This window comes from Mus musculus, chromosome 17 (assembly GCF_000001635.26).
Source record: "Mus musculus strain C57BL/6J chromosome 17, GRCm38.p6 C57BL/6J".
In the NCBI taxonomy this organism is placed as follows: Eukaryota; Metazoa; Chordata; class Mammalia; order Rodentia; family Muridae; genus Mus; species Mus musculus.
This window is the reverse complement of record NC_000083.6, coordinates 46,093,247-46,373,024: the sequence shown is the minus strand read 5'-3', so window position 1 is coordinate 46,373,024 and position 279,778 is coordinate 46,093,247. Positions and strand designations below refer to the sequence as shown.

At 48.2% G+C, this 279,778-nt stretch overlaps 12 protein-coding genes, 2 long non-coding RNA genes, 2 other non-coding genes and 1 pseudogene across 61 annotated transcripts; 8 read left to right on the top strand and 9 right to left on the bottom strand.

Annotated features, from left to right (window-relative positions):
* Positions 1-15,875: 15,875 nt before the first annotated feature.
* BC040756 lies at positions 15,876-21,372 on the bottom strand. 2 transcript variants are annotated; one of them, XR_876845.1, is made up of 3 exons: positions 19,795-21,372; positions 18,893-19,038; positions 15,876-18,584 (listed from the first exon to the last, which is right to left on the bottom strand). It is a non-coding gene; the product is annotated as a cDNA sequence BC040756 (long non-coding RNA). The 2 variants fall into 2 exon arrangements; XR_876846.1 differs by having other exon boundaries at positions 18,893-19,026.
* Positions 21,373-44,993: 23,621 nt separating this feature from the next.
* Positions 44,994-69,805, top strand: Abcc10 (ATP-binding cassette, sub-family C (CFTR/MRP), member 10). 8 transcript variants are annotated; one of them, NM_170680.2, is made up of 21 exons: positions 45,002-45,253; positions 48,111-49,332; positions 49,446-49,673; positions 50,732-50,888; positions 51,363-51,472; positions 56,389-56,468; positions 57,470-57,641; positions 58,711-58,809; positions 59,205-59,394; positions 60,113-60,190; positions 60,538-60,735; positions 62,495-62,648; positions 62,792-62,987; positions 65,725-66,068; positions 66,307-66,476; positions 66,904-67,064; positions 67,359-67,624; positions 68,550-68,695; positions 68,771-68,868; positions 69,000-69,112; positions 69,373-69,795. In NM_170680.2, exons 1-21 carry the CDS (start codon positions 45,093-45,095, stop codon positions 69,533-69,535), a joined length of 4,506 nt encoding a protein of 1,501 aa, NP_733780.1. In that variant the 5' UTR covers positions 45,002-45,092; the 3' UTR covers positions 69,536-69,795. The 8 variants fall into 8 exon arrangements, 5 of the variants coding, with proteins under 5 accessions (XP_017172930.1, NP_733780.1, NP_001334325.1 ...); XR_001782068.2 differs by lacking the exon at positions 62,792-62,987 and having other exon boundaries at positions 44,994-45,253; NM_001347396.1 differs by having other exon boundaries at positions 68,550-68,868; positions 69,373-69,805.
* On the bottom strand, positions 69,754-75,769 carry Dlk2 (delta like non-canonical Notch ligand 2). 4 transcript variants are annotated; one of them, XM_006523389.2, is made up of 6 exons: positions 74,947-75,769; positions 74,327-74,512; positions 74,014-74,077; positions 71,944-72,074; positions 71,237-71,381; positions 69,754-70,659 (listed from the first exon to the last, which is right to left on the bottom strand). In XM_006523389.2, exons 2-6 carry the CDS (start codon positions 74,400-74,402, stop codon positions 69,927-69,929), a joined length of 1,149 nt encoding a protein of 382 aa, XP_006523452.1. In that variant the 5' UTR covers positions 74,403-74,512; positions 74,947-75,769; the 3' UTR covers positions 69,754-69,926. The 4 variants fall into 4 exon arrangements, with proteins under 4 accessions (XP_006523452.1, NP_001272957.1, XP_006523451.1 ...); NM_001286028.1 differs by having other exon boundaries at positions 74,327-74,457; positions 75,505-75,542; XM_006523388.2 differs by having other exon boundaries at positions 74,327-74,633; positions 74,947-75,518.
* Gm41588 lies at positions 72,935-74,007 on the bottom strand. Its single transcript, XR_876844.1, has 2 exons — positions 73,666-74,007; positions 72,935-73,582 (listed from the first exon to the last, which is right to left on the bottom strand). It is a non-coding gene; the product is annotated as a predicted gene, 41588 (long non-coding RNA).
* A 14,192-nt stretch (positions 75,770-89,961) lies between the features above and the next one.
* Positions 89,962-115,174, top strand: Tjap1 (tight junction associated protein 1). 24 transcript variants are annotated; one of them, XM_011246665.3, is made up of 13 exons: positions 89,962-90,065; positions 90,586-90,679; positions 101,096-101,225; positions 108,047-108,142; positions 108,835-108,931; positions 109,212-109,336; positions 110,595-110,623; positions 111,445-111,606; positions 111,823-111,889; positions 112,116-112,145; positions 112,823-112,930; positions 113,005-113,088; positions 113,542-115,152. In XM_011246665.3, the coding sequence occupies exons 6-13, from the start codon at positions 109,238-109,240 to the stop codon at positions 114,610-114,612; spliced, it is 1,650 nt and encodes a 549-aa protein (XP_011244967.1). In that variant the 5' UTR covers positions 89,962-90,065; positions 90,586-90,679; positions 101,096-101,225; positions 108,047-108,142; positions 108,835-108,931; positions 109,212-109,237; the 3' UTR covers positions 114,613-115,152. The 24 variants fall into 24 exon arrangements, with proteins under 24 accessions (XP_011244967.1, XP_011244972.1, XP_011244965.1 ...); XM_011246663.3 differs by having other exon boundaries at positions 89,963-90,065; positions 109,215-109,336; XM_011246664.3 differs by lacking the exon at positions 108,835-108,931 and adding an exon at positions 92,481-92,609 and having other exon boundaries at positions 89,963-90,065; positions 109,215-109,336.
* Positions 115,175-115,708: 534 nt separating this feature from the next.
* Lrrc73 (leucine rich repeat containing 73) lies at positions 115,709-118,860 on the bottom strand. Its single transcript, NM_001111142.1, has 6 exons — positions 118,409-118,860; positions 117,686-117,846; positions 117,244-117,366; positions 116,742-116,842; positions 116,155-116,377; positions 115,709-116,032 (listed from the first exon to the last, which is right to left on the bottom strand). The coding sequence occupies exons 1-6, from the start codon at positions 118,678-118,680 to the stop codon at positions 115,962-115,964; spliced, it is 951 nt and encodes a 316-aa protein (NP_001104612.1). The 5' UTR covers positions 118,681-118,860; the 3' UTR covers positions 115,709-115,961.
* Positions 118,861-120,487: 1,627 nt separating this feature from the next.
* Positions 120,488-124,945, bottom strand: Yipf3 (Yip1 domain family, member 3). The gene is made up of 9 exons (NM_145353.2): positions 124,697-124,945; positions 123,987-124,184; positions 123,740-123,846; positions 122,569-122,614; positions 122,363-122,455; positions 122,100-122,231; positions 121,798-121,911; positions 121,538-121,661; positions 120,488-121,459 (listed from the first exon to the last, which is right to left on the bottom strand). The coding sequence occupies exons 1-9, from the start codon at positions 124,775-124,777 to the stop codon at positions 121,311-121,313; spliced, it is 1,044 nt and encodes a 347-aa protein (NP_663328.2). The 5' UTR covers positions 124,778-124,945; the 3' UTR covers positions 120,488-121,310.
* Positions 124,946-124,979: 34 nt separating this feature from the next.
* On the top strand, positions 124,980-129,105 carry Polr1c (polymerase (RNA) I polypeptide C). The gene is made up of 9 exons (NM_009085.2): positions 124,980-125,130; positions 125,225-125,296; positions 126,811-126,918; positions 127,277-127,409; positions 127,875-127,994; positions 128,074-128,226; positions 128,350-128,499; positions 128,603-128,719; positions 128,805-129,105. Exons 1-9 carry the CDS (start codon positions 125,062-125,064, stop codon positions 128,921-128,923), a joined length of 1,041 nt encoding a protein of 346 aa, NP_033111.2. The 5' UTR covers positions 124,980-125,061; the 3' UTR covers positions 128,924-129,105.
* Positions 129,106-129,426: 321 nt separating this feature from the next.
* Xpo5 (exportin 5) lies at positions 129,427-170,214 on the bottom strand. The gene is made up of 32 exons (NM_028198.3): positions 170,000-170,214; positions 168,249-168,370; positions 166,466-166,538; positions 165,109-165,246; positions 164,768-164,950; positions 158,809-158,835; positions 158,263-158,448; positions 157,217-157,293; positions 155,344-155,443; positions 154,397-154,480; positions 153,509-153,634; positions 152,174-152,264; positions 151,544-151,672; positions 150,234-150,364; positions 147,854-148,009; positions 146,571-146,612; positions 146,017-146,106; positions 145,096-145,295; positions 143,614-143,713; positions 142,645-142,826; positions 139,207-139,307; positions 138,476-138,572; positions 137,024-137,160; positions 136,015-136,112; positions 134,606-134,652; positions 134,038-134,135; positions 133,449-133,511; positions 132,785-132,867; positions 132,103-132,210; positions 131,471-131,608; positions 131,135-131,299; positions 129,427-130,891 (listed from the first exon to the last, which is right to left on the bottom strand). The coding sequence occupies exons 1-32, from the start codon at positions 170,102-170,104 to the stop codon at positions 130,754-130,756; spliced, it is 3,615 nt and encodes a 1,204-aa protein (NP_082474.1). The 5' UTR covers positions 170,105-170,214; the 3' UTR covers positions 129,427-130,753.
* On the top strand, positions 140,194-140,300 carry Gm22474. The gene has a single exon (XR_003952463.1). It is a non-coding gene; the product is annotated as a U6 spliceosomal RNA (small nuclear RNA).
* Mir693 (microRNA 693) lies at positions 141,406-141,494 on the bottom strand. Its single transcript, NR_030466.1, has one exon. It is a non-coding gene; the product is annotated as a microRNA 693 (primary transcript).
* A 169-nt stretch (positions 170,215-170,383) lies between the features above and the next one.
* Polh (polymerase (DNA directed), eta (RAD 30 related)) lies at positions 170,384-201,670 on the top strand. 2 transcript variants are annotated; one of them, NM_030715.4, is made up of 11 exons: positions 170,384-170,628; positions 173,491-173,633; positions 174,257-174,391; positions 178,609-178,823; positions 182,249-182,418; positions 184,895-184,998; positions 188,216-188,335; positions 190,217-190,340; positions 191,494-191,559; positions 197,705-197,874; positions 199,929-201,670. In NM_030715.4, exons 2-11 carry the CDS (start codon positions 173,497-173,499, stop codon positions 200,770-200,772), a joined length of 2,085 nt encoding a protein of 694 aa, NP_109640.1. In that variant the 5' UTR covers positions 170,384-170,628; positions 173,491-173,496; the 3' UTR covers positions 200,773-201,670. The 2 variants fall into 2 exon arrangements, with proteins under 2 accessions (NP_109640.1, NP_001351876.1); NM_001364947.1 differs by lacking the exon at positions 178,609-178,823.
* Positions 201,671-203,654: 1,984 nt separating this feature from the next.
* On the bottom strand, positions 203,655-213,798 carry Gtpbp2 (GTP binding protein 2). 8 transcript variants are annotated; one of them, XM_006524651.4, is made up of 13 exons: positions 213,678-213,798; positions 213,131-213,254; positions 209,516-209,542; positions 208,647-208,831; positions 208,192-208,300; positions 207,842-208,039; positions 207,396-207,570; positions 207,028-207,247; positions 206,579-206,714; positions 206,375-206,433; positions 205,631-205,802; positions 205,135-205,299; positions 203,657-204,879 (listed from the first exon to the last, which is right to left on the bottom strand). In XM_006524651.4, exons 2-13 carry the CDS (start codon positions 213,233-213,235, stop codon positions 204,703-204,705), a joined length of 1,728 nt encoding a protein of 575 aa, XP_006524714.1. In that variant the 5' UTR covers positions 213,236-213,254; positions 213,678-213,798; the 3' UTR covers positions 203,657-204,702. The 8 variants fall into 8 exon arrangements, 7 of the variants coding, with proteins under 7 accessions (NP_062527.2, NP_001139451.1, NP_001344674.1 ...); XM_030249917.1 differs by lacking the exons at positions 213,131-213,254; positions 213,678-213,798 and adding exons at positions 209,812-211,308; positions 211,699-211,985; XM_017317582.2 differs by lacking the exons at positions 213,131-213,254; positions 213,678-213,798 and adding exons at positions 210,317-211,308; positions 211,699-211,985.
* A 5,675-nt stretch (positions 213,799-219,473) lies between these two features.
* Positions 219,474-225,640, top strand: Mad2l1bp (MAD2L1 binding protein). The gene is made up of 3 exons (NM_025649.3): positions 219,474-219,582; positions 219,984-220,246; positions 224,741-225,640. The coding sequence occupies exons 1-3, from the start codon at positions 219,528-219,530 to the stop codon at positions 225,251-225,253; spliced, it is 831 nt and encodes a 276-aa protein (NP_079925.2). The 5' UTR covers positions 219,474-219,527; the 3' UTR covers positions 225,254-225,640.
* Positions 225,641-228,782: 3,142 nt separating this feature from the next.
* On the top strand, positions 228,783-250,987 carry Rsph9 (radial spoke head 9 homolog (Chlamydomonas)). Of its 4 annotated transcripts, none has more exons than XM_006525075.3 (5): positions 228,783-229,103; positions 231,313-231,478; positions 236,154-236,283; positions 237,906-238,052; positions 250,824-250,987. In XM_006525075.3, exons 1-5 carry the CDS (start codon positions 228,877-228,879, stop codon positions 250,826-250,828), a joined length of 675 nt encoding a protein of 224 aa, XP_006525138.1. In that variant the 5' UTR covers positions 228,783-228,876; the 3' UTR covers positions 250,829-250,987. The 4 variants fall into 4 exon arrangements, with proteins under 4 accessions (XP_006525138.1, XP_006525137.1, XP_011245002.1 ...); XM_006525074.4 differs by lacking the exon at positions 250,824-250,987 and adding an exon at positions 242,032-243,520; NM_029338.4 differs by lacking the exon at positions 250,824-250,987 and adding an exon at positions 243,527-243,755 and having other exon boundaries at positions 228,825-229,103.
* Mrps18a (mitochondrial ribosomal protein S18A) lies at positions 244,117-262,021 on the bottom strand. Its single transcript, NM_026768.3, has 6 exons — positions 261,896-262,021; positions 255,054-255,085; positions 250,194-250,301; positions 247,612-247,735; positions 247,313-247,382; positions 244,117-244,520 (listed from the first exon to the last, which is right to left on the bottom strand). The coding sequence occupies exons 1-6, from the start codon at positions 262,005-262,007 to the stop codon at positions 244,376-244,378; spliced, it is 591 nt and encodes a 196-aa protein (NP_081044.1). The 5' UTR covers positions 262,008-262,021; the 3' UTR covers positions 244,117-244,375.
* On the top strand, positions 278,308-278,691 carry Gm19969 (predicted gene, 19969; annotated as a pseudogene).

The following is a 279,778-nucleotide window of genomic DNA, read 5'->3' as shown; positions in this document are numbered from 1 at the left end:
TGTTTGTTGGGACTCCATAGAGAGAAACACACCAAAAAACTGGTGCTGTGCAGCAATTTCTTACTGCCTTTGGGGACTCGTGCATGGAAATGGCAAAACCTAGGAAAACTTAGCAAAGACATAAAATTTTATGTGGCTCACACAGACAAGAGAGACAAAAAAACATCTGAAAATAGTGAAAGACGTGGACATATCGACATCCTAGAATATTAAGATATGCCAGGGAACAAATTCAGAGTAAATCAAGAAGCATGATGGATTACACATTTGAAAAACTTGTACGTTTACCCCTAACAGCAAAAAATAAGAGGAAATGGAGAACCCAGCCACCAGGACAGCCTTTGAGAAGAACGACTGTAAGGAATGTATAGTCAGGCAGTGGGTCACAGCTTTAACCCCAACTCTTGGGAGGCTGAGGCAGGCAAACAAGAGCACAGTGATTTCAATTTAAAAGCCACTTGCAAAAGGCAAGCTGAAACTCAAAGGGAATGTCTTCTGTGATCTAAAAAGAAATACACTTAGAACCTTGAATTTATATGTAAAGAAAAAGAGGAATATAGGTATATTTATCCACACATACTAAGGTATATTTTAGTTTCCAATTTTCAAAAGAATTTTTAAAAATTTCAATGGAGGGGCTGGTGAGATGGCTCAGTGGGTAAGAGCACCCGACTGCTCTTCCGAAAGTCCGAAGTTCAAATCCCAGCAACCACATGGTGGCTTACAACCATCCGTAATGAGATCTGACTCCCTCTTCTGGAGTATCTGAGGATAGCTACAGTGTACTTACATGTAATAAATAAATCTTTAAAAAAAAATTTCAATGGAAAGATAATACTTTACCATTGCCAAAAAACATTTTGCCCTAGGAAAGCTATAACCTGCTAAAAAAAAAAAAAAAAAAAAAAAAAAAGGAAGCCCTTCCCCAGGGTTAGGGTTGAGGCAGGTTTTTGTTTTTAATCTTTCCAGGAGAATAAAAGCATCCAACTAAGGCATCTGGAGAGCACCGGGCAAATAAAACATCTAGAGAAAGGACGGATTGGACAACAAGACAGTAGGTCCCAAGAAGCAGAGTCAATTGGCCAAGTGCTACCCCCAACCTCCAGCTCTTCTCTGCTGCCCTCTATAGGCAGAAGTGGCAAATGGTCTTTATGTGGTCCCAATGCAATCAAAAATTAAAGCTGGCTTTGGTTGGAGCGTGACTATTTCCTTTTCTAAACCTACACATACTTGTTAAAGGAAAATCCAAAACCTCTCTCTCATGTCAGAAGAGCCACCTGGCATGGGACAGAGGAAAACAAAACATAAGGGACTGTTCTACTGCCACTAATCTCGGTTTTGTTTTTTGTTTTTGTTTTGTTTTGTTTTCATTTGACTCTTTAAAATTTAATGTATATTGAAACCTCTAAGATTATTATCTATATATAAAATTTTGCTAGTGATATTAATAGTCCTACAGAATACTAACAAATTCTAGAAATAAGCTTCATCTTGCTTCCTATAAGTATTTTCCGGTTGGAGTCAGAAGCAGGTAACTAGAAACAAAGTTTGAGTATCTCAGATGCTCTTAATAGATGGTGGTCCTCATAGCTTTCTGAGATCTGCTGTATCTGCCATTTAACATGCTTAAGATTTCTACCATTCCTAACAGAAACCTTTGAGGTCTCTGAGAAGACAATGGGGCCCAGCAATGATGAATCCACCTGGATTGTGGGAACGCTAACCACTGGGTAAAACTGTCTCATGCCTCTTCTGCTGCCAGGTTCTGTGCAAAGTGGACACCTTTGAGTTAACTGCTCTGATCTACCTAGCCAGGATTGCCACTAGGCTGACAAACACTCTTAGTCAGTGTTTCTATTCCTGCACAAACATCATGACCAAGAAGGAAGTTGGGGAAGAAGAGAAACCTGACTAAGAAATTGGTACTAGGGTAGTGGGGTATTCCTGTGACAACCTGACCATGTTTTGGGGAGGACTGTGAAAGGACTTTGGAACTTTGGGCTAGAAGAGCCATTCGGTGTTAAGAGCTCTGTGGGATGTTGTCTAGAAGCTTGTGCTATGGCTGGACTTGATAATATGTAAGAATCACCAAGGTGGTACCGGTTTTGAAGGCATGAAGGGGTCACACAGACAGCTGAGGCTCGGCACTGTGAGAGGCCATGGAAGGCCATTGGTGAAGGTACAGCCTCAGTTGTAATTGATGGCTCAGGACTGAAGGGTGTAGATGCCCGACTCGCCAGCAAGTAAGACACCACAACAGGATTCTTCTGCATTGGGAGAGCTTGATTGTGAAGGCGAAAGACTCTGAGCCCAAAACTGGTGCTGCTTATATAGGCCTAGGGGAGGCATGTCTACACCTGATTGGTTATGCTTTCAGTACCTCATTTACATGCCTCGGGCCAGGCTGTGATGCAGCAAAAACTCTTATGCACATGCACACATTGGTTGTTTACCCATATTCATGGGCGTCGGCTTGTTGAAACCAGCGCCATCTTGTAATGGCGTTTATTGGCTTCCCACATCTCCCCCTTTTTTATTAAATAGAAAAAGCCTAATCCAACGATTTAGTCTCGTACCTCCTCAGCACAAAACGATCAAGAAGGATTTAGAAGGGCAAATCATGAACACCCTACCACGTGCAATGAGGAAACCTCAGCGGTGTGCAAGGGCTGATCAATGAACATTGAGTCTCTCTCATCCCAGTGCAATGGATCCATAAATCTGTGGGGTGCAAGAGCAGAGAACCCAGATGCCGACTAATTCTTGAGCATAGATAACCAAACCTCAGGAGAGGCGCCGTTTTCAATGGCCATAAGTGCCTGAGTTATAATCACCTTGTCACGTTTTTGTTGAGTTCTGAATTTGCAAACCAACCAAAGCATGAATACCAATCCACAGCATATGGCAGCACCAAACAAAATCACTCCCACCCATTCCTTAAAGTAAGAAAATGCAGAGGGAAGCCAAGAGGTAAAATCTCCATGGGTCACTGGTTCCACTCTGGTTCCATTAAGGTTTAGAATCTGTATCTGCAGCTTTGTCTGCAACCTTTCCAGCTCCTGCTCCAGTTCCCCTTCAGATAATTCAATAAATCTGTACTTTTAATAAAAGAATCATTAATATACCTAATGGGAGTAATGCATACATATGGGGTTGATGCCACACAACTCATTTGTATGACATCCATCATCTGTTCCATGTTATGTTGTAAAACATCCACTCTTTGATTCACTAACATTAACCCTGAGGCGATATGTGAATCCACCCTCTGCAGGCTAAGCAATGCCTCAGACGTTTTTTCTGCTACCTGATTTATGGTGTTAGCAGTATTAACTTGATTGGCCATAGCAATTCCTGCGGTAACTGCTGACCCGCGAACACCACAATGGCAGTAACAATGGCAGCTGTGATTCCAAAATCTCTCTTTTGCCGAATAAGACTCATGATTGGGAACTTCTCTGGATCTGCCTCAACAGGCACAGGTACAAAGGTTGGTAGATATACCACTAAGGCTAAGAAATTGGTTCCATTCCAGCATTGCGTCAAAAAACAAGTGACATTTGTACAATCTAACCATTCTGTATTATTTTGAAATTCAGCCAATATAAAGAAAAATGGAGGGTTGACACAAACTTCTACTGGAGAAGTAGTCATATTTCTGATAACTCTATTAGATGTCACATTATCTAAATGAGCAGAGGTATTGGAACGTGTGGCAGAAACATTCAATATCTCATGAAAGGTTCCAGTCAGCAATGCAAAGGCTGACAAACTGGTACTAGCACCTGCCTCATTACTTAAAATCCATTGGTAATATGGCCAAATATTTTCTTTCCCTGTAGCATCTCCTTTATCATTCATTATTGTGAAATCCAATGGAGGTGACAAAACAAAACTCTTTGCTATTTCTTTCCGAGGAAAAATTTTTGATTGGCAAGGTGAAAAAACTATAGGAAATGTAAGGTCCGGATGGCACCAAGGCACGCTGCATATAGCAGTAGCATTGCCAACAGGCCATCGTGATCTTTTGGGAATAGTCACATTTCCTTTTATCATAATGGTGGTGATGTTTATAGGTGAAGTTACATTATTTCCAACATCACTTGAGCCTGATTGTGCTCCTTGAATAACTTGCATTAAAGCATTAATTAACACTGCAGAGCTCACTTTACTTTGGCTAATGGGATCTGCCCAGTTAGAGATAATCTTTTTCTTTAAAAACATGCAGGGTGTAAAAGGTTTATTGACATTATGCACAAAGCACAGTGTATAATTTAAATGAAAACTCGTACTATTATACACCCGTGGCTCTTGAGGAGTTTGTCATGCACAAGGTGCATCCAAAAAACATTCAGTTGCAAAAAACAAAGGCAAGGTAGAAGAATTGGAATGTACAGGTAAGGGTACTGGCCATGATCTCACTATGGCCCACAAAGGTATACTTATCCCTGTCTCAATCATCAGGAGTAAGAATAACAGGATCATCTTGGGATTCATCTTGCTCTTTCATGGTTCTTGTCAGTCGTGTCGGTACCCAAAGTGGATTATCTTCATCCTGTGGAAAAACACAAATAGCTCCCCTGGATCTGATTAATATGGGATCTGGGCCATACCATTTATTATCAAGGACATTTTTCCATTTGACCATTTCATTGGACAGTTGAGGTCATTATCCTTGCCTTTCAGCTGGTGATCTTCCAGCATCATCCAATTTTTTAAAATTAAGGGTAAATATTGTAAGGGATAGAGCCATCTTTGGCGTCACAGCCTCTATTCCCCCTTTTTGTTTTCGCAAATATTGTTTCAAAGTACGATGGGCTCTTTCAATGATGCCTTGGCCTTGTAGATTATAGGGCAACCCAGTAATATGTTTCACTTACATTTGTTTGCAAAATTGACTAAATTTAGAAGAGGTATATGCAGGACCATTATCTGTCTTTAGCACTAAGGGCTTGCCCCATGCAGCCCAAGCTTCTAAGCAGTGGTTTATGACATGAACTGCCTTTTCCCCTGTCAAGGGAGAGGCATGTAGGACACCAGAGCTGGTATCGATGGACACATGTAGATATTGTAATTTACCAAAAGCTGGGATATGCGTGATGTCCATCTGCCAAACATCTAGGAGTCACAATCTGCGAGGATTAGCGCCCACAGTAGGTGCATTAATAAATTCTACACATTTACCACACTGTAGGACAATATCTCGAGCTTCTGTTCGTGTGAGCTTAAACTTCTGTCGTAATGTAGAAGCAGGGACATGATAAAGTTGATGAAAATTCTTAGCACCTTCTATAGAACTTTGTGATAGCAAAACCATATCTCTGGTGGCTGAATCAGCAATTGCATTTCCCTTAACCATAGGTCCAGGTAATGATGTATATGCTCTAATATGTTGAATATAAAAGGGGTGTTCACGCATCAAAATACAATCTTGTATTTTCATCAAAATTTCAGATACTGGACTAGACTGCTTAAAATTTCGGGCAGTCTCCAATGCTAATACAGCATTAACCACATAAGCAGAATCAGATATAATGTTTATGGGCATAAGGAATCTTTTAAAAACTTCTAAAACCACCAAACATTCCACCAATTGAGGTGCTCCTGATGTAAATTGCAATCGTACAGCTTTTTCATTAATCACATAACTTCCAATTCCTGTTTTGGATCCATCTGTATAAATATCAATGGCTCCCTTTATAGGGGTATTAGCCGTCACCTTTGGAAATATCACTGGATGCAATAACATAAAATGTAATAAAGGATGTTTGGGATAATGATTATCAATTAAACCAAAATAAGTGCATCTAAGAATGGCCCATTTATCTATAGTGGCACACAATATTTGCATTTGTGCGGCAGTATATGGAATAATTATGCTATCAGGCATTTTTCAAAAATGAGTAATTGAACTTTTTATACCTTTGAGGGCCATATTTGCCACCATGGCGGGATAATGCTTTATAGTTTTATTAGGGGATATATGTGGATGTATCCATACTAAAGGACCATCTTGCCATAACACAGCAGTTGGCAAATTTATGGTTTGTAATATGCATAGGCACAAAGGTTCTTGCTCATTTATACGATTTAACTGTGCTTTTTGGATAGCTCTTTCTACCTTCCTAAGGATTTCAGAAGCCTCAGGTGTTAATTGTCTCAATGTGATTCTCCTTCTAAAATTTGAAATAGAGGCTTTAATTCCGAAGTAGGGATCCTTAAATAAGGTCTAATCCAATTTATATCTCCTAATAATTTTGAAAATCATTTAATGTCTTTAAATGATCTTTTCGTTTACTAATTTTTTTGTGGAGTAACATATCGTGAAGTGATAGCAGCTCTCAAAAAATGACTAACACTGGACTGCTGCACCTTTTCTGGTGCAATAATCAAGCCATTATTTTTAAAAGTTTCATCAAGCAAGCCATAAGCTTGCTGAATACTTTCTTCTTCAGGTCCACATATCAAGATATCATCCATATAATGACATATTTTTAAGGAGGGGAAACCATCTCTAACTGGTTGCAAAGCTTTTCCTACATATAACTGACACATTGTAGGGCTATTTGCCATTCTTGGGGTAATACCCGCCATTGATACCTTTTATCAGGCTCCATATGATTAATAGAAGGCAGGGTAAATGCAAATCTAGGTTTATCTTTCTTATTTAGTAGAATGGAAAAGAAACAATCCTTCATATCCACTACGATAACTCTCCAATCTTTAGGTAGAGCTGAGAGTAGGGGGAGTCCTCTTTGTACAGGACCCATAACTTGCATTTGTGCATTAATGGCTCGTAGGTCATGTAACAATCTCCATTTACCTGATTTCTTCTTTGTAACAAAAATAGGGGTATTCCAGAGTGACTGCATGGGCTCCACATGCCCCAGGTCTAATTGTTCTTGTACTAATTCTTTAGCTGCTTTTAACTTCTCAGAGGGTAAAGGCCACTGAGGCACCCACACCGTGTCCTCCGTATGCCACAGAATGGGCAAAGGCTCCTCAGCAGCCCCTAGAAAAAACCCAGCCCTTTCTTATCTGCTTTTTCTGTGGCTTCAACTGGTGAAATTCTGCCTTGTAAATTCTTTCCAAGTCCTAGTCCATGTATATATCCCATTCCTTTCATCATTTCCTGGCTTTTCTGAGAATAATCATTAGTCAATATAAAATTCATGGCTGACAACACATCTCTTCCCCATAGATTTACAGGTAAATGGAGCACATAAGGTTGAAAAAGCCCTGTCCTTCCTTCTTTATCCTTCCATTGTAAGGATTTTGCACTTATAGTTGGGGTAGCCTCATATCCTAATCCTTGTAGGCTATGTGATGATTGATTAACAGGCCAAGAAGCAGGCTACTAGTTACTGGACACAATGCTTTTATCCGCTCCTGTATCCATTATAACTTGAGAGGTTTTTCCTTCTATTTGCAGTTGTAGAGTGGGATGATTATCCAAATCTAACGATATGTAGGCCACATTAGTTCCTGTAGAACCAAGTCCATTATCCCTTCGTGAATTCTGGCTACTAGAGAACATGTTATGCAAGCTAGGAAGAATCAGCAATTGAGCAATGCGATCTCCAGGAGAAATGGCCACGATACCTCGGGGTGCAGAACACATAATCTTAACTTGTCCCTCATAATCTGAGTCTATAACTCCAGGATGTATCATCAATCCTTTCAAGGCAAAAGAAGACCTGCCCAACAGTAGGCCCACTGTATCCTTTGGTAAGGGACCTCTAAAATCTGAAGGAATAGGTTGGCATCCCATTGAGGTGTAAGAATTACTCTGTAGGTGGCACAGATGTCCAATCCTGCTGAACCCGGAGTGGCTCTCCTCAGTCTTTGGATGGCCTCATGGACACTGTGGTCTGGAGTGCCCCATACATTTGGGGGCCCTGGGGACGGGGGCCCCTCACTCCGTTTTTTGGCTGTTGCACTTTAAACTGATGAGATATTGGCCTACCTTTTACATCTTTGATTGATCTACATTCATTTGCCCAATGTCTTCCTTTCCCACATTTTGGGCAAATACCTGGTAATTTCTTTTCAAGCCTACTCTTTTTACCCTTTGTACACTGCTTTTGCATGTGACCTATTTGTCCACAATTATAGCAGGTTATTCCTTTTGTTTGCGCCATCAAAACTGCAGCAGCCAGCCCTGCATTTGAAAGGGGTCCTCTTATTTCTCTACAGGCTTTCATCCATGCCTGTAGTCCTTTCCCTTTCCAAGGTGTGATAGCATTTCTGCATTCTTTGGTATATTTCTCATAAACTAATTGTTCAATTAACGGCATTGCAGCCTCAGAATCACCAAATATGCGTCCGGCTGCTTCCATCATGCAGGCCACAAAGTCAGAGAACGGCTCATTAGCTCCCTGAATAATTTTTGTCAGATTACCAGATACCTCCCCTCAATTAGGCAATCCTTTCCAAGCTTCCACTGCTGCCTGATTGATTTGATCATAGACCTGTACTGGGTATCCTAATTGATTGTTTGTCCATTGACCCTGACTTGTAAGCATTTCAAAGCTCCATGCTGGTTGCCCTGCAGCAGCATTAGCACGGGCCTGACTCAAACACAGATCATGCCATATAGACTTCCAGTCTAGATACTGTCCCATAGTAAGACATGCCTTTACCACACTCATCCAATCAAAAGGAGTCATGGCATGGTGAGCCAGCCTATCAATTTGTGACTGAGTAAAAGAAGCGTTGACTCCATAGGTCCTTACTGACTCTGCTAGATCTTTCACTTGTTTATGCGATATTGGCTCATAATATCGCTGTTGAGCTTGATCCTGAAAAACAGGAAAAGCCTGACATATTTTACGCAACCCTCTAGGAGTGCAAAAGGAGTGGCCATTGCCAATTGTTATCTTTTCTGTATAAGGCAGAGGTGGTGGGGGAGCACTGAGATTTCTCCCTATTGGACCATATCTTTCTGCCTCATACTCTGCAGCAGCCTCCTCCAAATCTTTCTCCTCCCCTGCTGATAATTCCGAGTCCACTGAGCTAGATAATTCTAATAACTCAAAGTCCTCGAGAGGAGGGTAAATTGACTTAATTTTTTGATCTTCATTCTTTATATCATTTTTTGAATTTTTATATTTTGGTTTCTTTTCCTTTTCTCTTTTTATATCTCTTCCGTTACTTATTTTCTGCACGCTCCTTCCTTTTCATTTCTCTCTGTTTCTGACATACTTTCCTGGTGCTCCTGCAAAAGTCGCTGCCCTTCCTTAACAGCTGGCTCACATTTCTTGTCCTGGATACAAGCCTTAATCAACTTCCATAATGGTCTCGTTCCTGCTTTCACTTTCCCTTCAGCTTCCTCTCTCGCTATATGTCTCCCTAACTTTTCCCAACTAGGTAGCATCAGTGACACAGTGGGGGCAAACCAAGGAGCGAGTCTGTTTATCTCTTTTAAGAATCCTCTCACTGTACTTTCAGAAATCTTTAAATCTTTGAGCAAGGCTTGCACCAGCCCTACTAACGGCATAGACTGGCCGGTACCCATACTCGTCCTGGACTAAAGCGTCCTTGAGATACTCACTTATCTACGTGAGGTTCTTAACCCCAAGGTCGATCCACAAGTTTTATCTACACTCGTTTTATGATCTTTTGTGTCTTCCAAGCTATTCCCAGCAGATACTCTCATGTCCAGGGCGATGACAATTAAGGCAATAGCATAATATCAAGGCAAGAAAGAAAGCAAGCAACACAACCCCAGCGACAATTACCAGATCTATTCCATAGGAAAGCATATCTCTCAGAGACTTACATTAATTTCTTTTTACTTACCGGTACCGCCGTTCCCCAGCTGAAGAGTTCTGAATCCACGAGGTCGGATTCTTCTCAACAACCTTTATTGCAGGAACATTTACTCCTTCCCCGTGATGCAGTTCAGAATCCTCCCTGTAACAGGGGGTCTTCGCTCGTGCCTGAAGATGTTTCGTTTCCTGGGTTTCGGCACCACTTGTAGACACTTGCCAGCAAGTAAGACGCCACAACAGGATTCTTCTGCACACGTTTATTGGGAGAGTTTGATTGTGAAGGTGAAAGACCCCGAGCCCAAAACTGGTGCTGCTTATATAGGCCTAGGAGAGGCGTGTCTACACCTGATTGGTTATGCTTTCAGTACCTCATTTACATGCCTCGGGCCAGGCCGTGACTCAGCACAAACTCTTATGCACATGCGCACATTGGTTGTTTACCCATATTCATGGGCGTCGGCTTGTTAAAACCAGCGCCATTTTGTAATGGCGTTTATCAGTCTTGCGCGCACCGGACTGGCCAGCAGTAACGACGCTGCAACAGGATCCTTCTGCACACGTTTATTGGGAGAGCTTGATTGTAGAGGCGAAAAGACCCCGATCCCAGAACTGGTGCTGCTTTTATAGGCCTAGGAGAGGCGTGTCTCACACCCGGATTGGTTATGCACTACGCCTCATTTGCATGTCCCTCATCTGATTGGTTACTCTCTCAGTACCGTACAGAACCTCATTATCATACCTCATTTGCATGTTTCACATCTGATTGGTTATACTCTCAGTACCTTACAGAACCTCATTATCATGCCCGGGCCAGGCAGTGTCTTTGCAAAAAGCTTTACTGCATATGTACACATTGGTTGTTTGTCCAAACTTATGCGTGGTGGCCAGCAGTAGTCAGTGCCACTCTGCAACGGCACATGTGGCTTCCCACAATCAGCTTCCCACAGAAGGGGTCATGCAAAGGAGTTGAGGCTTGGCACCATGAAGAGAGTCTATGAGAGGCTATTGGTGAAGCCTAGTTACAGCAGAAGACAACAATGTTTTGGAGATGCCAGTACCATGAGATGACCACCAAGAACAGCAGCAGCAGTGGAGTACAAGCAGCTGGAGCCTAGAAGACAGGTGTGTGCTACAAAGGGCAGAGCTGGAGAAGTGACCCAAGCCCTTGGAGGAGCCCAGAAGATTGTGAGTTGGATTCCAGACACTGGATGGTTGGAGTTCGAATTTGCTTTTGATTGTGACTGTGCCCTGATACTTTTCCCTCTTGAAGGAAGAAAGTATTTTAGTGGATCCCACAGTTAAGAGACCTTTAATTGTAAAAAGACTTTGGATTTTAAAAGAGATTGGACATTTTAAAAGGATTGAAATTTTAATATATAAGGATTTGCAAAGAGCTGGATGTGGTGGCACACACCTTTAATCCCAGCACTCTGGAGGCAGAGGCAGGCAGATTTCTGAGTTTGAGGCCAGCCTGGTCTACAAAGTGAGTTCCAGGACAGCCAGGGCTACACACAGAGAAACCCTGTCTCGAAAAAGCAAAAAAAAAAAAAAAAAAAAAAAAAAAAAGACTGTGGGACTTTTAAACTTGTCTAGATCTTGGGGATGAATAAGAAACTAAGGGTTGAGGCTTAATATCGATGTGTTAGTGCCTCAAGTTGACAAGGGGTCAATTGTACTGGCTAATTTTGTGTGTCAACTTGACACAAGGTGGAGTTATCACAGAGAAAGGAGCTTCAGTTGAGGAAATGCCTCCATGAGATCCAATGTAAGGCATTTTCTCAATTATTGATCAAGGCAGAAGGGCCCACTGTGGGTGGTGCTGGACTGCCCTAGGCTGGTATTCCTGGGTTCTGTAAGAAAGCAAGTTGAGCAAGCCAGGGGAAGCAAGCCAGTAAGTAACATCCCTCCATGGTCACTGTATCAGCTCCTGCTTCCTGACCTGCTTGAATTCCAGTCCTGTCTTCCTTTGGTGATGAACAGCAATGTGGAAAGTGTAAGCTGAATAAACCCTTTCCTTCCCAACTTACTTCTTGGTCCTGATGTTTTGTCCAGGAATAGAAACCCTGACTAAGACACACACTATCCTAAAAGACCAGCTTCTGACTACAAGCTGCTCAGGACATTCGAATTGCTGTGCATAGAGGAGACTGACATAAACATTTTACAGAACTTTGAACTAAAAAATACTTAACCCTAAAACTGGCAAATGCAACCAAGCCAGACATCATGGAAAGCTTGGAGAAATAGCTTTGTTACTATAAATAGTTTTACTGTGTGAGAGTTAAAAATCTTTCCTTTTCATTTAGACAAAAAGGGAGAAATGTTGCAGGACATTTGATCACTTATCTGTTTATTGTAAACAGGATTAAGTAAAGTCAAGTACAGGGGCCAAGCAAGCAAGAGGCCAGCTGAGAGGGAGTGAACATAGGTTAAATACCATAGAGAGTGAGAGAAAGTCAAGATAGAGAGGATAGTAAGAGGAAGCCAACGGGTTTTTGAGACAGCGTGGAGCCGAGCTTCCTTTTCATTTTGGGACAGCTGAGAGGAATATGCTTTCTCTGCATTCTTGAGCTAGCAGACATTCACTTTAGCATCTGGCTCCTGAGTCTTTCTTGGTAAAATTGGATGTCTGAGATTTTGTTAAAAACAACAAAGGACCAGGGACTAACACTTAAGCCTAAATAAATCTTCCTCTCTAGCGTGGTTTGTTCGGGCATCTTTACACAGTAACAAACGCTCAAACTAAGACGTAGCCTGAGCAGATGGATACATTCTGAAACAAGACCCTTCCCGGTCACTGTGAACTCACAGAAACTACAGCCTTCCTGGGCTCTGGAATAAATCTACAAGGAGAGGTTGCTTGATTAAGAAGTCAGTGTTGTGGCTCCCTACGGGGAAATGCAGAGGTAAGCCACCCTTAGGAACAGGACTTGAGCCAGCTTTCCAGTTTCCAGTCAAGGGCACCTTTGCACTTGCAAGATCAACCAGAGAGTTGCCAACCGTCTGCTTAGGGTATATCTTTTTTTGTTTGTTTTGTTTTTTTTCAAGACAGGGTTTCTCTGTATAGCCCTGGCCGTCCTGGAACTAACTTTGTAGCCCAGGCTGGCCTCGAACTCAGAAATACACCTGCCTCTGCCTCCCAAGTGCTGGGATTAAAGGCGTGCGCCACCACCGCCCAGCTAGGGCTATATCTTTATTGAGAGCCGTGTGCCAAGGGAGAGGTAAGTTGAATACATTAATAGTCTTTAGAGAACTGAGCCTAGGAGATTCTGGTATGATGGTTTAGCTAAGGAGTGAACTCCAAAAGGCTCATATTCTTAAAATGTGGTTGATGTGTTTATAAAAAGATAAATAGATATAGAATTTGTTCTACGGGGGGTGTGGTGAGGTGTTGGGGAAGGGAGTGCCTCTGCGGGCCTATGCCAAGGCATCTCTTCCCTCTGAGGGACCAGCCACATGGTATAGTATAGAATAGAGTTTATTCAGGGCATAGGGGAAGGAGTTAAGAGGGTAGTAGAGGCAGAGAAAGGCAGAGAGAGAGAGAGAGAGAGAGAGAGAGAGAGAGAGAGAGAGAGAGAGAAGAAGGAGGAGGAGGAAGAAGAAGAAGAAGAAGAGGAGGAGGAGGAGGAGGAGGAGGAGGAGGAGGGAAGAGGAGAGGAGAGGAGAGGAGAGGAGAGGAGAGGAGAGGAGAGGAGAGGAGAGGAGAGGAGAGGAGAGGAGAGGAGAGGAGAGGAGAGGAGAGGAGGCTGGCCATGACCACATGGAGAGAGGGGGGAAGGGAGTGGGAAGGGGGGGAGCAAGAGAGCAAGAGACAAGAGAGAGAGGAGGGGACAAGCAGTCCCTTTTATAGTGGGCCGGGCCTACATGGCTATTGCCAGGTAATTGTGAGGTGGAGTTCAGACAGAATGCTAACAGTTACTAACAGATGAGTGTTGGAGAAGTGATTGGATCATGTCTCTGACCTTGAGAGGCCAAATCTTTTAAGTTCAGGCTCCATTTTAAAGAACCTGACTGTCTTAGGGCTTTATTACTATGAACAGTCACCATGACCAAGACAAGTCTTATAAGGACAACTTTTTTTTTTTTTTGGAGACAGGGTTTCTCTGTATGGCCCTGGCTGTCCTGGAACTCACTTTGTAGACCAGGCTGGCCTCGAACTCAGAAATCCTGCCTCTGCCTCCCTAGTACTGGGATTAAAGGGGTGCTCCACCACGCCCAGCCTATAAGGACAACATTTAATTGGGGCTGGCTTACAGGTTCAGAGGTTTGGTCCATTGTCAAGGCAGGAGTATGGCAGCATCCAGGCAGGCATGGTGCAGGCAGAGCTGAGAGTTCTACATCTTCATCTGAAGGCTGCTAGTGAAAGACTGACTTCCAGGCAGCTAGGGTGAGGTTTTTAAAGCTCATTCCCACAGTGACACACCTCAAACAAGGCCACACACTCCAAATAGTGCTGGGCCAAGCATATACAAACCATGACACTAACAAAAGTTTGAACTCAGGTAAACTAACAGGCCAGTACCTAGCATTAGTTTCTAAGTTACCCCCCCCCCCCAACAAGACCCTGAGCCTAGATCCAGTCTCTAGGCAAACCCCCAACAAGACCATTGTCTCCAGGTTATTCCCCCAACAAACCTGCACCCCCAGGTCACAAGCCCACCCCCCTGCCTAACGACCACCAGTGCAGAGGGGAGCAGAAGTTAAGTTTATGACATGACTCCCAGAACCAGCCAATTTTGTTAAAGGCCATAGTAACTTCCCAATAAGATGCTTGCACACTAAACCCCTGCTTGCTGCTTACTATAATGTTTTGCCCCATAGACATTTGGAGATCTCCATCACTAAAACTGTCCTTCATGGCGACAGATTGCCAAGAGACCCGAGCTAGCTCAAATAAAATAAAAAGGCCCTACTGTGATTGCACTGGATCGGCTCCTTTCTGGTCTGGGTGGGGGGAGTCACTCACATTTCCTTGGCACAGCAACCTAAGCAGGGGGTTAATGCTTTGGTAGGTTCATAGTAGGAAGACTCTTTGGGGAGGCAGAGCCTAACTGGGGGAAGGAAGTTGCTGGGGAAATTGCTTGGAAGGACGAACCTTTTGCTTGGCCACTTGTTTGTGTTCTCTTTTCCTTTCCTTGTCCCCCTTCCTTCCTGTTCCTGGCTGTCACAGTAGAAGCCACTCTGCTTTGCCACCCACCCTTGCTGCACCATGTTCTACCTCATCACAGGCCACCAGAACAATGAAGCCAGTAAACTGTCTCACAGCAAAGAGAGAAATCTCACACACCCTGCCCAGGGACAGTAACACCCTGCTCTCAGCAGGGCTCCACTAACAAAACAAGCCAAGAGCATGACTTCCTGTTAATCACTGTGGATTCAATCCAGTAAGTCCCTAGCTCCCACTCAAAAAGAGCTTTGTTGCTTGCCTGTTTTTGTTTTTATGGAGGCTGTTTTCAAACTCCTATAAATCTAAATAATGTATTAATTATTATTGTGTTTGTGCATGTGTGTGTGTGTGTATGTGTGTGTGTGTGTGGTATGTGAGGGGTTGCATGCATGTCAAAGCATGCTTGTAGAGGTCAGAGGACAACTTTATGGAGTCAGGTCACTCTTCCTCTGTTCTGTGGACTCTGGGATCAACCTCAGCCTTTCCCAGCAGGTACTTCATGCACGGCACCATCTCACTGGCTCTTATTTGTCTGATTTTAAAAGTATAAATACGAGTCCTCTGCACTGAGCAGCTGCTACAGTCTACGCTTCTTACTCTGCTCCTCCTTAGTCCCACCGCCGTCGCCTCTCAGAGAAGCCATATTTGGGCTGCCACGCTGACCAGCTGCACAGCCCACCCTCTTGGCACACCCACCACCCTAAGTGGCTGCCCTGGCTCCTCCTACTTGGGGCCAGCTAGGACTTATGAGTCAGATGGCATCCATTGACCACAAACAAAGGCATGGACTCAGCCGTAGGGCATAGCATAGGTAGCGCCCTGACCAGTGCCTTCAGTAGGGGAAGCTCAGAGCCTGCACCCAAAAGACCCTAGTGGGGAGACCCCCCACTCAAGTCCAGAGACGGTGCGCACCCAAGGAATCATGAGAGACCGTCTTGATGCAAACACACAGGCAGTTTAATGATGGAGCTCCGGGCCTACACGTATCTCACACGGGAGACAGAGGAGTCAACCCTAAGGCTCAAAAGTTAGGGGTTTATATAGGAAAGGAGTGTGTGGGAGGGAATAGGGGAAATTGGCGAAGTTACACACAATTGGGCAGTTTAAACATCAGCAAGCAGTATGTGACAGTAACTCTAAAGGGAGGGTGTTTATCTTTGTTGGCAGAGCATCTGGTCAAACTCAAACTTTATCAGAAGGAGACCAGGCCAGGTGGTCCATTACTCATCTGAGCTTGTCTGGAGATTGTCCTTGCGTGCCTTTCTTTATCTTTCTTATCTTTATGGCTTTAAGTCTGAAAATCTTCTGGCTAGGCCTTGAATAAATCTTCTGACTAGGGCCTTGAATTTAGTTTTCTTTCTTTCATTCCCCTCTTCTTCTACTAAATAATTCTAATCTTAGAATTTTAAAGGTCTGTATCCTCATGTGGTGGGTAGGAATCATATTCTTCTCTATCTTCACTATAGGTTGATATTGATTTTGGAGCACCATAAGCTACACTGCATTCACTCTACTCTTAACAAAAGCAATTCCCTTATTTATTAAGCAGGGGCCGAAGATCAAAACCAAACATATAGTAAGAATTGGTCCGGCTAAAGCAGAAAGTAAAGTGGTCATCCAGGGAGATTTAGAGTACCATGACTCAAACCATCCCTGTTGAACTTCTCGATCTTGCTTTCTTCTTTCCAGTCTTTCCCTTAATTTCTGCATAGAATCTCTGACTACTCCCATATGGACTTCACATAGTCCACCTTCCCTTAAAAACAATAAATCTAAACCTCTTCTGTTTTGTAATACTACTTATGACAGGGAGATCAAGGATTTCTCTAATGCATCAATAGATTTTTCTAGCATGTTTAAATCTTCATTTATAGCTTCTCTTAAGGACTGAATTCCTTGTCTACCCTCAATCAAGGCTGCTACACCCATTCCTACTCCTGCTGTAAGACCGACCCCCATCAACATAGCTAGGGTAATGGAGCCTGGATCTCTTTTCAACCTCTTACTGATATATACATCTTCCAGGCGGGAAGCAGGATAATAATACATGCGAGGTAGAAGCTGAACCATAACACAGAAATCACGAGAGGGGTCAAAGACACTAGTTGATACACATGGGGTGAGCCCGGTGTTACAGGCCCACCAACCGACTGGATATGGCACAAGGTAATAGCTGGTATTTGTCCTGGATACAGAATGAGTCCAACCACATATGTGTTGGTGGGAAGGAAGAGGTGTCCCTATGCAGAGACCAGGGCTCCTCCCTGACACTTCAGTCAGGGTTAATTTCTTTCCTGTTCCCCATGAGCAGGAGGCATGACTACTGGTTTTATTAAAATCTCCATTAAAAGCAACCCCTTCATAGTAGGGAGGGCCTGAGGATAGGCATAACCAGCAGTTAGTAGTAGTGTCCAGATCTGAGCTGTTAAGGGCATAAAAGGCTCCCCTAATCAGATTGAACAGTCTCTGTCCCATCGAGGGATCTGGGGGGATTGTGGTCAGGGAATCTGGGGGGGATGACGACCTTGGGGGGGCTCCTCAATTATCGGAGCCAGGGGTTTGGGTTTGGCAGGGAGGCCCTGTTCTGGAAGGACCTTTTTAGGTCCTATGGGCACTGAGGATGGACTCTCCACGGTTAATTTGATTTTAAGGATTAATCTAGGGTCTTTTCCTGCTGCTGCGTGCACTTGTAAACCCCAATTGTTTCCCTTAAGCCAGCTCTGGCGCCCTCGTTTCCCCTGGTCAGTAAATTTTATAAGTATGGGGTTGCAATAGTCACCTTTGCAAGGTCCATTAGGAGAGAATATCCAGGCACACCCGTTCTCAAGGTATTTAGAACTCTCTCTCTCACCTTGGTTTGGCGGGTCATAGCTTCTGCCCCTTTTTACTGTGATCAAGTCCCAGGTGGAGGTAGGATTCCAATAAGCTTCACCTGTGGTCTTACAACCCCATGCAGCACAGTAAAAGTCTGGTGTCCCTCCACACTAATGCCGAAGCTTTCGCAGTTGACCTTGGCCAGGGCAAACATAAAATCCTACAGACCGGAGATTGGCTGAGTAGAATTGCCCTGACCATCCAAATGTGCTTCCTACCCTGATCGGGATGCACTGTTTTTCAGGTGGTGGTTGATGAAGGTCAGTATAGTCAGGGAGGTCCCAGGGAAGTGACCCTGCTGCCAACTTGCAAATATCAGGTGTGAGGTCGGGCCACCAAGTCCATGGGGGTTGTATTGCGGCGATCGACCATATAATGTCTCCCTCCTCATTGAGTACTTCCCAAGTTTGCTGAATTGGGGTATGAGGGTTGGGGTCTTGGTTCTGAGCTGCGACGTAGGCGCAATTTAAGAGGATTATTAGTCTTTTTCAGGGTCCACTCATTTTGATCAGTTTCAGGGGGAGCCTTCTTAATGTGTGAAGCATGAACCCAAGTGTGGATTCCTTCTACCTTAACGGCGGTGGGTGTAGTCAATAGCACCAGGTAGGATCCCTTCCACCATGGCTGGAGGTTCCCTGCTTGATGCCTTCTCAACAGGACAGTGTCTCCCACTTCAAACTGATGTGACACCTGCAAGTCGCTGGCAATGTAGGTCTCTTTCAACTGCTCCCAGATTTCTTTTCTCACGGTTTCGAGGGCCTTCAGCCAGGCTAGAAGATGAGGGAATGGAGGAAACATCAGGAAAAGTTCTATTTTCTACAGTCACATAGATGGGTGGGGGTGCCCCAAACATTAGTTCGAAAGGTGTTAGACCTGAGGCCCCGGGGGTGTTCCGGACCCGGAATAGGGCATAAGGGAGAAGGGCTGTCCAATCATTCCTGCCGGTCTCTAAGGTCAATTTAGTCAAGGTCTCTTTTAGAGTTCTATTCATTCTTTCTACCTGTCCTGAACTCTAGGGCCTGTAAGCACAATGTAACTTCCAATTCATCCCCAGCTGTCTGGCCAATCCCTGGCTTACCTGGGAGACAAAGGCAGGCCGGTTGTCTGACCCAAGTACCTTTGGTACCCCAAAACAGGAAAAGATTTCTTCGAGTATCTTCTTGGCCACCACATTAGCCATTTCCCTCTTGGTGGGGAATGCTTCAGTTCACCCTGAAAAGGTATCTACAAAAACTAGAAGGTACTTATTTCCATAACACGTTGGCTTGACCTCAGTAAAATCAACCTGGGTCCCAGTAAGTCCCAGGCCTATCTCCTTGTAAGCGTCTTCCACCATGGTACTTGTTGGACCCGGCATTGGTGAGGGCACATGCTCAACAGTTCTTCACTAGGTTCTCTACTGCCTTATGTAGTCTAGGGATATGGTAAGGGGATCTATTGACTAGTTCTGTCATCATTTTGGGTCCCAGGTGAGTGAGGCGGTATATATTAGTCAAGTATTTTAGCCCCTCTTCTTCTGTGAGGATCTATTTTTTCCCGTGATCTCCTCAACCAGCTGGGGTGTGGTTTTAATTACCAAAGCCATTGGCCTCTGTGCTGCCTCTTTAGCCACCTGGTCTGCCATCTGATTTCTTTTTTCTATTGGTCCGGTTCCCTTTTGATGTCCTGGGCAATGGATGATCGCCACCTTACGGGGCAAGTGAACAGCTTCTAACAAGCTAAGAATTTCCTCTTTATTTTTGATGTCTTTCCCAGCAGATGTCAACAGTCCATGCTGTCTGTAGATTGCCCCGTGAACATGGGCCGTTGCAAAGGCATATCGGCTGTCAGTATAAATGTTGATAGCCTTTCCCTCTGCTAGCCTTAAAGCCTGAGTTACGGCAACAAGCTACGCTCTTTGGGAGGATGTTCCTTCAGGCAGACTGCTGGCCCAGATAACCGACTTCCCATCCACTACCACTGCCCTGGCTTTGTGCTTACCTTCTACCATGAAGCTGCTTCCATCGGTGAACCAGGTCAGCGCCCCAGGCCATGGTTGGTAAGTTAAGTCTGGCTGAGTCCCAGTTTCTTCTGCCAGTATCTATTCACATTGGTGTACCAGGGTTTCGTTAGCTTCAGGCAGTAAGGTAGTGGGGTTGAGAATGGCGAGTGGAGCAAAGGTTACCCGTTCAGTCAACAACAGGCTCTGGTAGTGAGTCATACGGGCGTTGGTAATCCAGCGGTCTGGTAGCTGTCGAATAATACTCTTGAGGGCATGTGGGGCCACCACTGTCATGTTTTGGCCCATAATCAGTTTATCAGCATCTTTCACCAACACAGCTATGGCTGCTATTGCCCACAAATAGCCACAGAGTCCAGTTTCTTTGACAGATAGGCTACCGGACGCTTCCAGGGTCCTAGGGTTTGAGTGAGGACCCCTCTGGCTACTCCATTTTTCTCATCGATGAATAGGGTGAAAGGCTTGTTTAAATCTGGCAGCGCTAAAGCAGGGGCCTGTAGCAGTGCGTTTTTGAGTCTCAAAAGCCAATTGATGTTCCTTAGTCCAAATGAACTCTCCCTTCTCTTTTGTTAGGGGGTATAATGGGGCTGAAAATAGCAAACCCTAGGATCCAGAGTCTACAGAATCCCGCAGTCCCCAGGAATTCTCTTACCTGGCAAGGGGTGGTTGGGGTTGGGATCTGTGTCAATGTCTGCTTCCTAGCTTCAGTGAGCCATCATTGTCCATTCTTCAGGGTGTATCCCAGGTAAGTCACCTCAGTCCAGCATAACTGTTCCTTTTTAGCTGAAGCTCGGTACCCCAACTCCCCTAACTCAGCCAGGATTCTCTGAGTCCCAAGTTCACACTCTTTGCGTATTTCTGCAGCCACCAGAAGGTCATCTACATATTGCAAAAGAGTCACCTGGGGATTGTTGGCCTGGAAAGAGGCGAGATCTCTATGTAGAGCTTCATCAAACAAGGTGGGGGAATTCTTGAACCCCTGTGGCAGTCTCGTCCATGTGAGCTGCCTGGTCCTTCCATTCTCTGGGTCTCACCATTCAAAAGCAAACAAGGGCTGGCTGTTAGGGTGTAGTCTCAGGCAAAAGAAAGCGTCTTTGAGATCTAAGACCGTATACCAGGTTCGTTCGGGTGGCAGCGTGCTGAGCAGGTTGTAAGGATTGGGCTCTGTGGGGTGGATATCCTGAACTTTTTTGTTTACCTCTCTGAGGTTCTGTACAGGACGGTAGTCGTTCATCCCTGGTTTCTTTACTGGGAGTAGTGGGGTATTCCAAGGAGACTTGCAGGGGACTAGGATCCCTTGTTGGAGCAGTCTGGTGATATGGAGGCGTATACCCTCCTGAGCTTCCTTGCTCATGGGGTACTGTCGGACCCCAATGGGAGTGGCCCCAGACTTAAGCTCGATCACCACCAGGGGAGCTTGTCTTGCCATTCCCATTCCCCCATTTCAGCCCAGGCTTGAGGAATTTGAGTAAGCCAGTCCTGTATTCCCTCAGGAGGTTCCATTTTACTCTGGTAAATCTGATACTCTTCCCCTAGTTGTAAAGACAGCACTAGGGTCTGAGGTGTCTCAGCACCCCAGGATAATTCTGGTCTGGAGGGGGCAAAAGTTATTCATGCCTTTAATTTGGTTAATAAGTCTCTTCCCAGTAAGGGCATAGGGCACTCTGGAATAACCAAGAATGAGTGAGTTGCTTGGCTTTTTCCTAGGTCCACTGTCCGGGAAGTGGTCCAAGGGTATGGTTTCTGCCCTGTGGCCCCAATCACTAGCGTCTTCTTGTTTTTTATCTTACCCAGAGGTGTTTTTAGCACTGAATATTCTGCACCCATATCAACCAAGAAACTTATAGGGGTCCCCTCCACTTTTAACGTTACCCTAGGCTCGGGGAGGGGGGCCAAGCCCCATCTCCCCTAGTCTTCATCATCTCCAAGGGACAGTACTTTTGCTTCCTGTTTCTTTTTGAGGCATTCATGAGCCCAGTGACCTTTGTCTTTGCAGTATGCACATTGATCTTTTTCCAGGGACGGTCTATCTCTTCTGGATCTCCTTGGCCCCTGCCATTTCTCGTCTCCCAGGTCCCCTGACTGCCTATTCCTACCTCTTCTATCTCTACCTACCAAGGTGGCCAGTATTCGACTCAGAGTTTGTTCCTGTTTCCCGTCTCTCCTGTCCTCTTCTTCTCTTCTCTCTTTCTTGTTTCTCATCCTCTGTCTCTCTCTTATGATACACTTTCTCAGCCTCTTTAACCACATCTCTTATAATATAGTCCTGTAATCCTTCAATCCGATGCAATTTCTTTCTGATATCGGGGTCTGATTGCCCAATAAAAGCCATAATCACGGAGGCTCGCTGCCCTACAGACATAGGGTCAAAAGAGGTGTACCTTCTATAAGCCTCCATGAGTCTCTCCAGAAAGACTGAGGGGGGCTCCGTCATTCCCTGCATAACCTCTCTTACCTTAGCCAAATTGGTGGGCCTTCGTGCGGTCCCTCTGAGGCCCACTAGAGCCCGCCAGTAATTGGGCAGCCGTTCCCTACCTTGTGCCGTGTTATAATCCCATTGAGGGCAAATCAAGGGGAATCCTTCGTCTATTTCTGCTGAGTTCTGGGCAGGGTGTCTGGCAACATCCCGGACATTCTTCTGAGCTTCTTGGAGGATCCTCTCTCTCTCCTCGGTGGTGAACAATGTCTGTAAAATCTGTTGGCAGTCATCCCAAGTAGGCTGATGAGAGTACATTAAGGACTCTATCAAGCCTGTGAGCCCTGCAGGGTTTTCTGAAAAAGGAGGGTGATTAATTTTCCAGTTATAGAAATCAGAGGAAGAAAAAGCCCAATACTGTAAAAGCTGTAAATCATTCTGGTCAGCTGGGGGTGGCCCAACCGCCCTGAGGGGAAGCGCCACAATGGAGTCGACCGGTCCTTCAGGGGTGGCTCCCCGCCAGCTCCTCATTCTTGCTGAGCAGCCTCCTCCCCCCAGAAGAGAGGCGGGGGGTGCTGAGGGTGGAGAAGTGGGTTGGGGAGCTCGAGGGTAGGGTGGGGTCAGGGGAGTAGGCCACACAGGGGATCGCCCGAGCTAGTATCTCGCCGGCAAGAATTCACTCGGACAACTGGATCCTTCTATGGCAAAGCTTTTATTGCTTACTTCTCAGGAAGACCCCGAACCCAGAAAATGGCGCTGCTTATATAGCCTGCAGTGTGACGTTTCAGCACCTGATGTGTCTCGCCCATAACCCCATTACTACGCCCCGAGATGGGCAGTGACTGGGCATGAATTCACTCTTGCACTTGCGCATAAGGCTTGTTTACTAGTTAGGCGCAGTGGAAGCCAGCGCCATCTTATAATGGCGATTGCTCACGGCATGGCTCTCCACATCTCCCCCTTTTTATTTTATTAAAATTTGAGGCTGGTCTAGGCCTCTGCAGTCATGCCCATCTGCTGTGGCTCCTGTCTTAGGTCATTCCTCCAATGTCACAGCCTTTTCTATCATAGGGTAACCCTATGGCCACCGGGTCCCGTGTCTTAGGTTGGTCTGTACATGAGGAAAGTTGCCCGTCTCTGGATACCGCAGTACTGTGTGACAGTAACTGCCAAATGACCTAGGGCAAACTCTATAAAAGAGGCCAGCCACCAATGTTAACTAATTCTTGAGCATAGATAGCCAGATTTCGGGGGAGGCCCCTTGCTCAATGGCAGCAAGTGCTTGAGCTATCACAACCTTGTCATTTGTTTGTTGGGTTCTGAGCTTGCAAACCAACCAGAGCATGAATACAAGTCCACAGCAGGTGGCAACAGCAAATAAAACTACCCCCACCCATTCCTTAAAATAAGAAAATGCAGATGAAATCCAGGAGGAGAGACTCTCTGTCAATGACAGGTCCACTCGAGTTGAGTTGATCCTTAAAACTGCTGCCCTCAAGGCCTTGAGAGTCTCATCGAACCCCTTGGACCAATTTCCTGCAAGATACAAGGAGAGCTGTCTAGACAGATTAGCTGCATGAGTAAAATTTTCATATTGGACACTGGTAATGCACAGAGCACCCAATTTTCTTTCACAGCCCAAATGGGCCAACTGGTATAGAACACTTATCTGTTCCTCAACCAGATCGAGGTGCTGATTCAAAATCATCAGCCCTCCCTTCAACTGCGTGCTAGCAGAAGTTTGAACATTGATGGCATCAGCCAGATCGACTGAAAGCTGATTTAATTTTGTGCCTGCTTGAACCTTATTAGCCATAGCGTACCCTGCAGCTTTAGTAGCAGCAGCACTGCCTGAAATCACTATGATCACGGCCGCAGTAATGCCAAAATCTCTATTTTGTCTAAACAGGGATAAGGTGGAGGGTGTTTCCACCGGAACAGGGATCCAACGTGGGATCCAGGCCACCATGGTGCGGGTGTCCTTTGTTACATCCCAACATTGAGAAATCCAACACGAATCATTAGAACAGCCTTCAAATGAATCACTTGAAAGGATAAGCAAGAAAAGGGGGTAAACACAGACTGGGGCAGGTGGATAATTAATCTGGTTTACCAAAGTTTTATTGAACCCAGTGATCTCTACACTGGTATTCGTATATCCATAAGAGTCTAAGGAGGCAGCATGTATTCCCTAGTACTGAGCAATTTTTGAGATGCCAGTAAAAGAAGCCTTTCCAACTGCTCCTCCCTGGATAAAGATCAAAGGATTGAGTTCTGTACAACTGCCATTGACTCCACAAAGCATCCACTTGTGAAAGGGATGCATTCTAATGTCCTGTATGAAAAGTCCCTTTTTCATAGCAAATTCCTTCTCTAGGTCAACCATCATGTTGGGAGAAAAGGAAAAGGTTTTACTCTGATCTGCCCAACGGGTGATGGAGGATTGACAATCAGACCACGGCAGGATCAGCCCTTCATATTCCAAACTACAATGGGGGGCTATTCTTGGTTGGTGGGGATGTTCTTTGTTTGAAAAGTTAGGTGGTAGAAATGTACCATTAACCCAAATTGCCTCCTGCCAAAAGGTCCGATTTGTAATGGTTATATCTACATTGGAAGTATTTTGGGTTGTGCTCACTGAGCTTCCTCGGTGCCTATTAAACATTCCCAAGGCTCAGGCTGTGAGGTTGATACATTTTCCTGGTCCATTAATTTGAAAATATAAAGAACCGTATTCTAATAAAGAGCGATTTTCTCCTAATGGTGCTCGGGTGGGATCATAGGGTAGATATGGCAAATCCACTGTTTTATTAGTAGTAAAGAATTTTGGAAAAACTATAGCATCATGGTGAATTGGCATTGGTTTAGGGAAAGCCGAGAGAATGGCCCATCTCTGTTCGCCCATTATACTAGGAACCTGAGACAAGTTCAGCATTGTCAGGATCAGGAACAGTCCTTGGGAGGTCAGCATCTTCCACACCATCCTTGATGAATATCTTGCGGGTGAGTCATTCTGGCAGCCAAAATGGGTTGTCTTCACTCTGTGGAAAAACACAAACAGCTCCCTTTCCATGGTGGCATTAGCCCTTGCCTGCGTCTGGCAGAAATCCTGCCATAATGCTTTCCACTCAAGATACATCCCCATATTTGGAACCACAGCTTTTACCACCATTGTCCAATCTCCAGGAGTCATTGCTGAAGCCGCAAGCCTTTTGACTTGTGCTATAGTGAAATTGGCGTTGACTCCGTAGTTACGGACAGACTCGGCAAGCTCCTTAATCTGTATATACTCCACCAGAGCATTAACTCGCCCTCCCTCGGCTCCTTCAAAAACTGGAAATGCCTGTTGCATTTTCCTCTGTTCCTCTTTTGGAATGAATGAGTCTGAATGATACCTCTGCACATAAGGCGGAGGTGCACTAGGACCCTGAAGCCGACAGTCCGGAGGCCGAGCAGCAAGCTGACTTTCACCAGCCGCTTTTGGCCTTTTTCTGGACTGATTAGCTTGCATTTTATCTGGCTGATACCTTTCTCCCTCATAACGAGCTGCTTCCTCTTCCAAGTCCGTTTCTTCAGAGGAGCTAAGTCCTTCATCTGATTCTGAGCTACTAAGAGCTAGCTCCTTAAACGCATCTAGTGGCGGGTATAGGTTCCTTCTCCTAGGGACCTCTGCTGATTGATCTTTCTTATTCTCTTTTTTCTTCTCCTTCCTTTCAAACTCACCCCAGGTATTCTTCCCCTACATTATCTTTTCCTCGGGTTCAAGATCCATGGAAAGGCCTGTATGCTTAATTGGTGCACCATGTGTCCTCTTTGCTCCCAATCTCTCTCCCCGCTCTACCTCTGATAAACTGTCTTGAATTTCATCCAGAATTTTCTGCCCTGCCTTAACCACTTGTTGACATTCCTCGTCCTTTAAGCACGATCTTATCAGCTTCCACAACAGCATGGTTCCTGCTTTAAGTTTGCCGTTCTCCAGTTCCCCAACTAAATCTCCCTTGAATTTCTCCCAAGAGGGGTTAGTTAAGGACCCTGAGCACGCAAACCACGGTGCTATGCGATCTACCTCTTTTACAAAGCCTTCTAGTGTCTTGGTGGTTACTTTCAAGCCACGCTGCCTCAGGACCGACCATAAGGCAGTTACCACAGAGTGGGAGGCCCCCATGCTATCTTCTTGCCTTTTTCTAACTGTGCCTGACCTCAACTGAACACCAGTTAGCAATTCCACCGGTGGAAACAGTACACAATCAAAAGGAAAAGGAACGAGCCCTGTGAAAAGGAACAGAAAGCCTTCTAACGCTGGAGAAAGTTCAAGGCCAGACATACCTTGTAAAGCTGTAAAGTCCCGTAGTTCTGAACCCGCCCCATGAAACGGGGGTCTCCTATCAGCGCCTGGTGATGATATATTCCCGGGTTTCTTGGCACCACTTCTCGCCCGAGCTAGTATCTCGCCGGCAAGAATTCACTCGGACAACCGGATCCTTCTATGGCAAAGCTTTTATTGCTTACTTCACAGGAAGACCCCGAACCCAGAAAATGGCACTGCTTATATAACCTGCAGTGTGACGTTTCAGCACCTGATGTGGCGTGACAGCACCTGATTAGTTGCTCGCCCATCACCCCATTACTACGCCCCGAGTTGGGCAGTGACTGGGCGTGAATTCACTCTTGCACTTGCGCATAAGGTTTGTTTACTAGTTAGGCACAGTGGAAGCCAGCGCCATCTTATAATGGCGATTGCTCACGGCACGGCTCTCCACAGGGTTCTTCTAATTCAGGGTAGATCTTAGGGGTGGGCGCCGATGGAGTGCTGCACTCGCCGTCTTCTTTAGGCTGTGGCTTCTGTGTCTCGTTCACAGCACTCTCTTGGACAGCCAGGATCCTGGAGCCGGGACGATGGGGTGGGAGGAACGGCCGGACCCACTGGGGAGAGAATCTCACCAAATCCTCCCACACCATGATGTACAGCTGTTGGTCTGGGTGTGCTTCCAGTCCTTCCTGAAACACAATGGCCCTCCCGGCCCTGATGGTGGGTAAATCGAAAGTTCCTCGGGCACCAGCCTACCCCAAAAGCAGGCCATTCTGAGGTACAGAAAGTCTGCCAGAGTTTCTTTTTAACCATCACTGACAAATTCTGTCCTCTTGCCCTAACGTCCATCTAATGGTCCTCAGTCAAAGACAAAGGGGTCGTCACAGTCTATCCCATGACAAAGAACAGAAAAAACAAGAACAAAACAAAAACAACAGACACTAGCACATCTAAACACACACATCCACATCTGGACTTAAACAGCCAGCCAAAGCGACCTCTGAAGGGGTGGGATTCCACATCTATTCCCTTCCCGGTAGAAGGAGCACTCTGTCTCCTTCATTCTGAAAGACAACAGCCAGGCCCTCCTGACTTTCCTGATGGGGTGGGATTCCACATCCACCCCCTTCGTCTTCCAAGGTTGCAGCCTGCGGCCCTAGGACATCTCCTTCCGCAGCCACTGGGTCCTTACGGCCCACAGTGGCAGCTGCCAGAAAACCGAAACCAAACACAAACTCAGGGGCACCGCACTCAGACAACGGACAACATATAAGACTCACACAAACGTACCTCCAAGGGGTCTTCGGGGCTCCTGTCACGCAAATCTTGGTGGGACCTCCAAATGAAAGACCCTAGTGGGGAGACCTCCACTGAAGTCCGGAGACAGCGTGCACCCAAGGAATCACAAGAGACCATCTTGATGCAAACATACGAGGCAGTTTAATGACGGAGCTCCGGGCCAACATGTATCTCACGTGGAAAACAGAGGAGTCGACCCTAAGGCTCAAAAGTTAGGGGTTTATATAGGAAAGAAATGGGGGGGGGCGATAGGGGAAACTGGCGCAGTTACACACAATTGGGCAGTTTAAACATCAGCAAGCAGTATGTGACAGTAACTCTAAAGGGAGGGTGTTTATCTTTATTGGCAGAGCATCTGGTTAAACTCAAACTTTATCAGAAGGAGACCAGGCCAGGTGGTCCATTACTCATCTGAGCTTGTCCAGAGATTGTCCTTGCGTGCCTTTCTTATCTTAATGGCTAGTTGGTTCTTGGGATGAAGTCTGTAAACCTTCTGACTAGGCCTTGAATAAATCTTCTGACTAGGGCCTTGAATTTAATTTTCTTTCTTTCACACATCCTGTCTTCCAGCAGGCCCCTGAGGTCCTGCCCCTCACTCACTACAGATGGGGCCAGATCAAGCAGTTCCTGGAATGCTCAACCACTCAGAATGACCGAGCCCTATGTGAGGACTTCAGTGGGGCCCTGAGGAAGTGCAGATATAATCAGAGTTTAAGTTACCTGCCCCGAAGAAGCCATGGGCCTGCATTTACCCTAACCCCTCACCAACGGCCTAACTGAAATGAGATTGAACCTGGGACTGGGGGGTAAGGAAAGCAATTCTCACACTACATATTAACAAAAGACATCCATGTTCAATTACAGAGTAAACTTTAGACCACCCTCACACACACAAGTATAAAGGCATATATCCAACTGGACAGTGTGAGACTGATGGAACACTTTCTCAGGATGAACTTTTGATTGACATCAGAGCAGGAGTTAGTAAGGAACGCCTCCCATTTTCTCCCCTAGCTTGTGTCTCCAGGAATGTCTTAAGATACAGTTTGTTTAGTGACAGCATAGTCCTCAGACTGAGCAAGTTTAACTGCCGTGTGTCCATGTCATAGCACCATCATGTCCCTTACCCTTTCCCTGCCTCTCTCTTGATGTCCTTCTTCCCGCCTGTGCCTTGGATCCCCTATGTAAATCAGGCTCTGGTTGCTGGGGCATACTTCGCTTCATTCAAGTTAACCTCTGCTTGTCAGGAAAGGTAATGGGGAGCTGGGAGACAGCTTAGTTTGTAAAGTGCTTGCTAAGAAGGCACAAAGACCTGTGATTCCCAGCACCTGCCATACAACACACACACACACACACACACACACACACACACACACACACACACTGAGCAAGGCAGTGCATACCTGTAATCCCAGTGCTGGAGAGTTAGAAACAAGAAGATTACTGGGACTAGTTATCCAGCCAGTTGAGGCAAATTCATGAACTCTAGATGAAAGACAGTGTCAGGAAGGAAGGAAGGAAGGAAGGAAGGAAGGAAGGAAGGAAGGAAGGAGAAGAGGGATGGAGTAGGGCATGGGAGGCCATGCCTGTAATGTCCACAGTCAGGAGACTGAGGTGGAAGGAGCTCAAGTGAAATATATGCTTATTGCTAAGCTTGCTCTCCAGGAGGAGACAGAAGCAATGGCTACCCTCCTATCTGGGTTCCTGTAACAAAGATACAATTCTGCCTTAATTCACTCTGGGAAACCAGTGACTTTATTGGGGCTTCCTTATAGAAAATAGGTGAAGGGTCCCTTATAGTGGTGTGGGTGCTCCTCCTGAAACAGTCAGCACCCCAAAAGCTTTCACCTAGTAGAGATGAGTGTTTCCCCCATAGCAGCATAGATGAAGCCTCCTTCTCTAGTCTTCCCCCACCCGTTTACTACAGTGTGCCCTCCAGGTCACCAGCAATTCAGGTGGAGTTACATACAACAGATAGGGAGACCCTGGCTAATCAGCTGAGGATCTCACAACCCCACACTCACCCTCTCCCTAGTGTGGGCATGTACACAGTCAAGCCCAATTAAGATAATCATGTTACGATAGGCACAGCTAAACTTCTCAAGATGGCTGTGGTTTGGCTTGGAGGAGAGTCACTCACAACAATGTTACACAGACAAAACCCACATCAGTGCCAGGCATGTGGTGCCTGCCTTCAATCCCAGCAGGATTAAGAGGTAAAGGCAGGTGGATTTCTGTGAGTTTAAGACCAACCTGGGCCACATAGTGAGTTATATGTTAAGCAGGGATACATGAGACCCTGTCTAAAACAAAACTAAACAAGCAACCAGAAAATACTCATACAATTCTGTATAAACATTTATCAAATGACTATCTCGGAAAATGACTGACAATCTGGCCAAAGGAACTATCAGTCTGGGCTGCAGAATGGTCGGCTCTTCCTCTAGAGATGGAAAGCAATTTGGTTCTGGAGGGGCTAAGCCATGGTCTTCATAGCTTGGTTTCTTGGCTCTCCTCATGTCTCCTCACACCAGGCAACGTGAGCTTCCACATCTCAGTTACATAGTCTAGCAACCCTGCCAGGGTGACTTTGCAAGTCTCCAGTAGACATTGACTTAGTGAGGAGTCCTAATGGCTGTCTAGATGAGGAAACTCAAATCCCCAGACTAGAAGACTGTTGAAGTTGTGGTTCCTGTTGCTGTGATAAAACACCATGCAGTTCCACATCAATCCATCACTGAGGAAAATCAGGACAGGAACTCAGATGGGCCAGGGACCTGTAGGAAGGAACCGAGGCAATAGAGAAACCCGGTTTACTGGCTTGTTCTGCAAGGCTTGCTCCGTGGCTCCTCCTAGCTGTCCTGGAAAATCACACCTTAGATCTGGCTGACCTCAAACTCACAGAGTATAGATGTAATTCTGGGGGCAAGAGGGCTTCTACACCTTCCCCCTTTGTTCCCAAATAACAACAGGGTGTTTCTATGCCAGCTCTAGCCTGTTTTGGCTCCCGAATAAACGGCACGGAGACCTAATAAATTTAGTAACAAACTGCGGGCACTGTGCTGGGCAGGTGCTCGTCTATTCTCACCCTCTATGGCTGCTGACTTCCGGGCCACGTGGTCCTTTACCTGAATTCTGAGTCTTGCCTTGGTTCACTCTGTTCCATACATGACCTCATGACATCTCCCCTGCTGATCTCTCCCGGAGAATCATCAGGGTTCTTTCCTCCCTCCCTCCTTTCTCCTTTGGCTTGGGACCACCTGATTTGGATAGGAAGTCCCGCCCTATTGTCTTCTGCCCAGCTATAGGCTGACTCATCTCTTTATTAACCAATCAGAGGTGATGGAAAAGAATTTTTTACACATCATTGAGGCAGAAGATGCTCCAAATATCAAGACAGCGTCAACACCGGGACTGCGACCAGCTAGCTAGGCACAATAGTCAGCATCTTCATACACACTGCATGAAACCATCTCCCAACAGTTCCGAACCCTTTTAGCCTCGGACTCAAGAGATTTGCTTGCCTCTGCCTCCTGAGTGCTGGGATTAAAACGGCATGAGCCACCACTGCTTGGCTTCAATCTGCTTTCTTATAGCACCCAGGACCTCCAGCAGGATAGAGAAGTGGCACTGCCCACAGTGAACTGAGCCCTCCGACATCAATCATCAATTGAGAAAAACGCCCCTACAAGCTTTGCCAAAGGCCAGTCTGACGGCAGCGTTTTCTCACTGCGGTTCCTCTTCCCAAATGACTCTGGCTTGTGTCAAGTTGACATAAAGTCACCCAACACTGCACAGGGACTTCATAGTAGTTGTCACATGATTTCTCTAGAGGACTTCCTCTTCCCCACATCTGAACTCCCCATCAGCTTGCCCTAACAAACAGGAGCACTGTAGCTTCGGGTTTCCTTTCTCTGTTTAAGAGTGCTTGTCTGACAGAGCTCTGTTGGAATTATTAATAGTGTCGCCTTTATTTTTTACAAGTAATGTTGGAGCATCCTGGAAGACTGGTCTGATTATGCTTATAACCCTTTGAAAATGGAGAAAATAATGTATGACTGTAATCCAGTTTGGGTACTGTATGTATTGAGTTCTGGAGGGATGGGTGAGGGCAGCTATTAAGTGGATTTCTAAATACTATGGGCTAGAGATGGCTCATCAGTTAAGAGTACTTGCTGTTCTTGGAGGGGAACTAGATTCAGTTCCCAGCACTCAAATGGTGGCTCACAGTCTTCTATAATTCCAGTTTCAGGGATCTGGTGTCTTCTTCTTCTGACCTTCATGAACACAAAGCATAGTCATACATGCAAACAAAACAGATAAAGATAAAATAAATATTACACACATAAGATAAAATAAATATTTTAATTAAAAATAAAATTTGACACTATTTTACAACTAGAGTTTTACCAAGGATTGGAAAATAAGAAAAGCTATTGTCTATGGAACAAGCTTCATTTTCTGATCTTTTTCTTAACAGTAATTGGGCCTGGTGGCACATGCATTTAGAGATGTACCCATAGTATTTAGAGATCCTAGCACTTGGGAGGCAGAGGCAGGTGGATTTCTAAGTTGAAGACCAATTTGATCTAGAGAGCGAGTTTCAGGACCCAGAGAAACCCTGTCTTGAAAAACTAAAACCCAAACCAAACAAAATCTAAGCAGCCATGAAGTCAGCCTAAGTCCTACAGCAGAAAAGAACCGTATAGTGGAACAGTAGATCTTCTGTAGACAGAGGATCTTCATTTGTCACCTTCTGTTATCAACTTAATTTGGATTCTTGTCTTCAGACACACCAGAAGAGGGCATGAGATCCCATTACAGATGGTTGTGAGCCACCATGTGGTTGCTGGTAATTGAACTCAGGACCTCTGGAAGAGCAGTCAGTGCTCTTAACCACTGAGCCATCTCTCTAGCCCCTTAATTTGGATTCTTTTAGTAAGATGGTACCTGTGCTTGTTATCTTTCTCTATCACAAGATAGCCAGGAAGGAACTAGAGTACAAAGAGGAGAATAAGTAAGAGAAAGGACAGTTTGAAGAAGGTGTGTCTGGCACATAGTTGGTAAGGGTAGGATTTATAAGGAAGGATTCTTCTATGCTAAGACGAGTTTCTTTCCTTAGGCAAAATGATTAGATTTTTTCCAAAATAGAAAAGGGAAGAGGAGGACAAGAAACACATCACAGAAGGTCCAGGAAAGCCACAGAAGGTTGTGGAGGATAAAGCAATTCAAAGTCATTCAAATTCCTATGGCTGGACTGGGTAGTGGACCTCAGATGTAGAGTTATCTGTCTAGAATGCGCAAGGCTCTGGATCCAATCTCACAATTGAACAAAAGTTCCTAAAGCTAAAATTCAGACCACTGGGGGAATAGGGAGATGACTTGGCCACTAACAGCTCTTCGTGCTCTTCAGAGCTCAGTTTGGTTCCCTGATCCAGTGTCAGACAGCCCACAACCACCTACAGCTACAGCTACAGCTACAGCTACAGCTACAGCTACAGCTACAGCTACAGCTACAGCTACAGCTACAGCTACTGAGGGCCTACCACCCTCTTCTGGCTTCCACGGGCATCTGCACACATGTGGTATACACTTCTGGATGCATGTCTGGACGCATGCACGCACGCACACACACACACATACACACACACACACACACACACACACACACACACCCCTCAGTACTCTGGCCTAGAACTAGAGTCTAATCCTTTAAAAAGTGGTGTGCTTTTGGAAACAAACTGGTTTAAAACAGTGTGCTAGGAAAGTGGCTCAGTGTTCTTGAGTCCTGTCTCTGGAACTGAGGCACTTCTGTCTGGGTAGGTGGGAACTCACACAGAGATCCACAACTGGACAGTGTGCAGAGGGTGAGCATCCTAAGTCCTCAATGGTAAGTCCTCATCTCACCTTCCTCCGGGCTCAGGGCGCTGTGCAGAGGACGAGGAAGAAAGCCTGTAAGAGCCAGAGGGAAGCCTTTCACTCCAGCCTCTGGGAGGCAGAGGCAGGCAGATCTTTGAATTTGAGGCCAGCCTGGTCTATAGAGCAAGTTCCAAGCCAGTTAAAGCTACACAGAAAGACCCTGTCTCAAAACAACAAAGCAAAACAAAACAGCCAAAGCCAAAGGGGATAATTGACGCCAAGAAAACAATATCTTCCAGACAAGATAAGACAGATGAACATAGAAACTCACAGACTGTGATCACACACTCAGTGCCTGCACGGGTTCAAGCCAGACCCAGTGCTGAGAGACCAAGAGGCTATCTGCTATTGACATCCACCTTTCAAAGGAAACAGTAGTTTTCTCCAGTGGAGTCTCACTAGGTAGATTAACCACACATAAGGGTGGGTCCTGTGCTCAGCAGTAGATGACCAACACAAAGTAAACTCAGTGGTGTTTTTGAAGACTTTTTGTCTCGTGTTGCTTTGCTTTATACTGGTCTTTTGCTTGTGTATTATACTTCTCAATTTTGTGTTTTTATGGATTGTGTGCATGTAGGTGTGCACATGTGTGCATGCATGAGTGTCTGCAGGCGTATGTGTGTTCATGTGCATGTGTGTGTGTATGCGTGCATGCATGTGTGTGTGTGTGTTCCTTGTGTCTTTTTTGTTTTCCTTTTTTTAAATTTTGTTTATTCTGGTTTTGTTATTTAATTTTTTTTAATTTATTTTGGTTTGCCTGCTTATTTGCTTTTGAAAGAGCTAGAGCAAGCATCGGTGACTATGTTGCTGTCTGTGGTCTGAGCATCCACAGGGACTATGTTGCTGTGATCTGGGCTGCCACCTTGGACCATGGAGATATTCATGATCTGTGCTGGGGCCGTTTTGATGTCCGAGGTCTACAATGCACCCAGAGACCGTGTGGATGTCCATGGCCTGTGCAGCCATGAGGAAACAGTGTGGAAGTATATGATACATGCTGGTGCAGGCTGGTATGAGCAGGGAAGCGTTTGCTGCAGTAACATCAAGGATTCCAGACTCATAGTTGAGAATGAGAGACACTGAAGGATTCTGCACCAGCATCCCCTCCACTCCCACCCCACCTCCCACGACAGAAACAGTCTAGACAGGAAGACATTGAAGAGAGACCTTAAAAATTGTGTTAAAGTTGCTGAAGTGTAGCTCTTCACAGTCGATGGCTGCTGTTGGTGTAGGTGGGATATGTGGGGGAGAAAGCGGGGAAGGACTGAGTTATCCTATAAGGGGCTGACCACTGAGGGTCTGACCATGCTGCTGTGAGTATATGGACAACACAAATTGGACTTGGTGGAACTTGGTGTATTTTCTTCTTTCCTCCTCTTAATTTTTTTTGGGGGGGGTGTCACAAGATTGGGAGGGTGGGGCTGGGAGGAATGGGAAGCAAGCATTGTGTGAAACCCAAATAAGCAATAAAAAGACATTCTGTTGGAAAAATGCAATTGTCAGCGTCCTTGACTTTCCTGCAGATGCTCTGATGTAAGAGAGGTGTGGTCCAGCTCCGAGTCAGGCACAGGCTCTCTTTTTGCTGTTCTTTGTTACTTTATTATTATTATTATTATTATTATTAACTTGTACATATTTAAAAGGTGAAGGTAAGCTATTTTTGGTGAAAGCAATTTGTACATCCTAAAATACTGATCAAAGATGAAGCTTTATTGGCTTCTGACAATGATTTTCTTTCTTTTTTTTTTTTTTTTTTTTTTTGGTTTTTCGAGACAGGGTTTCTCTGTGTAGCCCTGGCTGTCCTGGAACTCACTTTGTAGACCAGGCTGGCCTCGAACTCAGAAATCCACCTGCCTCTGCCTCCCAAGTGCTGGAACTAAAGGCATGCGCCACCACGGCCTGCTCGACAATCATTTTCTATTAAGCAAATTAAAAGTTCAGAGCTGACCCGGGCCATGGTGTCTCATGCCTTTAATCCTAGCACTTGGGAGGTAGAGGCAGGTGATTGGGTGTACAAACTGCCTTTTCAAAGGACCCAAGTTGTGTTTCTAGAACCCACATTTGGCTGCTTATAGCTGCCTGTAACTCCAATTGCAGGGGCATTCCTGTGCACATACCTACACACACACAATTAATCTTTTTAGTCCAAAGATGTAGAAATTCAAAAGTCACTCCCAATAAAGCATAGACAGCCCCGGTAAAGCCCTAAAGGACTGCAATCATGGAATATGAGTTAATTAGAAATAAACCTATCCGGGGGCCAGAGAGAAGTCTCAGTGGTCAAGAGCCCTGTGCCCATGCAGAAGGCTTAGGCTTGGTTCTTAACACAGCTGCATGTAACTCCAGTTCCATCTGATACAATGTCTCTTCTGACCTCTAAAATAAAATAAATATTTTTAAAAATAAATCTATCCTTGGGATTTGAAGAGCCATTTCGTCAAGGAAAATGTATAAATGGGCAGCAAACGTTAAAAATGGTCAGTATTGGGCTGGAGAGATGGCTCAGCAGTTAAGAGCACTGATTGCTCTTTCAGGACTTCCTGAGTTCAGTTCCCAGCATGGTGGCTCAGAACTGGTAATGAGATCTGGTGCCCTCTTCTGGCCTGCAGGCGCACACGCAGGCAAAATTCTGTATACATAATACATACATACATACATACATACATACATACATACATACATACATACATACGTGTATTTTTAAATATTCAGTATTATTGGACACTAAGGAGATACAAATTAACATCAAAGGATACTTCTACTTCTCTGGTGGCCAAAGCTTTTAAAAGAAGGTAACAAACACTGGCCAGCAGGTGAAAGCTCGTTTGGCGTTGAGATTAAAATGTCAAACACAGAGTCCCATCCAGAGACTAAGCATGTGTTAGAGTGTTAGAACTTCTAGCCTTACACACCAACCAGTGCTCACACTCAGAAAACGGAGGCAGGAAGATTATGGGTTTGAGACCAGCCTGGGCTACACAGCAATATCCTCTTTTTAAAAAAGAAAGCCATATTGTTGATTGAGGTCTGTGGCTTACTCTCTTCCTTCCTTCCTTTCTAGATTTTTCATTGTTTAATCTGCGATCACTGTGCGTATACAACGTGTGTTCACTCAGAGGTCAGCAGCTGACTGTGGAGCAGGGTCTCTTCTTCTGCCTTTATGTGGGTTCTGAGAATCAAACAAGTTTATATACCTGCTTTATCTGGTGAGCTTTTTTTAAAGGAAGGGTCTTATCGCAGCCAGGGTGGGCACACACTGAATCCTTCTGCCTCAGATTCTGAAGTGCTATATTAGAGACCCTTACTACCCACATCTGCTTGGCTCTACAATAACTCCCTCTCTCCAACCCTCCTTTCCTTTCCCTCCCTCTGTTCCTCTGTCCCTCTGTCCCCACATCCCTCTCTCCCTCTGTCCCTTCCTTCCTTGTTTCCTCTGCCTGTGTCAAAGCTGCAGGTATCCAGGCAGAGCCTCCAATGTACTTTGTAGTTAAGCATGACCTTGAACTTTTGATAGTTCTGCCTCCCCACATGAGTGCAGGTCTATGCCACAACATCCAGTGATGCAGTGCTGCAGATAACGCCTAAGATACCATGCATTCTAGGCAAGTCCTCTTAGCAACTTAGTTATATGCCCAATGCTGTAATTCATGAACAAGGACATTTGATGAACTTCCAGATTGAAGACACCAAGGTTCAGGTAAGATGATGTCCCAAGAAAAAGTATGAAAACTATACCACACACACACACAGACACACACACACACACACAACAGACACAGACACACACACACAGACACACACAAACAGACACACAGACACACACACAGACACAGACACACACATACACAGACACACACAGACAGACACACACAGACACAGACACACACACAGACACACACAGACACACACAGACACACACACAGACACATACAGACACACACAAACAGACACACACACACAAACACACACAGACACACACACAGACACACACAAACAGACACACAGACACACAGAGAGAGAGACACACACAGACACATACACAGACACACACATACACAGACACACACAGACAGACAGACAGACACACACACAGACACACACAGAAATACATACACACACACATACACACACACCCCTTATATTTACTTTATGCAACTCCATTTGAGAATTTCTGAAATGCATCCTTTGTGACACAGTAACAGTAGTAAATAAAGAATCTCATTGATTCATTTGTATCTTCTAGTAAGTTTTAGAACCTAAGGAGGGACTGGCATGGGGAATCATGGGACCTCCCCAACACTGTAGCCAAGTCAAATGTAAGTATCTAATACTTGTATCAGCCATCTGAAGTAGGAGCAGTCATGAGAAGGTTCCCTCACCCATGGGTTTCCCATGACAGAGTGATATGTGAATTGACTTGCCGGGTACCCAGTTACTATGGAAGACCCAGAGATCTGGAGAAATGACATTGGGAAAGATCAGCATTTGGGGTCAGAGAGGAGAGAATACCTTATAAAATTAAAAATAACAGTAACTGTTCTAGGATTTAGCAGCTGCTAAATCAACTTAAACTTTATTAAGTTTAAATCTCTAGGCTTGAGAGGATTACAGCAGAATTGTTGAGGTTTGGTTGAGGAGAGGAAGGAAGAGAAACCAGCATCAGATAGGAGAAGAACGTGCAGGAGAAAGAAGAGCCACCATGGGTTAGAATACATGGCCATGTGGGCTGGCCAATTAGAACTAGAAGCAGCCCAGATGAAACATAGAAAGTAAAAATGGGGTGAGGGATAGGAGGTAGATTCTAACAGCATGGAGGGTAGGCAGCCGTCCAGCATTTAGTATGCTCTAGGCATATTAAAATATAAAGTCTGTGAGGGTGTCCTTCATCTGGGAAGATAAATGGTCGAAGGCAGGAAGAAATCCCATGCTAGGACTTTTAAAATATGTTTACTACACAGAATAGTAAATGAAAAACCAAAGATTAAGTAAATTGAACATTCTCTGGTTAAAAATAAATGTATTTCCTCATGCTGATAAGCCTGGAGGGAGGTCATTAAGGAGGTTACCAGGTATCTTAATTAGCATTTTGCTGCTGTGAATAGACACCATGACCAAGGCAACTCATATAAAGAACATTTAATTGGGACTGGTTTATAGGCTCAGAGGTTCAGTCCATTATCATTAGGGCATGGCAGCTTCCAGGCAGACATGGGGCTGGAAGAGTTGAGAGTTCTGCATCTTCATCCAAAGACAGACAGGAGAAGATTGATTTCCAGGCAGCTAGGAGGAGGGTCTTAAAGCCCACGCCCACAGTGACACACTTCCCCCAACAAGGCCACACCTACTCCAACAAGGCCACGCCTCCTAATAGTGCCACTCACTGGGCCAAGCATGTTCCAACCACCACACAGGGCTCAAAGGTGTTGCCAAAGCCCAGAATCTGCTGCTTCCAAATTAGCATCTTCCTCAGACAGCAAGAGGGCTGCCATGAGCCCAGTCCAAAGCCTCCAGTGCAAATTCAGCGAAGAGTTCCTGCTTCTCTCCCATTTAAAAATAATTATTTACTTTATGTGTCTGTGGGGAGTCATGAAGCTGGCCTGGCCTGGCTGTTGTGCTGTATTCTCCAGAGAAGACTGCTCACATGGGTTTAAGCCAGTAGGAAGTCTTTTTTTTTTTTAAAGCGGGCCAGCAACCGAACTGGGTGTTTGGGGTCCCAGTATACCCCTGAGCCTTTCTTGGGATGAGATTTTAAGTACAAACACCATGTTCTGGATTGACATACCTCAGTTAACAAGAACAGTTAGCCAGAAGCAGAACTACAGAAGCTAAAAGGCAAGGTTAGAACATTTAGAGACTTTCCCAGTACTAGATGGACATTGATGGACTAGGCCTTTGTCTTAGTCTTAGCAGGTGGTGCTGTCTCCATGCTGAGTGTTAAAGCCTGAATGGTGCTTCCATCATAGAGTCAGTTGTGCTGTCGTCTCGGGGCCCTGTTACATAGCTGCCTTGAGAGGTTTTCCAGGTTAGATTTTATGGCTGCTAGACACAGTGTCCCTTTCAGTTCCTGAGAAACTAAGGCGCTCTCTCAGGCAGTGAAGCATTCACACGGCTTTGTGCTACTCTGTATGTTCCCTTAAAAGTTAAGGAAACATGGAAGCGTTGACGGGACAACTGGTCTTAGACATTAATCTTCTGTACTCTGTATAGCTTGTAAATGTCATTTGTCATTACATCCTGGCAACTACAACTGGATTGATCCTGGCAATTGCCTCTATATTCTTTTACTGATAGGGGTATAAAAAGTCTGATTGCTCTCAATAAAAAATTGCCTCAGCCTCAGTCTTGCTCCAACCGAGCCTGGTAGATTTCCTTGGCCAGCCTCTATCAGCTAACCTTGGCCAGGTAAGTAAGTGTGGATGCTCGCATATCTGTAGTGTGCCTGGATGTAGGCATGTGCACCGTGTGCATGTGGGTCCAAGAGGTTGAGAGAGGGTGATGGGTCCCCTTAAAATTGGAGTTATAGAGGTAATGAACGGCCATGTGGTGCTGAGGACTGGATCCTGTGCAAAAGCAATAAGTGGACCTCTGAGCCATCTCTGCGGTCCCTCACTGCTTCTCCTGTGAGAATACATCTTCACTGAGCTAAGGAAAAGCAATGTTCTGGCTGAGCCTTTCCTACATCCAATTTGGAATTCTACCTAAGTGTTGGGAATTGGACGCTTTGTCTCAATTCAGCTCCCAGAGGCCGCACTTCCAGATCTGAAAGTCCCGGCCCCTGGCCCCCAACCGGCTTCCACTGATAAAGAATTGCAGAACAGCCAATGGCTGGGCAAAAAGATTGAGGTGGGACTTCAAGATTGCTCAGGCATGGGACTGGGAGTGAGGAAAGGAAGAGAAGGGGAATCACCATGATTTGGAGGGAGGGAGCGGGATGAGGTGTAAGAGCTGCAGGAGAGACATCACCCAGCAACGTAGGTGGAAAGGGAAAGCAGCCTATGGAGGGGGGTGGGCTGCCCAGAAGGTAACAGGGCAGCAAAGATATAATATAGATTTAGAAGGTGTTGAGCCAGAAATTCCAGAAGGAAATGTGTGCTAGCTGTGGGGCTGCTACATTCTGTCTGGGGGCTTAGGGTGATGCTCGGTTACCGAGGTGACCTGAGTTTGAATCCCCAGCACCCACACCGAAGCTGGGTGTGGCTGGGCCCTGGCACTGGGGGGAAGCCAGAGATAGGAAGATCCCAGGAGCTCTCTGACCAGCCCGTCTAGACAACTGATAAGCTATGTCTAGCAAGCCCATGAAAATATCTCTCTTGTAATTTTGGAGGATCGAGTTTAATAATTTTCAAGAAAACAACCCCATTGCCTCTTAAATCCAGCTGGGCAGCTTTCTTCTTATTCCTTCAATGGGTAGAACCACTCCTAAACTTGCCATGGGATGTGTGAAATGCATAGACAACACTGGCGAGAGATTTTGTGATGGGTAGCCAAAGAAAATATCTTCCTTTTTAAAATGTCAATCCACTCACAGGTCTCTTGTGTACCTTCACCCATGGTCAAAGTCAATGTGAACACGGGACACGCTCCTCTATGGCTTACTGCTTCCCTTGAATAAAGCTACCTTTCTACTGCTGTAAGTCTGTGTGGTCCCTTATCTCAGTCCTGTGAACAAGAATCCAAGAACTGGGAAACATTCAGCCTAGATTCCTGTGGTTGTGTGTTCTCCAGACCCTGGAAGGGGAGAGGGATGGGGAGCAGGATCCTGGTCCAGCTGGGTTTGAGTGCTGAATGCTGGAGAGGCAGGAGAAGGGAGAAGACTCCTCAGGAGTCTTAGTGTTATGGCTCATTTAGGTTCCTTTTCTTTTTCTTTTTTTAAAGGATTTATTTATCTTATTTATACGAGTACACTGTTGCTGTCTTCAGGCACACCAGAAGAGGGCATCAGATCCCACTAAAGATGGTTGTGAGCCACCATGTGGTTGCTTGGAATGGAACTCAGGACCTCTGGGAGAGCAGTCAGGGCTCTTAACTGCTGAGCCACCTCTCCAGCTCCCTTTTCTTTTTAAAGATTTATTTATGTTATATATATATGAAGACTCTATCAGCATGTACTCCTGCATCCCAGAAGAGGGCATCAGAACTCATTATAGATGCCTGTGAGCTACCATGTGGTTGCTAGGAATTGAACCTAGGACCTCTGGAAGAGCAGACTACTGATCTTAACCGCTGAGCCATCTGTCCAGCCCCACTCTATTTTCTTAACGTATTTATTTTGTGTGTTTGTGTGCACATGTGTGAGTGTGTGTCTGTGCAGGGGCACATGTGACTCGGCATGTGTAGAGGTTAGAGAGCAACCTGTCAGAGCTGCTTTTCTCTTTCACCCAAGGCAGGCCTGGGGATTAAGCTTGGGTCCGCAGGCTTGAAAGTAGGTGACTTCATCCACTAAACCATCTGGCTAAATTTTCAACATTTCTGTAGCATTATCAGATGAAGAAGAGGAGGAAGAGGAAGAGGAAGAAGAGGGGGGAGGAGGAGGAGGAGGGAGAGGAGGAGGAGGAGGAAGAGGAAGAGGAAGAAGAGGGGGGAGGAGGAGGAGGAGGGAGAGGAGGAGGAGGAGGAAGAGGAAGAGGAAGAAGAGGGGGAGGAGGAGGAGGAGGGAGAGGAAGAGGAAGAAGAGGGGGAGGAGGAGGAGGAGGGAGAGGAGGAGGAGGAGGAGGAGGAAGAGGAAGAGGAAGAAGAGGGGGAGGAGGAGGAGGAGGGAGAGGAAGAGGAAGAAGAGGGGGAGGAGGAGGAGGAGGGAGAGGAGGAGGAGGAGGGAGAGGAAGAGGAAGAAGAGGGAGAGGAGGAGGAGGAGGGAGAGGAAGAGACTCCTGGCTTGGGTTAGAGAGATGGCTTACTGGCTGAGAACAGTTTGCTCTTGGGGAGGACCTGAGTTTAGTTCCCAGCACCCACATGGCAGCTTACCACTATCTGTAAGTAAAGTCCCGGAAGATCCAATTCCCTCTTCTGGCCTCTGCAGGTAATGCATCAATGTGTTGAACAGACACACACATAAAATATATGCAAGCAACACACACACACACACACACACACACACACACACACACACACACACGCATAAAATAAAAACAAATGAGTTTTTGTTTGTTTGGTTGGTTGATTTTTCGAGACAGGGTTTCTCTGTGTAGCTCTGATTGTCCTAGAACTCACTCTATAGACCTGGCTGGCCTCAAATTTAGAGAGCCACCTGTCTCTGTGTTCCATGTGCTAGGATCAAAGGTGTGAGCCACCACGGCCTGGCTAAAAACAAATTAAGTTTTTAAAAAGGAAAATAAATGTAGGCCGGGTGTGGTGGCACACGCCTTTAATTCCAGCACTTGGGAGGCAGAGGCAGGCAGATTTCTGAGTTTGAGGCCAGCCTGGTCTACAGAGTGAGTTCCAGGACAGCCAGGGTTACACAGAGAAACCCTGTCTCAAAAAACCAAATAAATAAATAAATGTAGAGCTTTTTATTGAGACCCAAGGGGAATCTTCACAATTACCTATGGAAGTACTTCTCTTCAGGGAGATCTTCATGTGAGTGGATATTGTGTATCCATGCCTCATCAATAAAGAAAAATGTTCTTCCCCTTGGAGGGGTTTAAGCCATGAATAAGAATTTGAATTCTCAGCCGGGTGTGGTGGCGCACGCCTTTAATCCCAGCACTTGGGAAGCAGAGGCTGGCGAATTTCTGAGTTCAAGGCTAGCCTGGTCTACAGAGTGAGTTCCAGGACAGCCAGGGCTACACAGAGAAACCCTGTCTTGAAAAACAAAAAACAACAAAAAAAAAGATTTTGAATTCATTTCTCTCCCTGTACCTTCTGTCTCTGTTGTCTAATATGTCATTTATCTGTGTACTGTGTGTATGATTAATAAGGGATATATATATATCAGAAAACATGGCATGTGAAAGGAATAAGGACTTTCTTCTAGAAATATTTTTAAATAAATTTAAACAGATTGAATACACAGTAGGGAAACAAGACAGGTACATAATTTTAAATGTCTCAAATCTTTAATTTGGTTTCAAGGTCTTCAGTTTCTGAAGGCAAATATTTTGGGGGGAAAAAAACCCAAACTATTCCCACAACACTGAACACTCTCATGAAGTCAGTACCAATATACACCTTGCAAACATAAAGCTAAAATGAAACTAATCTCATCGCGCTGCTAAAATTGGTGGGTCAGGGTCCGAACCAACATCTATCTGGATAACCAAAAGTTTCCGTTCTTCCCATCACTCTGAAATATTTAGGAATGACTAAGCAAAGCACGTGACCTGAACACTTTTTTTTTAAAGTTTATATGTATGTGTGTGCAGGTGCTTACAGAGACCAAGAAGGCCTTGGATCCCTGGAGCTGGAGCCTTCTTACACGGGTGCTGGAAATCAAATCCAGGTCCTGTGCAAGAGCAGGAAGCACTCTTCTTAATCTTTGAGCCACAGCTTTAGACATAAACATTTTAAGGCCTTGACATAAACATTTTAAATTATACAAATTTCACAATACTTGGGTTGGTATTATCATCTCAATCGAAAAAAAAAAAAGCCAAAAAAAAAAAAAACAAAAAACAAAAAACCAAGGCTCAAGTAAGTTGGATACTTTCAAGATCTTGTAGCCTTAGGATACAGGAATAGCCTTTTGTCCTCAAGCATTCCTCAGCGTGGCAGGCATGTTTGGATTTCCAGCTCTTTAAACGCTGTGCATTTGTCAACTAGTATGCAATAGGTAAGCGAGAGCGAGCGCTCCACGTGCCAGGGTCTTAATGAATTTGCACAAGGACAGGACTGGGTGGGTCACTGCGCAAGCCAAAAGACAGAAACGTGCGCAAACACCATCGCGCTCCCGGGACAGCTCCCCGAGGCAGAGCTGTACGCACGCGCAGAGGCTGGCACGCGTTAGAGCATCCTTACCCCCATGGGCGAAAATAACCAAAAACTGCGAACAGCACCCGTTAACAGGTCTTCCTGCCTCTAGAGGGCCCTAGCATCGTGGCGCAGCACCCTGACCTGGCAGCGCGTCCTTTCTCACCCACAAACACTTGAGATATTAAAACAGCTCAAAGGCGCTTAGGTTTCCAAGTGCGGGAGACAGGAGGGTGAACGTAAGTACCAGGATCTAGAAACTGGCCTGCCCCGGGGACAGCGACTTCCTCTCCAGCCCCGGAAGTACCTCAAGAATGGGCGGGCTCTAGCTCGAAGCGGAAGCAAGGGGCGGTCCCGCCTAGGGGGCGGGGATTCAGCGGGGGACTCAGTCCCCGAGCCTTGTCACTCTTGGCTTCCGCCCGGGTGAGGTGTCTATGGAGGGGCTCCTGGCCCAGCTGTGTGGCACGGACGCGGCGCGGCCGCTCCCGCTGTGGGAAGGGGACACGACGGGCCACTGCTTCACCCAGCTGGTGCTCAGCGCCCTTCCCCACGCGCTCCTCGCCGTCCTCAGTGCCTGCCACTTGGGCACCCCAAGGTGAGACTGCAACGAGGCACCAACTCACATCGCTCCCAGATGTCCCTGGGATTGCGAGGTCTCTGTAGGGCAGAAGCAGAATAAAAGCTGACTGTTCGCACTCAGTTGAGCAAGCCACCTACCTTCTCGGAGTCTCCGCAGTTTTGAGCGGGTTCAATGACACAAGGCGTTTAAACACCGAGTGCGGCGCCTGTCATATCCTTAAAGTTGCCAATGCATCTCTCTTGCAGAGTTTTAAATGTCCTAGTGGAGCTGCCATGAATTGGAGGCAAACTTAGATAAACGTTTTAGCAAAAAAAAAAAAAAAAAAAAAAAAAAAGGATGCTTGTATAGGGCCAGTGGCACGCCACTTCCATCCAGCAAGCCCTGCTATCCCTAGGCTAAAAGCCCATGTAGACTCTGCTGGAGAGAAGCTGTAGGAAGAAGAGTAACGAAATCAAAATCTTAGAACTAACTTGGCTTTGTGTTGTGAGGTGTTGGTGCTACACTCGCCTTGATTTTATATTTAGTTCTTGGATGGCCAAGTTAAGTCCTTCTGTCCCTTTTGCAGAATGAAGCAAAAGCCTAGAAGAGGTTAGTACAGACACCCACAGCAAGCCTGCTCAGGTCAGGCATGTGAAGCCTTTAATCCCAACTCTTGGGAGACAGAGGCAGGTGGATGGATGCCTGTGAGTCCAAGGCCAGCCTGGTCTACAAAGTGAGTTCCAGGCCAGGCAGGGCTAATAAGAGAGCGCCTGTCAAAAAAAAAAAAAAAAAAAAAAAGGGGTGGTCTAGTCTAAGCTTTTCTAGAGGCAGAGGGATCTCAGCTTGGGCCACATGAGAGGGAACAAAAGGAACTAAAGTGTCTAGTTTATAGATAAACATTTTTTAGGACTGCAAAGAGCTTAACAGACTCAGTTGAGTTGTTTTGTGTTGTTGAAATAGGGTGTCATTCTGTATGCCCGGCCTAGAACTCAAGGAGATCTGCCTGCTCCTGCCTTCTAAGTACTGGGATTAAAGAAATATGGCTCCAGCCTCACCCTCTGCTTTTTTGATCAGTTGGTTGATTGATTTTGCCCAACTGTATGACTGTGCACCACTTGGGTGCAATGCCTGAGGAGGCCAGAGGGGAGGGCATCAGATCCCCTGGAATTGGAGTTTCAGACAGCCATGAGCTGCCATGTGAGTGCTGGGAACTGAACCCTTGGTCCTCTGTAAGAGCAGCCAGTGCTCTTAACTGCCCGGCTGTCTCTCTAGCCCCAATTTCATTCTTTTTAAAAATACTGGAAGAGTTTTATGCATAAGAGTGTTCGACAGCAATTATTCATATGTGCTACATGCATGTCGGGTAAAAGATGGCATTGGGTGCCCTGGAACTAGTGTTACAGAGGACAGTGAGCTATCATATGGGTGCTCGGAACTGACCTCAGATCCTCTGCAAGAACATCTCTACCAACCCAGTTTTCTTTTATGTGAACTTGGAAATGCATTCTGATAGTCACTGCTATAACTTTTTTCTCTTTGATTTTTTTTTTTTTTGTAAGACAAAGCTTTGCTATGTAGCCTTGGAAATCTTTTGCATCTCCACCCTACCTGGTCCTGGGATGACAAGTCTGTACCGTCACGACTGACCCTGTGTTTGATTCTCTTTGAGGGGAGAAGGGTGTTGAGATGAGGTATTAAATAGCCCAAATTTGGCTTGAGTTTATGGCCCTCCTGACCCAGCTCCCAACTGCTGATGTTACAGGTGTACTCCACCACACCCAGCCTATATTTGAGATATTTGAGGGTTCCCCCCTCCCCGCCCAGGATCTTACTATATAGCACTGGCTGGCCTAGACCTTGCTAAGTAGACCAGGCTGACCTTGAACTCACAGAGTTCAAACTGACCACTTGCTTCTGCCTCACTAGTGCTGTGATTAAAGGCTGTTTCCATTGTTCAAGTGTATTGTGTGTGTGTGTCCACAAATGCCTGTGGAGTTCAGAAGAGGATAGAGGAGCCTCTGGAGCTGGAGTTGTAGGCAGTTGTGAGCTTTCTGACATGGCTGCTAGGAACTGAACTCAGCTGTCCTTGAGCAGCGAGTGCTCTTAACTACTGAGCCATCTCTCCAGCCCCTGTGTTTGTTTTTTTTTCCCAGACAGGATTTCTCTGTGTAGCCAGACTATTCCTGGAACTCACTCTGTAGACCAGGCTGGAATCAAACTCAAAGATCCACCTGCCTCTGCCTCCCAAGTGCTGGGATTAAAGACGCGCGCCAACACAGCCCGGCTTGGTTTCTTGTTTTTGATTCTTAATGTAAACCTTTTGTTGTGGCAGTTGTTGTTTATGAAAAACAGTTGTGATGTTAAGAGGAAATAGGCAGAACTGAAAGAAGTTCCTCTTGAGCTGAGAGGTCACACAGTGATGTACACCACTTCTTACAATTAGGGAAAAGACAGGAGTAGAATATTCTGAGACTTTTTTAAATGTAGGTTCTCCTGTTACAGGACAAGAGCTGCAGGTAAGTAAATGTTTCCCTAGGAGGTTTCAGGTGACTTTCAGGCACTCTCTTGTGGACCCTTTTTATAAAAAGTGTGTATCTTTGTGTAAAATTCGTGGGTTTTTCTCATTGGAATCTTCACAGTACATACAACCTTAACTCAGGCTTGTTTGTACCTGTGGCAAAAGAATGAATCAGAAAACCTGTGGGCAAATTAGAAAATGGATTGGGCAATCTAGGAAGGCTTCCTGTAAGGAGAGGCTTTGTAAGGAGGGCAGGAGTGCCATGTGCAGACCAGAAAGGGAATTTACCTCCTCCCGCTGGTTGAAGGTGATGGGTGTGTCTGAGCCATGAGTCACCATGATCTGCGGTCTTCTTTTCTTCTCTTTCTTTCCCAGGACTACCAATCACTCCCCAGCTCTCAATCCTGGCTGGCGCCTCCGACTCGCAGCATCCTTCCTCCTTTCCATCTTCCCACTGCTAGACCTCCTTCCAGTTGTTTTGCCTCCAGGGTCACGCCCAGGGCCCTTATGGCTAGAGGTGCTAGCAGGGTGTGTGACAGCTGTGGCCTGGTTCACCCACAGCCTGGCCCTGTGGGCACTGGTTCATTCCCCTCATGGCCGTTCCCGTGGACCCTTGGCCTTGGCTCTGGCAGCCTTTCTACCAACCCCGGCCCTGGTACTAACTCTGCTGTGGCATTGCCAGCGAGGTACATTTCTGCCCCCACTTCTCCCAGGACCTCTGGGCCGTGTGTGTCTTCTCATTCTGCAACTGGCAGCAGTCTTGGCCTATGGGTTGGGCTGGGCAGCCCCTGGGGGACCACAAGAGCCCTGGACTCATGATCCCTTCCTGTCCTCTGAGAGTCAAGAAACAGAGGTAGCTGAAGATGGAGAGAGTTGGCTGTCACGCTTTTCCTATGCCTGGTTGGCACCCTTGCTTGCTCGTGGAGTCCGAGGAGAGCTCCAGCAGCCCCGGGACACTTGCCGCCTCCCCCGCAGGCTGCATCCTGCCTTCCTGGCCCGAGTTTTCCAAGCACATTGGAAGGAGGGGGCCCAACTGTGGAGGGCCCTGTACAGGGCCTTTGGATGTTGCTACCTGGCCCTTGGACTGTTGAAGATGGTGGGGACCATGCTGGGATTCTCCGGGCCTCTGCTGCTCTCCCTCCTGGTGGGCTTCCTGGAGGAAGGTCAAGAGCCTCTAAGCCACGGCCTGCTCTATGTCCTGGGGTTGGCTGGTGGGACTGTGATAAGTGCTGTGCTGCAGAATCAGTATGGGTATGAGGTCCGTAAAGTGACACTTCAGGCACGAGTGGCTGTGCTGAGCACCCTCTACCGCAAAGCCCTGAAGCTTGGGCCCAGCCGCCCTCCCACCGGGGAGGTCCTGAACCTACTAGGCACCGACTCCGAGAGGCTGCTCAACTTTGCTGGCAGCTTCCATGAGGCCTGGGGCCTGCCTCTGCAGCTGGCCATCACTCTCTACCTGCTGTACCAGCAGGTGGGCATGGCCTTCCTGGCTGGGCTGGTCTTGGCGCTGCTGCTGGTACCTGTCAACAAAGTGATTGCCACCCGAATCATGGCCAGCAACCAGGAGATGCTACGGCACAAGGATGCACGGGTTAAGGTGAGGGGCTTCTGGGGTCCTTCGGCCATTTGGGGGGCCCCACCCAGCAACAGGCAGAGAAGGAGCGCGAGCCACGTCTGAGCTCCACAGCACTCTTCTGTCCCTGTCTCCAGCTCATGACAGAGTTACTGAGTGGCATTCGAGTCATCAAATTCTTCAGGTGGGAGCAGGCTCTGGGGGACCGAGTGAAGGCTTGCCGGACTAAAGAGCTGGGACGACTCCGTGTTATCAAATACTTGGATGCAGCCTGTGTGTACCTCTGGGCTGCCCTGCCAGTGGTCATCTGCATCACCATCTTCATCACCTATGTCCTCATGGGGCACCAGCTCACTGCCACCAAGGTGAGCGCTAAGGAGGGGCGACTATTGCTGTGACGAAACACCAGAACCAAAGCGAACGGGGAAGGGAAGGGCTGATTTCACTCGCCGTTCCATGTGACCGTTCATCATCCAAAGCAATGAGGGCAGAAACTCAGTCAGGGCAGGAACCTGGAGGCAGGAGCTGATGCAGAGACCAGGGAGGGATGCTGCTTACTGGCTTGCCCCTCATGGCTTGCTCAGCCTGCTTTCTTATAGAACCCAGGTCCACCAGCTCAGGCATGACCCCACCCACAATAGGCTGGGCCCTCCTCCATCAATCACTAATTTAAGAAAATGTCTTATGGCTTGCCTACAGCCTGATTTTATAGAGACATTTTCTCAATTGAGGCTTTCTCCTCTCTGATGACTCTAGTTTGTGTGCATTGTCCTTTCCCAGCTAAGAGGGTGTTCGCTGAAGGATTTTTATTGTCTTGGATATATAGCTCTGTGTTTATAAAGGAATTTCTTTCTTCCTCTCCCTTTATCTTCAACTTGCAATCAGGCCCAGACCTGGGATTAAGTCCTTTTATGGAGAAGTGGTTTTTTTTCTCTCTCTCTCTTTCTCTTCCCCCCCCCCCATCCCGACAAAGTCTCCCTGAATAACCCAGGCTGCCATCTAACTGGGCTTGGGCTGCTGAAGAGGTCTTTGGGGCAGGGAATCCACAATCTACTGTTGAGTCTGGCCAGGGCTAGTGACCTTTGTTCTCACTCAGAGGCTATAAGGAAGTCTCAGAGTAACCGAGGCTGTGTGCTTATCAAAAGAAGCTTGGGAGTTTGTGTGTAGCTCCACGCCAGAGCCAGTGCTTACCAAGTACGAGGTGCTGGGTCTGTCTCCAGCATCAAAAACAGTAACCAGCATTCCTTCAGGAGCATTTAGAATTGCTAGGACTCTTAGAGTGGCCACCTCTGCCATTTCTAACCCAGGGCAGTCCAGTCAACCCCTCAGGTCTGCTGCCATCCTGGTTTTGCCTCTCTAGACCTGTCACGGGGGTAACCCTGGAGCAAGACTCGGGTTATGCCTCTCCTTCACCCCCACGTAGGTGTTTACAGCGCTGGCGCTTGTGCGCATGCTCATTCTTCCTCTCAACAACTTCCCCTGGGTGATCAATGGTCTCTTGGAATCCAAAGTATCCCTGGACCGGATCCAGCGTTTCCTCGATCTTCCAAGCTACAGCCCTGAGGCCTATTACAGTCCTGGTAAGGAAGGCTCGAGGGAAGAATCCATGGTAAACAGGGGGATAGAATCTTTTTTTTTGTTGTTTTAAGATTTGTTTTATTGTATATGTATGTGTGTGTGCCTAAGTGTGTGTATGTGCATCACGTGTGTGCAGACACTCATGGAGGCCAGAAGAAGGCCTTGGATCCCTTGGAACTAAAGTTAACAAGTGTGAGCCTTCCCATGTGGAGCCTGGGAACAAACCTGGGGACCTCTGGAAGAGTGCTCATAGCCAATGATCACCTCTCCAACCCTAGCCTGTTGGACGCTATGCATGGATGTTTCCAGAGAAGTCAGGGACAAAATCTAGACACATCAGCCCCAGGCTGAATCAGCTCTGCGCAGGTAGACAAGAGCCAGGCGACTCGATGCCATGCCACCAGCGAGCCCTTTGCATCCCAGCAGATGAGGGGTAGGTGAGGAGCAAAGGGTGAGTGGTTACCTTCCCTGCTCAGATCCCCCCGCAGAGCCCTCCACAGCACTGGAGCTGCACGAGGCCCTGTTCTCCTGGGACCCAATTGGAGCAAGCCAGAAGACCTTCATCAGTCACCTCCAAGTGAAAAAGGTTTGTGGGGCAGTGTCTTAGTTAGGGTTTTACTGCTGTGCACAGACACCGTGACCAAGGCAAGTCTTATAAAAAAGCAACATTTAATCGGGGCTGGCTTACAGGTTCAGAGGTTCAGTCCATTATCATCAAGGTGGGAGCATGGCAGTATCCAGGCAGGCATGGCGCAGGAGGAGCTGAGAGTTCTATGTCTTCATCCAAAGGCTGCTACTGGAAGACTGACTTCCAGGCAACTAGGGTGAGGATCTTATACCCATACCCACAGTGACACACCCATCCCAACCAGGTCACACCTATTCCAACAAGGCCACACCTTCAGATGGTGCCACTCCCTGGTCCAAGGATATACAAACCATCACAGGCAGGCACCCTGGGAGAGTTCCCAGATGAGCAGGATGCCCCGATCCAGACACAAGGACTAGTGCAACTCTACTGGGAGTGGGGATAGGGCTCGGTGTGTGGGTTCCAGGCTGAAAGGAGATGACCTCTTATGTGTGCACGTCACTCCTCACCACCTTGCACTGTTCACACCTCTCTCTAAGCATTCACACCCACCTAGCCCACAGGTGTGTCTGATTCCCCCTGCAGTGTCCCTTTCCAGCTCAAGGGTCAGAACAGACCCAGGGCTTGTCCACCAACCTTTCAGGCTGGGACCGTGGGAGACAGGCACAGCAGCCCCTTCTGAGGACTTACAGGCAGCGGAGGTGGTCCCCAATTTAGTCTTATGAAAACAGTCATACCTTGCTGCTTCTGACGTGGCTTGCATAGTCCACAGACTTGGAGTAGGAACATTCCCACCAGGTTGGTGACCTTTCTTCACCCTGGTTTTGCATCGCGACTCTCCTGACCTTTGTCCAACCTTTTGCCCCACATCTCAACCCAGAGCTCTCCAGCAATGGCTGAATCGCCTCTCCCCCATTTGGCTCATGTTTCTGGCTTTTGTTGAACGTTTTGTTTTTATTCTTAGTTTGGGCAAGACAAGGCTGGAATTCTTCAAAGGAATTTTACTAATGTGTTGGGGGTTTTATATAAATAGATAGATAGGAGTCATAGAAACCCACTGGAGCTAGCCTAAGCAAACAAGACTGTGCAATAAGAATACACAGATGAATCAGAGTCCAGAGCAAGAACACAGATCTTAGAAGCAGACCGAGCCAGGCCTTGACTTGCAGCACTCTTGGCCTTCCTCTCCGCATGTTTGCCCCATGCTGTCTGTGGGCTCTGCACTGAGCAGGAGTGGGGCTGCTAGGCTTTGGTTTACCACCAAGATGGGAGCTGCCCGAGACCTGATCCCTCCCTACTAGATAGACCATAGACTTGTCTGGTGCCCACCTGTAGACAGGTCAGCCCTTTGCATAGTGTCAGCATCCTGGACAAAGCTGGCAAGATCCCTGAACATGTGTATCTTGCGCGCACTCAACTGGCCAGGAAGAACGATGCTGCAACAGGATCCTTCTGCACACGTTTATTCAGTCCTGTTTCTTCTTTCTCTATATTTCCCTTGTTTTTATATCTCCCCTGTTTATATCTCCCCCGAACCCTGGGCCTCTCACTCTTTTATACTCTCAGTTCCCATCCACGCACAGCAGGCCACGCCACCTCACCAGTCACGCAGCCTCAGCTAATCAGGGCAGCAGGGGCAAATCTCCACCAAATTGGATTCACCTGTATCCTGGTACACCTGCGCAGCACTCAAGATGTTTGTGTCTTATATGAGGAAGTCAGGTGCAAGTCATATGACTTAGCTGCAGTCTCTGGCGCCTTTGGGACTGCCGCCACACCCGCTCCTAACATCTCCCCCTTTTTTCTTTTCTGGCAGAGAGAATGTCTATAGATAGCCCCTCGCAACCATGCCCCTTACCCGTCCTTGGGTGACAAACAGCATTGGTTTGATCCCTGTCTTAGGTTGGTGACATGCCCAGGGAGTCTTATCACTGACTACCTCTCTATCATGCCAAGCCACTCCTGGGGAGATTGTGTTTTGCTTGCGGCAGGTGCATCAAAAGGCCAGGATGTTAATTAACCTATGGCCAGATCTTAATTGCTGCAAGCAAGCCTCATGGGTGAAGGTAGAGGTCTGATCCCCAGTGTGCAAGCATAGGGGCCCTACACAAAACCATCCCTTAGGCTCATCACCCAGAGAGGTCTTGGCCAGCTCCCGTGTCGTTTTTCCTGGGGGAAGGGAACTAGGACACTGAACCTTCATGCAATCAGACATGCCTTCCACAGGATGCCAACAGCAAGCTATCCTCTGTGCAGTGCTTAGCCTCGCACCCCACGGCATAACGCAGCATAGTTTCTTTTAGAGCGGCAAACCGAATCTGAGGAGATTGTCCCGCCTCCACTGCAGCAAAAGCCTACGCTACCATGGCGAAAGTGCGGGCTGCACACTCTGCACCTAACACATGTGCCAAACACAAAAAACACACACACACTATAACAAGCATACATCCCAGGGCTCTCATCCCTGCTCATCTTCCCTGAAGCAAGGGATAGATAGCCAGAGGGGCTATTTCTTTAAGGGAAATTCAGGGATCAAAAAGCATGGAAAAATTTGAATGTCATGTCGAGCTGGTATCGGCTTCTGGAATACCGAAAGGATCTCTCATCTCGGCTCCATCCTTTGTGCTTGTGGGATCATCCACCACATCCACAGGGGCAACTGGATCAGGAGCCTCATTCTTGCAGCGTCTCACCAATCTCTCCGGCACCCAAAGAGGTTCCGTCTGGTCCTGTGGAAACACACAAACAGACCCTCTCGCCCACATCAACACCTGATCCGGTCGATCCCCAGTGGAGATGGACACAATACCTCGTGGTGATGAGACCATAACCTCAATCACCTGTGTGTCCATCTGGGGAGTCAATATGAGAGTCAAGTTTTCACTAGCTTCCCCTCTGTTGGGCAATAATTTCCGTGCCCTTATGGCAATCTGATTCACCTGCTTAAACACCTGCACTGGATATCCTGTCTGTTGTTGTGCAAATCGACCTTGATCAAGCAGCATATCTCTATCCCATGCAAATTCAGCTTGATCAGTGAAAATAGGACATCCCAGCAAGGAGAATCTATCCTCTTTCCAGACCTCCGGACAGAAGGTCTGCCCATAGATGGCTGACGAGGAGGCATAGGGAGGGGGAGCAAAAGCTAATTCGCCTTCCTCCTCCGCCTCAGCTCTTTTATTTTGTCCTTTCTGTCCACCTGATAACACTGTGTCTCCTTTCTTTTTCCTTTTTCTTTTTAAGCCCTTCTCCTCTTCCGACATACTTTCTTGTTGCTCTGTAAGGATTTTCTGACCTGTCTTGACTGCCTCTCGATTCAAACAGTAACAGAGTCCATATATCAGAACAAACAAGACCAAAACTATCAGACCTACCCACAAAGGGTCAATGGGAGAAAAAAGCATAACTACACAGCGAGGATCTATTGATCACTACACTGAGGTTATCATAGTTCCTTAACTTGTCCCCAAACCGGGAACTTTAACTTGTCCCAAAGCCGTGAACCTTATCTTTACTTTGTGCCTGCTTCCTGGCAACTTTATGCTTGCCTCTATTTTATCCGAGGTCCTTCCCAAACTCCTGGGTTACTTTGTGCCTACTTCCTGGCAACTTTATGCTCACCTCTATTTTATCCGAGGTCCTTCCCAAACTCCTGGGGTTGCAAGTTTCACTCACCGTGAACTTACCCTGCCGGCAACCACTGACTGCTGAAAGTTCTGAACTCGGTGGGGGAGTCGGTTCCCCGTACGGGCCACCAATTGTCGCGCCTGCTCTCGACCAGCAAGAACGATGCGACCACCAGTCCTTCTAACAGCAGTTTACTCCGTCCTCATCTTTCTTCTTTCTCTTTATCAGTACCGTTCCCCAGCTGAAGAGTTCTGAATCCACGCCGGATCCTTCTCAACAGTCTGTTTTACGGGAACCTTTATTAACCCCTTCTTCCCCGTTATGCAGTTCTGAATCCTCCCTGTAGCAGGGGGTCTTCGCTCTTGCCTGAAGATGTTTCTTTTCCCTTGTCCTGGGTCCCAGGTCTTCTCGTCCCGTCCCGAGTTTTTCTTCCCGGGTTTCAGCACCACTTCTTGCGCGCACTCAACTGGCCAGGAAGAACGATGCTGCAACAGGATCCTTCTGCACACGTTTATTCAGTCCTGTTTCTTCTTTCTCTATATTTCCCTTGTTTTTATATCTCCCCTGTTTATATCTCCCCCGAACCCTGGGCCTCTCACTCTTTTATACTCTCAGTTCCCATCCACGCACAGCAGGCCACGCCACCTCACCAGTCACGCAGCCTCAGCTAATCAGGGCAGCAGGGGCAAATCTCCACCAAATTGGATTCACCTGTATCCTGGTACACCTGCGCAGCACTCAAGATGTTTGTGTCTTATATGAGGAAGTCAGGTGCAAGTCATATGACTTAGCTGCAGTCTCTGGCGCCTTTGGGACTGCCGCCACACCCGCTCCTAACATGTGTAAGCTTTCTTCTCGAGGCAGGAAATGGCTGTGAATGTACATTGCAACTAAGAATGAAGGAAGAACAGAACGTTTCAAATTGCAGATCTCAGGGAAGGGCGTTTTGCAGAGCACTGCCTTTTGCCCACTGTGTTGGGAAATGTAACCCAGGCCAGTGCCCCCAGAGACAGGAATCCCTCCTCCCATGCCTGCCTCAACATACCTCAGGAGTTCCTAGATATTTTCCTCTTCTCTCTGGCACGTCTCCCTCCCTCACAGGCCTCACCACTGAGAATAAAGCTCACAGCTGTCCTGGGTAGATGCAGGCAGGCACTGGGGCCCACGATGTGAGGTGGGGAGACATCTTTGTCTGAAGACCCAGAGAAAGACTAAGGCCCAGGGAAGCGTCGGTTGGGAGCTGCTCTTCTACATCAGGCAGTGCTTACTGTGTGGCTTCTTTGCAGGGTATGCTGGTGGGCATCGTGGGAAAGGTGGGCTGTGGGAAGAGTTCGCTGCTGGCCGCCATCACTGGGGAGCTCCACAGGTAAGGAGCGTTCAGTGTGCCCCTGACTCTAGTTTCATCCCTTAGTAGCTATTTACTGGATTCCTGCTGTGCATGAGAATGTACTGGGTAAGGGGCAAGGGTCGGGTGGGGACAACGCAAGTACCAGAAATGGTAAAACCCAGCCCCTTTCTAGGGAGATTTCTGGAGATGGGGAGGTAGACAGTAAATCTCGGCTAAGGTGTAGCTTAGTTCGTAGAGCACTTGCCTAACATGAACACCAGCCCTGAGTTTGATCCTTAGTACAGCGTAAAACTGGCCGCAGTGCTCTCAGCACTCAGGAGACAGAGGCAAGAGGATACGCGTTTAAGTCATCCTTGCCTGCACAGCAGATTCAAGGCCAGCCTGGGATACATAGGCTCCTGTGTCAGAAAACAAGATAAAACTCGCTAAACAAACAGAGCAGGGGAGATCATTGCTATACTAGAGCAGCGAGTCTTGGCCTCCGTGATGCACCGACCCTTTAATACAGTTCCTCATGATGTGGTGACCCCAATGATAAAGTCATGCGCATACCACTTCATTCCTGTGGTTTTGCTGTTGCTACAGTTGTGCACCGTAAATATCTGTGGTTTCTGATGGTCTTAAGCGACCCCTGTGAAAGATGTTTGACTCCAAAAGGGCTGTGACCCACAGGTTAAGAACCGATGCATAGTGATAGGGTCATAGAGTTAGAACAGGAAGAAAACTTGAGTTTGCTGTCGGCTGTCCTTTCTGAAAGCGTGACTACATAGGTGAAAAATCGAGGGAAGCCATGTCCTCAGGTGAGGATGAGCCTTGCCTGAGTTCCACAGTGTGTCTATGGGACAGCTGCTGGCCTGGAACCAAAGAGCCATTCCCCTCTAGTCCATAGTGAACCCACAGCTACGAACCCTTAACCTTAGAGGCTGTCAGCCACATCTTAGGATGCTCCTGGGAGACCAGGCCTGGGCAGGGAAGGGCCCAACCAGAAGCTAGCCTCATGCTTCCTTGACTCTCTGCAGGCTGTGTGGATGGGTGGCAGTGTCAGAACTGTCCAAAGGCTTTGGACTAGCCACCCAGGAACCCTGGATCCAGTGTGCCACCATCCGAGACAACATCCTCTTTGGGAAGACATTTGATGCTCAACTATACAGGGAGGTTCTGGAGGCCTGCGCCCTCAATGATGATCTAAGTGTGAGTACCTAGCTTGACGCCCTCCTCTGCCTGCTTCTTTGTATGCCCCAACACTCCAGACTCCTTGACTCGCTTCTCTGGAAAGGGCTTCTGCACAGTTGTCACTAGACTAGGGCAAGCAGTCAGCCTTTAGGCCTCCTAGCATGTTCAGCTGCTTGGTCCCCACTTCCCTCTAAGGTTCACAGAAGGATGGGGAGGGCGTTGCTCACAGCAGCTAGAAGAGCCCTGAGGCCTCCAACCCTACCTAACTAGGAAGATTCAGAAGAGTCAAGGTCTTGTTTAGAATCCTTGAGAAAGCTGCCCAGCCCATTAAATTGCCCCATTCATGCAAGCCAGGTACTGAACGCATCAGAGACAAAGTAGCTTTTTCCTGTGGATTCTCAGCCAATCCCCATGTCTCCTCTAGGACCATGGTCACCATTGGCCTACCCAGATAAATATGAAACTTGCCTGGCAGAAGGGCCTTTGATTTTGATCCAGGGGCATCTTGTGTCCCTTTATCATTTACTTCACATCCTATAGGCAAGGTGGTTCACCTACCTATGCTTTGATCCCATCTGTCAAGAGCAAATACTGCAAACTTTGTAAGATCTTCCCGGCTTCAAATGAGATGGTTCCTATGCCTTAGTTATTTTCCCATTGCTGTGCTAAAACACCATGATAAAGGCAACTTATGGAAGAAGAGCTTATTGGGGGTTCTCTATGGCCATTGTGGTGGGAAGCACGGTAGCAAACAGACGGGCTTGTGGTGGAGCAGTAGCTGAGAGCTCACATCTTTAGACAATAGGAATAACAAGACTGTAGTGGCACACCTTCTCCAACAAGGCCACACTTCCTAATCCTTCCTGGACAGTTCTACCAACTAACTAAGGACCACTTATTCAGACTAACGAGACTGTGGGGCCACAGCCTAGAAGGCATTCATGGGCATTGAGATCCAGGCTTATCTCCTCCAAATTACCTGTCTCTGCTCAGGAGGCCTTTTGATCTTCACATTATCTTTTTCCTTCAAAGGGACAGGAGACAGGGCGTGGGGAGTTTGCTACCCACTGGGTGTCTGTTCCTTCAGATCCTGCCTGCTGGAGACCAGACAGAGGTTGGAGAGAAAGGTGTGACCCTCAGCGGGGGACAGAGGGCCCGGATTGCACTTGCCCGTGCTGTCTACCAGGTAAGCTAAAGGGATGAGGGGGTGGGTGTTGGTGGGCTAGTAGGTCAGGGAAGTGCTCCAATGCTGTGAGGACTTGCTGAGTAAGGGCTAGGCATATTTCCCCGGGTGTTTGGTTTCTCCCTCCGCCATGGTCCTAGTTATTGGCTAACCTACCCTGTTTTCAGGTTCAAGGCAAAAATAAAGGTCTGGGGCACTGGAGCCCAGCAAAGCAGCAGACCCACGTCTCTGGTTTCACACTCAGTGGAGAGGAAGTACCCTCGTGTCTCATCTTCCTCCTACTATTCTAGAGTTGTTCGCACCTGTCTTTTCCAGTTGCCTTGACACCTGGGTCTAGGAGAGCCTCTGAGCACAGCCAGAGGACTTGGGTCATGGTGCCTGCTGTCCATTCTGTCTAGGAGAAAGCACTCTATCTCCTCGACGACCCTCTGGCTGCTGTGGATGCAGATGTGGCCAACCACCTGTTACACAGGTGCATCCTGGGAGTGCTGAGCCACACCACCCGGCTGCTGTGCACCCACCGCACTGAGTACCTGGAAAGGGCTGATGTGGTGCTGTTGATGGAAGCCGGGCAATTGGTCCGAACAGGTGATGTGGTAGAACAAACACTTGGCCTGGTATGATAGAAGGACAGATAGAGTGTCACATACAGAACAGCTCCTGCCACCCCTCTACACGGGGCCTGAGTGCTGCTCTCAGCTCTTTGTGCCCCCACAGAATCAGCATAAGGAAACAGGAGATGGGGGAGAGGGGAGTGTGTGACAATGTGCGTGCACCCTTAGAACCTAGCAAGAATAATCTCCTTGTAAAGAAAAGAGCCACACAGCTCTGGTTGCTACTAATCCAGAGGGATGTGGCCACCTGCTTAGCTCTCAACAAAGCTACAGGAAAAGTGAGGTGTGGCTGGAGGGCTGGAGTTGAGAAAAGGCTCTGCAGTAGTGACAGATGATACCGTGCAGGTGGTGGCTCTCCTTGGTCACAGCCGTGGACCTAATGAGTCCATTCGGGTAGGCCAGGGAGGATAGCCAGAGAGGGGAAGGTAGGATCACACACACATTTACAAAGGCATAATGTGGACCTGTGGGCTGGAGAGATGGCTCAGCGGTTAAGAGCACCGACTGCTCTTCCGAAAGTCCTGAGTTCAAATCCCAGCAACCACTTGGTGGCTCACAACCATCCGTAATGAGATCTGATGCCCTCTCCTGGTGTGTCTGAAGTCAGATACAGTGTACTTAGATATAATAATAAATACATCTTTTAAAAAAAAATGTAGAGCTGTAACAGCCTCCTCCCTGCTACTGTCCAGGGCCTCCCTCTGAGATCCTGCCGCTGGTACAAGCTGTCCCCACAGCCTGGGCTGAGAAGGAACAAGTGGCTACCTCAGGTATGGCCCAAGGGTGGGAGACAGGGTCTGGATACAGCCCAGGCTGCCTTGATCTTACTGTGTAGCCCAGGCTGGCCTCAAACACGCAGTTCTGCTGAGCACTGAGGTGACGGGTGTGGGCCGCCACACATGGGAAAGGTTGTTGTTCTTTGAGTTTTGTTTCCCCCTCAAAGTCCTGGGAGTCACAGCCAGGGCCTTGCATGTGCACCTCGGAGGCTGTGCTTCGGGGCTCTCTCGGTCCTGCTTTTCGCTGGCACACAATGGGAATGATTTTTAAAGCCTGCCTGCTCCTGTAAAACACTCATATTTCACGCATAATCCCTCGGAGGCCTTCCTGTCTCTCCCAGGCCAGTCCCCATCTGTATGCGACCTGGAGAGAACCACCGAGGAGGAGTTGGAGGTGGAACAGAGCACATGCGGCTGCCTCGTGCAGGAGGAAAGCAAAAGCGAGGGCGCCGTAGCCCTGCACGTCTACCGAGCATACTGGAGGGCCATGGGCAGCGGCCTGGCCGCCGCCATCCTCGTCTCTCTGCTCCTCATGCAAGGTGAGGTGATCACCAGAAGTTCCTTACGCTACCGACCTGCACCGAATCCCCAGCCATGTTGTCCAGGTGCTGGACCACAGGCACCCTGTGGAATCCCCAGCCATGTTGTCCAGGTGCTGGACCACAGGCACCCTGTGGAATCCCCAGCCATGTTGTCCAGGTGCTGGACCACAGGCCCCCTGTGGAATCCCCAGCCATGTTGTCCAGGTGCTGGACCACAGGCCCCCTGTGGAATCCCCAGCCATGTTGTCCAGGTGCTGGACCACAGGCCCCCTGTGGAATCCCCAGCCATGTTGTCCAGGTGCTGGACCACAGGCCCCCTGTGGAATCCCCAGCCATGTTGTCCAGGTGCTGGACCACAGGCACCCTGTGGAATCCCCAGCCATGTTGTCTAGGTGCTGGACCACAGGCCCCCTGTGGAATCCCCAGCCATGTTGTCCAGGTGCTGGACCACAGGCACCCTGTGGAATCCCCAGCCATGTTGTCCAGGTGCTGGACCACAGGCACCCTGTGGAATCCCCAGCCATGTTGTCCAGGTGCTGGACCACAGGCCCCCTGTGGAATCCCCAGCCATGTTGTCCAGGTGCTGGACCACAGGCACCCTGTGGAATCCCCAGCCATGTTGTCCAGGTGCTGGACCACAGGCCCCCTGTGGAATCCCCAGCCATGTTGTCCAGGTGCTGGACCACAGGCACCCTGTGGAATCCCCAGCCATGTTGTCCAGGTGCTGGACCACAGGCACCCTGTGGAATCCCCAGCCATGTTGTCCAGGTGCTGGACCACAGGCACCCTGTGGAATCCCCAGCCATGTTGTCCAGGTGCTGGACCACAGGCACCCTGTGGAATCCCCAGCCATGTTGTCCAGGTGCTGGACCACAGGCCCCCTGTGGAATCCCCAGCCATGTTGTCCAGGTGCTGGACCACAGGCACCCTGTGGAATCCCCAGCCATGTTGTCCAGGTGCTGGACCACAGGCACCCTGTGGAATCCCCAGCCATGTTGTCCAGGTGCTGGACCACAGGCACCCTGTGGAATCCCCACAGGGCCCTGAACCTTCCCAAGCCTAGACCACAGCTGGGACAAAAGGATACCCCAAATTTGAGGATTCCAGGGGTCAGCTAGATGTAGTGTTCTACCGTAGTCCTGTTTTTTAGTTTAAAAAACTACTCATTTTATGTATGAACGTTTTGCCTGCATGTATGTCTGTGCACTATGAGCATGCACAGAGTTCAAAAGAAGACATGGGATCCTTTGGGACTGGAGTTACAGATGGTTGTGAACAGTCATGTGAGCACTGAGAATTGAACCTGGATCCTCTGTAAGAGCAGCGCATGCCCTTGACTACCAAGCCATCTCTCCAGCACCCATCATAGTCATCTTTTTAAAAACATATTGTTATGGGATATTATTTTTTTTGAGACTGTGCATCTCAGCCTGGTTTGGTTAGCCTGAATTTGCAATCCCCCAGCCTCAGTTTCTGAGTATGGATATTACAGGTGTGCACCACCACAGCTGGTTTCCATGGTTACCTGCCATCCAGGCAAGTTCCATTCTACAAAACTGGTCACGTGGTCCACAGAGCTGGAGGGTGATAGGTCTAGGGAAACGTACAGCAGGAAGGACCGAGGTTAGTGGTATGATGCCTAGACCCAGAGCGGCGTACAGAAGAGGGAAGGCTCAGTGGGGGCTGAGAACGTGCCTGTGTGGGTAGAACCAAGCCGATGAACCTGTGCATCCTCTCCCTTCTCATCTCCATCCAGCCACGCGCAACGGTGCTGATTGGTGGCTCGCTCACTGGCTGTCTCAGCTGAAGGCCGGCAGAAATGGATCCAGGGAGGATCCAGCTTCCTGCAGCCCAGGCTCCACAGCACTCTTCTCCCCACGGCTGCTTCTCTTCTCCCCTGGAAACCTCTAGTGAGTGACTGAGGCTGGCCCTCGAGGCAGGGTGGGCCGATGGACAGGCTTGGAGCTGTGTGTTTTGGAGGGCGGGAAAAGGTGGCCCTAGAGAATAGAGGGGCACCCTGAGGGCTACCTGCAGTCTCCTCCCCACCACACAGCACCCCACTGCTCAGCACCCCACTGCACAAGGCTGCTTCCAATGGCACCGCAGACGTCCACTTCTACCTCATCGTGTATGCAACCATTGCAGGGGTGAACTCCCTCTGCACCCTTCTCCGGGCTGTGCTCTTTGCAGCAGGCGCCCTTCAAGCAGCTGCCAGCCTACACCACCGCCTACTGCATCGACTCCTCATGGTGAGGGCATGGCGGGGGCAGGAGAGTCCCAGCTTATCTGTCTCTAGAGCATTGCCTACATTCCACATTCCCAGTCCACACTCTAGCGCCTCACAGATGGGGCAACATGTAGTAACCTCAGACCCCGAAGCTACGGAGCCAATTATCTGCCAGGGTTTGAATCTAACGGTTTAAACCTGTAGCTTGTCATCTATAAACAGGGCAAGTAAGAGAACATTCCTCAGAGTTCCATCTTGAACTTGAGGTACTAAGGCTCGACTTTGTAAGTCATACAAGGCCTGTTTTTTCCTTGTGGTCTTTATTTTCTTTCATGTTTGTGCTGTTCCCATTTCCCTTCCCTTCCTTGAGAATACTAAGGGGATTTAATCTGCTAATTAATACTAAGGGTACTGTCATCTTTTTGTTTGTTTGTTGCAGAATGCCTGTCTTATGTTCATGAATGTTTTAAAATTTTTATTTCTTGTGCATGCATTATTGTTTTTGAGATAGATCTCATTATGTGGCTCTGGCTGTCCTCGAACTCACTATGTAGACCAGGCTGGCCTTGAACTCACAGAGACTGGCCTGTCTCTGCCTCAGAGTGCTACTACACCTGGCTTAGTGCATATATATTTTTTTAAGATTTATTTATTATTATATGTAAGTACACTGTAGCTGTCTTCAGACACCTGAAGAGAGTGTCAGATCTCATTACAGATGGTTGTGAGCCACCATGTGGTTGCTAGGATTTGAACTCAGGATCTTAAGAAGAACAGTCGGTGCTCTTAAGCACTGAGCCATCTCTCCAGCCCCAGTGTGCATGTATTTTTAATCTTAATTGTTGACGATTTTAATTAGAGCTATTTCAAAGATCCACTCTTGCCAGGCACGGTGGTGCATACCTATAAGCCCGACCCTTGGAAGGCTGAGGCAGGAACTTCCTGAGTTTGAAGCCAGCCTGGGCTACATAGTGAACTCAAAGGCTGCCTGTGAGACCTTGCCTTAAAAAGAAAGTAAACTTGAGATGCACTGCTGTTGTGTATTCTGTCCTTTGCTTTCTCATATATGTAAGGTTGAGTTGATTGACACAGGGAAAGTGCTTAAGGTAATACCAGTACCCACTAAGTGCTCAGTTAATTATTAATTTATTTATTAGCAACAGGCTCACACTACCTCCAACACTCAGTCCTCCTGCCTCTGACTCCTGAGTAGTGGGATTATATGTGTGAACCACCACACCCAGGCTTGCTTAGCGATTATTATTCCCTTGTCCCTTATTAACCCGTGATAACCTCACTATAACCCTGCGAGGTACCCTCACGCCATGTTACAGGCGAGGGAACTGAAGCTCTGAGCATCAACATGGCCTCGCCAAGGCTAGATTTGTGAAAGAAGCGGTCCCCGAGCCCGCCACTGTCTGGCTCTCCCTACTGCTGCCTGGGTGCACCCACCCACCCACTATCCTTCTCTCTGCCATGAGCCGAGGAGGAGACACTGGGCTGTGCGGGAGCTGAGTTCTCCAGAGTGTGCCTTCCAAGCCATCTGACTTAGTCCGCTGCCTCACCTAGGACTGTTCCCACAGTAGATGCAGATGGAGGCACAGGCAGGGGAGATGGGGGAGCTGAGGCTCTAACTCCCAACAGTAGTCCACGCGGCAAGTCCTTGGCCACACAGCCTACTTCAGCCTGGTGAGACCTTGTCCCATTGTCTTCCTTTCTTTCTGCTCGTTTTTTTTTTTGTTTTCTTTTGTTTTTTTTTTTTTTGGTTTTTCGAGACAGGGTTTCTCTGTGTAGCCCTGGCTGTCCTGGCACTCGCTCTGTAGACCAGGCTGGCCTCGAACTCAGAAATCCGCCTGCCTCTGCCTCCCGAGTGCTGGGATTAAAGGCATGCGCCACCACGCCCAGCTTTCTGCTCGTTTTTTAAGACAAGGTCTCACCATGTAACTCTGTCTGTCTCTGTCCAGGAACTTGCTATATAGACCAGGCTGACCTTGAACTCCCAGAAATCTCCTTGCCTCTGCCTCCCAGCGGCTGGGATTAAAGGCAGATGCCACCAAGCCCAGCTGTCCCCACGCTTCTCTAAACAGAGTGAGCATAGATTTGTTACAGAAAAGTGAGAACTCCCTAGAGTAGAAAGTTCCTGTGGTCCCCAGGTTTATGGCAAGAATCAGGGATCTTGGAGAGAGAAACAAACTCCTTGCCTAGGGTCCCACATCTCCCAAGCGGCTGGCCTCCAGCCTGGGATTCAAGGCCTGACTCCACCTGAGTTTCATTTGCTTTTGGTTTGATTTTTGGTTTTGAGGTAGGGTTTCTTGTTGCCACAACGACGATGACCTTGAACTAACTCTCCTGGAAGCTGGGATTATACGCCTGCGCCTACATGGCCAGGCTCAAAACCAAGCCCTTTGATGGGCAGAGCTAATCTCCAGCTGCAGATGTCCAGTTTTCCTCTGGGCATCTAAGTCTCACTTGCTGGCCTAATGTGTCCATCTGTGGAGAAAGAGCAGTGAGCATGTCCAACGCAGAGGGTAGGAGGTGAATGTTTAGCAGGCCTTATAGAGTTGCCCCTGGCCTGCGGAACGGGTCTTTTCCACCTGGAGATAGCTCTCTCTGAGTTCTACCAATTCCTTGGCCGCCCAGCTCTGGGATGCATTATTCTTTTTCTACTGCAGGGCGTCTTTCCTACCTCACCCCACACCCACCTGTCCACCAGCTCTTTTTCTAAAGCTTGACCCTGCCCAACTACCTCCCGTTTCCAGGCACCGGTGACTTTCTATGACTCCACACCTTCCGGCCGGGTCTTGAACCGCTTCTCATCAGACGTAGCCTGTGTAGACGACAGCCTGCCCTTCCTCCTCAACATCCTGCTGGCCAATTCCGTGGGCCTGCTGGGCCTCCTGGCTGTCCTAGGTTCTGGTCTGCCCTGGCTGCTGCTCCTGCTACCACCTCTGAGCTTCGTCTACTACAGCGTGCAGGGCTACTACAGGGCTTCCTTCCGGGAGCTACGGCGCCTGGGCAGCCTCACCTGGTCTCCGCTCTACTCCCATCTGGCTGACACCCTGGCAGGCCTCCCTGTGCTCCGGGCTGCAGGGGCCACTTACAGGTACAGCTTCCAGCCAGAGTCCGGGGTGGGGATGGGGGGTGAGGCGGTGGGGAGCATACAGAACAGGTCACAAGGACAGGAGTGCAGTCTCCTTGGGAGGACAGGGAGAGGACACTCAGGAAATGTACAAGTTGGGAGAGAGTGAGGTGGGTCAGTTGGGTATGTAGGTCAGTCCCAGGGAAGGGGTGAGAGCCACTCAACAGTGCACTGGCTTGCCTTCCTTCCTGGCCTCCTCCAGGTTTGAAGAGGAGAACCAGCGACTCTTGGAGCTGAACCAGAGGTGCCAGTTTGCTTCCTATGCCACGATGCAGTGGTTGGACATTCGACTGCAGCTCATGGGGGCAGCAGTGGTCAGCGCCATTGCGGGCATTGCCCTGGTGCAGCACCAGCAGGGCCTTGCCAACCCAGGTGCCATCCCCGGACCCATCACCCTTACTTCAGGAGCATGACATTTTGTATCGTTGTTCCAGACCCCTTGCATGTCTCCTAACCCCCTCCCCACCCACCCCACCCCACCGTTACCTCCACCAGTGATCCCTGAGAGGATGTGTCATCAGCACCATCATCACCCTCATTTTAATGCTAAGGAAGCCACAGGCAGTGGAGGACCTGGGATGTGATCCTCCCCTCACTCCTGCCCACAGCCCCGTTACACAGCCACTGTCCCGCCTTAGTGTCTCCCTGCCACCCCTCACGGCCTCCCTCTCCGGGCATCCCGGGTCCCGTCGTAGGTCTGCTCCTCCGCCCTTGAACACCCACAGTCCAAAGCCGGGATCCTCCCCAACACACTTCTCAGTACCCAGGGTCTCCTAGCAGCCGGTGCTCCTCTCCACAGGGCTGGTGGGCCTCGTGCTTTCTTATGCCCTGTCTCTGACGGGCCTGCTCTCGGGTCTGGTGAGCAGTTTCACACAGACGGAAGCCATGATGGTGAGCGTCGAGCGACTGGAGGAGTATTCCTGTGACGTTCCCCAGGAGCCCCACAGCCAGCCACTGCAGGTGTGTCTGTTCTCCCCCCTGGGCCAGGGCTGCCAGCCATGGGGTGTGCTCCAGTCCTCCCAGGCCTTTCCCTTTGGCTCCTGACCTTCTTTTTCACATCCCTGAGCCTCTTCATTTGACTGCTGCTATTCTTAACTGTGCCTCTCGCCACCACCATGTCCTTTCCCATCATCCCACCGCCATGGCTCCCCCACTTCCTCTGCTGTTGCCCTCACGCTGGCCACTCCTCACTCGTCTCCTTCTGTCAGTCCAGCCCTGTTGTTCTCGCCATCGTTTCTCCTTCCTTTCCCACAGTCACCCCACCAGCAGCGCATCAGCTGGCTGACCCAGGGAAGTGTGGAATTCCAGGACGTGGTGCTGGTGTACCGGCCAGGGCTGCCAAATGCCCTAGATGGGGTGACCTTCCGTGTGGAGCCTGGAGAGAAGCTGGGCATCGTGGGCCGCACAGGCTCCGGCAAGTCTTCCCTGTTTCTGGTGCTCTTCCGGCTGCTGGAGCCCAACGCAGGGCGAGTGCTCCTGGACAATGTGGACACCAGCCAGCTGGAGCTGGCCGAGCTCAGGTCTGGGAGGCGGGAGATCAGGGAGGAGGGAGGAGGGCAGTCCTCTAGGAAGGTGTAAAACAGCCAGGGCCAATGGGCAGACAAGGAAGAGGACAGGTAAGCTGTGGCCACCGTCACAGCTGATGCTAATTGGATCTTCCTTGCCCCAGGTTGGGTGTACTTGTGTAGTTCCCAGAATACGTGTTCTGCTCCAGACACTAGTTGTGGCCTTCAAATCAGAGCCTCTAGGGAACTGAAATCCCAGACGCCATGAGCCCCTGGGCCCCTGGCTTGGCAGGCAGTACATGGGGCTGCTTGGGGTCTGGGTCAGTTGTACTTGGCCACAAGTGATCTCTCTGAGTGATATACCCCAGCATTCCCAGTTTACCTTTGTATCACTTTTTCTCAGTTCCACGATGTGGGAAGGTGGAAGGAAGCTCCACCCTAAGCCAAGAGCCATGCCCTGCCTTTTCCGCCCTCCCTCCAAAGCTTTGATGGTCTGACCTTACAGCTTGACCTTCTAGCTTCTTGGCCTCCTCCAACCTGGCCCAGGGTGGCAGAACAAACGCACCTGCAGTGGCTGGCCATGGGGCTCCGGGGGATGTCACAGGAATGTCCTCCAGTCAATCCTCCACCCAATTCCCACTCTCTGTTCCCTGACTCACCACTGCTGTCTCTGGGGTCAGTGCCCAGTTCAGCTTTGACTGCCTCAATGAAGTGTAATCCCTTCCGGCCAGGGTCTAGGCCTCTCATCTCTCTCCTGCTCTCACTGTACCATGCTGCCCTAGGGATGGGCTGACTCACTGAGGATTTAATGGATGTAGGGTAAGAAGCAGAGGGTTCTCGTCCCCCAGATCTCCGTAGGAGTGCCAGGCCGCGTAGGTAAACTTGGACCCCAGGAAGATGGATGCATCTCCAGCCTGGTCCCCATGTCCTTGCTCCCCAGATCCCAGCTGGCTGTCATCCCTCAGGAGCCTTTCCTGTTCAGCGGGACTATTCGGGAGAACCTGGACCCCCAGGGCCTACACGAGGACAGGGCCCTGTGGCAAGCCTTGGAACAGTGTCACCTGAGTGAGGTGGCTGTCGCCATGGGTGAGTCCCAGGCATGTCAGAGGAGCCAGCGAGAAGCAAAGAATGGCCACTGGCAATGCAGTGCTCTGCTTACAGGTGGCCTGGATGGAGAGCTGGGAGAAAGGGGCCAGAACCTGTCCCTAGGACAGAGACAGCTGCTGTGTCTGGCAAGGGCTCTTCTTACAGATGCTAAAGTAAGATGGGAGGAAGAGACCCCCCCCCCAAGAGGCCAGGATGTGTGGAAGGAGGAGGTGGGTTGGAGTGAGGTTTCAGGGCAGGTTACAGTCTCCCCTCTTGTTTCCCCTCCCTTCTGCACACCGTCCAGATCTTGTGCATTGACGAGGCCACAGCAAGTGTGGACCAGAAGACAGACCAGCTGCTCCAGCAAACCATCTGTAAACGCTTTGCCAACAAGACAGTGCTGACCATCGCCCACAGGTGTGAGAAGCCTCGGGGCTCGGGGAGAGGGACAGAGACCCCCAGGGGGAGTGCAGACCTCCTCCTCCCCCCAGAGACAGGCTCGGCTAGGCCGGGGACATCTGGAGAGACACCATGGTTCTTCCCATGGCACAGACCCGGGGAGTCACAGCTGTGCGGGACAGACCTGTGCAGTCTGGAGGGGTCTGGAAGAAGATGAGATCAGCTTTCTCTTTAGGACTTTGTCCCCCACCCCCCACTGACAGCCTTCTTCCACACAGGCTCAACACGATCCTAAACTCTGACCGTGTGCTGGTGCTCCAAGCCGGGAGGGTGGTGGAACTGGACTCCCCCTCAGCCCTGCGCAACCAGCCGCACTCCCTGTTCCAGCAGCTCCTGCAGAGCAGCCAGCAGGGAGCCCACTCCGGACCTTCAGGGTGCTGAGCCTCCCCTCCCCTGGGGTCCATGCTCCTTCCCGCCCACCCGCCAGGGCTGCTGGTCTATGTTTTCCTCTGTGCTTCTACCTCTTCTCACGTGCTCAGAGGGGACACAGCACCCTGGCTTCCTCATGAAAACCACTCCTGGGGGACTTCCCCAGAACCAACCCACATGGGCCTTTTTACTCAGAATTCGGGGCCGGTTTCCCTTCCACAGAAGCCCACTTGCATTTTCATAATTTTATTTGATAAAATTCCTATCTTACATTCTGTGTTTTAAAAAAATACTATTTCTGGTGTGAGGCAGAAATCCCCTGGATGGGTGTACCAGAGCTGAGGGCTGGTGACAGTCTGAGGTGTGAAGGAGGGCAGGAAGGTAGCTAGAAAGGCTCCTCCCATCACAGCGCTGTGGTCTTACCAGGCTCAGGGGGCAGGTCTGGGGACAGAGGGAACCCCGCTGGCAGCATGCTAACCTGGCACTCCTGATCCTGCCGAGCTGGGGCATAGTGTGGGGCTGGGTAGCAGCAGGGTCCAGTGGGGCATATACCTCGGCGCCATGCCCTCAGGGTCAGCAGCACCGTGGCCAGGACCAGCGCAGCAGTGAGAGACCCAAACACCACCAGGGCAACCAGGCTAGATTCACCAAGCCCAGACTCTTGCCTCCGTACCACCTCCTTCACTGAGATCCTTAGCAGGCCCGCCCCCGCACTGTGAGGGGCCGGCCCCGTGGCAGGTACAACTACAGCTGAGGTGGGCATTTGTGGGGTGCCCACTGAGGCAGGCTCTGGAGCAGGTAGGACAAGTTCACAAGTCTTACCACCATAGCCACTGGGGCACAGGCAGTCAAAGTCATGGACACGGTCCCTGCAGCGGGCCCCTCTCTGGCATGGGCGGCTGGCACAGTCATCCAGGTTGATGGTGCAGAAGCGTCCAGCGAAGCCCTCAGGACAGAGGCAGGAAAAGCGGTTTATGCCATCAATGCATGTGGCACCATTGGCGCAAGGCCGCATCAGACAGTCGTCCACATTGACCTCACAGTGGGCACCCATGAATCCTGCCAAGCAGCGGCATGTGAAGTTGAGGGCAAAACCCTGGTTGTCCTGGCACTGCCCTCCATTCCGGCACGGGAAGCTGAGGTGGGAGTGGGAGAGACCACTGGTGTCAACTTGCTGACCAGTGTCCTGACCACTGACTTCACCTCCTCCCCGCCCGCCCCGAGTTTCAAATAACCTTTAAGAATGAGAATAAAAATAGCCAAATTGTGTGGGTTAAACAAGAGACCCAATGTCAAGCAGTTAGCACGTGGCCTGGCCCAGACTCCAGGGCTCAGAGCAGAGCTGCCTGCTACCCCACACGCTCTCGGGCCTGTAGCGGAAGTGGGACAAGTCCAGCCCTGTGGACGTTTCATAATCTGCACAGGAAGAGCCAGCTAGCTCTGAAGGCTGCATGTCTGCTTTTGTACGAAAAGTAAAGGAGTCCTTGGTGCCTCCCCTCCCACGCCACCCTCCTGCACCAAAACACCATTTGCGGGAAAAGAAATAGCTCAGGTACAAAAAGGTTGAGCCTATGAAGCAGGCACGCTGTCACAGTGGGGTTTTTCTCCTGCATGGCTCTGACTCTCAGCACCCCCCCCCCACCTCAGTTCTCAGTCCTGCCTCTTTCCTCAGTACCAGATTCTGGTCTAGCTTCCCCAGAGTCCAGCACTCACCCTGCCTGCTCACAAGGTCCAGCCTTGCGCTCACAGCCACGTCCATGGAAGCCTGGCAGGCACACACAGTGGTACTCACCACCCCCGTCATACACACACTGGCCTCCATTCTGGCAGGGTGATTGTGAGGTACAGATGTGCTCATCTGGAGAGGAGGTGAGAAGATGCCCTCATATTTGGTCCTCAGGACCCATGTGGTCCAGGTCCAAAGCTATGTGAATATGACTTGCACTTCAGACCTACCCTGGCCAGTAGCTTGGGAACCCTCAAGTAAGGTTCTGGAAACAAACCCGGTCTCAGCTCTGGTAGTCTGGGCCAGACTGACTTTACAGCTCTTCTGTAGACCATAGTTTCACCATGTTTAAAATGGGGACAATTTGGGGTTGAAGAGATGGCTCAGCAGTTAAGAGCACTAGCTACTACTCTTCCAGAGGTCCTAAAAGTCCAATTCCCAGCACCCACATGGCAGCTCACAATTTGATACCCTCTTCTGGTCTGCAGGCATACATGCAGACAAAGCACCTATATACATAAAAAAAAATCTAAAAAAAAAATGCATGCAATTTTTAGCAGCTACCTTTCCAACATCATGGGTTGATGTTGAGAATCCTTTCAGACACCAAGGAAGGGTCAGATAAGCAAACACTAAATGTTAATGGACATTCTAAAACACATGGGCTCTCCAGCCAATAGCGCATCCATCCTACCTTTGTCACAGAACTTTCCTGCCCAGCCACTGTGGCAGATGCACTGCCAGGGCTGGTGGCAGGTACCGTGCTGGCAGCCAGGCATCCTCACACAGCGCTCACAGTGCAGCCCCTCCCAGCCTGGGTCACACCTGGTGGAGAAAGCACAGGATCAGGGCGCGAGCGTGTGTGTGTGTGTGTGTGTGTGCAGGAACATGTGTGTCTGTGTGGATGTAAGGTAGAACCAGAGCTTATGTGTGTGTGTGTATGTGTGTGTGCACGAACGTGTGTGTCTGTGCATGTGTAAGGTAGAACCAGAGCTTCTGTGTGTGTGTGTGTGTGTGTGTGTGTGTGTGTGTGTGTGTGTAGGAACATGTGTGTCTGTGCATGTGTAAGGTAGAACCAGAGCTTCTGTGTGTGTGTGTGTGTGTGTGTGTGTGCACGAACGTGTGTGTCTGTGCATGTGTAAGGTAGAACCAGAGCTTCTGTGTGTGTGTGTGTGTGTGTGCACGAACGTGTGTGTCTGTGCATGTGTAAGGTAGAACCAGAGCTTGTGTGTGTGTGTGTGTGTGTGTGTGTGTGTGCCTGTGTAAGGTAAAACCAGAGCCTCTAGAAACTGGTAGGATATACAACAGCCGCGAAGGAAAAGCAGATCAACCCCAGGTAGGTGCAGGGCTGGGCAGATGGACATGTAAGCAGTCAGACAGACTACAGCATTCAAGTTTAGTACCTGGTTGTCTAGCCTTTGATAATCTCTTTTCTCACCTGAACACTGAAAAAAAAATGCCTCCCTTCAAGAGTATTTTTTTAAAGATTTATTTATTTATTATATGTAAGTACAGTGTAGCTGTCTTCAGACATACCAGAAAAGGGTATCAGATCTCATTATGGATGGTTGTAAGCCACCATGTGGTTGCTGGGAATTGAACTCAGAACCTTCGGAAGAGCAGTCAGTGCTCTTAACCGCTGAGCCATCTCTCCAGCCCCCGCCCCCCCTTTTTTTTGAGTATTCTTAAATAAAACAATGTCTGTAATTCTGGTGCCATTCCTGGAATGTCTGGTTGTGCACATTGGAAAGAGTGACCTTCTTCCCTTCAGACTCCGGAATGAGTGGCTGGGTTGTTTTGTTGTGAGGCAGGTGTTCTGTTTGTCTCAAGTAGACAAGGCTAGCTTGGAATCCTGATCTTTCTAGCATCACTTCGCAGTCGCTAAAATCACAGGTATGGGCCACCATACCAGCTCTATGATTTTTTGTTGTATTGTTTTTCGAGGCAAGGTTCCTCTGTATAGACTTGGCAATCCTAGAACTCTCACTCTGTAGACCAGGCTGGCCTCAAACTCAGAGATTGCTTTGCCTCTGCCTCCCAAGCGCTGGGATTAAAGGCGTGCGCCACCACCGCCCGGCCAGCTTAATTTTTATAAGCCCACTGAGGATGTCTAGTCTCAAGTACCCCAGCTCCATGCCAAGTATCTGCCCTCGCCAGCTCCCTTCTCATGTCCAAACCCTTCTCTGCCCCAGAATTTGCCCAGTCTGCCGAGGTGAGTCAATGATGGAATTCTCCAAGAAGCAGACCCCTCCCCCTACAGTCCCCCTCCCCCTGCAGCTCCCCTTCCCCGGGTCACCTCTCCCTGGAGCCCTCTCCCCTTGCAGCTATTCTCTCTCTGCAGCCCCCCTCCCCCTGTAGCCCCCTCCCCTGCAGCCCCCTCTTCCTACAGCCCTCCCTCCCCCTGGAGCTACCCTACCCCTGCAGCCCTTCTCTTCCGTTTCCTCTTTACTGTGGCTCTCAGTCCCTAAACTCTCAAGCTTCAGATGACTCTATGGCATCTTGAGGGACAGAAGCCCTTGAGAGAATAAAGAGTTGGTTATTCAAGCTCTTAAAGTAAGAAGCAAAAAGAGATACGGGGAGAGGAGAGGAGGGGAGGGGAGGGGACTGGTCATCCTGTTATGTATAAACAAACAAACACACACACACACACACACAATAGGGTCTTAAGCGCCTAGATACTGTTGCGGGTTTTTGACATGCTCTCGGTGTAAAGGACCAAAAAGTGGGGAGGAAAGGATTTGAGGCACGTGTGCCGCTTAAGTACCTGCAGGAGCCGTCAGGAGCGCAGCAGCCGTGGGCCAGGTCACAGTGGGAGCTGCAGTCATCCGCTGAAAGAGATTGGTGTAGTGGGTGTGAGTCTGGGTCCGAGTCTGACTTCCCAGGCGCGGGACTTGGCAGAGGTTTCAGTAGTCAGATGGACTCATGGGCACGGACGAGCGTCCCATTCCAAAGAGAGCACTTATAGATCTCTCCCTATGGAACGGAGCGGTTGCAGTGCCGTCTCTAGCCAGCAGAGGTCAACGTGCCAGCGAGGACGGCTGAGGAGAGCCGGGACCCAATCCCTGGGGCAGGCTCACCTCTGGCAGGCTGGCTGGTTGCCCCCAGGATGCACAGCAGGCACACGAGATTTAGGCAGCGGCAGCCGCTGGGCATGGTCAGTTCCGGCCTCAGGAGGGACGGACGGATGAACGGCCAGACGTGTAGACACCTGTGGGATGGCACGGGCTGGGAAGCGGCTTGACGCGGAGATAGCGGCACTGATACTGGTTCCAAGTGACAGGAGCAGGAGAAGGAGAGGGACTCCCCGGGTGGGGAGTGGAAGGGCGGGCGAGAGAAAGGGTTGAGCAGGCGAAGGGACTGGAGGCAGGAACCCACTAGCCAGGTCTGCGGGAAAGAGGCCAAAGGATGGGCAGCAGCGAGCGTGGCCACCGCGCGGGAACAGCCAGAGCTGCGATCGCGATCCAGGTGGAGGGGTCAATAGAGATGGGGACAAGCGCGGAAAGGCGAGCGCGACGGGACGTGGGGGCTGGGGCGTGGGGAGGAGCGGCTCCCAGTTCCTAGATGCAAGAGATCTCCTCCCGGGTCCTCCGACATCCACCCACCTAGGCCTGGCTCTCACAGCCCCCCAACCCCGCTCGCTCCGCCTCGCTTCGGCCTGAGGTCCCCACCGAGGGACCGCGTCCTCCTAGCTTCTCACCTCCGGCTGGGAGGCGACGCGTCCCCGGGGCGCAGAGTCAAACCGGATCCGACGGACTGGGCCGGGGGGCGGGAGGGGGGCCGCCCCTAGCTGGCCGCGGGGCTCGGCACCGAAGTAGCTGCCATGCCAGCCGAGCACTCGGGAATCTGGGGCTGCAGGCGACCCCGAGCGGCGGCAGCGGCTCCTCGCGCGCGCTCGGCCCCCTGCCAGGGGCGGCGTGTGCCGGCGGAGCCCGCCTCTCCCCTCCCGCCGCCGCGGCCCGCCCCGCACCGACTGCGCCCCGCGCCCACCCCCGCTGCGCACGGCCACACCTCGCGCTGCCACTCGGCCCTGGCACCCCCCAGCGCTCTTCGCCCCTCCCTTCGCGGCCCCCAGCCCCCTTGCTTCGCTTTCTTCCTCCGAAATTAGAAAATCAAAGGAGCTGAACTGGGCATACACCGTAAAGCGCGGGCCGAAGGTGCGCGCCCTGCTGTCTTCCCATTTTCTTGCCCACCCCACCTCAACCGCTCGCCCCACTCTGCCCCTCACCCACGCCCGACTCTGCACGCCCCTGTCTACCGCGCATCGTGATTTTCATTAGCCTTTCCCGGCTCTCCTGTTTTAGCCCGAGCACACTGAAGCCATGCTTGCTGCCACCTTCCTCCTGTCACCAGCCCACGCCTCCCCGGCTTGCAGAGCCTTCGTCACTGGCTTCGTAGGTCAGCGCCTGCTCTCTGTGGGCTTCTTTCTTTCTTCGCTACCTCTTTCAGGATGGACCATATCTACATAAATACCATCCCAGCGTACCCGCTGTTCTTTCCTCCCATCTGCTCCCAGTTTTCACAGCCCGTTCCTTTCCAAGCCCACCTTTGGGTAGCCTGCCTAGATCATACACTGCCTATTGGTGTTGCCCCACAAGTTCCTGCCACTGAACATCCCCACATCCGTTCACAGCTCCACATCTCGGAATGAGAGTTTTGTATTGAGAGAGGGTGGGGAGAATTGCCCTTGTAGGTCTCTTTACCCCTCAGAGCCAATGAGTCAAAAAAACCCAAAGAAGATAAAGACCCCAATATGTGTATTTGTTGGTGTTTGGTGTTTGGTTGGGTAACTGTGCAGAGGGGAAGGCTGCCCACAGTCTCTAGGTCTTCCTATGGAACTTCCTATCTTTAAGTTGGAAGGTGACTTCCTTAACTGCACAGACTGGCTTCTTGCTGCAGAGACTCGAGGGACAGGGCAGTGCCCACCGCCTACACCTGACAACACCCACGCCCAATCTCAGCTCAATAGCTGACTTCCTCTTGCCCCCCCCAGGGGGGGCACTCTCTGGGTTTGAGTCACCGAGTGGGCTTCTAGCGTTCATTTCTTTTGTTCTAAGTTGGGTTGTTGTTTTCTTTTAGCAAAAATTGCAAACCCAGAGCATCAACAATTCGTGTAGAAAATGTAAGGCTGGTATGCTAGCACAACATGACTAGTAAGTCACCTTTTTGAAGTCTAAAGGATCCCAAAATATGAGGATTTCAAGATGAAAGCATCCTGGTCTACATAAGTTCTCTCTCTCTCTCTCTCTCTCTCTCTCTCTCTCTCTCTCTCTCTCTCTCTGTAAGAAACACAGAGTGAGGAGGTGAGGGAGAGAAACAGTGGACCCCAATGTTAGCAATAGCTCTGTCTGTGTGATGAGATGATAGACTCAGCACTCTCCGGATGATGAGATGATAGAGTCATGGCTCTCTGGGTGATGAGATGATAGAGTCGTGGCTCTCCAGGTGATGAGATGATAGAATCATGGCTCTCCGGGTGATGAGATGATAGAGTCATGGCTCTCCAGCTGATGAGATGATAGAACCTTTGCCTGTGATTGAGTTTTTCCTTCCCTTTCTTTCAACAAGGTCTCAAGTAGCCCAGGCAAGTCTGGAACTTACCATGTAGCTAAGGATAACTTTTGAATTCCTGACCCTCCTTAGTGTCAAAATTACAGCTATGCATTTACCACACCTGGCTAAGATTTTTTTCTCATTAATACTTTGTATCATCTCTGTTTTTCTCACAATGAACATGCATAACATTCTAAAAACTGAAGTATATAATATATACTATTTATATGGCTAATACTTATATTTATACATATATTCATACTTTTTGAAATAAAGGAAAGGAAGAAATAAATCAATCAAGGCAAGTAAAGATTCTATATTAGTTCATATATATTACTTTTTTGTGTCATAAATTCATTCAACAAATAGGTGTTGAGCACATACATGCTTGTGCCAGGTGACAGATGCCATTCCAGGCACTGGAAATAGAGATTCCTGAGAAATGGCACCTTCATTCCCACTCCCCCATCCTCCCAATGCTGGAGACAATTCCAGATCTGCATACACAGAAGGCAAACACTCTGCTGGTGGAGCCACATCGCTTTCACTGCTGAGTGACTGAGCTGAAGACGTGAGCAAGGAACAGCCCCAGTTCATTGATGGAATATATTAAAATTCACTGATACAACTCTGAAGCTTGTGCAGAGTCTGCAGTTGACACATCACCTGCCTCCCCCTCGTTCTCTGAAGATTTCAGCTGCTTGCTCGCTGTCACTCTCTTCCTTTGCCTCTAAGTCTTACTGACTCTTTGCCTCTCTGGGGGCCTGGGAACTGTTTCAGGCTCTTGATGACTGTGCATGCGACAGACACAGTTCCCTGACATGGCTGGTAGGTAGTTTGTAAGGATGGCCACTACATTACTTCCTGTCCCCTTCCAGTGACTTGGCTGCTCCTCAGTAGCAGGTGAGTCCCTTACATTTAGGCTGACCTCTGTGGCTCACTTTGACTAATAGAATGTAATGTCACTGACCCATGTGAACTTCTGTCATCTAGGTCTTGGGAGCTGCCCTTGGTCCTCCTAGAATCCTTCCAACATCAACTAAAGAAGCCTGTGCTAAGATCAGGCACAGTGGTGCACACCTTTAATCCCAGCACTTGGGAAGCAGAAGCGGGTGGATTTCTGTGAGCTCGAGGCCAGCCTGGTCTACCTCCCTTGGCAGGGGATTCAGACCAGCGAGGGCTACGCAGTGAGATTCTGACTTTTAATTTTATTAGGAGGAAAAAAAATAGATGACTTCTGTTTCTCTACAGATTGCAGATACATTTTTTTTTCTACTCCCCTGTAGTGGCTTGGTCTGAAGCTGCTATGTATTCGGATGCTAAATCCCGTATCCCAAAACCTGGTTGCTCCAAGACATCAGGTCCTCATGGGTACTAGTTTTTGTTGTATAAACCTTGTCCCCCAAGTTATCCCTGATTGGTTCATAGAGATGTCTACAGCCTGGGCTGGGTAGAAGAGAGGGGGCAAAGCAAAGGTGCTCAGGGGTCTCAGGCAGGGACACAAGAAGAAGAAAGGAAGGGAGGAGGAAGAGGAGGAGGAAGAAAGACACATTTTGGTAGGTGGATAAAGTGAGCTCATGGTCATGAAGGCTAGCCTGTCAGAGTAGGTGCAGCCTAGGCTGAACGTGGCAAGTGATAGATAGATAAATAGCTCAGGATTATTGATGACAGGGAAGTAGACAAAATAGCAGAGGGTTTACATCTGCCCAGCTCTAGTGCTTTAAGGCTTATTATAAATGTAAAGTCTTGATGTCTTTTATTTGGGAACTAAATGATCTAAGTTGGGTATAAACTCTGCCTAATATTATTTACCACAACAATCTCCCTTATTACAAATGCTTCAAAAATATTTGTTTGAGTTGGCTATGGTGGCTTCACCTCTGTAATCCAAGCACTCGAAGGCTGAGGTAAATTCTCTGTGTATCTCAGGCCTGCCCAGGCTGCAGAGTTAAGTTCCAGGCCAACCTTGGCTACACAGAAAGAAAGAAAGAAAGAAAGAAAGAAAGAAAGAAAGAAAGAAAGAAAGAAAAGAAAGAAGAGGGAGGGGAGAAAGAGAGAGAGGAAGGGAGGAAGAGAGAAATGGAGGGAGGGAAGGAGGGAAGGAGGGAAGGAGGGAGGGAAGGAGGGAAGGAGGGAAGGAGGGAAGGAGGGAGGGAAGGAGGGAAGGAGGGAAGGAGGGAGGGAGGGAGGGAGGGAAGGAGGGAGGGAAGGAGGGAAGGAGGGAGGGAAGGAGGGAAGGAGGGAAGGAGGGAGGGAAGGAGGGAGGGAGGGAGGGAAGGAGGGAGGGAAGGAGGGAAGGAGGGAAGGAGGGAAGGAGGGAGGGAAGGAGGGAGGGAAGGAGGGAAGGAGGGAGGGAAGGAGGGAAGGAGGGAAGGAGGGAGGGAAGGAGGGAAGGAGGGAGGGAAGGAGGGAAGGAGGGAGGGAAGGAGGGAGGGAAGGAGGGAAGGAGGAAAGGAAGGAGGGAGGGAAGGAGGGAAGGAGGGAAGGAAAGAAGGAAGGAAGGAAGGAAGATCCTTTGCATTCCTAGAATTCCATGCCCAGTCCTCTTTTCTGTCTTCTCTTCCTTCCTTCTTCCTGATACCTTCAGCCCAATGACTTTGAAGATCTAGCTTTTTTAAGATAGTTGCTCGCAAGTCACAGACTGTCTGCCTGCCTAGGCTCTCCACATGGATCAATGGACTTAACCTTCGCAAATGCAAAGTCCTGATTTCCACTCCAAACAGCTTTCCTTTGCCAGTTTTACCTGTCTCAGTGGATACTCCACCTGTCTACTGTCAGGCCACAGTCATCACTATCCTGTCCTGTTTGATCCCTTTCTCTCTCTGTCTCTCTCTCTTTGTCTCTCTGTCTCTCTCAATATCTTTCTGTCTCTATTATCTTTTTCTCTCTATATATATGTCTCTGTTTCTCTCTATCTCTCTATTTTTTCTCTCTGTCTCTATCACTCTGTCTCTGTCTCTCTCTGTTTCTCTCTTTCTCCCTCCCTCTTTTGTTTGGGCATGTGAGGAACAACCCCTTGGCTCCTCAGAGCTATGCATCCACCTTGGTTTTTTAGACAGAGTCACTCACTGGCCTAGAGTTTACTGAGTAGGCAAAGCTGTCTGCTGGCTACTGAGCCCAGGGATTACAAACACCTGGCACCACATTTAGCTTTTTTTATATGAGTTCTGGGATTAAACTCAGGACTTCATGCTTGCATATTAAGCACTTGGATGACTGAGCCATCTCTCCAGCCCTCTTCCTTTTTCTTTTATCTTTGTGTGTGTGTGCATGTGTATGTATAGTGTGTGTGTGTATATGTATGTGTATGTGTATGTGTATGTGTATGTGTATGTGTATGTGTATGTGTATGTGTATGTGTATGTATATGTATATGTATATGTATATGTGTATATATATATAATGTGTATTATGAACTGTGTATATGACATGTATGTGCATATGTATGTATGGTATATGTGCATGCATGTGTGTCTATGACATGTGTGTATGCATGCATATCTATGACATGTGCATGTATATGTGGATTCACATGCCTGCATATGGAGATCAGAGGAGACCTTGTTAGAGGAAGGATATCTTTGTTGTTTGTTAGTACACTTAGTATGGTCAGACGAGCTTCCAGAGAGAGGCATTGCCATAGCAACACTGGATGACATAGGTGCAGTATCCCTGGCTTTGTGTAGGTTCTGGGGATTCCCACTTAGGTGCAGGGTTGTTCAGCAAACCCGGTACCCCCTGAGCCATCTCCCCAGACCCTCTTCTTTCTCTTACAATCCACATCCTGCAGATTCTGCCTTCAGATCTGGCAAGAATTTAACCAGCTATGGTGGCATATGCCTTTAACGCCCGAAGTCCAGGGATAGAGGCAGGAGGATCTCTTGAGTCTGGCCAGCCTAGTCTATAAAGTGAATTCCAAGGCAGCAAAGGTTACATGTAGAAATCCTGTCTCCAAAACAAAGCAAAGCAAAACAAAACAACAGTAACAAAAATGTATCTGATGCTTTGCTGTTTCTCATAGCTTGACTATAACAATTGGGTCTAGGCTACTATTCCTTGTTTCTTTTTTCCCTAATTTTATTTCTTTATTATTTGTTTTGTATGTTTATGGTTGGACATGTGCCACAGCCTACATGTGGAGGCCAGAGGAGAATTTTCAAGGGTCAATTCTGTCTGGCTACTATGGAGGTCCTAGGTATCGAACTCAGATTGTTACGCTTGGCCTCAGACACCTGGGCCTGCTGAGCTATCTCACCATTACGTTGTCATTGGGATTTTACAAACTTCCTGGATGGTCCTCTGTGATCATCTATCAGGCAGGGTAATTCTGATAAAAGTTAGGCCAGCAAATGTGACTCAGTATCTAAAACTAAGTCCTGATTGTAGTGAGCCCGTGAGATGGCTCCACAGATCAAAGCATTTGTCAGGAAGCCTGACTACATGAGTTCGAGCCTGGAGTCCACACAGTGAAAGGAGAGAACCGACTCCGGCAAGTTACATTCTGACCTTCACATGAAGGCTGGGGCATTCGGACCTACACATACTTTTATGCATGAAATGAACATAAATATATAAATAAATGTAATGATAAATGAATACATTAAGTGATAAACAAATGAGTCCCATCAAAATAACCAATGGAGGGGCTAGAGAGATGGCTCAGCTGTTGAGAGCACCGGCTGTTCTTCCAGAGGACCTGGGTTCAATTCCCAGCAACCACATGGCAACTGACAACTGTCTGTAACTCCAGTTCCAGGGAATCTGACACACTCACCCAAATGCACATAAAATACAATTAAATAAATTGTTAAATATTAAAAATGTACAGATATTTGAGGGTCTTTAAATTTTCTTATCATATGATGTAATATCAATTAAGAGAATATCAATGGTTAACATATTTATGCTTGAAATACTAAAAAAAAGTTCCTCAAGAGACATTGCTATCTATTCTAAACTTCTAATGCACTTGTTTGGCAGATAGTCATATCATGCTAGGCATAATTATGACCTGCTTAAATATATGATGCATTTTGACCTATGTGAGATAGTCATATCACATTAGGCATAATTATGACCTTGTTATTGTTTCACTTGGAAACTAAGCACAACATAAGGAGATATAATTGTGTGTTAAGTTGGCAAGAGGGAGACTTATGATGGCTACTCTTGGTTGTCAACTTGACTCCATCTGGAACTGCCTAAAACCTAAATGGCTGGATATACCTGTGAGGGGTTTTTGCTTAATCATTTGAAGTGGAAAGATCCACTTCTAATCCAGGTCTTTGAGGTAGGAAGACATACCTCTAATCTGGACCACAGCTTGCTGGAAGCCTACATAAAGGACTTGGAAGAAGGATGCTTGCTCTCTTGCTTGCTTGCTCTCCTCCTGCTAACAAGCCCTTGTCTTCACTGGCATTGCAGGTTACTTCTTTGTGTTGCCAGCATATACCAGTTGAGACATCCAGCCTTGTGAACTGAACAACTACTGGATTCTTGGACCTTCCATTCATAGGCAGTCATTGTTGGATTAGCAGGACCACAGCTTTCAAGTTATTGTAATAAATCTCCCATATATATATGCATACACACACACACACACACACATGCATACACACATACACATACATGTTCATTCTGTGAGTTCTGCTACTCTAGAGAATCCTGACTAACACTGGCCATACATTCAATGTGACCAGCTGTCCCAAGCATCTACTGCCATGCTTTCTCTGCAATTATGGATTGTATCCCCCTCAAACTGTGAGTAAAAAAATCATCTCCTCCTTTCTTCCTTCCTTCCTTCCTTTCTTCCTTCCTTCCTTTCTTTCTTTCTTTCTTTCTTTTATTTTTTTTTTTGAGACAGGGTTTCTCTGTACTCAGAAATCCGCCTGCCTCTGCCTCCGGAGTGCTGGGATTAAAGGCGTGCCCCACCGAGCCTGGCTAGCTCCTCCTTTCTTAAGTTGCTTTTCTCACAAGTATTCCGTCCCAGCAGCAGGAAGGTAATATAGTGACCTTCCAGAGCCTTAGAGTCCTGGTTAGTGAGAGACCATCCTATGTATCAGGCACGAGCCTGAGCACTTTGTGTGTATGCGATGATTGGGATTAAGTGTTACTTGCTAGATTCTACAGTCACCTAGGGACGAGCCTCCACACATCCTGCAGGACATTAGCTTCTGGCCGTGTGGATAAAGGAATATGTTAATTAGGTTACTTGGGAAGGCCCACATTGAGAGTGGTTGGCATCATTCCTCAGCTGGGGACTGTACGAATGTAACCATTCTCTCTGCTTTGGAGTGTGGATACAATGTAACCAACTCACTCAAGCTCCCACTGTTGGGATTTTCCAGCTGTGATGAACTTTCACCTGTCATTGGGAACCAGAATGAGCCCTTTCTCCTTTAAGTTGCCTTTGTCAGAGTAATTTCACAGCAACAGGGGAAAAACTAGGACGGTGCATGAATTCATTTGACCCACAACTCTGAGCTAGATGCTATTTTTAGTCTGCTTTTATAGATGGGGAAATGGACATAGAGAGAGCTTCAGTCATTTGGCTATGGTCAGGCTAGGCAGGGGTGGGGGGTGGGAGGGATTTTCGGGGTACAGTTGCATCTGACCCCAGGCACTCTGCTTAGCATTGCTTTACCTCTGACCTATGCTCAAGAAAGTGACAGGTTCGGCTGGTGCTGGAGCACCCTGGCTGATGCCATCAGACTCTCGGCTTCAATTTCGAGAATTTGAAATTTCAATTTTGCTGTTCGGTCTATGACTTAATGTGTTCACTTCAGCAGTGCATGTAGTAAAAGTTGAACGATCCGGAGATGAGCTGGTCTCTGAGCAAGAATGAGACCCAAATTCATAATTCAGTGGCTGTTCTTTGGCGGACCTGGGAATGGATTTTGCTGGCAACCAGATGACTTTGGGATCGTAAGGTCTTTCCTCATAGTGGTGATCACCTGTCAAAGCTGGCTCATTTCTGCCTCCCATCGCAGGCCTGGACAATAGCTATAGTTCTCTAGAATGGTCAAGATGTCTCCCCAGCCCCTGACCAATATCTTTTCTGAGTATCTGTCTTTCCCGGCCTTCAGAAACATAGCTTCATCCTTGTAGGCCTGCCTAACTCCCAAATGAGAGGAAGGTTCTTTAGTTTCCTGCCTCTCTTCCTAGTCTCCCTTTCACAGAAAGTCTTGTGTATTAGTTACCAAATGAGCTACAGATACAAGACAGCAAGAACCTGTCACTCATTCATTCTTTTTTTTTTTTTTTTGGGTTTTTCGAGACAGGGTTTCTCTGTGTAGCCCTGGCTGTCCTGGAATTCTCTGTAGACCAGGTTGGCCTTGAACTCAGAAATCTGCCTGCCTCTGCCTCCCAAGTGCTAGGATTAAAGGCGTGCGTGCGCCACCACGCCCAGCTGTCACTCATCCATTCTTGTTTGCATTTTTCCTCTTTGGCTGCCAGAGTCTTAGGTGATGATAGATTCTGTAGGTAGGAACAGAGAGGAAACCCCCGCTCAGTGCCAGATGCACCAATGAGTATTACTTTCGTTTTATTTCGGAGGCTAAATCCTATGCAATCCTGGCTGACCTCCAAGGCAATGTAGTTGAGGATAACTGAGCTTCTGAGCTCCTGCCTCTGCTTTCCGAGTACTGAGATGAGATTACAGACATTTGTCACCGTGCCTAGTTTGCTTATGCAGGCTGGGCTTGAACACAGTGCCTCGTGCCTGCTAAGTAAGCACTCTACCAAATGAACCACGCCTCTAGCTTTTATTTACACCCGGCAACACGCACAGGCACAGGCACAGCCGCGCGCACACACACACACACACACGTATATGTATGTATATACATTTGAGACAAAGTCTCACATAGCCCAAACTGGTCTCAAACTGTGGATGCCTTTGAACTCCTGGTCGTCCTGCCTGCATCTCCCAGGTAATTACAGGCATGTGCTGTCATTCCTGGCGATAAATGCTAATTTACTGAGAGAATGAATTAATACAAATTAGGGAAAAGCAATGAGCCCTGACCTCACCAAGCTTCTCACAGTCTAAAAGAGGAGCCACACCCTCTCATTTGCCCACATACTCCTAATAAACAGAGGGATAGATGCTCCTGCAGGCTCTGGACCTGGAGGAGTCCTAAGGGCTTGTAGAGCGTGCCTTTGTTCTCACCAAGTTAGGGCAGTTTATCTGCTTGTACTGTCCTGTGTTTCTCTAAGCCAGTTCTAGCCAGTCCAGTAAGGACTTTAGACTTGGGGGGGGGGGGGGCTGAGCCGGTGCTGGGAGGGAGATTATCCAGGAAGTGCATCTCTCAGGGGGCAATCTGCCAGCAGAGGGGCCCTTGAGTCCTACAACAAATGTTGTAAGCAGCCTCCCTCTGGCTGTTTCCTGTTTTCCACCCACCCCCATCCTACCTCTGAAGCATCATCAGAGCCAGCTGTTCAAGAGCTGAAATCCAAGTCCAGCCATTGTTCCCCACTTTTGGCTAGCGCGGCGCGCGCGCGCGCGTGTGTGTGTGTGTGTGTGTGTGTGTGTGTGTGTGTGTGTGTGTGTGTGTTACTGGAACCCATTGTGTGCCTCAAGGACTGTTTTACCTGTTGTGCAAAGTCTTAGGCCCTGGATGTCCTGCTTGGGATACCTGGAATTTCCTGCCCAGGGCACGGGAGGAGGCTGTGTTAGGATGGGTGGATGCTGAGAGCAGGCATGAGTGTTGAGGAGTGATAGGGAAGAGGGGTCTTGCCTGATGACCAGTTGAATATGCTCTTTTTTAAAATGGCAAGAGAAGGACCACTTAGACCCTAAGCATGTTCAGACGCATGTTCACAGACTTGGCAGGACGGGGAGTCACTCATCCAGACAGTGAGGGAAAGGTACAGCAGCACCAAGTGTTCACATGCATGTCTCTGCCACCTGCACTGCCTAAGGTGAATGAGGGGGTGACCCAGGCCCCAGGTGGGAGTGACTCAGCCTCCCTAGCCGCTGTTCCAGGTATCATTCCCGGATGCTTCTGGAACCTGGAGCCCCTTTTTCTGCTTTTCCTGTAGAAACAACTGTTGAGTTTACAAGAGAGCAGAATTTCCAAGGCCAAGTCTCACACACTGACCTGGAGTGGATAGGGGGTGGGGGTTGGGGGTTGGGGGTGGGGGAAGGCCTGCTGATTTGGCAGAGATGGGACAGAATCATCCAGCCTTACTGCTGCCTGCATAGCCAAACAGAATCCATTTCTATCTCTATAAATGTGACTACTAGGTCACTAAAATAACAGCAGTTGTTTGTTTGTTTGTTTATAGTGCTGGGAGCCTCCATCCATTTCTATCTCTATAAATGTGACTACTAGGTCACTAAAATAACAGCAGTTGTGTATTTATTTGTTTATTTATTTATTTATTTATAGTGCTGGGAGCCTCCCATGTGACCAGCAAGTACCCTACTGTTGAGCTACATCCTCTATCCCCTTTTGTGTTTTCTGCTTTAAGTCACGCAAGCTGCCCTTGACCTTGTGATCTGATCTCTGTGCCTCAGGATCCCTAGTAGCTGTGATTTACCGGCCTGTGACACCAGGGTGGGCTCCTGTTGTCCTCGACTAGCTCGCTTACCATAATGTCCCCTAAGTCTGTGTATGCTGTACACACGTGAGGGCCTCACAGCGTAACACAGGCTGAAGCTGTCTATGGAAGCCAGACTGTCCTTGAAATCACCGCGATCTTTCTGCTTCCATCTCTTGGATGTTGACATTACTGAAGACATGTTTAGTCTTCGCTAAGAAAGTCACTTGAAGTGCGCCATACCCAGGTGTGGGCTTGGGCTCCTGGAGGAGCTGTGGCCTCTCTTCATTTCTCCTGCTTTGCTTTTGGCTTTCTTTTGCTGCTGCAATACCTTCATACACAGCTAAAATTATATTTCTTAACCTTCCGACAAACTCAATATCCTAAGGTTGGAAAAAGACAATGTATGTAGCAAAACTTTATGCACCATAGATTTCATTAGAAGGAAGTTAGGAAGGAGCTATGGACAACTGAAACTTTAGGAAATTAACTGATCATTATCTTTTGAAATGATCTTTTTTGTTGGGTTTCAGGTTTTGAGACAGGGGCTCATGGAACTTAGGCTTGTCTTTAACTCTGCGCAGCCTAGAATGCTCTTGATCATCTTGTGCTGTCTCTACTTCCATCCTTCCAGGCCCCTTCTCCCCACCCACGTGGTACAGCTCTAGGGATGCAAGAACACACCTGGCTCTGAAACAATCTTCAATGCCTCTCTGTAGCAGGGAACTGAGCTAATTCAGGTGTTCTCTGTGTCCAACCAACGTCACAAAGAGGGGGTACAGCAGCCTCCTGGATTCAAATTCTGAGCTTGTGATATTATTTATTTACTTATTTTCAAATAAGTTTTCTCTGTACAACAGCCCTTCCTGTCCTGGAACATCGTTTGTAGACCAGGTTGGTCTTGAATGTACACAGATCCACCTGCTTCTGCCTCTAGAGTACTGGGATAAAAGTCGTGCACCACTATCATCTGGCTAAAGGTTTTGTTTATAAACTTTTTTTTTAAGTCAATTTATCTTCATTTTGAGCCTGTGTTATCCTCTCTCAGCAAACGGCACATTTTAAAAGTGCTGAGTGAGCAGTTTAAAGGGAACCGAATGGAGCTGTGTAATGGTCAGGAGCCAGTTTGTCCTGTTTTAGGTGGGAAGGATTGAAACAGGTTCTTAATTATACCAAGTTATAATTGTTATGAAAGCTACCCCCGAGCTACACCTCCAGCCCCTTATTTCGAGTTTCATAAAAAAAAACAAAACAAAACAAAAAAAACTATGTGATCAATTTTATCAGTGTAATCTTGTTTTCGAAACTATATGTGATAGAAGAGCACAGGGGGTGATGGGAAATATAGTGTGGGATTCCAGCAAGGCACTGTGTTGCTTACCGCCAATTGGGGCACTGGGGAGTCAGAGGTCCGTGTACTTCTGAGTTTGAAGCCAGTCTGGTGTTCATAGTGAGTTCCTGGACAGTTGGAGCTATGTAGAGAGACCCTGTTTTGTTTTTGTTGATTTTTTTAAAATAATAAAACAATGCAAACAAAAAAAGAAAAGGATGTGGGACTCTGTCCTCTAGAGACCTGGGATCCTCTGGGAGGTTTTATTTGTGTGTGCTGACTGGGGAGGGTAGTAGAAACCAGCTCACCCAGGGACTGACCCAGCTCCCATCTTGGGCCAGGGAAATGGGACACCTCTGTGCTATGAAATGTTGATGAGCTATAGAGGGGACCTCGCAGGAGTAGCAGATGGAATTCCTGGACGATTGTTCCGGCTGTCACCAGAGAAGACTGGCAGGAAGGAGAGCTGGATAATTTATGGAGGGACAGATGCTGAGGCTTCTCCGGAACCATCTGGTCAAGCGGGGCCTGGGCTTGGGGTAGATTGATGTCTTTAGGTCAGAGCAAACTGGTTGGCCACGAGTCCTCCCTGTTTCCTTTACCTGGCTTCTTCTAGTCCTGGAGTCTTTTCAAAAGGGCCGTGCTCCCTGAGGACACAGAGGCAGACTTCCAGCTGACTCCCCTCTCAGGTTCTCCTTTGTTGCAGGGTTTGGCCTTGCCACCATCCCCGCCAGGGCCCAGAGGTGTCTTGGGGCGGGGGGTGGGGCATGACTCTTCTTTCCCACTGCTAGATTCCAGAATCTTCCAGCCACTCACTTCCAGATCATTTATTGAATAACAAATCTTTACTGAGTACCTACTTTGGTGCAAACAATTTAGACACTAAGGGCACTGTGCTGAATGAGGAAAAAAATTAGGAGTTTTCATGATAGTAGGACAGATGGTCAGTAAACAAAGAAAGATTTAATATGATGTCAGATAATAATGGTCTCCATGTGAGTAAACGTTAAATGAAGCAGTTGGGTGTGTGTGTGTGTGTGTGTGTGTGTGTGTGTGACTGGGATCCTGAATGACCACAGACGTGATCATTTGAACAAGGACACACCTGTTGGTGACTCCCTAGAAGGAGAACATTCCAGCCACAGGAAACAGAAAGCCGGAAGCCTCAACATGCTTAGCAGGCCCCAGGAAAACCTGCTGCCTAACCACTGTTGTGGGCTGTGCACCTGCTATGGGACATCCACACGTGCTCTTTGACTTGAAGAGACGTTAGGGCAAAGGGACGCAGCAAGTAAAACAACAACTCTGGAACCGGAGAGGTGCTCAGCCGTGAAGAGCATCTGCTGCCCTTGCAGAGGACCCAAGGTCAGCTCCCAGCACCTACATGGTGGTTCACAACTGCCTATAACTCCATTTCCCGGTGATGCCATACCCTTTTCTGACCTCTACAGGCTCCTGCATGCACATACAGAGACGTGGGCACATACACATAAAGTAAACTCATAAATAATTATGGTACAGGATATCTGTTATAAAGTTCGGTGTAACTAGTTAGAGCCGTCTAGTAAAAGGAGCTTCAAAGAGAAGGCTTTTTGGAAGCGTTGACAGTTTAAGAATGGCAACTGAAAACTGGGCCTACCGTCTAATACCCGTAATACCAGGTGCGTCTCGATGCTTGCCTGGGCTACATAATGAATTTGAAGTCAGCCTGGGCTGACTCTCCCCTCCCTCCAAAAACAGTATAAAATTGACCTCCTGAGTGGAGGAACTGGATTGCAGATCTCAAGGCTTGATTTTCTGATAACACAAGACAATTTAAGAACCTGAAGACTTTTGGGAGAGGTGGGAAGCACGGTTGAAAAGGGTGGTAGAGACTGGGTCGTGCGTTATCTTCCGTTGAGATGAAAAGCTGGCATTTTCCTTTGCCTTGTGTGGCACCCTGAAGTCAGAAGCCAGAGGCTCTCTGTGAGTTCAAGGTACAAAGTGAGTTCACATTCCAAGGCCAGCCAATGAGGCCTGATGGGTGGGAGTGGCAATGAGAGTCGGGGTACGTGGAGGGGTGTGTTGGTATTTTTCTTTGTATACGAAGCATCTTGTATTTTTTAAGCGTTGTTCTCTATTTTTTCCCACAGTACCAGCCTTTTCCCCTTTCTCACTGTTGAGTCCTACTTCCAACACCGACTTCCTTCTTCCCTTACCAGGTCTGCAAAGGAGGAGATTCCCACTTTCCCAGCATCACCAGGAGTCCTAACGCTTTACCCCGAGGCCCCGCCCCCAGGCCCGCCCCTCCGATGACGCACGGCGCCCGGTGCGTGGGGATTCCCGCGGTCCAGGCCCCTACCCGGCCTGCCCCGCGGCAAGATGGCTGCCTGAAGGAGAGGCCCCGGCAGAAAGTTTGTTGTGGGATTTTTGAGTAGTCGCGCTGGGTGGCGAGAGTTGAGGGGGTTTGCGGAACTCTAGCATGGAGTAGAGATGGAGGGAGGGAACAGCTCCGAGGTGGAGAACTAGGATGCCAGGATGGAGGAGGGTTGGAGGCGGAAAGAAAAAAAAATGCCGATGGGGGCGGAGGGGAGGGAGCCTGGAATTTGGTGGCAGCCCTAGGGGAGGAGATGGGGCGGGGGTGGGGGGTAGCCAGAAATAGGTGTGGTTCGGCTTCTGGAGGAGCAATCGCTCACGGATTGAAAAAGTTACTTCTCTCAGAGTAAGGAAGCCTGGAGCGCGAGGCAGAGGCCTGACTCCCCCAGGCCGGTGGGAGGGGAGATGGCTCTCGTAGTCGGGAAGGGGTAGGAGTGAGATGTGGAGCGTGCAGGGCGGGTCTCCCAAGGAGGGGACCGAAGCCAGTCGTGTGACCCTCTTCCAGGCTTAGATTAGCCTTACCCATAGCCCCTATAGCAACGTCTGCCCCCATTTCAGCTTGAAGACCCAAGGGCCCCAGGGACTGGAAGAAATCACATTGCCTGCTTGGAAAGAAGAGGTAGCAACTTGCCCCAGCCCAACCCCAGAGCGGGTAAGATGGTTTGCAGAGGCAGGGTTTTGAGCGATAATCTCCCTGGGAGAGGATCCATGGATTTGGTGAATCAGTTAATCCGAGAAGTTTGCTTGCTCTTCTACAGAGGTTTTTGTTTTTTGTTTTTTTGTTTTTTGTTTTGACTGTGATCTTTAGTTGGTGTTTGGTAAGACTGCTGGCTACCTTGTGGGAGCTGGTGTAGAGTTGAGTGTTGCTTGCCTTCAGCTGTATAAACAACTCTGGGCAAGTAGACGGTCCACTAAAAATAGTCTTCCTTTCTTAATTGTTTTGTTTATTGTTTTTTGAGATAGGGTCTCACAGGGTAGCTCTTCCTGGCCTGGAACTCTCTATGCAGAGTGAGCTGAAAGTATTCTGGCGGATTCTTGTCACAAAGCAGCTCCCTGTTTGTGTTACCATGTCTTCTTCCATTTTCCCCCTCAAGTTGTCAAATGTGCCATTCTGCCTGGAAGTAGTAGACCTGCGGTGGGTGGCAGACGATGGGGAGTCACAATCAACTTTCTGATGGGGTTCACCGACGTTTAGGTCATTTCTATGAGCAGCTCCCGAATTCACTCCTGGTGCATGTCTGCTTTGGCATTTTTTTTTCCTTTTTGGTAAGAAGATGTTATTGGTGTTCCTTGGTTGTGGCCTGGGGGAGCTGTGTCCCAGGTGAGGGAAAGTCGGGCTAGGACTCAGATGAGCTTCCATGGGCAGGGGTCAGTGTGACCTGGGGAAAGTTGTGAACACTCTTTATCCCTGACAATCCCCCATAAACATGTCACTTTGCAGCTGTATTGGTGAGCTAGAGGCAGGAAAAATTACAGAACGTGCCCTTTTCTGGTTAGCATTCTCTTCATCTTTTCTATGTGCTTTAGCAGATCTCATTTAAAAAAGAAAAGGCAATCTCTGTACTCAGAGGGAGCCTGGTCTTCCATGTAGTGAACTTACTGCTGGAGAGAAAGGGGCCTGAAGGCTGAGAGTATTAATACAGTCTTCACTATGTTGCTGCCCCGGGGCAGATAGAGTTGTGAGCCTGCCTCTGACATTTGAGGTTTTTGTTGTTGTTAGTGGGGTTTTTTTGTTTTGATTTGTTTTGTTTGTTTGTTACTGTTTTTGAGTCAGGGTCTTACTGTGTAGTTCTGGCTGGCCTAGAACTCTTCAGGCTGACCTTAAACTCATGAACACACAATGCCTAGCTTAGTTTATTTTAAATATTGTAATTAAAGTATTTTTATTTTATGTTTGTGAGTGTTTTGGCTGCAGATATATTTGTATACCAGATGTGTGCCTAGTGCCCATGAAGGCCAGAAGAGGTATCCTATCCCTTGGATCTGGAGTTCCAGATGGTGATAAGGTGCCATGTAGGCGCTGGGAATTGAACCCACTTCTAGAAGACCAGCTAGTGCCCTTAACTGCTAAGCCATTTCTCATGGGTTTGTGTGTGCCTGAGTATGTATGTGCACCATGTGTTTTCAGGAGCTCTCAGACTGCAGAAAGGGGCATCTGAGAGCTGCCTTATGGGAACTGAACCCAGGTCTTCTGCAGAACAGTAAACACGCTTAATTGCTGAGCATTCTCTCCAGCCCCCAATTAGCTTTTTTGTTTTTTAAGAAGACAGTTTCACTCTGACCCAGTCTAGCCTCGAACCCATTGTAAAACTCAGGCTGGTCTTGAACTTAATGGCCGTTCATTTCCTGATGTGTCTTCCTCCAGGTTGCTGGGATTATAGACATAAATGACTGTGGCCAGCTTGTGAGGTTTTTTTTTTTGGTCTGTTTTTCTCTTTTCTTCTTTGAGGCAGTTTTGCTGTATTGCCTGGGCTAACCTCAGACTCTGGGGCTCGAGTGATCCTTCTACATCAGCATCTCAAGTAGCTGGGTCTACGGGAGTGCAGCACTGTGCCCGGTGGAATCAGCTTTCTTATTAAAGTGTATGTGGGGGCCTGCTTGTGTGTGATGAGTGGATCGGGAGGTCTGGCTTTGTCGAGATGCTCTCACTAATCATGTCTTGTTCGCTGCATGCATATTCCTACCACCAAACGTTCACTCGAGGCGGAGGCCTTCAGTCAGAGCCGCTAGTCTAGCTGCAGTGTGCCCAGGGGCTCAAGGACTGAGGAGATTCAGCTTCAGATTCCTTTCTAGAAGTTTGGGAACCCTTTTTCTTTTCCCCCTGAAGAGAATTTGTGTGTATGGTTCCTTGGGAATTGTAATCAGTTAGAATTGTGTGATAGCCAGGCACGGTAGCACACACCTATAATTCTAGCATGCAGGAGGCTGAGGAAAGAGGATTGGTAGTTTGAGGCCAGCCTTGTCTACATAGACCCTGTTTCTGAGGAAAGAAGAGAAAGAGAGAGAAAAAAGGGGGAAAAGAGCAGTACGTTGAATGTTGAGCAGCTAAGAGAATTGAGCTGGTATACACTAGTGACTTTAGTATTCGACCATGGAGGCAGAAGGATCAGGAGTTCGAAACTGTCCTTAAGTTACATAACGTATTTGAGGCTAGCCTAGGCTACTTGGAACCTGTTTCAAAAACAAAAGAACAAAAACTGATACACAGAGCTAGCTTGCTAGTTGGATCCCAACTGTGGCTGTTTGACTTACCTATCTATCTTTCTTTCTTTTTTTTTGGTTTTTAGAGACAGGGTTTCTCTGTATAGCCTTGGCTGTCCTGGAACTCACGCTGTAGACCAGGCTGGCCTTGAACTCAGAAATCCGCCAGCCTCTGCCTCCCGAGTGCTGGGATTAAAGGCGTGCGCCACCACTGCCCGACTTGTTTGACCTTTCTTAATTGCATAGTTCTATGCACCTCAGTTTCTCATTGCTCAGTGGAGGTAGTAAGAGTACCTATCTCATATGTGTTGTAAAGGTTCATGAATGTGCTTCAACTCTCCCTGACGCCTGATAAAATACTGTTATGCTCGTCGGATCCCTGCGATTGGCCCTGTGATTGATGGAGGATTTGTACCGGTGGGCTGCTAGCCTGATGCTACAAAGATGCAGTGCCACCTTTTAAGCTGCGTAAGGCGATGTCAGGATGCTGAGGCTGGAAGTTTTTGTCTTTGCTGGGGAGCAGGAATACTGAGGACGTTCTCTTCTGGAAGCACTCTGCGTGCAATAGCTACTTTTTTGAGTAGCAGATATATGAAGAAGATCTGCTGTTTACCGTCCTATTTCACAGATAAAGAAATGAAGTACAGTGGTTGAGTCATTTATTCAAGGATCCCCAGTTAGTAAGTGGCAGGGCCCTGCAGGATGTGAACTCAGGATAACTTGTTTCAGCAATTGAATGAACTAGTTTATTTGGATATATATGTAATATGTGTGTGTGTGTGTGTAATAAGTTAAAAAAATTGTTTTGGGGCTAGGCCTTGTGTACATCTTTATTCCTGGTACTCAAGAGGCAGAGGCAGTTGGATCTCTGTGGTTTTGAGGCCAGCCTGGTCTACTTAGCAAGTTCCAGGCCAGCCAGGGCTGCATAGTCATCATCATTACTATTTTTAAAACTATTTGTTTTGTTTTTAATTAGAAGGTAGAGGTGACGATCATCCTGGACTAGAGTTACGCGTGGTTGTGAACCACTTGCTGTGCCTTCTGGGACTTGAACTCTGGAAGAACAGTACATACCCCTAACTGCTGAGAGAACCTCTCTAGCCCCTCCCCACTCAGGCATTTGTATTTATGTGACGTTACCTTTTTTGTGGCCCAGCTAGCCACAGCCTCCTGTGCTCATTGATAGGTGGTTCTGAACCCTTGGCCTTCACATAGGCTAGGCATGTACTCCACCCAACTGAATCCCCAGTGCCTCCTGGGTTTTAAAGTTGATCCCTTCGCCTCAGCTTCCAGGGTGGCCGCACCGCGGGCATGGCGTATGTGCAGTTAATTTAGATATGCCTAGAGGAGACCTGTCTCTTGTTTGCTTCACTGTCTCCCTCAGTTCGTGTTTGCCTGTCCTGTTGGCTCCGTATACACCCATGGGAGACGGAGTTTGGGTGTATAGACATCTTTTCTGGGACTCTGCCCTTACCTTCTGTTTACTCTTAGAAATAATACACCATGCAGAGCCAGTGCAGAGGAAGGCCGGTCCTCTCCTTCCAGAACTCAGTTTAGTGACTGCCCTTTACACAACCTTGGGCCTTTGTGAGCGAGCAGACTGACATTGGGATCCACTCTGACTCAGGCATGGTGGTGGAGCCCTGGCCAGAGACAGACAGGCTAGCCAGGGCCACATCTCAAAGCAGCCCTGCACTCTAGCATAGATTAAAGAGGGATGTATTCCTTTGTGTAATTTAGACATAAACCCTAAGGATGGTGTTTGGTTTTGATTACTGACATGCGGAGATAAAGTACCCACAGTATTAAATTCATAGACTGTATGTAATCATTCTTTTAAAAATAGCAACCTATGCAGAGAAAAAAATAGGTGACATTTTAAATAGCTTCTTCTCTCAGCGTTTGGTGAAAATGGAAAACAGATGTTCCTGTCCTGAAGCTGTGCTGCCTGGTGAAGGCCCCGGTGTAGGGTGTGAGTTTCTTCTCCTGTGTGCCAGGCAGGGGCAGCCTGCAGCCTGAGGGCAGAGTGCTTAAGACTTACTCTTACATCTGAGTCATGTCCTGTCTATTTAACACAGCCGCAGGGCCCATCTTTTCTTCAGTAAGTGAATGTGCCTGCTATATAAACGGATTTGAGGGGACTTGGAGGCCCAGGTCTGGACTTTTCCCTGAGAACTCTGGCCTGGCCCCATAATGAACTCTATTTGTTGTGACACTGACAGACTTATTCTCTCCTCCTTTGTCTTAGCAGCCACACATCCCAGAGTGACATACCTTGCTTTGATTTGATTTGTGCAGCCGTCAAAGCGTGCTGCGACCCGTTCTCCTAATAGAACACATAGTGCTATAGAAACCTGTGGACTCACCGAGTTCACGTTACAGCTTACTGAATAGCCGAATCCCAGGGTAAGCACTGGAGGATTTGAGCTAGTCCTGCCTTACCATCTGTAAATTAGTTTTCTCTTGAAATCCCCATACTCAAGTACTATGTTCATATCTTATCCGTTTATTGCCTTCATATTGGCTCTTATGTGAAGAGCCTCTTGATAAACTGAGTCTTTGTCTCATCTGGCTAGGCTTTCAGTTTCTAAAGATTTAAAAAAAAAAAGTTTATGTGTAGGTATGTGCACTTGAGTGCAGATGCCCACAGAGACCAGAAGACGGTGGCGTTGGCTTTTTCCTCCTTCCTCTTCTTCTCTCTCTCTGTCTCTTTCCTTTTTGAGGCAGAGCCTCCCTATGCAGCATTGCCTCACCTGGAGCTCTGCCCTCTGGGGGGTGCTGGGTTTAAGGGCCTGTGCCTCAGCGCCTGGCAGATGAGTTTTGTTTTGGTTTTTTTTTTTTTTTTTTTTTTTTTTTTTGGTTTTTCGAGACAGGGTTTCTCTGTGTAGCCCTGGCTGTCCTGGAACTCACTCTGTAGACCAGGCTGGCCTCGAACTCAGAAATCCGCCTGCCTCTGCCTCCCAAGTGCTGGGATTAAAGGCGTGCGCCACCACCGCCTGGCCAGATGAGCGTTTTACCAGACATCTGGACGTGATGCATCCTTTTTAGCTTCTGGGCCTTTGCACACACAGGTGCTTGCCTGCATTTCTGGATCCCTCTCCTTGCTCCCTTTAGTGATTTTTTTGTTTTGTTTTGGTTTTTTTTTTTTGTTTTTTTTGTCCTTCAGATTTTGTCTTCAATGTCTTTTTTTTTAAAGACTCCGCCTCTCCTTCATCTCATCCGCCTGTGCTTGACTCTGACACTGGCTGCATTTGCTTGTTTTGTTTTGTCTGGTTGTCCCAGGACCGTAACTGTTCTGAGAACAAGGACTTGTCTCATTGCCTTTTGTATCTCCAGCACTTGAGGTAGTGTGGTTACTTACCATGCTGTGGTACCTGTAGGATGAATGAAGTAGCCAGGTTTTCTCTTCTTGCTTCCATCTACCATGCTGCGGTTAAAATGTTTTCCTAGTAAACGCTCTGCCCTAGCTGAGCACAATGGTGAACCAAGAATCCAAGCTCTTGGGTCCCAAGGCAGTGTTTTGAGTTCCAGACCAGCCTGGTCTGTGTAGTGGGGCTCTGCCTTTAGAAATACTGTGGTTCTCCCCTGTTTTAAGCTCCTCCTCTTTACTTCGGTGTGCAAAAAGTACTTTGCATTCTGGCCCTGGCCTAAGCTTACTCCTTGTCCTGGTTTGTTGTCTCTCTTCCTTCCTTTCTTTCCTTTCTTTCTTTCCTTCCTTCCTTTCTTTCCTTTCTTTTCTTTCTTTTTGGTTTTTCGAGACAGGGTTTCTCTGTAGCCATGGCTGTTCTGGAACTCACTCTGTAGACCAGGCTGGCCTCGAACTCAGAAATCCGCCTGCCTCTGCCTCCCAAGTGCTGGGATTAAAGGCATGCGCCACCACGCCCGGCTCCTGGTTTGTTTTCTGTTGCTGTGATAAAACACTTAAGACAGAGTGGCTTGGGAAGGAGAGGGTTCATTTCACTTGAACTTGCGTGTTAGCGTCTGTCATTGAGGGAAGCCAGAGCAACAGGCAATGCAGAGATCGTGGAGGGACTCATTTGTACTGTGGTCAGTCTGTTATCTACAGGGGGCTGCGCCCTTCTGCGTCATGTGTTAATCAAGAGAGTGGGCCTCCAGACTTGGCTGCAGACCAGTCTGACGAAGGCTTTGTCTTCATTGAGATTCCCTCTTCCCAGATGACACAAGCTTTCGTAAAAAAAGAAAAAAAAAACCAAACCAGCTCAGCCACCATTAGCCAGCGTCACTGCCACCATGTTCCATGTGTCCCGCCCTTCATGGCTCCGTGATCCCACCTAGTGCTGTCATTCCTGGCCTTTACACTGTACCCAGTCCATGTGTCTCCATCTGCCAGGAATAACTTCTTTGACACTTCTATCAGAATTTTTCTCCCTACTACCTTAAAGAAAAAGACAAAGACCAGGGTCTTGTTGTGTAGCCCATAGTGAGCCAAGCTTGCCATCTTCAGCCTCTGTTCCCTAAATGTCCGGATTGTAGGCATCCACTACATGCCTGGCCCACGCCGTCTTCCCTGCTCTCCTCCTCCTCTGGAACTTTGTTAAGAGTCTCTTTTCCAGTGCTCACTCTGTGGGGAGTGCACTCTGTTGACCACATTTCGTTCGGGTGGAGTGCTGTGGGCTGTGCGGGAGGGTGCTTTTGGAGCTAGGTGGGTTTGTTTTAAATTATGACTTCACCAACTGTGCAGTTTAACAAGTTTCTTCACCTGGAGGATTCTTGTCTTTTTTTTTTTTAAGCTTTCTATTTTATTTTTTTAAGATTTCTTTTTTTATTATGTATATAGTGTTCTGACCGCTTGTGTGCCTGGCATATGAAGAACAGGCCTTACCTATTTCTTGAATCCCAGTTTTGAGACTCTATGGATAAGAAAAGGTTTTTTGAAAGATTCAGGCCCCTTGATTTCTGTCTGGAAGCCAGGGACGTTTTGAGTAGTGTGGTAAATGGAGAGTGACTCCTTTCTTGTGATGCAGCAACAGTGGGAATCCCAGTGTGAGGAGGAGAAGTGCTATCCCAGAGCAGCTTGTGAGGATCGGATTGCACTGCAACCCCACATCTCCTTGGGGAACTCTCCGGCCACACCGAGCCGCCCCAGTCCTGGGGTGTGATCAGTGGATGGTGGATTGTAGTTACTAGGGCTTTGGATGGACAAGAGGGTCACATACAGTAAGTGACTGCATGGAGCTTGTCGCATTCAGGTTTACTCTGCTGTGATGAAACACCATGAGTAAAGCAGCCTGGGGAGGGAGGGTTTATTTAAGACTTACTCTTCTACCTCACTGTTCATCATCAAAGAAGGTCAGAGCTCAAGCAGACTAGGGACCTGGAGGTTAAGAGCTGATGCAGGGTCACAGGGGAGGGGCATGTTCGGTTGCTCCTCTCGGCTTGCTCTGCCTGCTTTCTTCTTTTGTTTGTTTTGTTTTTTCGAGATAGGGTTTCTCTGTGTAGCCCTGGCTGTCCTGGAACTCACTCCGTAGACCAGACCTGGAACTCAGAAATCTGCCTGCCTTTGCCTCCCAAGTGCTGGGATTAAAGGAGTGTGCCACTACTGCCTGGCTCAACCTGCTTACTTATACAGACAACCAGCCCAGGGGTGGGACCACCCACAGGAGCCTAGGCCCTTCCCACCTCAGTCACAAATTAAGAAAATGTGCTCCAGGCTTGCTCCAGTCTTATGGAGGCAGTTTCTTAATTTAGCTTCCCTCTCCTACTCTAGCTTGTGTCATGTTAACAAGCTAGCCAGCACAGAGTGCTTTGGGACTCATGTTTCCTAGTGTCTTAGGGACTGAAAAATGTCCGGGGGAAACCAGAGGAATGTATGCAGCTATTGAGTAAGCCAGACTTCCAGGCCCCTGTGGTCTTAGGGCTTTGGTCTTGTGCCACAGGCTCACCCCTGATCCTCCTCTGAAATGGCTGGTGGCTGAGTCACCCTCTATTCTTCCAGTTCTTTTCTACTGTAGTTGCTGGGAATGGTCTGTAGGTACCACTTCTGAACAAATACCAAAGGAATTGGTTTTAGCAGTTAGAACCTCATGAACGGTATGCATGGTACTCCAGCCTGAGCCTGCAGTCAGATGAACAGGACTCCCTATTCTCTGTATGGCCACAGATTCCTGCCTGAGCCAGTTGTTTGTCCTCTGTGATCTCGAAGCATGCGCCTTACTGAGTCCCTGTTAACCTGTCTCCCCTCTGCGGAAGGGAAGGTCTGAGTCTACCAGGCTGGCCTAAAACTCAGAAATCCACCTGCCTCTGTCTCCCGAGTGCTGGGATTAAAGGCGTGTGCTACCACGCCCGGCTATATGATTTAGCTTCCTTAAACAGTGTCTCTCAACCTGTGGGTCAAGACCCCTTTGTCAAGTTGAACAACCCTTTCACAGGGCTGCCTTCCACTGTAGGAAGACATGGATATTTGTATTACAATCCATAATGGTATCAAAATTACATTTATGAAGTAGTAGCAGAAGTAATTTTACGGTTGGTGTTAGTGGAGTCACCACACCTATTGAAGGGTTGCAGCATCAGGAAGGTGCAGAACCACACTTTGAGACCATTGTCTTTTCTCCACAGTCAAGGGTTGGCTTTTGAAGCTCAGGGGCAGTAGTCAGAGTAATATGGGGAGTCTCAGTTAATGGGCAATTCAGGAATCTTTTGACGTTTGCATTTTTGTGGTGCACGCTGGGGGATAAACCTAGGGTCTTGCACATGCTGTCAAGTACTCTAACCTTGGGCCATCTCCCTTTTTTTTTAAGTTGGAAGCAGAGTCTAAGTTGTGCAGGCTGACCTTGAGCCTTCCTGCTTCAGTGTGCCAGACACTGGGTGATTCCAGACCCACACTGGGGGCGGACAGAGACTGTCCTTCCCATTTCGCTCCAGTCACTGCTCTGCCTGGCACTTCTGAAGCAGGGCCGGGGACCTCCCCACCCTTTCCTGATGTGTTGGAAGTGAGTTTCCTGTCCTGCTGCCCCAGGGGACACATCTCTAGACTCCACTGTTGTGGCTAGCACTGTCTTCCCCAGGATGTCCCTTCAGGCTTTGGGAAAGTATTTTTTTGTGCTTCTTAGAACTAGGGTTCTAGCCCGGCATGGTGGCGCACCACCTTTAATCCCAGCACTTGGGAGGCAGAGGCAGGGGGATTTCTGAGTTCGAGGCCAGTCTGGTTTACAGAGTGAGTTCCAGGACAGCCAGGGCTATACAGAGAAACCCTGTCTGGAAACCCACACACCCCCCCCCCCCCAAAAAAAAGAACTAGGGTTCTGACAGACTGGAAGAGCCCCTGTCAGAGCCTGGGGAGTTGTGCTGTGCCTGGTCATCCTCACTCTGTGGGGTCCTCAGAGGGCTCTGTAGGTCATCTGTCTGGCAGTGTGTCACCTTTTCCTTGAGTGGCCCCACTTTGGGGCTTCGTCACACACTGCTCCATTGTACTTGTGTATTCTGATGCAGCTCTCCTCCAGGCTCTGACTCCAGCTCATCTCTTATAGTTCTTCGCCCAGAGCCTGTGGGGTTGGGGGGTGGAGTGCACTCTGTTGGCATAGGCCTGGATGAGTGGCAACTGCATCTGGGGGCAGGGGGTTGTTCTTATAAGCCAGTGCTCAGAGTCCTGGTGCAGCCTGGCAGTGCAGTTGGGAATTAGGGAGACAGGGAGCTGCTTTCCACACAATAGCTGCCTTCTCTTGATCAACCAGAGAGCCTTGTGTGAATTAGTAAGCTGGACTCACTGTTGGCAAGGTGGGGTGTTGGTCTTCCTCCGGAGTGCTTTCTGGTGGCGGGAAGCCCCTGAGATGCTTTCGCCCACAAAAGAGTACTGTATGTGCCAGAGGCATCCTTCAGTTTGGTCTTCTGTGCTCTCTCTTTGCAGCTCCGGAGTTGAGCTGCTCACACACCAAGCTGTCTGTTTTTATGGAGTGCCTGGAGGGCGTCTGCCATGAGTCTGTTGCTAACACCACTAACCAGGAAAGCTGGCTGGCTGAGGAGAAGACACTAACCCTGTGAGTCTGACCTTGGCTAGCTAACCTGCCCTGGGGGGCTGCCCGCAGTGTCTCTACCAGACTGACTGCCTCCTTTGCTTAGGCTTGCCACCTCTGCTTTCTGGGTCTTTTCCTTTCATCTTTCCCTCATGTGGAGATATAGATACCTCCATGGTCTTTGTTCCTTTTCTGTTGCTGCGTAAATCACCATGACCAAGGCAACTCGGGGAAGAAAGCATTTGGTTGAGGCTCTAGTCTCAGGGTTGGAGTCTATGACTGTGGAGTGAAAGAACAGCTGAGAGCTCAGATCTTGATCCCCAACCTCGAGGGGAGGGAGACGGGGAGTGACAAAGAGGTAAACAGACAAACACACAGCAACAGCCTCTAGGAATGGTGAGATTCACTTGAAACCACAAAGCCCACCCGGTAGTTGTCAAGGCCACACCACCTCATACTTCCCAAATAGTCCCACCAACTGGGAACCAAGTATTCAAATGCATGCCAGTCTCATTCAAACAGCCACACTCTTGATGGGCAGAAGAAAGAGGCCTGCTACAGGACTCATGCCTCTCTCTCTCTTTCACACTGGACACCTCAGCTTCCCACAAACCCGAATTGGCTGCTGGCTCTGTTCTGTTCTGTGCTTTTAGCAGCATGAGCTGGAGACTCCCTCAGCTACCACACTATCCGTACGTCCCTGCCTTGGAGGCAGGTGGAGGTCTGAGAATACCCTAGAGGGCAAGTGTGGCTGGTCCCCCCCATTATCCACTCAGAATAAAAAGTGAGGTTCACTTCTTGGTTGGGAGATTAAGGCTTCCCTTGGTCTGGCTCTGGAGACTTCTTGGCCAGAGTGTGAAGTAAAATGAACGTTAGGGTCGGGGCTGTGTGTGATGATGCAGTTCCCAGTCACCCTTGCTCTGAGGTGGAGCTTGGTCCCTTACCTGTGTCCACATGGAGTCTCAGGTGGACTTTAGCCGAGAATCGGGAAGGGCGTCTCGGCTAGACCGGCCGGGATCTGGCTTTGGATTCTTGAGGCCCAGGAAAGGTCCTGGCCTCCGTGGGTGATTGGTGAGTGTGGTCCGGTAAGGAGCTGCTCCCTAGGCTCGATCCTTCATGCTTGGGACAGAGATGGGATGCCTGACAGTCTCTAGACCTGTTAGTTACCTTGCTCTCCTGGCAGTCCAGTGGGTAGCTCTACACAAACTGTCTCCAGGCTCGGGAGGTGAGCCCTCCCGGCAGATTCTGTTCCTGGTGGCTGAGAGGGAGAAGACTGGGCTGAGGCTGCAGTGTGGGAAGGGCGTGTGGGTATGAGGGGCATAGGTACTTCAGGGTGCTGAGGAAATGGAGTAGGGAGTGAGCAAGCTGGACGGGGTTGGCCTCGACTCTGACTAGAAAGCCAAGAGGAGCACTGGCCAGGGCCATGGCTTGACTTCCCCCCCTTAGAGAGGGCACAGCGTCCAATGGCAAGGGCAGGCGTGGGCTGGGGGACGCTTGGCTCTCCATCAGCAGTCTTTTACTCCTTTGTTCTTGTCACGTGTTTGCTGGATGAGGCCCGACAGATAGTCTGTTTGTTCAGGTGGGGAGCCAGGTGAGTTCTCGTGGTCACCAGCACTAGTTCTGAGCTGCATGGCTACTCTGGTTAGAACGAGTCTCTCCCTTTTGGCCTTCAGAGCCCTGTCAGTGTATTCAGCTTAGTGTAGGCAGGGGGCCAGCTCAGCTGCAGGCAGCTTATCCCAACAGGGTGAGGTTGTACTTGCCCACAGGCATGAATAGCTATTGGAGGGGCAGCAGGGCTGGTCTGGGCACAGACTGGCATCGTCTACCGCACTCATCAGCCCAGAGCAGCACCTTTGCCCAGGACCCACCCTGTGAGCTGCTGGCTGCCTGCCTGCCTGCCACGCGCCCAGGATTGCTGAGGGCTTTGCTCATGTACCTCGGGGACAGCTGCATGCCGGAAACTGGGGGCTGAGCAAACGAGACGGGGCAGGGGTGCAGTGGGGAAGGCTAAATCCAGCTTTGGTAGGATCATGAATTGTGTTAAGGACCGCTCTCTTCTGAGCAGACAGGGTGGGGCTGTATTGTAGTGTGGAGAGGTGAGGATCTTCATGGGCAATTCTTAGGGCTATACTGTTGGGTCTGTAGGCCGTAGGCTTGGCCCTTGCAGCATGGTGGTTTGTGTTTGGACGCTCTCACTGGAGGCAGAGCCTAGATTTCAGAAGCTGCAGAACCATCCAGGCTTGCACGGCAAGCGTGATGTCTACTTCTGTGATGTGCAACTTCCCAGGGTTGCAGATGTCAGAAATTGGATCTCCAAGGCTCAAGAAAGTCAAGGAGAGGTACCTTGTTTCCTGTGTGATCAGGATGCTGTGATTTGGGCTGGTGGGGGCTTTGAGAAGGACATGTGTTTATTACCTATTTATATCCTGCTAGGTCCAGGAATTAAGGCTGTATACATAGCTCAGCTGTCTTCTCAAGTCGGGATCAGTTTTCCTTTCACTTAGAAAGCAACAGCGATTACTAACTTCTCTTGGAACCGTTCTGAAGAAAAACTTTAAAGATTCTTGTAGTGTGGGCTCTACCCTGATCCAAAAGGCTCACTGCCCCTTCAAGGACGCTCACTAACTTAGTTCATCGGCAGCTGTGAGCAGACGATTTCAGTAGGGCTTAACGGTTGTCTGAGCCCACATTAATGATACCCTCTCCTAAAGGAGGTGTCTGTGACGTGGGTAGTAGGGAGATAGTCTCAGTGGGTAGGGTGCTGCTCTGGGTCAGTGAACTTGTTCACACTGATAGTGCAGAACCTGAGGAGCTGGAGGAGGCTTCTGGTGGGGCAAGGCTGGCAGGCAAAGAGGCAGAGAGCAGCATCTACGAAGGAGTCTGTCCTGCTTCCTCTGCTCTGTGTGTGTGTGTGTGTGTGTGTGTGTGTGTGTGTGTGTGTGTGTGTGTGTGTGAGTGTGTGAGAGAGAGAGAGTATGTGTGTGTGTGAGAGAGAATGTGTGTGTATGTGTGTGAGTATGTGTGTGTGTGTGTGAGTGAGTGTGTGTGTGAGAGAGAATGTGTGTGTGTGTGTGAGAGAGAATATGTGTGTATGTGTGTGAGAGTGTGTGTGAGTATGTGTGTGAGAGTGTGTGTGTGTGTGAGTATGTGTGTGTCAGTGTGTGTATGTGTGTGTGTGAGTATGTGTGTGTCAGTGTGTGTGAGAGAGTGTGTGTGTGAAGGATGGTGATCTCTGACTCCTTTCTCTTCTGCCCCTTGACCTTGCTGGGCCCTAGGCAGCCGGGAACAGAGCGTTGCAGGCCTGGGCTCTCTCTGCTGGCTAGTGTCCCTTGGGGATATTTGTTAGAACAAGGGTAGAAGTTTGAGTGAGTTGGGGATCTGAATCGGTTTCTTTTCCCACCGTCTCCAGCAACAGTGGCCTCTGGCATCAGTGGAAGCCCCTGGTGGTACCCACCCAGAAAGGGGGACAGACGTGAGTCCCATCCCTGGCTGACAGTTGGTGGGCTGCTTCCGGTCAGGTGCCCTGTGTCTTATCTGTCAGTACTCTGCTCAGCTGCTCAGTGGGTTCGCAGTGCAGGTCCTCTGCGTGCTGAGTCCCATTTCTAATGAAAGTAGACTTTGTTCTCTGAAGGCAGCTAATCGTGCCCCATGGGCTGTAATCAGGGAGAAGGTATTTAATACAGGGCAGGTGGCAACAGGCGGCCACATTGACTGGCAGATTGCAACATAGCAATTAGTAAGTGCTATCACCCTCCTCCTCAGCAGATATGAGGTAGTCTTTCCTCTGAACTGATTTTGAATAGTGAAGAATGAATGCTATGTGACAGAGGAAGGAGACAGGGTCAGCTAGGGAGGGGTAGGGGAGGTGAGGGTGAGGAGAGCCCCTTCTCCTCTTGCTTCAGGGTATTTGGGTGTCTCCCACTGTTGGGTCAGCCAGGGGTTCTGCTTGGGCACAGCTCCTTTAGTATAGACCTAGCAAGCAAGCTGTGGCCTCTATCCTGAGTCACCTGGTCCTGACTCCTAGGGACCAGGGAGGGACAGGGAGTAGAATTCTTCCCTGTTTGTTGCCAGATCTTCCTCAGAGAATCTCCTTGGCGAATAGAGGCCACGAGGCTGGCCTTGGCCGTGGCTTGCTAGTGATGACCCAAGGACCCTTCTCAGCTCAGGGCTGAACTCTGGAAAACGTTTAGGTAGAGTTATGCTCAGTCGACGCAGCAACTGGTAGCTGAGGCTCCTGGTGTAAGTGCTCTGATGGCTTCTAACTCACCGTGTTATCCTCTCCCAGCTGGGGACCACCAGGTCCAAATGGACCTTGTTCTTCCCAGGCCTGTCCTATAGTCCAGGGTAGTGATGCTAGGCCCATAGTCTGTCCAGTGCGGTCCCTCACGGGCAAGATCCAGGGAAGTCAGTAGATTGTGGAAATGGAAGCAGAGGTTCAGGTGTCCCAACATGCCCTGATATTTATGGACCTGGGACAGGGAGTGGCACAGATCTGCCTCGAGGTGTGGGGTTGGGGAACCCAGTAGGTTCTCAGTGTTCTCAGTGGATCACCCCTGCTTCTCTAGTCAGGAATGTTTCTCCCCTCGTGACACTGCTAGAAGTAACCTTTCACCCCACCTCCATCCTTAGAGTCTCATCTGCTCTTTGTGTCCTCGCCACACCCACACCATCCCCCAACCCAGACATCTGTTTGATTGCCTCTAGCCTCAGAGAAGAAAAAATGTGCTCATAGTTGCAGCCCTGACTTACCGTCACGGCAGGGCAAGCTATAGGATATGGCACCTCAGTGAGGCATGTCTGCCCACATATAGAATTACCCTGAAAGTGTCTCAGTCCGCCCTGCCTGTCCACTGTTGTCACAAGTGCCCTGGTCCCTAGAAGAGAATGCGAGCCTTGGCAGGAGTTGGGTAGGTAAGTAAAACAGGCTAAGGTGGCAAATCACACCAGGGAGCCTGCCAAGTGAAGGGTTCCTCTGCCTTCTGGAACAGACAAACAAAAAGTGCCATCGAGAGCTGGCCCTGTGGGGAGAAGGCCAGCTCCTGGAAGCTCCCATCAGTTTCTAGAAGCTTTGCCTGGCTCCTCTTTAGTCAACGGCCTTGGTCCTACCTGGTTTCCCAGGCATACACACCCACACATCCACACCTTCAAATGTTAGGCCCTGGTTAACCTACAGTGCTCTGGGACTTTTCTAGGTCCCCTCCCTCAGGCCACAGGAGTCTCTGTGGTTAGATCCCTACTCCAGGTTGAGCACCTACTGGGGCGAGGCCCTCTGGAGGACAGCCCCTGTGGTTGTATGTTGTTTGTTCTCTCACCCCAGGAATGTGGTGTCCTTTCTGGCCCTCCCAGATTCCTGTGCAGGGAGTCAGCCTGACAGCATGCTGCTTGTGCCCTGTGGGGACACGTTCTGCCTCCTGTCAACGGGGCGGAGGCTGGTGGCTCGTGCTTCACTATTACAAGCTCTCCCCCAAATCCAGGCCAGGAACCTTAGAGAGGAGAGTCCTACTCCTGCTTCCCCGCCCTCCTCTGCCCCCACCCTGCTGCCCCAGGCCTGCTGGAATGTGACAGGAGTCATGGCCAGGGCATGTCCCAACAGTAGGAACACATGCTTTAGCCCGCAAGACCGCCTTCAGCCCCCAGCTCTGTAGCTCTGTTTGGGTTGATGGGGGTAGGAAGAGGTTTGTATTTTTTTTTTTTAAATGCTCAGAAAGCCACCTAGGGTTACTGTTTGCACTGATCACTGGCGGCTGCTGCCCCCATGCGGCAGCCCAGCTTATTACAGGTACGCCTCAATCCCGGGAAGCTGAGGGGACTTGGCAGCTCACTTGGCCCAGCCATTGGCAGTGGTGTGTGTAGAGCAGGCTTTGGCAGTGGGGAGCACGTTATCCAAGCGCTTGGAGATGCTGGAGCAGCCTTGGGCCTCAGCTCCCCGGGCTCGGGGTTAAATGTTTTCTCTTTTGAGCGTGTGTCGGTACTTACTTAAGCACAGTGTGCTTGTGGAGGTCATCAGGCTTTGCAGCAAGCATCGTTACCTACTGAGCCTTCTTGCCAGCCCCCCACAGTTACGGTTTATAGACTAGCGGTTCTCGGCCTCAGGGCTGGTGACCTTTGCCTTGCCACCTCCGGTATGCTGGCTGCCCTGTGTGTGGTAGGTTTAGTCGATATTCTGACTTTGACTCACCGGTAGTACCTCCCCATCTGCAGATTGTGAAAATTAAAAATGTCTCTAGACATTTGCCTGTTAACCCTGGGAGAAGCAGGGGGTAAACTCACCCTGGTTGAGAATCACTGCTCTGAACTGCTGAGGTTTGGATTTTGTTTCTCGGGTCTGCCTTCGCTCATTGGCAAGTTTATTGTACACTGTGGTACACAGAAATGGTCTCTGGGCTCATTTAGTCATTGCTAGGGGGTCTGCCGTACCATCGTCATCTTGCTCCTTTGCCAGGCCCTTTGTAGTCTCATTTGTAGTCTGCATTCCCCAGGATTCCCAGCTCTCTGTAGACTCTGAGAAGCCTAGGAGTGAATGGGACACAGACCAGTACCGGCCTATTCCAGAGCAGGGTATGTGCTGAGCGGAGGCAGCGTACGAAGTACATACATAAACACGCAGGCGTTGTTAGGGGAAGCCAGGTACTCGTTAATGCTAGCTGGTTTCCTTTTTGAGTTGATTTCACTTCATAAAGCAGGCTACTCTCAGACTATTGATCTTCCTACCTCTGTCGCTTGCTCCTAAGACCCACTGTGCTGTGGTCTCTTTGCTTACTGTTTTCTGGGAGCCTTCAGGTCCCAGACTGGACAGGCAGGCAGCTGACACCGGGTTTCCACTTTCTCCCCTTCTCTGGTTTCAGGAGCTCTTGGCTAGAGGAAGTAGAGGGGCCGTGGGATGTGGAGAGCCGAAGGCTGATTCCAGGAGAGCAGAACAGAGAGCTGCCAGCGAACAGACGGTATGTCCCGATGAGGCCTGCATTCTATACTTTGTTCTCTTCTGGGAGGCTGGTAGGTGAGCAGCCATATAGGTGCTCTCTTCCAGTGGGAGCCAGCACAGAAAGGAGGTGTGGCCAAAGGGGCTTGGCCTTTGTTGGCAGTGTCCAGAGAGCACTCTCAAGCTTGGAGACCCTTATCCAGGAGCCTGGGCTGGGTCGCTATCCCCAGACTTAGAAGATTTGTTCACAATTTATGGAAGGAAAACCTGAACTTAACATTGCCTAGTGCTGAGCACTGTTTTTGTTTTAGACAGTCTCGCTATGTAGCCCAGGCTGGCATCTGCCTTCCCAGTGCTTTAGATTGCAACTGTGTGTCACTGGCAGTGTCTCTCTGTTTGTTTGTTGAGGCAGAGTTCCAGTGTGTAGGATTGGCCTGAGGTGCACTGTAGACCAGTCCTGGAGCTTCCAGAGGTCCACTCTGCCGGCCTAATGTGGCAGTGCCCTTGTGGACCAATGGAGTCTGCACAGCAGCCTAGGAACTGCTGCTGCTTATACCCTCACCTACTTGAGCAAGATGGATGCTGTGCAGCTCTCTGCCTACAAGGGACAGTGTGGGCTGCTGTTGAGTCTCTCCACCCCACTTAGCCAAGTGTGCTCCTCCTGGGGCCCAGCTGGGAGCCCTTCTCACCTGTCTGTTCTCCATTGGATTCTAGCCCTCATCTCCAGCACTCCCCTGATCCATCCGGCCTGACTCACCAGAGAGCAGCCCTCTAATGACCCAGCGGTAGCTCAGGTCTATCTGCCTGTGGGGTCAGTACACATCCCTGGTCATCTTTGAATGTTCAGGCCAGAGACACCTTAGAACGCCTCTCGTTAGTTTATTTTCTGTGTGAGGAAGTGGGTAGGCACGGGTTGCATGTGCCATAGTGCCACTGTAGAGAAAGGGATGGCGGGGGGGTTCAGTTGTCTCCTAATGTAGGATCTGCTCCTAAGGTGGTCAGGAGCAGGAGGTGCCTAACCCACCGAGCCATCTCAGTGGCCCTTCCAAGGCTCGAGACTACACCTCTGAGCCTGTCTCTGCTTCTCTCAGCAGGAGACGAGCCCATACCTTCCAGGATGAGCAGTGCTGCCCCTGCTAAGAAACCTTACCGTAAGGCGCCTCCAGAGCACCGAGAGCTACGCCTGGAGATTCCCGTGTCCCGGCTCGAGCAAGAGGTCAGCAAGGCTGGGGTCTGGCCCTGGCTGGCAGAAGCAGGCCCCTGAAGGTGTCTGTCAGCTGGCCTCTCAGGCCTGAGGTGCTGGGCATGGGTTAAGGCGAGAGACTCACATTGCTGATAGAGCTGTAGTTGTGCTTGGGGGTGGGGGTGGGGGGCTGTGTGTATGTGTTCACACGTCAGGGAGCATTAGTCTTTGCAGCTCAACAGAACTGTCACAGCCAGTCCCAGGTGCTGGTGGAGGAAAGGCGTCCAGCTTTGGCCTCTAAGGAGGCAGTGCTCTAACTGCTGCCCACCGCAGCTGCGCGTCTCTGTGCGCCCTTCCACCAGCTTGCTTTTGTTTAGCTACCTTGATAACTTCACACTCTGTCAAGAACCATGCTAGGCTTGCTCTCAGACGGCCTGTGGGCCACTGCCAGACACTCTAGCTTGGCTCTCAAGACTGGGCGGTTAATCAGCTTGTTCCTAGCGCCGTCCCCCTCCCTGTGCACAGAGTGGTCTCAGCTGTTGAGGATCAGGGCTATTAGTGAGGGAACAGAGGTTCCATGAGATGGAGCCTTCACTGTGTATTGTTGAGTAGGGTCAGATCCAGTGATCAGGCTCTAGAGTCTGATCTGAGCCATTTGCCTCTGTGCTTCTTCATGACCTGCGCTAGACATCCAAAGTCATTGGGGCAGGGGATCAATGCAAGACACAAAATGGTTTAGTGGTACAAAGTTATATTGGAAGATGGAGGCAGGAAGCTGTAGTTACTTGGTGGGTTTGAATTCAACCTAGACTGTCTGAGAACAAGCACTCACTCACCATCCACAAAGCCCTTTAGCATCTTGTTCCCTAGAGGCCCTCCAGCCATTCAGGTTGGCTCCTCAGTCTCCGAGGTCCTCTGGAGGGCCTGAGAGGCCTCCGTCAAAACTCGGAACTTTCAGTTTGGCTTGACTCCCTCACTTCCTTGGAAAATCTGTGCCATGCTTGTAAGGAGCTTGACCGACAGCTAGGTGCTTTATCCTGGGGGATAGGTGACATGGGTACCTGATCCCCTTTGAAGATGGCTTTAGGATTAAGGGTAGATGTTGGAAGGGTCTAGAATTTTCTGGTTGACAGGGGAAAGGGTACTGTAAGCTTACCAGATGTTTCTAGATTTCATCCATTTCTGGAGGGCCTGTCACTTTCCGTGACGTGGCCTTTTCCAGGGCTCTGAGCCAACCAGGAGGCCAGTGCTCTGGAGCTGAGTCCCAGGCTTCCCCTCTTTTTTTGTCCAGGAGTCCCTGACTGACGCAGAGCGGATGAAGTGAGTATTGGCTGCCCGTCCCTGGACTGTGTGCTGTGCCCTTTCAATCCCTGCTGGGCTCTGGGGACTCCCAGGCTCCTCCTCACATCTGGCCTTCCAGCTTCTAACATTGTGGCATAGTGCTGTGACCTGCAGTTAGAACCATACACTGGAATTACAAACAATTACAAGCAATTTGCAGGACAGTGTTCCTTTTAACTGAGTTTGTGGGGTTTGTGTTGGCCACGGGCATCCCGTGGACTCCTCATGGTCAGCAGAGGTAAAGCTTGGGGGTGGGGCTCTTTAGGGCTCATGTCAGGGAAAGGGGTTTTATTTGCTCCATGAACTGAGGGCCCACCCTTACAAAGAGTCCTTGCCCAGCTGCTGGCTCCAGAAAACAGTGACCAGCCTGTGCCAGCGTCTGCATGCCCTTTCTGTCAGGCATGTGAGGCCTCCTGGAGGACAGCAGTGCTGTCCTGGATTCCCAAGAGATTAATAATGGAGAAGGCTGATTGTGAGGGGAAACAGGAGCTGTAGGGCTTAGTGCCTGCTGGCCTGGGTGGTAACCGGAGACAGTCGGGAGCTATCGCCTTTGATTCTGACCCAGTGCGTTTCTATACTGGGGAGGGGCCATCTGGACTATTGTGCGTCATACACTCGGTCCCGTCTCCATCTTAGGCTGTTCTCGAGGCCAGAGGGCCTGTATATTGCGTCTCCTTACCTAGACTGAGCCTAAAGGGACCCACTTGCCTGTCTGCTCCTTTCTCACTCTTGTCTGCTGCCCTAGGGTTAGCTGTTTTTGATGGTTCCATCCCCCACCTCCCCACCCTCCAACCCCCCAGACTTTTGCAGCAGGAGAATGAAGAACTTCGCAAACGCCTGGCCTCAGCTACCAGACGCACTGAGGCCTTGGAGCGGGAGCTGGAAATAGGACAAGACTGCCTAGAACTGGAGTTAGGACAGAGCCGTGAGGAGCTGGACAAGTTTAAGGACAAATTCCGCAGGTGCGGAACAAGGGGCCAATCGTCTCCCATCCGTGGGAGCACCTTCCTGTCCATACGTTAGCTGAAGAGCCTCAGGTCCCCCTGACTTTATTTAGTAACCCAGATCTTGGAAGGAGAGGGAAGTTCCTAGACTCCCATGTGGAGGAGGGTTGGTGGGGCCTGAGGAACAGGCCTTAACCAGGGCTCTGCCTTTCTCTGCCTTGTTGGCATGTGTAGGCTACAGAACAGCTACACGGCATCCCAGCGGACCAACCAGGAACTGGAGGACAAGCTGCACGCACTGGTACTGTGCTGGGAGGGTGGTGTGGCCACAACATAGCGCGGGCTAGGACTTCCGGGGGGGATGCCACTCACCCTGGGGCCTGGGGAGGAGAGGGAAGGCAGGGCAGTGGTGGGGAGGGCGCGGTGTGCTGCGCCAGGCGGGACAGCCCTAATGCTCACACTGTCTCTCTTCTCTCTCCGTCTCCCTCCCTCATGCTGCCACCGCTGCTGCTGCACTCTCCTCTCAGGCCTCTCTTAGCCACAGCTGGATTTTTGCAGTTGCGTCTGAGTTTGTGTGTTTTCCCTGGTCCTGGCCTCCTTGGTCCATGTCAGGGATTGTGGGGACCCTGGCCATTTCCCTCTGCCCCTTGACCACACCCTCTCTTTTCCTGTCATGTGAGACCCAGAGTGCCTCCCTCCTGGGAAAGGGCTAGGGCTGAGGTTCTGCTCATGGCTCTGGCAGAGGCACTGAGTGATAGCCCTCAGCAGTCCCAGCCTTGGCTGCGGTGGCAGCAGCCCAGGCTATAGGTACATGTTACGAGACTGGAAGATCAGGTCTGCTTTCCATCTGCAGCTCTTCCCTGCCCAGCCAGCTAATGTCATGGGCACCCCCCTCTTAGCCTGACCCTGGAAACAGCTGCTCACACAAGCTCGGCCTGCCTGTAGGATGTCAGTGTCTTTCTTGCCTGGTGCCTAGAGTCCCTCGGGCTCCCTGAGGATGGGTGGTTCTTAGACTGCCTCTGTCCTAGGCTCCACGGCTTCAGGTTCCTCCCATGGGCAACTTGCAGAGCAGGGGAAATGCCGACCAAGTGTACTTCTGTCTGTCGTCGTTTGTCTGCTCTGTCTGCCTTGGCTGCCCTAGCACCTGTGGCCTTATGTCTCTGGCTAGGAGAGGGTGGAAGGAGAGAGGGCTGGCTGGGCTCTGGGCTGTGTTTACCATAAGTCTGTGCCTCAGATCAAGAAGGCTGAGATGGACAGGAAGACGCTGGACTGGGAGATTGTGGAGCTGACCAACAAGCTACTGGATGCCAGGAACACCATCAATAAACTGGAAGAGCTCAATGTATGTTGCCCTCCTCAGCCTGGCTTGTCCCGTACCCTGGGCTGGGCTGGGCTCTAAGCGCTGTGTGTCTGCAGGAGCGGTACCGGCTGGACTGCAACCTGGCGGTGCAGCTTCTCAAGTGCAACAAGTCCCACTTCCGGAACCACAAGCTTGCTGACGTGAGTCCCGCCTGCTGGCCCTGTCCCGCCGCTTCAGGATTGTGTCTGGCTTCCTCTGACACCCCTTTCCACTGGTCCTTCCCTCTGCCCCCCGCGGAGGTCCTGGTGCTGCTGAGGGCCCGTTGCTGGAGTCTGGCTGGCGCTCTCCAGTCTGAGGAGGCAGTATGGGAAGAAGGGGTGGCGGACAGAGCTCTCGTCGGCCTTGAGTTAAACCCACCTGCCCTCAAGTCCTCTCAGGGTAGAGCCTCTGTCTCCAGGGCTGGTGTGGAGCTGGTTAGCTCCATGCTGTTTTATCCCTACCTTTGCTTTTCTCTCTGAGGTGAGGTTGCGTAGGTGCTTATAAGCTGAGTGTACAGGGTTGACTAGGAAATGGTGCCCAGCCAGCGCTTTTGCTGTGGGTCAGGCTATCCTTAGTGAGGCCCCTTCATGTCTCTCTCCCTTCTCTTCTCTTAGCTACCCTGTGAGCTCCAGGACATGGTTCGAAAACATCTGCGCAGTGGGCAGGAGGTTGCCAGCCCCAGCCCCAGCCCTTCTTCCAGCCTGTCCCCAGGGGCTGTGGTGCCTACCTCAGTCATTGCCCGGGTGTTGGAGAAACCTGAGTCTCTCTTGCTCAATTCAGCTCAGTCTGGCAGTGCTGGGCGCCCCTTGGCTGAGGATGTATTCGTGCATGTGGACATGAGTGGGGGTGACCCAGCCAGCCCCCCTGCCCCGGGCAGCCCCAATGGGGAGTGTTGCTCAGTGAGTACTGCAGGGGGCTCCCCGGAGGAGGAGCTGCCCCTGCCAGCCTTCGACAAGTTGAGTCCCTACCCTACCCCGTCTCCACCACACCCATTATACCCTGGTAGGAAGGTGATAGAATTCTCTGAGGACAAGATCCGAATTCCTCGGAACAGCCCCCTCCCCAACTGTACCTATGCCACCCGGCAGGCCATCTCCTTGAGCCTGGTGGAGGACGGCAGTGAGCGGGCCCACCGCAGCTCAGTGCCTAGCAGTCCTGCCTCTGCCCAAGGGTCGCCCCATCACCAGCCTAGTCCAGCTCCCTCAGCACTGAGTGCCCCAGCTAGTTCGGCCAGCTCGGAGGAGGACCTGCTGGCCAGCTGGCAGCGTGCATTTGTGGACCGCACCCCGCCCCCTGCTGCCGTGGTCCAGCGCACGGCCTTTGGACGAGACTCACTGCCCGAGCTACAATTGCATTTCTCCCCGGGCCACTCCACAGCCCCACCGCCTTCCCCGCACCGTGAGCGGGGACTTGTGCTGCCAGCAGAACCTGACTCTGGCTTTCCTCAAGACGAGGAAGAGGAAATGCTGAACCTGCCTGTCAGCCCCGAGGAAGAGCGTCAGAGCCTGCTGCCTGATAAAGAGGGCACCGAGGAGGCCTCTGGCCCTTCTCATGTTGATGGCAGGGCCTGGCCTCTCCCCAGTCCCAGCCGCCCCCAGCGCAGCCCCAAGAGAATGGGAGTACACCATCTCCACCGCAAGGACAGCCTGACGCAGGCACAGGAGCAGGGCACTGTGCTCAGCTAGACCTGCCTGCCTTCTGCCACCACCTCAGGGCTGCAGATGGCCCAGACTCTCCCTACAGACCTGGGCAGCTCAGCCAGTGGGGCCCACATCAATCCTTGGAGCTGCGTTTGCACTAATGGGTGCCAGCTTGCCATCATCATTTTTGTTTCCTTTTCCTTTGAAATATTTATTCTCCAAGGTAACAAGTCATTTGGGCCCCAAGCTCTTCCACCATCCAGTCCGTCCGTAAGGGACGGGCGGTGGGCTTGTCAGTTTTCCTTTCCCAGCTCCTTTCTCATTGAGAGCTCTGGTTGGTAGGGGAGGGTGTCGTTGGTGCTGCTGACCTCTATTCCTCTGCCTCTGCGTGGGCTGCTCTTAGGCCTGCTCAGCTGGCCCCAGAGACAAGGGTGGACTCACTCAGGGCTCCCCCTTCCAGAGGGAGGGCGTGACTTCTGGGGCCTGGCCCCATTCTTAACCTTGGCTCTAGACTGTTACTCCCAGATTTGGGAAGTTTTCACAATGACTATTTTAAAATCAAATAAAACTTATTTTACAGGTAAGGCTTAATTTCTTTCTCCTTCCCACTTTAATCCCCTTTTTGCTTTTATTGTTGCGATGGCATCTCATGTAGCCCTAGCTGGCCCTGAACTCCCAGATCCACCTGTCTGCCTCCAGAGTGCTGGGATTAAAGGTGCGCACTATCATGCCTAGCTAAAACTTAGTGGCTGTGTGAGTGTGCTCACTTATGGCCAGGGGCCCCCCAGAGGTAGAGTCACATGTCAACTACTGAGCACCTCTCCAGCTCACAAGTGTTTCTATTCCAACATTTTCCTAGTTTCAGCCATTATTACCCCATCTGCCTGGCTTCCCTTAGCCCGAGGCACAGGGAGGAGGGGTGCACAGGTGACTGTAGGGGCTAATAAGTCTCCCAGCAGAAGGAAGGTCCAGTTCAGCCCAGCTCTTCCCTCTGTCTTCAGGTATCTGAATTCCCAGGACCTCAGGCCCTAGTCCTAGGCTGGTTTCAGAATCTGAGCTATAGGGTGATACCAGCCCTAAGGCTGACGAGTGGCGCTGCCAGTCCCTCCCATTGGCCATCCCCAGAGACTACAGCTGCAAGTCAGGTTGTGGAGTTTATAAAATCTGTTCCGAGCCAGCGGGTTGCAGCCAGAGCTGCCAACAAGTTCAAAGTCAGTACCCTGGGTTCAAGTCCCCCCGCCACCCCTCAAGGCTGTTGCCCAGTGACAGCTTCCAGAGCCTCGTGCCACTACCAGGAGCTGCCAGAGCCCCAGCCAGGGCCTTTCCCTGCTCTGTGGAGGAAGGTAGTGAGGACACAGACAAATGCAATGCTGTGCAGAAGTCCAAGCGGAGAGTCACATCTCAGTCTCAGCCAACAGACTGTCCCCTAGTCCTGATGTCATTAGCACCATCTGAGAACTGGGATCTGTGGAAGGGCAGAAGGATGCTCAGGCCATCACTCATTCCTTAGTGGATATCACAAATCCCACCACCACCCCCTTTATCCAAATCTTCCAGAAATAACTCATCTTCTCTCCATGTTCTTACCACTGGGGCACATCCAGGAGCTGCCACTCCGCTGGTGGGCAGCAGGCTCCCGCCCTCTCTCCCATTCCTGGGTGTCGGCAGCCCCTCCTGCCATCTCTTCCTCTTCCTCCCCCTCAGATAGGAGGTCACAAATCTGTTGTTGCAGCTCTGGACTAATGCTGTTCTCGGCCAACACCAGGCTCCGCAAAGCTGTTGGGTAATTTTCTACCATGTCCAGCAGGGTCTTGGGAAAGGAGAGATGCGCACAAAAAAGAGTAAACCCAGAAGAGATGTCTCAGTGGCTAAGAGCAGTGGCTGCTCTTCCTAAGGACCAGAGTTCAATTCCCAGCACCCATATCACTGTTTGTCACATAACTCCAGTTCCAGGGGGTCTGACACCACCTTCTGGCCACCACAGGCATGAGAGACATACAGGCAAAACATTCATTCACATAAAATAATAAATATTCAGTTATAAAACTTAATAATTAAAAAAAACCAACATGATTTACGCAGTCCTTGGACCTAAACAGGCCAGCCTTGGGTATGTCCCAGACAATAACTCACCCTGTCCCCTAGCTTGTCTTCAAAACATGATGGCTTCTCACCTGAGCTGACTGGTTGGTGAGCCCTGTGCCCTCCAAGTCTAGGACTTCTAGGGTACGGCTTGAGGCCACAGCTACAGCCAGCATCCCTGCCACATGGTCGCCTTGGGAAAACAGAGATCTGTTAATCCTTGTTCCAGGTCAGGACCCAGTGCCTGGCCAGAAAGGGCGCAGCATCTTAAGTGAGATGAAGCAAGTCAGACCCAGATTCTGACCAAAGTTTAAAGCTACATGTTGGTCAGATACCATGAAGGATGGTTCTCTTACAAGATCCTTGGGCACTTTCATTCATCCTCCCTCCCTTGTTACTATGGCAACTGATGGTCTGAGGCTATTGGGTAGGGCAGCAGTGAACACTGAGAAGAAGCCTGGTCTACAAAGTGAGTTCCAGGACAGCCAGGGCTACACAGAGAAACCCTGTCTCAAGAGAGAGAGAGAGAGAGAGAGAGAGAGAGAGAGAGAGAGAGAGAGAGAGAGAGAGAGAGAGAGATGATCTTAAGCTCACCCAGGGGGTTGTAGTCCAGGTTGAGGACGCGGACTTGGGAGCTGTGGGCCACAGCAATGGCGAGGCGGCTCCAACCCTTGGGGGTGATGCCAGGGTTGGCGCTCAGTGTTAGCTCCTTCAGACCTAAGCAGCAGCATAGTGAGAATCCAGGATGGGTAAGGTGAGGTCCTTCTCGACCCTGTTGTCTATAGGGTAACCCTAGTGGCAGGGAGCCACTCTGCCCCCAACCACAGCAGTCTAGAGCAGTTAGGGACCTACTCACGCCTCCCCTGCCTGGATCAGTTTCCACTCTGCTCAGTTTCTAAGCATCTCCCTTCCTGAGAAGGGTAAAAAGGCATTCTTACTGCACCCTCCCGGCTCTCGGCACTGGGCCACACCCCCTTCTCGGCATTTAGCCTACATCAGTCACACTAGCCCATGCACTCAGTAGGGCCCTGCTCACCAGACTTGGCCCCGTCTGGAGGGAGTAGGCCACAGATGAGGTTGATGGCTTCATCACCCAACATGCAGTCCCCCAGGTCAAGAGCCACAAGGGCAGGGTGGAGAGCCAGGGCTGGGTTCAGCAAGGCCAGTCCCGCATCTGTCAGTGGGCTCCCATGTAGGCTGAAGGTTGAGATGAGATTAATTATGTATAACCAGCCTTATCTATTTGGGAAAGTTGCCCCTCCCCGAGACAAGAATGGGAAGGAAGAATGGAAATCCTAGATTTGAAGGGATACGATGGGAAGGGAATTTGGCTTCTGGGGCAGGTACTGATGAGAACATTGCACAGGGAGGGGTGTGTGGCTAGTGGCTGCGGAGCCGGCACACATGCTCATTCTCCTCTGAGATCCTTCCTTCAGCGGGTAGTCTCCACGGGAGGTGACCCTTCCTCAGAAACGAGGGCCTTCACAATGAAGTAACTTGGGGTTGGGGTGGGGTGGGGAGGGCAGCATTCCCTACTAGGCAGGGCTCTTTGAAGGTTGGCATGTGGAGCAAAGTCTAGAACTGATGCTCGTTTCTGGGAGGGTGTGGTGGACCCAGAGACGAGATGTGCATTAGAGGTTGCGAAGGTAGGGCGGTGGGAAAACAGGTACTGGAAAGGTAATGTGGAGACACAGGAGGTGGTAGAGGGTGTGTAGAGGGGTGCAGTGGCCGGGACCCCCTTGCGAGGGGACACACTCACAAGAGGGACTGGATGGAGCGGTTGGTCCGTAGCGCTTCTGCCAGCTGCTTGATGCGGCTGGGGCTAGACACGACGCCCAGGTTAAGGTTGAGCTGCGCCAGGGACGTGGCTCCAGCTAGGGCCCGGCAGATGCGGCCGAAGTCGCGGTCGCACAGGCGACAGCCGCGCAGCGAGAGCAGGCGCACCGCGTTGTCGCGCAGGCCGCGGCAGATGTCCCGCACCTCGGCGCCTGACAGCGGCTCCCCCGAAATCTGGATGGAGCTAGGCAGCATGGTCCCCACGGCTGGGCCTCGGGGGGGCTGCCGCCGGTGTCCCGGCCTGGGCAGAAGTTGGCCCGGGGGCGGGGCGGGGATTCAGGTCGCGGTCCCGGTTGGGGTCGCGGCCGGAGCGGAGGCAGAGGCGGAGGCGGAGGCAGCAGAGGCTGAGTCGGAAGCGGAGGCAACGGCGGCCGCGGCGGGATCGAAAGCAGGCGCGGGCCTGGGTGCGGAGGCGCGGAAGAGAAGCGGCGGGAGGCGGGGGCGGGGGCGGCCGGGGACAGAGCTGCAGCCACCCCGCGCTGGTCCTCTCCCTCGCGGCTTAGGAGGCCGCGCCCGCTCTGCGGGCCCGGGGCCCGGCAGCACGGCTCTCGGGGACAGCCGGGGCGGGATGAAGCTCAGCTTCAGCTGCTGCGCCGGAGCAGGCGGCGAGTTCCTATGGCAACGGTTGCGTCACTGGCCCTCGCCCCGCCCCCCGTCCCTGCATGGACCACGCGGCTGGCTCGCGTTGCGTGTCTTAGGGCAAAGAACTAGGATCTGAGGGCCGAACAACGCGGGAAGTAAGTAGAAGGATGCAGTTTCACGTGGGGAGGGTGGAGGCAAGTCACGCTCAGACCGCTTTTGATGTCACTTCGTTCTCTTTTTACTTATTCTCTGGTGCTTCTCCATTCTTAAGGTCTAAATCCGGAGACTCGCCAAGACCCCGCAATCAGTCCTGCTTGAAGTCCATTGGCTCTGTAATCCGTTCGCGCCCCGCCCCCCAGTAACGCGAGGCGAAGCATGCGTGGGGATTCCAGTCCACAGGGACTTCCTGGTCAATATGGTGGCACGGGGCAGGATCCCTAGGTTAGGGCAGATGAACCACCTTTGGTTTTTTTTCGAGACAGGGTTTCTCTATACAGCTGTCCTGGAACTCACTTTGTAAACCAGGCTGGCCTCGAACTCAGAAATCTGCCTGCCTCTGCCTCCCAAGTGCGTGTGCCACCACCGCCCCTGGCTACCACCTTTGAACATACCAAACAGGAAAGTGGGGTTGCCCAAATCAAAGGGTGTCAGTTCATCCCAGAGCCGTGGGGAATCGGGGTGGGTGGGGGCGTGTAAAGCCGCCACAGTGAAGCTGAGTTTTATCTCTGATTGCAGTGGGGGCTTCATTAGTGCAACAGGACAGTAGAGTAGGCAGAGGAAGTGCCATTCTTTAAAAAAAAAAAAAAAAAAAGCGAGTCAGAGGGTGTGGTGGCACCTTCAATCCCAGCACTCAGGAGGCAGAGGCAGGTGGGTCACTGAGTTCCGAGCTAGCTTGGTCTACAGAGTGAGTTTCCAGGACAGCAAGGGCTGCACTGAGAAACCCTGTCTCAAAAAAACGAAAACAAAAGTGAGCCAGACCTAGACACGTGCCTTTAATCTCAGTTTTTGTGGAGAGGCTGATGGATGGATCTCTGGTCTACCTGGTGAGTTCCAGGAAAGGCAGAGCTACACAGGGGGACCTTATCCCACCCCTATACCTCACAGGCAGGGGGAAAATAAAAAAATAAAACACCCAGCCCTACTCCTATTAACTGTATTTAACCACTTCAGGTTTGCCGGTGCCTGCAGAATCCAGAAGAGGGCGCTAAAGTTAGGAAACCCTGACCCACCCACCACGGATGCTGAGAACTGAGCTACTGATTCCTTGTCTTTGCAAGGGGAAAGACTGTACACTCAGTGCCATCTCCCCACCCCTAGGTTTTATTTTTAATTATGTTAATGCTTGTGCCTGTGCAGTGAGTGCAGGCACCCTGAGGTCCTTGGAGGAGCTGGAGCTAAAAGCAACTGTGAACCATCCAGCAGGTTTTATTTTTAATTATGTTAATGCTTGTGCCTGTGCAGTGAGTGCAGGCACCCTGAGGTCCTTGGAGGAGCTGGAGCTAAAAGCAACTGTGAACCATCCAGCATGGGTGCTGGGAACTGGTCTAGTCCCCTCAAAGAACTGTATGGCCCTAAGTGGTTTGGAACTCTGTTGACTGGGTTGGCCTTGAAGATCCATGTTCCTGTGCACCTGCTGCGATGAAAAGCAATGTACACTTGGCCTGGATTTCCTTCCGTGGAGGTTAAAGGGTGCTGGTCACTAACACTTAGACCATGCTTAGCTTCAAATGTCAGCTGATGGGGACATTCTCTCATGATAGCACAGGGGTCTTTGTAATGATGTAAGTGGAAATTTGTCATTGTTGCCCTGGCCTCTCAAAAGGACAGCCAGCCTAGCATTATACATGAGGACTGTGGGCTGCCTACCCACTGCTCTGTGGGGCAGTAATGGGCATCAGAACGGGTGGCAGGAGGATGGCTGCCAACAGGAGCTACAGGTCTAGACTTCAATCAGTATTTTAATTACCAAGTCTATATTTAGGACAGAAGGGGAGTAGAGAGAAAGGGGGTGAGGGCCTCAGAAGAGCTGACCCATATTCTGCACTTGGCTGCAGAGACTTGCAGTCCTAGCTGTGAGTTCCTGGTCTTGTGCCCTTCAGAAGCCAAGCCTGGTGCCCAGCAGGTGTTTAGGCAGCCACAGCCTGGTGGCTGCAGACCTGGGCACACACATCCTCAGTACTGTCCTTTAATCTTCCTCTGCCCCGGAGCTGGGGGTCAGGGCAGGCCGAGGATTTCAGAGAGGGTCAATGTGACTGCAGAGTCACTGCTATTGCCTTGGCGGTAGCATTGATCACAGCGACGGGCAGCCTGGCAGCAGGGAGCACAGCGGGGATGTCTCTGGGGACCCTCTGCATGGGTGGGATGTTGGGGCCCTCCAGGGTGTCCAGGATCCCTAAAGGAGGGAGGGTGGAGAATGAGTGGCCCCCAGGTCAGCTCACCCAGCCCACTCCCTCTGCAGCCCGCCACTCACCCTCCACCACTTTGTGGTAGGCGAAGTGCAGATAGAGCAGGAAGAGCATGTGCAGGGCAGCCAGCGTGCCACAGAGCAGCAGCCGCTGAGTAGGGCCCACAGTCCGCGACACCAACACTGCCACCTAGGGCCACAGGTAGACAGTTCAGAAGGCCCTGTCAAGTGAGGGATGGAGCAGATACTCCAAGCCTGGGGCAGAGCTGTCAGTGCATCCTTCTAGAGCTCTTTGTGGGGCAGACAGCAAAATCTGCTCAGCTTACCATGCGCAGGGTAGAGAGCCCACCCACCAGCAGCCAGAAGAGGTAGAAGAGGGCATGAAGGTGGATGTTATAGGTGATGAACAGGACTATGCAGTGCCCGAAGAGGCCGTAGCCCTGGAGAGAGAGGACAGCACCATCACTTGGGCTGCACAGACCTTTGGTCCCGAAGTGGGGTATTTTAGCTCGCTGCTCCTATCCCGGTCTGCCCCCTGCTCCTCCCATCCCAGGTGTCCCCCCATCCCAGGTCCACAGATGGCAGAGTGCAGCAGACCCCCCAGCCACCCCCAGGCTCGGCTCCTTACCAGCAGTGCCAACATCTGTAGCATGGTGATCTGGGCGTTACACAGGTAGGCAAGGAAATAAATGAAGGACGAGACACCCAGCCAGTATCCAAAGCAGGTGCCTATGGCTGTGCCCATGAGGGTGCCCTCCCGCTGTGGGGTGAAAGCTCTGCTTAGGCTGAGAGACCTCTGGCCTCAGCCTTACCCAGGGCCTTTTGCGCAGGGCTGCCCCTGCCTCACCTCCACCAGCCACCCGTCTCCCCTAAGGCCGGTGTCCTGCTTACGATAATGGTGTCAGAAGTCTTCATTCCATGCAGGAGGATGGCCACCAGTGTGAAGACCAGCATGAGCGGTCCGTAGAGCTCGCCCGCGACTTTCTGTCAGTACAGTAACATGCTTACTAGAGACTGCCAGCCAGGCTTAGCTTGGTGGCCTCCCTCCCCTGCTCTGAGGACACCCAGGCTTAGCTTGGTGGCCTTTCCCTCCTTACCTGGGGGAAGTTGACCATCTTGATAGGGATCATGGACTCCAGGAGCCTGGGAGAGGAGAGGAGAGGAGAGGAGAGGAGAGGAGAAGAGGAGAGGAGATATGAAGCAGCACTATGTCGTGCTCTGCAGGACAGGGCCTGCATCCTAACTCATGTCTCTACTGCCAGGAATGGGGCTAGCCCAGAGGACACACTGGATGGGAGGAGGGAGGCTAAAAAGGGGATGACAAAACCACCTTGTGGAAGGACAGCCCTCTGAAACTGAGCTGAGTGGTAAACTTGGAGAACCGGATTAGACCTACATGGCCTACAGAAGACGGGCGCGAAGCCCCAGGAACTGTACAACTACTGAGGGATGAGGGAAGCATCCGCTTCCTGCCTCCTCTCCATTACTATTCCACGCAGTGAGCATTTTTCTGGAAAAATATACTTGAACTGGTATTAAAAAAATTCACACAATAAAAAAAGGGATCATTTCTTCCTGTACCTATGGCTACTGTAACTTGGGTTTTTCTTGTTTTTGGCAATGTTTCTTGGACAGTATTTCCTCTGGTAAGCCTTCCCCTTTGAGCCCCACCCCCACCTTCACCGACAGATCAGATATCATCAGGACAGTGCTCCACACAGACCAAGAACCCGTGTGTACTCGCTCGCTGGCCCTAGCTTTTCTATCAGTTCTGCTTAGAGGACGAATGAAGAATGAAGCCAGGATTGAATCCTCCTTTTGATAAGCAAGTTAATGACTATGCTCTGGTATTCAGGTGCATGATCTGTCTGTCTGATGCTGGGGGTGGGGTGGGGGTGGAGGATAAGGGTGGACCTGTTGGTGTTTGGGGAGACCGGCTCAGGAATAAGAATGCACTGCAGTTTCAAGAGCCACCCTGAAGAGGAGAGAACTGTCTAGGAGTCCAGGTGAGGGAGGGACGAGAACAAAGTGAGTGCCTGCCATTTAAAGGATGGTGGTGTGGAGGGAAGCGGGGTAGGAGGGAAGAGGGGTTAGCGCACTTGAGGGGTACCTAGCCAACTGTACCTTTCACCAAGTATTCACAACATGTTCAGTTCAGTAATGGGGTTGCAAGTAGGGGAGTCCACCAGAGCTCAGGGCTCTGAGTCTGAGTGAAGTCTGGATGAGGGTCTAGATGTGAGGACAGATGTCTCAGAGAAGGCGCCTCACCTGCTTCGGACCTGGGCAGGCTCCACATCAAAGTAGGGTCTGAGGATGTCAATGTTGGCATACAAGCTGAAGGCCCTGGAAGCCTGTCTCTTCCCTGCCTGCCACATCTGAAGGGAAATGGGTATGATGAGACTCTTGGCTCTAGATTGTTATTCAGTCTCGGCGAGATTTACGTGTGGGTCTAAGTGGAAAACCTCGATCAATTTAGGACATGCATAGGTCCTTTTTTTTTTCCCCATTGGCTTACCTGATCTGCTACCTGCCGGCTCAGTTGTCCTTTAAAGCCTTTCATGCCAAGAAACTCCCCATCCTCTTCTTCTGCAGCAGCTGCATCAGCATCTACTTCTTCCTCCCGCAGGCGCTGGTGCAGCTCACCCATGTCCTCGAAGCTGGAGCCTGAGGTATCGTCCATGTTCTCCATATCAATCACAGCCGAACCCCCACCCTGTGAAGACAACGGCTCGGAGAGTGAGGGGCCCTTCCATTGCATCCTCCCCGTTCTCCGCTCAGCTGACAACTTGAGGCTTTGATCTTCCACTGCCGAGGACATGGCTTGGAACTGCCACTCTTTCAGTGGTGGCAACTCTTGGTCGCGTCACTTTTGTGGTCCTGGAAACCCTACTATTTATTTTCAATCCACGTTGTTTTCCTACTTTCCACCTCAAAGCTCCAAAGAGTTGCAAAAGAGCCCATCTGCCATTCCCAATTCTCAAACAAGCCTATTTTTAGGGGGTGCCAGTGGATCCTAGCCTCCAGCCCCCACAGAGAGCCGAGGCCCGCGGGAGCCCTAGTTTGTCCCTTTCACGCCAGCACAAGAGCTACACCCTTCCCCGGGAAGACTCAAAGGGGACAGGCTGCGTTTCAGCGGAGCCGACCTCTAGGCCCCGCGAGAGAGAACAGCAGCCACCGTCCGGACGCCGCCAGCCCGGGGCTGCTGGCAGCAGGCGCGCTCCATACCTGGATGTTTTCTTCGAAGCCTCCCCATTCCGGGCCAGCACCATTTCGGACGCCGCTGGCCGGCGCCGCCGGAGTCGCCATGTCCCTCGAGGCTTCCCGTCGCTGGAGCACGCGCGCGTGGGAAGAGCGTGCGACCCGGGTCCGAGGGAGGGAGAGGTTCAGAGGGGCGACCGCCCGGGCAAGGTGGGGATCCGCCGGGACGCCGAAGGGAGAAACCCGGATGTTTGGCCCCACTTGACGTCCGGAAGTGAAGGACGTGGACAGAGGCGGGGCAAGATCTCGCGACATTCAAGATTGCGGGAGCCCGAGCGTTGCTGCGGAGACGCAGGCGCGGACTCGCCTCCTTTTACAGCGAGTGGCGGAAGATGGCGGCGGCTCAGGCGGTGGAGGAGATGCGGACTCGCGTGGTTCTCGGAGAGTTTGGGGTTCGCAATGTAAGAGATCGGGGCGCGGGAAGGATGAGGGCGGCACGGGGAAGTAGAGGCCTGGTGTGAAGGCTGGCCACACTGCCCTTTCTGTTGGCTCTAGGTCCACACCACGGACTTTCCCGGTAACTACGCCGGTTATGATGATGCCTGGGACCAGAACCGCTTCGAGAAGGTGGGTAGAGCTGAAGGTGCCCAGTCGGCCCGAGGGGCCAGACCTCGCAGGTTGGGGTGGGGGTCGCTGTTTCCATACAACACGCTTGAGCTCCATGGACGGGTCAGACACGGTGGTTGCTCTCGGTGGGATAATGGACCACACAGACAAGTTATTCCAGAATAGTAAGATAGCGGTGAAGATGGCTGGGATATGGTCAGGAATCATTGATGCACTGAATCCAGCTAACTGAAGGGACGTAGTTAAAGGTCAGTGAAGGGAATGGCATTTGAATTAAGCTTTGAACTATGAATAAAAGTTGAGTAGTGAAGGCCTGATTGGAGCTTCATTATATATGATTTTTTTAAAATTCACTTTGAAACTGTTTCTGTTTAGCCCTGGCACTCTCTCTATAGTCCAGGCTGGACTTGAACTCAGCCATCTACCTGCTTCTGTCTCTGCCTCCCATGCACTGGGATTAAAGGCATGAGCCACCACGCCCAATTTAGAATTTTTGAGTAGACTGATAACATTTTGCAATCTTGATAGCCAGGAGGGAATGAATTCTGGTGAATCTGCCAGCTAGTGTATGCAGGCTGAAATTGGGGGCATAGATGAACTCCAGACAGTACTAACGGAGTAAGGCAGGGAGAACTAGACGATTTGCACCAGTGCTCTGGGGAGGCAGTGTGTGAGAGAAAGGACTTTGTAACTTGAGGACCCTAAAACTTTCTTGATATGCGTGTTTGCCTGCATGTGTATTTGTGCACCACTGTGTGTTAGTGATCCCTGCAGTGTGAGGAGAATGTTAGGTCCCACCAGGTGCTGGGAACCAAACCCAGTTCTTCTGCAAGGGCAGTTAAGTGCTCTTAATAGCTGAGCCATTTCTCCAGTGGCACTGGGGAACTGTTGCTGGCTGTGTCGTTTGCCAAGCAGGAGAACAAGAATGAGGGTACACTCAGGTGCCTGCTTGTGAAGTCTATGTGCTTGCTTGAGCCAGGAGCATGGTGGAGGTCAGCCAGGGGATTAGAACCTAGGAGACAGGAACGTTTACTGTGTGGGTGGAAGGGGAAATTTAGAAAGAAGAGCAGATAAGGAAATTGGTGTTCAAAATCCAAGGGAATGTAGTTGAGAAAAGTAGGTATTAAAAAATAACGACAACAGACATGCAAGTATCAAACGGTCTAAGTAGTGTGGGAAGTTCTGCTTTTTGTATAGTAACTTCTCTGGGTGGTTTGTGGAAAATCTGGGAAGATTGGGCATAGTGGCGCACACCTTTAATCCCAGTACTTGGTAGGCAGAGGTAGGTGGATCTTTTGAGTTTGAGGCCAGCCTGGTCTACAGAGTTCCAGGACAGCCAGGACTACATGGAGAAACCTGGCCTTGGAAAAACCTAAAAAACAAGAAACACACAGCCTTGCCCCCAAGAACAGGACTGGAGACAAAATGTCTACTGAGCACCATGACTTTAGGGTGAGGGGATAGTGCAGGGTAGGAGCCAGGCAGGAGTCATGCAGGAGCTTCCCTCCTTCTAGAATTTCCGTGTGGACGTGGTGCAAATGGATGAAGACACGCTGGAGTTCGACATGGTGGGGATTGATGCTGCCATCGCCAATGCTTTCCGGAGAATCCTGTTAGCTGAGGTATTAGAGGACGTGGGCTGGAGGGTAGAAATTGTATCAATTTGTAGACGCTTTTCTCAAAGCCATCCCTCTGGGGCAGGTAGGGTGGTTCACACCTATGACAGTCTGGGCTACATAGTAAACATTGTATCAAGAATCTGAGCCACACGCCTTTAGTCCCAGCACCCCAGCACTCGGGAGGCAGAGGCAGGTGGATCTCTGAGTTCCAGGCCAGCCAGGGCTATACAGAGAAACCCTGTCTCAAAAAACCAAAAAAAAAAAAAAGAATCTGAAGGGCAAAATGAAAAAGTGCTGCCTCTTCCTTTTCCAGGCAGGGGGATGGGTGGAGGTCAGTTGTCTGCTTTGCCTCCTTGGGCAGGTGCCGACAATGGCCGTGGAGAAGGTCTTGGTGTATAACAACACGTCCATAGTCCAGGATGAGATCCTTGCTCACCGCCTGGGGCTCATCCCCATCCTCGCTGATCCTCGTCTCTTTGAATATCGGAACCAAGGTGAGGCTGAGAGCTTGGGATTATGAGTTAGGCAGAACTGACCTGGAATGCATGGGCTCAGGTCCCAGGCCTACTGCTGGGGCTTTAGTTGGCATCTTGTACATCTGCCTTCGCCTGGGAGAACAGCTGTCCCCACCCCACCTCTAGTCTCACTGTGTACACCCTCGGAACACAGCGCTAGCAGCACTCAGGCTCTCTCCACCTTTACATTCTTCCTGGGGATTGAACTTGGGTCTTCAGGTTGGAGCAAGCATGCACCCTCACTCTGTGAGCCTTCTTGTCAGCCTGGTATTAGAGTTGATATGGCCAGGCACGGTGGTGGACAGCTTTACTCCAAGCACTGGCAGAGGCAGGCAGATGTGTCCTGAGTTCAAGGCCAGCCTGGTCTGCAGAGCAAATTGCAGGACAGCCAGGGCTGGTAAAACCCCCGCTCAAACCCAGCCCACCCCTGCTGCTTCTGTGCAGGAGAGGAGGAAGGAACAGAGATAGACACGCTGCAGTTCCGGCTGCAGGTCAGGTGTACCAGGAACCCCAATGCTGCCAAGGATTCCTCAGACCCCAATGAACTCTATGTCAACCATAAAGGTGAGAAGCAGTGGGAAGGCCTAGGGCCGAGCGAGGGTCAGACTGGATCTGCGGCTTCTGACTTCATATTTCCCTCCAGTCTACACCAGGCATATGACATGGGTCCCCTTGGGAAATCAGGCTGATGTCTTCCCAGAGGGCACAATCCGTCCAGTGCACGACGACATCCTCATCGCTCAGCTTCGGCCTGGCCAGGAAATTGACTTGATGATGCATTGCGTCAAGGGCATTGGTGAGGACCTAGTGAGCCCGCCCTGGGGGGTGGGCCAGTCTGATTGCAGCAATGCAGTCGAACCAGGAGCTCAACTGGGATGTTAGCAGCAGGCAGAAAGCCAACATGCTTGTGTTGTCCCAGGCAAAGACCATGCCAAGTTCTCACCAGTGGCCACAGCCAGCTACAGACTGCTACCGGCCATCACTCTGCTTGAGCCTGTGGAAGGAGAAGCGGCTGAGGAGCTGAGCCAGTGTTTCTCCCCTGGCGTGATTGAGGTGGAGGAAGTACAAGGTGTGTTTGGTGCGCAGTGGGACTAAGACTAAGGTGTTTTCTTTGAAGGTAGAAGAAAAGGAAAGCTCTCCTAACAGGCAAGCTACCATACTGTCTTCCTTAGGTAAAAAGGTGGCCAGGGTGGCCAATGCTCGGCTGGATACCTTCAGCAGGGAAATCTTCCGGCATGAGAAACTCAAGAAGGCTGTGCGGCTTGCCCGGGTTCGGGACCATTATATCTGTGAGTACTCCTTGGATAGGATTTAGAACTAGCCTGTATTAGAGGTAAAATCCTGCTGGGACTGAATGTTTTCTTTGGCCTCTAGTTTCTGTGGAGTCTACTGGAGTTTTGCCACCAGATGTGTTGGTGAGTGAAGCCATCAAGATCCTGATGGGGAAGTGCCGGCGGTTCTTGGATGAACTGGATGCAGTTGAGATGGACTGAAGCTTACACACATACCTGGGAGGGCGTGGCTGCTCTTGGATCTTTTGCACTGCTGTGCTGTTACTAGAGGTCCCTTTCCAGTCTCATTTCCAGTCAATACATTTTATTAAATGTGCCACAGACACCTTTGCCTTTGTAAGGCCGTTGTTGTAAATAAATTGCTCTTGGCAAGTTCTTTTCAGGCTTTTTTTTTTTTTGTCTAGTAATGAGCCTTGCCTCAGCAGGTTGGCATTGGCAAGGACCAAGGTTCGCTGCAGCTGCTGAGAAAGGCCAGATACAGAGAGTGCACTGCCCTCCCTCCACCTAGCTCTCAGGCTTCCAACCAGGGCTGCCATTAGTCAGCCATGTTGCCACTGTCAGCTCCAGAGAAGACAGCTAGTGTCTTCTGGACAGATGCTAAGTGTGCAGGGCTTTGTTGGCTCATCATCAGGGCTTTCTGATTAGTACCCCTAACAGGGTGCTTGGAAGAGTCACTGGTTTGAAAAAGGAAAATAGGGCCCTTCTGTATGAAACAGATTTTTACTGACATGCAGATGTACTTTAGTTAGCATTTCTACAAAAGGTTCTATAAACAATAGAAAATTTCTAGCATGAAGTCATAGGATGTTAAAAATATTACAACATAATAAATACAACTACATCCTCCACAGCCCTAAGCAGACAGGAGCAGGCAGCTATCGAGTGTGGAGGGCAACACTGAGCTCACCTTTACAACCTGCAGACCCCAAGCACCAGGCAGGAGGAGGACGGCCTTGTGCAGCTGTAGGGTGGACAGTGACCTCGATTCTAGTTGCTATTTCCCAGCTCTGACTTTGCAACTTTACTATGCATGACTGTGTCCCACACTAGGTCAAAGTTGGGGCTGGGTGGACAGTGGGCGTGCCAACATCCAGAGAAATAGGCAGGACTAGGTCTCGCCCATCTTGCTCTGTTTGCTTTGTGCCCTTCCCAGGGACCTTAAGGACTTAAAAGTGTTGGCTCTGACTGGAACACTTTTAGAAATGACCCTTGAGAAGAGAGTCTTCAGAAGCTTAAGAGACCACTGAGATTTCCAAGGCACCTGGACTCAGCTGTCCCAGGAGGGACAGTGGCTGCTTGGCTAACTTGTCAGAAGCCTACCTGGTCTGGATTACTTCTGTATGGTTGGTGTCATCAGACACTGGGGAAACCCTCGAGGGTCAATCAGAGAAAGGCAAGATGTCCACTTTAAGGAACAGAGTGTTAGACTGAATTCTGTTTAGCTCTTGTTCCCTGGACAGTGCGCTCAGACTTTAGCAATAGCTCTGTACCATGGGTTCCCAAGTGGCCAGATTCTTGCTTTAGACTGAGAAAACTGGCCATATACGGGTCAGCATGTAGCACCTAGGCCAGACATGCCCCTGGGAGTGGAAAAGGATCCCTGTTAGCCCAGCAGCAAGGGGCTCAAGTGGGACCCTTGTAGTCCAAAAGAAAGCGGCTGAGACCTTGCACACACGGTCAGTGGGTTGGGCACAGCACCCCAGTCCTTCTGTCTGTCTGTCTGCACTGCTGCAGCTGCTCTGGAGAGAGGCCCTTGTGCTCTAGCTTTTCCTGGAAAAGCCCAGACTGCCGGCTGGCTACCAGCTCCCGCCACCTCTCTGGAATGGCGTAGGTCCCAACACCCTGCACTCTAGTAGGATGACCTGGGTCCTCGCGCAGGACCCACTCTACTCCAGCTTGACCCAGATCTGAGCTGCTCCAGGCTGACTCGGTGGAAAGTGAGGCGGCAGTGCGAGGAGGGCCTAGAGATTAGCTACACGGGGGAAGAAGAGATGACAACCGAGGCCGGAGAAGGATGCCCAAAAGCTTGATTCAGGGTTCAAAGATGGTGGCCAGTCCACCCTCCTCACTGTCCAGCACTTCTGTCTCCAACATTGGTTTGGGTTTTTTGAAAAGCCAGGGAAGGTTCTTAATGTGAACTTCTTTTCGGAACTGTTCTCCCAAGGGTTTCTGAAGAAAACAAAAAAGAAAACTGATGCTGAGTCCAGGCTGTGAGTTAGAGACATCCTGCCCCACACCCACCCTCCCCTCCAGGCTGTGAGTTAGAGACATCTCCGAGCCGCCCCCCCCACCCCCTCCGCCACAGACCAGAAGAGTGAGTGACTAGTAGTTGGTTTTGAGTTTACCCACAACAGTCATAGACAACAAGCAACTGTGTGGGACTGCCCACCCTAACAGAGATGCGTGACTTACCCCAATGCAGCCAGCGATTAGACGTTTGAAGTGGTCCTTCCGTCGTTTATCAGCTGCTTTTTGAAGGGAGGGGTTTAAAAGCTTGCAGTCAAATTGGTCCAGAGACTCCTTGTTTATTTCAGGGATCTGCTCCATTACTGCTCTTATCTCTAGGTACCTGGGGCGCTGGTTAAACGGGGATAAATTCACGGCTGTAGGCTTGGCTTGTCACCTTCCTCATTCCATGCCACACCCACCTCTGAGGGGCAGCACAAGCAGTGTGGCAGATGCCACGGCTCAGGATCCTGGGAGCAAGGTGAAGTGAAGCAGCCATGCTGCCAGCCTCCTTCTACTCACCAGCGCCTCGTATATCTGGAAGGCCAAGTGGACCAGGGAAGCCATGCACCCATCGTGCTGCCCGTGCATCTGCAGTCCTTTCAGCACACTGGTGAAAAGCCAAGTGACAGCGTCTGCGAGCAGGGTCCCAGACATCACCTGGGAAGACAGCTGTACTCAGGAGCCCAGCCGCCAGTCCTCTCACTTGCTCCCTCCACACTAGCCTAACTTCCCCCTTCTGAGAGGCCAGGAGAGGCCTGGTTACGATGGAGTCTGAGTCAGCGGGGCAAGCCTTTATTGTAATACCCGCTCTGGGTCTGACCTGTGCTCTCTGCCATGATTTACCGTCATGGACGGAAACCCTGATACCCCCAGTTCAGCTAGTCTCTGTTAGATGAACAGCGTCATAGTAGTACAAAAGTAACTGACAGGATCTCAGCTACTAAGAAGACTAAGGCAGGCTGGCAAGGTCAAGGCTCACCTGGGGATGGAGTAGAGAGCTCAGGGCTAGCTTGGGAAACTTGGTCAGACCTGTCTGTCCCTCAAAATAGAAAGGGCATGGGACTTAGGGCTGCAGCTCAGTTAGTGCTTGCCTAGCGTGCTTGTTGCCTGAGGTCCATCCGCCAACCCCCACAAAGAAATAAGGTGCAAACCTGTTTGAGGAGGGGCCAGCAGAGCTGTGTGGTAGCCCTCTGGCAAGACAGTGTGTCCTTCCAGGTCAGAGAATTAAATGCTGTGATTAGCAGTGCTGTGCAGACATCCTGTGCAGGAAAGAAGGAAGATAGTGATGGGAATGAATGCACCACCTCTGACTGCCTCATGTACCAACTCAGCTCTTTAGTTCCAGCAGCCAACTTGGGCTGTATAGTGAGTTCCAGGCCAGACAGGGCAAGACTTTTCTTAAAAAAAAAAACAAAAAAGTGAGTTCCAGGACAGCCAGGGCTATACAGAGAAACCCTGTCTCAAAAAACCAAGAAAAAAAAAAAAACAAAAAACAAAAAAATGAGCCGGGCATGGTGGCACACGCCTTTAATTCCAGCACTCGGGAGGCAGAGGCAGGAGGATTTCTGAGTTCGAGGCCAGTCTGGTCTACAAAGTGAGTCCAGGACAGGCAGGGCTATACAGAGAAGCCCTGTCTCGGAAAAAAACAAAACAAAAAAAACCCCCAAAAAACAACAAAACGGATGTGGGAGGGGAAGGTTGGGAGAAATAGCTGTATGCGGGACAGACAAAAACTCAGGCCTACAGAGGCCAAATACAAGGACTCTGCAGCTATGTTTGTGCATTTACTGAGAGCAAGGAGAGCAGGAACTGGATGAGGAGAGTGGTACCCACCTCGTGCTTCATGAGGCATTTGCCCAGGTCTGTGAGCTCCACCACAGACGAGGGGGCTACTTCAGTGGCCATCATCTCTTCATCTGTAAACAATGCAGAACATTAAGCACCACCCCCCCTTTTTCAGCAGAGGAATACCTGCACTGAAGGTCCTGGCTAGCTGGTAATGAGCAGAGCTACACAGCCCTCTACCCGCCAAGGCTGTCAACGCCTTGAGCGACACACCTAGATATAGATATGGATGATGCCCGGAGCACTACAGGAGCCTCTGGGTGATGAGTGGCTGAGGACACTAGGGCATGTCACTCTCGAGTGCTCATGCTGCCAGGCGTGGACCCTGTTACCAGAGGTCAGAAGGAGTAGCAGAGCTGCCTTATGACAGCCTACAGCAGGGGGACAGGCAAGGAAGAAACAGTGCAGGGGGCTGAACTAAAAGCATTGCCGAGGAAGAGATGACAGGTGCTTGGGGATGTGGTGTTTGCAGACTGGACATGCAGACCTCTCAGAGGAGATAACACTGGAGCAGAGAGCAGATGAGCGAGCAGAGGGTCATGTCACGGCAGAAGAAAACTACTTGGACAGAGGAAACGGCAAGTGGGGCAGCACGAGACTGTGTAGATGGATCCCGTCTCTCTGAGGGCTGAGCCACAGCTCACTCACTCACCATCTCCATCTGCAGTGGGAGCGGCTGTGTGGTCGGCAGTCTTCTTCGACACACAGCAAGCCACTAGGAGAAAGCAGTTACTAGGCTAGGAGAAGGTCCTAGCTACCCACCCAACAACAGCTGCCTCTCACCAACTGATCTCAGGCCACTGCGGTGGCAGTGGCCAGATGAAAGCTAGTGGGAAGATACTGTTCACAGAATAAAGTCAGCTTCACCAATAGGAGGTGGTATTCTGAGGACCCCAACCAGACTGTGGGTCCCTTCTTCAGTCAGTTAGCTAGGGGGACATTACAGACTCCTGAGAATAAATGACCCGGGAAGGTCATTGATACATTCCCAACCACTTTGGACTGACAATAAATGACTAGTATTAAATTTGTCAACATTTCTGAACATAGCAATTTATGTCCATGTCTAAGAATTCACCCTTTTCCTCTCTTTATCAACCTAGAAACTTGTTGCCAACATTAATTCCAATTCTCATTTTGGATCCCTCTCCTATTTGGTGCCTGCAGTTGTGTCTGGGTGGTGCCTTGACACCCTCAGGTGGCCGAGTGTGCGGCTCCCCAGGTCCACACAAGTCACTTACTGATTAGGTCCATGGCTTCTCGGGTGAGCATCCTCACCAGCTGTTCCTCGAGCATTTCCTGAGACTCGGGGTTGTCCTCTGCAATCTCATCTTCTCCACTGCAGAACCGAGAACCAGGGGACACATTCCATGGGAGAGCAAAAGCGCCAAGGATGAGGAGAGTGGTGACCCGAACCTGTCCGTCCGTCGTCGTCCCCCCCCCCCCCCCCCGCTTCCTCGAGGCCATTTCTCTCCCTAGGTCTGAGTTCTGAAGGTGTTATCAGGGATCAACAGCAGTCCACTGAAGGACATTGTCTCTTGCGACTCTGCTTGGTTGGAATAATGAGGGCTCAGGATCAACATCCAGCCTAGGGAAGGGGACAGGGCCCACAAAAGGCTGGATTCCTTATCAGGCCGCTCACTGGTAACAGCCTGTCCAGACAAAGTGCCTCCCATCTAAGCTGGAAATGGTTCTAAACCCCTGCTATGTAGCTCTTGGACAGTCAGAGCCCTGCCCGCCCCTCTCTCTTTCCCCACCTGAAGCTGGCTGCTGGCTCACCCACCACCCACCAGGGAGGACATTCCTTACCACAGGATGCTCCTCTGGTTGATGACATGCCACTTCTGAGAGAGCCTCTGGGGAGACAAGACAAGGGCTGGAGTGCTGAGAGGCTGCAGGACGTGGTGTTGAGGACTACTACCAATTTTCTTACTCTGTCGCAGCTTCCTTAGTGCTGGGATTATAGCTACTAATGTGCACTTTAGGCAGAATTAATTAACCAGAAAAAACTCCCTACATCAACCTAAAGACATTTTCTGAACTGTAAACTAAATTGTATCAAGGCCCAAATATGAAAAATGGAATCTAAGCTGGGCAGCAGTGGCACATGCCTTTAATCCCAGCATTTGGGAGGCAGAGGCAGGTGGGATTTCTGAGTTCGAGGTCAGCCTGGTCTACAAAGTGAGTTCCAGGACAGCCCGGGCTATACAGAAAACGCTGACTCAAAAAAACAAAACAAAACAAAACAAAACAACCAACCAAACAAACAAACAAAAGATTCTAAAATAGGAACTTTAATTAATGTTGGCACTAACTTTTGATTTGGTCAAAACAGGAAAAAGAGCAATGTTGGACACAGACATCAATTTTCTATGCTCAGAAGTGTTGATGACGTCAGTACTTGATTATTAATTGCCAATCCAAGGGATTCAGGGATGTGTCAGTGACCTTCTTCTAAAGTCTCCCTAGCCTTGACAGACCAAACACAGTGAAAAGAAGGCCGGGTTTCTGTAACCTTACTCTGCTGATTGACAAGGGCAGCATGCCAGCAATCTCTGATAAAACAGATTAACACTACTGAGAAGTTCTGGGTCTCTCTGGAAACATCTGATCTCCGTTGAGGTGACTACTGCCTCATCCCACAGCTGTGAACAGACCCAGGGAAGAGTCCCTTGATCGTCTCTCCTCACAGGAAGACAGAAGCATAATTTGCACTTGAAGGCACCCATGGCAGCGAGGATGCTTAGTCCTTTGGGGGCTGCTCAGTGCACAGCAGCACATCTGTTCGGGTAGTGTCTCACAGCCAGCACTCCAGTCAGGGCTGGGAGAGCACTTTCTGGAGCTTCGTAGAAGACTCCAGAGTGGTCATGCACCTTTGTGTGTGTGCATTCAGTGTGTGGGGATGTTCTGTGTGACGCGAGTGCACACGTGTGTTGAGGCTGAAGACAGATATCAACTATCTTCCTTTATCAGTCTTCACCAAGTTTTTTGAATCACCCTGGACCTGGAGCTTATCAATTAGCACAAGTCTGTTGGGCAAAAGAGCTCCTGTACTGAGGTTATAGATGTGTGACGTCACAGCTGGCTTCCATGTGTCTTTTGGAGACCTACATTCATGTCATTATCCTTGTGGGCTCTTTATAGACTGAGCCATCTTCCCAGCCTGGAGTATGTGTTTAAGAGTGAGTTCTCTTTGCCCCTTCCCCTCCCTCACTTACCATGTGGAGGTAGGTGAAGAGAGGTCCAAGGATGGGAGATATCAGGGTTTCATAGTGTTCTGAGGGGCAGAAGAGCACGAGGGGCTTCACGAAGACACGTGCTACCCTGAGTTAAGGAGGTTCAGCACCAGAGCAGTCTCTCTAGTCACCAGGCTGCGCTACTGGGCAGTCTACTACAGGGTGTTCAGGACACCAAGAATGTCCTATGTTAATAGGAAAACCCCCTCGTGCTTGTCCAAGAATCCCAAGCTGCACAAATGCTAAATTCTTTCTTGTTTCAGCTTAACGGTCTTTTCTGTTAGTTGTACAACCCAGGCAGGGGCTGCTGAAGAGGAGAAGACTTAAAGACATCCTACACAAAAGGCTCTGAGAGATGAAGAAATCTTGAGTGTTCTTGTTAAAAGGAAGCACATAGCTGGTTGTACCAGCCTTCATCTGTAGCTCCAGCTTCCCAGGAGGCTGAGGAAGGCCGTCACCTGAGCCCAGGATCTCCAGGGCAGCCCGGAGAACAGTGAGATTGTCACTCAAAACAAAATAAATCCAGGAGTGGTAGCACCCAACACACAGCAGGCAGAGGCCACAGAGAGATCCTGTCTCAAACCCCAAAATAAGTAAATAAAACCCCCAGCTGGTGCTGTATGCACAGAATCCAGCATTTAGGAAGTTAAGGTAGGAGGGCAGCATGTGTAGGGCTAGCCTAGATTATCTATAGAGAGTTCCTGGCAAACACAAACCAACCAAAAGGAAGCACTAAACAAACTGTAGATAAGGAAATCACCTTCTTTACATTTCTAAGAAGTAGGAAGACAATCATAACTCTCTCCAGAGAGGAGCTCTGAGGCTTTGTAAGAGAACCCCCTCCCTTCCTGTTCTCCCTATCTTACCCTTTCTGCTGGAGTGGGGTCCTGCTGCACTGACGCCCACCATCCCACAGGTTAGGTCTCCCCCCTCTCACTCCTGTCTCTAGTTTTCTGGCCTTCTGGGTTATTCGGGGCCATTTCAAGGATATGAAGCATAGATCTAAGCCGGAAGTCAGGAATATTGTTCAAGTTGACGAAAGCTGATCCAAGGAGCTGGGAAGCAAGGTCCTCCACAGTGTAGAAATCTTGCTGCATGGAAGGGCCTGCCTTCCCTAGGATATGGTAACTGTAAGGCAGAGTCACTGGGGTTAATGCTAATACTAACATGGAAGGCTGCAGCTCAGTGAGGTGTGCACGTGCTGAGCTCACTAAGCTGGACAACCAGGACAGGACCTGCCGAGTCGCCTCCCGCTGACCCCGGAGACAGGGGTGAGGAGCACTGAGGTCAGAGCAGAGGCAATCACTTCTCACACCAGCACTGACACAGCACTCACACCAGCACTGACACCAGCACTGACACCAGCACTGACACAGCACTCACACCAGCACTGACACCAGCACTGACACAGCACTCACACCAGCACTGACACCAGCACTGACACAGCACTGACACAGCACTGACACCAGCACTGACACCAGCACTGACACAGCACTCACACCAGCACTCACACCAGCACTGACACAGCACTCACACCAGCACTCACACCAGCACTGACACCAGCACTGACACAGCACTCACACCAGCACTGACACCAGCACTGACACCAGCACTGACACAGCACTGACACCAGCACTGACACCAGCACTGACACAGCACTCACACCAGCACTCACACCAGCACTCACACCAGCACTGACACAGCACTCACACCAGCACTGACACCAGCACTGACACCAGCACTGACACCAGCACTGACACAGCACTGACACAGTACTCACACAACACTCACACCAGCACTCACACCAGCACTGACACAGCACTGACACCAGCACTGACACCAGCACTGACACAGCACTCACACCAGCACTCACACCAGCACTGACACCAGCACTGACACCAGCACTGACACCAGCACTGACACAGCACTGACACCAGCACTGACACAGCACTCACACCAGCACTGACACCAGCACTGACACCAGCACTGACACCAGCACTGACACAGCACTCACACCAGCACTCACACCAGCACTGACACCAGCACTGACACCAGCACTGACACAGCACTCACACCAGCACTGACACAGCACTCACACCAGCACTCACACCAGCAATCACACCAGCACTGACACAGCACTGACACCAGCACTGACACCAGCACTGACACCAGCACTGACACAGCACTCACACCAGCACTCACACCAGCACTGACACAGCAGGCACAAACTTCAAGTTACAGCCAGGATGGAGGTGACTATGAAAATCAAGGTGCAATGCGGGACAACAGGTTGCTCCCTTAGAAGGAACACTACCACCAACTTCCCTTCTAACGCTTGTCGCACGGCCCCTCTACACTAGGATCCTCGGTTAAGTCTCTGTGAAGCACCCCTACAACATGACTGTTCTAGTGTGGGAGCATGGGCAGCGTGCTGCGCCTTTACCAGTTTTCATAGAGAATGCCAAAGAACCGCTGCATCCTCTCCAGAGTGGTTCTATAGACAGGGTGGTCGTTGAATTCCAAGAGAGGCTGAGGTAATCCTACAAACAAAACATGGGTTGAGAACACGCTTTTCTCAAAGAGCCAACACCCATGAGCAGGCAGATATGTCTGTGAACACGTGTACTATACCACAAAGCAGGTGGTCATATATTCTAGTCGGTAGAGTACTAAAACCATTGTGAAGTTGTCACACCTTTCTCCCCTCCCATCTCTCCGCAAATGGGTACAAGACCCATGGCACATGCTAGTTAAGCTACATCCAACTCAGTATCTCCCCTGCACCTGGCATAGTTAGCTTTCATTAGTCCTTCAAGAAGGAACTTCCCAGATAAACAGGTTAGGCCACCAAATTGACACTCTCTCAAGGACCTACCTCTTTCCTTCATAGCAGATACCACATTTAAGAAAAGTTTGCCATTTCTGTCTTTCTCAAAGGTAAAAATGAGTGATTCTATCAGGGTAAACATTGATAGACAGAGTTCTCCCACCCAGCACTATCTGCACACTAACTAAAGAAGAGGTCTCTAGGGGAAGCCCCTGCGAAGACTCGCTAGGTCCACTGAAGGAGCTGGACGGAGCTCTCCCGGACCGAGGAGGAGCTCCACAGAGCACTTCCTGACACCCGCTCATGGGAGAGCAGGAGGAACCTGAGAAGAGCTGAAGCCTTCTTACCTAATATTGCCGTTTTTTCAGATTCAACTATATCCAGAGCCTTGGTGAAAGGTTCTGCCATTTTCGTTAGCATTTCCGGTGTATATAAAGTATTGTGAGTTCTGAAAGAAATAAGGATGTTATGTAAACATCTGGCTAGTCTTTCATATATCTCTCTGAGACCGACCCCTGTGCTCCCAACTAACATTATAAACTCCCCGGCTCACCAAGCAGACTAGTACCAGGGTCTGTTACTAGTGCCCTGTCTAGAACACAGACAGCTGACCCTATTTCTCCGGGAAAAGTAATCTAGGCTCTCAGAAAAATAAAGACCAAACTGCACTCAGCACAATTTACAGTATTTTGCTTTCTGAAACAAAATTCTCTCTGAACTTTGGGATGGTGGTAATACTATAAAATAATGTCTGATATAATTACTTGAATGAATTTAAACTTGACTCTAAGCAAATGAGCCATAATTTCTCTCCCCCCTCTTTTTTTTTTAAAGAAGAGGAGGTTTTGGGGCTGTCTCGCTAGTTCAGTGGTTAAAAACACTGGCTGTTCTTCCAGAGGACCTGGGTCCACTTCCTAGCACCCACATGGCAGCTCACAACTGTCTGTGACTCCAGTTCCAGGGGATCTGACAATTTCACACAGGTATACATGCAGTAAAAACACCAATGCACAAAAAAAAGGACAAGGTCTTGAACTTGTAGACCAAACTGGCCGTGACCCCACAGATACCAGCCTGACTAGTATTAAAGGCATGTGAAACAAGCCCATTTGTTTTGGGTTTTTCTGAGACAATATTTTGTGCCCAAGAGTCTCCTGCTTTAGCCCCAAGTGATCTGATTATATGTGCTGGAAATGGCTTTGCAGTATACCTGCCTGCTGTTTTTACTTTTAATTAAATGTGATCATAAAAACAAACAAACAAACAAATACCCTAGGCTGGGTATGGTGACGGTTGGGAAGTAGACGGTCACAGTGAGTTAAAGACCAGCCTGGGTGCTCACTTCGGCAGCACATATACTAAAATTGGAACAATACAGAGAAGATTAGCATGGCCCCTGTGCAAGGATGACACACAAATTCGTGAAGCGTTCCATATTTTTAGGAAGACCAACGTGTGGATACTTCATTCCTCCCTAGAATACGGAATAAAATATCCATGGAAGGAGTTGCAGAGACAAAGTTTGGAGCTAAGACAAAAGGATGGACCATCCAGAGACTGCCCCACCCAGGAGTCTACCCCATAATCAGCCACCAAACGCAGACACTACTGCATATGCCAGCAAGATTTTGCTGAAAAGATTCTGATATAGCTGTCTCCTGTGAGGCTAGGCCAGTGCCTGGCAAATACAGAAGTGGATGTTCACAGTCATCTATAGGATGGAACACAGGGCTCCCAATATAGGAGCTAGAGAAAGTTCTCAAGAGCTGAAGGGGTCTGCAACCTTATAGGTGGGACAAAAATATGAACTAATCAGTACCCCCAGAGCTCATGTCTTTAGCTGCATATGTAGCAGAAGATGGCCTAGTCTGCTATCATTGAGAAGAGAGGCCCCTTGGTCTAGCAAACTTTACATGCCCCAGTACAGGGGAACGCCAAGGCCAAGAAGTGGGAGTAAGTGGGTAGGGGAGCAGGGAGGGGGGAGGGTATAGAGGACTTTTGGGATAGCATTTGAAGTGTAAATGAAGAAAATATCTAATAAAAAAAAGTGGGGGGAAAAAAACAGAATAAATTGACCTCTGTGACAATAACACAAAGTAATAAATGTCTGTAAACATGCAAAAAAAACCAAAAACAAAAAAACCCAAAAAACCAACCAAACAAACAAACAAAAAACCAGCCTGGATTACCAAGAATAAAATCTACTAGCCCAAAACATAATTAAAAACAGAAAAGGGGAGATGGCTTAGAGAGCAAAATGCTTGCTATGCCAGCAGTGCTGAGTGTACAGAAATAGACACAATCAAGGATTCTCTGGTCAGCCAGTCTCGCCAAACTTCCAGGTGTAGGTTCAAGTCGAAGACTGTGTCTCAAATAATAAGGCAGAGAATTAACAATGGAGATACCCTGACATCCGTCTCTGGCTTCTGCATGCACCCCTTGTCAGTGCACCCCCGCCCCCAATCTCGCCAAGGGCTGGCGGTACACTGCTTCAAAAGCAACAAAAAGAAAGAACCAAAAACTTTCCATCATTCCTGTATGCCGTTGCTGGGAGCATGCTCATTACAGCCACATCTGAAAGCTGCCCTAGCCAGGAAAACTTTCGGATGTGGCTGTAATGAGCATGCCTACAACTCAGGATTTCTACCCTCCCGTGTATAACCAACAAGAATATGCAAATATCTTACAAGTACACTTTCAAGATCCTGAGAGTAGCTTATTATTAAATTTACTGTATGCGTGTTATCAAAATTCTGTCCAAAAGCCCACCAGGATCAATAAGAAACAGCACAGCCACATAGCAGGACACCACATAGACGGGAAGAAGAAACAGACCCAGCTACACATAACTCATGGCTCCCACACCATGATGTTGAGCAATAGAAGTCAGAGACCAAGGACTGCACGTTTTTTAAATGTTTCACTTCTATAGTTTAAAAGTATCAACAAGCCTAGCCTGAGCACCTCTCATGTGAGCAGGTCAGTTCCTGTGACCTAGGGTGACGCTGCTGACTCTTCCATGTGTACATGAAACTCCCAGGTAGCTTGTTAACATTTACAGTCTGCAGTGCGTCCCTAATTCTGCTTTTTGAGCAAGGGCTCAGGTAGCTGCTGATGCCACAGGTCTCACAGTGAAGGCTGCACAAACTGAGGTGACAGACATCCTGCTCTCCTCTGGCTTGCTGAGCCATCGGATGCTTGGCCTACATGAGTTCAGTCATTGGTGAGAAATTCTACTAGTGCACATGGACACCATCTGGAGAAACACTACTACAGAAACCAACTGTCCCGCTCCCAACAAGCCGTTTCCTTCCTACTAAAAATTTAGACAAAATAACCTTAAAAGTAGGTATAAGCTGTAAGGAAATAAGAGAGGGCTGGGATGTACCTCAGTGGTACACTGTGGCCTCGGATGCACAAGGCCCATGTCAGTCTCCAGCAAACCAACAATAAAAAACTGCGCACACCTTTAATCCCAGCACTGGGGAGGCAGAGGCAGGCCGATCTTGAGTTTGAGGCCAGCCTGGTCTACAGAGTGAGTTCCACGATAGTCAAGGTTACAGAGAGGCCCTGTCTTGAAAACTAAAACAGGATACTACAACACTGTTATGCCTATGGAGAGAGCACACCTCACACAGGGAGGCCAACTGTCCTTAGAAAGATGAGCCTCCCTCTCAAAAGAGTCAGGACCTAATCCCACACCACCAGTGCAATGAGAAAGAGAAGATTAGAAACTTTTGAGATTCTTAAGGCTAAAATAAGGACAAAGACTATCTCTGACTCACCTTACAAGGGCAAGCAAATTGTCGAGAAGTCTGAGGATCTGCTCTGTGCAGGGGTTACGGAAGATGGGATTTCCACTGGGTGTGTAGCCCACCACAAAGCCCCCAGCTTTGGCTTCTTCTAGGTCGGAAGGCCAGCTAGTGCGTCTCATAACCCCCAGGATGCTGTACACACAAAAGCTCATCTAGAGAGAAGAAGGAAAAACACAGCCGGGATAAGGGGAGAGCACTGAGACACACATGCAGGGGGACAGCGCAGTGTCACCGACAGAGACGGGGAAGAAGCCTGTGTCTCCCACCCCAGCGAGACCTCAGTCCTTGTCCTTATGGTCCAGTCCAAGGGAGGTCTTCTCACTGCCGTTTCTCAGGACCCGTGGGAGGAAGCTCTGGAAGCTCCCTTCTCATTAGCATGTCTTTCCAGGGGTTTAATGACCCTGGGGTAGGGGTGGTTTGGATGAGCTCCACCACCAAGTATTTAAACTGCCATTTTTTTTTTTACCTGACCCTCCATCCAGGACTCCACAGCCTGCATCCTAACCCCCAACCCCTCATGCCAGGCTGGTCATGTGTCTTTCACCGTAGTGGCTTATCTGAGCACCGGTGCACTGGAAGGCCTCAGGGTCTCAAGATTTGGCCATCACCTAGGACTTCACATGCCAGCGAGCAATAGCAGGGGGGACTCACCCTGCCACCAAGTCTGACCTACTTCCTCATTACACCTCCAGTCTTCCGAGCTACTTAGGGATCCTTAAAGCCAAAATAATGACTTCATAGAAAAGACCATCTGCTCTGTTGTGAGAACTAACTCAAGAATTCAAGACTAAAGAAGAAAAGAAAGGAGAAGCTTAGGGCAGGAGAGACTCTTGGGTCTCTCAGCAGTACAGACAAAACAAATCTGAGAAACTTGATCAATGAAACACCCTAACTCCTGCCCGTGGCCAGTGAAACTTCCCATTCCCAGGAGAGTCTTACTCGTGCACGGTTCAAGCCACATGGATCCTCCACAGCTGGGTCACAGCTTTTCAGATCAGCACCCACATAGGCAATGAAGGAGTCAATATCTGACAGCGCTCTGAAGGGAGGGGAGGAAGAAAAGTTCTATCATGATCTTTGTTTAGACAGAGATTTACTTTCTTTTCAGCTAAGTGTATGTGCATGTCTGTGTGGGGTATGTATATGAGTACAGGTGACCTCAGAGGCCAAAAGAGACCATGGGTCCCCTGGAGCTTGTTACAAGCGGCTGTGAGCAAGTCAGCCTGGTGTTGGGCACTAACTCTGGTTGTCTGAAAAAGCAGTAAGCTTTATTAACCACTAAGCCATCCCTCCAAGCCCCTACCGTCATGATTAAAAAAAAAGAAAATGGGGGGAATGTGTGCTTGCATCTATGTATGTCTGTACACCACACAGCGCACAGTTCTTAGTTCCTCAGGGACCAAAAGAGGGCTCTGGATTCCTTGGGGCTGGAGTTACAAATGGTAGTGAGCTACAATGTAGGTGCTTGGAACTAGATGAACCTGGGCCTCTACAAGAGCAGTAAATGCTCTTTTATCAGCAGAGACATCTCTCCAGCCCTCCAAATTTTGTTTGCTCCTACGAGGCAGGGTTTGGTTGACTGGGAACTCAGAGACTGGTGTATGCCTCTGATGGCAAAGGATGGTGCCACTGTAGCTTCTTTGAATCATGCCCTTAAGGACTGACAGTCTCCACAAGAGCTAACAGCAGACCAAGGAAGCATTATTATCACAGAGGAAGAGGGCAAGGAGGAGTAGGAGTTCAAGGTCACCCTTGGCTACAGGGTTACCTAGAGGCCAATTGGGTTACAGTAGATCAAGTCTCAAGAAACTATATTAAAAAGAGTATTTGACCCCAAACAGTAGCATTTTTGCTTTTGTTGTTTTGTTTGGTTTTTGAAACAAGGTCTCACTATGTAGCTCTGGCTGTCCTAGAACTCATAGAGAGATCCATCTACCTCTGCCTCCTGAGTGCTAAGATTAAAGGTATTTGCCACTGAGCCCAGCCCAAACAGCAGTTGTTACAGTGAGAGTTTAATCACACAAATTATAAGCTGTCATTTGAAAGTTTATGTTAACATTCCCACTCCCAAATATCACTGTGTATTTTACAAATTAAAACAGTGACGAGACAAACAGGTTCTCTACCATGTGGACACCACCGAAACAAGATCCACAAATCCCACTGTGATCCTTCCTAGCTCCTCTCATCCCTCTAAAGGTGAGGCTGGACTGCAAAAGTGCCATGGCGTTGTGTTCCCTATGACCAGTCCTTGTACACCTCCGTCGAGTAGGGCAACATTTTCTGGGGTGAGATTACGTCACTGATCTACCAGCACAACCCCACATTCTCACACCCATCTGCATCTTGACACAGCTCTGGAAACACACCAGTTCTACTCAAGTGCTGTCACACAGTCAGTGGTCCCCAAATCGCCTATACCTGCACATTTCTTCAGAAAGCCAGATGTTGACCACCGGTGCCATCAGCTCCTCTAGGAATAACTTCTGCCGCTCATAATCCTTGAATTGGTTGCTAACGAGAACCAGAGCTTCCATGAGGGCGCACTTCTCCATCTGGGTCAGGAGGAGCTCATTGGAGAGGAGTTGCTTCACGTGGCTATAAAGCATGTCAAAATTGGGCTGCACAGCACAGAGAAAAAAGGCTGACTTTCAGAGAGCTGAACCAGTCAAGGACGCCAGAAAATCAAGACAGTCTAGGGGAGATTAGGCCTATGGGCCACAATGTAATAACTCTGTCCTAATGTCTGTCCTTGTCTGAATAGCATGGGACCAAGTAGGGTGCAGTTCTGTCTGGTGCTTTTCTACACTGTTGTTACAGTCCATTCACCAAGATCAATTTCAAAGGAGCCTTTTAATGCGAACTAATGTGAACTTTTAAAAGAACCCCCCCCCCCCCAAAATAGCTGGCATGTGCATCTGGCTTCTCTAAAAAAATCAGACAACCATTTGCAATAGGAGTTGAAAACATTTCATTCACACAGAAAAGAGCCATTTATCTTGAGGGGCAAATTAAGTCACATTTTAAGCTGTATCACTAGGTCAGTTCTCAACCCATGGGTCCCCCACGACCCCTTTGGGGGTGTATATCAGATATCCTGCGTGTCAGATATCTGCATTACAACTCTATCAGTAGAAAAATTACAGGCATGAAGTAGTAGCAATAATTTTATGGTTTGGAGTCACCAGAAAGTGGAAAACTGTATTAAAAGGTTGCAGCATTAGGAAGGTAGAGAAGCACTGCTCTACATAAGAAGAGGAAGAACAGACCCACTCAAGAAAGCTATCTACAGAAGAGTAGTCACACAAGGCTCTGGGGACTCAGCCGGGTCCAGCAACTTACCAGAACAAGGTCTGGGTAGTCCCGACACATCTTGTTGATGGAGGAACAAGCATGTCTCCTTACATTCCTGACTGCCCGAGTCCTGGGGGCCTGCAGAGAAACATTCCCCAAACTCAGAGACATTGTAAATACTGCTCACTAGTGCAGCTGAAGACCATGTGACAGTCAGCCTATTCAGAGCCCATGTCTGTAGTTCTAAGGGTAAAATGAATCGGGGTTCACAGTCTCCATAAACCTGTGTTCAGATCTGCCCTAGGATGCTCCAGAGGAAACCACCTATGCCCATCTGCTTTGCCAGCCCTTCCTTCCATACACACAAAAGTCCAGACTAAGTATGGGTGTAAGGTACTCATACGTAGCATATGAAAAGTTAGAACTAGGACAGGTTAAATGAATGGTCTCAGCTTTGCACGGCAGCTCTTGCCTGTGATGCTAGCCCTGGGAGTGGGGGTGGGGGTTGTGATAGGAAGGCAGAATTTAAGGCTAGCCTGAGGTACATAGTCAGACCCTGTTTCAAACAGGACCCCAAACACAATAGAGAAAAATGGTCTTACCTTACTTTCCCCAACAGATTCAAAAGTAACAAATGAAAAGAGCTGAAAGGAGAGGAAAAACAACAGTTACTCCCTGTCTCTAGGTGACCAGGAGCTCCAGCCAGCCCTGCAAGCATAGTCTAGGTATCCACACGCTGGCAGCACAAGTGGGGAGGAAGGCCACCGGTGTTACCAGTCATAATCCGCTTTCTCAGATGGCTATAGGAGCCTCGAGAGCCCTAACTTTACAGAGAAAGCGGTGGGGATTACTAGAGTGATCAGTCTATGCCATCGCCTGCAGCCCAGCTGAGGACAACTCTGCTCTGCACGAGTCTCTCTGTACCCGGCCCCTCTGCACTGGCCCAAGGGGCAATTCAAGAAACCCATTGGACCTTTTCTAAGGCCTAGTGAGCTTCTGTTGTGCGCAGCACAATCTTCACTTCTCTGGCAGCCCTTTCTTTTGGGATAGGCATGGTGGGGCTTCTTGCCTCTGTCATGCCCCTTCACTGATGTTGATGGATTCCTGGCTAGAGCCAGATACCTCCAAGTGTATATACAGATCCTATTTTCCATGGCTAAATGTATGGTCCTTTTATAAAAAAATGTATTTAATCATTTTATGTACATGAGTGTTCTGCCTGCATGTATACCAACATCACATGCGTTCCTGGCGACTGAGGAGACTAAAAGAAGGGTGTCAGATTCTTTGGAACTGTTGGCTGTGAGAAACCATATGGGTCCTGGGAACTGAACTCTGGCTCTTGGCAAGAAAAGCAAGTGTTCTAACCATCTCTCCAGCCCCACTACCCTTTTAGTATTGAGATGACGCCTAAATGTTATCTCAGCACTCTCTCAAGTCTAGACATTTAATGTCCTATCATCGATATTGAGAGCTATCTGAACTGTAATGTTCTACATGGACTTCAGATGCAATGGGGGCTCTTACCATGCACTGATTCACAAATCAGAAATCCAAAAAATTATCCATGCTCTCTGACTCCAATTCCTATCACCAACCGCGTGGCATACTTAGGAACCTTCTTTAGCTTTCATTTCTGTTTCCTAGCACACAAGTGTATTTATTCATGCAATTCCATATGGGTAGGTAAAATGTCTGTTTATGTGCCTTTTTGCCACAGTGGTACCGAACACTAAGCACAGTGTCTGATCTATAGTACGTACCAAGTAAATCACCTAATACAAGAAAATATGCCTGCCTCTTGACCAGTTTATAACAGATACTTTCAACAGTTATAAAAATTGACTCATATTTTAAGATAAAGTTTGTAAAGGTGGGCTTATACCTTAGAGAAGACCTGGGGCAAGAACGCAGGCTTGTATGTGACAAATGGGAAGAGCGCTGAGACATTAGTGAGGACGCAGGACAGGACGAGGGGATCCTTGATTTCAAAGTTCAACACCAGCTGCAGCAGCTCTATCCCATCACTAACCGGGAGCTCCTGCCAGACAGAAACAACAGCAAGTCAACAGGGCTGCAGCTCAACAACTACTACTGCATTTGGTTTGCATTGGAGGTTATAAAAAATAACAGTTAGCACACGTAACTGCACAAAGTGCATGTTTGTACAAGCAGAAGCTGTGTGTTTCTGGGATGTGAAGTCAGAGCTTCGTGCACACTAGGAAAGTGCTCACCACTGGCTACGTCTCAGCTTTGTCCTTATCCCCACAACTTTGTATCCTGAGACTGTTTTTAAGTTTGCCCAGGCTGGCCCTGAGCTCAGTCTAGAGCCCAATATAACTTTGAACATGGAGTCCTGCTTCAGGCTCCCAGGTCCTTAGGACTAGAAGCTTCATGCACTACAACGCCCAGCTTATACACTGCTTTTGAATCATTAAAATCTAAACCACTTCATTAAAAGTTTCAATATGCACCACAACACGAATATAGAATTTTTTTAAAAAAGTTTCCATTTTTCTACTACAGATACATAGAGCTAGATTCCTTAGCTGGAGAGCACCTCTATTTTAGGACCCAAAAGGCAGAGGCAGTAGGACTGCCACAAGTTCAAGGCTAGCCAAGCTATACAGCAAGGCTCTGTCTCAAGTAAATAAGTATATTTTCAATTAGTTAGTTCATCTGAATAAGAGATTTTGAGGAAATGGCTAAATTTGTGGTGTTAAAAGTTATATATTTCCTTTAAGATTTATTTTATGCCAGGCAGTGGTGGTGCACACCTTTAATCCCAGCACTTGGGAGGCAGAGGTAGGCAGATTTCTGAGTTTGAGGCCAGCCTGGTCAACAACAAAAAAGATTTATTTTATTATCTTTGTGTGTGTGTGTGTGTGTGTGTATACTTATGCACGTTCTAAAGCACGAGTGCACATATGTGTACAAATAAATGCCTGCCATAGTACCAGTGTCCTAAAAGGCCTGAGGTGTCAGATACCCTGGAGTTGAAGTTATAAGCAGTTGAGAGCCTGTAACCAACAGGACACAACTCAGGTCCTTGGAAAGAACACAAAGTACTGTACAGCACTGAACCATCTCTCCATCCCAAATCATGCACCTTCCAATGTCACACCATATTTCATCTCCTTTTTCTTTTGAGATAGGGCCCTGGTGTGTATGTAGCACATGTTGGCCTCAAAACAGTTGTTCTTCTACCTTTTGGGGAATTATTTAACAAGCTTTGTCTACAGCTAGATTACACTGCTTTATAATGCTGTGAGCTCTTTGATTTACTACCAAGGGAAGCATATTGATCTTCATCGTCCCAATATGGCACATTCCCCCAAACAATGTCATCATCAGGTCATCGCTGCAGCTACTGAAGCATGGTCTTCCTCGACATCCTCTGTTTCTCCTAGACTACAAACAAGTCGAGCTAATGCTACAATGGAGAGGATAAACAAGCTCCCAGCCTTTCTAGTCAAAGAATCTCTTGGTCAAATTCTTCCACTGAAAGCAAATTAAAAAACAGAAGCTGAGATGCTTCTATTTACAATGGAGGAAGAAAATGGGCAGTCTGCAAACCGTCAGACCAGGCAGCATGGCCAGAGGTGGGCTGTAGCCTGTTGCCTGCACAGCCCTGGACACAAATACACGAAGCTTCATGAAGAAAGTAAAGTACCCCTATCACATACACTCTCATCAAAGATCCATTTTTCAGGATTAGACATGTTGCCCAGGGCAGGGGCTATTGCTTAAGAAGAGGTGCTCGTCTGCCATGTGCAAGGTCCTGGATTCAATTGTCAGCAATAAAGTGAGAAGAAAAGGGCCCATTATAAAAACCTAGCCACAACCAGCAGGCACCTGCCCTTGATTTATCAGTTATTATTCAGGGGATGACAGTGGCCATACAACATGAATATTATGTGTCACCTGCCATAACTGAGAGAGATGCTTTACAAAGAGTACCTCTTAATGAGATCCAAGCCCAAGCTCTCGTCACTTGTCTCACTACAGATTTAACCTCCATGTGCCTCCTATGTACTACCGGGCCCAACTGACCATTCCCTCAAAATGGACACAAAACGACGAAGGGCTGAGAGTCACAGGTCTGAGTTCGAGTCTCAGCTCTCCCATTTATTACATGTTTGAACTGGAGCCTTACTATCTGAGTCTGATTTCTCATTTATAAGATGCACGCCCCTAAGTCTCTCTATCCAACCACAATTTACAAAAGGTCAACGTCACTCAGCGAGCATGGGAAAGTTACTTACTTCTTTGTCTAGTGTTCGAAACATCTGGTTGATCACACTTTCCAAAAAAAAAGTCATAGCTTCCCACTGCACATATGAAGGTGAGAAGATGGAGCAGAAGCCTCCCTCTCCAGTTCCAGCTGTAGAACATGCTTTTGAAACACACATGCAAATACTCATCAGTATGGTAGGATAGCAGAAGACACAAAGCCACAGCCGGAGTCTCGAAGACCACGTGGTAATTTGGAGGTACAGGAGCAGGTGATCTAACAGCCCCGACACAGAAGGCTGACCAGGTTGCTGCTCTGCTTCCACCTCTCTGTGAACCACCTGAGTTCACTTCCAGTCAGTGCTTGAGAATATACACGGAAGGAAACTGTATGGCTTACTAGGCATTTGAAAAATAAGAATTGCTCCCCTCCTTAAGTGAAATCTAGGAGATCTCAAAACATTAAGATATTTGAGATCATAAGGAACTGTTCCACGGTAGGGCTGTTGCTCAGCACTGGCCTCAGTGCTGAGCATTCATTTACAAGGTCCTGTGTGGATCCCCTGGGGGTGGGCATGGCAACACCACACTCAACAGCTGACGGATGAGGACACTTACATCTGAGACCAGGCCAGCCTGGGATAGACAGCCTGTTACACACACACACACACACACACACACACACACACACACACACACACACAAGGGAATTCTTAAGTTACAAGGTGCTGGTTTACATCCAATAGCCTCACAGCAATTCTCAGGGCTACATCTAGAGAAGTGATCTAGGGTCTAAATTAATAAACATCACCAGACTCTCCCCCTCCAAAGAAGCCACAGACAGATGCTAATAGGCTAATTTATAGCGATGTAAAGTGCTGCCATTCACTAGTTTTGCCCTGTAGAAGTTCAGGGGGGTTTCCTCAGTCAAGTGACCAGACCTTGAGAGTTGATTTATACTCCCAAGTGAATGTTACATCTCATCATTTAAATCCTCAGGGCCCTTGGGATGGCCATGACTGTGGCATGTCTTGTCCTAGTTAAATCATCCCTCCTGCCTGGTTAACCCTGCCCACTAAGCACAACACGCAAGACAGAGTAAGACAGAGATAAGGCAGACCGACAAATTTAACTGCCTGAAGCACTTGCATAGAGGTAGGAATTTTGGTTTTATGTAAAATGAGACTGTCCAAAGGCTCTGAGGTGTTTGATGTGGCAAGTCTTTGAACTGTTCCAGCCATGCCTAACCAGAGATTCCTTCTGAATCTATATACTGGCACTTGTTTAAAGCAAAAGTTAGTTCTAGACATGCAGTAATAAAAGACAAAAAGCAAAAACTAACAGTTCACAGGTCCAGTGTCAATAGAAGCTGACAGCTGATACTTGAGCCATTCTGCCGCCATCTGGAAGCTAGTCTTAGGATCCAGTCGACACACACACCTCACCACCTCTCCATGCTGGGCTCGGGAGGCTGACAAGAGAAGGGCATGAATCAACACCTAGACATGAACTCAAGCTACCATGCTGGGGCCCGGGTCGTACACTCCTGTTCTAGATCACAGTGGCTCATTATAGCTTTGTTGAATTAATGTATCCAAAAACCTTAAAAAATTACCTCTAAAAATGTCTTACCAGCTAGATCCTGCAAGCAGGAAACTAACATTGATTTGCCATGTCTATGAAAGTAGGAAGCCGATAGATAGGGCCATGAGGGGTGTGGCTGCTGTGAGAAGAGCACAGCTCCTCACAAGGTTCAACATGCCATAGTGGTGGAAAGGAGAAATAAAATTCATGGGCTTAGAATCCACCACGCGGAAATGTGCTACCAGAAGTACCCTTCTGCAATAAAAACCTGGAAATTAAGAGAATTGCTCTCCAGGTCTGAGGACTGCTAATAAGTCTCAGGCATCACACCCAGGATTACAGCATTGGATGCCACTCAGAGTGCTAGGAGGAAGTTTCAGCCACTTACAGTTGAAGAAAGCATTGAAGTCCTCATCACTATCGAAATCAAATCGGGAATATTCACAGCTGGGGCTATCTGTTTTAGAAGGAAAGCCCATCTGGGAAGAGAAAGACAATCAGTGGGGACAGGGATAAGGACAGGCCGCTGAAGAGAGGACGCAGCTGAAGCCCAGGAGGAGGTAAGGCGCAGGAGACCACTCAGGACAGTGGGTGTAGTCTGGCTCCCCAGTGCCAGTGCTCTCACAGAAAGCTGATATGGTTTCTAGATTCCTCAGTAACTTCCAGTGTCCATTTAGGGTCCGAGTATGAACACGCCCCCCACCCCCCAAAGGTACTAATTTCATATGGGATAAGATGAGGGACCGGAAATTGCTTATTTCATTATGTTCTGAGCAAGAGAGGCTGAATATCATGGCTCACACCTACAGTCCCAGAATTTGAGAAAAGAGGCAAAAGAGCACTCTCACTCTAAGTTCAAGGTGAGCTTTGTCTACATAGAGCTTCTGGGCCAGCCTGCGTTACAGTAAGGCCCAGCCTAAACCAACCAAAACCAAAGCAGAAAGACCAAAACCAAAACCAAATAAAAAAAAAGAAGAAGAAAAAGAAGGGAGAGGGAAGAAGAGGGAGAGGGAGAGGGAGAAGGCAAGAGAGAGAGAGAAAGAGGGAGAGGGGAAATAAAAAGGTATTGTAACACCATAACAAAGTTAGAACCCAGTATGTGTTAAATAAATTCTTGAGGAAACAAGAGTCCTGTTGTCTGGCTTTGTACCTTACAATGAAGGGCTGGGGTATGTTTGTATGTATGTGTGTGTGCATCTTGCCTAGTACACACAAAACCCAGAGGAAAGGGGATGGTGGAGAAGGGAGGGGAGCAGAGGGGAGGGAAAAGGAAGGGAGGGAAGAGCAACAAAAACCAAAACCAAAGGTTCTGGCAGCTCAGCTCTCCCAGATCTGAGACTTTGACACAAGCTTATGAAGAGGTGTCTGCAGAGTGAGCCCTCCCTGAGCCACACTCCAATGTGCAGCCCCACTGCCCGTGACGTTCTGAAACAATCCTTAGATATTACTGCATCTTAGAGTCTACCCAATCCCACCCTCGCACATCTGCAAACACTGCTATTCCTGCTGCTACCTCCTAAGCAGCATGAGCTCTTTCCCTAGCTCCTCGCTCCACACTTCATATTTCAGTGTTCTAAATTGTGGATGAACAGGTGTAACAACCACTCTGAGCTGTCCTCTTCCTCAGGAGGAGAATTCTCTGAGAGGAGTTTAGGAGAATCCACAGTGCCAGCTTCACACCCTCTTACCAGCACTCTGCACACTTAGGACTTCCATGGCTTACCTTGACCAAGTTTGTCATAGAAGCACGAAGATATTTTGGTATTACTGCTAACAGTGCCGGATCACGGGACAGAACTTCATGCCTGAAGAGGGCTCCCCACGTCATATGGGTTGAAGAGCGTAAAAACTAAACCAAAACAAAAACCTACACGTCAGCTTAAGGATTTAGATATTACTTAAGCAAGACTGTCACTCAGCCTAGCAGTTATCAACAATAATTCTCCATAGGAAGACATCACTACATTTTGAAACAACTGCAGCACACCAGGAATGGATGACTACCTATGGCATGTCAGTAAGAGAGTTGTAAGCCCTGGAGTGTGGTCAGGACACCTCTCAACTCTAGAGATTAGAAAGAGAACTAGAATCACAAAGTGATAAGAAAAATATTGAATTGAATGCAATTATATCAAAGTAACAAAATTTACTAAACTTTTAAATTTAAATATTTTTCTTGTTCAAATCATCTGGGACACACAGCCCATTGTATGGAGCACAATCAGAAAGCCATGTGTTGGGAAAAGCTGCTGACCAAGACAGTGAAGTGCTGGTGAAACAGACCCAATATTCTCTCTTTTAGAATATGCTTGTTTATTTATTATCTGTGTCCCAACCAGAAGTCAGAGGTCATGTGCTCGCTCTCAGAAATTGGTTCTCTCTCCTATCACCACAGGCCCAGGGATTCACATAGATTGCCAGGCTTGCACCACAGGCGCCTTGTCCTCATTAAGCCTTCCCACTAGGTCCCTGGCAATTCTAAAGGAATCCTCCAGTCATTCCTTAGGCTCAGTGAAGTGACATTTAGACATAAGTAGAAAATTCTCCAGGCTGTAATGTGTGACTTGGGTTGACCATCCTAATATTAGTAAGTTATTTGTATAAAGCTTACCTGACTTGGATGGGTTGTGAAAGCAAGAAAAGATTCCAGGTACATTCCAAAGTTTATAGGTGTTTGTATGTTAGCATCTAAGGCCTAAAGAAGAAAAAAAGACCACATTAGTTACCATGGAAGCAGCTGAAGAGGTGGTGGGGGTAGGGAGAATGAGTGATAATAAACAGGAAACAGAGATGACATTTAAGACTCAATGTGTTCATCCATCTGGCCTTGATCCACCACTGTTATTACAAAACTAGGAAAGCTGAGGCAGAAGCATGCTAAGTTTAAGAATAAGCTACAAAGAGATACTGACTCAAAAATTAAAAGTGCCGGACGGTGGTGGTGCACGCCTTTAATCCCAGCACTCGGGAGGCAGAGGCAGGCAGATTTCTGAGTTTGAGGCCAGCCTGGTCTACAAAGTGAGTTCCAGGACAGCCAGGGCTATACAGAGAAACCCTGTCTCGAAAAAACCAAAAAACCAAAAACCAAAAAAATTCAAAGCAAAGGTTATAAGGAAACATTACTTCATCAGACCTGCTGTATTTATATTTTTGTGACTCAATCTATTAAACACCATTTCAATCCAGGTGTGGTCACACACACTTTTAATCCCAGTTCTTGGGAGACAGTGGCAGGTGGATCTGAGTTTGATGCCAATCATGTTTACATAGTGAGAGCCAGGACTAGAACTACATAGTGAGATTGTGTGTCAAGGAAGGAAGGAAGGAAGGAAGGAAGGAAGGAAGGAAGGAAGGAAGGAAGGAAGGAAGGAAGGGCCAACAACAACCCACCTATGCACCCATATACATTTTTTTTTCCTGACGATGACTTAACCTATGGAATCATATGAACAAACCAGCAGAACGGTGCCTCCCCAGCTCCCATCAGCGCAGTGCAAAGTGCTAACACAACTGCTACGTGAACAACTCCCCAATGCTCTCCAGAGCACACTTGCTCACCAGCAGTGCACATAGCAGATTTCCCAGTGCACATAACACCTGACAAAGTCTCTTCAGGAAGAGGTAGTGTTTTTCGACCAAGCCTCCTCCATCTGCAGTCCTGTTTGAGGAAGAGAACTGTGATTAGGTTGTAGAGTCCATCAACAGAAGCAAGAAGTCTTCCACCTGTAAGTTCTACTGCCCTTGCCTCACCAATACAATCAAAAAACAAGTACCAGGTCAGCCCAGGCAAAGGCAGATCTTTGTGAGTTCAAGGTCAGCTTGGACTACACAGTGAGTTCAAGGACAGCCAGGGTTATCAAGAAAAACTGTCTCAAGCAAACAAACAAAAAACTCACCAAGCCAGGGATGTAGGTTTGCTTTTAACCCCAGCAGATGGGAGCTTAGCTTGATCTACATAACTAGTTCCAGGTCACCAGGGATACAAAATGAGACTCTGTTTCAAATTCCTAGGACCCACAGGGTGTTTGGAGAAAACTAGTTCCCTCAAGTTGTCCTCTGACATACTATGATATGTCCATGTGTCTACTTAGTGCAAATACAAAGATATAATCAAAAAATATAACTAAATGTAATTAAAAATATTTTGGTCCTGCACGGTGGTGCACATCTTTAACCCTAGCAGAGGCAGGCATTTCTCGGGGTTTGTGGCTATCCTGGTCTATGTATTGAGTTCTAGGCTAGGGCTATATAGTGCGACCCTGTCTCAAAAACAAAAACACCCAGGCAGTAGTGGCACACACCTTTAATAAGACAAAATAAAAACTGTCTCCACTTTCCTAAGATACTGAGTTTAGATCTAAAATTCACCAGAATCCAATAGCTCTTCTAAACAAAACAAAAATGAAAACAAAAAACCCTAAATTTTAATTTTTTTGGTGGTGCAAAAAAGTGGCCCGAGACAAGTAAGATTATTCTCACTAACAACCATGAGTAACAGTAACAGTTCATGTGAAATGCAGATGCAGTAGTTGAGACCTGGAGGCAGGAGAGAATGAGAAGACATGAGACTCAGGAGATACCAGAGACCAGAGGGACACAGACAACAATGTGGCGCCCGCCCTGGTGACTTTCTGCTCTGTTGGGCATGAAACATCACCAAGACACGATGAATCCATTTTTGAATCATGCTTATTTTTCTGTCCTGACATTATCATTGTAGATGTTTTTAAGATAGGGCTCCTGGGGCTGGAGAGATGGCTCAGCAGTTAAGAGCATTGACTGCTCTTCCAGAGGTCCTGAGTTCAATTCCCAGCAACCACATAGTGGCTCATGGTCATGTACAATAGGATCTGATGCCATCTTCTGGTGTGTCTGAAGAAAGAGAGTTATAGCGCACTCACATACATAGAATAAATGTTTAAAAAAGATATATAGTCTCAATAAAAATTAATGAAAGAAATAAAAGCATCCTGCAGGAATAGGTAAGCTGATCAGAGGCAGTGTTTTCTCAGCATGCATGAAGCTTGCCATTCAATCCTTTGCACAAATAAACAGAAACACCCACGGAAACTCACGGCTAGGGCAGGGAGAGCACCAATAGTCTGTCCTGGTGTGAGGACCTGAATTTGGATCTTGAACACCTCTGTAAGAGCTGGGTGTGTGTCTGTAACCCTAGTTCACGGGGTGAAAACAGGCAGATTCTAGAACTTACTGGCCAGCTAGTCTAGCCAATCTTCAGTAAGAGGATAGCTCAAATGAACAAGGTGCATAGCAATAGAGAAACCACACACACACACACACACACACACACACACACACACACACACAGACACACACACACACACACACTATACAATGGACAACAAACAAACCAACAAACAAACAAAAACAAACCAAAGCCCACACCATCCTTCCCGCGAGGCAGACTCACTGTGCGGCCGAGAGAATATAATGCATGGCGACATCTCCAAACAGGATCATCAAGCGCTTCCGGTCCTCCAGCTTGCCCTGGACCCAGTGTCAGGAAAACAGGGTCATCCAAGAAAACCAATAGAAAATCCTCATAGTCCTATTATCTTCTATACCTCTGTACTGGCTAGTTTTGTGTCAACTTGACACAGCTGGAGTTATCACAGAGAAAGGAGCTTCAGTTGAGGAAATACCTCCATGAGATCCAACTGTAAGGCATTTTCTCAATTAGTGATCAAGGGGGAAAGGCCCCTTGTGGGTGGGACCATCTCTGGGCTGGTAGTCTTGGGTTCTATAAGAGAGCAGGCTGAGCAAGACGGGGGGAGGCAAGCCAATAAAGAACATCCCTCCATGGCCTCTGCTTCAGCTCCTGCTCTGCTTGAGTTCCAGTCCTGACTTCCTTGGTGATGAACAGCAATGTGGAAATGTAAGCCGAATAAACCCTTTCCTCCCCAACTTGCTTCTTGGTCATGATGTTTGCGCAGGAATAGAAGCCCTGACTAAGACAACCTCTAACTGACACTCTAGAGAGCTTTAAACTTTAATCATACTTTAGTATAAGATGGCAAGAAGCATGGCTATTCCAAGTGCCAGTGCAGTAAGCCTAGCACACGTCTATACACTACGCTAACTTTTGTCTAAAGGGGTTAAAGCAGTAAGCTGTGCTCAAGGATAAAACCACAAATTTTAATCGCAATGAAACACACAGCTGAAGGGGAACACCAAGGACAGACGGGTTTAATGTATAGTGGTTTGAATGAGAACCTACTCCACCCGCTCAGGTACCTGAGCAAGTGGTCCCCAGTTGGTGGCGCTGATTGGGGAAGGTGTGGAATCTTTAAGAGGTGCAGTTTTGATGTACAAAGTATCAAGTATGGGGGTGGGGGCCTCTTCTAGCTTCTCCTCTTGGCTTCCTGCTCCTGTCAGCACGCCTGCTGCCAGGATGGGCTCGAATCCGTTTCCCCCTCCACAGGCACTTGTGGGCACTAATGCGAAGTGCTTACTCACTTTTCTGCTGACTGCAATGAGCAGACACTCGGCGGCTCCCAACTGCAGCTCCTGCTCATTGAGAAGCAGGCACAGAGTCTCCACGAGTTTACAGTTCTCGGCAGTGATATGGTTCAAAGATACCCAGTCAATGTAGCCGGCTAGAGTGTTCAGGGCCGCCACGCTTACTCGACAGTTGGCTTGAGCCTGTGTGAAATCACTGTTGATTATCAGGTACTGACAACTAAGGCTTCATGTAAACCAATAGCTTCAAGTTCTAAAATAAAGGTAATTAGTCAACAAAACTATTTTTCTGTAATAACTACTGACAGGGAGCTTAAATTTTTTTCATGAGATGCAACCATCTCTTAGCATGCTGAGCCCTGGCGAGTGAGACCATACTGGCAAGGACGGCCACTCATCTTCTTTCAAGAATTCCTATCGATCATCCTCCCCTCTCCCAGAAGAGAAGGAACAGAAAAAACCCCACCCAAGTCGGAGGCCGTGAGCCCATGTCTCCATACCCGAGCATTTAAGAAGTTCCCTTCAGTTCCACAGTGTGCTTACCTCTGCCTCCTGAGATGAATCTGTCTTCTGGAAGAAAAGAACAAAGAACCCAAGGTTATACAGAGTGAAAGACCAGGCAGTAACTTCCTGCCCTCTAAGAAAGGACCTGGTTTGTGTTCAGATAAGATCTTTGCTATATAGCTCCACTGTGCCTGGAACTCATACTACTTACCTACCCCAGGCTAGCCTCAACCTGTTAGGATCTCCTGCCTCAGCCTCTCAAGGGCTGAGACAAGTGTGAGCAACTTTTAACACTGGCAAACAAGAGACTGACTGAGGGAGGACCAGGTTAAAGAACCAAAACTCATGAATAGAATGTTGCCATCTATGTACAATTACAGTAAACCATGCATTCCAAATTAGTAAATGTCCAAACAAAATAATGGCTACTTGACATAAATATGTAAAGATAAGTTGATTTTTATCCAAAGTATTAAGTTCTAGGCCAGCTAGGTGACATACCGAGACTCTGTTTCAAATATCTAAAACCCGTGACGACAAAGGAGAAATAACACAAGGGGCATGCATGGCTTCTGCAGTCGCTGAGAGCAATTATCATAAGTCATCAAGGACCTGAGCGACAACAGCCGGGCCCACCACTCACCTCCCATCCAAAGCATCTGCCACGACCCCTGAGCACTGCAGGCCAGGGATAGGACCCAGGGAGCAAGCGCAGCCCCTTACTCACCTGTGCTCACAACTTAATACCCCCTAACACAGACTACGAGGGACAGGAAGAAACTACTATGAGGAGCCCAGAAAGGCCAAATACCAGCTCCAGGCGGGTGGTGCGTGACTATAATATGGGGGCAGGAGGGTGAAGAGTTTAAAGTCAACCCTGGGCTACATGAGATCTTCTATCACTCAACGGAAATGAAATCAGCACACCAAAGGTGTGTGTCCTTGGTGTGTCCTCATCCTACACAGAAGTGAGAAATGGGACACAAGGTGCAGGGACCTTCATGTGTTTATTTCTGACTTATGTTCAAGCCATCAGGAAACTGAGCTGTTCTGACACACACTCCACTGAGTGCAACTAACATGCTGAAACCCATGACAACAGTAAGGACAGCTGCTAACGAGGAGAGCTCATTGGAAGCAGAGCAAACAGAAACTGTTTTAAGGAAAAGTGAAAAGCCCACAAGAGGATGAGGCCTACACGGGAATGATACCCAGAAAACTAATTTCTTCTTGTTTCTTGAGATAGGGTCTATATAGCTCTAGTTGGCCAGGAACGCACTCTGTAGATGAAGCTGGCTTCAAACTCACATCGATCTGCCGGCTCGTGCCTCCCGAGTGCTGGGATTAAGAGCATGCACCACCACACTCACCTGAGAAGATCATTTTCTAAAGTCCACTAACTTATGGGTGTGTGTGTGTGTACCAATGTAACGAATGTGGACATCAATGGACAAGCCGAGAGAGTTTAGCTGTCCCATCTACCAAGGGGTCTCAAGGTCGGCCTCAGGTTGTCAGGTGTGTCAGCAAGGACCCTTACCACTGAGTTACTTTGCTGGCCTAGGAAAGAATTCTCATCATATACTGTTGTAAACCTCTTCATATACTTTAATGTACAAAGTGTGCCTCGCCTGGTGTTAACTGTTCTATGTTTGAAACTACTTTTGAGGCAGGGTAGGTCTCACACAAGGGCCTTTAAACTCTATCTAGCCGAAGAGAACCTTATATCCTGATTTTTTAATTTTTTTTCCCATGACCACACCTGCCATTTGAAAATGTTAAGAGTAGCTGGGCATGATGGCTCATTCACTTAATCCCAGAACTCAGAAGGCAGAGATGGGGTGGATCTCTGTGAGTTCAAGGCTAGCCTGGTCTATATAGTGAGTTCCAGGACAGACAGAGTTATATAGTGAGACCCTGTCTCAAAAAACCAAATTACCACCACCACCACCATCATCATCACCACCACCACGAGGGGTAGGGGGCAAGGGGAAAACAAGGGAGATGGTTCAGAGAGTAAACTTCTTGCTACGTAAGCACAAGGACCTGAGTTAGGACCCCAGTACTGAGCTATGGACACAGGTGGATCCCCAGAGCTTCCAAGACAGCTAGGCTATCAAGCTATCAGAAACAGTCTGACACACGGTAAGGCAGAGAGCAATAGAAGACACATGATGCCGATCTGTGGCCTCTACACCACTCAAACATACATGCACATGTATCTGCACACACTTGTCTATACCATCCATCTATACAAGCATTTACCACATGCATCATACAAAAAAAGAAGTTTAAGTTCCTCCCCAGCTACACAATGAATTTGAGGCCAGTCTGGGATTTATTAGACGGTCTTAAAACAATAACCAGTATTTGTACTTAAAAGATTGAAAGAAAATAATCCTATTTTTCTTTAGGAAATGTAATCACTAGGAGAAAGTGAACAATTTTTACATAGGGAAGACTCATCTGTACCTTCTATAAGACGGATTAGTTTATTTTCATTTTTCTTTTCTTTCTTTGGGGGTGGAGAGGGGGCAGGGTTCCAAGATAGGGTTTCTCTGTGTAGCCCTGGCTGTCCTGGAACTGACTCTGTAGACCAGGCTGGCCTCGAACTCAGAAATAAGCCTGCCTCTGCCTCCCAAGTGCTGGGATTAAAGGCGGGTGCCACAACTGCCCAGCTTGGTTAGTTTCTTTAAGGAAACAGAAGCAGGTCTGACATATTAAATTAGGACTCAAGATAACTCTTCCTGAAACAAATATAGAGTCTAATAATAGTAGACTAGTGATGTTTCTCAATACATACAATTTTTTTCCTCCAGAGTCAAGGTCTCACTGTGATGGTTTGTATATGCTTGGCCCAAGGAATGGCACTATTAGAAGGTGTGGCCCTGTTAGAGTAGGTGTGGCCTTGTAGGTATGGGCTGTAAGACCTCATCCTACCAGCCTAGAATTCAGTCTTCCACTAGCAGCCTTCAGATGAAGATGTAGAACTCTCAGCTCTGCCTGCATCATGCCTGCCTAGATGCTGCCCTGCTCCCACCTTGAGGATAATGGACTGAACCTCTAAACCTGTAAGTCAGCCCAACTAAATGTCCTTTATAAGACTTGTCTTGGTCATGGTGTCTGTTCACAGCAGTAAAGCCCTAAGTAAGACATTCACATGGCCAAGGTTGACTTTGAACTTAAAATCTAGCTGCCTTGGATGTAGCATCCTGTCCAAATTGAGATGGATCAGATGGATCAGAAGGTAAAGGCCCTGCTGCTAAGCCTGACTCCCTGAATTTGATGGCCAGAGCCCACGCACTGGGAGGAGAGAACTAATTCCCATAATTGTCCTGTGCCCTCCATGTGTGTGCCATGGCACGAGTGTCCCATCTCATGAAATAGTTTCTGAAAACAAAGTGGAAGAACATTAAAGACTCATTATCAGGGCTGGAGAGACGGCTCAGCAGTTCAGAGCACTGGCTGCTCTTCCTGGGGGCCTGGTTCATTGCCAGCACCCACAAGGTAGTTCATACTTGTAAATCCAGTTCCGAGACTTCTGACAGCTTTACACAGACACCAATGAAACATAAAATAAAAATAAGTTACATATTAAAAGAATACTATGGTTGGCTGGTTTCCATTTTTTGTGTTCTAGGGAATTAAATGTTATTCTTCTGCTTTAGGCCACCCTAGTAACTGGAACTACAGCCTTGTGCTGCCATACCTGCCTCACTTGATACTTGGAGGAAACTCAGGCTTCTTGCATTTTAGGCTACCAACTGAGCTACATTCACGTGTATCTTGAGATGGTCTAATTCACAGACTGGCCTAGATTCTCCTGCTTCAGCCTCCTTACAGGAATGCATTACAACAAGCACACAAAGGCTTTTAATGCAAATACCTTCTTTCCTTTCCTTTTATTTTTTTCTTTTTGTAAAAAGTAGTAATTTTAAACATATGGGTATTTTGCCTGCATATGTGTGTCTGGATACCACAAGCATGCCTCGTTCCTTCAGAGACCAGAAGGCGTCATCAGATCCCCTGGGACCGAAGTTACAGGTGGTATGGGCCATCATATAGATGTACTGGACCTTGAACACAGGTCCTCTAGAAAAGCAGTCAATGCTCTTAACCAATGAGCCATCTCTCTGGTTGCATTTTTACTGCTTTCTCTTGAAAAAATATTGAAAAGGCATTCTGAAAAAAGATGAGTGTGAATTCTACTTCAGCTATTTATTGGAGACAGGATTTCTACTCTACTCTCTGAAGCTTTAGAGGACAAACATTCTGATTTTAGGATTGCTTTGAGGATCGAACAACATACATACCTACACACACACACACACACACACACACACACACACACACACGCAAGCACATACACAGCGTATTTAGTTACTAACTAATCCTAGTTGCTTATGGGACCTTTTGGCTATCATTTATTTTAGTATCTAGACCTTTTAAAATAGAAGCGGAAAAAGAAAGAAAGCATTTTACTTTCTACTTTTTTACGTTTTTGGTTAATTCTTTGAGGGGTTCTGATTATAGGATCATTAGCAGCACCCTTTAGGATTAACTTTCTCCCCTCAACCTCTTTCCTTTGCTTTTTTTTTTTTTTTTTGAGACAAGGTTTCCCTGTTCAACAGCCCTGTCTGTCTGTCTGGAACACGCTTCATATACCAGTCCAGCCTCAAACTTACAGAGACCTACTTGTCTCTGCCTCCCGAGTACTGAGATTAAAGGCATGCAACCACTACACCACATTAAAATTTTCCTTGGAAAATATTTTTATTTTCATTCATGTGAAGGTGCCTAAGTGAATACACACAATCTATTTATTGGCAGTGGAGGCCAAAAGAGGAGATCAGGTCCTTGGAAATGGAGTTAGTCAGGAACTGCCCTGTGGGTGCTCAGAAGCACCCACAGGTCCTCAGCTCTTTACTGAGGAGCCATCTCAAGCTCCGGGATAAACTTTCAAATGCCTTCTGAAAAAAGGCTTCTAAAATATGATAAACATGGGAAAGGCAGCACTGTTGAAGCTCTCTGCAAAAGGAAAATCCCTCTAAGAACAGAACACCATGCACTGCATAGTGATGACTAATAGACACTGAATGAACCCAGTATAAAAGGAACAGGACCACGGGAATAGTGACTTATCAGGACCTGACCTATCAAAAATCTACAAGGTTCCTCTTGTTGTTGTGAATTAATATGTATGGGGATTTTGCTGGCATGTATATTTGTGTATAAAGGTGTGTCTAGCTCTTGAGGCCAGAAGAGGGAGGGTATCAAAGCCAGAGCCTCTGGGACTCGATTTACAGATGGCTGTGAGATACCATGTGGGTGCTAGGAATCAAACTTAGGTATTTGGTAAGAGCAGGCCGTGCTCTCAGCTACTGGGCCACCTCTGCCTAGACTTTTAACTTACAGTTTTACGCTTCTGTTAGTTTTTGAAAATGAAGTCTCACTGTGTACCCCTAGCTAACTTGAATTTCATTAGTATACCAGACTGGCCTGGAACTCAGGAGATGAGCCTGCCTCTGCCTCTCTATGCTGGGAATAAGGGAGCATTCCACCATACTTTTATGCTGTTTTAAAAGAATGTTCTTATTCTGGGAGGAATTTACATGGAAACTCACTGCCCTGAATATCTGAGAAAACAGGTTTATTAGTTTTTCTCCTATTATTTCCTGTAAATTTTGCTCTTAAGATGGTCTTTTCTTTTGCTAAACCAGGTACCCTAATTTCTCCCTGGAAAGGTATTTTCATAAAAGCAAAATAATAAACAACGTCCCCTCAAACAAAACACATTGAGATCAAAGACAGGACATCTGCTGTACCCAGTGGTCTGTCATCCCAGCTACTCAAGAGGAATGATCACAAGTCCATGCCTGCTTGGACACTGAGCAGGGTCAGCTTAGAGACAGACGTTCACTCAGTGAGCTGAAGGGTTAGCATCCCTGCAGGGCTCAGTGGGGACAGGGAAGATGGGATGGTGCAGGGCAGGAAGTCATACCATTTGTTGGTACTTGTTTACATTTTCCTGAAGCGTATTGAGTAGAAAATTCAAGATTCTTTCCATGTTCTGCGTCAATGTTTGCTGAATATCCCTTCTTCTTTGAGTGGGGAGCGTCTGAAAGGTCACTACATCCTCGGCCAGTCGGAGAAGGATGAACATCACCAACTCCCTCTGCGTTTCCTAGGCCAATAGACAGAGGCTACTTAAACAAGAGCATCCGACCGGGTACGCATGCCAGCGATGACCCGCCACGGATAAAACCACGGGCACGCCCACCAAGCACACCCTCCAGGAGATCTAACACAAGCACACGTAGCCAGCACACACGTCCTCCATACCCCTTGCCTGAAGAGAGTATCCAACTCCATGAGCATGTCAGGCCAGTGCTGTGGCCACTCTCGTTTGATCATCTCTACCACAATTCTAGACAGAACATCTTTAATGTGGTTCTCCTCCTCCAAAATCCTCAGTGTTCCCTGAAAAAGAATGAGATTGTGAAGACTGTAAGACTGGATTTCTAGGCATGAAAAGTGTGCTATAAAGACACAGAGGTTGGAACTTGGACTGTAGTCCAGCTGGCACAATATTTGCTGGGGCCCAGGGTCTGAACCCCAGTAGGACATAAGCTGAGTGTGGTGGGACAAACCTATAATCCCACAAAGAGGAAGTGGAGCTAGGGTGTCAGAAGATCAAGCCCTCCTCTGAGCAGTGAGATGGCTCAGCAGGATCAAAGGGCTGGCTGTATAAGCCTGGTGACCTGCGCTCAACTGCTGGAACCCACGGTGAAAGGAGAGGCGGACTTCTGAAAGGTGCCTCTAACCTTCAGTGACGTTCTCCATTATATGTCTGTCTGTACATAGCAAGTCCGAGGCCAGCCTGAACTACATGAAACCCTACCTCAAAAAAAAAAAAAGGGGGTGATGGTGTGTGTGTGTGTGCACGCACAGGAGATGGCTCAGTGAGTAAAGGTACTGGGGTCCAAGGCTGATGACCTCAGTTCCATCCCCAGGACCCAAATGGTTAGGGAGAGAATCGATTGTCTCAAGGTGTCCTCTGATCTCACAATACACGCCAAGCCCTTACCACACCCAATCCTCTACATAAACAGAAGCACAACACTGATCACCAGGTCTCTTTTGAACCTAAACCTGTTCTCCATGTCTGTGTCACCTGGCCTGCATTCTCAATGGTCACTGTTCCCACAGCTAATAAATAGCTGTCACAGAGCCAGGAAAACATTGCTGCTCTTATTCACCAACTGAAGAGACTTTCAGGGCACCCAGAGTGCTACAGTCCCAGGAGCTCTAATAGTAAAAGAGAAACATATACTAGCACTGTCTTCCAAGAATTTAAACATTAAAATTGATGAGTAACCAATTAATCTCCTTTGGCTAGTAAATTGCAAGTCTTAGCTAGCTAGCTAACCTGCTCCATAAGTTGGCAAAGCATCTTGTTCCCATTAAAAGTAATGCAAGGCCAGACTGCTAGTGCCTGCCTGTAATCCCTGCACCCAGCAGGGATAAAGGTGTGGGACACCACATCTGGCTATAGCTAAGGATCTTCTTCATTCACCTGCTGAGCATCTTCAATCTCCTCTGGTCTCTCCTTACTGTCACCTGGTCTGACCTATGTGCAAGTCATGGCTTTTTACACCACTATATAAGAACACAAGTCCCCCAGTAACCCTTTACTCACATTTGCGATCAGCTCCATGACACTGTTCTTCAGATAGACCTTCTCCAATCGGGACATGCTGTTCCATCGAAACCTGACCACCAGAACAGAAAACCAACAAAGCCGTGTCACAAGTCTTCTCTTCACAAGAGAGTATCACTGTCTCCTGTTTTACATTATGGTAGAGGCTTCGTCAAGAAATTATACTTTGAGCCGGGTGTGGTGGCACACGCCTTTAATCCCAGCACTTGGGAGGCAGAGGCAGGCGCCTCTCACCATTGCTACCTCCAATGCAGAATAACCCAATCCAAAGGAACTTCAGCGGCCTCTCGGGCCCAGACTTGCACATGGCCAAAAGTGTTCGCTGTCATTTGAATTTCGATCCCAACTCTGCGCCTGGGGTTGCTAGAGTTTATGACTCGGTGCAAAGTAGTGGCCCCATGGTTGTTACAAGTCTTACGGAGGAGCTGAAGAAGCTTGCAAAACAGGGGTGGTACTGGGGCCCCATCACACGCTGGGAGGCAGAGGGGAAGTTGGCAAACGTGCCAGATGGTTCTTTTCTTGTTAGGGATAGTTCTGATGACCGTTACCTTTTAAGCCTGAGCTTTCGTTCCCATGGTAAAACACTTCACACTAGAATTGAGCACTCAAATGGTAGATTCAGCTTTTATGAACAGCCAGATGTGGAAGGGCATACATCTATAGTTGACTTAATCGAGCATTCAATCATTCAATTTCTGAGTTCGAGGCCAGCCTGGTCTACAGAGTGAGTTCCAGAAAAATCAGAAAAAACCAAAAACCAACCAAACCAACCAAACAACCAAACAAAAAAACCTTTAAAGGAGGCAGAGGCAGGCGGATTTCTGAGTTCGAGGCCAGCCTGGTCTACAAAGTGAGGTCCAGGACAGCCAGGGCTACACAGAGAAACCCTGTCTCAAAAAACAAACAAACAAACACCTTTAAAAAAAGGAAATGATACTTCTGAGGATGGAGAGATGTCTGAGCGGTTAGGAGGACCTGAGTTTGGTTCCCAGCACCCTTGTTGGGCAGCACAGAAACACCTTTAATCTCCAGTGCTTTGTATCTGCACTCACAAGCACATACCCACACAAGTACACATTCATGAAATATAATAAAACCTTAAAGATTCTTGGTGCCAGAAAGATGGCTCCGAGGTTAGCAGCACCTGCTGCTTTTGCAGAGAACCCGAGTTTGGCTGTGACTCGGGTTACACCTGTGACTCCAGCCTCTGTAGGCACCAAGTACATACATGATGCGCATATACATATATATACATGTACATATGTGCCTGTGTGTGTATACACACACACACATATATAAAGTGTATTACTTAGCATTTATATGGGATTTATGTCACAAATTAGCATTTCCCCATCTAGCCATCTATAATAATATACAACTACTTTTCAAAAACAAACCAAAAAAGGTTTTCTGTTTCTTTTTAAAATTTGGCTCTTGAGACAAAGTTTCACTTTGTAGCCCACTATATTAGAACTATGTAGCCTAAGAGCGCTTGAACTTATGGCCATCTTCCTGCTTCAGTTCCTCAGTGCTAAGCATTATAAATGCGACCCACCATGCCTGGCTTGTTGAATACTTAGTATGTGTAACACGCTTTATAGATGTCTTAACTGAAGAAAGACTCAACATCCCGAGTTCTCGCCACATGTTAGTGATCATCCTGTTCATTTCTAGTCACTGGGGAAAGCACCTGTGTGGTCATGAAAGGGTTAACAAGCTACTCTTCTACAGGCTCCAATGGTGGTACCTAAGACTTCCTTACTTGACAACATGCTCCAGGATCTGAAGGCCAAAATGTCTGACGATGGCAATTTGTGTTTTTTCAGCCAACTTCAAGCCACATGGAACACAGATAGGGCATTTTTCTTTAAACTCTTCACAAAACTGAAAGAAGAAACATTAATATTTCCATGGGGAGGCATGAGAGAACAGAGACTAAAAATCCTAAGAAAGGTCCAACCTTATCTGATTTTGTGTGGAACTGGGAACCGAACTGTTCACATGCAAGGCTATCACGACCACACTACATTCTCAGTTTTCTCCCTTTGGTGGGTGTGTGTGTGCGTGCGTGCAGTGTTTTCACACAGATGTTCATGGATGATGGAGCTGCACATTTGAGTGGAAGGCAGAAGCTGAAGTTGAATGTCTTTCTCTCTGCTGTTTTGAGAACCCAGAGCTCAGGATTTGCCTAGACGGGCTGGTGAGTCCACTCAGGGATTTATTTTATCAGTCTCTTCCTCCCCTCCACCTGGATTCCAGTCCTCAGCCATAAACAGGCACCAAAAGCTCCACCCTCTATGCCATCTCCCAGGGCTCTTCTGCTTACTTTGTCTGAGAGAGGAGGTCTTACTAAGTCACTCTGATAGCTGCCTGACTTTGTATCCCCTGCCTTAGTCTTCCCAGTAGCAGGGGTTACCTGCTGTCCTTTTAGCTGTATTTTTAAGATGCGAAAATCTAGATTAGTAATACTGACACTCTCCATTTAGATATTAGTCATGTTAATACTAAACTGGATCTAAGAGAGTACAAAAAAAAATGCTAGAGATATACCCATACAAGTTGAATGTCAACCCCTAGAATTAGCTTTCAAAACTAAGGGTGCCAGGAGGAGTCAGTGAACAAGCAAATCTGTGTATCATCTGAGTTTAGGTCACAGGCCTATTCGGGATCACTCTGGTGCTCTGTTTCTTTGCCTATGTAAAATTCTTCACAATCAAAGACAAAGCAAACAGAGTTGTTTGATTCCAAATCCTGTGCCACATACATCTATATGTTGGCGCTTACTCTAATAGAGAGAAGCTCTGTTGAAGGTATTAGCGTTCCCAAATAGCAAAAGCTGAACTAGACCCTGGCGCAGAGAGCACCCGGGACGCAAGAGAATTACTTCCAGGAAACCAAAGTGCCCCGGTGCAAATAAATGCAAAGCCGGTGGTAAAGCTCGTCTTCGCGCAAAAACAGCCGGAGACTATCTCACAGGTATAAACGAGGAAGGAGCGTCACAAATTAGCCCAGAGATGGCCAAGACTCGAAAGATAGAGGTATGTAAGGATGTAAGAAAATGGACACACGGGGATCTAGAATCAGCACAAGTCTGGAGTGATCAGCAGGGAAGAATGAAGGTGGCACTGGGGCAGGAATTTGCACGTGCGCTCCCGGAACGCCAGGGAATGTGGGGTTTGCCCCGGCGTCAGAGCCGGCACAGCCTGCGTGGGTGGAGACCGCGGTGTGATCTAGAGTGAAGAGAAGTGAGGAGTGGGCAAAAAAGCCACTGAGACATGGCGAGGAGATGTGCAACAGTTAGGGACCCTTGCGTGTGATGCAAAGGCAAGCGCGCAGGCAAGAAAAGACTCAAGTGGGAGGAGGTGAGGGCCGCGACCAGAAGCCACCCTCCCCACGGGCAGTGGGAAGATCAAAGGCCGCATAGGCAGGAGACAAACTGAGTTTGGAGAGGCCGTGAGGGAAGCCTGGGATAGGGTTCTCGGGGCAGGCCCAGGCCGCCAGGACCCCAGCTACCTTGAGGGCTTCCAGCCGGTAGCGCTGGGTAGAGCTGGGGTCCATCATGACCGTCACCGCTTTCACTAGCTCCTCGCACAGCGCGTTCACTTGCTCCATCTCCATGGCTAGAGCCGGGAACCCCACCGGCGTCCCGGGAGCACGAGGTTACGCACAGTTCCCCTGGCGGGACCACACGTTGATACCGGGCCGCGGCGGGCTGGGGGTGGGGAAACGGGAGGGAGGAGCGTGAGTCCCAGAAGTTGGAGCTGGGAAGAACCCAGCGCTGCGCATGCGCCGGAGCCGCCACGGCGCATGCGCGCGCGGAAGTGGCCGCTTCGGGTGACGGCCGCGCCTGGCGGGGCGGGGCTGGGGAACGGAAGTTCCGCGGTGCGCAGGCGCGTCAACCGTCCCTCGCGGCGCGCGCGGTGCTGAACTCCAAATTTCCTCTGGGCTTGCTGTGGGGCGTAAACCTGCAGGCTGGAAGGGCTGTTGGCTCGGCGGGAGCCTAGGGCTACCTACTCGGATCTGTGTTATCAGATTACACTCACTTGCTCCTGGGAAGGCGACGACGACATCTAGACGCTGTCATTGGACTCCGCCCGGAGCCCGCAGCTTCGCTCTTGGCAGTTTTGACAGGTGTCGCCTTGGTAAGGACATTAAAACACGGCTCGGGATCGCTATATCGGATGGCTTTTGAAGCCTTGGCTGTCGCTTTTACTTGGGGGTGACTGGGCCGAAATGAAAAGCATGCTTACTGGGAGAGAAGGCTCTAAGAGTGTCTCTAAGGAGAGTTTTCTTGTAGAAAGAGTTTTTCTTGTAATTTTTAAACCTTCCTCTTCACTGGTCCATATTTTCTCGTGCGTCTTACTACACGACCGACTCCCAAACGTGCTTTTGTACAGAATGGGATGAACTGAGATGTTGGAAAACGCATCCCAACTATACCTCTGGGAGGCTGAGGCAGGAGGATTGCTTCCAGTTTGAGGCCAGACTGAGCTGCAAAGTGAGACCCTGCCTCACGAAACAAAACCCATCCCAAATTTACGTAGTCTTTTACGTTTTGGCATTGTGCAGACTTTGCCAATACATAAAAGTACGAAAGGAACACATAAAAGACTTAAGGCTGTATCATCTCTTATCCTGCATATGTTTTAGGAGGTGTTTTTCCACTTAGTAAATTGTTGCCCTTAAATCACAGCTTCGCTTCCAGTTTTACCTCTGATATTTATATTGAATATGGTACTTATCCTGTATTGATTGCGACAATACATTTGCCACCTTCTAGCTTTATCTGTTCCAGTACTACAGAAAAGCCACGCCAGAGCACAAGGACGCCTGACTTAAGTGTAAAAGGTTTCTAAACGTACGATCATTTTGTTTTAGGTGAGGGGCGAGATTTGTAAGGTGTTAATGCTTTGAACATTCAGTATCTTCTTAATTATTTTCTTTACAGTAATTTTGCAGCTTTGTAGTAGTAGTTGCTTGGCACTGTTTTCAATGTGATTGTTTATTTGAAAAATAACTGTTTAAAGTTACAGTTGGGTGCTAGCTCACTCATCTGTATAACCTGTTTCTTGTATTTAAATCATGAATTTCCTGTGTTTCTGTAAAGTATTATTTGTGATAGGCCATTGGTATGCAAAGCTACTGCACATTGGAATTGTCTCGAGAGCCTTTAAGACTGTCTGCGTCATCTCAGCGTTTGGTGGGAGGAGCAAGCAGCTCGGGGCTCATCCTTGGATGCAGAGCAAGTTTTGAGGCCGATTTGGACTACATGGCATTCAGAACCATTCTTGAAAACAAAAAAAGAAATTGCACAAATAGAAAATCACTAAACATCACAAAGTAGTCCTCACAGGTCGGATCTATTCATAGTTGCATAGTTATTGAAAATTTGCAGAGAAACGGGATATTTACATAGTGTTAGATTATCTTCTTCATTTATGTGTGTCTGTGTTTTCTTCCTACTTTCTATGTAACCCAGTCTGGCCTTGAACTTCAAACCTTTTTGTCTTAGCCTCTTGAGTGCTAGAACTTAAGATCTGTGCCACCATGCTCCATAGCCAAATGTTTCTAAAAAGTATTTCAAGATTTGAAATTTGCTTTTTATGGTGGCACACACCTTTAGCCCCAGTACTCAGGAGGCAGTTTGGTCTACAGAGTGAGTTACAGGGTAGCTAGAGCTACTCAGGGAGACCCTGTCTCACCGACACCCCCAACTCTTCATGAATGCTATGATATTACATATATTTATTATCTTTCCAAATTCACAGAATAATTTGGAATTTCCAGATTCCAGGATGCCCTTCCTGGCATATGACCAATTTATGCCATTACATACGTAGACATGCACACAGAGACACTTGCTAAGGTTTAAAGTTGTGGACTTGAGAATGCTAGGAAAGAGCTCTAAAGTTGAGCAACACTCCCCAAATACTCCAAATTGTAACACCTGGAACTGTGTGAATAGATAACTTGTATCTTTTAGAGAATGATGGGAAGTGTCCAGGTGCTTTCATTGCATGCTTTTTTTTCCTGAATATTTTCACTCTGAGGTTGATTGATACAGAACATTTTCTTCTCTTTTCCCTAAATCTATGTTTGAGATCTGCCAATCAACTAGAATACTCCTTGGTCCTCTCCCCGTAGTGATGTACATTGTTGGTGTTTTGTTCTCTGGTTTTAATTTTCATTTCTCCGTGATGGATGATGCTAAGTCCATTGTTAGGCACTGTGGTAGTTTGGGTGAAAACAGACCCGTAGACTTGTATGTCTGAATACTTGGTCCTTAGTAGAACTGTTTGGAAAGAATTAGAAGAATGGCTTTGTTGGAAGAGCTGTTTTTAAGGTTTCAGAAACCCACCCCGAAGCCCAGTTTGCTCTCTCTGCCTTTGGATCAAGATATAAAGTTCTCAATGACTGCTCCAGTACCATGCCTGTCTTCCTGCCATGATGATCATGGACTAACCCTCTAGAACTGTAAGCAAGCTCCCAGTTAAAGGCTTTCTGCTGCCTTGGTCATGATGTCCCTTCACAGCAACAGAGCAGCAGCTAAGTCAGGCAACTTTTGGCTATATGTGTATCTTTTACGAATGTCTTTTTCTTAGAATGAGTAGCTAGATGTGATGGTGCATGCTTGTAATCCCACCACTTGGGAGGTAGAGGCAGGAGGATCAAGTAGCGTTTGAGCCAAGCAGAACTATACTTAAAGCTTTAAATATTCTATCACCTTCATAAAGTTATACTAGCTTATTCTCATGTCAACATGAAATATCCTTCATTCTTATTAGTTTTCACATTCCTATTGTTGTGGCTCATCAATTAGAATGTAAATATATGGTAGTTACTGTTTTGAGACAGAGTCTTGCTATGTAAAACTGAAAGATCTGCCTGCCTCTGCCTTCTGAGTACTGAGATCAAAGATGTGCACTACCACATCTGGTAGAAATATAGTGGGGGTGTTTTTGTGTTTTAGATTGTGTATCTTTCTGTTTATAAATGTCTTCCAGAAATAAATGGCTCCTGGGCAGAATCGAGTGGTTGCTCTTGTAGACATGGACTGCTTTTTTGTACAAGTGGAACAGCGGCAAAATCCTCATTTGAGGAATAAACCTTGTGCAGTTGTACAGTACAAATCATGGAAAGGTGGTGGGTATGTATCATGATAGTGTCATGACTGGTTTGTGTACATGTGTGTGCATGCATGGACAAGTCAGAGGTAATATTGAGGGTCTTCTTCCTCAGTTGCTCTTCACTTTGTTTTAGAGTCTGTCATTGAACCTGAAGCTCACTGATTCAGGTTGCTGTTGGGCCAGCAAGCTCCCTTCCCAGACCTAGGATTAAAGACATAGACTACTGCACCCAGCTTTTCCTGTGGGTCCTGGGAATCCACACTCAAGTCTGCTTGTTTTCACTGCCTGTGCTTTATTGGTTAAGCCATCTTTCCAGCCCCCCCCCCCATAGTATTTTAAAGTATTTTTATGTATATGAGTATTTTGTCCACATGTTTGTACCACCTGCATACAGTACCCACAGAGGCCAAAGGAGGGTGTCAGATCCCCTGGGGCTGGAGTTACAAGACAGTTGTAGCCACCCAGGTAAAAAGAGCAACCAGTGCTCTTAACCCTGGGCTCTATTAGTGTCTTAATCTATGGAAAGTCAGTAGTTGTGTTGTAGGTCTTGTTTTTGAGATTTTTGAACTGCTGTGTCTGGGATTGAATAATAGCATCATGTAACATTTTTGGTTTTGTTTCTTTTTCTCCCCTCTAACTTTAGAATTATTGCAGTTAGCTATGAAGCCCGAGCATTTGGTGTCACTAGAAACATGTGGGCGGATGATGCTAAGAAGTTATGTCCAGATCTTCTCCTGGCACAAGTTCGTGAGTCCCGTGGAAAAGCTAACCTCACCAAGTAAGCAAAAGCATTGTAAATGAACATAGAGGAGTCAGAAAGTGTTTCCTGGGATGGAGTGTGGCTCGGAGGGAGAGTGATTGCCTAGCATCCGTGAGCTCCTGGGTTTAATACCAAGGAACACACTTTAAAAACATTTACAGGGATACTTGTTACTGCTAGCCTGCTGCTCCTTGCTCAATAAACTGCTGTTTAAACTAATATGAAAGCATTCTGTCAGCATCTGGTGTCTGAGTTAAATATTTCATGTGCACTTCAGTAACAGTTTCACTATTGCTTTTAATAGTTCTTGCCTCTATGGAACCATTTATCATCTTCCTTATTTAAAATATCAATTACTGGGGCTGGAGAGATGGCTCAGCGATTAAGAGCACTGGCTGCTCTTCCAGAGGTCCTGAGTTCAATTCTCAGCAACCACATGGTGGCTCACAGCCATCTGAAATGGGATCTTGATGCCTCTGTCATGCAGGCATACATACAGATAGAGCACTCATACATAAACTAAATAATTCTTTTTTTAAAAAAATCAATTATTATGGGAAGATGAAAGATGGCCCAATGGTTAAGAACAGCTCTTGCAGAGGACTTGAGGTGCCCAGGTCCACACTGGGCAGTTCACAGTTGCCTATAACCCCAGCAACAGAGGGATTGGAGGCCTCTGGCTTCTGAGAGCACTTCCAGTCAGGTGCACATATTATACCCCCTCCCCTCGCATAATTTTTTTAAAAAACATATTTTGTTTGTTTGTTTCAAGACAGGATTTCTCCGTGTAGCCCTGGCTATCCTGGAACTAGCTCTGTAGACCTCAGAATTCTCTCAGATGCTCTCGAATTCAGAGTTTCAACTGCCTCTGCCTCCCGAGTGCTAGAATTGAATTTAAATCTGTTATGACTTGGTTGAGGAGGTGGCCCAGCAGTGTTCCTACCTGGAACCGATATGGTGGAAAGAGAGAAGCAACTCCTGCGAGTTAGCTTCTGACACACAAGCAAAGGCGCATAGACATGTGATAGATTGATTGGTTTTTAGGTAGCTGGGTGGGTAAGGAGATAGGTAGATAGAACAGTTATCATTAAAACTTTATACTGAGCCAGTGAGATGGCTCAGTGGGTAGAGGTGGTGGAAAGAGAGAACCAACTTCCAAAAGTCGTCCTCTGACTTCCACACATATGTGTGTATGTACACATACACACTCAAACGTAATAAAGCCATTACAGAGGTAATTGCATAAGGACTAGAGAGAGGGCTTAGTAGCTGAAAGCTTTTGCTGCCCTTCCAGAGGACCCCAGGCTTAGTTGCCAGCACCCATATAGTTGCCCTTTTAGACTAAGGCCTTCTCTGATGCTCTTTAATGAAGCAACTCTCTGAGATGGTCTTAGCTTGTTCATACTTTTTTATCCAGGGTAGGTTTGAAGGCATACCCTTTATTTTGGGGGTGAACCAAGGGTTATATAGTTTTGAGCATGAGAATACTTGGGGTGGAAAAGGGTCATTGTCTGAAAACCGAGGTCCTGAGATGCCTTATTAGCACGGAGAGGCCTTCAGGTGCTCTGTTGCGTGCCTGACTACTAGTGACCGCCTGGTTGGGGCTCTCTGGGTTACATGCTCCAGGCAGGCCTGGAAACAGGGAGGGGGCTGGCCCTATTCCTGTTGCTCTCAGGATGAGAGTCTAATCTCAATGTTTGAGATTTTCAGGGTTTGAATATGCTCAACCCTACTTGTTCCATGCCAGTTCCTCTTAAGGCACGGTCCACACGTCCTGCACACCTAACCATAGCACACTATGGTGCATGGCATGGTATAGGCACCAGGCTTTGAAGAATCGACAGGTGAATGGAAGACTAAAGATACAATTGACAAAAGATAGTAGCTTTCAGGGAAGGGGGTTGGCAGGGGAATGATGGTGCATGCCTTTAATTCAAGTACTCAGGTTTAATCTCAGTAATCCAGAGGCAGAGGCAGGCAGATCTGTGAGTTCAAGGCCAACTTGGTCTACAGAGCTAGATCCAGGACAGCCTAGGCTATACAGAAAAACCCTGACTTGAATAACAACAACAAAAACAGCTCAACCGTAAAGCAGAAGTAATTCAGTTAATAGACACGCAGTGTTGCATACTATGTTAGCAGTGTACCTTTTGTAAGTGTATGCTGTTGACTTCAAAGTCTGGGGAAAAGCACACTTCACTAACCTAAACAGAACCGTTTATTTTAAAAACCATCCCTGTAAACCCAGCACTTAGGATATGGACGCAGAAGGCTCTAAAGTTCAAGGTCCTCCCCAGATAGCTAGTGAGTAAGTTTCATGCCAACTTGGCGTATATGAGACTCTGCCTCAGGAAACAAAACAAAGCACAAAGCAAATCATAGTAAATGATGAACAGTTGTGGGTTTTTATGTTTGGGAAGAGAGTTTAAAGGACCTGGCAATTTAAAATCATTTTAATAAAGATACCAGGTTATAAATACACTATTTATGGCCGGGCGTGGTGGCACACACCTTTAATCCCAGCACTCAGTCGGCAGAGGCAGGCAGATTTCTGAGTTCGAGGCCAGCCTGGTCTAGAGTGAATTCCAGGACAGCCAGGGCTACACAGAGAAACCCTGTCTTGAAAAACCAAAAAAAAAAACTATTTACAAAAACATATCTTAGATTGGGTTTCTATTGCTGCGAAGAGACACCATGACCAAGGCAACTCTTAGAAAAGACAGCATTTAATTGGGGGTGGCTATAGTTTCAGAGGTTCAGGCTGTTATCATCATGGAGGGAAGTGTGGTAGCCAGCAGGCAGACATGGTGCTGGAGGAGGACCTGAGAGTTTTACCTTTGATTTGAAGGCAGCCTGGAAGAGACTGACTGCTCAACACTGGGTGGAGCTTGCACACTAAGAACCCTCAAAGCTGTCTTCACAGTGACACACTTCCTCCAACGAGGCCACACCTCCTAATAGTGCTGCTCCCTGTGGGCCTTCAAAACAGTAACTTGCTTGAGAGGCTCTAAAGACATACAAACTACCACAATAGAGTATTTTTTTGTGGCTTGTGTATGAGTGTATGTATTGTACACTAGGTTTTTTTTTTTTTTTTTCGAGACAGGGTTTCTCTGTGTAGCCCTGGCTGTCCTGGAACTCACTTTATAGACCAGGCTGGCCTTGAACTCAGAAATCCGCCTGCCTCTGTCTCCTGAGTGTTGGGATTAAAGGTGTGCACCACAACTGCCCGGCCTAGTTTTTTTGTTTGTTTGTTTCTTTTGAGGCTTTTTCCTAATGCAGATAAAGATTGTAAGAGAAAATTCAGATAATCAGTAATTCTCACTTTTTAAATTATTGCCCTCTTTTTTCTTTAATTATTATTAATATATATATGTATATATAGTTTTATTTTATAGTTTTATTTTCATATATAACCTAGGATACCTGCCTAGGAGTAGCACTGCCCTCAGTGAACTGTGCCTTCCACAGCAATCATTAATTTAAAAAATGCCTTACAGACTTGCCTACAGGACTATCGGGTGAAGGCATTTTCTTGTTTGACATTTTCTCTTCCCAGATGACCCTAGCTTGTGTCAAGTTGACAAAAGACTATCCCATGTTTTAAGTAGATCTATGATGACATATTCCTCTAAAGAAGGTAGCCCGTCTCCCCAGATGTATCTCCAAATTCTAGGCACTTGTCTTTATAGTTTGAATGATAGTATATTCAGAGTGATTGACTTATATCTCTCAAACACTAGTAACTGAAATTGAAGTCCATAGTCAGTCAATTTGTAGTGAGAGTGCTGTCATAAGAAAGATCTGGTCTGATGAGTGTCATGTTCTCTGTAAATTGTAGCTGTTTGAAGATAGACTCTGAAGCAAAAAATTGTTCAGTTGTTATAACTAGGAAAGGGACAAGCGAACAGAGACTGCTGCAGAATGCTAGGCATTTCTTTCTTTTTCTAGAGAGGTCCTTGTCCCAGAGGTGTATGTTCAGGGCTGCGTGCTTTGTTAACCTTAGTATGGTGCCAGCCATTGCATGAACAGGCTTTGCTGCGATGTGCTCTCCTCCTCGTCTCTGTTGCTTTTCTACCTATCCATTGTTCCCTTCAGTTGTGTAATTGTTGCATCTCTATTAAGCCACTTGCTACTTGCTTATGGATATTCTTGTTCATTATGGAAAGAACATGGGGTTGACAGCCACAAGCTTGTATCCACTTATTGCCTGCATGTGTGATCCTTATACTTAGGTACCGGGAAGCTAGTGTTGAAGTGATGGAGATAATGTCTTATTTTGCTGTGATTGAACGTGCCAGCATCGATGAGGCTTATATAGATTTGACCAGTGCTGTACAAGAAAGACTTCAAAAGTTACAAGGTCAGCCTATCTCAGCAGATTTGCTGCCAAGCACTTACATTGAAGGGTTGCCCCGAGGCCCTACAGTAGAAGAGACTGTTCAGAAAGGTACTTGTATAGCATCCTATTACTTCTGCTTCCTGCTGCTTTTCGTGGCTAAGCTGATTCCTTTTAGAATGATTGCAAGGAAACTTAAATTACTGCTGTATGGATCATGAAAAGATACAACAAACTCTTATCTTTGTGGGTATTTGCATGATAAGAAACCGTAAAATGTTTGATAGTTAATATCTCTTCAGATATATGGCAGGGCAGTTTAGTGCTATCAGTGGAAGGTGGAGACTGAGTGATTGCTTCATCTGCAGGTTAATTTATATTATTGTCATTTAGTTTCTTGATTTCACTAACACTAAGCAGAATGAGCTTTTCATTCTTTATTTATTTTATGTTTTGTGTCTGTGTATATGTCTTTTCATTTTTTATTTATTTTTATGTGTTTTGTCTGTGTCTATATCTTTGGACCACAGGTGTACAATGCGGGAGGAGGCCCAAAGAGGGTATTGGGTCCCATGCAATTAGCATTACTGATAGTTATTGATAGTTGTGAGCTGCTATGTACATGTGAGGAATTGAACCTGGGTCCTCTGGAAGAGCAGCTCTTAACTGCTGAGGCATTTCTCCAGCACCAGACTTTTAAACTGGAGGCCTTAGGAGCAGAGTCGACTAACCTAACTTTTCCTCTCTAGAGAAGGGTCTTTTCTTTGTATTAATTTGTTTGACATCCCAATGAAAGCTTCCCTGCCTCCTTTCTGTGCTGCCTAGGCTGTCCTCAGATCCTTTAACCTGCTCCCTAGCTATTGGAACCACAAGGGTACCAGGCTTGTGCTACCATAGATGTGAGGTGTCTATTGTGTTTTGCACTGGAGACAAACACAGGGCCTCCGGTGTAGCAGCAAGTGCTTGTCCTCTAGTACACCTTCAAACCACGTGGGAAGAGGCTGGGGAGGTTGGGCCTGTGATATTGCTCTGTAGGTGTCCTTTCTATTGCTGTGCAGGTACCATGACTAAGGCAACTTACAAAAGAAAGAGATCATTGGGCTGATAGTGTCAGAGGGTGAGTCCATGACTATCATGAGGAGTAAGGAACCAGTCAGGCAGTCATGGTGCAGGAGAAGTAGCTGAGAGCTTATATGCGTGATAACTGCCACAAAGAAGAGAGACCTAACAAGAAATGTCATGGGCATGGGCTTTTGGACCGCAAATCACACCCCCAGGGACACACCTCCTAATTGTTCCTAAACACCAAAGCTTGTACTAACTAGAGACCATGTTTTCAAATATATGAGCTTCTGGGGCCATTCTCATTCAAACCCTCACACCAGTAAAGGCACTTACTGCCTGCTGGCCTGAGCGCAATCCCTGCGCGGTGAAAGCGAAGCCCCGACTCCCGCACACTCTTTATTGACCTCCATGTATGTGTTTTCCCCTGACCTCTAAAATGTTATATATTTTTAAAATTTATTTTTATTTTATATTCATTGGTGTATTGCTTGCATGTGTGTCAGAAGCTCTGGGACTGGAGTTATAGACAGGTGTGAGCTGCCATGTGCGTGCTGGGAATGGAACCAGGGTCCTCTGGAAGAGCAGCCAGTGCTCCCAAAGAGTTAAGGTAGTTTAAGTGAAGCAGGGGAGTTGAAGTGATACAGGAAACTGTTTTGAAGTGGGCTCTGTTGGCTGACTACACAGTAGAAAATGAAAGAATAAAGTTAATGTTAGGTAAATTCTAAGCTTTTATTAAAAACAAGGCATTGGGAGAGGGACCCTTTGAGAAAGAAGCTGTGCTTGATTTTAGTTATGTTGAGTTAGAATGTTTGCACAGTCATAAGCATAAAGGAATTGCTCTGTCAGGAGGTGGCAGGGAGGATGGGCGCTAAAGACCCGAGCTTAGGGTCAGAGAGGGAGGTGTGCGTGTATTCAGCGGGATCAGGTCATGGTCACCAAGGGGAACATACAGAGCGGGAAAGTGTTGCTCACTTGCCATGGTTAGGATGCTGGCAGCAGACATGGCAGCTGTGGAGGGATGCAGTAGTCACTGAAGGGTGGCAAGGTTTCCTCTGCGTGCTCGTCTGACCCATCTTCTCTATGGTGTTTGGACTTTTTCTTCTCCCAGGTATTCTGCCCTATACCTATCTCATTACTGCATCTTTAAACCAACATGTCTGTATTTCCTTTGCTGTGTAATCACATTTTATTCTATTTCACAACTGTGAATTTGTGAATGATCATTGAATTCACTATCATGAATAGTTCTAAACTGAGTTGTAAAGATATTTTTGGTTGGATTTTAAACTACTTATATGGAATCATTCTCTAAAATAATGTAAATACTTAAGTGGAAGTTTAAGCTTGAGTAAATCATGAATGTTTTCTGGGCTTGGTTTTTTTTGTTTTGTTTTTGTTTTTTTTTTGTTTTGTTTTTGGTTTTCGAGACAGGGTTTCTCTGTGTAGCCCAGGCTGGCCTTGAACTCAAAAATCTGCCTGCCTCTGCCTCCCAAGTGCTGGGATTAAAGTGTGCCACCACACCCAGCTTGGTTTTGGTTTTTGAGACAGGGCTTGATAGGCAGACCAAGCTGGCCGTGAACTTGCAGTGGATCCTACTCCCTCTACCTTCTGACTGCTGTGGTTGTAGGTCTGCACTGCCATCCCAGCAATTCTGAGGGTTTCCTAGTGAAGAAGAGTGTTCAAGAGGAAGTTTAAGGAGCCTGACGGTACTGGCAGTTGCACGCCTTTTACCCTAGCACTCTGGAGGCCAAGGCAGGCAGATTGCTGAGTTCACAGCTAGTCTGGGACAGAGTGAGTTCCAGGATAGCCAGAGCATGACCACACACATGGCCTACAGTGACACACACGTGGATAAGATTCAATTTTGAAATGAAGTTGTATATCTTAAGTACCTCTTTTTGTTTTTTTGAGACAGAGTTTCTCTGTGTATCAGAACCCTGGCTGACCTGGTCTCTCTTTGTAGACCAGACTGACCTCAAACTCACAGAAATCCACCTGCCTCTGTCTCCAGAATGCTAGAATTAAAGGTGTGTGCTACCATGTGCAGCCCAAAGTCAAATCATTTTTGCATTGAATGGTAACTATAGCCATGTGCTGCTTAATGTAAGGGATTTGCTCTGGGAAATGTGTCACTGGGTGATTTTATAGTGCAGACTTAGAGAAAGCTAGATCATGCAGCCTACTACATGTTAAGTTTGATGCCATCCGTATACTATGATTTATATAGTATGCCCTTGAGCAAATATTGTGTGATTCATGACTAAAAATAATTAAAAAAAAATGTTAGCTGGGCAGTGGTGGCGCACACCTTTAATTCCGACACTTGGGAGGCAGAGGCAGGTGGATCTCTGAGTTGGAGGCCAGCCTGGTCTATAGTGGGAGTTCTAGAATAGCCAGAGCTACACAGAGAAACCCTGTTTCAAAAAAGCAAAAACAAGCAAACGTCTAAATGTGACCTCTGCTCTTTTCAGAGGCTATTCGGAAACAAGGCTTGCTTCAGTGGCTTGATTCTCTTCAGAGTGATGATCCCACCTCTCCAGACCTCAGGCTGACTGTGGGAGCCATGATTGTGGAAGAAATGAGAGCAGCCATAGAGAGTAAGACTGGCTTCCAGTGTTCAGCTGGAATCTCACACAATAAGGTAAAGGCTTACTGTAGACTTCCAAGAGAAGCATTCATAGTTTTAGTTAAGTACAACAAGGATATTGGTGGGTATTCAGAGTTTGTGTTGAGAGCCACTGTGGGTAATACATGTGTGCCCTTCTGCTCCTGTCTCTCCCTCCCAAAGGTCTGCGATTGTAGGGATGTGCCACGACACTAGCTTTCTTGTTTCCTTGTATGAAATTGCCTGGATATGTTATGCTTCTGTCTCCCTTGTATCTATATATGTGTGTGTGTGTGTGTGTAAAACTATGTTTGTATGATGTATGCATATGTGTTATTACCCCTGTGCTGTACTTTTGAGGCAGGGTCTCTCTCTGAACCTAAAACTATAATTTCTTTGGAGGAGAGGGAGCTATGAGAGCAGCCAGCAGGCCCCAGAGGTCTTCCTGTGTCTTCCCCCTTCAATGCTGGGGTGTTTGCAGGATTATGCCCTGCTTGTTTCAAATGTGCTGGGATTCAAATGCAGTTTGCAGGCTTTAGAGATATGGGGACAATAAGAGAAAGACTGTAGTAAAATTTTAATTTGGACTAGTATTTTTACAATAGGGAACATAGACAATTCTCAGTGTTCCAGGAGAATAATACCTGGTTTTCTAACTAGCATGCTAAAGTGCAGTGAGACTGGGATGTCCATCAGCTCAACCAAGGCTCCATAGCTGAGCAGTAGCTGGCCAGGCTGTTGCCGGCCTTTCCTCCCTCTAACGGAAGGAAAGTTGCTAGCTGCACAGAATAATTTTCTATTTTCTAGTTATATGGAAGGAAGAGAAACAATATTCCTAATGTAATATGAATCATACTAAATATTGTTTTGTTGAAGTTACTAAAGAATTTTACTAACAGTTGGGCATGGTGGTACATGCTTTTAATCCTAGCACTTGGGAGGCAGAGGCAGAGAGGCAGAGAGAGAGGCAGAGGCAGAGGCAGAGAGGCAGAGGCAGAGAGGCAGAGGCAGAGAGGCAGAGGCAGAGGCAGAGAGGCAGAGGCAGAGAGGCAGAGGCAGAGAGGCAGAGGCAGAGAGGCAGAGAGGCGCAGAGGCAGAGAGGTGCAGAGGCAGGTGGATCTTTGGGAGTTCCAGTCCAGCCTGGTTTACATAGTGAGTTCATGTGCAGCTAGGGCCAGATAATAGAGAGACCATGGGTTCTCAATAGCAGTGGTCTTCAATTTATGGGTCATGACCCCTTTGGGGGGTCAAAAGACCCTTTCACAGGGGTTGAATATAGTTTATATATCACACATTTAAGTCACAACTCTTATGAGTAGTAAAGTTAACAGGTATGAAGTAGCAACAAAAATAATGTTATGGTTGGGGTCACTGCATCATGAAGAACTATAGTAAAGGGTTGTAGCATTAGGAAGGTTGAGAACAACTGCCCTAGTGGAACAGAATGTATAGAATGAATACATATATTTATGAACTTTGTTAGAATGGATTACAGGCTAGTCCAGCTTGTCCAGCAATCCTGTTTACCAACAGAAGGTCCAAGAATCTAATAGTTGTTCAGTCCTCGGAGCTGGATGTCTCACCTGGCCTTCAGTGTCTGCCAGAATCCCAACGAAGCTAGCTCTAGTGCCAGGAAAGGAATGGACTTGCCAGTGAGAGCAAGCAGGCAGGGAGAGAGAGCAAGGTTCCTCCTGTGTTCTTTATATAGGCTGCCAGCAGAAGATGTGGCCCAGGCTGAAGACAGATCTTCCCATTTCAAAAGATCCTGATTAAAAGTGGGTCTTCCCATTTCAAATAATTAATTGAGGGGAAACTCCCTCACAGGCATACCCAACCACTTGGGTTTTAGTTAATCCAGGTGTGGTCAAAGTGACAACCAAGAATAGCCATCACAGACTATGTCTTAAAGGGAAGAAAAAGATTCTTACTAGTGAAATTAAGGAATAATCATATGTAGATGTGTATCTGTCTATGGGGGTGGGGGTGGGGTAAACATCTCTAAACCATCCTAATTATTTGTATGTCTGTGTAGGGAGCCAAGGCCAGCCTCAAGCCTCTGCTCGTTCCACACTCACGTCCTTGGACTATTTTAGCATTTTCAAATTTACATGAATAAGAAGTGACCTTAAGTTTCTTCTCTGGTTTTCTTTGTTTTTATTTTTTTTTTTTTTTATTTTTTTTCGAGACAGGGTTTCTCTGTGTAGCCCTGGCTGTCCTGGAACTCACTTTGTAGACCAGGCTGGCCTCAAACTCAGAAATCCGCCTGTCTCTGCCTCCCAAGTGTTGCGATTAAAGGCGTGCACTACCATCGCCTGGCTTCTCTGTTTTTTAAAACCTATTGTGAGAAAAATTTCAAATAGATGAAAAAGGAAAGCAATGCCTTGAGGAAAACTGAGAATGGAAGAGTGTAGGACTGAGGAAGTGCCTTCATGTGGAAACTATCAGTATGTGTGCATGCACGCTTTTATCTTAACAATATTAAGGATTTTTTTTTTGCTCTCTTTTCTTCCAGGTCCTGGCAAAACTTGCTTGTGGACTAAATAAGCCCAACCGCCAAACCCTGGTCTCACATGGGTCAGTGCCACAGCTCTTCAGCCAGATGCCAATCCGTAAAATGTAAGGATTCAGGGAGGCCCTTCAATCCCATCATGTCCCTGTGGATAATCTCTGCCTGGAGTGGCTTTTGTGCTTCATTCATAAATAAATGTTTAGACTCAGAGAAAGTAGGAGCCAGTCAGAGAGGTGACACTGAGAAATTTGAAAACTCTATTTAGGCTTTTTTCTAAGTGAATGTTTACTTCAGGATTATCTGTGGTATATACCTAATCCTGAATTTAAAAAACAAAAACTGGCCAGGCAGTGGTGGCATACACCTTTAATCCCAGCACTTGGGAGGCAGAGGCAGGCGGATTTCTGAGTTTGAGCCCAGTCTAGTCTACAAAGTGAGTTCCAGGACAGCCAGGTCCATACAGAGAAACCCTGTCTTGGAAAAAAAAAATTAAAAAACAAAACAAAACAAAAAAACAACAACAACAACAAAAAATCTGTTAGGTATAGTGATATACACCTTAATCCCGGCACTCAGGAGGCAGAGGCAGTGGAGCTCTGAGTTTAAGACCAGCCTGGTATAAATAACTAGTTCCAAGACAGCCAGGCTATGTAAAAGACCCTCAGAACATCAAGGATGATGTGAAAGGTGGGCATGGTGATATATGCCTGTAATCCAAGCACTGGGAAGACAACGGCAGGAGCTATACTTAAACAGATTCAATACCTGGTCACCCAGGGCTGCATAGGCTGGCCATATCCAAATAAAACAAAGAGGGCTGAGAAGACAGCTCACTGGGAATTGCTCAAATATGAGGACCAAATCAAATCCCATCCCCACACCACACCCCAATAAAAGTCAGATGTGGCTGCTATGCACTCCCCTGTAACCTCAGGGCTGTGGAGGAAGGCGAGCGCCCGTGAACCGTGGGGGATGGAGATGGGGATTCCTTGCAATTTACTGGCTGCCACCTAGCTCCAAGTACAGTGACAGACACTGTCTCAAGGAAATAATTCCAAGAACACTAGAACAGGACACCTTAAATCCTCTAGCCTATGTGTGAACATACACACACACACACACACACACACACCACACACACCTGAGTTTTAGCACTACCTTCTTTCTGGCTTTTTATTAAAAGTCTATTAAATATGTGACAAGTAAAATTTTACTTCTTAGCTGAGCAGTTTTGGCAAATGTCTTTAGTCCCAGCACTTGGGAAACAGGCAGAGGGAGCTCTGTTGGTTTGAAACCAGCTTGGTCTATAGAGTTTGTTTCAGGACAGCCAAGGATATACAGAGAGACCCTATCTCAAAAAACAAAACAAAACTTTTTTTTTTTTTTTGGTTTTTCAAGACAGGATTTCTCTGTATAGCCTTGGCTGTCCTGGAACTCACTCTGTAGACCAGGATGGCCTCGAACTCAGAAATCCATCTGCCTCTGCCTCCCAAGTGCTGGCATTAAAGGTGTGCACCACCACGCCCGGCTTTTTTTTTTTTTCCATTGGACAGTAGTAGTGCCTGGGAGGTAGAGGCAGGTAGATCTCTGTGAGTTCAAGGCCAGCCAGGTATACACCTCAAGTTCCAGGACAGCAGAATTGCATAAAGAAAACAAATTGTTTTTTTCCTTCTCCTGGGAGGATGCTGAGGCAAGTCTCACTATACATCTAGGCTGGCCTCATCCTGCCAGTGTTCCTTGTGCCCCAGCCTCCTCCTAAATGCTAAATGCTAGGATTATGGGTTGGAGCTACTACATCCCACTGGAATTTTACTTTCTCTATTACCAAGGGCTGAGTTTGTTTGCTTGCTTATTACAATAGGGTCTCACTCTAGCATTCCTCGGTAGCTTGTGCCACCCAGGCCCACTTGAAACTCAGTTAATCCATTCCCTTCAGCTCGCTGAATGCTTGGGTTACAGATGTAAGCTGGCACACCTGGCTCAGCCAAGGTTTCCAGGTTTGTCAGGCTGCTCTCCAGTGAGGCATGAACCCAAACCGACCTGAGAAAGCTTGATGGGCTGGAGGTGGTAGAGAGCCAGCCAAGGACACAGCAGCATGGAGACGTGGAGCAGAAAGAATGGAAAGTGTCAGATAGTCTCAGGAAACCAAGGAAGCCAGGCCAGGGTCCGTATTAATGAAGACACTGACATAGAAACACTGACGGCAGGCTAAGGATAGTGTCTTCAAAGCCAGCTGAAGAACACTGGCCATGGAAAAGATTTATTTTGGGTTTGGAATTTTTTTTTAATTTTTTTAATCTATTTTAAATTTTTTATTTTTTATTTGTTTTGGTTTTTTGTTTGGTTGGTTTGCTTTTTTTTCAAGACAGGGTCTTCTGTAGCTTTGCCTGTTTTGGAATTTACTCTGTAGACCAGGCTGGCCTCAAGCTCACAGAGATCCACCTGTTTCTGCCTCCTAAATTCTGGTATTAAATATCATGCTGGGTTTGTAATTTTAATTTCCAAATGGGGGCTGGAGAGATGGCTCTGCGGTTAAGAGCACTGACTGCTCTTCTGGAGGTCTTGAGTTCAATTCCCAGCAATCACATGGTGGCTCACAACCATCTGTAATGGGATCTGATGCCCTCTTCTGGTGTGTCTGAAGACAGCTACAGTGTACTCACATGAAATAAAAAGTAGTAATTTCCAAATGGGACAATGTGTTTTCCACAACTGAAATTTTATATACAAGAAAAAAAATTTACGTACAGTTGACTTGATAACAAATCAGTGATGAGGGGGCTGGTGAGATGGCTCAGTGGGTAAGAGCACCCGACTGCTCTTCCGAAGGTCAGGAGTTCAAGTCCCAGCAACCACATGGTGGCTCACAACCATCCGATCACGAGATCTGACTCCCTCTTCTGGAGTGTCTGAGGACAGCTACAGTGTACTTACATATAATAAATAAATAAATAAATCTTTAAAAAAAAAAAACAAATCAGTGATGAATATTTTATGTATGTCCTTGTTAATCTTCCCAGGTCCTAGCTGGGAAGAATCATCTAGCTTTGTTTTTCTGTGCGCATGTGCGTGTGAGTACAGGTGCACTTGCTGAGCTGGCCCTCATCAACCCTCGTCAGGGTTGCCAGCATCAGACTCTGTAGTCAGCAAGGCTGTTTGCTGAGTTTCGGAGCCCTCAGCTCTGTTGGACAGCTAAGAGTTTACAGGACTAAAGTATACTCTGATATTCTCTGTTTGGAGAGCTGCTTGGAGCAGCAGAATGTCTTTGTTTTGGTTAGCTGAATATTTAAATGTAACCTATAGTTCCTTCTCTTCTTTGTTTAGCCGAAGTCTTGGAGGAAAGCTAGGGGCTTCTGTCATTGAAGTCCTTGGGATAGAATACATGGGTGACCTGACCCAGTTCACTGAATCCCAGCTCCAGAGTCATTTTGGAGAGAAGAATGGGTAAGTGGTGTATATTATTATTCTTTAATTTTTTTTTTTTTTTTTGGTTTTTAAGACAAGGTCTTAGTGTACAGCCCTGACTGTCCAGGAACTCACTCTGTAGCCCAGACTGGTCTTGAACTCAGAGATTACCTGCATCTTCCTCGTAAGTGCTAGGATTAAAGGTATGTGCCACCACAGGCTATAAGTGGTTAATACTATTTTTCAAACATAATCTTTATGGAGATACTAAATTCAATACAGATAAAAAAGCTTTTAGTCAAAAGGGCCAGATAGCCCACGCCAGATTCAAACTTGATATGTAACCAAGAGTAACCTTTAAGTGCTGCTCCTGTTGTTTACCTCCAAACCGTTAGATAACAGGCATTCATCAACATATCCAACCTGGGACTTGTGTTCCATGAGGTCATGTCGTGGTTTGGGAATATTAGTTCCCACCAGACAGTAGCCCATGATCTTAGTTCTTGGGAGATAGAAGCACACATGTCTGAGGTCAGTATGATCCACATAGACCTTGGCTCCAAAAAAAGAAAGCTGAATATATACTATTCCCTTGTTTATTTTTGCAGTACTGGGATTTGGCCCCAGGGCCTTGTACATGTTAGAAAAGCACCAGGCTGTAAGGCTAGATTACCAGCTTTTCTCCTTTGCTTTTTATTCAAGTCTTACTAAGTCATCCAGGTAGGCTGTGAACATGTAATTCTTCTGCCTCAGCTGCCAAGACCATGAATTCGAGATCAGCATGACCAGGCTCCTCATCCCATTTTGTGTGTGTGTGTGTGTGTGTGTGTGTGTGTGTGTGTGTGTGTTATTCTGCTGATGTTACAAAGTTTTGTGTTTCAGTCCTAATAAGTACAAAATGATGAATTGTGACTTTCTAGTTGGTGGTTTGAAAAAAATGAATGGTGGTTTGGCTTTAGAAAGTAGGACTAGGGCTGGTGAGATGGCTCAGTGGGTAAAAGCACCCAACTGCTCTTCCGAAGGTCCGGAGTTCAAATCCCAGCAACCACATGGTGGCTCACAACCATCCGTAAGGAGATCTGACTCCCTCTTCTGGAGTGTCTGAGGACAGCTACAGTGTACTTACATATAATGAATAGATAAATCTTTAAAAAAAAAAAGAAAGTAGGACTAGTTCTCCCAGGGCTCTGTCAGAATTTATATATACTTAATTGTAGATACAGTTTTTAAAATTAACTTAATTGCGACATAGTCTCAAGTCACACAGCCTTGAACTCCTGATCCTTTTGCCTCCACCTCACAAGTGCTAGGACACACCAAGCTACTAATTTTCTTTTCTTTTTGTTTGTAGTCTGGGGGGTTGAATCTAGGGCCTTGCACATGCTAGACAAATGCTCTACCATTGAGCTGTATTCCCCAGCCTCGATCATTTTTTTCATGGAGAGGATAAAAGGCTAATATAGGTATTTTGTTTTAACAAGAATAATTAAGCAATCAGGCATAGTGATTCGTGCCTTCAATCCCAAAACTTGGGAGGCAGCGGCCTCGGGAGGCAGCGGCAGGAGGATCTCTGTGAGTTCCAGGCCAGCCAGGTCTACTTAATTTCCAGGAGAGCCATAGCTATACAAAGAAACCCTGTCACAAAACAAAACAAAACAAAATAATAATTTAGACATGGTGGCTTGTGCTTATAATTTCAGCCCTTGAGAGCCCGGGGCAGGAAGCTCATGAGCTGGAAGCCAGCCTGGGCTGAGTAGTATATGCTGTTTATAGATAGGTGAGAAACCAAGCATGTGGCTCGAATCTATAGGCCTGGTAGGATCACAATTAGAGGCCAGTTGAATGAACGGTGAGACCTTCTCTTTAGGAAGTAAACAAAAACAAGGAGAATAATTCTTTATGTCTTCTGCTGGTTTTTAGGTCTTGGCTGTATGCCATGTGTCGAGGTATTGAACACGATCCAGTTAAACCCAGGCAGTTACCTAAAACTATTGGCTGCAGCAAGAACTTCCCAGGGAAAACAGCTCTGGCTACTCGGGAGCAGGTAAGCAGGCCTTCTCCACAGAACACTGCTGCTTTTAAAGGAGGCAGTGGATTTCCGTAGCCCTTCTATGTATGCTGGGTTAGGTGGTTACCTTTATTTTAGGATATGAAAAAAATAGAAATTGATTTTTTTTTTATGAGTACACTGGAGCTGTCATCAGACTCACCAGAAGAGAACATCAGATCCCATTACAGATGGTTGTGCGCCACCATGTGGTTGCTGGGATTGAACTCAGGACCACTGGAAGAGCAGTCAGCGCTCTTAACCGCTGAGCCATCACTCCAGCCCTAGAAATCAATTTTTTTTTATGTTGGAATAACTAGTTTAGTTTGTAATTTTTCCTCCTTCAATGTAAAAAGGTGTAAAATAGGACTGGCTGCAGTGGACAATGAAATTCTGTGTCTCTTTTGTAAGTAGGAACTTCAAAGTCCTAAAATAGTGTGCCCTGCCCACTTCGGGATCTTCCTTAGAATTGAAACATGGTAGAGTTTACCAGATGGCCCCGTCAGGACAAGTGAAGTGAGGGCTTGGAGCCTGAGGGTGGTGGAAACACCTGTAATCTGGGCAGGCAGGAAGCAGAGTCGCTTACACCGAGAGCGGGTTGCAGTATCCTGACTAAACAGATGGTGTTCCCATGTGTGTAGATGGATGTGTGTGCAGACCCAGAGGGGATCAGATGACTGCTTTATTACCCTACCTGGTTCTCTCGAGATGATCTCTTGTTGAACCTGACACTGTGTTGGCATCCAGCAAAAATCCCCGTGATCCTCCTCGTGTCTCTGTCCCCGCTAGCCATGGGCCTTGCTGTATCGTGACTGCTGGGACTGAAACGCTTCTCTTCATTCTTGCACCGCAAGCACTCTTACTGCCGACTCATTTCCTTTTCCCGATAATTAAAACCTTTTTTCCTTTGGTGTTGAGAGGTTTTTTTCTGTGTAGCCCAGCCTTGAACTCATGATTCTTCTGCCATGATTCCTCTAGAGTCTGGGATTAGAGGTTTGTACCCTGTGCCTGACTGAGGAAGAGCACAGCATCAAGAGCTCCATGATTCGTTACAGGGATCCACTGCCTGGTTCATCAGATGTCTGTTAAATGAAAGATTTATAAAGTCACATTTTAAAAACCTGAAAGTTTTTGGCTTTTTTTCTTATAGGTACAGTGGTGGCTTTTGCAGTTAGCTCTGGAACTTGAGGAGAGGCTAACCAAAGATCGAAATGATGTAAGATTTTTTTTCTCTATTAATCTTTGAGGTTCAAATGGTAACTGCCCCTTCCCTGTGGAGAAGAAACAGAGAAGATAGAGTCAGCTTAGGGACATTTGTGAAAGTTTGTTTGGCCAGATGCTTGTAATCAGCACTAGGGAGGCAGAGGCAGGTAGATGCCAGCCTGGTCTATATAGCACGTTCCAGGAATCCAGGGCTACATAGACAGACTGTTTTTCAAAAAGAAAGAAAAAAAAGTTTGTTAAAATAGGAGCCAAGGCTTAGCCTTGAATTTGCCAATCCTATCTTGAGGTTCCCAGTTTCTAGGATTACAGGCAGGACTTAGCCAGCTTGGCTGAGCAGTCTTTCATCTTGTTTTAACACAGGTCCACAGCACAGAGCGTGCTGGGACTGAGGGCTCAGCTTAGTTGGTAGAGTGCTTGCTTAGCGCGCTTAACGGGAGTTTGATACCCAGCACCTAAGAAATACCAGACGTTAAGATCATCCCTGACCAAAAATAAAAATAAAAACTCAGTCACTGGAGTCTTTGGAGGCCCAGCTTTGTAAATGTAAGGACTTTCTCTAATTATGCTCCTCTCCTTACCGTTTGCCTTTTCTGTTTTGTATTTTCTTATCTAAAATCTCCTGCAACATGAAAAGGATTAGTGGATTTCATCAGAGTAAATCTCCATTGAGCTGTATAAGTCACTGCATTTAACATAGTGGAAGGTTGGTTATTTTTAAGTTATGTCATGTGATAGATGTGTTGGGTACACATCGGGAAGCCAGAGGACTCACTTGTGGAGTCTGTTCTATCCTACCTTTATACAGATAGGTTCCAGGGATGGAACTCAGGTGGTCAGGCTTGACTGTAAGCACTTTGCCTTCTGGGACATCTTGCAGGCCCCAGAGTAGAAAGTTTTGGGTTTTCTTTATTTCGTGTTCATGTCTTTGTGTATGTGTATATATGTGAGGGTGCCCTTGGAGGCCAGAAGCAAGCACTGGGTCCCCTAGAACTGAAATCAGAGATGCTTGTGAGCTACCTGACATAGTTACTTGGAACCAAACTCAGCTCCTCTGCAAGCACAGCCAGCCTTCTTAACTGCTTAGCCATCTTGGCAGACCCCGTAATGGAAGCTCTAAACAAAGTATTAATCAAACATTAGACATCTGACTGTCTCTTCTCTTTCTAAGTAACTTGGTTTTGTTTTGAAATAGGGTCTCCCTATGTAGCTTTGTCTGGCCTCCAACTCACGGTGATCCACCTGCTTCTGCTACCTCCCAAGTTAGGCATCCTGAACCCTTCCTTCTGTCTCTACCTCCCAACCACTAGGATGGGTGGTATGGTCTACCCCCTGCCCTGGATCATGTATATACTGAGATACATAAAGTACACCCATCTAAAGTGTACAGTCCAGTGGTTTTAGTATGTTCCAGAATTATATAACAATAATCAGCTTTATTTTTGTTTGTTTAGGGGTTTTGTTGTTGTTGTTTCCAAGACAGGGTTTCATGTGTAGCCTTGTCTATGCTGGAACTCACCCTGTAGACCAAGCTGGCTGGCCTTGAACTCAGAGATTTGCCTGCCTCTGCCTCCTGCATGCTGGGACTAATGATGTGTAACACTGCTATCTAACTATTTGTTTGTTTATTTTTAATTTAATTTTTGAGACAGGCTCTCACTGTATTCCTGGTTGGCCTAGATGAAATTTATTATATAGACCAGGCTAACCTTGAACTGACAGACTTCTGTCTGCATCTGCTTCTTGAGTGCTGGGACTACAGGTGTGTGCCACTGCACACAGCTTTACAGTTAGCCTTAGAATATGTTCATTTACTCTCAAAAGAAATTCTATACCCATTAGCAGTCATCCTTCATTTCTTCCCCACTCATCCTCTGTAGTCCCCAGCATCATTTTAATATGATGGTGTACACCATTCATCCCATATTACGTGAGCTGCTGAAGCAGAAGGGCTTAACCATGCCTCAAAAAAAAAAAAAAGTACCTGGCTATTTGCTGTAACGAGACCATGCAGTGTATGGCATTTTCACTGAGCTCACTCATAGTATAGCAAGTCAGTTTTTACTTCCTTTTGTGGCCGGATAAGAGTTATTATTAGTAAATGGATATTTGGGTTATTTCTACTCTGGGCCATTATCAGTAATGCTAAAATTCCATGTTTTCATCCTAGGAGCACAATTACTGTGTCACATGGTAACTATGTTTAGCATTTTGAAAAATTTGGCAGACTGCTTTCTGTAGTGGCTTATCATGTTATATCCCTACTTCCAGTGTAAGGGAGAGAAACAGACAGACACAGGTTATTCAATTAAATAGTATTAATAAATCTGGGCATGTGAAACCCACCTCGATGGTTTATGTTCCCAAACTAAAGACACACACAGCCTTTGTATTTAATATGCCTTAATCAGCACAGTGGGTGGGTGACTACCTAGCCTCCAATGCTGCTAGAATCTTACCTCCTGCTGATAATTCCAGTTACTGCTTAATAATTCCTGAGTTCTATCTTGGCTGCTCATCACCCAGTTGGGCCGCCCTCTGGGCCCTGCTCTCCTGGCTCCTTCACATGGCGGCCACGCCTCTCTGTCCTGCACTCTTCTCAGGCATGGCGTCTCTCCTAGCACGGCATATCTCTCCTTCCTCTTTCTCTTCCTGGTCCCAAGCCTGGTGGGAATCCTAAAATTTGACTCTGTCCGCCCTGCCCAGCTATTGGCTGTTGGCATCTTTATTTACCAATCAAAACCAACTGGAGGCAGGTTCCCAGAAACTCTGTGAATATAGGCAACTACAGAGACATCTGAGTGCAGTGCAGGGGTCTGCAGAGGTGAGAAGAGCCGAGTTACAGGGAGTTGGAAGCCACTTGATGTGGGTGCTGGGCCCAGAACTCTGTCCTCTGCAGGATTTAAGTGCACTCTCCCACTGAGGCAGCTCTTGAGCTGAACATGAGTTCTGTTTGCCCCTTTTGTTTTCCTTTTTAATGAAGCACAAACGCCCCATGTTTGGGCATGCTGCTTTTCTCTGTGTCGTTCCAGTTTTGTTGTCTATCGTATTTAAGTTTAACATTTGTTTGATAGCTAGACATATTACCATGTGGTTTATTGGCCAGTTGTACATCTTCCCTGGAGAAGTGTGACTTTTTCCCTTATACTCTAGTTTTGTGGGTGGCCGAGACAGAAGGATCACTGAGGCTACTCGTCAGATGAGGAAGAGACAAGCTACAGCTCAGTGAGAGAGACCCTGCCATGGGGAGAATGCTGGCAGCACTAGAGAGGAGATCATGGCCTCTCCTGGGTGCCACATGAGTACACACACACATACACACCCCACATCCCAGACAAAACACACACACAAACACACACCCCTTTTAAAAAGCCTTGGGGCTGGAAAGATGATTTAGAGCACTGGCTCTAAAGAATGGAGTTTTTCTAACTGCTCAGTGGTTAAGAGCACTGGCTGCTTTCCCAGAGGACCCAGATTCAATTCTCAGCACCCACATGGCAGGCAGCTCACTCCTATCTATAACTCCAGTTGCGGGGCTTCTGACACCCTCACACAGACATGCATGCAAGACACTAATGAACAAAAATAAAAAAATAAATTAAGCTCTTGCTTCTCTAGCCCTCTTGCTCCCTCTCTTCCCCTCCCTTCTCCCCTCTCTCCACGTGGCCATGGCCAGCCTCTATGTCTCTACCTTTTCTCTCTCTGTTTTCTACAATAAAACTCTAAAACCATGAAAAAATACATTAATATGCAAATCTCTACAAATGAATCTTATGACTACCCCCACACCCTTGGATAATTTTTTTTTCTTCAAGACAGGGTTTCTCTGTGTAGCCCTGGCTGTCCTGGAACTCACTCTGTAGACCAGGCTGGCCTCGAACTCAGAAATCTGCTTGCCTCTGCCTCCCAAGTGCTGGGATTAAAGGTGTGTGCCACCACGCCCGGCTTGGATAGTCTTACTAGCATCTTTTAACTTTGAAAAGGAGTCTGTCTTGGGATTTCCATTGCTGTAAAGAGATACCATAACCAATGCAACTCTTACAAAGGACAACATTTACTTGGGACTGGCTTACAGGTTCAGGAGTCCATTATCATTAAGGTGGGAGCATGGTTGGCTGTATCCAGGCAGGGATGGCACTGGAGAAGGAGCTGAGAGTTCTACATCTTGATCTGAAGGGAACTAGGAGAAGATTGGCTTTTCTAGGCAGCTAGGAGGAGAGACTCAAAGCCTACCCCCGCAATGACACACTGCTTCCATCAAGGACACACCTTCTACTAGTGCCCCTCCCTGGGCCAAGCATATACAAACCAACACAGAGCCTTACATACTTTTCACCAGGTATACTCTGCCTGAAGTTTTTATTTCTGTTACTGAGGGGTAGCATTTAGATGCTTCCACTTGACTGGAGTCAGTACTTGCTGTCTCTGGAGGTATTGTACATTGTAGATGTACATTCTACAGATGGCTATGAAGAGTACTACCACAACAGTCTGTCTGCTGGTTTAAGAATAATCTAGGCAGAAGAGTAAGCTTACTGAGAACTATTAATCCTTAACATCCTAGATTTCAGACATTTTCCTGACTTGTTTTTCAGTATCACAGTCATTTGTCATGAAAACCATGACAGTCTCAAATACATTTATTCTGTCCTATCTCCATTACTTGTCAAAATACTCTTTGGTGGTTTTGTTTGTCTCTCTCTTTTTTAAAAAATATTTATTTATTTATTATATGTAAGTACACTGTAGCTTTCTTCAGACACTCCAGAAGAGAGCATCAGATTTCATTACGGATGGTTGTGAGCCACCATGTGGTTGCTGGGATCTGAACTCAGGACCTTTGGAAGAGCAGTTGGCACTCTTTTTTTTTTAAAATATTTTTTATTAGGTATTTTCCTCATTTACATTTCCAAAAGTCCCCCATACCCTCCCCCCCACTCCCCTACCCACCCACTCCTACTTTTTGGCCCTGGCGTTCCCCTGTACTGGGGCATATAAAGTTTGCAAGTCCAATGGGCCTCTCTTTACAATGATGGCCAACTAGGCCATCTTTTGATGCATATGCAGCTAGAGTCGAGAGCTCCAGGGTACTGGTTAGTTCATATTGTTGTTCCACCTATAGGGTTGCAGATCCCTTTAGCTCCTTGGGTACTTTCTCTAGCTCCTCCATTGGGGGCCCTGTGTTCCATCCAATAGCTGACTGTGAACATCCACCTCTGTGGCAGTCAGCACTCTTAACTGCTGAGCCATCTCACCAGCCCTTGTTTGTCTCTTAAATAGCAAGCAAGTAGCTCATGGATCTCAGGCTAGCCTCAAACTCAAGTTATAATTGATGACTTTGAACTTCAGGTTCTTCTCCCTCGGGTACTGTCATGCCTGGCTTATATGTTCAAGCTCAAGGCTTACATGCTAGGCAAGCACTTTACAAACTAAGCTACATCCCCAGTCCCTATCCCATGTTTTAATATTGTGATAATTCATCACTCAAAATCTATCCTCCCTCTTTTTTTTTTTTTCCAATGCTGGGAATCAAATCCATGATCTCGTATATGCTTCTTATAACTAGAAAGAGCACAGACTTTCTTTGTGTGATAGATATAGCCTGTAGTAAGGGTTTGGTTTTTTGTTTTTGTTTTTGTTTTGTTGTTGTTTTTTAGACAAGGTTTCTCTGTGTAGCCTTGGCTTTGTAAACCAGGCTAGTTTTGAACTCACAGAGATCTGCCCTGCTTCTGCCTTCTGAGTGTTGGAATTAGAGGTGTGTGTCACCACTGCCTGGCCTGTCGGCAGATTTTTACTCAGGAATTTCTACTATAGGCTCTACCCCTTATAATGCTTGTATGTATTTAGTATACATTTATATTTTATATAAATATATACTAGAAGAGCTTCCTTTTTTGTTCAGTAATATTTTTTTTTTAAAAAAAATAGGATCTTACAGTGCAGCCCTGACTTACCCAGATCCTGGTATGTAGACCAGGATGACTAAACTCCTAGAGATCCATCTGTCTCTACCTCCCCAGTGCTGGGATAAAAGGAGTCCAACACCATGCCTAGCTTTTTAATTGAGTTTCCAAATCATTCTATTATCCTGAACATGCTCTTAGTAACTCCTTCTGGCCTCAACCCTTCTCTCTCCACAGAATGACCGCGTGGCCACTCAGCTGGTCGTCAGTATTCGTTTTCAGGGAGACAGGCGTCTCAGCAGCCTGCGGCGGTGCTGTGCCCTCCCTCGCTATGACGCTCACAAGATGAGCCAGGACGCATTTGCTGCCATCAGGAACTGTAATACATCTGGAATCCAAACTGAGTGGTGAGACTCTTTTTTTTTTTTTTTTTTTTTAAGATTTATTTATTTATTATATGTAAGTACACTGTAGCTGTCTTCAGACACACCAGAAGAGGGAGTCAGATCTCGTTACGGATGGTTGTGAGTCACCATGTGGTTGCTGGGATTTGAACTCTGGACCTTCGGAAGAGCAGTCAGGTGCTCCTACCCACTGAGCCATCTCACCAGCCCAAGTGGTGAGACTCTTATTTTCAGTTTATCTTCTTAAAACGGGGGTGGGGGGGTGGGGGGCAGCACTGGGCAGTGGTGACTCAACCTTTAATCCCACCGCCTGGGAGGCAGAGATAACAGGATCTCTGTGAGTTCAAGTCCAGCCTGATCTACAAAAGTCAAAGCTACACAGAGAAACCCTGTCTCAAAAAAAAAAAAAAAAGAAAGAAAGAAAAAACAACAACAAAAAGAAAACCCAAAAGTTTATTTTGTAACTTAGCTGTAAAGTCAGCGAGCTTCTGACCTTTCGTCTGGGGTAATTTCTTTGTGTCTCTGACACAAATATTAATGTTACACGGACCTGAATGATAACTGTGGTATTTATAGGAATCCTTATTTGAAAACCATTGCAGGACTATAACATTATCTGTTTATAATGTAAAGTATAAAGCCTGAGGCCAATGCCAGCATTTCCTTTTGCTGTTTGACAGTGTCTTGCTGTGAGCTTAAGCTGGCCTTGAACTCATCTTTCTGCCTTGGCTCTAGTACTGAATCCCAGGCATGTGTTACCATATTCAACTCACAGGAACTTAAAAATAGCATTTGCTCTTATCTGATTGAAGAACTAACATGTATGTAACCTGCATGTTTTATATTCTGAAATATATGGAGATATATAATGAACTTTTTTTTTTTTTTGGAGGGGTTTGGGGATTTCTTTTTTTTTTAAGTTTTTAGTTTAATTTTGTTTTTGAGACAGGATTTCTGTGTAGCTACCATTGCCTGGCTTTAAGATGTTTCTGAGGGGCTGGTGAGATGGCTCAGTGGTTAAGAGCACTGACTGCTCTTCCAAAGGTCCTGAGTTCAAATCCCAGCAACCACATGGTGGCTCACAACCATCAGCAATGAAATCTGATGCTTTCTTCTGGTGTGTCTGAAGGCGGCTACACTGTACTTATATACACAAAATAAATCTTTAAAAAAAAAAAAAGAGCCGGGCATGGTGGCGAACACCTTTAATCCCAGCACTTGGGAGGTAGAGGCAGGCCGATTTCTGAGTTCGAGGCCAGCCTGGTCTACAGAGTGAGTTCCAGGACAGCCAGGGCTACACAGAGAAACCCTGTCTCGAAAAACCAAAAAAACAAACAAAACCAAAAAAAAAAAAAAAAGGAAAGAAAGAGAAAAAAGATGTTACAGAGACTGAGATTTGAAACCAAAATCTTGATAGGAAATTTTATCTTGAAAAATTCCATAATCCTGGATTAAGATTGGAATTTTTTCACTTATTTTGTATATCCATGTAGTACATGTGGATCTCTGATGAGTTGGTCTACAAACCAAATCCAGGCTGTCTAGCTGTGGACCAATGGGCTGGCAAGCTTTTTTACGTAGCTGGGAATGACCTTCCACATCTGCTCTACCTACTCCTCCAGTGTTGCCTTGAATAAAATTTGTGTTGCCCCAAGCTAGGTGTGATGGAGGCACACCTTTAGTTCCAGAACTCAGGAGACACAGGGTGGTCTACATAGTTCCAGACCAGCTAGAGTTACATAGTGAGACCCTGTCTCAGAAAAAAAAAAAAATTGTTGCTCCACCCCTTAATTACAGCAACTTCTGCTAAATCATGGATTCTAAGTGGTCTAGCACTAGCAGTGAGAGAGAGTGCTCCCCCAACAAGCCAGGAACCTGCTAGAAACTCATTCTGTTATCCCAGCCTACTTTATATTAATATGATACACACTAATGGCTGTGAAATGCTGGAGTAAGAATAATTTCCTTTCATGATGGAACCAGAGTTGTGATTTATTGAATCTGAGCTCTTAAAACAGTGACTCAGTAACTTCCTTGCTGTGTTCCTTTGTACCCAGGTCCCCTCCTCTCACAATGCTCTTCCTCTGCGCTACCAAGTTCTCTGCGGCTGCCCCTCCAGCTTGCACGGATATCACTGCGTTCCTGAGTAGCGACTCAAGTTGTCAGCCAAAGGTGCCAATTGCCAGCTCTGAGACTAGGACCCAGGGGTCTGGCCCAGCTGTACCAACCTCTAAAGAGGCAGCCACATCTCTAGCGTCTTTTTTTCAAAAAGCTGCCAAAAAGCAGAGAATGAAAGAGACTTCCTTTGTACCTCTTAACACAGCCACAGAGAAGTTATCATCCAAGCCTTCACTTGTGTTCCAAAGCAGCCAAACCACAGGAAGTCAGTCTTTCTTTAAGCAGAAGAGCCTGCTGCTCCAGCACACACAGCTTAGTAACTCTGCGGCTCCTGACCCTCCACAGGCCAGCCCTGCAGCGCAACCAAGCTGTCTGCCAGCAGAGTGTGTAGACAGTGGTCCTGATGATGGAGCGGTGAAGCCAGTATCCTCTAAAGCAGTGTCTACAGAAATGAATGTGGCTGGGGACAGTCCAAACGTGCTCGATTCTCCAGCTTACAACTCTCAGGAGGTGACCCAAAGGGCCACTGAGGACCAAGTGCTCTGTGAGAAGTGTGACTCCCTGGTTCCAGTGTGGGACATGCCAGAACACACGGACTACCATTTTGCATTGGAGTTGCAGAAGTCTTTTTTGCAGCCTTGTACTTCAAAACCCCAGGCTATTCCTGCCGTGTCTCCTCAGGGCAAAAGAAATCCCAAGAGTCCCTCGGCTTCCAGTAGTAAGCGCCTTAGGCCCCATGGCATGCAGACGCTGGAATCGTTTTTTAAGCCACTGACACATTAGTGCTGCCTGGGGCATCAGGAGGGCTCTACTATTTTTTTTCTAACGGATGGAATCATGTTGACTGCTCAAGGGGAATATGACATTTCTAATACAAAGTTAGGGGTTTTTTCTTCCAATGGGACTCTGATCCTGTTGCTGATCAATGCTTTTCCTCTCTAGGGAGACAGAGTGTCATAAAAGGTATAAAGAACCTGGCAAGCTCACTTGCTTCCCTATAAACTAACTAAAGACTAAACAGGAGTATAACTCAAAAAAACTGTAAAAGAAAGGGGAAATGGGGCTGGAGATAGAGCTCACTTGTCTAGGACGGCATGTGCAAGGCCCCATGTTCACTTCCCAGTTCTGGAAGGAAAACGAGGACTATTAAGATGGGCAAGTGCAAACGGCCAAAGTAATGGATTTAGCAGTCTTTTTCAGCCATGCAGGCTTTTCTGATAAATTACATGACTTTGAATTATGTATGAAACCAGGTAGTAGGTTTAATGGATAGGAAAACAGCATAGATATTTTTTCCTACATAAATACAAATCAACTTTTTTTTTTTTTTTTTTTTTTTTTTGGTTTTTCGAGACAGAGTTTCTCTGTGTAGCTCTGGCTGTCCTGGAACTCACTTTGTAGACCAGGCTGGCCTCGAACTCAGAAATCCGCCTGCCTCTGCTGGGATTAAAGGCTCATCAACTTACTTATAAATTGGGTCTTTGAAAGATTTGAAATTCACCGCGTTTAGCCGGAAATTACCCTTTCCTTTGACTTTAGTGTGTAGCTTCTTCCCTGGCTAGATATGTAGTTTCTTAAAAGCAAGAACTCTTGCAGTGACTTACATGGAATATGTTCTTGATGTTGGTTGAATGTATGTATTAAATTAGCCACATTGAGACAATAAAAATGTACTCTTTGAGGCCTGGCTTGCATACTTTTACTACCCTAATGTTCTATTAATGTAAAAAAGTGCTTACCGGTGAGTTTCCTGACATTGGGTTGGGTAGGCTAGACTTGTCAGATCTAAGATCCTCGTACTGCATTTTCCTGTGCGCTGAGGTCTAGGTGCATGGTGCCTGTCCCACTGTCACCTATCTCTTAGCTGTTCTGACAGCCTAGGAGTTGTAAAGTAATAATGTTTGCAGGTGCTTTGGTACACGTTTGTAATCCCAACAGTTGCGAAAGGGGACTCAGTCTGGAGTTAAAATCATCCTTGGTGAGACAGCCCGGGCTACATGAGAGACCTAGATTAGGATGTAACCAGTGGGAGAGTACTTGCCTAGCGTGACTTTTAAAAAGAGAAACGTAACAAGCCAGATGTGACCGTGGTAATCCTAGAGTTCTGAAGATGGTGGCAGGCGAATATGGAATTAAATTCCAGGCCAGCTTGGGTAATACAATGAGGCCTTGTCTCCAAAGAGAGAAGCATTGTAGCAGAAACTCAGGTGTCTTAGACTTAGACACCTTAGAGATAAGTTGGAGGAGTCAGGTGGAGGATGGCTTATGCTTGTGGACCAGTAGAGGGCAGCGTTAGCAGTATGCCTTGTTCATTGGGCAGAGCTGCCCTATTGTACAGTTTATGGGACTAGTGCTCTAAACAGTGCTGAGAAAGTAGCATTGTGCTACAAGATGACCTCGCTTTCCTCAATGCTCAGAGCTCCTAATAAAAGTTTTACCCACAGGCTTCTTAATAATTAAGCCAATGGTATTCTCAGGATGGGGTTTCTCTGTGTCCTCACTGTCCCAGACTGGCCTTGAGTTCACAGAGATCTGCCTGCCTCTGCTTTAAGTGATGGGATTAAACATGCACCCTTAGGGCTGGAGGATGGCTCAGTGGTTAAGAGCACTGACTGCTCTTCCACGGAGGTCCTGAGTTGAATTCCCAGCAAACATATAGTGGCTCGCAACCGTCTGTAATGGGATCCAATGCCCTCTTTCTGGCGTCTGAAAAGAGCAATAGTGTACTCATATATATAAAATAAATCTTAAAAAACAAAAAGTGCACCTTTAATAAAAACTGTTTTTTTAAACCATACCAGATAATGGTGGCACATACCTCTAATCCTAACTAAACTGAGTTAAGGCTACATAGCCAAGAGCCTATGTCAAAGTACAAAAACAGGGCTTGGAGAGATAACTCATCGGTTGGTACCTAAAATTCAGAAAGGCCTAGATTCAGCCTTAGTGTGTATGGTTTTAAAGCAGACATGAGCCACGCCTGCAACCCCAGCATTTGAGAGGTGACCCGAGCTAAAGGTCATCCTCAATTACATGGTCAGCTAGAGCCGCCCACCTCAAAAAGGCTCTGCAGGCCGAATGCCATGTAGATTTGGGCCACGTGTATCATTTGTTTTGCTAGGATTAGTACTCAGGCCCTGTTTAATATGGGATAGCCAGAAAGCCTGGGACTAGAGCTCAGTCTGGTGTCTGCCTAGCACATACAATGCCCTGGATTCCAAAATGTATGATAGTCTGAACACAGAACTAGGAAGGACTGAGGACTAGCTAAAGTGGCCCTCGATACCTCAAGAATCTAGGCTATAAATGAGAAATGTGAGGGCTCCATGACCACCCACCTCTGGTACTCTGAGGAGAGGGTTCACCCACTTGCCGCTGACAGGCACACAATGTGGTATGTACAATGGCTAGCTATTTGAGCCGAAAAGGCCTTTTTACCTTATACTCTGCTCAAAGAATGATGCAAAACAAATCACAACACACATGATATGGCTCCTATGATACAACACTGAGCCTATGGGGGAGGGGACAAGAACAGCCAATGAGATGACAGATGACTTCTTTCCCAATTATTCAGAGGTCAATGGAAGGGTGTGACTTGCTTCTCTAATCTTGACAAGAATCTAGTCTTGAAGGTTGAACCTGTGTCTTAAGAATAAGCAGAGTGTCCAATAAAACATTTTTTATTCTGTACAATATATATGTGTATTTAAATATATATACATATATATCTATTATGCAGAGAATCTTCCAACAAATCCCTGAGTTCATGGGAACCCAGGAAGCTAACAAAGGGCAAGGCGGGCGTCCACACCTAGGATAGGAAACAGGACATCTTCCCCTTTCCTCCTGGGTCCCAGCAACAGAGGGAAGGGGGTGATCACTACAAATTACTAAAACAAGAAAAAGGTTTATGTAAGAGCAGGATTGGGGATGAGGATCCCAGGAGGCACAAACTGGGTCAGGTCCTATGGCTACCACACAATCTGAAAAAGCATGGAAGCCAACATAACTGTGGAAGGAGAGAAACTGACATGCAGCTGGCCTTTGGTGTGCCAAGCCCGAGCCTGGCAGCCCCACGCCTGAGCCAGCACCACAAATAGCACCAAGTGGGGCCTATGACAGGAGGGTCCGGGGAAGCGGCCCTTGAGAAAAGGAAATGAAGCAGGAATATGCATCGGGACTCAACCCAGGATAGGAGCACAGTCTGTCATGGTCTCTGTGCCATTGCTTCAGTCCCTGGGTCCACCAGGTGGGTAGAGCACTGTCTTTTATCCACAGTCAGGTAGAGCTAGGTAACTTACGTGGCCTTGAGAGGAGGTATAAAAAAAGAAGTGCTGACAAGGGCCACCTCAGTTGTTGACAATTCCTGAAGTGCAGAGATGACACTGGTGAGTCATGCCTGGTCCTGATAGTGGGCCAAGATGGCTGTGTTCTCCTCCCTCCAGCAGACAAGACCAGGCAGCTGCAGGGTTAATGACCCAACCAGGGGAGCACACAGCTGCTGAGCACTGCCCTGAACCGTCTTCTCCCTCAGGACTGCCCCTCCCTGGCCATACCAAACTTGACACCTCTCCAAGAACGTGGCAGGAAGCAAGCGGCAGCAGACACTCCTCTCCCTAGCCTATTAACACACAGAGCCGCCAACAGTGGGCAGCATGGCCGGAAGTCACCTCATGTATTGTAGGACAGCAGTAGAGCTGTTTGGATGACTCAGAAGCCCATGGTGGCCTGGGCCTCTCCTGCTGTGATGGCTTGTACATCCGTGACATGACCGATGCCTTTGGTCACACCCTCCCGGAACAGCAGTTTGGCGCCCACCTTCAGGTATTCTGGGTGTTTCAGGAAACGGAAACGCACCACTGCCTTCTCCCCTGTCCGCAGCTTGTCCTTCAGGAGAAAAGTGGTCACGGCCCAGGCAGGTGCCTCCCATCCCATCATTCTCTGCCAGCCTGGACTCCACCTGTGAGGGCCCCAGGTAGGCTGCTCCCCACCCCACAGGAAGGAGCCTTTGCTCCCGTTATGTGACCAGGGACTCTCAGCCAGATCTGGTGTTAGGCTTCCCTCCTCAGATGGAGTCAGAATACAGACTTCCCTGAAGAAGTGGGACCCGGTTGAAATGGGACCCGGCTGGGTCCCTCTCACCTTTGCGTGGATCTTTTCCACCACTGCTGTTTGACGTACGTTGCCCACATGTACTGTCACCTGGAATCCCCGCCGAAAGGTGGTGGCGTGGAACAGTAGGACTATCTCTGCCTCAAACACTGAGCAGATGGTGGGATTCATCTCGGGACTCACCATGACCATGCCCTGGGAAGGAACAGTTCAAGGTTCACAAAGGGCACACCTGCCATTAGACCCTTTCCAGCCACTCTAGACCCTTCAGAGCTCCTGAGTCCCCTTCTCTCCTACACACCTCCTAAGAAAGGCCTCCAAGAGGAGGGCACCGTGGGAATTTAAGGACCTGTGTTTTGAGCATCCTACGCTCTTTCAGTAGTCTATATAGCCAGGCCTATACTCCTAAGTTAGAGACTGTATTTCCTTGAATTTCTGCATCTTGTGAGACAGATAGATGCTTCTCACTCAGTAGACAGTCTTCTAGACACCTCGGTTCCCTCTCCAACCCACTTGTCCATCTCACCTTGCGAAGCAATGCACGGTCAAAGTCTCCAAGGGCGAGTGTAGCAGCCTGACCTGCTCGAAGAACACGACACGCAGAGCGGTTGCGCTGGATGCTGCATACCCTCAGCTCCAAGAAACAGCCATCATCTGTCGGGCCTACCACCAGCTGGTCCCCCTCGCGGCAGATCCCACTGCAGCCCAGACAGCAGGTGGCAGTGTCAGCATAGCTCCCTCTGACTTCTTTGCCAAGGTCACTCAAAACACTCCTGCCCTTCTGGGCTTAAGTCCCTTGAATTAGGCAGGGCAAAGGAACCCTACATTCCAGCTAGAAGTAGGGAGGTGACTGCCTTTTCCAACCTAGCATTTGGATTCTGAGGGCCAGCAGTAATGGCTGGCAGAGGTATACCTGTGGCTTGGCTAACACCAGGTCCCTAAAGGGACAGTTCTACCCTTAGGGTTCACCCTATGGTTCATTAAGTCTCTTCATTTCCCTGCTTTGAGATGCTAGCTGAATGCAGTGTTTTCCTAGAGCCCATGACCCATCTGTTCTAGGGGCCTTGGAGAGCCCCCCTAAAGCAGCAGTACCCATCTCCCTGCTGTAAGCCAGAAGTCCTGGGCTTCCTCCGGCTCTGAGTGCGAAAACTAATCTGCAAACAGGCACATCCTGTGGATTAGCACCGTCCAACCCCAGGGGCCCCTTCATGCAAGAGGTCTCCAGGAACAAGTGAGGGCTGGACAGAGTGGGTAGCGACGAGGCAGTCACCTGGATAGTGTTCCTCCAACCACAGTCCCCACCTCTGGGACTGTGTAGATTTCATCCACCTAGAACCAAAGAAAACTGTCAGTGTCCTGCCACCAGCTTGGAGGCCCAAGCTTTGTAACTATGCTCAGGCTTTGTCAGAACTGGGCCAGCCCCCCTCCCCTCCCAGCCCCCATCCCGCGGCCTTCTGTTTGTTGGCCCAACCACCTGGAACTCTGTCAACTGTTGCATGAGCTCCTCCTGCTCCTTGCTGTTGGTGAGGGGCGGCAGGATATTCAGGAAGACTTTAAGAAGGTCCAGGCTCTCTCCAGACACACTGGACAGTGTAAATATAGGGGTGACACTGTGAAGAGACAAATGCATGGATGAAAATACTCTTGACAGGAAGCAGTAGCCAGAGGCCCGCCCACCCACAAAAACAATGAGCAGAGCCCCTTTCTGACTGTGAGCAAGTCAGGAATGTGGACAGCTAATGTCTCGAAGTTCCAGACATCAACAAAGCTCCAGGTTAGCTCCCTCCCACAATCCCACAATCTCTGGAAAGAGACAGCGAACTGAATGACAATGACCTGGCCATGGAGGTGGGACACTATGCTCCTGGACCCCAGGCAGCCTTCCCTGTCCACCAAGGCTTTAAGGGAGAGAGGCAGGCTCACTTGGGTGACTGGGCAAACTGCTGGGCAGCAGTGACAGCATCATCCTCAGAGGTGACCAGCATGGGGACCTTGTGGCAGCCAGGCTGCTTGAGGACCCGCTCCAGCTGGCGAACTGTCCTCTCCACTGTGGTCTTAGCACACAGGTCCACTTTACTGACCACGATGAAGAAGGGCACTTTCAGGGCCAAGGCCAGCCCCAGGTGTTCCCGTGTGGTGCCGGCTGCCTCGGGGGAGGAGGCAGGTGGCAGGAGAGAGAATTTGGGAAAGGAAAAGGAAGGGTTGGTGCTGCTCCCAAGCTCTGAGGGGGCTCAGGGCAGGAGAGAGTCAGCTCCTCCCGTTGCCCCGCCCCTCTGCTCAGTGTCTCCTACCGATTCCAGTGTTGGCACTGACGAGGAGCAGGGCACAGTCGGGGCAGTAGGAGGTGAGGCCAAAGATGGTGGTGTGCAGGTATTTATGGTGGCCCGCCAGGTCAATGAAGGTGATCATCTTGGAGCTGCTCTCACAGATCTCTTCTGCAGTCCGTGAGTCGCTGTAATTCACCACCTAGCCCAGGGCCAGGGCTCTCAGTGTCCCTGTGCACTCCCCACCCCTTCAGGAGTCACCGGGGTAGTCCCTGTCTCATAACCTTTAGCCCATTTTCTATTTCACTCTGTGGATTCTCGCTTGGTTTTTTAGAGAGAGAGAGAGAGATGTTCACAGTGCCCTCAGACTTCTCCACAGGTTACCACACCCTGCCCCCAGCCTATCCTTCGCCTCTCCCAGCCCGTCCATCCTCAAGAGTCAGAGCCCACTGAGTCCCGTTGAGCCCATGCACCTCTCCCTTGCTGTTAAAGCCCAGGATCTCAAAGCTGATGCTGGAGGTTCGGCCAGACTGAATCTCATGCAGGTGGCGGAAAAGGTTGAGCCGGGCCCGGCCCCGCCCGTTGTCCAGCTCTCCTTGGGTCAGGACTCCAAGCAAGGTTGACTTCCCTGAGTCCACATTCCCTAGGACGGCCACACGGAGATCTAGGAACTGGGAAGCAATTGACAGAGGTGAGGTCCCCACTATTTCACCTCTCACTGAAGGTTAAAGGTGATGGGCCCTGAACAACACGCTCAGGACCCTGGGCCAATGAAGAGCCTTCACTGGGAGAGAGAGACCTTGAGGTGTTTTCAAGGGCTCACCTGTTGGTTGTCAGGGACCTTTCGTACTAGCACCTCAGTGATCTTCCGGGGCACGTCACTGTCATAATCCACCTCTCGCTCCCGAAGAACAGTGATGTCTGCCCCAACCCTGTCACAGAGAAGACACAGCTGCCATATTTCACATAAATGCGCCCTAATCCAGCCTAGCTCTGGACCATGGGGCTCCTGACAATTTAGTGCACTTCATACCACCTCACAATCTATGCCCGCCATTCTGCTGCCTCCACCTCTTTTGAAACAAGCATCTTCGATCAAGGGGAGTGGGAAGCCCAGACACAGTGAGGAAATGAGAGCAGCAAGGTGACTCATTGTAGCTCTTTGTCAAGGAATCAAGACAGAAGGAGCCCCCACCCGTCCCAAGTCCCTCTGGACCTGGCTGGCTGGGTGTGCGTAGGTCCTCCCTAAAGATGGGGCAGGGGGAGGAGGGCGCATACTTCTCTGCCATCCGGTGCAGGGTCTTGAGGGAAGCCCGCATCTCCTCTTCAGCCAGCCCCACCAGCAGCCCATTGTCCTCTACCCCAATCTGGTAGACAGCCTCACCACGTCCTTCCTGGAGCCGCCACTTCATTTGTGTCACCAAGTGCTCAAAGCGGTACTGAGATGGGTTCACCAGCTTCAGCTAAGGACAGGTATGGTGTCATGAGGCAAAGAAATCACTGTTGTTTTCCCCAAACCTCAAGTGTGACCCCTCCCTGTCCTGCTATAACAGCCAGCAACTCTGTCCACTTAAAACCCCGGGGGCCGGAGAGGTGGCTCCACCATTTGTTAAGAATCCATAGTGCTCTCTCAGAGGACCCAAGGTTGGTTCCCAGCACTCAGGTCAGACAGCTGACAACCTCCTTAAATGTCAGCTTCAGGGAAATCTGACACCCTACTCTGGCCTCTGATGGGTACCTGTACTCAGAAGCACATATTTAAATTAAAACTTTTCACCTGGTTTGGGGGGGGGGGGCATGACTTTAATCCCAGCACTTGGGAGGCAGAGGCAGGAGGATTTCTGAGTTTGAGGCCAGCCTGGTCCAAGGAGTGAGTTTCAAGACAGCCAAGACTACAGAGAAAGCCTGTCTCAAAAACCCAGAAGAAAAAAAAAATTAAAAATCTTAAAAATATATCAAACAAACAAATCCTTCGCCCTGACCACTCTAGCAGTGATTCTTTCCTTACACAGTGACCTCAGAGAGCTCGCCATGATACCATGCAGCATGAAGCCACATCATCAAGTTGGAGAGCTATCAGAGAGATCACCTCCCACTGACAAGGGCAACTCCATCCATTCCCTTCTCCTCCCCAACGCAAGACTCACTTTATATTCGATGTTTCCATCTTCAGCCTGAAAAGAAACAGGAAGCAGTTACCATATCCTGTCCAGACCCCCATCCCTACTTCCCCTCAATTCCCAATGACCTCAGGCACAGAAAGCAGGAAGAAAGCCCAACTGGCACCTGCCAGTGCTGGCATCCGCCAAGAAGCAGTGGAAGACAGATGCTAAGCTTCCATGTGGCCTCTGAGGAAAGGCCTGTAAGGACACAGCAAACCACCCGTTTATCTAAGATCAGAGCACCAAGTCTTCAGCACTGATCTTCCTAGACACAAGCTCACCTCTCTGCCCCCACCCGCCACAGCCTCCAACTGCTGCGCGGGCTCGGGTATTTGGTTTTGGTTTCTTTTTCTGTGTTCAGGATATTGAAGCCTTTCTTTTTGACATCCATCTGGTAGACACTACTTCCTTCTGGCCCCTCCCTCTCAGCTGATGCCATCAAGTGTAAGAGGCTACAGGCTCTGGAACGGAGCCAAAGTATGAACTCAGCACTGGTCACTACAAACGCCCCCGAGATAAGAGGCCCAGGTAAGAGAGGAACAGAAGTCCGAAGTTGGGACTTACCCAAACAAACCAGGAAAGCTTAGGGGCAGACTCCATAAAGTGAACTCACTGTGGCTTTTTATGCCCTTTTCATGCCTCAGTGAGGTGAAACCAGGAAACCATCACATAACCTCTTCGAGCAACAGCCACCTTTTGGGCTGTGTGCCACACACACCTGCCCCGCGCCACCCTCCACCCTCCACCCCCTGGACAAAAGGTTATGTATGAGCTTGACTTATATACCGTCTGCCTGGTCTGCCTGCATTTCTGCGCTCCTCCTCTCTGGCCATTTTATTTTTCTCTTTCCCTCTTGGTCATCATGCTGTCTTTAAAGTCCTTAGAGGTGTCTTTATCCATACTGTCAACCACACCATGGAATGCGTAGGAGCTCTTTTCCCATCAACAAAGAAACCTTTCTACTCTTCTGCTGAAGGTGAATAATTAGGATAGCTGACTATAAAGATGGTAGAAAGATAATCTTGGCCAATGGTTCTCAAAGACCATTGTGGTGCTAAGACCACAACATTAGCTTGTAAGAAATGCCAAACAATCAGGCCCGTCTCTCACCCACTGAATCAGAATTCTATGAGCAGGAACAGCAACCTGAATCACTCTGGTGCACACTTAAAAGTCATAATCACCCATTGAAGCTCTTCCCACCTTGGGTTCTCCCATCTTTGTTTTTCAAAACAAGGTTTCTTTGTGGAGCCATGGCTATCCTGTAACTTGCTCTGTAGACCAGGCTGGCCTTGAACTCAGAGATCCCCCTGCCTCTGACTCCCAAGTGATGGGATTTTTTTTTTTTTTACATTATTTTTATTTTACGTGCATTGGTGTTCTGTCTGCATGTATGTGTGTGAGGGCATCAGACTTCCTGGAACTGGAGTTGCAGACCGTTGTGAGCAGCTATGTGGGTGCTGGGAACTGAACTGGGGGTCCTTTGGAAGAACAGACAGTGCTCTTAATCGCTGAGCCATCTCTCCAGAGTGATGGGACTTAAAGGCGAGCCCACTAGCTCCCGACTGGGTTCTCCTATTTTAAGAGGAAGGAAAGTAGTCTTCTCTGCCTTGAGGACTCCCAGAGCGGGTTCGTGCGGACTCTTCTCTGTGTCCACAGCCCCACAGGACAAGGAAAGGGCAGAGGGCTACGTCTAACTGTTCTCTGGTTTAATGTGTGTGGGTACTGAAGAATAGGGAAGGAACACATTGCTCTTGTCCCGGCTACTCCCCTTCTCCCTGTGGATTAAGTTTAGAAAAACGTTGGTTACTCTGCCTGCCCTCTTTTCCCAGTACAGTGTTCCTTCCCCACTCCCAGAGTAAGTAGGGGTTCAGACATCCTCTGCTCTTCTCAAGAGGAAAGGATCCCCGGTTCCCACTAATCCAAAGGTTATGGAGGTGAAAGGGGCAGTCCCTTCCCGAGGTCCTGACACTGAAAAGGATCGTCCAGTCTTGACGATCCCGCTTTGTAGGGGTCTTGGAACAGGAGGAGGGGTTCTCTTCCCCGGTCCTTCCTCCCTTGGGTCTTGACACCGGAAAGGGGGATTGATTTTCTCTCTCCCGCCTCCTTGGAGTCTCGGGGACCGGAAGAGTAGTTCCCCATGGCTCCGCCACTTTTCAGGTGCTCACCTCTGGGGGCAGGTACGGAGGGTTGTTGGCTTTACCTCCTCTGTTCCTTCCGTTCTTCTTCTTCCCCTTTGGGCCCCCGCAACTGCTGCTACCGCCGGCCCCCCGAGCTTTGAGGTTTCCACCCATGGCCGGGCCTCCTCCGGGCCGGCAGCAGCCGCCGAACAGCTCCGATACCCGCGAGTCCATCCGCCGCTGCCACCAGCCCCCCGCCCGACCCCTCCCCCCCGCCACTGCCGCCGCCCCTACTGCCACCGCCGAGTCGGGCCAGCCGGAGGAGAGCGGGGTGTGGCCCACTGTAGGCCACGCCCCTGCCTTCCCTGTCCTCCTAGTCGCGTCAGAAAAAGCCGCAGGGCATCAAGGGATACTGAGTCCGCAGCTATGAGATTTAGTGCTAAAGAATGCGAGTTCGAACTACAATTCCCAAGAGGCATCGCTATGCGAGAGTCACAGGTGGCTTCGGGGGCGAGGGCAGCAAGCGCGCCTTGAGCGCAAAGACTAAGGGGAGTTGTAGTCGGCACCCAGTTTCCCGTACTGCCAGCGGCTTCTCTTCTAGGGGCAGTAGGAAGGCTTTGTGGCCTGAGATTAGGGACAGTAACCGGAGGTGAAGGGCTTATATCAGAATTGAACTGGGTTTGACCTTTCGGCGCTGACCCCAGACAACAAGTTAAAAATCGGGGAGGTTGGATCTGACAGCCTGCTGGCTCCACCTCTGCCTCAGTTTCTTTCCTGACGGCTGGAGTGCTGTCGAGTGAGTCAGGGCAAAAGCTAGGGCGGAGGCAGATGGTAGTTATAGCATAATTAGAGCTGTTATTGTGACGATGATTATGCCACCCTTGCAATATAGTCACTGTTTTATTACTTGGGTGGCACAATCCGGGGGTTGGTTTTAGCAGCCCCAGGCACCGCAGTGGCCAGACACGTGTCCAGGACCCATAAAGCAGCCAGCTGCCTAAGGTTTGGAGGGTGCCTACTGCAAGTATCTCTCCTCCCCTTTGTTTTGAAGTTTAGCCAATCCCGGAAAACAGAATTTGGTTTAAAACTTGTCCGGAGGAGGGGCCTGGCCCCTACTTGGGGCGGAGCTGGGGTTCCAGTTACGTCAACCACCAGGGGGCGGGGAAAGTAGCCAGGAATAGAACTTGTCCTAGGACGCCAGGGGATTGCTGATTTGTCTTTCTAGCCAAGCTGTCTCTCCTGTCCTTCAGAACTCTCAGAGCGACATAAACCAGTATACGGGGCACCAAAGGCTCAGAATGGAGAAGCAGAATTGCTGGGCACAGAGTCAGGACGCCAGGGTTCAAATTCCAGCGCCGTGGCTATCTCATGACTCACAGTACGTCCATTCCCCTCTCTTCACAAACAACCAGGTGTTCACACATAGCCAAGAAATAGAACAGAGTTTGAAAGTTCTCCACGGTACGGTAGGAGCACTTACCTCTGGTGTACTCTGAAGGAGTTCAGACCTGGTTGAGTCCATAACTTCTGCACAGTTCCACATCGAAGGAGACGAGTCTATTGAGCATGCAGTCGCTGTCCACATTGGATAGTTTCCACACCAGCTATATACCAAAAGAACCAAAAGTTGAAAAGCCTTGCAGATCAGCCATTTACCTGGGTCTTCAGTAAAGGAAAGTAGGTGTCTTTTCTGTATGCTATCCTGTATGCTTAAGACCAGGATTGCCAGGAAAAAAAAGTTTTTAGAGATGGAGACTAGAGAATTCAGTGAGACATCTCAAAGGATGGGAATAGAAAGGAAGAGACATCCCCACCCCACCCACACATTATCACCACAAACAGGCCGGGTTCTCTCACCAGCCAGAAACCACTGCACTCAACTGATAACTATTTTTTAAATATCCACGGATCTTCCAGCAGTCACCCTTTAACACACAATTCCATCCCAGCCAATTCTCCTTAATGGATACCTTCCTTTAAGAAAGGGTGGGGCATGATATAACCCATTCTTGAACAGCCTGGCCTACCTACAGAGAGAAGTGAGGGCTGGCAGAGGAGAGAGGCCACAGGATGCCTGCTGGGAGACCAGGGTCCTGGGGAGTGGAGGTGGTATAAGTGGCCAGTTTCCTAGACAGGTTGTTTACGAGGTGGCTGCCTATAGGATGTATATAGTGTGTGCTTATATACACATCACATGCAAATATTTTTCCTGGCTTGTAGTGAGTCACTTGCTTTTACATCTAGTACCTTTGTATGAATATGCATTTTGTGATGTCACTTTCATGTGCTCTGACTTAGAGCAACCTTCCCCTCTGCTTTCTTGCTTGCCTGTCACCCTTAAGCCAACCTCATTATGACTATATATATATATATATATATATATATATATATATATATATATATGTTTTTTTTTTTAGGAGATTTTGAAAAGTTTTACTCTTGGAGCTAGAGAGATGGTTCAGTGGATAAGAGCTCTTGCTGCTCTTCCAGAGGATCAGAGTTCAGGTCCCAGCACCATGTAGGGTGATTTATCACTCCTTGTAGTTCCAGCTCCAGGGAAACCGGCACCCTCTTCTGCCCTCTGAGAACACCACACTTTGGCACACAATTCCAATTACAGATATACACATAGTTTAAATGTGTGTGTGTGTGTGTGTGTGTGTGTGTGTATAAAATGTTTAATCTATATGCATGTGTGTACACTATGATGTACATGTGGAGGTCAGAGGGCAACTTGCAGAAATTTATTCTGACTTGAATTCAGGTCACCAGACTTGGCAGCAAATGCCTTTACCCACTAAGCCATCTTCCTGGCTCTGATCTTTTTGTTTGTTTGTTTTTTGTTTTATTTACACTAACAACTGAACCCAGAGCCTCCGTGCTTGATATGCACAGAGTCTTCTACTGAGTTGTTCTGCTAGCTTCCTGCAGTGATTTTTCTGGTGGGTTTTGGTTTTGTTTGTTCCTTTTTTGAGACAGGGTTTCTCTGTGTAGCCCTGGCTGTCCTGGAACTCACTTTGTAGACCAGGCTGGCCTCGAACTCAGAAATCTGCCTGCCTCTGCCTCCTGAGTGCTGGGATTAAAGGCGTGCGCCAACATGCCTGGCAGTTTATTTATTTTTTAAAGATTTATTTATTTATTATTTTAATAATTAAATTTACATTTATTATAAATATATTTATAATATACTATATTATGAATATACATTTATAATATAGTATTATAAATTCATATTTATAATATAGTATTATATTATAAATACAAAATTAAAATATATAAATATATTATATAATATAAATATAATATGTTTATATGATAAATATTATATATGTGTGTATGTATATGTATATATATACACATACTCACACACACACACATATAAATCAATTGCAGCTGTCTTCAGACACCTCAGAAGAGGGCATCAGATCTTGTTATGGATGGTTGTGAGCCACCATGTGGTTGCTGGTTGCTGGGATTTGAACTTGGGACCTTTAGAAGGTCAGTCAGTGCTCCTAACTGCTGAGCTATCTCTCCAGCCCCAACACTAAGTTTATTTTTAAAAGCTCTCCCCTTGTTATTCTTCTTAAGCACTCTTCTGCACACCTAGACGATCCCCCTGAGTCCTGTTCTGTCCTTTTCATTTTGAGACAGAGTCTTGCTGAGTTATCCATGTTGGCCTTGAACTTGTGCTCCATCTGCCTCAGCCCTCCAACAGGTCGTCACTGTCAGGCCTGGGATTGTCTTGTGTCACTTACATGAAGAAGCTGCCACCATCACATAGTAAGATTTACACATGCACCGTCCTGTTCTGGATTTCTAGCTTTTATTTTATTTATCCATTTCCCACACAGTGCTTGGACTAAGACTCTCGTGCATGCTAGGCAAGCATTCAACCACTGAGCTAGCTCAACACCACACTATTCCCCCCCCTCCTTTGATCTTTACAGAAAGGGGTCTCTGCGCAGCCCTGGCTGTCCTGGATCTTGATCTGTAGACCATTCTGGCCTCAGGCTCAGAGCTCTGGCTACTTCTGCATCCCAACTGCCGGGATTAGTGATGTGAGACACTATGCCTAGCGGCACAGTATTTGTGATTGCGTATGCATGTGAATGGGTTTGTGCGTACGAGTACAGTGTCCTCAGGGGCTAGCAGAGCATGTGCAAGCCCCTGGGAGCTGATTGGGACCCACGTAGAGTGGGTGATGGGAACTGAACCCAGGAACTCTCCATGAGCAGTCTGTACTCTTAACCAGTGAAGCAGCTCTCCAGCCACCCACCACGGTATATTAATTGTGCTGTTACAGGATGTCTTGACGTCTGGTCCCTACTTCGGGAAACTCACTCTAGTCTTGACTTCTATGACCTGGCACTTGTGTCTCCTTCTTCATACTTTTCTCCTTACTTCCCCATATGCCTACCTCTCATATGTCGTCACTCATTGACTGATACAGCTGGTCCAGTAGGTGCTTGCGATGGTTTGTATCTGCTTGGCCCAGGGAGTGGCACTAGCAGAGGGTGCAGCCTGTTGGAGTAGGTGTGTCCCTGTGGGTGTGGGCTTTAAGACTCTCATCCAAGCTGCCTGGAAGCCAGTATTCTGCTAGCAGCCTCCAGATGAAGGTGTTGAACTCTCAGCATCTCCTGCACCAGGCCTCCCTGGGTTGCCATGTTCCCGCCTTGATGATAATGGCCTGAACCTCTGAACCTGTAAGCCCAGCCCCAATTAAATGTTGTCCTTATAAGAGTTGCCTTGGGCATGGTGTCTGCTCACAGCAGTAAAACCCTATCTAAGACAGATCTAAAGTCAGAAACCTGTTCCCCACCCCCTTTCTTTTTTTAAAGAAACTCTGCAGGGCTGATTGAGTGGGTGAAAGCACTTCCTGTTCAAGCCTGATCCCTGGACCCCACGTAAGACAGGATCTCAGTGTGTGTGTGGGCTTGCCTCATGGCCTCCACCCCACCTCCTAAGTGCTGTCCACCGCCTGGCTCTGCTTAGCTGCTGCTGCTTCTTCTTCTTTTTAAGATTTATATATTATTATACATAAGTACACGGTAGCTGTCTTCAGACACACCAGAAGAGGGCGTCAGATCTCATTACGGACGTTTGTGAGCCACCAAGTGGTTGCTGGAATTTGAACTCAGGACCTTTGGAAGAGCAGTCATTGCTCTTAACCGCTGAGCCATCTCGCCAACCCTCTGCTTATCTTCTTGATGGCCACTTTCTATCCCTTCTCCTCTTCAAACCCAATGCTAAATTAAATTATATTCATGAGACATCTGTCTTTTGTTTGTTTTTGTTGTTACACAACAGGGTTTCTCTGTGTAGCCCTGGCTGTCCTGGAACTATTGTAGACCAGGCTTGTCTTGAGCTCTGCGATCTACCTGCCTCTGCCTCCCCTGTGCTGGGACTAAAGGTGTGCACCACCATCTCTACTGGATGGACATCTTTCTAAATATCTCTAGAGTTCACTTAATTTCTCACCACCTGCTGGGATGACCCAAATTCAAGTCTCTTTGAATACACATTTTGGGGCTGGAGAGATGGCTCAGGGGTTAAGAACACCAGCTGCTCTTCCAGAGGTGCTGAGCCTATGACTCCAGCACTTTGGAGATACAGGATGGAGGCTGTGGGGAGATTCCAGGTCAACCTTGATTACATAGGGAGTTCAAGGCTAGCCTGGGCTAAATGAAATCCAGTCTCCAAATACAAAAATGAATAAATATATAAAGCCAAGCACAACTCTTCACAACTATAATCCCAGCCCTTGGGAGGCTGAGCAGGGGATCCTGCAGATGAAGGCCAGCCTGAGCACCATGGCAAGTTTGAGGCAAGCCTGTGCTACGTGAAATTCTCTCTCAATAAACAAATGTCCTTCCTGCTAAAAACATCTGTCTGACTACCGTATGCTATAAATTGTATCGTTTTATAGTGCATACAAATTTTCTATTTTTTTTAAATAAATTTTATTTTATATATATGATGAGTAGCCGTCTTCAGACACACCAGGAGAGGACATCAGATCCTGTTGCAGATGGTTGTGAGCCACCATGTGGTTGCTGGGAACTGAACTCAGGACCTCTGGAAGAGCAGTCAGTGCTCTTAACTGCTGAGCTATCTCTCCGGCCCCAAACTTTTAGAGAAGCCTAATGGCTCAGTAATAGAAAACAAAGGCTTAGTAGGTTCTTGTTTCTTGGGAGTAAATATCAAGTCAGTATATATTTCTACAAGTACATCTATTTTATTAGTATGCAAATTTGATTTGGTCTTTAGTTAGTGATAAAATTGTATGTATGTTGAAAAAAAAATTTTAGGAATCCATTTGCGTGTTTGTTAGTCACTTGGGGTAGGCTGGGGTTTCATTTTTTGTAATGCTGGGAATCAAGCTCAGGATTCATGTACTCTATAAACTGATCCCGTGTCTCCAGTCATGTCAATAGCCAAGTTTAAAATGAACTTCTTTGCCCTGCAGTGGTGGCGCTCGCCTTTAATCTCAGCATTTGGGAGGCAGAGACAGGCATATTTCTGAGTTCGAGGCCAGCCTGGTCTACAGAATGAGTTCTGGACAGCCAGGGCTACACAGAGAAACCCTGTCTTGAAAAACAACAGCAACAACAAAGAACTTATTTATTATCGTTACATGTTTGACCTTATAAACCCCCCCCCTTTTTTTTTTTTGACACAGGGACTCTCAGTATAGCCCTGGATATCCTGGAATTCACTCTGTAGACCAGGCTGGCCTCAAACTCTAGATCTACCTGCCTCTGCCTCCCCAGTGCTGGGATTAAAGCTGATATGACCATACCCAGCCATAACATGTTAATGTACTCGCGTCACTTCCCCATTTGTGTTTGTGAGTGAGCCTGTTACATAGTGGTGTAGAGGGACTCTAGTCTCTCCTTTCACTTTGTGGGTCCTGTTTGAACTCAGGTCATCGAGCTTGGCAGCAAGCTTCCTTATGTCTGTGGCATCTCCCAGGATTCCTTCCTGCCCTACTTTGAAAAAGCTTATTCATCCCCCTATGTGAGATCAAGTTCAAACTTCACTTGGGAATTCCTGTCATGACCTTGATGCCGTTTATCTATTACCACCTTAACAATTCAGGTAGGCCTGGAACTCAGGAACTCTGCCTCCTGAGTGCTGGGATTAAAGGCGTGCACCGCCACTGTCCTGCTAAAAACCTTAACTCTTTATAGTATTATAAGGGTCTATGACGGGCGTGGTGGTGCACGCCTTTAATCCCAGCATTTGGGAGGCAGAGGCAGGTGGATTTCTGAGTTCGAGGCCATCCTGGTCTACAAAGTGAGTTCCAGGACAGCCAGGACTATACAGAGAAACCCTGTCTGGAAAAACCAAAAGAAAAAAAAAAAAGGGTCTATGATTTGCTCAAGAAAGATAACCCAGACTCAAACAGTATGTAAACACAAAGAGTGTTTTATTCTGCAGAAGTCCAACATGCTGGAGTCTCCCATTACCAAGATAGAGAGACCCCGAAGTGAGTTCAAAGGCTGGATTTAAAGCACTATTAAGCGAATTCCAGGGAGGGGTAGGTGAACTTCTAGTTTACTTAATCTTGGCTCTATCTCTAAGGACATTCCAGAATGGGGGGTTGGGGGCGGGGTGGGTGCTGGAAACTATTGCTGAGAAAAAAAAAAAAAAAAAATGAAGGCATCCCCAGCCCCAGGGGACGACTGGGTCGCCTAAGTGGGAGGGGCCAAGAGCTCCCCGGCTTGGGTGTGGTTCAAGTCATCTCCAACCTCCACCATTCAGCGGCTGCGCTGAGTCCCTTCTGGCTGGTAAGAGCCGGAAGTGGAGCTTAAGCTTCCCATGATTCTTTGCGGGGCGTCTATTTTAACCGCAGGACGACTAGGCTGGCAGTCGCGATGGCTGCGTCCGGTGAGGAGGATATGTCCGAACTGTCCCCTGCTGCTGCCCCAAGTAAGGCGTGGGATCCATAACTTGGGGACTCGTTTCTTCCCTGCTGCTACCTCCCCAGATGCATTTAGTGGCTGACGTTTCCTCCGTCGTTCCTTTCTGTCCTTGTTCCTGGTGTCCCAGTCCGCCCTATCTCTGCAAGTCACTCCCTCGCCCTTAAGTGGAATTGTTTTTCCTGCCCTGTCCCCTTGGGTGTTCTGCCCCTGATATTTCATACCGAAACATTAGTCTCAGTCTTCTAAAGCCCCCTTTCCTGTCCCTGATGTCACTTAAATCGTCCCCGGCCAGTATCAGGTTTCCTGTCACCTATGGGAGTGTCTGCTGATGGAGCCTCTGGGAACGCTAAGACTAACGCTGACTTTGACAACCCCTCCCCTTTCTTTACCTTTTCACTTATGGACTAGATTTGGATTGGTATGAGAAGCCGGAAGAAACTCATGCTCCTGAAGTAGATCTTGAGACTGTCATCCCGCCAGCCCAGGAACCTTCCAATCCTGCGGAGCCCTTTTGCCCAAGAGACCTGGTGCCGGTGGTGTTTCCCGGGCCTGTGAGCCAGGAAGACTGCTGCCAGTTTACTTGTGAACTTCTCAAGCATATCCTGTACCAGCGCCATCAGCTCCCTCTGCCCTATGAACAGCTGAAGCACTTCTACCGGAAAGTTCCCCAGGTATGTGCAGGCTTTCTGAGAAAATTGGTGGGAAGACTTTGTGGCTCATAGATGATGGGGAAGTAGAAAAGTGACCTAAGATGTCTTCAGCCTCCCTGCAAGTCTAGGCTTTTGCAGAGCCTTCCTTGCCTCATTTTCTCTGCACTTGGGTCTCTCCCTTTTTTCTCTTGTTCTTTTTCTGAGACTCTTCCTATTACCGGTTGTATGAGGATATTATTAGTTCTTTTTGGAGCTGTACTGATGGTTGTGAGCCATCATGTGATTCCTGGGAATCAAACTCAGGACATTTTCTGCCCGCTCCGGCCCTGCTCACTCTGGCACAAGGGTTTGTTTGTTTGTTTATGGTTTTCTTTGAGACAGGGTTTCTCTGTATAGCCCTGGCTGTCCTAGAACTCACTTTGTACACCAGGCTGGCCTTGAACTCAGAAATCCGCCTGCCTCTGCCTCCCAAGTGCTGGGATTAAAGGCGTGTGCTTATTTATTATATGTAGGTACACTGTAGCTGTCTTCAGACACTCCAGAAGAGGGAGTCAGATCTCATTAGGGATGGTTGTGAGCCACCATGTGGTTGCTGAGATTTGAACTCAGGACCTTTGGAAGAGCAGCAGTTAGTGCTCTTAACTGCTGAGCCATCTCTCCAGCACATGAGTTTGATCTTCTTTAATTAATTTTTTTTTTTCGAGACAGGGTTTCCCTGTATAGCCCTGGCTGTCGTGGAACTCACTTTGTAGACCAGGCTGGCCTCGAACTCAGAAATCTGCCTGCCTCTGCCTCCGCCTCCCAAGTGCTGGGATTAAAGGCGTGTGCCACCACTGCCCAGCTAACTTTTTTTTTTCCAAAACAAGATTTCACTATGTAGTTTAGGCTGGTCTCTGAGACCTGGCTACCTCAACTTCCCCTAGGGACTTATGGCGCTGCAGGTGTGCTATACCACTTCTGGCCTTTCCTTAGTCTTCATGGTCTCCATCTGCCTCTCTCTGTCTCTTGTCTGTCTGTCTTTCTGTCTCTCTCCCCCCTTTCCTTCCCCCACCCCCACCCCCATCCCAATCCATGCCTCCCTCTCTCTCCGCCTCCCCTCCCCTCCCGGGAACCCAAGGCCTCTCTGACAGGCTAGACAAGCGTCTTACTGAATTACAGCCCCAGACCTGGACCAGCTCTTTACATTTGAATTTCTTTTTCTCACCACATTTTCACCTCTGTTTCTGGCTTTGTTTTAATGTGTTTTCTTGGGAGGATTTCTAGACCTCAGATTCTAACGATTTTCTTCATCTTCTTCATGTATCAAAACAGGGTTTCTCTGTGTCACCTTGGTTGTCCTGGAACTCACTCTGTATAAACCAGGCTGGCCTCAAACTCAGAGAGAGATCCACCTGCCTCTGCCTCCCGAGTGCATGAGCCATCTCCTGGTCTGATTACCTTGTGAATTTCGGTGTTCCTCCTGGCCTGTTCCGCCTGGGCACTGGGATTACAGCCACCATGCCCTTCAGGACCACGAAATTCTACTTTTTTAAGGGTTTCCCCCCCCCCACCTCCCATTACCCTTGTTCCTTAAAGTGTCTTTCAGAATCCTTTTCCTCTTTGTTTCTTTTTGGTTTTTGCTGTTGGTTGTCTTATGTCGGAAAGTTTTACTCTATCTGGTAAATATTTCAGAATAAACCATTGTCTGATGCCTGAGCCTTATGAGGTAATTATACCATAAGGAGATTTCTTTGGAGAACTCACTGAGGGCCAGGTATGGTGGTCTAACCCCAGCAGTTAAGAGAGAGGCAGGCAAACCTCTGAGTTCTAGGCCATCCTGTTTTTTTTTTTTTTTCCTTTTTTTATCCTTTGTATTTACTATTTAATTTAATTTATTTTTTTAATATATATATATTTTTTTTTGGTTTTGTCGAGACAGGGTTTTTTAATATTTTTATTAGGTATTTTCCTCATTTACATTTCCAATGCTATCCCAAAAGTTCCCCATACCCTCCCCCCCCAACTCCCCTACCTACCTACTCCCACTTTTTGGCCCTGGCATTCCCCTGTACTGGGGCATATAAAGTTTGCAAGTCCAATGGGCCTCTCTTTACAGTGATGGCCGACTAGGCCATCTTTTCATCATATGCAGCTAGAGTAGAGAGCTCCAGGGTACTGGTTAGCTCATAATGTTGTTCCACCTATAGGGTTGCAGATCCCTTTAGCTCCTTGGGTACTTTCCCTAGCTCCTCCATTGGGGGCCCTGTGATCCATCCAATAGCTGACTGTGAGCATCCACTTCTGTGTTTGCTAGGCCTCGGCATAGGCTCACAAGAGACAGCTCTATTTGGGTCCTTTCAGCAAAATCTTGCTAGTGTGTACAATGGTGTCAGCTTTTGGAAGCTGATTATGGGATGGATCCCCGGATATGGCAGTCTCTAGATGGTCCATCCTTTTGTCACAGCTCCAAACATTGTCTCTGTAACTCCTTCCATGGGTGTTTTGTTCCCAATTCTAAGAAGGGGCAAAGTGTCCACACTTTGGTCTTCGTTCTTCTTGAGTTTCATGCGTTTAGCAAATTGTATCTTATATCTTGGGTATCCTAAGTTTCTGGGCTAATATCCACTTATCAGTGAGTACATATTGTGTGAGTTCCTTTGTGATTGGGTTACCTCACTCAGGATGATGCCCTCCAGGTCCATCCATTTGCCTAGGAATTTCATAAATTCATTCTTTTTAATAGCTGAGTAGTGCCGGGCGTGGTGGTGCATGCCTTTAATCCCAGCACTTGGGAGGCAGAGGCAGGCGGATTTCTGAGTTCGAGGCCAGCCTGGTCTACAGAGTGAGTTCCAGGACAGCCAGGGCTGTACAGAGAAACCCTGTCAAAAAAAAAAAAAATAGCTGAGTAGTACTCCATTGTGTAGATGTACCACATTTTCTGTATCCATTCCTCTGTTGAGGGACATCTGGGTTCTTTCCAGCTTCTGGCTATTATAAATAAGGCTGCTATGAACATAGTGGAGCATGTGTCCTTCTTACCGGTTGGGACATCTTCTGGATATATGCTCAGGAGAGATATTGCGGGATCCTCTGGTATTACTATGTCCAATTTTCTGAGGACATCCTGGTTTTTATTGGCAGTTCCAGGACAGCTGGGGTGCATAAGGGAGACCTCATTTTAAGAAGGAAGAGAGAGCCGGGCATGGTGGCACATGCCTTTAATCCCAGCACTCGGGAGGCAGAGGCAGGCAGATTTCTGAGTTCAAGGCCAGCCTGGTCTACAAAGTGAGTTCCAGGACAGCCAGGGCTACACAGAGAAACCCTGTCTGGAAAAAAACAAACAAAAAAAAAAAGAGAGAGAGAGAGACAGAGACAGAGACCAAGAGACCAACCCATATTATTAGAACTCTGCCGGGAGAATTTCCTCACACGGGTGTTTGTTCAGTACTGCCCCTGTGCCTTCTGCAGTGCCTCTACTACCTAGGGTTCTGCAGTGTGGACTTGCTTCTTGCCCTTTTCTAGCAGTTGATAATCAGCTCTCTTAATACACACACACACACACACACACACACACACACTACTGTAGTGCTAGGCCCATCTACTTTTTACCTTCTCAAGCTTCCTGTCTTTTGCCCCACATTGTGTATTATTCTGTTCTTTATCTCCTGGGAGTTCTTTCTAACTTTTTCTCCTTACCTTACAGAATTTCTTTATACAGTATTTAGGAGGAGGCAGGTATTAATAACTGTGCAATTGAGTGAGTGGGTGTGTGCATGTGTGCGTACAGGGGTGCTGGGGCTGGGTAGTGTTCCACCTTACCGCCTGACACAGTGTCTCACTGAGCCAGAAGCATGTAGGCTGGCTGGCCAGATTTGTTTGTGCCGCACAATTCTGGATGTGACTGGGTCTTGAGGATTTAAACTCAGATCTTTGTGCTTGCAGAACAAGTGCTTTTACTGAGCCATCTCCCCAGACTCAATAACCATGGGTTCCAATTGCTGTGTTCAGTCGATTAAAGCAAACCATGCCCATTCTTTACACTCCAGCATAACGACAAAGAAACTGCTTCTTCTATGCTGCCAAGTCTTAGGCTATATGTATTTTTAATTGCTGCGTGTGTGCCATGTGTGCACGCATGTTTGGATACATGTGCCACAGTGCACCTGGGATGGTCAGAGGAGAATTTTGTGGAGCCATTCTTTCGTGCCTTTACTTGGGTTCTGGGTTTCAGGTTCAGGTTGCCAGGCTTGTGCCGCAAGCCCCTTAACTTGCTGAGCCCTATCACTGCTCTCTGACTATTCCCATTGCTTATATTTTGGTTTCCTCCAGCTTTCCTACCGTCCTTGCTATTCAAAGGCTTAGGAGAATCATAGTTTGTATGGTGGTTGTATTTTCCTTAACTTAATGCTTCCTCACGAAACCCAACATCAGCCATCCAATTGGTTATTTTATGGGCACAACTCCGTGGCGTTCCTTCAAAGGCCGCCTGCTCCTGTCTATCATGTTCTTTAGGTCCATCTTTCTTTGTCTTTACAGGCAGAGGACACAGCAAGGAAGAAAGCTTGGCTCGCCACGGAGGCGAGGAACAGGAAGTGTCAGCAGGCTTTGGCGGAGCTGGAGAGCGTCCTCAGTCACCTACGAGACTTCTTTGCCCGGACACTCGTACCACAAGTGTTGATCCTTCTTGGAGGCAATGCCCTCAGCCCTAAAGAATTCTATGAACTTGACCTGTCCAGGCTGGCTCCATTCGGTGTGGACCAGGGCCTGAACACAGCGGCTTGCTTGCGTCGTCTCTTCAGAGCCATCTTCTTGGCGGATCCATTTAGCGAACTGCAGACTCCCCCGCTCATGGGTACCATTGTCATGGTTCAGGGCCACCGTGACTGTGGAGAAGATTGGTTTCAACCGAAACTGAACTACCGGGTGCCCAGCCGGGGCCACAAACTCACCGTGACACTGTCATGTGGCAGACCTTCCGTCCCAGCCATGGCTTCAGAGGATTACATTTGGTTCCAGGCACCAGTGACACTTAAAGGTTTCCATGAGTGAAGGTATAAGGACAATGGCTGAATTCTCTCCCATTCTCATGCTAGGGCACCCATCTTCCCACTGAGGGAGGAGGAAGGCTCTGTCCTGGCCATGTGCCTTCTCTCCCCAGACTTCCTGCTGACTGATGGTGTGTGGCTGGGGCTGTGATAATTGTCATCAAGCAAAGTCCCCCGAATCAGTGATTGGCTCCCAGAGGCCCCTGCGCCAGGAGGATCTGTTTGGGAGTAGAAAGCAAGGCTGTGTCAGTAGATCCCTCTAATAATGGAGGTGGTCCTTCCCTGCTTCATGCTATGGATTTTCAGAACTGTTATCAGGATGATAATGTGGGTGTTACTCATGATTTTAAATATGATGAGATGAATAAAGCTGTATGAAATTTTCCTAACACTTTTGATTTAGACTTTTGGCCTAGAGGCTCCAGGGTTGTTGTTGCTGCTGTTTTGCTTTCTGTTTTTGGAGGTCTCTTGTGCAGGAGAGGATAGCCTTGCCCCTCAGCTTTTCTTTACTTCCTGAATGTTGGGGTCCTTGGCATAAGCCTCCCTACCCAGTTTACTTGGTTCTGGGATTGGAATCCGGACTCATTCATGGTAGGCAAGCACTGTCAACGAAGATACATTCCAGGTACTGAAGGTGTGTCCTAGGCTCAGGCCTATGATCTTCTCCATCTTCAGAATTTGCTTGCAAGTTCACATCTCTACAACCAGCAAGCGTTTGTTGTTGCCTGGGCCTGTTATACTTCAAGGATTCCATGATTTTTTGCTAATGGTTTGGGTTTTTTTCTTCTTTCTTAGTCCTAGTTTGTGAGCACACGTTTGTCCAACTTTCCACTGCTCGATGGCTCCTGCCTCCTGGCAACAAATTGAGGCCAAAACCCCTGCCCTGCTGAGGGAGATGCTGGGTTAAAGTCCTTAGGGTATATGCAAGATTGTTAGAGTAAGGCCAGGCAGTGGTGGTGCATGCCTGTAATCCCAGCACTTGGGAGGCAGAGGCAGGTAGATTTCTGAGTTTGAAGCCAGCCTGGTCTACACAGAGTGAGTTCCAGGACAGCCAGGACTGCACAGAGAAACCCTGTCTCGAAAAACATACATACATACATACATACATACATACATACATACATACATACATACATACAAATAAGATTGTTAGAGTAAGGTGTCTGAAATGGTTGAAACACTGTAACACATTGACTAACTAGGCTTTTTTGTTTCTTAAAAGAAAAACATTCTTTTTGAGAACGGGAGCCACTGGCCAGGTCAAGTTTTTACTTTGTTTCTTTTCCTATGTTTTGGAAGCTGCAAGTCCAGTCCTGGGGGTTGGGACCCTGTGGCTGGGCCCCTCTGTGGCTGTCCATTAGGTTCAGCCAGGATTAGTTCTCCTTCCTTTAAAAACCCACTATTTCTCCTTAGAATCTTTTGTTCTCTGAAAAATTCATACATGTGTACAGTGTATTTTGATCATAGTCATCTCAAACTCCCATTTCTGCTCCTCCCCCAACGTGACTCCTCCCACCTTCAAGTCCTTTCAGAGTATGTGCAGACAGCCTTGACTTCCAAGTCTACACCCTTCAGTGGGCCCTCTGCTCTTGTGCATCATCATCATCCCCCTCCCACCCCCACCCCCACCTCCCACCCCCGCTTCCTGTACCTATACACTGTGTTTAAGGCTTACAAACAAGGCTGGGGTGGGTAGTACATGCTTTTTATCTAGCATTTGGGAGCCAGAGAGTGACTGATCTCTGTAAGTTCAAGGCCAGCTTAGTCAACAGAGTAAGTTCCAGGACAGCCAAGGCTATGTAGAGACCCTGCCTCAAAAAAGCACTTATACATATTATTTAATGCTAACTTATATGTATAGGTTACTACCCCATTATAAAGGTAAGGTTTGGCAAGGCTAGTTTGCTTAAGTTAGAGGTTCTTGTGAGTCACAACCCCGTTGGGGGTCAAACAACCCTTCCACAGGGGTCACCTAAGACTTGTAAAACACATTTATATTATGATTCATAATTAGCAAAGTTATAGTTATGAGGTAGCAATGAAATAATGTTATGGTTTGGGGGGGGGGGTCACCATAACAGGAGGAACCGTATTAAAGGGCTGTAGCACTAGGAAAGTTAGAAACCACTGGCTTCAATGGCAAAGCATGACTTGAAAGCTGTTCACTGCCTGCAGAAACTGCTCTTCCCTGTGTTCTAACGTTAGTGCGGTTTTTCTCTGGAATAGCCAGGATTTGCTCTGTCCCTAGTGGATGTGCTACCAAGCTCTGAGAAGGCCTTCTTCAGATTCTGGCTCCTGATGTGAACTCATTTCTGATGGGTAAATCCAGTATAGGGGAACGCAAGATGCTTGGGCTGTGTTCTGTGTGACCTCCCCTGAAGTGTATCCTGTCAGCCAAACTGTTGGTTGTTTTTGTGTCTGATATCGCTTTACAGAAGAATTAAGCCATATTACCAAAGCAGGGCATGATGGTGGAGGGCAGGACCTGATGTGTGTGTGTGGGGGGGGGGGGGGGCGGCATAAGTTTCTTTGAAATGACCGGCCAGGTCAGCTCTCTAATGCCCATTTAAAAAGCCTCGATGAACAATGCCCAGGCAATCAAAACATCAAAACAAAGTAATTATCTGAGCAAATTAGACACTTATTTCTCTCTGGGCTTGGCTTGGAGGCCCAGGGCATGTTGACTTCATGAGTCTTCCACAAAGGAATCCAGAAATAAGATCAGTCATTGACAAGGCCTGAAACAAGCCTTCAGAGGACCCCGGTGATTTTGACTTTGGAGACTCCAGAACAGCAGCGGATGTGATGTAGCAGTGGTTAGACTCGCCTGAGTTAGGCTAGCCTAGGGAATACAGAGCTGATCCTCTGTGGCTACTATTTGGGTCTGAACAGCTGTGGAGCCCAAAGTTATGTAGCTGACACACATGTAGTCTGTAAGTGGCTTTTTTTTTTTTTTTTTTTTTTTTTAAAGAGACTATGAAGCTCTACACACTTCAGTCGTGTGGCTAGCTGCGACCTTGTTATGTAGACCAGGTTGGCCCTGAACTCAAAAGAGTTCTTCCTCCTGAGGGCTGGCATTAAAGGTGTGGGCCACCACCCCTGGGAAACTGTCACCCTTTACATTCTTTTCCAAGGATTTCCCCGATTTGTCAGACTAGTCCTGGGAGTAAACAAAGAGCTCTCACGTGAAAACTGGAGGGGTCAGATTGGATAGAACCTATTTGGTGAAACCTGGCTTTGGGTGGGTTTAGGTGTCAGAAACTGCTTTTAGAGCCAAGGTATCAGATTCTTCATAAAATTCTCAGGCCAAGAAGTGATATTCCCAGGTTGAAATAATACAGCTAGTGGCCTTGTGGCTTTGTATTGGGTTTCTTCCCAAGTCCGTATGGGCAAAAATGGAGTACGTAATGTGGAGTGCACATATAGGGAAGCCGCGCTGGGATAACAGAATACATGAGTCTACACTGTACTGTGAAAGTCCGTGGCCCCCGGAAAGGGCGGGTTTGGCGAGATGGGCGGTCCGGTGGGTGGTATTTTGTTTCCTGCTAGCTTAAGGGGTGGGGCTCAGGGTCTCCATGGAGACAGCTTCTACCCGCCAGACTAGCTTGGAGGAGAACGGCTGGCCTGATGGACGCCGACAGCCTCTTGTTGTCTCTGGAGTTGGCGTCTGGCAGTGGGCAGGGACTCAGCCCTGACCGTCGGGCCTCACTGCTCACGTCCCTTATGCTGGTGAAGCGCGATTACCGCTTCGCGAGGGTCCTTTTCTGGGGCCGCATCCTTGGCCTTGTGGCGGATTACTACATCGCACAGGGCTTGAGTGAGGACCAGCTCGCACCACGCAAGACGCTCTACAGGTGAGGCGACTCTGGCAGATAAGGCTGCAGGAGGATCCCGAAGGGTGTTGGGTGCAACTCCAGCTGGGGAAGGTGGGTGCGCCCAGGACCTACGCAGGAAGCACCTGTGGGTGGGGCTTGAGGAGGGAAATGAGGAGCTTGAGGACTGAGATGTCACGGAACTGTGAGGGTCCTGTGGATCCTGACAGGGTGGGAAAGTGGCCTGGGCAGGGTCCAAGGAGGCAGCATTGTCAGCCTGGATTTGCATGGGAAACTGGTCTAGATGGATTCGTTAGAGACAGAAGGCTAAATAAACTGAGCGGGCACAGAATGTAGAAGTCCCGGAGATGGCAACTGGTGTAGAATTCAGGTTCTAGCTGTGGACTGGATTTGGCTTGGAGAAGTCAGACGCTCTGAGATTTGTACTGAAGCTGTTTAGAAACGTCTCTGGGGAGTGTAGGCTCTGCAGTGGGAGGTGCTCTTTCCTGGAAGTGCAAGACTTGTAAAATGGGGAAAGAGCTGGGGGCAATTCTGCAGTGTAAGCCTCCCAACCTCTTTCGGGGTTCCCTAGGATGCTAGGGGAGCCTATCATGCTATTAAAGCATCCAAGCAGGAGGTATCCGGGGACTTCATTTATCTACCCATGCATCAAACCAGTATTGAAGGAGGATCAGGGGTTCAAGGTCAGTCTCAAATACACAGGGGGTTTGAAGCCCCTCTGGGAATTTGGGGGCTGGAGACATGGCTTAAACCTTAAGAGCACTGGGTACTCTTCTGAACCACTGGGATTCAATCCGTAGCTGGGATTCAATCCGTAGCACGTACACGGAGTTCAGAACTATCTATAACTCCAGTTCTAGGGAACTTCTTAGGACACTGTACACAGCAGGTGCATGTACATACATATAGACAAAATACTCATACACATAAAAATATGTAAAGACCCTGTCTCAAAAAAAATTGCTAAAACTAAGGTATCCTAAAGCGATGCCAAGAGTCCCGGGCTTTTGGAGAAGAGCTAAGCTCGATCAGAGAGCAGCTGCTCCGGGTTCTGAAAGGTGGGCACTTCCCCACAGCTGCGAGCTGGAGAGACCCTCCTGCACTCTGACTGAAGGCTTTCCATGTTTAGGGAAGAGACCGGAAGTAAACTGGACAGAGGCAGCAACCGTCGATCGGGAGAAGTCAAGAGTTTGAGCTTTGTCCGTAGGCCACCAGGGAACACCTACGGGGTCATATCTGAGTGGGCAGATGATCTGAAGTATGGTGGGATGGGCACTTAGAGGTCTTTGTAGTGTCCAGAGGCAAGCGTCTGGAAGGGGGAACTGGCTGAGGGAATGGAGGGGGGGGGGATTTAGGAGAGAGACTGACAGGCTAGACGGAGGTGGCGGAGAGTTCGAGGCTGGTCCAAGCCAAAGGGTCAGCTAAGTGTTGTCACCACTTACTATTGAGAATCTCAGGGCAGCAGGAACCGGCTCAGGCCGGTAATCACAGCACTTGAGATGCTGAGACAGAAGGATTTCAAGGTCAACCTTGGCTACAGTGAGAGACCCTATATCAAATAACAAAACCACTCACAGGCAAAGAGACAAACCTGACCTAACAATAGGCAGAGTAACTGGTATGGAGTGCCTGGGGGCAAAGTATAACCAGGCATATAAAGTACAGTTTGGGAATCCACATTTGGGCTCAAGATAAGGAGACTCGTTTGTGTAAGCATTTGTTGAGTTTCTCTCTCTTCCATCCTGGGCAGAGCTTAAGCATAGGACCTCAAAGCCCACCCCCACAGCGATGCACTTCCTCCAACACGTCCTAAATAGTAGGACTTCCCACGGGTCAAGCATACTCAAGCCACTAGAGGTGTTCTGCCTGCATGTATGCCTGTACACCATGTGTGGACCTGGTGTTTACAGAGGCCAGAAGAGGGCATCGGATCTTCTGCAACTGAAGTTGCAGACAGCTGTGAGCCACCATTTGGGGGCTAGGGAACCAAACCTGGGTCCCCTGGGAGAACAGCAAGTGCTTCTAACTGCTATTTCTCCAGCTCCCCAAAATAGAATAGTTGAAGGAGAGTAGGAAATACACCAAACGGACTGCGTATCAAGTGTTCGGGTGGGCTGTCCTATGGACACCTTGGAGGATCCTGGGGTGAAGGTGTTTTCCTGTAAAAAGGGTGGTGGGAACAGGGCACAAAGGGGGACTGGAGTCCAGCATGTTTGTCTGTTGTTGGCAGCCTGAACTGCACAGAGTGGAGTCTCTTGCCCCCTGCCACAGAGGAGATGGCCATGCAGATATCTGTGGTGAGTGGCCGTTTCATGGGCGACCCTTCACACGAGTATGAACACACAGAGTTGCAGAAGGTTAACGAAGGAGAGAAGGTCTTTGATGAAGAAGTGGTGGTACGTGCAGGGCTGGGGGGAGGTAAGTGCAGGGCTGTGTGTGTATGTGTGTGTGACTGCAGGATTATGTGTGTGTGTGTTTGTGTGTAAGTGCAGGGCTGTGTGTGTGTGTGTAAGTGTAAGTTCAGGGTTCTGTGTGTGTGTGTAAGTGCAGGGCTGTGGGGTGGGGGTGGGGGTAAGTGCAGAGGTGGGGTATGTGCTGTCGGAGGAGTGTGCTGGAAGGGTCTGAACAAATGTCAGTCATGGCTGAGGGTCAATGGGAGAATGTGTGAGGATGGTAGACAAAACCCTAGCGTCCCCCCAGCCCCACAAGCCAACCCCAAATCAAAGCAAGAACAGAGAGTGTCCCAGGGCTAGAGAGATGCTCAGTGATTGAGAGCGCTGGTTCACTGTTCCAGGGCTGGAGAGATGCTCGGTGGTTGAGAGCGCTGACTGCTTTTTCAGAGGATCTGGGTTCCATTCCCAGCACCCATATGGAAACTTACAACTGTCTGTAATTCTAGTTCCAAGGGATCAGTGTCCTTTGACCTCTGTGGGCACCAGGCATGAAAGCAGTACACAGACATACATGCAAGCCAAACACTCATGCACATACAAACTGCATGGTCCTAGCCTGGAAGAAACAAGAGCAAGTCTTACTACGATGATCTAGTGTCATGGCCATCACCATTGCCCAGGTGTGCACTGATTCCCCGGGGAGCTAGGGGCTTTGCCGCTGCACCTGTAGCAGTCCTGACAGCCTTGCATGACTTACCGTCCAGGCGGTGAAGAGGACACTGGAGCTAGTGGCTAAGACCACCTGAGGGACAGGCAAAGAGAGCGGATGGGCAGCTCTTGTAAAACCTGACTTCCCATGGGGCTGGAAAGAAGGGTCTGTCCCATATCCTGTGGACTGGGAGTGTGTATACATGTGGATACTCTTATTGTTATCATCATCATCATTATTATTAATTGTTATTTGGGTATTTTTTTTTGAGACAGGGTTTCTCAGTTTAGCCCTGATTGTCTTGGAACTCACTCTGTAGACCAGGCTGGCCTCGAACTCAGAAATCCACCTGCTTCTCCCTGCCAAGTGCTGGAATTAGTCTTAGCCACTAGCTCCAGTGTCCTCTTCACCACCTGGACGGTAAGTCATGCAAGGCTGTCAGGACTGCTACAGGTGCAGCGGCAAAGCCCCTAGCCACTGCCTGGCTTTTATTATTAATTGTTGTTGTTATTATTCTTATTTAACAGTGCTGGGAATCAAGACTAGGTCTTCTGCCATTGAAATACATTTATTTTTTTTTGTGTGTGTGGTATTGGGCTCTCCCATGGAGGTCAGAGGGCAACTTGTGGGAGTCAGTTTCTCCTCCTCATATAAGTTCTAAAGCTTGGTCCTCAGGCCATTAGTCTTGGTGGCAAGTACCATGTCCCACAGAGCCATCTGGCCAGCCCTTTTGGGCTAATCTTAATTTTACTAGATAATACACCACATGGTTCCTGAGTCATAGGCACTAAAAGAAATGCAATAAAATTTCCTTTCTTCCTCTTTTCTAGGGGGCATTATGTAACTGCTTAGCATGTGTGTGTCCAGCTGGGCGGTGGTGGCCAACGCCTTTAATCCCAGCACTTGGGAGGCAGAGGCAGGCAGATTTCTGAGTTCGAGGCCAGCCTGGTCTACATAGTGAGTTCCAGGACAGTCAAGGCTATACAGAGAAACCTTGTCTCGAAAAATGAAAACAAACAAACAAACAAAAAACAAAACAAAAAAACAAAGCATGTGTGTGTCCCTGCCTGGTCTAGGGGACATTATATAACTGCTTAGCATGTGTGTGTCCCTTCCTGGTCTAGGGGACATTATGTAACTGCTTAGCATGTGTGTGTCCCTGCCTGGTCCAGATTCTACTGCATCAGCAGCCTTGGCTTGGCCCAGGAGCTTAAAGGGCACAATCACAGGCCTGGCATCACCAGCCTGCATTTTCCCACGATCCTTGACAATCTGACTCCATTTTGAAGACTGGCATGCTCTTTCTAGACACCAGTGCCAAGTAACCCCCTGGCATCTATGTGTGTTTCCTTTTAAACAAAATTTTAAAATGGCTGTAGAGTTGGCTGAGTTGTTCAAAGCCCTTGTTGCTCTTGCAGAGGACCTGGCTCAGTCTAAGCACCCACTTGGTGGCTCATAACTGTCTATAGCCCTAGTTCCAGAGGATCTGATATGACACACTCTTCTGACTTCTATGGGCACATAGAATACATGCAGACAAAACACACATATGTACAAAGTAATAAAACAAAGTATATTAAAAAATATAAACTGGCAGTGTGGTATGTCCACAATTGCCCCTTTTATGAAAACTTATCTTCCAGAGACCTTTCCATATCAGCACCCCAACCAGCCATCCGGCTTTTTGTGCCAGTGTGTTTAAATGTACTGTGTTTAAACAATATCTGATTCACGGAAAGTAGTTTCCAGGTTTCAGCTCTGACAAGCATGTCATGCCAAGTGGCCTTGGGCTGACGTCATTTCCAACGTGTGCATAACTTTATCTAAAGGGCCAGTTCCTAGAAATGCCACTGGGGTCAACAAGTAAGGAGCTCATGTTCTGAAGCTAAACCAAAGGAGAATTCAAAGCACCGGCCTTGCATCTGAACATGGGTGATGCTAACAGTCTGTGTCTAGGTTGTCTCACGGGCAGCCACATCTTCCACCTGATAAATGTGCTTTCCCGAGCCTCCAGTTTTCTTTCTGTATAGTAAGGGTGGCTTGTGCCGAGTCACTGAGGAAGCATTCATGCCCCTGGGATGTGTGTGTGTGTGTGTGTGTGTGTTCTGAATGTTGGTTTCTGCCTCCCCTTGCTAGTCATGTGTTAGGTGGCTTTGTGAGTTCAGATGCCTCTGTCCACAGGCTTGTTATCAAGCTCAGCTTGCTCTCTTGTCCTTTCTGCTGCCCCCTGCAATGGAATATCATCCATTTAAGGTTTGATAACCTTATGGAGAAATGCTTGGTGATGTCAAGCCTAAACAGTGATCCCAATTTTACGTTAAATATATGCATAAAAATAAAGAACAGAAGAAGCATCTCAATATGTTAATGGTTGGGGGTAGGATAGATAGTTTTAATCCCCTTTGATATGTTTTCTACATTATCCAAATAATGTACAGTGAACCTGATTATTTTCATATATATGTATGAATATAAATTTTATTATTTTTAGTGTGTCTGTGTGTTTGGGCAAGTAAGAGCCACATTATAAGTATGGCGGTCAGAGGATAACTTTAGAGAGTCAGTTCTCACACCTTGCACTTTAAAAAGCAAAACTTACTTCTTTTATGTGCATGAGTGTTTTGCCTTAATGTCTGCATCCTGCGGGCAAGCTTCCTGCGTGCAGGCTATGTGATCCTTAGGACTGTAGTTACGGGTGGTAGTGAGAGCTGTAGATGCTAGGAATCAACCCTGCCGGTGCGCTCAGCCTCTGGGCCATCTCTCCAGCCCCCTTCCACCTGTTTTTCCTTAAGGCAAGGTCTCTGTTGTTCCTGTTGGCTGTGTTATTTACTCTAGACTAGCTGTCCCTTGAACTGGGCACTTCTGTCTTTGCCTTCCATCTCATCATAGGAATGCTGGGATTACAGATGTGTGTCTCTGTATCCAGGTATCCAGCTGTTTTATATTTGTTCCAGGTTCAGATAATCAGGCTTGCAAGAAGCTGGCCAATAACTTGCTGTGCAGCTAAGGATGACTTCAAACTTGACCTGGATTTTGGGGTCTGGAGGATCGGACTCCAGACCTTGTAGAAGTTAAGCAAGCATTCTTCCCACAGAACCCCTGCTTTCCTAACTTGTTTTCTTAGAGACAGGATCTTTTGTAGTCCTTGGTGGCCTGAAGCTCTGTATGTAAATAAGGATCATCTTGAATTCCTGGTCCTCTTGCCTCCACTTCCCCGAGTGTTAAGGTTACAGGTGTGTGCCAGCACATGCAATGTGGGGGACTTGAACCCAGAGCATTGCATACAGGTAAGAACTAGGTAAGAGCTAGGTAAGAGCTAGGTAAGAGCTAGGTAAGAACTAGGTAAGAACTAGGTAAGAGCTAGGTAAGAACTAGGTAAGAACTAGGTAAGAACTAGGTAAGAGCAAGGTAAGAGCTAGGTAAGAACTAGGTAAGAGCTAGGTAAGAACTAGGTAAGAACTAGGTAAGAGCTAGGTAAGAACTAGGTAAGAACTAGGTAAGAACTAGGTAAGAACTAGGTAAGAGCTAGGTAAGAACTAGGTAAGAGCTAGGTAAGAACTAGGTAAGAGCTAGGTAAGAGCTAGGTAAGAACTAGGTAAGAGCTAGGTAAGAACTAGGTAAGAGCTAGGTAAGAACTAGGTAAGAGCTAGGTAAGAACTACACCGACCGCTTTCATTATGGTTGTTTTCTTGCTCCATATTTTCAAAGGCAGAATAAAAAGCCTTTAAGTATGATAGTATGATGACTTAATGGCAGATCTCTGGAAGGGAACACAGCAAACTCATCATGGTGGAGAGAGAAAGAGAGAGAGAGAGACAGAGACAGACTGACAGACAAATGCATTCTCAGCACAACCCAAGTCCCAGGCCCCTCAGGTGGGGAAAAGACCTGGCTATGCAGAGTTCCATGTTGCACTTCAGGGGAGCAGGCACTGTATCCTGGCAGGAGGCTCTTTTTCTGTCTCCTCAGGTCCAGATCAAGGAAGAGACTCGCTTGGTGTCCATCATTGACCAGATTGACAAGGCTGTAGCTATCATCCCTCGAGGTGCCCTCTTCAAGACCCCTTTTGGAGTCACCCATGTCAATCGGACCTTTGAAGGTGAGCTCGGTTGGATATGTCTGGGGGAGCAGAGCAGGGGCATCTGACCTCCTTGGAGAAGAGTGATTGGGTCTGGGGAGGAGGGGCTTCTGGTCAGCTGCTGGTGGCTGGTGGCCTAGTTTCAGTCCATTGCTGTGAACAGTGCCCTGACAGAAAGTAGCAGAATGAAGGGAAGGTACAGTCCACCTCAGCAGGAGCTTGAAACACACATGCACACACACACTCACACACGCACATGCTTGCTTTATGCTTAGGGGCTTTCTTTACTCTTATACATCTCAGGGCTTCCTGCCTGGGGAATGGTACTGCCCACAGTGGGCTGGGTCTTTCCACATCAATCAACAATGAATATAATTCCCCACAGACATGCCTATTGGCTACCTTGCTCTAGATCAGTGGTTCTCAACCTCTCTCATGCTGCAACCCATTAATGTAGTTTCACATGTTGTGGTGACCCTCAACCATAAAATTATTTTTGTTGCTTCTTCATAACTGTGATTTTGCTACTGCTACTGTTGTGAATCATAATATAAATATTTAATATGCAAGATATCTGATATGCAACTCCTGTGAAAGGGTTGCTAGATTCCAGTGGGTCTCGACCCACAGGTTGAGAACCACTGCTCTCTGTACTTTCTAAAATATTTACTTGGTTGGCAGTGGTGGCGCACGCCTTTAATCCCAGCACTTGGGAGGCAGAGGCAGGCGGATTTCTGAGTTTGAGGCCAGCCTGGTCTACAGAGTGAGTTCCAGGACAGCCAGAGCTATATAGAGAAACCTTGTCTCAAACAAAACAAAACAAAACAAAACAAAACAACAACAACAACAACAACAAAAAAACCAAAACCAAAACCAAACAAACAAACAAATTTACTTATTTTATGTATACAACTGTACTATAGCTGTCTTCAGACACACTAGAAAAGGGCATCAGATCCAATTTCAGATGGTTGTAAGCTACCATGTGGTTGCTGGGAATTGAACTCAGGAACTCTGAAAGAGCAGTCAGTACTCTTAACCACTGAGCCACCTCTCCAGCCCCCTGTACTTCTTTGTTAAGACCTGTCCTGTACTCTAAAGGCAGAGGCATTGACAATTATTATTATTATTATTATTATTTTTAGGAATAGAGATGAAAACATGTATTTTCTTTCTTAGTGAATATATACTTTGGCTTAGGGAATAAATACACAGAAAATAAGAGGACCTCTTTGTGAGTTCAAACTAGCCAGAGCTTCAGTGAGACTGTCTCAAAAATATACATAAAAAATAATGAAAAAACAAGCAAGTAAGCAAACAAATAGACAAACAAACTCTTTTCCCAGGCAAGTCGCCATTGTGCCAGTTGACAGTTCAACGATGCAGCTGAAAGTCTTAGCAGGGGCGGAAGTCTACAATCATGGTGACTTGAGGTTTCCTGAATCAGGGTTACCTGATCTTGCTACAGCCCCTTCTTGCTCCTCACAGGGGTCAGGGTCAAGTATGGGGGACGGGAATGAGCTCCATTTTGTGGCTTGGGTCATCTGTCTGGTGGACAGAACCCTGCACAGCCTCCTCCCTCTGAGCCATGCAGGGAGGAAGGAGCCCTGGTTAACTGTTCTCCATCCACCTCGTCTTCCCAGGCCTGCCCCTGTCCGAGGTCAGGAAGCTTAGCTCGTACTTCCACTTCAGGGAGGCTATTGATCTGAAGAACAAGACCTTGCTGGAGAAGTCGGACTTGGAGCCCTCGCTGGATTTCCTGGACTCCCTGGAATATGACATCCCCAGAGGTAACAAACCGGCCATTAGCTTCAGGGTGTGGGGCTGGCCTGCAGATCAAAGCAGTAGATCAACACCATCCACCTTCCTTCTCTACAGCGGGGGCTGAGAACCTGGGCCTGCATTGGCAGCTCACCGGTGACCTCTTGAGGGGTGGGCTGAGCCAGAGCCTGGTCTTAAGTGGGGAGCAGGGAAGTAGAGTGACACAGTGTCTCTCGAGATTTTAGCAGTTGTTGCTGTTGTTATCATTTTTAATGCACTTCTGAGCTTTTTTTTTTCAACCAGTTTTTTAATGTTTTTTGTTTTTTTGTTTTTGTTTGTTTTGCTTTTTCCAGACAGGGTTTCTCTGTGTAGCCTTGGCTGTCCTAGAACTCACTCTGTAGATCAGTTTAGCTTCAAACTCAGAGATCCGCCTGCCTCTGCCTCCCAAGTGCTGGGATTAAAGGCGTTTATTTAATGGGTAAAGCTGTATTTATCATGAACACTGCCTGGCAAGTCAAATTTTTTTGATGGATTTGTTTGTGTGCGCATGCCATAAGGCATGTGGAGGTCAGAGGACAACTCGTGGAGTAGTCAGTTCTCTCCTCCACTCTGTGGGCTCCAGGGTTCTAACTCAGATGGTCAGGCTTGGCTGTAAATACCTTAACAGATAAGCCACCTTGCTCCCACGGTATTTTAAGTTTAAAAATCTTTTTATTTTCTTTAATGGGTAAAGCTATATATATATATGTGTGTGTGTGTGTGTGTGTGTGTATATATATATATATGTGTGTGTGTGTATATGTGTGTGTGTGTGTGTATATATATATATATGTGTGTGTGTGTGTGTGTGTGTGTGTGTGTGTATATGTGTGTGTGTGTGTGTGTGTGTGTGTGTGTGTATATGTGTGTGTGTGTGTGTATATATATATATGTGTATATGTGTGTGTGTGTGTGTGTGTGTGTGTGTGTGTATATGTGTGTGTGTGTGTGTATAAGCTACCCGAGCAGTTGAGGCTAACAGTTGAGTCTAGCTCAGGTAGCTTCCCCCCAGGAGCACACTTGTCTGCTATTGCACTGTCCAGGAGCATAACGGAAAGTCAACTGTGGTGGTGCAGACTTGTGATCCCAGGACTCAGATGCCTGGACTTCAGTGCACAACCCTACCTCAAATATATCTGCATTTATATGTCTAAATCCATATATATCTGCATCCGTATATATTCATCATGAACTACAGTTACCATGTTTTACATTAGACCTTTTAGGTTTATTTCTCCTTCCTATCATCATTCTATTTCCTATGTCCTTTGATAACTCTCTATTTGCTGATATCCAACCCACTTTGGTACCAGCCCTCCTCCCCGTCATTATGTAGCAGGAGGGTCAGAAGTTTAATGTCATCCTTGGCTACATAGTAAATTCTAGGTCAGCTGAGCTATATGAAACATTATTATTATTATTATTATTAAATTTGAGACAGGGTTTCTTTGTATAGCCCTAGCTGTCCTGGAACTCACTCTGTAGACCAGGCTGGCCTCAAATTTGCAGAGATCCACCCGCCTCTGCTTTTCAAGTGCTGGGATTAAAGACACATGCCATCCACTCAGCCAAAATATGGATTTTATATGTACACATATATAATTTCCAGGTTCCTGACAAGCTTTGGTGGGAAGAGCTAAGGAGGCTTAAGGGAAGGCCCGTGATCAGAAGGCAGTGTTCACAGGTGGACAGAGAAGGGACAAGCAAACCTGCAGGTTCCTGTCTTAGGGCGACTCACAGGGCTAGGGACGATGGTTCTGAGCAGCTGGTTCCACCACACGGAGGCACCTGAGCCAAGTCACCTTGAGTGTGGGCTTACAGTGATGGGGAGGTGGCTTCTGGGACTCGTTGGCAACAGAAGGAGAATGACGAGGCCGGGATGGCTCTCCTTATCAGACACACTCTGGCTTCCTTCCAGACTCTTCTAGTGAGAGCTGAATGAGCCGCTGGGCGCCTCTCCTGCCTAGCAGATGCAGTGGTGATGACCTGTGCAGAGTCAGGACTAGAACCCTTGGATACCATGCCTGGCTAGAGGGGTGGAGTCTGTAGATCTTTAGCTCTTTCTACTTAGGGAGGAACATTGCTTTCTGAGTCTGAAGCAGTCATTCAAGATGGCTCAGGTCACCTCTAAGCAGGTGTGAAGTGGGCCTTGTCCTGGGGTCTCTGTTCCCTGTGCCCACAGAGATAAGCCCAGAGCTCACAGCTTCTCTCTGAGTGGAAGAGAACAGAATGGAGAGGGATATTGCCTGAGGCTAATATCTTGGCAGTGAGCTGCTGTGTGATGTCCTGGGATGGAAAGTTTTGTAGGGATGGATCCCTGGCAAGATCCTCCTCCTGATGAGTGCTAAGACTTCCTGGCTGCGGGCTTGCACCGGAAGACAGGTGGGGCAGTACGCAGGGCAGCCAGCTTCCTCACCTGGACTCTGCCATTCAATACTCCTTAACCTTTCCGCTCTGTCAGCAGAGCATGGAGCAGCTGCTGCGTGCCAAGTTCTTTTGGTGCCCTTGGAATGAGAAAGACAACGCTCTTAAGTCAGGAAGGTTTGAGCGCAACCAGGAGAAGCTGAAAAAACAGAAGTTATACTGGAAGATGTTGGAGGGTAGGATGGGGTGGGGGTGCGCACAGAGTAGGCAGCAGAGGCAGCAGGTGGCCGGGGTCCCAACAAAGAGTACTCAGTGCAGTGCCCAGTTTGGGCAGCAGAGGGCAGCAAGAGTCCTGCAGCCAAGAAATTGACCTTTAAAAGCTGCTGGTGGTTAGTGAGGACAGGGAGCCTGAAGAGAATGGGCAGTGTGGCATCAGCTTTATGGGGGTTCGTGCAGATGGCTCCTACGTCTTTTAGAAGCGATCAGAGGACCCTACCCCTACCCCATTGTTTACTTATATTGGAGGCTGCACCAGGGGTGTCCTTTTTCTCTGTCCCCACTCTGAGAGGATTGACTCTACCTTGTGGTAAAGAGAATGGTGGCTTTCAGGAACTTACAGCCATTTTTTTTTAAAGATTTATTTATTTATTATATAAGTACACTGTAGCTGTCTCCAGACACTCCAAAAGAGGGCGTCAGATCTTGTTACAGATGGTTGTGAGCCACCATGTGGTTGCTGGGATTTGAACTCCGGACCTTCGGAAGAGCAGTCGGGTGCTCTTACCCACTGAGCCATCTGACCAGCCCATTTTTTTTTTTTTTTAAATTTCATTTTACCTGTATGGGTATTTTGTTTGCATGTATATCTGTGTACTACACATATGCCTGGTGCCTATGGAGGCCACCATGGCGCTGGTGTTAGATGGTTATTAGCCATCACGTAGGTGCTGGGAATCAAATCTAGCTTTGAGCCATCTACCCAGGCCTTCCCGGCCATTGCTTAGTGTGATGACCTTTAGGGGTTGAGACGTAGGATACCTGCTGCTCCCTCGACAGTTTGACCTGAGCCTGGCCCTTACTCTCTCTGGCATTGGGAAACCCAGGAAGACCTCCTGCCAACTGCAGAGGCTCAGCTGCTGAGTTCCAGGCTGGATCTTCTCCCCAGTCTCAGTACAGGTCTCTGGAGAGGAAGCCAGGTCTGAGGAGGCCTGGGGCTGTGAACTGATCCACTGGATCATTCCTTCAAAGGGCTACTACCACAGTTGTCTGGGCCTGGTTTTTCCATATTTACAGTTGAGATGGAGGTGAAGGTGTCAGGTACACACTGTGTGTCTGCTCACACACACACACACACACACACACACACAGAGAGAGAGAGAGAGAGAGAGAGAGAGAGAGAGAGAGAGAGAGAGAATGGAACATGGTGTGTGTCCCAGATGATGAGCTGACTGAACCAGGGAGGTTGAGAGGACAAGAACACGATGCCGGGGCTGCGCGGGAAGGCAGAGAGCCCGGCCCCTGGCATGCTGCAACTCAGCACCCTTTGGCTTGCTTGGTCCCGCCCTCACTGGCATCTGTATTTGTATTTTTTTAACTTCCTCACAGTTTACCCATGTTGCTGGGCTTGGGCTACTCATTTCAGCCTCTGCTTCCCATCTCCTCGAAGTAAGAGGTGAGCAGACATGCTGGTCTGAGGGGCCCCATGCCACCATGCTGTTGGTTGAATCGATAGATATCTGGATACAGTGGGGTTAGGGATAGACCCTAGGCTGTTTTCTCCAGGCTAGCGCCTGAGTGAGGGACGCTGCAAGCCAGCCTCCCTGGGTGGGCAATCAGAGCTTGGTCTTGCTTATCTCACAGAGGCTGTGTAGCTGTGGGCTCCAAGGGCAATGAGGGATTAGGTCTCTGTAGAAAGCTGTCCAAATGATGTTCTGGGCCCCAGTAATGGGACTTAAGGCTAGAGAACTGTATATTTCTGGGTCTTTTTGTTGCCAAGGATAAAACACAGGGCCTGGGACACTGTTCTGTAACATTCTATCCTTGTCTCCCCTCAAGCAATGTTTCCTGGAGACTTGTGACCAAGAAAGCCACCAGGGTTCTCAGGTGCCCAAAGAACAGCTGTTGGCTAGGTGTCGTACCAACCGGGGCCTGTTTCACTTGATGTTTTGATTCCTTGGCGGTGGCACTGGGGCCTAGAGCAAGCGATAGGCCCATGGTGTGGCCTTCACCCCATTGTTCTGTGCATGGCTCAGTCAGGACCAGGGGCAGAGGACCTCCATGCTTCCAGAAAGCTCTGGTTTTGACCTGGGCAGGCAGCTAGCTACACGGGGATAGGCTTCTCTGATGCAGGGTGGCCTCTGGAGGGTGGAAACTGACTGAATCGTGAGGCTGCTGGGTGTGGAGTGACCAGGGTGGGCCATGGTTGGAGGTAGGCTGCGGGAAGCTTGAGTGGTGGGAGCCAGCACCGGGGCTGAGCTGGCAACTGATGAAGGCTCCAGATCAGCCCTCTGAGCATAACTGGTTGGTCCTGTACCAAAACCTTCAAAAGTTATTTGCCTTCCTGGCAGGGCCCAGAGCAGGGCTGTGGCTGGTTTGGGGGAGAGGCCTCTGTGCGCAGGGGAATAGAAGCCCAGATCTGCATCCAGAGGCGATTTTCCCAGGCTCCTTCCTCCCACACAGCGGCTCCCTCCCTTGGAGCTGGATCAGGCCCTTCCAGCCAAGTCATCCTGGCTGCACAGCCTAGCCTGGTCTGAGCTGCCTGGCGTCTTGAGTAGCATGGGGCAGACTCAGCAGCCGAGGTCTCCTCCTACCAGGCATGACTCCACCCATCAGCAGTTGGGCAGACCACTGAGGTGGAGGCCTGAAATGGCCCAACTTCAGCTTGAGCCCCTGGTTGTCTCATCGATCTTAGGGCAGAGGCCCAAGGTCAGTGATTTACCCTGAAGCAAGGAAAGGGAGCCACACCATCTGTGGGTCCCTGAAGTCACCTCTACACTTGCTCCCTTCCCTGTGTCATGAGCAAGTGACTGTGACCATCAGGAGCACAGCAACTTTCTCAGTGGCACCTCAGTGCCAGGCCTCAATTGTCCCTCCCATCCAGGGTCTTGGAGCATCCAGATGGAAAGGGGCAACGCACTGGTGGTGCTGCGCAGCCTGCTCTGGCCAGGCCTCACCTTCTACCACGCTCCTCGCACCAAGAACTATGGCTACATCTACGTAGGCACAGGAGAGAAGAACATGGACTTGCCCTTCATGCTGTAGGAAGGCAGGCTGGATATTTATGTGGGGTCGAAACACTCTTTCATAAAGTTCAACTGTTGGGCCTTTTTGTTCTGTCTTGATTGTTGTCATTTTGTCCCTCTGGCAATCTAGTCACCTGGCTATGAAAGGCCAGAAAACAATTCTGAACCAAGAAGCAGAGGCCTGGGATGAGCTAATGAAGGAGGAGGCATCAAGTGTAGATGGGTGGAGATGGTGTGAAGGGGCAGTTAGGGGCCCGCTCAAATTCCTGGATTCAACTGAAAGCTGCTAGTAACTGACAGTCACTAGGCCCTCACTGCAGTGTGGTGCCCGTCAGCAGACGATGGGACCTGTGTGGCACATGGACCTGCCCCAGGTCCACTGACAGGGCCCATTAGGCAGTTCCCTACTATGCACAGGCCCCACATTTCTAAGCACTGACCACACGGGGAAGCCAAGAGCCTGCTTTATTACATTGCCTTGGGTAAGGCTCCCGTCCCTGCTCCAACCTCAGCCCCAGCCAGGCAGAAGACCACAGTGGCCAGGAGATCCAGCTCCTGGCTGCCCTTGGCTTCCAACATTGCAGCTGGGCAGATCCAAGGCACAGAAGTTAGTTCTCTGTGCTGTTGTGGAGGATAATGGTTCTGGTGGGAGGAGCAAGTGCATCTTCTAGACGGTTCTAGTCAGCTCTTCAGAAGTCCTGCTCCCACTAATGCATCATCTTCAGAGGCCTTCTGGAGTAGCAGACATTGTCTTTCAGGAGTGGTGACCCCACGGCCATACCCACCTTGTTCCAACGGTGGCCTTTTTTATAGATGGGCTTGACGGACTTGGGAGCCCAGCGAGTCAGATAGCTGTAGTGGGAACACAAGAGGTTGCCTGCTGGGGCAGGAAGAGCCGGACACTGCCCCCTGGGGCTGTGCTGCCTCCCTCACCAGTTTTCCTTTCTCAAAAGGCAAAGCATTTTTGGGGGAGGGGACTGCTGTTTTGTAAACAGATGGGCTGGGCTCTTGCGGCTACAAGTGTGTGTACTCAGGGCTGAGGTGGAGTCTGGCAGCCCAGGCCCATCCCCTTGACCTTTAAGAGTTGTCAGTGTACATCCACACTGCAGGAGGAAGGCAGAGAAGAATCCTGCTTGTCACGCAGGTCTCTGGCCTGACGCTGGAGACAGGAATGTGACAGAAGGCTGGAGAAGGCCTGCACTCATCCCACTTGGCTCCTTTAGATCTCCTAGCCTCCAGGGGACTTCCCAGGGCACCTCAATCGTTGCAGGACCCCATCCCTCACCCCATAGGAAGCAAGGGATGAACACAGCAGTGCTGTGTTCCAGCAGGTTTCTGTAAGTAGGAGGGGCCAGGGAAAGATGGCGGCCACCCATGGCCCTCTGGCCTCCTCTGGGGATAGCCTAGGCTCTGACTGTTCCTGGAAGAGTGGGTCATAGCACCAAGACTGGGGTTTACTCTGTTCATAATGAAACCTGGCTCCTGATCAGGAAGGCCCATCCTTCATACTCAAGAGTTCAACCACAAAGGCCAGGTCCTCCTGTGTTCTATGTGAGGTTGAGGCTTGCCCTGGCTGCCTCTAGAGGCCCTCAAGTTTTACTTTAAAAACTAGTATTCCTGGCAGAAATTAAAATTTTTTTTTTGGCTGACATCTTCTGGCTGACAGAGGGTTGCTGATTCACGCCTTTCTATCATGGTTCTTTGGAGCTTGAGCTGTGAGCCTCATGCAGAGGGAAAGCTGCGGGAGGTCCGTCCTGCATCTGACCTGGGCAGAGGTGTGTGCTGGGCACAGGAGGTAGGAAGATGAGGCCTTCCCTAGTTGGCTGGACCCACGAACACTGCACTGGGGTACCCCCTGCACAGGGGCTGCTGTTTCTATGGTCAGTTGTTTTAAGACAACAGGTTAGCCCAGCATAAGTTCCGTCACCTCCAGCTAGCCCCTTCACTGGCCTCTCCTAGCCCTCAGAGGGAGAGGTGAAGATGGGGTTCATATACAGGCCCATGGTATAGGTGTTCATCAGGACTCAGGGACTTGAGAAGAGCCCGACTGCGCAGCGTCTCCAGAGCTTTCCTCCTCAGCTCTCCTTCAGTGAGCCTTGGCTGCATCTGTGCCACATGGAGCAGCTAGCTAACTGGTGTAGGCTGGGGGCATTCAACCAGCTCTCTGCGGGCACCTTGGCTCTAGTGAGAACTCAGGCTTTCCTAAACCAGCCCCTTCCTACCTCTCCTGAGCTGGGCCTGGCCTGGACACCTGTGTGCTAAGCACAGGAGAGGAGAGGGGATACTATCCCCTCTGCTGGAGAAGACAATGCTGTACCAGGGTGCTGAGGACACAGAGGAGTGAGCAGGGCCCCTGAGTGCAGCCAGGGACCTTTGGGCATAATCACAGCGTACAGAGATCAGTACCTCCTGAGCCAGGCCTTCCCTTCCCCCAGGATGGCCTTTTGCAACTCAAGAGCCCCCACACATCATCAATCCTGTGTCACACTAACGGACACCGGATGTAAGGGAGGGAGCCTGGCCTGGCTTCAAAGGCCCGAGGGCAGGATGGATTGTGGCCTCCGGCTTGCTGCTGTCTCTTAAAAAGCCAGGGCTGGGGGTGGGCTCAACCCCAAACGGACCAGAGCATGCCCTACTCCTTGGGGCTGCTGGCAGATAGCCTAGCCCAGTTCAGCTTGGGCTCAGTATCTAGGGATGAGGGAGGCAAGGCACAAAGACACAAGCCTATATTACCCTATCCTACACTCTCTGCTTAGCAACCGGGTCTGCCAGCCTCCACCTAGGCTGTGGCAAGGATCTCTGCACAGGTCTGTTGGAGCTGGGGAGTCTTGCTCTGCCTCAGTCTTCCTGCAGAGTGTCTCTTCCTCACTATCACCAGAGGCAGCTTGACACACTGGAGGTCAGGGGCATAAGAACCGCAAAATCAATTCTAAAGACCCAGCTCTTTGCTGAACAGGGGGCTATTATAGATCTAACTGCCTGTGAGGCCTATGTCAGGGAGAGGGAAACCTGCAACAGGACAGCTGTCTGAGTTAGGTGAGAATCTGCTCTCACTGGAGGGGCCTGCCTAGCCTGCTGGAGCTGGAGGCCCGACTTGAATCTGTCCTCCTAAGGCCTCAGGATAACTCGGTGACATAGCAGTTATGTGGGCTGTTAACTGCATGACTGCAAGGGGCATTGGTGACTGACTATGCAGGCTGCTTTGATGCAATGCTGTGTATGTCACCCTATCCCAGACAGTCCTCCCATGGCTAAGGCCTTGCTCTGCCCTGTAATGACCCCAGTGCTGGAGAGCTGGGACATCTAAGTTTGTAGAAATGCTCTGACTTCCCCATAGCAGCCAGTGCAGTGTGATATCATCAACAGGGATTGACACAGTCTAAGGCCCACCAGCAGCTTCCTTGCCCCTGTGTCAAGGCCCTCTAGGACAGAAGGAGAAGGGAGCTGGGCCAGGACGGTGGCAAACATCATACAGTACAGCCATGCAGGAAAGGTTCAGGTGTGTGGTGGCTGGGAATGGCGCAGCCAAGCAACACTCCAGCTCTCTCGGGCTGCTGTGAGACCCATGGGACAAGCTCCCCTAGAACGCAATGAGATCCATAGGCCCTGAAAAGCTTGGGTTAACTGTAGGCATGACTTCTTACCGGTTGAGCTTGGGTTTATCCTTTGGTAAGCATCCTTCTGGAAGCTGTGGTCTGTGATTTGGTAACAGACCTGTGTGGAAGGAAGAACACATGAGGGGTCAGTCTTCACAGCTCTGAAAGGGCCAGGGGTAAAGACCATGGGAGTGGGGAGGAGGGTGTGTGTGGAGTGTGGGGCGTATTTGTGTGTGTGGCTGTGTGTGCGCACAAGTGAATGCGCTCACCCCCTCTCTAGCTGTGACAGCTGGCTGGGAAGAGGAACTGGAGTCCCCACCACCCCTCTGAGTCTTGGGTACTGTGACCTGCTCGATGAGCCATCTTCACGCACTCCTCGATTTTTCGGTGTTCTTCCCGGCACAAGCCTGTGACCCGCCGGGGCAGCATGCCTCCATAAGGCCGGATGAACTGACTGAGCAACAACACATCCTAGTGGAAACCGAGGATAGGAATGTGGGTCAGCTGGGCTTGCTTGCATGCTGGGAACCTGGACCACAGGCTCCGTGGGCTCCACAGGGCTCCCAGTGCTGTCCCCAAAATGTTCTGACAGCATCAGATGAGACCAGAAACGCTGTAGTGAGCGTTTTACCACCAGTCTTTCTTGGTAGTAAGATGCCTGGTGGCCATTCTCTGCTGAGATGGGATATGTAAAGTCTTTCCATGAGAGGAATGCCTGCTTTATCTCAGTCCCATGATGGAGATGGTGCAGGTGGAGTGCAGAGACAGCTGTTCCTGCTCAGGTGCTAGAGCGGGGAGGGAGGGAGCCAGATGTGAGGTTCAGTCCATGTCTCCTAAGTCCTGTTATCCTGCAGGGAAGGGGTCCTTAGGCTTCCCTGTAGCACCCCACACCTAACAAACTATGTGGGATAAGTCTAGCAAAAAGGACAAACTCTCTTTTCCACCACAAATGGCTCAAAGGGTTAATACTTGCCCTTGCCAGGGCCCAATGTCAGCCTCCGCAATCGCTGTCTGTTTGGTAGTCTGCTGTCCTCGCTGCTGTTGCTGTACAACTGCAAATCTGTTTTAATCACTAAACAGCTCTTGGGGAGCCGAGCCCGGAACTCTCAGCCCTACACTCATCAGAAGCAGGTAACAAGACTTGCACTAAGCCACAGCTAACAGGCTAGCTTGTACCCTCAGACTCTGTACTGCAGGCTGCCAAGCCAGCCAACAGTTGCACACAGCCTGGGCCAACAGTGCTCCTAGTGGAAAGGGGAAAAGGGAAAACAACTTTAGCCTTTACCTCGGAAAGAATTAGATTTCTTCTCCTGGAAAAACAGAGTCAACTCAATTTCCTGGAAACGGCCAGTAGCAGAGTGCCCGGTGTCTGGGCAGGTGTGGGCATAGGCTCCCTCCCCATTTGCAGCTGAGATTACCGCATGCCTGTGTATTCACTGACATCCATGGGAAGAAGCTCTGGTCTCAGGCTTCTGCGGCACGCTCTCGGCACTTGAGAGGGCCCAGGGCAGGGGAGCGTCTGGGGGTGGACTGAAGCCAGGGCTCCCCGCCCAGGAGATTAGTTGGGTCACTCTGTTCTCTGTCCAGATCTTCCTGGTCTTATCACCTGACCAGGATCTTTGCCCTTAGTCATCCTGGACCTTAAAGGGGGAACTGGGACAACACAGGTCAAACTGGCCCAGAGCCTGAATCACCTGAAACCCCAAAATAGAGTGTTCATGTCACCAGTGAGCACTCTCGAGAACAAGTGTGGGGTGTCCAGGGCCAGGTCTTATCTACTGCATGGTAGCAGTTAGCACATGGACTCTACCGGGCACCTCCGACTTGAAGCCCAGCTCTGATACTTAGTGCTGGGTGACTGCAGCACATTCATTAACTTCTTCATACTTGAGAGTCCCTCATTGCAAAGCAAGGAAGAGGAAGTCTCTCCTTCATGAGGTTAATCAGAAGTCTAAGGGCCAGTAAATGGCTCAGCCAGTAAATGTCCTTGCCGCCATGCCTGACTGTCTAAGTTCCATCCTCACTCACACACACAGGAAGGAGAGAACTGAACCCCCATGCCTGTGCCACGGCATCTGTGCCCTCACATGGACACACACTCCTCAGAGAGAGGGGGGTGGGACGGCTGGTGAGAACTGAGTGGTGTGGAGTCTGGAGCTCCACTGTGGAGACTAGAGTGTGTCTGCAGATCACACTGTGAACCACCTCATTACCTAAAGGGAGGAGAGCCAAACTCAGACCTGATTCCATCCCCATGAGAACTACCCGTACCATTCCAAACAAGGCTACAGATGCAGTCAGTGGCTTCCAGCCCCATAGCCCCATAGCCAGTGAGGACTGCTGATTGGGTCTGTCTGAGGCCAAGTGGTTTTTCTCTCTGTGTAGATGCAAGTCGCATGCTTCTCACTACCCTGGGGGACAAAGGGACACGGGCTACTCTAGAACTGGAGTTCTGGGTGGTTGTGAGCTGTCATGTGGGAGGCTAGAAACTGAATTAAAGTCCTTTGTAAGAGAAACAAATACTCTTAATTGGTAAGCCATCACTCCAGCACCATATTTTATGCATACAGGTGTTTTGGCTGCATGTATGTGTGAGCACCGTGTACATGCGACACCTGTGGAGTCCAGAAAAGGGTAATGGATTCTTTGGAACTTGATCTATACAGCGCTTACCCACACTTGTTCAGAACTGAAACCTTGTCCTCTGGAAGAGCAGCCAGTGCACTTAACCACTGAGCCATCTCTCCAGCCCTCAGCCCAGTATTTCTTCAAGCTACCACATGACCAGGGTTGACAGCTACTGGACAAAGTGCTGCCTCTGATAGCCTTGTAGAATGCAGCTGTCACTATATATAGGGAGGACAGTGCTCAAGGTAAGAGGCTCTAGACCCCAAAGCATGCAGGGGATGGTCTTTACAGCCACACTTACCTCATAGGTATATTTGTGCTTCAGGTTCCAGCGGCAGATGGGGCACTGGCCTGAGGGGTTAGGGGGATCTGGAGTCGCCTTGGGAGTTTCTGTGATTCGGCCTTCAATCTAAGAAGCAGGGAAAAAAAGTCCAGTGTGAGAGCCAGGGTCAGACATCAGATGTGCAGGTCTGCAACTCTGAGCACACCCTGCATGAATGCCAGTCAGGCTTACTTCTGGGGGTCTCATGGCAGCAACGAACAGGGCTGCTTGCACGGTGGAGATTTTCTGTATCTACTATATGCTGGGCCTTGGCCATAGAGATGTGATTTGGTGGCCAGACAGGTGAAGAATACATGTAATCCCAGCACCAGGTGGTAGAGGCAAGAAAACTGTTCAAGGCTAGCCTGGGCTACACGGTATTAGGTTCCAAGTCAGGAGAGGTTATACAGTAAGAATCTTGCTTCAAACCAGACAAAACAGCAATGACAACACAGACAGACATAGAAGCTGGTAACTAGGAGAGTAGTCTTGGCCTTCCTGATGCTGCGACCCTTTAATACAGTTCCTCAGGTTGTGGTGACCCCCAGCCATAACATTATTTCCATTGCTACTTCATGACTGTAACTTTGCTACTATTCTGCATCACAGTGTAAATATCTGTGTTTCCTGATGGTCTTCTGGGGGTGGAGACCCACAGGTTGAGAACTGCTGAACTACAAGAACGGTTTGCTGTTTCTGCTGGATCCTGTCTTCCTTCCTCAACAAGCCACAATAAAATATCTGAACCCTAGGCTTCTCCTGCCTCTGGGAAAAGAGACAGATGCATGTGGTTAAAAGTTCCAAATGGGGGCCGGAGAGACATCTCAGCAGTTGTGAGTATGTCCTGCTCTTGTACAGGACAGGGCCTTGGTTTCCCAGCATCCAGTTCCAGAGGAATCTGATGCTCTCTTTTGGCCTCTAAAAACATGCATATGTACACGTACAGACAGCTAGTTACACACATATGAAAAACATGCATATGTACACATACAGACAGCTAGATACACACATATGAAAAACATGCATATGTACACATACAGACAGCTAGTTACACACATATGAAGAACATGCATATGTACACATACAGACAGCTAGTTATACACATATGAAAAACATGCATATGTACACATACAGACAGCTAGTTACACACATATGAAGAACATGCATATGTACACATACAGCTAGTTACACACATATGAAGAACATGCATATGTACACATACAGACAGCTAGTTACACACATATGAAGAACATGCATATGTACACATACAGACAGCTAGTTACACACATATGAAAAACATGCATATGTACACATACAGACAGCTAGTTACACACATATGAAGAACATGCATATGTACACATACAGACAGCTAGATACACACATATGAAGAACATGCATATGTACACATACAGACAGCTAGTTACACACATATGAAGAACATGCATATGTATACATACAGACAGCTAGTTACACACATATGAAGAACATGCATATGTACACATACAGACAGCTAGTTACACACATATGAAGAACATGCATATGTACACATACAGACAGCTAGTTACACACATATGAAGAACATGCATATGTACACATACAGACAGCTAGTTACACACATATGAAGAACATGCATATGTACACATACAGACAGCTAGTTACACACATATGAAGAACATGCATATGTACACATACAGACAGCTAGTTACACACATATGAAGAACATGCATATGTACACATACAGACAGCTAGTTACACACATATGAAGAACATGCATATGTACACATACAGACAGCTAGATACACACATATGAAGAACATGCATATGTACACATACAGACAGCTAGTTACACACATATGAAGAACATGCATATGTACACATACAGACAGCTAGATACACACAATATGAAGAACATGCATATGTATACATACAGACAGCTAGTTACACACATATGAAGAACATGCATATGTACACATACAGACAGCTAGTTACACACATATGAAAAACATGCATATGTACACGTACAGACAGCTAGTTACACACATATGAAAAAAGTTCCAAATGGCATAGAGATAGATGTACTATTCAAATAAAACGTCCGCCATTCTGTGCATTATCTGCAGAGAGCACTGTTTCCAGCTTCATGGAAAAGAACAAAGTCTACGCTAGAGGCCCTATGTGTGCCCCACACTCCTTCTGGCCATGTCTGGGGACATTTGTGACTGCACAATTGAAGAAGGGGTATTATGGACATCTAGCAAGGATACACAGGGAAGCCCTCACAACAAAGAACACCAGCCAACTCTGCAGCTGAGAAACCCCGAGAACAGCAAGATCAGCAGGCGTCTGTGTGCACTGCCACGTCCTTCTTCCTCTGCAAACACAGAAAACTGCAGCAGACAAACACAATACATGCCCTCCTCTAAAAACAACCAGGTGCTCACTAGATAGCCTTGGCTGGCTTGGAACTCAGAATGTAGAGTAGGCTGGCCTCATACTTGGAGTAAGTTCTGGGACTGTAATTCTCTTCACTTGTATCATTTTGGAGAACACCTTTTAAATACTCTGCAGAGGCCACATGTGACATGACCTTCCCAACATGGATATAACCTGTGACCTAGCCTTGGAATGGCTACGTGCCCTAAAGCAATGATCTGGGAGTCAGCTTCAGCTGCAGGGGACCTTAGCAGGCCTCTCTGATGCTGAGCCTGAGAGCATAGTGGGATGGATCTGAGAGGCACTGGGACAAAAGTAATCTTGTACTGGGGCTGGGACTGGCCAAGAGACAGAGGCTAGAAGTTCTGCTCAGTTATTTCAGGCACCAATACCCACCCCCGCTTCTACTACGGCAACTCTAAACACGTCAGAGAGAAGCTGTGGGCCAGGGAAAATCTGAAGGTGCATGGGAGGCCTTGGGAGGGGCCCTGAGGGCCGCAGGAGAGAGCTAACATTCACTGGTTCACTGTTGCTCACCTCGTGCTGTGCTAAGAATGGCTCGCATATACCAGTCGATTTAACTCCCACAACTACGTGCAGCAGGCATCGGATCTTATTTTGGAGGACACACACCCACAGTCAGCCACAGTAGCACCTGACCAAGGCATGCATGGGTTTACCCCAGAGCCACAGTGTCTCCATATGCCTTCTATTAACAGCAGATCCGTGCCTCACATGAAAAAACCTCTTTACACTTACAAGCCAATGTGAACAGCACCGATAGCTGGGGAGTAAGCCTTCAATTCTGAATGCCTAACAGAGAGATGCTGTTATGGGAGATGAACTAGTTAGTTCTCAAGAGTCTGAAGATGGCAGCTGAGAGAGCCAAACATGGTCTGCCAGGGTCTTCAAGGGAAAGCAGAAACAGCCAACAGACGAACAGGCATCCTAATGAGCTAAAGAAAGGCTGGACCCAGGAAGCATTTGAAATAGTAGGGGATGCAGTGGGTAGGTGGAGATGCGGTAGGTAGGGGGAGATGTGGGTAGTGGGAGATGCGGTGGGTAGGGGGAGATGTGGTGGTTAGGAGAGGATGCGGTGGGTAGGGGGACGCTCTCTTTAGCATTGAGCACTCTGTACCCAGAAAAGCAGAAGCAATATGCTACTTCAAAAGTCTGATATCAGCTGGTGTGATGGCATACGCTTTTACTCCCAGCATTCAGGAGGCAGACACAGGCCGATCTCTGTGAGTTTGAGGACAGCCTGGTCTACACAGACCGAGAGACCCTATCTTAAAAAACAAAAACAAAACAGGCTGATGTCACTCTTTTCTCCAGCATTGAGTTTATCGGGTAAATGCTTGTTTTAGCTTTTTTTGTCATTTGAAACAGGGTCTCACGGAGGCAAGGCTTGCCTGGATTTCACTATAAAGCAGAGGATGGCCTTGAACTCTGTACTTTCTAAGTACAGGGATTACTGATATGCACAATCATGCCCAGATTGCTCTAGGTTTTTTTTTTTTTCTCTAGGTTTTAATCAGAGAATAGAAAAGTGCCTTAAGGACATGAAGTCCCCTAAACATTAAGAACTGGGCGATGCTAGCCAGCGGAAGGGCCAGGGAGGTATTCTGGGAGAAGAATGACTGGCTTTCCCCGGGGATAAGGCTGTCTTAGGGTAGACTATATTTGGCTGCCTGCCAGAGAGGTTAAGCCCCTGGCCCACATGGAAGTTCTCCAGCCTTCTGGGAGCTCTGTGAGGTGGCTGAGAATTTCTTGGAGGGATAGAAGGCCATGTGAAAACAAGGTTGTCTTTTAAGGATTATAGGATAATCTAGGCCCCATGACTGACTCCCAAGGGAGGTGAGATGGGCTCAGTGAGGGAAAGGGGGGTATGGGAGGAAGAATCGTTCCAGCTTTCTTACCAAGAGACAAGCCAGGGTGCCAGCTAGTAAGATTGGGGGCCAGGGCCTGCCACCTCTTAACGCATCACTTAAGGGTACGAAGTCATCCCAGACAGAAGGCAAGGATCAGAAGGGCAGGCCCCTGGCCCTGGGCCAACTAACTCTGGCTCCGTGGGCCTGCAATGCCGCCTTAATTTCCCCTTTGGGAAACTGATTTATCACCTGCCAGAGAACATATTAGTAAAGGCCTCTGAGACTTTGTCATACAAAGGTCACTTTAATCAAGTGACAGATACCTCAGCAGCACAGGCCCAGTGACTGTTCCTGATTAAAACACTACGGCACACAGCCCAAGAAATAGTAGACTTCAAGGATTTATGGTCTCAGAGGGAGCAGATCCTGGAGCCAGGAGTCCACGTTGGGCCCCTGTCCATCCATCCCTCAGAGGAGCAGCCAGGCGGCTCCGAACGTTAAGGAGGTCGTGAGTGGCCAATGCAGCGATACTTACTACAGTCGTCTTCCCTTCTTGGATCTTCACCACTACAGAGATAAAGGGGAAAAATTAGGTCAGCCATTTAATAAGGAACAGGGAGTTTCAAATAACAGCTCAAATTCTACACAGGCAGAGGAGAGGAGCCTTCAGTCTGCACTCTCCCACGGTTCCTGCCTGGGACAGAAAGCAAGCAGGGTTGACCCCTAAGTGCCAGGGCTCTATGCCCTTGAGGCTGACTGCAGGCCAGCCTGAGATGCTCAGGCTGCAGCACCTCTGTAGGAGTGAGGGGCTCCAGGCTGCAGCACCTCTGTGGGAGTGAGGGGCTCCAGGCTGCAGCACCTCTGTGGGAGTGAGGGGCTCCAGGCTGTTTTTTTTGTTTTGTTTTGTTTTGTTTTGTTTTTTGCCTTTGGAAGCTGAGACTCATCTTGATTTTGACCAGAAGAGTTGGCAAACTGAATAGCTGTGGCAGGAAAATCGCTGTATGTTTGAGGGCAGCCTGGGCTACAAAAGTAAACCAGAAAGCTTTTGGAGCAGCAGGCCTGAAAGTCAGAAGTGCCCTTTCACATGTCCCCTGCAGAGTGAACCAGCCCAAAGTGGTTTCTATAATCTAAAACACAGCACTGTGTCTCAATGGTGGTTTATCAGTGAGACAAATCCACTCCCCAAAACATATCCTGAGAATCCTGTGCCAAGGCTGCATGAAACTGGCCACAAGGGAAATACTCTCTGCTCCATCCCTCTTCTCTCTGCCTGCAGGGCTAGATTCTGTTACCATACCAGAGAACGGGGATAGAACAGGTAGCAAGCAGAAGCCTGCAGACAGTAGGCTCAAGGGCCTGGGGCAACCCAGGGCTTACTGATGCCTGAGGCAGGCAAGAGAGAAGTGGAAGCAAGACCATCAGCTGCACACATCTGTCAGGCTACACACACTTCTCATCTCACCTAACTAGGCCACTGAATGACAAGGCCGATGGTTATCAGAGGTGCCAACTCACACACAGCAACTGTTCTTGGAGCGTCTCCCATACTCCTGTCTTATTTAGAAAGAAAGAAAGAGCCACAGCTGCTATCAAGAAACTGGTACACAGCAAAGGATCAATAAGTGCTATGTTTAAGGAATGAAATAATTGTCACTGTCTCCTTTTAACTATCAGCTGCTACAATAGCAAGCTTAAGCTCACATCATCTGCACACTGCCTCTCTAGATACTCAAACCCCAGTTAAACAGTAGTTTGGCTACCACAGTTTGGTTTTACTTAGCTCCTACCAACATAAGAAATAATATAGACTAGAAAAGCGCCTAAGTTCCTTAACTTTGAGAATCCAGTGGGAGCTAAAGATCTTTCCCTAGGAAAAATAGCTAACCGCCAACTGCAGAAGTTAGCTAAGGGCTGCAGGAGGCTCTCAGCCAGCTGTGGGGTATGTGTCAGAGACCTGGCTATCCCTCAGACGTGGAAGGGGGTACTTCTGCGTCTTCTTTTTGTCTATCATATTTTCTAAAATAAACATATACTGCTTCTGCAAAAACATAATATAAACAACAAGAAGAGAAGGGCCTAAGGGAAAGGCAACGCTAACCCCACCAGAGCCCGTGTCAGCATCTGTGCTCAGCGAGCTCTGTGACCGACATCTAATTGAACACAGGCTGCCTGGAACTAACCCGCATTTGTTTTCTGGGCAGACCATTCATAAAGAATCGTTACTCCAAAACAACCCAACTGAGAGCCCTCCATGTCCAAGTCCAGACACAGAAAACTGAAACAATGACCAGAAAAAGCCAGAGGCCGTCTTTGGAAAACACTGTAGCCACTTATACGAACTAGGTTCCTTGTGTGTAAAAGCAACTGCGTCACCTCACACACGGTTTTACTTGTCCAGAACAGAGGCCAACCCATGAACGGGATGTGGGGGAGCCTCAACCTGGTCGTCAGCCTAGACGCCAGCACAGCTGCAGAGGGAAAGTCACCATGATGTGTCCATTGCAGAATGGCCCACACAAGGGGACCAGGGAGAACAGACGAGCATATCTCTAGCTCACAGTAGCCCCCAAGTACCTTAGAAACTTTGCTACTTTGGAGAATTCAAACTGGGGGAGGGCCAGAGGGCAACTGAATGGGAGCACCAACAGGTGTGGGGGGGTAAGTTTCTGAGAAGTCTCAGGAAACAAAGGCAGAGACACATTCTTGTGCCACTGAAGTCAGCAGCATCAGGACAATGGCCTGAAACACAAAGAGTATAAACATGTGGTTTCCTTCTTGGTCCAGGCACTTGGGCCCTAACCATGAGGTAAACAAGTCTAACGAAACACACATCACTCTAGGCAAAGACCCAAACCCTGAAGTCATCCCACTGGCCCCTGGAAAAGAGATCAAAGCCCATGGCAAGCTCCACTGTTCACAAGCTCACCCACAGCAACCTCGAGCCAGTGTCTTTCTAGAAGCCAGTGGGTAAAACAATAGGCAGATACTTATCTAAGAGAGACAATCTGTCAAACCAGAGGAATGACCCAAGGAGCTCAGGGAGACAGAGATTGATCAGGGTTGTGAGTTAGTGCAGGGGAAGAGGGCCCGGCTGGAGCCTGGGGAGGTCAAGCAGATTTTAAGCCTCTGGAAAGAGGAGATAAGAATCAAAAATAGTATTGCTTTTCAGTGTGCATGGAAAAACATGGCAAAAACCAAACAAAACCTGAGATCTATTTTATCCCTGGTCCCATCTCCATTCAAGAGAAGTGAGGTGGATAGAAAAGGCTGGGCTAAGTAAGGTTCAGGCACCAACAGAAAACTTGTTTAGGAGAAGGTGCCACCATGCCTGCATCCTAAGACTCGACAGCGTGAAGGAAGCCACCAGAGATCACTGCTTTCTAAGTAGAGCTAAGGCTGCAACCTCTCAACCTCTTGCCCACGTGATCATCTGCCCCAAGCGAGGCAGCACATGCAGGAGTCAGGAAGTCAGGCTGGCTCTCCCTCCTAGGCAGAGTAAGAGCACAACAGTAAGGCACAGGCTTTGCCCCAAGAAGACAAGTAACACAACGCTGGGAACTTCACTAATAAAGCCCAGGCCTCATAAAGAGGTCCTCTGAGTGCTTCAGTAAATGCTCCTAGGATGGAGTCCAAGAGAACTGAATTATAACAGCCTGGAGCAAGCAGCAGCACAACGAGGCTGCGGTGGGTGCAGAAGCTGGAGACGGGCACATCAACTGTGGCTGTTTGGTCAAGGAGGCAGAAAGGGAAGAGAGATGATGGAAGAAGGGTGCAGGGCCCCACAGCAGCAAGTAGCTGAAGAATCCAAGGGTCTGCGGAAGGAGATCTAAGCACAGCGTGGAGTGGCTGGGAGGCAGCCCTGTGCCCTAACCGCCAACACTGCTTGTGCTTCCCTCAAGCACCATCTCCTTCAGTTCCATCATCTGAATTGCTGGCTCTTTAATGGTCTCTCATGGCCCTTCCCTAGAATTCCTGACAGAATATCCTTCTGCCCTGGGCTTCAGAATGAGTCTTATTGCTGCTTAACACATTTCCCATTAGAAGAACACTCAAATCCTAAAACCCCTCACTTTTTCCTCCCTCTCAAAGGTCTTTGCTATGTATCTGCTGCCCCTATCAGAGAACACCTCTGAGCTCACTGAAACAGATGAAACCCATTCCCATCGGTCGGCCTTTCCTCGTCTCAGTGCGCTCTGCCTAGGTGCACGGTTGTTACTTCATGCGTGCACGGTTTCTTGTGAATGCACTTCCTTCCCAAGGGCTCTCCGCGTAGTAAGGCAGGGAATCTCTCCCACAATCCTTGCTAAGTCTGACATTTTCATTGATGAAATCACTAACTGTTCTTTGGCAAGTTAACTGCTAAAAGCCTTTCAGGAGAGGAGGGAACAAGAGGCAGGCCTGCCACGGAGCGCAGAGGTTGTTATACTGGAGGCGGGGAGTGCTGCCTCTACTTTCCACTCTTACTTCTTACAGCTCAAGCTGGGTGCGATACCACATCTTTACAACTGGTTTTCCCCATTCACAAAATAAAGACAGCTAATGTCTACCTTTAAGGATGGACGAGTAGATGGTTATTGAAAACCTCGCACACTACTGCAAGAAGGCCCTTATAAATCATAGCATCCTCATTTGTCTCCCTTCAGTTCTGCTTCTGCCAAAATCTGCTCACTCTCACTTTGGGCTGTCAGGACCTGTCAATCACTCGCCTCCACCCCCATCTCAGAAACAGAGCTTCCCTGTGTAGCTCTGGCTGGTCAGGGACTCTCTAAGTAGGCCAGGCTGACCTTAGAATTCCCAGAGATCCTAACTGCCTCTGCTTCCCAAATGTCAGGATTAAAGGTATGTATCACCTCAGCAGTGGTGGCAAATGCCTTTAAACACCAGTGGTCAAGGCAGAGGCAGGCAGATCTCAGAGTCTGAGGTCAGACTGGCCTACAGAGTGAGTTCCAGTATAGCCAGAGCTACACAGAGAAACCCTGTCTTGAAAAATCAAACCCCACCATATCCCGACCCTAGTGTGTGTGTATGTGTGTGTGTGTGACCCAGATGGTCCTTTGTCGTGTTGTCATGTGTGTTGTAAGACATTTAATGGTATTCCTATCCACTTACCAGGTACTGCTACTACCAGTTCTGACAACCAAAAAATGTTTCTAGACACTGCCAAATGTTTTAGGAGTGAGAGTGGGGAATAGAGGTCCACCCCTGACTGAGAAACAGTACCCTAGACTGAAAGTTTATAAAAACAACACTGGTACTTGGTCCTCATGAAGTCTCTTTGCTTCTCAATTCCAAGTCTCATGAATTCTTACTAGAGTTATATAGTTTTATCTTTGAAAAACAAGAGGCATGAATATTTTCAGCAAGAGACTCAGCTTGTTTTCCACAACTGCGAATGTTATATGTACAATACTATTTGAGTGACAAACATCCTCACTAGAGCAACACAAATCAGCTGTATATATGCCTTTCCTAAAGGGAGGGTGCTTCAAGGTTCACTTATCCAAAAGAATATAAAACACGACAGCGCTTTCATGTAAAGGCATATCTTCAATTCAATTCACTTCACTTCAGTATTTAGCCTTTGGTCCAGGCTCTCTAAACAGTGGCTGACAGAGTGGAGAGCTGCAATCAGGTATTTGTAGAGGATGACTCTAAAGACTGATTAGATGGTTCATCAGTCCACAAACTCTTCAGTTAAGAAGCCCTTACTCAGGAGGAAGAAGTAGGTGGATCTTTGTGAGTTTAAGGCCAGCTTGATCTACATAGCAAGTTCTAGGTCAGTTTGGTGAGACCTTGCCTCAAAAAACAAAACAAAAGAAGCTTTATGCTGCATTTCATAAGGGATATGCAATTTGGAGCTGTTAGTATCTGACAGGTCAGTTACCCTCAAAAACATTATGAGCTTAAGCCCCATGTTGCAGCCTGGGGACAGTTGAAACACTGTATCCGAGTCCACTCTGCCATCCACAAGATCTCACTGGTGACCTTCTTGATGAGTTAATCTGACACACACACACACACACACACACACACACAAATGCCCCCTTAATTATCTCTTGATTCCCCTGAACTGAATCCCTTATTGGCCACTCTTTCTTCTTTTTTCCTTCTTCTTCTTCCTCCTCATCCTTCTTCCTTCTTTCTCCTTCTCCTTCTTCTATCTTCAAGACAGGTTATCTCTATGTAGCCCTAACTGTCCTAGAACTCTCCTAGAACTCGCTCTGTAGGCCAGGCTGGCCTTGAACTTAATCTGCCTGCCTCTGTCTCCTGGGATTAAAGGGGTGCTACCACTGCCCAGTTTATCTATCTGCCATTCTTTTTTTTTTTTTTTTTTTTTTTTGGTTTTTCGAGACAAGGTTTCTCTGTATAGCCCTGGTTGTCAACTCACTCTGTAGACCAGGCTGGCCTCAAACTCAGAAATCTGCCTGCCTCTGCCTCCCGAGTGCTGGGATTAAAGTTGTGAGCCACCACGCCCAACTTATTTCTCAGTTTTAACTAATATTCCCTGGTTGGCCAATTTTAAAGACAAGTCCCTTCCCGCATCATTTCTTTATCTACATCACTTATCCTTTCCTGCTTCTCACAGAATACAGAAAAGACTATATCCAGAAAGACCTTTTCACTCTGCCAAACTCCATCCTTTTACGAGCCTGTTCAAGAGCATCCTCTTTATGAAAATTTCAAACTGACTTTGCTATTTCTGGTTACAGAATCTTACTGTACTTTTTCATGCAAACGGATAACTTCCGTTTATTGGTGGGGATGTATACATAGCTCGTTAGAACCCAAGGAAGCCGTGCTTTTTCCCTTTACAGTCCTTTTACAGCTAGACTCACAGCGTTTGACCTTCAGTAAGGTCTCAGATGATGCTAGAATCTGGTTACCTTTCCAGATTTAATATTAATGAAATGCAGACCTAACATTTAGCAAGTCTTAGTTGTTCAACTGCCATTGCACTTTGGCTGCTATCTTACAAGTCCGTAGCTTAGGCAGAGAAAGTGACCATTTAATCACACATTTTTCAGAGAAGAATTGATAAGGTGGGCTTGGCGGCATGCTTTAACCAAGGAGGAGGCGATTTGGAAAATGATGGGAGAATTAACACTCAGCCTTTATAGCTTTTCTGAACTCTGAGACATTCTTCTCTTTGATCTTTAAACGACCAGGTCTTTCTCTCAGTTCTCCTTGACTTTCGGAAGACACTGAGAACCGGGAGGTGAAGCCACCCCGCCAGCGTCTGTAAAGCCTTTAAGCGGCCCGCGGGGGATCGCACCTCCCGGGTCTCAGAGTCGCTGAGAGGGAGGGGCACATCGCGGCTGGCTGAAGTGTCACGACGCTCTCCTCAAGTCCCGGGGGTCGCTGGGTCCTGGGACTCACCTTCTCTCAACCCGCGAGCTGGAAGCCATAACCAGCCAGTGGCAGCGGGGCCTGCCAGGAACGCTTGGAGCTGCCGCCCGCAGCCTGACACCAGAGCCCTGAGGGCCGCCATCTTGGAACGCACCTGACCGCGTGTGCACTTCCGCTTCCGGAGCAGGGGTGTGCGCAGCCGCTGTGCGGCGGGAGGGTTTCTCGTGGTCACCGATCCCTTCTGTTTCTGTCACCTCCTCTGTCTGTAAATTACACGCCACCCGGTTTCCTTAGTTTTTCTTCCTGCTGGGCAGCTTTTGTGACTGAGGCTAGACCTGTCAGGACAGATTGGGATGGTAAGGACTCTGGCCCTCAGCATCAGAGGTGGAATACAGTTGACCACCCCTCCCACCTGCCGATCTTTGTTGCTAATACACACTTTCTTTTCTTTTCTAAAAGATTTATTTATTTAGTTAGTTAGCTAGTTATTTAATGTATATGAGTACACTGTAGCTGTACAGATGGTTGTGAGCCATCATTGCTTGCTCTCCTGCCCAAAGATATTATTATATCTAATTACACTGTAGCTGTCTTCAGACACCCCAGAAGAGGGCGTCAGATCTCATTACAGATGGTTGTGAGCCACCATGTGGTTGCTGGGATTTGAACTCAGGACCTTCGGAAGAGTGGTTGGTGCTCTTAACCGCTGAGCCATCTCTCCAGCCCCTTATACACACTTTCAATCTTTGTGTTTATATACACTTCCCTGATTTCTTGCAGGGTTTGGAATTATAGAATGCTTTGGTCAGGAGACAGGATTCCTACAAATGACTTTGGTCAGTCCGCCAGTGCAGAGAGGAATGCGAAGCTGGGCCACCCTAGTCACCCTTGTGGCTGCATCCTGGGAAGCCCAGGGCATCCCTAGTTCTTTATGAATGGAAACAACACCGCTCCCCCCTCCCCCCCTATAAAGAGTCACTGCCAGCGTTTCCCACATTGGCACCTCTTTTGTCCTTCACTGTTTTGGAATGAACAGACCTCTCTGCGGAGAAAAGGCTTTAGCCTCTTTTTCGGTCTTCTGTCTCCCTACACTGCCTAAGAGATCTAACATTTGGTGTCAAAGCCCGGGTTGCTGCACCACCATTATGCTAGGTTATTTAAAGGCAGCTGTAGAGAGACAGAAAGAGAGGCTCAGTTTGTCCTTAGCAGGGACAATGCTTATTCTCAGCAAGGGAAGATGGGCAACAGCCCCTTACAGGAGTAGAAATGACTTCGTAGTCTGAAAGGGAAGCTGAGAGATGTGGCCTTTCAGCTGGAAACAATCAGTTAGCCCATGCATCATAAAAGGGAGCTCACTCAGTTGGGGGTGATGTAGTGGATTCTGACCCATTAAGTTCTTCCCATGGATGTACACCTTGTGTGAGCATCCATGGGCGGTCATGCCTGATCTCTCCCCCTACAGAGACCCTGACGAGACATAGAAGAAAGAGCACGCAGCCAATGAAAAGGCTGTGGAAAGGAGGAACTGAAGGATGTATGGGTCACCCTGGCTCCTGGGTTCACTGCTGCTCCACCAGAGGTGGCAGACTGAGGGGTGTGCATGTCCTCCTTGTGCCTGTCCAGCAGTTTCCTACTGAAGGCTGGAGAGCCCGGCCAGCACTGGGTTCCCACTGCTCAGGCCACTGAATGGGCTGGAACTGAACTGAGTGTTTCTGGGCTGTTCTGCTTAAATCAAATGGCAAGAAGCTAGAGGAAAAAGACAGTTTCTAAAACGAACGAACGAATGAATGAATGAATGAAGAAAATGGTAAATGATATTTTCAAAACCAGCTTTCATTTTCTATAAAGACAGGTTAAAAGAAAACAGGTAACCTGGTCATAGTAGAAAAAAAATGAAGGAAAAAGGAATAAATACAACAGAGAATCCTGAGGTGAGCACCAATTATCTTGAACAAGGAAATCACCACGGTTCATGTTTATTCATTCATTCATGCTCTTTGTTGTGAGCCATCTTGTTTTTCTGAGCCTGTTTATTATTAGCTCCTACATGACAAAACAATTTTGTGCCACCATATTTTGCTCAAGAGGTTCTAACTAACTAACTAGCTAGCTAGCTAGCTAGCTAGCTACAGGGTTTTACTGGCCGTCCTAAAACTTGCTATATAGACCAGGCTAGCCTCCCAAAGGCTGAGATTAAAAGTGTGCATGTGTCTTCAAAAATTTCTTTAAACACACACACACAACCTATTTTTAAAATTAAAGAATTAAGCATGTAAGTAAAGTACACCAATCTTCAGTGGACAGCTTGATGAATTTCCATAGAATAAGTCTATTTTCCATGCTAACAAGTAGAACACAGTCAACACTCTAGGACACTAAGTTGTACATCCTCCCAGTCACTCCTCCCAAGGATAGCTATTTTCTCAATCTTTGGCACCACAAACAACATTTTCCTGATTTGACCTTTATAAAGTATTTTCTTAGAATGCATATCATTTTAAATATCCTTTTCTCTGTTTGGATCATCCCCACGTGGGACCATTACACATAGTGCTGGGACAAGCATGCCTTTTGGCAAACCTCACAGAGAGCAAACTTTCTGGCATATTCTAGTGATGGAGCTGTTAGGGTACACATATGTTCAGCTGTGGTAGAACGTGCCTGGAAGCTTCCTATGGCGACTGCACCAGTTTATTCCGGTACTGGCTCTATGTGGGAACTCCAGTTGCTCCAAAACCTTGTCAATGTTTGATTTTTTTTTCTTTTGTAGATTTCATCTGTCCCTCTGGTTAGTATATAGCCAGAGTTCATTGAGGATTTCTTCTACATTCATATGATGTCTAATGAGAATAGCTTTTCATATGTTTATAAACCATGTAGATATCCTATTTTGTAAGTTATCTATTCAGGATTTGTGCTCATTTTACATTTATATGTTTTTTGGATACATTGGTATTAAATACATATATTTAAAATTTATTTTCATTTTATGTGTATGAATGTTTTTGCCTGCACATATGTATGTGCACCATGTGTGTGCCCGGTGCCTGCAGAAGCCAGAAGGTATATGATCCCCTGGAACTGGAGTTAGAGATGACTGAGTTACCACATGGATACTGGGAACCAAACTCTAGATGTTGGTAAGAGCAGAAAGTGCTCTTAACCACACGGCCATCTTTCTAGCCCCCTGGTCGCTTTTTCTTTTCTTTCTTTCTTTCTTTCTTTCTTTTTTTTTTTTTTTTTTTTTTGGTTTTTCAAGACAGGGTTTCTCTGTGTGACTCTGGCTGTCCTGAAACTCACTCTCTCACTCTGTAGACCAGGCTGGCCTCGAACTCAGAAATCTGCCTGCCTCTGCCTCCCAAGTGCCGGGATTAAAGGCGTGTGCCACCACCCACCCAGCTTGTTTCCTTACCTCTCTTTTAAGGTCATGAAAATAATCTCCTATGTTTTCTTGCAAAGCCTTTATAATTAGATCTTCAATTCATCTGGAATTGTTTTGCCGTGTGGTCTGAGATTCATTTTCTGGGCCACCAAGGTGGTTTAATGGGTAAAAGAGCTTGTCACATGTCCTGGTTGGCTTTCTGCTGCTGTGATAAACACCAGGACTAAAAGCAACTTGAGGAGGAAGGGACTTGTTTTACAGTTTGCAGAGAGAAGTCTAGGTAGGAGCCCAAGCGGGAACTGAAGCAGTCTGTTGGGGGGAGGCTGTTTACCGGCTTGTTTTCTGTTCAGGTTGACGGTAGCCATTGCAGCACATTGCAAACCTGATGACCTCACTTCAATCCCTGGAAACCACATAAAGATAGGAGTGAACCAACTTTTAAAAGGTGTCCTCTGATCCCCACGCTTACTGTGACACATGCTTGTGTGCATGTGTACTCTTCTCTATTGCTTGTGTATACACACACACACACCCCTTCATCATCATAAGTAAAATAAAAATATTTAAAACACTCACTTTCTACCATAGTAGTGTCTTACTGACCTAACACCATTTAGAAAAAAAACTACCATAGACCGAGGCATGAGGAGCCCACTCTCCCTTCCCTGTTCTTTAGCCATTCTGTTTTCTGGAATCTCTATCTGGTCACATTGACCTCAATTTTGTCATCTACTTATCTATTTATTGAGGCAGAGTTTCACCGAGTCCAGGCTAACATGGACTTTGCTACATAGATCAGGCTGGATTTGAACTCATAAACATTCTAGCTCTGCTTCCTAACTGCTAGGATTATAGGTATGTGCCAACTGCCTCTCTTTGATTCCATTTTTAAAAAATACTTTAAAAAATTTTTATTTATTTTACGTATATGAGTACACTGTAGCCATCTTCAGACACACCAGAAGAAGGCATCTGATTTACATTACAGGTGGTTGTGAGCCACCATGTGGTTACTGGGATTTGAACTCGGGACCTCTAGAAGAGCAGTCATTGCTCTTAACCACTGAGCCATCTCTCCAGCCCCTAAAATTATATTTTTTCCAGACAGGGTTTCTCTATGTAGCCCTGGCTGTCTTGGAACTCACTCTGTAGACCAGCTTGGCCTCCAACTCACAGAGATCCACTTGCCTTTGTGTCTCACATGCCACCACCACTCTGCTTCTTTGATGACATTTTTAATGGATATGTACTATGTCATTGTCTGGAAATTTCTATAACGTACCGGAGGTTTTTGGCTTACTTTCAACTCAAACCAACTCTCTTTTCTCCCCCCTCCCTCTCCCTTTTTGACAGAATCTTGCTATTTTGGCCAGACTGGTATTAAATTCATTAATTAGCCCATGCTGGTCTCAAACTTGTGTCTCCTGGGATGACAAGATACCATGCCTGACTTAATTCAAACTTATTTTCTAAGGTCTATCTTCTCACTCTAAACACAACCTTTCCTATCCATCAGTTAGTCTACTATACGTCGTTCTTAGTTGGGGATGCAGGGATGTTTTGTTGACTACACAGCTGCGCTGTCTGTGGAATCAAAGACAGGAAGGGTTTTCTTCTACAGGCTGAAAAATGGTAGCTCCCATCCAAGAACGGAATTTTTTCATGAGTCAGAATTTCTGGGACTGTTGGCAAAGGCACCTGTATGCACAGGGGAACTATTTTCTCCTCGTCCTTGTCCTCCTCTTTCTCCTCGTCCTCCTCCTCCTTCTCCTCCTCTTCTTTTTCCCTATGTTCCTATGTTCCTGGCCTCAAACTCACTATATAATCCAGGCTGGCCTTGAACTCACAGAGATCTGCCTGCTTTTTGTCTCCCGAGCTGTGGGATTAAAATCATGTGCTAGCACATCTGGGTAACTCTTTTTTTTTTTTTTTTTTTTTAAAGATTTATTTATTATTATATGTAAGTACACTGTAGCTGTCTTCAGACAGACCAGAAGAGGGCATCAGATCTCGTTACAGATGGTTGTGAGCCACCATGTGGTTGCTGGGATTTGAACTCCGGACCTTCGGAAGAGCAGTCGGGTGCTCTTACCCACTGAGCCATCTCACCAGCCCCTGGGTAACTCTTTCCAATTGTCATAGTACTCCTGGGACTCACAGAGCAGCCGTGACTCTATATGCACATATTCAAGAGGACTGAGGTTGCAGAACCTCTGCTGACACTTGACACAACTGGCCCAGAGCATCTCTCCCAATCCCCACCCAGGGAGACATTTCTTCTTCCTCTCACACTTCTCCCTGAACTCAGCCTCTTCACTCTGGAGATAATCTAAAGGTTTAAAATCCTGTGCATGTGTGCACATCCACGTGTGGATGCGTGTACATGAGCACAGGCCCCTGAAGAGGCCAGAAGAGAGTGCACATCCCCCAAGAGCTGGGACTATAGGTAGTTATGAGTCACCTGATTTGGATTCTGGGGATTCAAACTCAGGTCCCTTGCAAGAGCAGAATGCTCTCTTAATAACTGGGCCAACTCTCTTGCTCTCTGGAGGTCATCTAAATCTCGGGTAAACCTTCCCAAGGAAGATTTTGGGGACCCATCCATGGTAGATAAACTGGGATGTGTTCATTTTTGCCAATGAAAACTTGAATTTGTGACAGAACTGAGCTGATTGCTGCCACCAAACCAGAACACAGTCTCAGCTGAGAGGGGAAGAGCTGGGCAACCAGGGGTTGCCAGCTGTGCCATCAGGGAAGGAAGTTCGGTCCGGCTACGGATAGATGGGTTAGTCTGGCCTTCCTCCCACTTCACCCAAGAAGAGGGGTCAGAGCCAACAGTCACACAATTGTGACCCTGGCAAGGAAGACACAGGAAAAGGGCGGGAAGACGGAGCACCGATCTGGTACTGATACCCTGGTGGGAGCAGACTGTGAGGGAACGCAGGGGAAAGGACTGCCCAGCAGTGACAGTCCTGTTTGCTTTCTCCTAATTAATGTGGTTTCCTTACAACCCCCCTGCCAATTCCCAGCTGGTCGACTCAACCATAACAACACGTGGCCTGCCCGGCCCAGGCCAGGAACTGAGATTGGCGCCTCCCAAGGAGGGTCTAGTTTCACCCTCAGCCGGGCTGCCCTTCCGTTCACTGGTTTTGTGCAGGGGAGGGACAGGACTGCACCTCAAGCTGTGGAGACAGCTGGACTGGGGGAACAGCCAGGACCTGGCTGCCACGGGCTCGCCTGGCTGCATGTTCCCACGGCCCTTCATAGAGGCCAGCGGCCTCCTGATGGAGCTGCAGCCTCTCAATCAAGTGCTAGTGTGGAGAACTCATTCAAAGAGCCCTTACTTGGTCGCGCACAACAGCGATGACGAGAGGGGACACATACAAAAGGAGGAGGACTAATGGACCTCTCTTTGTCCAGACAAAATGTACGAGTGTGTTTGTCCCTCTAGGGATCTGGAAACGGCTAGGTTCTGTCTAGAGTCCTGGTGACATCACCCTCTTCTCCTGAGGGTTTCTGTTGCTTCCTTCTTTGGACTGCTCTGACTCTTTTGGAAACATTATTTTCATCCATTCTCCCATCTTCTTCAGTGGGCATCCAGCAAGCAGGTACTATATGCTGTCTGTGGAGTTGACACTTTTTTCTGATTTAAAATTTTTTAAATTAATTATTTTTTATTTAATTAAAAAATTTTTTTTGAGACAGAATTTCTCTAAGTAGGTCTGGCTGTCCTGGAACTTTCTATGTAGGCATGTAGTTCAGGCTAGCCTCAAACTCAGAGAGATCTTCCTGCCTCTGCCTCCCAAGGGCTGGGATTAAAAGGATGAGCCACCACACCTAGATGCTAATTAATTAATTAATTACTTTTGAGACCTTGTCTCAGGAACCCAGATTACCTCAACTTAGTAGCTGAGGATAAGTTTGAATTTTCGATCCTTCTGCCTCCAACTCACGCGTCTGGGCTTGGAGGTCTGTGCCAGCCACCATATCTGTTACTTTAAGCTTTAGGGGCTAACATTTTCTTTTGAGATGAGGTCTCCTCTGCCTCAGGCTGGTCTCAGTCTTGCTATCATCCACCCAGTCTTAGCCTCCTGCGTGCAGAAGTTACAGGTGTGTGCTTAATGGTTTGTTGTTGTTGTTACCGTGAAATCGGACAAGATCCATGCAGCTCAAACACACTGTCTGATGGGTTCTTTAAAAAGTGAAAAGGGCTAATTTCTGTGCTAGGATATTCGGCTCCGCTGCCCCAACAAGGAAAACAAGCACAGACACTTGGAAGCAGTGAGCTGCAACCCCAGGCCGTGTGTTTCTTGTTGCCTTGGCAATTATCAAAAGCAATCTAGGTTGGGAGGCAGTGGATGGTGGATCTCTGAGAGTTCAATGCTAGCCTGGGAGAGAGAGAGAGAGAGAGAGAGAGAGAGAGAGAGAGAGAGAGAGAGAGAGAGATTAATGTTTATGCTTAGCTCATTTCTCTTTTCTTTATTGAGTTGAGAACCCCAGCCCAAGAGATGGCCCCACCTACCTTCAGTGTGTGGGTCTTCCCAATTAAAATTTCTCTAGAAATGCCCTCATAAATATGTCCAGAGATGCATCTCCAAGGTGTTTTTTGTTTTTTTGTTTTTTGTTTTTTTAAATCTAATCACATTGACAATGAAGATTGGTCATCACAGGGACACTCAAAAATCCCTAAAGCTTTGGGGAAAGCCAGGCTGGAGGCCCCATCCAAGGTGGCTTGCCCAAGCGAAGGAGGTCAATAGTGAGTGGCCTTTGAGAGTTTTCTCATGCAGGGCCAGAATCCAAGCCCAGTGAGAGGCTTATCCTGCGGTTAGAGACAATGAGGACAGCTCAGCTCAGCTCCCTTGAAGTCTAAACAAGTCTGTGCTGGATATGTCTTCAACTCCCTGGATGCTCTTTCTGAAAAGGCCACGTCCCTTGCAGGCCGAATGAGTCGTCACATTCTTCTCTCCTGTTACCCAGATGGAATTCTTTTCTTCTAGATTTACTTTCTGTGCACGTGCATGCATGTGGTGTCTGAAGAGGCCAGAAGAGGGCTTTGGATCCCCTGGAGCTGGAGTTACAGGCTGCCTAATACGCGTGCTGAGAGCTAACCCTGGGTCCTCTTCCATGCTGGGCCTTCTCTCTGGCATCTGAGGTCCCCTTCCCCTGACCCATGCATTTCTTCAAAGAATTATTTTATTTAATTTTGATTTATATTTATGCTCTGTGAACATGTGCTTGACTGTCAATACATGCCTGGTCAGAAGAGGGTATTGGATCTCCTGAAATGAGTTATGGATGCTCGTGAGCCATCTTGTGGGTGCTGGGACTAGAACCTGGGTCCTCTGGAAGAGTAAAAAACAAAGGCTCTCAGCCCCTGAGCCGTTTCTGCATCCCTCCCCCCCCCCCCCCACTGTAGTTCCTGTATAAGGAAAAAGGCTCTATCTGACATCTGACGGCATTTAGAATTAATGGTCGCCCTTCCCTGAATCGGTCCGACATGGCTCACCAGGCAGATGCTGTCTCTTGTATGCACAAGGAGAAATACACAACAACTGAAGAGCTGAAAATCAGCCTCTGTCCTAACCAGCTGGTAACATGAGGCAGATGCGCCTGACCTCCGGGCCTGTTCCTCCGTCTGTAAAGAGCCCCATCTGGTTCTAGTCAGGTTCTGTTACCGCTTCATGTCTTTGCAGCCTGGGATGACAGGGTCAGCATATTCTGCATGCAGGAGCTGGATAGCGAGGCTTAGTTCCCAGAGCTTCGGGGGCTGACTTCATATTGGACAAGCACATGAAACTGGCAGGCTTGAGAGCTCTAGAGTTGCCCCTGAGCAGCTGGACCAGTCTAGGCCAGTCCATTAGCCTTGCTGAGCCTCAGTCTCTGTTCCTGCAAGATATGCTGTCCCGGGAGTTACCTGCTAGGACGGATGTGAACGAGCCCTCTGGTGACAGATGTGATGGAAGCTCTGCTGAGAGGCCTGGTCTGAATCTCAAGGGACCATAGTCCTCACCATTCCTGGGGCAGTGGGTTACTGTGGGCCTCATCGGAAATCTAGGGCATATAGGTTAGGGATGAGCATCCAGGAGCTGGAGAGACTGTCTTAGGAGCCTGCTGGTGAATGCTACTGTTTCTAAGAACCTCAGGGCTCTTGGAAGGCCTGACAGGAGACACAGGTCTCACAGTAGTGGGAAGAGGGAGGAGACTGAGGAGGCCCAGGGAGTTCTGTGGCTGAGGTATGTGCTTTCACATTTCTGTCTGCCCATGGGATCTGGGGCTTAACCTCAGACCGCCGTGGATACCAGTAACACCATCTTCAGAGAAAAATGCTCAGTACTGGTTGTCTCCAATTTTATGATCTGGTCACCAGGGAACCAAAGTATGACATCCTTCTTTTGTGCTTTCGCCACTGTGCAGGGATAGGCACAGAGAGGACAGACTAGGATCTGGGGGACAGTGCCCTCACCTCCTAAGGTCACTGCAAAAGCCAGTATAACCTGGGGAGATGGGTTTTGGTGGGGAATGGGAGGGGTAACAGTGGGAATGTGGGTATTGTGGGCAGCTGCTGAATGACCAGGACCAAGATAGGGCCAGTCGCAACCCTGAGCTGCCCTTCCTGTCTGTGGAAATGGGGTAGGCTGTGAAAGTCAAGGTATTAATATTTTTAAGCTTCTTTTTATGTATATGCATATAGCTGGAGCTACAGACAGCTGTCAGACACCATGTGGGCGCTGGAACCCAGGTCTTCTGCCACGGCAGCACGGGGTCTAACTAATGTGCCACCTTGCCAATCTCCAAGGACATTAATGGTAAATAATAATAAGTAATAATAACAAAACTAGGGTTTTGTCTGGGATGCAATATGTGTGTGTGTGTGTGTGTGTGTGTGTGTGTGTGTGTGTCTGGGATGTGGTGTGTATGTGTGTATGTGTGTATGTGTTTGTGTCTGGGATGTGGTGTGTATGTGTTTGTGTCTGGGATGTGGTGTGTGTGTGTTTGTGTCTGGGATGTGGTGTGTGTGTGTTTGTGTCTGGGAAGTGGTGTGTGTGTGTGTGTCTTAGTCTGGGATGTGATTGTGTGTATCTGTGTGGTTTTGTCTGGGGTGTGATGTGTGTGTGGTTGTGTCTGGGATGTGGTGTGTATGTGTGTGTTTGTGTCTGGGATGTGGTGTGTGTGTTTGTGTCTTGGTCTGGGATGTGATTGTGTGTATCTGTGTGGTTTTGTCTGGGATGTGATGTGTGTGTGGTTGTGTCTGGGATGTGCTGTGTGTATGTGTGGTTGTGTCTGGGATGTGGTGTGTATGTGTGTGTGTGTGTGTGTGTGTTTGTGTCTGGGATGTGGTGTGTGTGTGTTTGTGTCTGGGATGTGGTGTGTGTGTGTTTGTGTCTGGGATGTGGTGTATATGTGTGTGTGTGTTTGTGTCTGGGATGTGGTGTGTGTGTGTTTGTGTCTGGGATGTGGTGTATATGTGTGTGTGTGTGTTTGTGTCTGGGATGTGGTGTGTGTGTGTTTGTGTCTGGGAAGTGGTGTGTGTGTGTCTTGGTCTGGGATGTGATTGTGTGTATCTGTGTGGTTTTGTCTGGGATGTAATGTGTGTGTGGTTGTGTCTGGGATGTAAGTGTGTGTGTGTTTGTGTCTGGGATGTGCTATGTGTGTGTGTGTACATGAGGGGGAGAACAGGCTAATAAAACTGTCATAACTCCATGTTTGGAAGGATGCCACCTTTCCCTTCTCTTCAGTCTCTTCTTTGACTCCAGGACAGTTTTCATTACTAAGAGCTGACAGTCATGGACATGGGAACCCAGGGGAGGAAGTGGAGTCCACCCTTCTCTGCTCGCTCTTCCTGGGGCATCGGGAGACTGCTGCCAGGACAAGGGAGATGGGGATTACTTCTTGTCCCCCTTTCTGCCCAACTGGCCTTTCAAAGGGCCCTATGCCCTACCCTGTTCCTCTGGGAAACTGTAGGCTTGCCTAGAGGCGGCGGGTACGGGCGGACGGGGTGATCCTCAGGAGGCTATTCCACTCATTGCTTCCAGGGCCCATGGGTTCCTGGATCTCTATGAAATTTGAGGCACAGGGGCATGTTAAATGCCTCACTGAAGGTCTGTGTCTATGTATGCCTTCTGTCTCAGCTTCCCCACACTCTGAGAGCAGATGGCCCCTGGTAGAAACTCACCTTTCAACAGCAGCAGGGATAATAGGAAAGGGCAGGTAGAGAGGTCCCTCTTTCTGAGATGACACCCACTCTCAACTCCACAGAGGGAAAGCAACTCGCCTACAAAGAGACAGAACGTGAGCAGGAGATGCAGTTTAGTTTTTAGGGTACTTGCCGAGCATGCACAAAACCCCTGAGTTCAATCCCAATACCAAGTTAAAAACAACGGCAGCAGGGAACCAAGACCACGCACAGTAACACATGCTTGCAATCCCAGCACTCAGGAAGGACGTGGAGGCAGGGAAGCTCCAAGTTATCTCCTGCAGTGTAACTCAGACGTTAGCAATGGGTACACGAGATCCTTTGCGAACACCAGCATCAGGAACCTGGTAAGTTCAAGACCGGCTCCTGGTCTATAAGTGACCCGACTCTAGGAACAGGGAGGTTGAGCTTGCTCTAGGGTTGCGAAGTAGGTGCTAGCTGGGTTCTAGTCCATACGCAAGAAGCTTCTGAGGTCAGAGCACTCCAGGTTGTCCTACATGTGGTCCCTTGCTGAGACTCCACAGACCCAGGGAGCTCATGTGGGAAAGGAGGGCTACAGAGGCCCAGATGGGGAATCAGGGAGGGAGGAAAGGGCTTGGCGACAGAGGGAGCTGGAAAAGGGACAAAGTGTTTCCTCTCTCCAGCCTCCTGGTCAGCCTGGCCCGCTGGACTCAGTCATCTAGGATAACGAGCCATATTTGATTGACTTTCTTCCAGCCTTTCTGGGTAAACAAGGCTTTCCCTTCCTTTGAAGGAAGTGACGGGCGGCCCAGGTTTCTGATGCACCATTCCCCTGGGCCTGGCCGGTCCCCACTCCCTGGTGGTCACTCTCCTCCTCGGTGCCCTGGAAGCACATGGTTAGGCTGCCTCAGCCTCAGTTCCTACTAACATTTACATTGTCCTGCGTCTCCTGCTCATCCACTGCCCTCCCTGTAATGTCCTCACCCTGAAGCCTACACACCGTGTAAATATTTAAACCCATCTATGACTTCCTGTTTATTATCAGTGTAAATCCTGAGTTCATTCAGTCTGCATCTCTCTGCCTGTATCTGCTTTCCAGGCCCACAGGCGAGGGCTTGTACCCACCCTTCTCTGGGAACGTGTCCTTACTCAGGGTCAGCTTCGGGACTAATTTTAGATTTTTTTTTAGTACCAATGTTTTATTGGTGTGATAACACACACACACACACACACACACACACACACACAATTTTCCACCTGAAACTTTTTTGTTTGATTTTCTTTTTCTCTCTCTCTTCCTCTCTCTCTCTCTCTCTTTCTTTCTTTCTTTCTTTCTTTCTTTCTTTCTTTCTTTCTTTCTTTCTTTCTTTCTTTCTTTCTTTCTTCCTTCCTTCCTCCCTCTCTCTCTTCCCCTTCCTTCTTTCCTTCCTTTCTTTTTTCTTTTCTTCCTTCTTTCCTTCTCCCTTCTTTTCTCTCCCTCCCTTTCTCTTCCTCTCTCTCTTCTCTCTCTCTCTCTCTCTCTCTCTCTCTCTCTCTCTCTCTCTCTCTCTCTCCCCCTCTTTCAGACAGTTTCTTACTATGTAGCTCAGGCTGTCCTGGAACTCACTATGTAGACCAGGCTGGCCTCCAACTCAGAGATCCACATGCCTTTCTGCCTCCTGAGTGCTGGGCTTAAAGTCAGACACCACCAAACTTGGACGGTTTAACTTTGCTTGAGATAGAGTCCCATGTGACCAAGGCTGGCTTTAAATTTGATATGTAACTGAGAATGACCCTGACTTTCTTATACTTTTCCTGCCTTCTCAATTCTGAACTATTTTGAAGTGTATCGTTTCAGAAGTGTTTAATTTGTTCACATATTTTTTTGCAACCACCATTACACTCTGTCTTTCAAACTTTCATCCCATAGAAGTGGGACTCTGTACTCACTAAATAGCAAGTCCCTGTCCCCTTCAACTCCTTTGTCTTGACCAACATTCAGCTCTCTGTTTCTATGAAATTGACTATTCTAGGTATGCAGAGAAATGGGGTTATGTGATGCTTGTCCTTTTGTGACTGGCTAATTTCACCTAGTGTAATGTCCTCAAGGTCCATCAAATTTGTAATTTGTGCCACAACCAAGCTGGTTGTGGTGATGAGGCTTGTAATCCCAGCTTGTGGAAAGCTGAGGCAGGAGGATTGCTATGAGTTCAAGGCCAGTCTGGGCTACATAGCAGAACCTTGTCTCAAAAACTAAGCAAAAGTAAGTAAGTAAGTAAGTAAATAAATAAATAAATAAATACATAATAATAATTTTTCTTCTTCTCCTTCTCCTCCTCTTCCTCCTCCTCCTCCTCTTCTTCTAATGAAACAGAGTTAGCGAGTAGTAAAAATAGAAGAAAAAAATCACTAAGGAAAAGAATAAGGCACACTGAAGTGTGCGGTGTGGGCTTGTGACTTGCTGGGTTTCCTATTAGGCCTGAAGAATATTCTACTGCATGAAGGGACTAAGCTTGCTGATAGATGCTTGGACTCCAACCTTTATTATTCATTTTTGTTTGTTTGTTTTTAGAGACAGGCTCTCTCTGGGTAGCCCTGGTTGTCCTGGAACTTGCTCTGTAGACCAGGTTAGCATTGAACTGAGAGATCTGCCAGCTTCTGCCTCCTGAGTGCTGGGTAAGGGGTTTACCACTAAGCTTGGTGCCCTGCATTCAATCTCTGTGACCCATACATGGAAGGGGACAGCCACTTCTCACAAACTGTCTTCTGACTTCCACACGTGTGCTGTGATGCACCATTATGTACTTTAAAAATGCTCCCCGATTCTGTGAGTGACCAGCATTGAGGAACACGGGGTTAGGAGGCAGGAAGAAGATGGACAAAGTGTGGATGCTGGATTAGCCTCTTTGTGGGCCCCTCCCATTCCCCTCCAGGGTGACGCCCTGGATCAATGAGCCGAAGCCTCTGAGACGCCTTCCTCCTCTTCTTCCAGGGGTTCTGATTGTGTGCGTCCTGCAGGATCCTGGATGGACCTTGTGAGTGTGGTCAGCCCTCTGGAGGAAAACAACTTGCTGACAGCCTCAGGCTGCTGGATTTCCACTGCCTCTCTATAGGGTAAGGCAGGTGAGGTGAAGGGGCAAAAGTGAGCCCCTTCAGAAGGTGGGGAGAGAACTGGGGTCCCAACAGGGCTGGGTCAGGGAAGCCATAGCCCATGCCTGTCTTAATACTTCTGCCTGTGGCTGTAGCACCTTTGGTGGCGTTCCACCCCAAGATTCACCTGTTGGGTCCCCAGGTTCCCTGGGAGCCAGCTAGTCACGGGTCTAGACATGGAGAACTTCCAGATGGGATGCTATCCGAAGGCATCCAGCTTGCCAGCTGCTAGCATGGAGACACGAGATAAAAGGGCTCCAGCAGCCCGTCCTGGGGACCTCCCTCTGAGCCAGCTTTGAGCTTAGCACAGTAGGCTCCATGTGGGACTAGGGATCTGAGATCTGTGAGGAAAGTTCCACAGCACGTGGAGGATGGCTGGTGGGCACACGGCAGGAGGAGGCCTGCCCTTGGGCTATAGGGCTGCTGGATCCTTGCTCCGGGTGACTTTGAACAGTCATTTCTCTCTGGGCTTTGATATCTCCAGCTGTATTAATAAAGAGCTTGGCCTAGATCGCTGACTCTGACAATCAGCTGCAAACTGGAATTATCGGGGATGGGGAGTGGGGAAGGCTTTTAAAACTCCTGTTGTCCGTATTTCAAGAAATGACGATTTAACTGGTGTAAATTGCAGACAGAGTATCAGAACTTTAGAAGACCCTTAAGGAATTCTGATTCATGGCTGTGCTAGAGACCCGCTGTTCCAGACCACAGCTTCCTAGCACGGTCACACAGCAGACTGTGAGAGTTTAGAACACAGCCCTGTCAGTATCAGACACCAGAGAGAGGGCTCCAGCCGCCTACCTATCTACCCAAAGGGCTGGGGAAATCAGGGTCTTGGACTAGCAAAGCAACTTGTGTGGGCCTTCCACCTGTCTTCTAACTGAGGTTTATGGTGACAATTTATATGTAGGTTGTTATCTTAGGAAGGCATTTTCTCTAGACTATTTGTGTGTGTGTGCAAGTGTGTGTGCTCATCCGTGCACATGCATGTGTGTGTATGTGTGTGTGTGTGTGTGTGTGTGTGTGCATATGTATGGAGTCCAGCAGTCTACCTTGTTATGTAGCCTTGGCTATCCTGAAACTCATTTTATAGACCAGGCTAGCCTCGAACTGAGAGAGAGAGAGAGAGAGGGAGAGAGAGAGAGAGAGAGAGAGAGAGAGAAAGAGAGAGAGAGAAAGAGAGAGAGAGAAAGAGAGAGAGAGAGAGCTTTCTGCCTCTGCCTCTCGAGTGCTGAGATTAAAAGCATGCTTCCTGATTCTAACCTCTATCCTCAGTGGCTGTGCTGGGTTGCACACCCTGAAGTATCTCAGATGTACACTCCTGCTGGCTGGGCTGTCAACTCCAGTGACAGTCCTCAGGTAGTAAAGACCTTGGTAGGTGATCTTGCCTGGCGACATGCTTGCAAGCAGGTCTGAGATCATTGTCTTCACCTCAAAAGATCTCCGAGGATGGGAAAGCCGTGAGATCAGTTTCTCACTTTCCACCACAGGCCCTGGCTGGGCGGTGGCCCTGACTGCTTGTGTGCAGTGCAGCCTCTCTGGGTAGCAATGGGCTTTATACATTGTCTGTATATGAGCCATATGTAGTTGGATTGCCATGTAGAGCCATATGTAGTTGAATACTGCCTGGATTTACACAAAGTGCAAAGCCTGGTCCTATCGACTTGCTGTGTGGTATAAGGTGACTTTCTGTAATGGTTTGTATATGTTCAGCCCAGGGAGTAGCACTATTAAAAGGTGTGTCCCTGTTGGAGTAGGTGTGTCACTGTGGATGTGGTACACAGAGAAGGGACGCTTCTTCAAGCCATGGAGGCACTCACAATGGACACCCAGCAAGATGTCCAACCACCAGAGCAGTAGCTGACAATAGATATTTGTGGAGAGTGTCACATTGAGAATGAAATAAAATCCAGAGATCCAATCAGATGCAGAGAATGTGGATACAGAATAATGTACAAGAAAGGGACTAGAAGATTGGTGGGTTTTGATGCTTGATGAAATGGGGGAGTATCTTTATTCACGCATTTGCCTCATTGATGTTTCTCTTTAATGTATAGCGTTTAACTCAGTTTACTTAATGACTGCAACTGCATGCCTATGATTTCATTTTGGAAATGCAATTGTATTTTAATACTTTGTATAACAGAAATTTTGGTTAAAAAAAAAAGAAAAAAGAAAGAAAAAGAAAAAGACCTCATCCTAGCTGCGTTGGAAGCCAGTATTCTCCTAGCAGCCTTCAGATGAAGATGTAGAACTCTCAGCTCCTCCTGCACCATGCCTGCCTGGATGCTGTCATGCCCTCACCTTGGTGATAATGGACTGAACCTCTGAACCTGTAATCCAGCCCCAATTAAATGTTGTCCTTATAAGAGTTGCCTTGGTCATGGTGTCTGTTCACAGCAGTAAAGCCTAACTAAGACACTCCCTTAGTCATTCTGGGTCTCAGTTTCCTCATCTGTTCAGCAGGGGTCTGGTGGAGTTGCTAATGCACAACAAACTCTTGGAGAAATGCCTGGGGTGAGACCATACTCTCAGTAAGTGTGGCTGCTGCTATTGTGCTTCTGATGGGCGCCTGCGGAGCCCACGGTCCCTTTGGCTTGTCCCCTCATGCCCATACACTTGTGTCCCCACTGGCTCAATCTGGTACTCACATGCTGGGGTGGGACTGGTTGCTCTATGCTGTGCTAGGTGTCGAAGGGGACAGATAGAGTAAGTTGGAGCCCTGCTTCAGGGATGCTGGATTCCCCTGGGATGGGGGACAGGAGCACAGGGTGCAAGAGTAAAATTACGTTCTGCTCTGGAGACCTCACAGTCCTGACATGGAGAAATAAAGTGCCACTGTTAGTCCTTACTTTTCTAGCTATTGTGATAAAAATCTTGGCCAAAAGCCACTTATGGAGGAAGAATTGATTTTGGCTCTCAGTTCAGGAACAGAACCCATTGTAGCAGGGAAGGCGCAGCAGCAGGAGTGAGAGACAGCTGGTGGCAAAGTGCCTGCTATCGGAAGCAGAGAGCAACGAAGCTGACGCTCAGCTTCCTCTTGTTATTTAATCAAGGATAGGAGATACACAGGTACACATGCAGGTGCTAGGATATACACAGGTGTGCGTGCAGGTGCTAGGATATACACAGGTGTGAGTGCAGGTGCTGGATATACACAGGTGTGAGTACAGGTTCTAAATATACACAGGTGCAAGAGCAGGTGCTAGGCTATATACAGGTGCAAGTGCAGGTGCTAGGATATACA

Coding starts and splice junctions, on each gene's coding strand:
- Mrps18a (NM_026768.3), bottom strand. CDS start 262,007: ATGGCGGCCCTCAGGGCTCTGGTGTCAGGCTGCGGGCGGCAGCTCCAA. Junction 255,086..261,895: donor AGCTCGCGGGTTGAGAGAAG/GTGAGTCCCAGG, acceptor TTATCTCTGTAG/TGGTGAAGATCCAAGAAGGG. Junction 250,302..255,053: donor AAGAAGGGAAGACGACTGTA/GTAAGTATCGCT, acceptor CCTGCTTCTTAG/ATTGAAGGCCGAATCACAGA.
- Lrrc73 (NM_001111142.1), bottom strand. CDS start 118,680: ATGCTGCCTAGCTCCATCCAGATTTCGGGGGAGCCGCTGTCAGGCGCC. Junction 117,367..117,685: donor TCCAGACGGGGCCAAGTCTG/GTGAGCAGGGCC, acceptor GCTGCTGCTTAG/GTCTGAAGGAGCTAACACTG. Junction 116,378..116,741: donor TCACCAACCAGTCAGCTCAG/GTGAGAAGCCAT, acceptor TCCTTTCCCAAG/ACCCTGCTGGACATGGTAGA.
- Dlk2 (XM_006523389.2), bottom strand. CDS start 74,402: ATGCCCAGCGGCTGCCGCTGCCTAAATCTCGTGTGCCTGCTGTGCATC. Junction 74,078..74,326: donor AACCAGCCAGCCTGCCAGAG/GTGAGCCTGCCC, acceptor AATCTCTTTCAG/CGGATGACTGCAGCTCCCAC. Junction 71,382..71,943: donor AGGAAAGTTCTGTGACAAAG/GTAGGATGGATG, acceptor CCTCCTCTCCAG/ATGAGCACATCTGTACCTCA.
- Rsph9 (NM_029338.4), top strand. CDS start 228,877: ATGGACGCCGACAGCCTCTTGTTGTCTCTGGAGTTGGCGTCTGGCAGT. Junction 229,104..231,312: donor CCACGCAAGACGCTCTACAG/GTGAGGCGACTC, acceptor TGTTGTTGGCAG/CCTGAACTGCACAGAGTGGA. Junction 236,284..237,905: donor TGTCAATCGGACCTTTGAAG/GTGAGCTCGGTT, acceptor TCGTCTTCCCAG/GCCTGCCCCTGTCCGAGGTC.
- Abcc10 (NM_001347396.1), top strand. CDS start 45,093: ATGGAGGGGCTCCTGGCCCAGCTGTGTGGCACGGACGCGGCGCGGCCG. Junction 66,069..66,306: donor GCTGCAGGGGCCACTTACAG/GTACAGCTTCCA, acceptor GGCCTCCTCCAG/GTTTGAAGAGGAGAACCAGC. Junction 67,065..67,358: donor CCCACAGCCAGCCACTGCAG/GTGTGTCTGTTC, acceptor CCTTTCCCACAG/TCACCCCACCAGCAGCGCAT.
- Tjap1 (XM_011246670.3), top strand. CDS start 109,238: ATGAGCAGTGCTGCCCCTGCTAAGAAACCTTACCGTAAGGCGCCTCCA. Junction 111,607..111,822: donor TTTAAGGACAAATTCCGCAG/GTGCGGAACAAG, acceptor TGGCATGTGTAG/GCTACAGAACAGCTACACGG. Junction 111,890..112,115: donor AGGACAAGCTGCACGCACTG/GTACTGTGCTGG, acceptor CTCTCCTCTCAG/GCCTCTCTTAGCCACAGCTG.
- Polh (NM_030715.4), top strand. CDS start 173,497: ATGGCTCCTGGGCAGAATCGAGTGGTTGCTCTTGTAGACATGGACTGC. Junction 173,634..174,256: donor AAATCATGGAAAGGTGGTGG/GTATGTATCATG, acceptor CTCTAACTTTAG/AATTATTGCAGTTAGCTATG. Junction 191,560..197,704: donor TAACCAAAGATCGAAATGAT/GTAAGATTTTTT, acceptor CTCTCTCCACAG/AATGACCGCGTGGCCACTCA.
- Yipf3 (NM_145353.2), bottom strand. CDS start 124,777: ATGGCGACTCCGGCGGCGCCGGCCAGCGGCGTCCGAAATGGTGCTGGC. Junction 122,456..122,568: donor AGATGGTCAACTTCCCCCAG/GTAAGGAGGGAA, acceptor CTGTACTGACAG/AAAGTCGCGGGCGAGCTCTA. Junction 121,662..121,797: donor GGCTCTCTACCCTGCGCATG/GTAAGCTGAGCA, acceptor CTGTGGCCCTAG/GTGGCAGTGTTGGTGTCGCG.
- Mad2l1bp (NM_025649.3), top strand. CDS start 219,528: ATGGCTGCGTCCGGTGAGGAGGATATGTCCGAACTGTCCCCTGCTGCT. Junction 219,583..219,983: donor GTCCCCTGCTGCTGCCCCAA/GTAAGGCGTGGG, acceptor CTTATGGACTAG/ATTTGGATTGGTATGAGAAG. Junction 220,247..224,740: donor TCTACCGGAAAGTTCCCCAG/GTATGTGCAGGC, acceptor TTGTCTTTACAG/GCAGAGGACACAGCAAGGAA.
- Polr1c (NM_009085.2), top strand. CDS start 125,062: ATGGCGGCGGCTCAGGCGGTGGAGGAGATGCGGACTCGCGTGGTTCTC. Junction 127,995..128,073: donor ACTCTATGTCAACCATAAAG/GTGAGAAGCAGT, acceptor ATTTCCCTCCAG/TCTACACCAGGCATATGACA. Junction 128,500..128,602: donor TGAGGTGGAGGAAGTACAAG/GTGTGTTTGGTG, acceptor TGTCTTCCTTAG/GTAAAAAGGTGGCCAGGGTG.
- Gtpbp2 (NM_019581.3), bottom strand. CDS start 211,884: ATGGACTCGCGGGTATCGGAGCTGTTCGGCGGCTGCTGCCGGCCCGGA. Junction 209,543..211,698: donor CTCCGTACCTGCCCCCAGAG/GTGAGCACCTGA, acceptor GTTTCTTTTCAG/GCTGAAGATGGAAACATCGA. Junction 205,803..206,374: donor GTTGGAGGAACACTATCCAG/GTGACTGCCTCG, acceptor TCTGGGCTGCAG/TGGGATCTGCCGCGAGGGGG.
- Xpo5 (NM_028198.3), bottom strand. CDS start 170,104: ATGGAGATGGAGCAAGTGAACGCGCTGTGCGAGGAGCTAGTGAAAGCG. Junction 142,827..143,613: donor GTGGCTTGAACCGTGCACGA/GTAAGACTCTCC, acceptor TCTTCTCTCTAG/ATGAGCTTTTGTGTGTACAG. Junction 132,868..133,448: donor TCCCACTGCAGATGGAGATG/GTGAGTGAGTGA, acceptor CATTGTTTACAG/ATGAAGAGATGATGGCCACT.